The 274,837-nt window shown below is 43.2% G+C and overlaps 2 protein-coding genes across 8 annotated transcripts; one reads left to right on the forward strand and one right to left on the reverse strand.

The window, feature by feature from the left end:
• Window positions 1-70,202: 70,202 nt before the first annotated feature.
• Window positions 70,203-72,370, reverse strand: LOC147626603 (uncharacterized). The gene has a single exon (XM_086816665.1). The coding sequence runs from the start codon at window positions 72,246-72,248 to the stop codon at window positions 70,524-70,526; it is 1,725 nt and encodes a 574-aa protein (XP_086672791.1). The 5' UTR covers window positions 72,249-72,370; the 3' UTR covers window positions 70,203-70,523.
• A 39,923-nt stretch (window positions 72,371-112,293) lies between these two features.
• Window positions 112,294-243,247, forward strand: LOC147626604 (calcineurin B-like protein 1). 7 transcript variants are annotated; one of them, XM_086816669.1, is made up of 10 exons: window positions 112,294-112,490; window positions 188,929-189,058; window positions 189,189-189,271; window positions 189,375-189,434; window positions 237,317-237,385; window positions 237,636-237,744; window positions 237,849-237,901; window positions 237,996-238,076; window positions 242,527-242,639; window positions 242,887-243,247. In XM_086816669.1, exons 2-10 carry the CDS (start codon window positions 188,989-188,991, stop codon window positions 242,948-242,950), a joined length of 702 nt encoding a protein of 233 aa, XP_086672795.1. In that variant the 5' UTR covers window positions 112,294-112,490; window positions 188,929-188,988; the 3' UTR covers window positions 242,951-243,247. The 7 variants fall into 7 exon arrangements, with proteins under 7 accessions (XP_086672795.1, XP_086672794.1, XP_086672793.1 ...); XM_086816668.1 differs by having other exon boundaries at window positions 112,295-112,485; XM_086816667.1 differs by having other exon boundaries at window positions 112,297-112,490; window positions 188,929-189,096.
• The last annotated feature ends 31,590 nt before the right edge of the window (window positions 243,248-274,837 follow it).

Here is a 274,837-nt window from a genome sequence, read left to right on the forward strand (position 1 = left end):
TTATAGCTCATAAGCAATGGTCAGAAAGAGCATACAAAGTTTTGCATTATCTGTCTATACGTATTTTGGATGCTATACTCATACATATACATGATGCTGAGAATCCCAAGGATGCATGGGATACATTGGTAAAGCTGTTTGATGATACAGACACTAGTGCTCGCAAGTCTTAGTTGCGACAATAGATTCATAATGTGAAACGGAATAGAAGGAGCATCCATGATAATGTACAAGAGATAAAGAATATGCAGATGCATTGGCAACAATCAATGCCCCCATGCCTGATGATGAGTTGGTAGACATTACCTTGCGTGGTATTGGCAAGGAGTATAAATCTTTTGATACATCCATCTCGATTCGGAGTACAGGTTTACCAGACTTTGATGAGTTGGTTTCACTCTTGCTTGTTGAGGAAATCAAACTCAGTGATTCCTTTCATGATGCATCTACTAGCCATGATGATAATGGTAGAAATCAGGCTTTCTGTTCACAAAGGGGTTTTAGAGGCAGGGGGAGATTTGCATCACGTGGCCGTGGTAATGGTCGTGGATGGCACGACAGGTCACCACAATAAAATTTTCAGCCTACATATGGTGCTAGAGGTGGTCGTGGATATACACCTCAGAGAGGCAGAGGTAATCCTCGTGGTAGAGGATGTTGGCAAGGCCAACAAACATCTATGCAAAATGTGGAATGCCATTACTGTGGGAAATTTGGTCATATGGCACGTGATTGTTTCTGCAAATAAAATGATTTGAGAGGGGGTAGAGCATAACATGGTGGACATTATGCACAACATGGTGAAAATTATGCATCAAGCAGCAATGTCGGCAGTGCAAATCACTTGTTTGCCATGAAACATGTTGTGGGATCTATGATGTCGAATGGTGAAAATGATGACACTTGGTATATGGACTCTGGAGCATCAAACCATATGACTTGTCATGGTGAATGGTTTGAGCATATTAAGCCTATGGATGTGAAAGGCTATGTGGAGACATGAGATGATACCCAACATGCTATCACACATGTTGGAAGTGTACCATTGGTTATGCATAATGGTGAAACAAAATATATGGTAGATGTCTTGTATGTGCCTTCTATTACAAAAAGTTTGGCCTTAGTTGGTCAAATGGTGGAACAGGGTTTACAGGTTCGTTTCAACGAGCATGGTTGCTTCGTTGAGGATTTCAAAAATGGATGTAGAGTCATTGCCAAAGGCAAGAAAGAAGGCAGGTTGTTTAAGCTGGATGCTGGGATTCCTGAGTTGAAATCAGCCATGTTCTCTAAAAGCCGAAATGTGGTACAAGACATTGACATGTGGCATAAGAGGATTGGACATGTAAACATACAAAGGTTAAAGAACATGCAGGCAAGAGGCATTGTTAGTGGTCTGCCTAGATTCAAGTATGATGGGAATATGCATGTTTGTGATGCCTGTCAGTTTGGAAAGCAGGCAAGGTTGTCGTTTCCTAGAGAAGGCAACATGAGTAGCAGGCCACTTGAAATAGTTCATAGCGATGTATGGGGTCCTGCATAAAACCCATCCATTAAAGGCAGTTTATATTATGTGATATTCATTGATGATTTCAGCAGAATGACTTGGATTTACTTTCTCAGAGAGAAAAGTGAAGTGTTGGGAAAGTTTATGGACTTCAAAGCTTTTGCAGAGAAGCAATATGGCTCTTGGATAAAATGTTTGAGGACAGATGGAGGTGGTGAATACACCTCACATGCTTTTGAGCATTTCTTGAGAAAGCATGGCATAAGAAGGCAATTAACTTGCAGGTATACACCTCAGCAAAATGGTGTTGCTGAGAGAAAGAATAGAGTCATTTGTGAAGTGGCCAGGGCAATGCTCAATGAAAAGAGCATGCCAGACTATTATTGGGTAGAAGCATGTGCCACTGCAGTGTATATACTTAATAAGACACCCACAACAGCCACACATGGAAGTACGCCAGAGATGCAGCTTACAGGTTTTAGGCCAGACATTGGACACCTCAAAGTGTTTGGTCGCATAGCTTATGTACATGTGCCTGACGAGAGAAGGAGGGAGTTGGATCCTAAGGCAGAAAAGTGTGTGTTTATTGGTTATGCACAGGATTGCAAGGCATACAAATGTTACAATCCACAAACTAGGCAAGTGGTTATCTCACGAGATGTGGTGTTTGATGAACTTGCTAGTTGGTAAAAAGCAAAGGATGAGGGTGTCATTGATTCACTTGATGCTGATGTGCATGTGAACTTGCCACAAGCAAGTTCTATTTCTATGTCTGGGCCAGCAGAGGCTGAGAGTAGCACTGTACGTCCATGGTCAGGATGCTTGAGGCATGAGAGTGTGAGCACTGGGAGTAGTGCTGTGGATAAAGGGAAAAAGAAGGTTGAAGGAATTGGAATTACAGGTTGTGAGTCGTCAAGTTCAGAGAGTTTGGATGAGGAACTTGGCATACTAGTTTTACGGGTGCAAGGCAGGATAGATATGTGCCACCACATGCTAGAGTGACAGGTGTTCAGAGTGATCCGCATGCATTGCAGAGATCCCAAAGAGTCAGATATCCAGTTTGACAGGTTGATATATCGTGATTTTGCTATGCATTACGCATATATGACCTCTTTGGTGAAGCATGTGGAACCTACATGCTATACAGAAGCTATTGGAAAGCATGTATGGGAGAAGGCAATGGATGTTAAGATGGACGCATTGGTTCATAATGAAACATGGGATTTGGTTGCATTACCACAAGACAAAAATGTCATTGGTTGCAAATGGGTTTACAAAGTGAAATGCAAGTCAGATGGTTCCATTGAGCGACATAAAGCAAGATTGGTAGCTAAGGGTTATGCACAAACCCAAGGCTTGGACTATGATGAAACATTTAGTCTAGTTGAGCAGTCATTGCTATGGCTGCAGCAAATGGTTGGGAAATGCATCAAATGGATGTGAAAAATGCATTTCTTAATGGTGATCTACAAGAAGAAGTGTATATGGAACAGCCAGAAGGATATGTACACCCAAGATATTCCACTCATGTATGCAGATTGAAGAAAGCTTTATATGGTTTGAAGCAAGCACCTCGTGCTTGGAGTGATAAGATGAGCCGATATCTTATCTCCCTTGGATTTCAGGTTTCTACAGTAGATTCTTCACTCTATGTGAAGAAAACAGATCATGGGATTGTCTTACTTGTCATCTATGTGGATGACAAGATTCTTCACTCTATGTGAAGAAAACAGATCATGGGATTGTCTTACTTGTCATCTATGTCTTACTTGTCATCTATGTGGATTGTCTTACTTGTTATCTATGTGGATGACTTGATTGTCACAGGAGATCATGCTACAGATGTTATGCATGTCAAGAAGGCATTGAGTGGGCAGTTTGACATGAAAGACTTGGGTGAATTGAGATATTTTCTTAGAATTGAAGTGATCAAAGACCATGCAGGTACATGGTTAGTGCAATGCCAATATGCATTGGATATGTTGGCAAAATATGGGATGACAGGGTGTAAGCCAATGAGTACACCTTTGGAGCATAATGTAAAGCTACGGGCTGATTTTGGTGAAGAGTTGAATGATCCATCTATGTATAGAAAGATGGTTGGAAGTCTCATTTACATGAATATCACACGCCCAGATCTCAGTTATGCTATGGGGCTAGTAAGCCAATTTATGGAGAGCCCCAGAAAACCTCATTTGGATGCAGTGAGACGCATTATGCGATATGTAAAGACCACTGCACATTATAGTCTTCTTTATGAGGATGGTAAAGGCTTGGATATACATGGCTACACAGATGCAGATTGGGCAGGTAGCTCTTATGACAGGAGGTCTACTAGTGGTTATGCCTTTACACTTGGAAGTGCCGTGGTGAGTTGGAGTAGCAAGAAGCAACCTACTATTGCTTTATCTAGTAAAGAGGCTGAATACAGGGGTGCAGCCATTGCTACATGTGAAGGATTATGGTTAAAGAATCTCTTGGCTGATTTGGGTGAGCCTATTGGTGGCCAAGGTTGTCATTCATTGTGACAACATGAGCAGCATACAATTGGCCAAGAATCCAGTGTTTCATGCGCGGACCAACCACATAGAGGTTCATTATCACTTTGTTAGAGAGAAAGTGCTGGATGGTACAGTGGATCTACAGTATGTGAAGACTGAAGAGCAGGTGGCTGACATCTTTACAAAGCCACTTAGCAGCAAGGAGAAGTTTGAGTACTTCCGTACTATGTTGGGAGTACGTGGGATGATGTTGCGTGACGAGTGAAGATCAATGCAAGGATGCAACAAAAAGATACTTAGGGCTCTTGTAAAGAGTTCCAAGTTGTAGATGAGTGTGGGAGTGGGTTTGACAATAATCCCACATGGGAACTTTTGGGAGTTTTAGAGTTTTTGTATAAAAAGTGGCTCATTTGAGAGCTTATGCACACATTGGGCAAACTCATGTTTGAGCTCTCTTGAGACTAGCTCTCCCTCTTTTCCCATAGAGGTGCAAGCTCTTCTCTCTCCCCATCTACATTGTTGTAAGTTCTATTTTTGTTAATTCAATGCAATGAGTTGATATTTGTCTCTCTTCTCATGTCAATTCTCTAGTGTGCATGTTTCTTATTGATAGCTTCAAGGTTTGTGTGCATGCTAGGGAAATGAGTATTTGAGAATGAAGAATGCTTTGATCTTGTGTATGCAATAGCTAAGCTTTCTTCTTGTTTGGATGCATGGATGAGTGGAATGTGGAGTTGAGTGAGCAATAGCAAGATTGAGCTTGTGTGTGTGTTAAGTCTATGTCAATGGTAGTAGTATTCTTAGCATTCTCTCCATCAAATGGATAAGCTTTTGTGCACCGGTATGGGTTGAATCCCTAGCTCCGAAAGGGATGCAAATCCCATTGGATTGAGCTACATGTGGATCATACTACTCGTGCTACAAGTGAGAGAATTTTTGTGTTTTTGTAGGAATCCATATTCTTTACATATTCTGTAATTTTTTATTTTTTTAAAAACTTTTATAAATTTTTTGTGCATAATTAGAGTAACTTGCATTTTTTTAAGAATTTCTGTAATTTTGTACATAGTTAGTATTTTTGTGTAATTAGTAAGAAAAAAAATAAAAAAAATTAAAAAAAAAGAGAAATAGAAATAGAAATTTTTTTTGTAAATTATGTGTTTTTTTTAGGAGTCCATATTCTTTGCATATTTTGCAATTTTTCATTTTTTTTAAATTTTTGTAATTTTTTGCATAATTAGAGTACTTACATTTAAAAAAAAATTAATTTTGTGCATAATTAGTATTTTTTTAAGCGTAATTCATATTTTTGTGTAATTAGAAAAAAAAAAGAATAAAAAAGTAAAAAAAATAAAATTATTTTTAAAAAAAAGGTTAGATAGTTACACATATATTTATTTTAGTTGCATTTAGTGGTTAGGTAGGGTAAAATATATATATATATATATATATACATAAATATATATATATATATATATATACATAAATATATATATATATATTTTTAAAAAAACAAAAAAGAAAAACATTAAAAAAACATAAAAAACCAAAAAAAAATTGACCTTATGCACTTGCAGTCGGGACGTCTTATAGATTCTGCCATAGGACCTAGGGCACCTTCTAGAGTACCTACGTAGGAAAGTGGGACCCAATCAGTAGGAAATTTGGCAGATATTGCTGAAACCTTTTCCGAATCCCAATCGGATACCTTTTCTAGAACAACTAGCTCATTGTCCATGGACAATCTAGGGCCGTCAAATAGTCATCCCTTAGCCCCAAATAGGACACCCACAAGATCTTTTAATCCATTTGAAGCCGACACTATGGGGTTAACACTCAATGTGAGACTCCAATATGTCTACACGAATGCTCAAGGAGCTGAGATCTTTAGGGATCCACAACAACGGTATCTTGTTAAGATCGCAGACTTTTTCTCAGAACTTGATAGAGCACCTCTAGTCAATGACCAGGGTAACATGTACATGGGTGGAGATGGTGTTCGCTATACGAAGTCACCTACCATCCAGAGAATGTAGACAAATTAGGGGAGCTCTCTAAAACCGAGTTCTTAGACTTATCAAAGCTTTCCAGAGCAAGGGAGTCTAGAGATGACTGGCTCATTGAGCCGGACATGCCAGGACCATCCAATGCCCAGTCCTCAAAGCCATCCATAGATGATTTACTTCTTGTAGATCTAAATTTGGAAAGGGATAGGAAAGGCAAGAGCAAAATGGATCAGGGGGCTGAGAACCAATGGGAGTTTGTACGACAAATTCCAGTGACAAAGGTCTTACAGGATATGTCACTTCAAGAGGTCTATAAGGACTCTTTAGAGGGATATTATGCCACAACTAGATTGCCAGAGCTAGATCTTCCTCTAGCACTTGCGGTGGTAGTTGAGAAGCTTGCAGGACACATGAACCGAATAGTTGATAAATGGGCCAATGAATACCGAACCTTAGATTGGAAGGAGATTCGGGAGCTCACGTGGAAAGGACAACCATTATTCATGGAAGTGTTCTCAACAAATACAGCTAAACCAGGAGAGACAGCCTTTCTTGGAGAAACTGTTGCTCCTCCCCTACGAGAGTTCACTAGAGAGGGACCCTCAACATCAAAGTGGACCACTGCTAGTAGCCCAACTCTAGCACCAAGATATTATCCTACACCAAAAGTCCGACCACAGGTCACACCACAACAACGTTTTTCTCACTATGACAATCGGAGGGTAGGGGAGCCAACTCGGCCTCCCATAAATGCACCTCCTGAAATGCGGGTAACAAGATCTTTGGAGGGGGTTGGTGAGGCTGGTAATAGGGGACCCACACCAATTTGGGATGCATGTGGACCATCTTACCAAAGAGAGGAATAATTCCCACTGAGAGTGAGAGGCCGTAGGCCCTATGATGAGTATTCAAGACAAGTAAGGCCATCAACTCTTCAGAAACTGGTAAAGAAGTATGAAGGGTCGGGAGATCCATACAACCATGTAGCAGCATTTAGGCAAGTAGTTCGAGCTGAGCAAGTGGCTGACAAGCATACTTAAATTGAAGGATTTGGGCTCACTCTTGAGGGAAAGGCCCTTGCTTGGTTTCACTAGAGGCTTCAGACAAATCTTCTTTACGAGTTTTGGAAGAGAGATTCATTGCTGCTTTTTCCTTGATGGGGATTCAACATGACATGGTAGCAAACATCTACTCTTTCAAGCAAGGCGAGACAGAGAGTGTTAGAGATTGTGTAAATAGAATGAAGCAGTACATTAATCGTTGCCCAGAAGATGAGAAGCCTGCCCAGAGTCGATTAATTTCTCTCTTCTTAAAAGGACTCAAAAATTCAACACTGCATACACATCTCTATGCAAAGAAGCATACAAATTTCAATGAGTGTTGCCATGATGCTATGGATTTCACAGATAACTTCAAATTCCAAGATGGTTTTGGCCCTGAGGTGAAACCTAGAGATCAGTGGGGTGATGACCAAAGTTCAGGGTCTAGCGCGCTAGTAAATCCAGACCAGATAGCTAACCTAGTACTAAGGAGATTGGGACAAACCTATCGCCCACCCATGCAGCCACAACAGCAGCATCAGCGAATGAGGAGTGTACTACCTACAGGTCCTCGTCTTTGTGGAGCATGTGGCGGTAACCATAAAACTGAAGAATGTAATACCTTTTCTCCTCTAGTCACAAACCAACCCACAAAAAAGTGGTGCCAAGCCTGTGCTTGGAACTTTACCCATACCACACAGGAATGTACTCGCATTGCAAGAATGAGACAGGAGCGTGAGCAGCAAAGGGGTGGAGTGGCTCCACAAATGCATCAACAGTATACTAATTTTGAACGTAAGCCACCGATGGCACAAGAGCAAGCACGACCTGTTCTTGGTGCTCAACCTCCTGCTCCTGGGACTGCTCCTGTGAGGGTTGTTGACTACGACAATTCAAATATGTGTAGAGACTTGGTAAACCCAGGCTATGTGGAGGACGAATATGCATCATATTCATCCAAGGAAAATCTCTTTGAAAGTCCCGCATATCAAAGCCAAGCACTGGAGACTCAACCAGGGGAACAAAACTCTTTGATGTTGCTAGGCAGCTACCAACCTAGGACTCTAGGCCCCTCAGGTCAATGGCAGCAAAGGAAAGTAGAAGCCAAACTAATGGGCCCCTGTTATGAGTGCGGAGAACCCCATTGGGCTCGTGATTGTCCACATCGCTCAAGGCAAACAGCTCGATCCAATACAACAGTACCACAGTTTTCACCAATTGAAAGATATTGTCTAGGGTGTTGTGTAGAACACTTCCCAAAGGATTGTCTGCTGAAACCACATGAGGAAGGCACCTCTCAACCAAAGGTCTCACTTAACCTTGTAGGGGCAGTTCCATCACCACCTTCATCTGAGAATGAGGATGTCGTGCCACTTAGAGTCATGACTAGATCACAGACACGAAATGCCGAAATGCAAACTGATGAGACAGCTCGAACTAGGGATGCAAAGGCAAATCTAGTGAACAAGACCCTACATTCCAATAGAAAAAGGACCACTAGAAGGAAAAAGAACCGAAACAAGCGAACTAAAAGTGCATCCACTAGTTCTCAAGAAGCCTCTAAACAAAACATGAAGGATCAAACTTTTACATCCCAAGAAGTGCATGAGGAGCATCAACCTCAACCGGGGCCTAGTGCTAAACAAGATGAGACTAGTACAACCGAGGATAGTTCTGGGGGTTCTGTTTTTGTGGATAAGGTGAATGAGACTTTAGATGCCATCATTGATGCTCATAGAAGTCGCATTGGAGCTTTATCTGAGCTACCCAAGAAGCTTCAAGAATACCCAAACCCTCGTGAGGAGAAGATCAATCTAGCTGTACATCAGCAACTCATTCGGGAAGCTCAATCAATACTTGAGGGACCAGCTCCACCCATTCCTCGGGGCCCAACCTCTCTTAAGCCAACATTAGAAACCATACCAGAAGTGTCATCAAGTCGGGAAATGAAAAGTGAACTCATCTCACAAGCTCATAGCGAGAGGTCTGCACCAATTGACACCCCATTGAAAGAAGGAATTCTGCCACCACCTAGCCTTGCCTTCCCATGCAATGATGAAGTTATTGATGCTAACGAGGACATGCAAATGAGATGTGGGCAGCAGTTCATGAGAAAGTTAATGAGAACATGTCCTCTATTAGTTCACCTCCATTCTCTGAGGTGGATTTTACCAGGGGCACAAAAAACAACTCTAGACGCCCAAGCATCCAGGAGGAAGTTCAAACAATTGTTTCTCCTAGAAGTAAGCATACAATGAAAACCTTACCATCATATTTGGGAGAATATGAGAACTGTTCTCAAACCTTGAGGATACTCTCCATGCATAAAAGGTTGACAAAGGAGATGGATATGGGTATCGTGCAAGCTATTTTGTCAGCACCAGTGGCTTGTACCTTACCTTTGCTTGATTTGAGAAAGCTTCGACCTGAGTTGTGGAATGATATTGCCACATGTTTGTCAGAGCAGGTATTGCTACAAAAGGGTCACCATCATTGTACTATACACCCTGAGACAAAGCATGTTATGCCTGTTCCTATCAACAAAGTAGGAAAATTTTGTGAGGACGATCAGGGAAATGCTACCCTCCCATTAGAAGTGCGAAAAGTAGCTTCAACTGCAATACTTGATAGTGGTGCAGGAGTGGGCATTGTGACAAGGTCCATTTGGAAAAAGTGGGGCAAACCAGCTATTAGGAGTACCAGGATGCGCTTGCAGCTAGCAGATGGAAGCTTAGAACATCCCCTTGGGCTGCTTGAGAACATATTGGTCACCACATGTGGGATTGAATATGAGCACACCTTTGCAGTAGTGGATTTTGGAAAACATCCAAACTATGAAGTGATATTGGGTAGACCATTCATGCGACAATTTCAAATGATTCAAGATTGGGGATACAATTATTTGTACCTCCGACATGATTCTGTCATCACAAGGGTCAACCTAAGGAATCACTCATATCGTGATGTAACAAGGTCTCCAATAGATGAGTTTGATTCTGCTTCATCTGAGGGCTCAAGAGTTACATTGTCAGATGGGCGAGAAGATATGTGGATGTGTGGAGCCTCATGTAGGGATTTCAACACTGGGAGACTTAAGGGTAATCGAAGTGTATCAGATGAGGCATACATTCCACAACCCTTCCCTGAGCACTTGATTGATCCACTAGAATGGAGTCATGTCCTTGCAACATTATCGACCTATGCTTTGCCTAAGCCAATTCAATTTTGTGACTCAGATGGATATGACATTATTCCTATACGAATGGTACAACCACGTGACCTTCTAGATGATTTGTACTATAGGGATGCATCCACAACAGCTCTGCAGGTAGAGGAAGTCTCAGTGGAGGATTTAACACTCGAATCTGCTAATGATGCTGATAAGGAAGATGGATGGGACTCTGATTTTGATAATAATGTGATAATCCCTGAGGAAGAGTTAGGAAAGACACGCCTACTCTTGAGAGGAAGGGAGGTTCAAGTAGAGATCCCTCGAAGCCAACCTAAACGTAAATGCTGTAAGAGCCATAAGAGAATCAGTAAACAAGATGAGAGGGAACGACGTGAGAGACTACAAAAAGAAAAGGAGGAGTCTAAGAATGAACTCTCTAGACCACCACCTCACTTCTCAGGAAAGAACGGATATCTATACTATGTCCAAGCACAAGATAGTATCAAAGACCAAGTAAAACGATCAGATGGATTCCAAGCAGGAGAAAAGCTAAAAATTATTAGCAAAAATCATAAAAAAACGAAGAAACAAAAACCAAAACTCAAGTCTAAAACCGATTCAAAAGAGAGTGTCGGAAGTGCAAAGATAACGGTTGAACAAAAAAATCCGATGCAAGATGGCAAAGGAGAGCTCAAAACCGCATGGTCTTCAATGAGTGACGACTCAAGTGGACAAGAACAGGGTCTCAATGTCCCCCCCAACTTCACACAGTACACTCTTCAAGATCGGAAGATTGTTCTTCAACAGCCCATGTGACAAAAACCAAGCGTGCCAGGGGTTTCATATGATGGTCCAGAAGATGCAAAAAAGGTTGATATTGCTAAGCCAGGAGAAGAGCCTCGCTATGTGTGGATTGCCACAGACTTGTCCTTAGATGAGGAGAAGTTATTAATTCAAACAATAAAGGAGTATCGCGATGTTTTTGCTTGGAGTTATAAAGACCTCAAAGGAGTTGATCCAAGCATATGTCAGCATACAATTCCATTGCGAGAGGATGCAAAGCCTTCCAAGCAACGTCCTTATACCTACAATGAGAATTTTGCACGAAAGATAAAGGAAGAAATAGACAAGCTCTTAGAGGCAAAATTTATCTATGAGATCGAAGACACTGAATGGGTCTCCCCTATTGTAGTGGTGCCCAAGAAAAATGGAAAACTTCGAGTATGTGTAAATCTCAAGAAGGTAAATGCAGCTACTGTACGTGATCATTACCCACTTCCAATCACGGATCATGTTCTGGAATGAGTTGCAGGGAAAAAGGCATATAGTTTCTTGGATGGATTCTCCGGTTACAATCAAGTGTCAATTGATCCAAAGGATCAACACAAGACAGCCTTTGCTACTGAAGATGGCATCTTTGCCTATCGTGTTATGCCATTTGGTCTAACAAATGCACCAGCAACCTTTCAGCGGTTAATGAGTCATGTATTCAAGGAGTACCTTAGGCAATTTCTTGAGATCTTCATGGATGATTTATGTGTTCACTCACAAGAGCGTGATGATCATATAGAACACCTCAGACTTGTGTTTCAAAATGTCAACTTTATCGTATATGCTTGAATCCTGACAAGTGCAAATTCATGGTAAGACAAGGAAAAATCTTGGGCCATATTGTTTCTCGCAATGGGATTTCAACAGATATGGATAAAATTGATGTCATTGTCTCATTACCTCGGCCTATCAGCCCTAAAGGGGTACAAACATTCATGGGACATTGTGGCTATTATCGTCGATTCATCTACATGTACGCTGTCCTAGCCAGACCATTATATGCTCTTCTTGTAAAGTTTAATTGGACTGATGAGTGTGAGGAATCCTTTGAAAAGTTGAAGCAAACATTAGTGACTGCACCAATCTTACGGGCACCAGATTGGAACCAAATCTTTCATGTCCATATTGATGCTTCAAACTTTGCAATTGGATGTATTTTGGCTCAATCGACAGTTGAATAATGCTGAGAAGAATTATACCACAATAGAAAGAGAAGGTTTGTCCATGATATATGCAGTGAAAAAGTTTCGCCATTACCTTTTGGCAAACAAATTCATATTTTTTGTGGACCATCAAGCATTGCTATATTTAGTGAATAAGCCTTGTGCAACTGGAAGGATTGTGAGGTGGTTTATCATCCTTCTTGAGTTTGATTTTGAAGTGGCAGTTTGAAAAGGAACAACTCATCTTAGGGCAGATCATTTGTCTCGAATCACCTCTGGCGAAGCTCCTGTGGGTGTGGATGATGATATGTTAGATTCAACACTTTTCCTTGTAGAGACAGCTCCTAAATGGTCTGAACCCATCTTAGAAATTTTGACAAGTGGGCAGATACAACTAGCGGGCCCTAATGTGGACCTATGGCGACCATTCAAGTTAATCTCAGGGAGATTATATCGTCAGGGTAATGATGGAGTGTTGAGGCTTATACCTAACCCTAATCAATATGAGGAGATCTTGGAATGGGCACATGCGGGTATCGGTGGAATCCATGCATCAGCTACTACTTGTGTACGACGTATATCTCAGGATGGGCAATGGTGGCCTACCATGCATGCGGATGCTGAAAAATTTGTTCGTAACTGTGCTTCATGTCAAATTCAACAGCCAATTCATAATGTCACATTATTCTAAATTTCAACTACACCAAGTTGGAGTAAGTATATTGTGGACTATCTTCAGCATGGTCATACGGATCAAAAAATTCCTAGATATCGAAAGCATGCTATTAAAGTTGAAGCGGCCAACTATCTGCTGATAGAGAACCAACTCTACAGGAGGGGCAAGGATGGCAACTTACGCATGTGTGTATGTGAAGCTGACTATTTGAAAATCTTGACTCATGCACATGCAGGTGTTGGGGGTGGACACTTTTCGGGCAATACCACAGCTAAGTTGATTAGGTGGTCTGGGCTTTGGTGGCCAACCTTACAAATGGATGCCGAAGAATATGTGAAACGTTGTGACGATTGTCAAAGGACCAAACCTCCCATCACAAAGGACAATATGCCATTGCGGCCTATGTTAAGCACACGTGCTTTTGCAAAATGGGGTATTGATTTTGTCGGTCCCATTAAACCTCCAGCTCGTCACACGCATGCAGAATATATTATAGTCGCAACTGACTATTTGACCAAATGGGTAGAGGCAAAGGCTACAGTCAAAAATGATGCCAGAACCACAGCCAAGTTCTTGTATGAGTACGTGTTTACACGCTATGGCTTACCTATTGAAATTGTTAGTGATCAAGGTGTGCACTTTGTGAATGAGGTCATAGAGTTTTTGCTTCAAGAATTTATGGTAATTCACAAGCGTTCTGCACCCTATCATCCCCAGACCAATGGACAAGCTGAGAGTACTAACAAGATTCTCTGCACAGCACTCACCAAGATTGTTGAGGGACATAGGACTGATTGGGAGCAAAAGTTGCACTCAGTTCCTTGGGCATATAGGATAGCCTATAAAACATCTGTGGGCACAACCCCATTTGAGCTTGCGTTTGGGCTAGATGCAATTCTTCCCATTGAATTTCTTGTACCTACTCTACGAGTAGCTAAACAGTTGGACTGGACTGGTCATGAGCTTTCACAACGCGTTGATGAATTGGAAAAGCTTGATGAGACCCGCTTATTGGCGGTAATGGGGATGTATGCCGAGAAGAGGAGACAAAAGCAATGGTATGATAGAAATGTAACAACTGGCCGATTCAAAAAAGGAGACCTTGTGCTCTTGTACACACTTAAGAAGCATAAACGAAAGCTCAAGAAACGTGGTCTAGGACCGTTTGTGATTAATGAGCTTACTCCAAGTGGTGCAGTGCGTTTAGAGACACTAGAAGGTGAGCAAATGCCTAACTTCATTAATGGAAGTCGTCTCAAGAAATACAATGAACCATTAACTGAAGCCATGCTTCAACAAATGCATGCTGCACAAACACGAAAAGAAGCACTTGACCTACTTAAACGTCAGGCTCAAGAAGAGGCTAAAGCTAGAGTTGCAAAAGCCAAGGAGCATCGCAAAGCTTCTATGTTGGCCTTACAGTTGGCTACTGATGAACCATATGTCGATCCTTTCAATATTCAAGTGTGCCTTCATCTTCATGAGACTACCTACTTTGTCTCTGCCTTAATTGACTCTGGTGCAGATTATAATGTTCTCTCGTTTGACACATGGATAGCCTTGGGACAACCAACACTTGTGCACATTCCTATTGACTTACGAAGCTTCTCAGGTGAAGATAACCCTATAGAGGAAAAATGTGTCATTATGATGTCCATTCAGGATCACCAGATGTCAGTGCCCTTTTATGTGGCAAGTAAGTCCAAGGCAGTGGTAGAGGTTGTTCTCGGTCGATCATGGTTAAGTGCTACCAATTGTTCATTAGATTGGAAGAATAGAGAATACAAATTGCAAATTGATTCTGATTGCATTTTGGGATCTGCTACTCCACGAGCTTTATCATGTCAAAAGGGTGGTGTTTCTACCTTACACAACCCACTTCCAAAATCTGCTCTTGAAGCTCCAACACAAATGATGTGGATAATTGATGAGTACTCAAGTGAGGGCCATGGCTGGCATGTTCCAACTACTCTAGTCGCTGCTCAAAGAAGGCTAGGCAAGAAGGAATTATCAATTTGGCTACCCAAAGATGCGTACAAACTTGTACCATCTAGCCTAGTTGCTAAGCCTCCTAAAAAGCACATCTTTTCCAAGCCTAAACCTCAGATTGTTACTCGTTGGGTCCCAAAGCATGTTCTTAAATCACAAGGCTATTATGAGGGTGCAACAGCAATTTGGCTTCCTAAATGCCATGGTTTGCTAGGGGTAAAAGGGTGTATCAATAAGATTCCAAAAGCCACCCTTGGTTTTCCATATCAGTGGGTGCAAAGGAAATCAACACAACCTCTTCAAGATAGGATAGGTGGCTATGATAGCACCTACAAATCTACTTGTGTTGACCTTCCCAAAACATGTATTGAATCACCAGTTGTCCCAATTTCTCCTTGTTACACAATTCCACAATCAACTTGTGTACCTAAGACAAGTCCAAATGAGTCTCCTTTGAGCATAGATTCTAGCACTTCAATGCCTAAATCCTCTTATCTTGCTCAAATTCCTCGACAATTGCTAACCTTCCCACCTCTTAAGAAGGACATACCCAAAACCAAAGATAAGGCATTAACACTACAATTGAAGCTCTTTGGTAGATCAGTGTTTGAATAGTGTGGTTCCTTATGCCTTTAGAGGATTGTGTTCTTTTTGAGATGATCTTGTCTACAATGTTTTTGATTGGGATTTTAATGATGGATATGAGTGTTTCTAAATTTCATTGTGAGAATACCAGAGAGAGGACCAAATCAACGTAGATTACCTGAGGAGGTTCAAGCACAACAATGGAGGGATACATGCTTAAATGACTTGCAACCACCTATCTTGCAAGCCCTCCTTCCCCAAGCCTTAACATGTCAATTTTGGATCAATATGAGTACCTATATTGCACAGTTCCAAAATCGAAATTGTCTACTTAACCTTCCCATAGAACCAATGCCATATTTTAGCGAGGAAGCACTCCTTCCTCTACCACCTTCTCCAGAGGCCGGTTTTTGTGAAGGGTTGTCCCTGCATCCTGAAGAAATTGATACCATCTTTCCAGCAGACGTGGACACGGATCCACCACCAGCACAAGGGTAAGCTCAGCGACTCCACAATAAGATCAACAAGCCAGGGCACTTTTCTCCCACTGGGTTTTTCCCCTCGGCTATATTCGGTGATTGGCACCAATAACAAATTTTATTCCTTTCTTTTCTTTTCTTGTTTGTTAATAAACATTTTGCAGAGATCTCAGCTAAACAAGAGCATACAAACACGCCCCAATAGTCCACCTACCGTGCACACAAATTAGGAAGGGGGGAGACTTGCAACGCCTACAAAGAGCAAAGGGAAGCAATCTGCACAACATCAGTAATGCATCAATGCAAACGAACAACATCAACGGGCACTACAGCAGGTGTATTCAAATCATAATCTTTTGTTCTTTATGTGCTTTTATCTTTTGGATACATTGTTTGCATGTTCACACACAGTTGGCTGGTTTAAGTTTTAGATTAGTTGTTAAAATGTGGTGAGCGATTTCTAGAACTTAGAGGACTTAGTAGAAGGTATTTCTATTTGAAGACAGTGTAGGATATATACCAACGGAGTATGCCAAGTTCATATGCTCTCAAGGTATATTAGTTATCCCTAGTGGTAGCTACCTCTTAGGTATGAGCTAGGTGCTAGGATTAATAAAAAATTTACGAAAATATACCCTAAAAATATATATATACAAGTGAATCGAGACATGACGTGTCTACAGCCATGTGGAATGCTTGGTAGGACCTGGGGTTGTCTTAGCATCTTAGGGCCGATGCCTTGGTTTCCATGGGGTGAACACTGACGTCTAAAAGCTTCAGAAAAAGACCTTTAAGGACTCTATCGCCTTGATAGATGTTGGTAGGACTCTGGGGTACAGGGACCCTCGAGACCGATGCCCTCATCTTCATGGGATACTCCTTATGACAAAAAGAAAAAAAAGGGTCTGTCGCCTTTGAGATACTTAGTGGCCTTTAGATTCTCTTGGCGGAGGTCTCTTGGCCATTGCTTGGGTTTCATTGGGATGGAACCTTAATCTTTATCATCCTCTACACACACATCAAAAAAAAAAAAGAGGTCCCATCACCATTGCTCATATTTAGGAATAGGTTTGCCACTTAGGAATAACTTAAATACTTGTAGGACATTGAGACTGCGGTCATAACCTATGGTGTGCAAGCACACTTGCCTTTGCACCAACTTTACATTCACATGCATTTTTAGCCATGGATACAAAGTGCCTAAAGCACATAGAAACCTCTAACTTCTACTTTAATGGATACATCCAACTATGTCTGGAGTAATCATCAATAAAAGTGACAAAGTAGAGATATCCCCTAATAGATGGTGTCCTCATAGGGCCACATACATCACTATTATAAGCTATAATTTCTTAACAGCTCTCACAGATCCATCCTTTGGAAATGATGCTTGATGCATTTTACCAAGAATACACCCCTCACATACATGTCTAGCAGGGGTCTCAAGAGTTGGCAGCTCAGACACCATATCATGCCTTTGAAGGCGTAACAAATTGCCATAATTCAGATGGCAATTGTGCATGCCATAATTCTACATCACTCATAGCACGAGTCGTAGAGACTAAGCAAGCATCATGATGTAACTTCTTAAATACATCCATCTTGTATAGGACATTAAACAAGGTACCTGAGGTAATGATAGAATAACCATCATTTCTATCCTGAACTATACATCTGTCATCCACAAATTTCACCACATCAAGCCTGACAAGGCTAAGGCTGAAACTGACAACAAGTTCTTCTTAATGCCTAGCACATATAAAACTTTAGAAAGAGTAAATGCATCCCCATTTGCAGTAGTGGGCACAACTCTACCAACTCCTTTGACATGATATGAGGAACCATTTCAACATGTGACGGTTCCTACACTTGGGACGGTTCCTACACTTGGGACAGATTTTAGAGAATGGAACAAATTTTTTTGTGAAGTAATGTGCTTACTAGCACCACTGTCAAAGTACCCAGCATCCGATTCTGACATGCATACATCATGAACAGAAGGGTCATAACTACAATGTACAATCCATGCCCAATCATCTTGAGCAAAACTTACGGATTCCTTCTTCTCTGCAATTGGTTCAGATGTATCAGCCAACAAAACCATGCCCAATTCTTTCTTTTTCTCCTTCTCTATCGTTTTCTTGCACTCATTTATGTAGTGCCCTATTTTCCTGCAATAGTGACACTTGCCCTTCTTTTTAGTATTATCACCTTCTTTCTCTAAATCCTTACATGAGGATTCTAATTTTGGCTTATAGACACCATGATGCGAAGAAGCTTTACCTTTGCCTTTCTGACTAGCAACAAATTCTTGGTCACCAACTCGCATAACAGATCTGTTTTGCCTAGACTGATCTTCTTGCAAGAGTACTGAAACCAGCTCATCAAATGTAAGAGCATTTGGATTTCCCTTCATCCTCATGAGTCTAAGGGTAGAGGCCAAAATTTGATAAGAATCCGAAAATGCATTGAGAACTGTGGGCACCAATGTACTATCAGGATATATCACATCCACACTAGCGAGTTGCTCCTTGAAATCTTTGATCTTAGTCAAGAAGCTATCCATTGAGTCTCCCTCATTCATGTGCTCAGACTCCAACTGTTTGCATAGATATGCAACATGTGCTTCATTGCGCACCTGGTTGCACTGGTAGTTGTGAAACAGGATGTACTTACAGCACCTGGTTGCATTGTAGTTGTGAAACAGGATGAGTTTCACTACCACTGACACATTCCAAAGGCCTTAGCAAACCAGTACATGCCAAATTATATAGGACCACAATGGGTAGTTAGTCCCATCAAGTTTTTCCTCAACAAGACAACATGTCGAATACATCACTACTGCCATGAATATCTACCAAATGCAAAATCTTTCAACATACGGCAAGTACTCAATATTCTCTGAATGCAACCCCAGATGGCTGCCAACTGACTAAATCACCTGCAAAATATATTAAAAAAATAACACAGAGTAGAGAATAGATTGTTTACTGGCAAAAGTATGATGGTCGATGTTGTTGAAGACACTGTAGATACTGCTACACTCCAAATCTTTGCCAACTGCACAGCCCAAACACCCAAAATCAAGCAGAACCAATCCAAAATGACGCGTCTCTAGAACGTCTGCAAAAACCTTGCGGTTTCCAAAATGCGCCCGAATTGCACCACGGACCTTGAAAAATCTATATACTTCACATTATAGTATATACCTTCTTCTCCTAAGAGGGTATCTCAATTAGAGACAAAAAATCTGTATACTTCACACTACAATATATACCTTCTTCTCCTAAGAGGGTATCTCAATCAGAGACAAAAAACAGGGTTGTAAGGAGGGAGGCACAGACTACTAGATCAAGTGTCAAGGAAGCTAGCTTTGATACCAATTGTTGGAATTAGGGTTAGGGTTGCAACAATGCACACACACAAGATAGAGAAGCTTGAGAGCACACAAACTCACTAGTTTAGAATAAACAAATGTGTGTTAGATACAAAAGATAAGTACACACCCCAAAATGAGTAGATAAGAGGGTGTACATATGCACGGGGGAAAAAACCTCCTAGTGAGGGAAAAAGTGCCTTGGCGGTCCTAAGTGTGTTCACACACATCACTACCATATAATACTACACTAATAGAAACTCTATCCGTGCATGGATACGTTAGTTAACTAGATGTATGGGTGGGTGGATGTAAATTGGTTGAGTGCATGATAAAAGGAATGGATGCATGAAGATTAAGATGAAGTTGCATAAAGATATGGTGGGCTACCAACTTGAGATGACTAACGGTGCATGAGAGGCATGCAACCATTACTTTAAAATATAAAAATCCCCCCCTCCTCTCCCCCCCACCTCCTCCCTCGATAAATCTAGGAGGTTTTCTTCAAGCTAGGAGAGTACTCTTTTGCTCACTTTTTCTCAGTTTTCACTGTAATACTTGCCAAAATTTGCTCCTAGGTTAGATAACCAAGGGTCAAAGTAATCATTTAGGGTACCAGAGGTGATTTATTAGGGATTGTACAACCTAGGAATCTACAAAGAAAAAACATGGAGTTTTGAAGGAGGGAGAAATAAAATCTTTTATCTATTGGCCTTTACAAGGTACCTAATTTCAAGGCACAATATTCTATTGTTCATAAATGATAATTTATCATAATTTTGTACTAAAAATTGGAATAACTAAATTATAAAATTAAGTTGATCATTTTTGCATATTTTTCAGGACCAGAGACTATGCATCTTCAAATGGTCTTAGGGAGAATCTCTACATGTGCATACATGAAACATCAAGACTATGCATGGTTGAATGTCTCTAGGTCCATTTTTTAGAATGGTCCTATGGCCATTCTACCATCCATGATATGGCCTTACAATCATTACAAATCACGTTATGGATGGTGCCCATAGTTGGTTAATTTTCACATGATCCTAGGGCCATTAATGTAAGCACACCGTGCTTTAGAATGGTCCTAGGGCCATTCTACCATGCACAATCTATAAGGTCTGGTCTTTATCCCTTTCTTTTTAAATTAATACCAAGATCTTGGTAGAACCTTAGAAATTTGAGAAACTCTCTTATTGTCTTGAAATTTAGAAAATTAAATGTTGGGATAATATATTCCAAACCATAGGAGATTTTATTAATTAATAAAATTATGGAGATAGCCTTAGGTTAGATCAAGTTTAAGAGAGAGAGAAAATTGGTCTAAATGCTTTAAATTGAGATGAGCCCAAGTCTAGATTAGCCTTTAGAGTAAATTATGAGTAAATAAAAATTAATTAAAATAATTAGATTTAATTTATGAATTTAGTGTTGGCCCTAGGTATAGAGAGAGAATTTAAATATTAGGGTTGTAGAGAGAAAACAACATTAAGATGGGAAAAAATATCTTAGCTCAATTAGAGTTTGTTAGGATTAACATTTTAGATTTGTTTTTTAAATTTGGTGCAAGTTTAGCCAAAGAATTCTAGAGAGATAAATCTCTAGAAGGAGAATTATAGAGAGAGAAAATAAAACTCTAGAGAGAGAAAATAGAAGAGACCATCTATGTAAGTAGGATTAAGGTCAAGCTAAGGTCAAAATCTTAGAAGTGGCTCTAGAAAGTCAAATTGTATTAAGTATAGTTGATCTGGATCAATCTCTCTCAAGAAGTATTCATTCTAAGAGAGAAAATACCAATTAATCAAGGGAATTATGAGTACTTTAATCACAAGAAATATTACTTTTAAAGAGAGAAAATCCCAATTAATCCTTAAATTGTGAGTACTTTAATCACAAGTGCAACGTTTGTCTTAACAAGAGTGTCTTGAGTGCATTGATGAGACCAAATAAAATGACTCTTGGTGATTAATAAGGCCTGTTAAGGATTAAAAAAGCAAGGATTAGATATGCTTATAGTGCACTAATGAGACCAAATCAAATGACTCTTGGTGATTAATAAGGCATGTTAAGGATCAAAAAAGCAAGGATTAGATATGCTTACAGTCAATGGGGCCAAGTCCATAAGAATTGTAATGAGAATACCAAGAGAAAAGATACCAAGGAAGTAAAGCTAGGATATTTAAGAAACCTTTGAGAAGGAAAATCCTTAAGAGTGACTAAAAGATCCTTAGAGATTCTCAACATAAGATAAGGCTGAATAAGAGAACTAGACCAAAATGACCCTTGTTTTTTTTGTATGTAAAGGACCTTAAGTAAAGTTAATTGGATTGACTTATAGAATCAAACTTGGAAATGAACCCAAGAAAAAGAACTTGGAAATGAACCCAAGAAAAAGAAAATCTAGAGAAGACCTCACCGCTGGGATATATTGGAACTCAATTTGCTCATAGTTTCAACTAGAGAGTTGTGATGTCTCGTCGAGCTTGCGATCGTGTACACTGCTTCAAATGTGAATATGGTGTATATTGTTTGGAATATTGCTTATTTGTTTAGATTATTGTATCCATGTGGCATATATGTGTTTGTTTGTTGAAGCCTATGAAGGTATCACACAAGTTTATGGATTGTCATATACATCAATATATGGACTCTAAGATCTCGCCAAAGTAGTCCATAGAGAAATATCCCTATCACAATATCCAATCAAATAAGGATTGTTGCAAGGGCAACTTTGTCCGGCAATCACTCATCATGGCTACAAGGTGCCATGATCCCCTATTCTATACAACTTGTACCTCCAATCAACTACAAGTAAAGGCTCTCAAAGTGTCAGGATAGGGTGACTTGATTTGCGTAAGAGCCAAGGAAAGAAGGTGCTAGAATGTCATCCTCCAAAGATAACTTAGGGACTCCAGATAGATAGGGTCTCACCATCTTCTACTCCAGATCCATCTCACCAAATAGATAGGGTCTCACCATCTTCTAGTCCATCTAAAAGAGAAACCCAACAAAATATTGTAAGTTTTGGTTCCACGTAGTGCAACATATAATAAAAATACATCTAACATTATCTAAACCTAGCTCATCTCTAATACCAGTATGAGACCCAGTGAAATCACACTAAGGGTAGAGCGACTCACTCAAGGAACTCGAGGCCTCATATCATAATATCCTAAACCCCTAGTTATTGTGTTAGCTCCGCACAATCTGACAAGAACAATCCTTGCATATGAAAGGTGAATGATTCCTCAGGTGTTTTCTCTTCTTCAGGTGAATGATTCATCAAGTGTAGCAAGTCACATCAACTAGCTCCATTGAGGCTCAACAAGATGTCCTAACTCCTCAATTTATGAAGGCAACTCTTCTATCCTTGTTTATGATTTCTAACTAAACTACTCATCCTAGGTTTTTCTCATTTTAACAACACGTTTGTTTTGTTTGAAAAGTACCGTAACTTGGTTCCACCCAATCACCCACTTCTAGTGTTTAATCATTTTTCTACTTTGACCAAATCCATAGGCTCAGCCTAGCTCCATCCAATCCAATGGTTCTAGCCTTATGCCCACCACCACCCATTGGACCTATGGAGCCGATGTGAACTCAAGCACCCATAATTGAAAATTACCACTTGTCACACACACCAAATAAGACACAATCCTTTGAAAAAACACTCCTTCCAATGAGAACATACATCATACAGTTCTTCTCACATAACATGCATATATCCATATTACATGTCACATATTAATTATCCAAGTAACACATCATTGTTACATTATTATTATATATCTCCTTGCACCACGATCGTGATTCACTCACTCTCATCAATCTACTCCTTGAGTGGTGTGCTTCTCTCTATCTCTCCTTGCTTACTTCATCTATATGTGTGTTGCTACCTTGGTTTCCACTCCAACAAATGGTATCAAAGCAAGTTCTCTTGGCTCACACTCCCTTGTCATCTTCTCCTCGAGCTGGTATTTTGATTATCTTAGATTGAGCTACCGTCTTTGGAGAAGGTATACCCCATAGTGTGTTATTAACTACGTTAACAGAATTTTTTATGCATTTTGAAGCATTCGCACGTGTTTTAGCTTGTTCGCATGTTGTACGATTTTTGTAGATAACTCGGGGAGTGTTAGTTCACACTATCCTTGTTTGATTTTGGGTTTTCTATAATGTAAAGTAGCATTTGGTGTGAAAATAGAGTTGTCGTCATCTTCAATGTTGCATCTTCATCAATAGCCTTGATAGCATCATCATCATTATCATCAATTTCTACATTCCTGGGTAGTAGCATTTCTACATTCCTGGGTAGTAGCATTTCTACATTCTACATTATGCCAGTTTGCATACAATCTACACTTAGTGTGTAAACAAGGCCATCATCATCTTTGATGTTGCATCTTTGAGCTCATCATCAATAGCTTTGATAGCATCGTCATCATTATCATCAATTTCTACATTCCTAGTGTGCAAACAAGGCCATCATCATCTTTGATGTTGCATCTTTGAGCTCATCAATAGCTTTGATAGCATCGTCATCATTATCATCAATTTCTACATTCTTAGTAGTAATATTTCTACACTCTACATTCTACCATTTTTCATACACTCTACACTGCCATTTTCATACACTTTGTAGGTTTTTTTATTCTTGATCACAGTGATCTACTCCACAGACATCTTGTTTATATTCATCAATGGGCATTGACATTACCTGAACTCTACACTCTACTATTTTTCATACACTTTGGATATTTGTATTTTGTGTCAAAGATTTGTTATTTACAAGTTGAAATGGTAGGAAATAATGTATTTGGGATGCTTTCCATTAAGGATAAGCTTGAGACGAGACTAACTACCCATTGTGGACCTATATGATGCATCATGTATTAGTTTGCTAAAGGGCTTGGAATGTTGTTACTGAGGCACATCCTATCTTTGCAGGCATAGGATAAGACACGTACTTTAGATTGTGACACTAGTTCAAACGTAAATATGGTATCTGCAACCACACCTCCCACAACGGAAGAAGCCAAAGTGGGATGGCAGGGATGCACATGCTTATGCATGTCACACTTACAGATCAACATGTCTAGTAGTCTGATAGTGGTGCTAATAAGCACATTACTTCTCAGTGTGATTTATCTTCCTCCCTTGAGACTACTCCTCCTTAAGGAGGCACAATCATACATGCAAAAAACTCCTCATATCCAATGAAAGGAGTCAGTAAGGTTGTTCTCACTGCTATAAATGGTCAAACAATCATTCTCTCAAAATTCATGTTTGTGCCAAAGCATTAAAAAGAACTTGCTGTCAATCTCTACCACCATTGCTATTGGAACTTAGATTTGTTGATAACATGTGTACAATTCATGACCGGAGTGATGGACCATCAATAAGGGGATATCTCCACTTTGTGACTTTTATTGGTGACTATTCTAGGCACACCTGGATGTATCCATTGAAAGCAAAGTCAGAGGTTTTACATGCTTTAGACATTTTGTTTCTTTATGGCTAAAAATGTGTCTACATGTAAAGTTGGTGCCCTTCATAGATATCGGGGGGGGGGGGGGGGGGGAGTATATGTAAAAGGAATTTCATGAATATATAAATAAAAGAGGCATAAAACATCAATGCATGGTGCCTTAGATGCCTCAACAAAATGGTGTGACTAAGAACAGATCTCCCATGTGGAAATGATAGGTTGTGCATGGTTAAAGGTTAGGATTTATCTCATCTTTTTGGTTGGAGGCAACTATGTGTGCAACTTATGTGCTAAATAGATACCCAACCAAGGCTTTGCAAACACTTATCCCTTATGAAGCCTAGAATTACATGAAGCCCTTTGTGCCTCATTTGTGCATTTTTTTGTTGTTGTCTTGCTTATGCTCTTGCCAACAACACAATAAGCTATATAATAAGGTAGTAAATGCATTTTTGTGGGATGTAGCTTAGAAAGCAAAGGCTATAGACTCTACCATCAGACCACAAGGTAGATTTTGGTGAGTAGAGATATTTTCTTTGTTGAGAACTGAATTCAAGCCTTGCTTTTATGAAAAAAATAGTAAAATGTATGCATATAGGATATCTTTAATACACTCCTACCTTTGTATAATTCTGAGTAGCCATATGTGGAGAAAATGAATGCTCAACAAGGTGCTACAAATCAGCCCATAAAGTGGCTAAAAACTAGCTCAAATTTCAACCCACAAATCAGCGTTGATAAGGCAATTTCGGATGTTGTAGTGGATAAGAAAAGAGCAGTCATACATGCGTCCAAGTGTATACCAAAAAGGTTGGGGCAGACATTAAATGACAACAAATTAGCTACTCCTTCACAAAGCAAGACATATGTAAGTTCTCATCATGCATCTTATTCTTTTGTGCATCTTACTCTCATTGCCAATATTATATGAAGTGAAGGGAAATTTGTTTCCTTTGAGAAAGCACCTACAAATGATCACTGGATGCAGGCCATGCAGGATGAGTACGACTCATCCTTTGAGAAAGCACCTACAAATGATCACTAGATGTAGGCCATGCAGGATGAGTACGACTCAATCCTCAAAAATGATACTTGGTATTTGGTAGATTTTCCATTGGTATAAAGTGGGTTTATAAGCTTAAGCATAAAGCTAATGGTAGTGTTGATCGCTACAAAGGCAAGGCTTGCTTGCAAAGGGTTATGCTGAGGAGAAGGGCGTAGATTATGATGAGACCTTTGCACCCACGTCTTGTATAACTACAATCACGTGTATTAGTAAATTAAAAATACATTGTGTATAACTACAATCACGTGTATTAGTAAATTAAAAATACATAATGGTTGGAATGTATATCAGTTGGATATAAAGACTGACTTCTTGAATGGTGATTTGCATGAGGAGATTTATGTATCTTAGCCTCATAGCTTTGTTGAGAAGCGATAAGAGTCTAAAGTATGCAAGTTAAGAAAAGCTTTATATGGCCTTAAGCAAGCTCCTAGAGCATGGATAAATGCATACTTGGTTGCAAATGGTTTTCGCAAACAATCTAACTAAGAGTACCCTCTATGTAAAGAGGAGTAAAGATTGTTTTTTGGTCATTGTTTTAGATGTTGATGACAAGCTACTCACAAGCCCTAATGAGGAGAAGATTTCAACCTTCAAGGCTGAATTACATGTGTCATTTGAGATGATAAGCTACTCACATGCCCTAATGAGGCAAAGATTTTAGCATTTAAGGCTGAATTACATGTGTGGTTTGAGATGACACATTTAGGCTCGTTGCATTATTATTTGAGCATACAGTTTATACAGTGTGATGATGGTACCTCCATCAAATGATTTTTTCAAGAAGAGAAGATGAATGAGTTTCTAGAGTTATCTCAAACAAGTAAACCTATTGATGCATATCATTAATCTTATATAAGCCTAGTCCAATATGCTCCTGTGATGGATGATGAGACCCTTCTCCATAGATTTGTGAGAAGATTGGATCCTCCCCTAGATAGATTAGTAAAGAATGAGAAGCTCTCTTCATTAATGGGAGCAATCAGGATGACTAAGTATTTTGTGGAAGCCTTTCCTAAGGAGCGTGCCCAACAAAATCCCTTTTCCCCCTCCCTTGAAGAGAACTCCATCTAATTTTGGTATGTCAAAGTCAAAGAGAAATAGGGGACATGATCAGAGGTAAGTATCAGAAGCTAGTGGCCCTAGAGGACACGATTCTTTCCTTGAATGCCTTCAAATCTATAGTTTAGCTCAAGAATAAGCATAAGCGTTTTAGATGCAAATAGCCATGATATTTGATGAATAATCATCCCAAAGCACATTGTTAAATTTATGACTTCTTCAGCTCCAAGATCTCATTACTAGAGCCATGTGGTTTTAGTCATAAGAGGAATCAGGGACCTCCACCTAAACTGGAGAAATTAGAGGCGGTTAGTTTTTGCCCAATCACCAACTTATTGTAATGTTATTACAAAAGCTAACCAAAAGAAAGAAGAAAGAAAGATTCATGCCATTATTCAAGGTAAGCAATTCTCAATAATTTAGATCCTGTACAATTTCCAAGGTAAAAATTTTAAGCTATTAGTTGATTCAAGGAGCACTTATTTATTGATTTATTAACCCATTCCTAGGGTTAACAAGATCTACTACCATTATCTTATATCAAGGAGTCAAGGTAGATACACCAACATGTCATACATTCAAGATATGAAGCAATGGCGTCCAAATCTATAACTTGGACGGACGCCCGTAATGGTTTGATGGAATACTTCTAGCAATTCCTGCTTCAAGAGCGTGTGGTAGCAAGTTAGGATGAAGTCCCAAGTGATGTACTTAATGGATATATTATGAAAGTAGTCATTGTAATAGCATAAGGCCTCTAATGAGCCTAAAGTGCCGGCCGGCCACAGTTTAAGTCAGTGTGAACACTTATGGGCATGTATATAAGTGAGTTTCTCTCATAATACAAGATACTATCCCATTGTGCAATAGAGTCTTGCTCTTGTTAATCTCTCTCCCTAATGCATGCTAGTGAGTGTGTGTGAGTGAAGTGAGGTGAGGTGAGAGGAGGGACGAGTACCCGTAGTGCGACGCAGTGATGTGACAACGCTCGTGGAAGGCGCGGTGGAATTGCTTCTCAAGGAATTGTAGAGCTTGGAGACCTCAAGGGTTACGAGCTCAACCATTGGAAAGATCCTCAGGATAGTTTACGGTTCAACATGTAATCTCTTGTTGGATGTGTCTCTTATTGGATGTGTTTCAAGGGGGGTTAGGGTGAGTCATAACATTTTTGGCACCGCTGTCGATGAGGAACCATCCCTTGGCTTTTTCCATCGTTTTTCTATAATCTACGCATTAGCCATTGCCCATTGTCTTGATTAATGGTTTCCAATGAAAAGATGTGGATTTGATGGTGATTTGTGTGTGATTTGGTGTCGAATAGCTTTCTTTTTTATTTTTGTAAAGAATGTTTTTTGCTTAATTTTAGCTTAAATTCTTGTTTTTGTTAATGTGATTTTTAATGTTCCTAGGGCTTGCACATAGAGTGTATTAGACTTAGTTTGCATCCATTACATAAAAAATGCAATAAAATGTAATTTTTAGTGAATGTTAGTGCTCTTTAGAGTTAAATATAAAACTAGAATCATTAATTTTAGCTTAAATTGTGTGTTTTTTATTGGAATTGTATGCATTATTCTCAAAAACATCAAAAAAACCCTTGAAATCAACTAATCTCTCTTAATGGATTGGTTTTTGTTAAAGGGTGATTAATCTTGTTCAAGAGGCAAAAATTTTAGAAAATGTATTTTTTGGGGTTTAATTTGGTCATGTGAGTAGTCAAAATTAGTGTTTTTAAGTATTTTGAGAGTATCTAGATGCATCAAAAAACCTAATTACATCAATTGGAGGAACTTGACTCTCTTTTGCTTAATTTAAAAGAAGAGACCAAAATTAAGAGTCTAATTAATTTATAATTATATATTAATTTACACATTAGTTGATACACATAGCTTAGCAATGCCTTACTTTATCCAATGATGTGCTCAATTGTGTGAATTAATTAATGATTAGGGGTTAATTAGAGTCCTTGATTAGTCTAAAAGAGAGAAAGATTAGTGAAAGGATTAAGTATTGATTAATTTCTAATCACTTTTTTACATAACTCATTAAGGCTAATTAGCATTGAATGAGTAGATGCTCATGAGTTGTCAAATTGTCCATTTTGGAGGTCATTTATGAGGGGTGTCATAAAAAGATTGAATTTTTTTATTCCCACTTACCTTTTTGGGAAAATGTCCATATCTCCCTATTTTAAAATTAAAAAATTATTCCCTCCAAACAAGGAAATTCAAATTTCCCACTAGACTCTGGATTTTTTTTTTCTAAAAATCGGTTCATGTCTCTTAAGTGTTTCACAGCGTGAACCCTTAAGTGTTTCACAACGTGAATCCTTAAGTATTTCACGTCGTGAAACAATCCCTGCATGCAAAAAAAAAAAAGTGTTCCACGTCTTAAGCGTTCCATGGCGTGAACCCTTAAGTGTTTAACGTCATGAAACAATCCCCGTGCAAAAAATTAATTAATTAATTAATTAAAAATCGGTTCATGTCTTAAGCATTTCAGGTGTGAACTCTTAAGTGTTTCACGTTGTGAATCAGTCCCCGTGCAAAAAATAATAATAATGAAAATCGGTTCGCGTCTTAAGCATTTCACGGTGTGAATCCTTAAGTGTTTCACGTCGTGAAACAATTCCCGCGCAAAAAACCTTAAAAAAAACAAAAAATCGGTTCACGTCTTAAACATTTTACAGCATGAACCCTTAAGTGTTTCACGTCATGAAACAGTCCCCACGTAAAAAAATAAAAATAAAAAAATCCAAAAATCAGTCCATGTCTTAAGCATTTCATGGCGTGAACCCTTACGTGTTTCACGTCGTGAAACAATCCCTGTGCAAAAAATAAATAAATAAATAAATAAAATCTAAAAATCGATTCACATCTTAAGCGTTTCACGGCGTGAACCCTTAAGTGTTTCAAATCGTGAAACAGTCCCCGTGTAAAAAAAATAAAAAAATAAAAAAATATGAAAATCGATTCACGTCTTAACGTTTGACGGCGTGAACCCTTAAGTGTTTCACGTTATGAAATAGTCCCCGCGCCAAAAAAAAAACCTAAAATTGAATCACGTCTTAAGCATTTCACGGCTCTTAAGTGTTTCACGTCGTGAAACAATCCCCATGCAAAAATTAAAAAATAAAAAATCGATTCATGTCTGAAGCATTTCACATCATGAACCCTTAAGTGTTTCATGTTGTGAAACAGTCTCCGTGAAAAAAATATAAAAATAAAAATAAAAAATCAATTTATGTCTTAAGCGTTTCACGACGTGAACCCTTAATTGTTTCACATCTTGAAAAGGTCCCTGCATAAAAAATAATAATCTGAAAATCGATTCACGTCCTAAGCGTCGTGAAATAGCCCCCGCGCAAAAAATAAATAAAAAATCCCAAAAATCGGTTCATGTCTTAAGCATTTCACGACGTGAACCCTTACGTATTTCACATCATGAAATAGTCCCCGTGCAAAAAAATAAAAATAAAAAAATCTGAAAATCGGTTCACATCCTAAGCATGTCATGGTGTGAACCCTTAAGTGTTTCATGTCGTGAACAGTCCCCGTGCAAAATAATAATAATAATAAAATCCAAAAATCAGTTCACATCTTAAGTGTTTCACGTCGTGGAATAGTCCTCGTGTTTTAAAAAAATTTCTTAAAATCGGTTTACGCCTTAAGCGTTTCATGGCGTGAACCCTTATGAAATAGTCACCACGCAAAAAATAATAATAATCCAAAAATTGGTTCACGTCTTAACCGTTTCACAGCGTGAATCCTTAAGTATTTCATGTCGTGAAACAGTCCCCATGCAAAAATAATAATAATAATAAAATCCAAAAATCGATTCAGGTCTTAAGTGTTTCACAACATAAACCCTTGAGTGTTTCACATCGTGAAATAATCCCCGTGTGCAAAAAAAAAATGAAAATCAGTTCACGTCAAGTGTTTCACGGCATGAACCCTTAAGTGTTTCACATCATGAAACAATCCTCGTGCCAAAAAAATAAACAGCCCTATTTGGAGGCCTGTATCTCCTAACCCGTAAATTCGATGAACGCGCTCGAATGCTCATTGGAAAGCTAACATTGAGCTCTTCGGATGTGGTTTAATCATCCGAGGGAAAAATCGATCGTTTTGGCCTCCAACCAGCAATCGCAAAATTCGACTCGAAAATCGAGAAAAAATCCTTAAAGCACTAAAAATTACCCAAAACAGCGCAAAAATGATTGTGCACCATATTCAGGCTACTTTTTGAGGGTCTAAACGACAAAATTACGAAAGACTCAGAGACAAAGTTGTAGTACTCCAAAAATACTACAACTCTCTCATACAAAGTTTTTCCAAATTCCTTTTGGAATACCTTTAAAAACGGACTGCGAAACAGAAAAAAAATTCTCGAAATTTTTGAAATCTTGAGATAGTGATGGAAATAGGTTTTAGGACCTCCTCTTCCATCTGGGATGCTATTGGCATGCACTTTTTTCGGAAAAATATCCCTAAGGTCGTTCACGTGCGTGTAGCGCCCAAACTAATTAGGGCAAACGGACACTGGTTTGACCCAACGAAGAGTACGTCAAGCTTCCTGAGATTGTAATAGGTTGTGAGAAAATCTAAAAAGCAAAAAAAAAATGCATGTGCTTGCTCATTAAGGAGCAATTGACATCGTTAGACATGGCATGATAGAGGGACTACGTGGGCTAACACTCACTGAACCCACTGGCTGACATCTTGGAGCCATTGAGATCCATGCAGCAAATGTACCTCCCAATACCATTCTCCATGCCAACAACAAGAGTATCATCGGATTTTACACCCCCTGTCACTTCAATTCCACTGGGCTTTGGTTCTTTACTTAAAATTTTCACAAATCCTATAGGTACCAACCCTTTCCAACCCCTGGGGATGCCCACACCTTGGACATATTGACTAGTCTAGGAAGGGGGGTTGCCCAAGGACTAAGTGAGTCCCTACCAACAACAGCACTCACATACGAGGCTTGACTCATATAAAAATACGGCTGTACAAGTCTCCAAAATCATGGGCAAATATGATGGAACAATTGATCCTATTCAATTCATTCAAATATTTGAACAAAGATGTGAAGCCTTGGAAATCCAAACCACCCCACCAAGGTACATGCGTTGAACCTATGCTTAGTGGGAAAGGCTACTCGATGGTTCATCACATTGATGCCGTCAATCAAGAGACAAACTTCAGAACCTTGAAGTCAACCTTTTTCCATGGCGTTTCAAGACAAGGTGATCGGTGGAGTGCAGCAAGCGAACTATGTTCAATTGAGTGTAAACCAAACGAAACCATTAGAGACTTTATCCTTCAGATAAAACTCTTAGACTCACAATGTGAGTCATGGGAGAAATTAAACGATTCTCAATTGAAGAGATGTTTCATGATGGGCTTAAAGAATAACAGCTTACACAACTTGATCATTGTATCCAATCCAGAAACATTTGATCAATGTTGTAAAGAAGCAATATGTTTAGATGACAACATGATAAAAGCTGATCATGATACGAGATGTTCCTCATCTAAACCAAGTGCAGCAATGGTTAAAGCACAATTGATCTCAAAATTATCATTCCCCGAATTCTATTTTTTTTTGTATAAATCCTTGAATTATTACCCTTTCTATTTTAGTGTGATCCCATGCCTTTCTTATAATGCCCTTTTTTCCTATGCATTTACCTTTGTTTTCCATTCTGAAACTGACCCCTACCATGCCCTTGAACATAATTTAACACCATTGAATGTGAAAATTGGAACTTTCCAATAAAATCACCACAATTCAAGCACAACTTTACCCAACATGAGAGCAACATCTCATGACCCTCGAGTTATGGGATTTTTTAGGTCAACCAACACTCACGATTCATCTTCCTGAAAGAATTCCATTTACATAAGACTTGCACATGCCATATCAGGGGTACTTTGAACATACAATGTATATTGAAACTAACCCCCTTACTTGTAAGTTTTTTGTGGTTCAGTATGTGTTGGAAGCAGATTTGATCTTGGGGCATAAATGGACTATTGCTGCCCAAGCACCACTGTGCTTTGCTAGCGATAGGGTCATCGTGATGGTCAACGATACAGAGTTGACAATACCATATTGGATAGAAGAGGATACAACTCTAATGGATTTCTATGATGCTGAACGCAAAAGGTTACAAGCCTCTTTCACAGAAGCCCCTCTACACAATGACCTACCATCTGCATTAATGACCAACTCGAACAAAAGCATCTACTCCTTCAATTCCATCCTCACCAACAAAATCTAATGCCACAACCACACAATCCACTTCTATTCTTGAAGAATTTCCCCGAGCGCAACCATCTAACAAGGAACTCAAGGGAAAAGCCCCGTAGTTAGCAAACACCTCTTCATCACAACCAACCTCACCAAAAGAGGGGGTTGCATGCTCAAAAGCCTCCACATCAGTAAGCACCACTTTGCAAGAGACTCGAACCTCATTGTCAACAACGCCCATGAGTCTCAAACCTGTAGCCTCAATGCCAACCAATGTGAAGGAGGGCCCAAAACCTTCCACTTCTACCAAAAAGAAAAATCCACCAAGACAACACAAATCAAGGTATCTTAATGGTATCAAAAGGTGGGTGGAGAAGAAACTACTTGTATCCTAAGGCTACTATGAAGGCACCAATCCAATTTGGGTTCCTCGATCATCAAAGCCTCTTTCTCAACACAACACTCAAAGGCCAAGGAAAAATAAAAGTACCCCCCAACACCATTCACAAAAGCCTATGAGAGTTCCTCAAAGAACTCCACCAAGTCAACAAGTGTGGGTACCAAAAAGGTTACTGCAAGCACAAGGGTACTACCAAGATAATACCGAAGCTTAGATTCCCAAGCGCATCAAAAAGTCACCTAAGCCTGCACAAAGAAAGAAACCTCAGCACCAAAAGCATCAGCCACCACATTATAATGTTCATCAAAGATGGGTGCTTGTGAGCGTACTTCAACAACAAGGATACTATGATGATAATCCCATCATATGGTTGCCAAAATGGAACAAAGTGAAGAAAGTCTCACCACCGACTTCAACCCCTTTTCACCTCTCTGGATGTGACGTATAAGTACAGAAGCTACGCGGCAAACATAAGCACCTATTCTCTAAAATAGGGAATAGACACAAGAACCATTGGATCGCAAGGTGGTACCAAAAAAAAAACACACAAACACAAGGGAGTCACACAAATTGCCTACCTAAAAATGGTAGAATATCACAAACAACTCCCAACGATCTTCAACAACCAATACATTTTTGTTAAGCTTATAGCTTACTATTCGTTTGGCTAAGTTAATGTAGCAGTTGTTCCATGAGCACATACCCATACTCATGCACTAGAGGACATTTGCACCAAGGCCTCACCATTGACAACTTTCCAGGTACATCTCTGGATGGGGGGACCATGGTGGGTGAAAGCCTGGTCAATGGTACAACCCATCGCCTGGAACTTTCCTTCAAATTGCAAACCTCTCCAAACAAAGATAGAATCTTCATAACACAATGATATCTAATCCTTCATAAAGATATCTATCTAAGTCTCGCAAGTCGATGTAATTCTTTCAATTTTTGCCAATGAGTGGCTACTTCAACAAATAGCAGCAGCTCAATAAGAGTCTATTTGACTCAATTCTTGTACTTCATATATATCTGCTTCATTATATCACTTAAATATACATAAAAGCATAAAAAGAACATGGGAAGAAGCCTGTAGGAAGAGGTCCTACTCAACAACCTTTTAGGTCCTACTCAACAATATTTGACAAGAATCTTGCCACATAAAGGGACATCATCGAAGGCCAATATATTAAAATGATGAATGTCGCTTCAATAAATCAAATGAGAAACTAAGAAACACAATCTCATTCTGATGATTATGTCTACGTTCCTCCAAATCCTTCCTCTCTTCTTCCCCATTCTTAATATATCTTAGCTTCCCCACTAACACAAATCACATGTAACCTTGCTTATGATTTCCAAAAACAAAGTGAGCAAAAAACCCCCCAAAAAAAATGCTCACACAAATGTAAAAATGTAATCATTTGTAAAAAACCCCCATGCACCCACCCGTTAGGAATTACCAAAAATCCAGTAACATCTTAATTTACTAACTAGCCCTTCTCATTCCCCGAAGTAATAACGACCATTGAATGTCATTCAACATCGAGAAAGCCATTAACAAAGCTTATCAATTCTCCCCACACAAAGGTCTTCAATGCGATCACGAGGACGTAATCGACGTCAGGATGGGAGAATGTTAACCCATTCCTAGGGTTAACAAGAGCTACTACCATTATCTTATATCAAGGAGTCAAGGTAGATACACCAAAAGATCATACATTCAAGATATGAAGCAATGGTGTCCAAATCTACAACTTGGATGGGTGCCCGTAATGGTTTAACGGAATAATTATAGCAATTCACACTTCAAGAGCATGTGGTAGTAAGTTAGGATGAAGTCCCAAGTGATGTACTTCATAGATATATTATGAGAGTAGTCATTGTAATAGCATTAGGCCTCTTATGAGCCTAAACATTTGCCCTGTTAGAAATCTGAGAGGGTAAGGGATACATATCACCCCCCATTCGCTGAGGCTTATCACAATCTGTACTTAGATGTCCAAGTTCACCACAATTCCAGCATGTAGGAATAAACCGTCTACCCCTGCCATAACCACGGCCACTTCCATAACCTGTCTGACCTTCAACCCCTTCCTTATTATAGCCTCTGCCTCGGCCACGTCCACCACCTATGTTCTCCATCATTTTCAGACTCAGATTCTTCATACAATCCACCATTTGCCTCATGTCCTGTTGAAGCCCTTCATCAGAAGCTGTAACAGCTGTGGGTACCACCTTTGTCCCTTGTGGTGTGGCATTATTCACCTGAACTTCTGTCGGTTGCACTCTTTCCAGCACGGTTCTCATCGGTACCGCTTCTACCCTTCTCATTTCAGGCCTCACTGCCACCACTGGAACCATCCCTAGCTGGTTCATCCATTGCAATTTCCAATCCTTTGATTTGGCTATCTCCACCGCATCCTCATAAGATCTGGGCTTCTTTAATTCCACCTTCCAGCGAATGCCTCCCTTCAATCCTGCAATAAAACGATTCTTCTTCATCATGTCCGGAGGTACCTGATCATCTCCCAAAGCCCTGCACAAAGTCTCCCACAGCAAAGAGAATTTCTTCACATAATCATCAATTGGCTCCAATTCACCCTGTATCAATCCCTACACCTCATGCCAAACTTTATCTGGATCCTCAACCTTCTTGAACCTGTTCAAAAGAGCAGTCTTCAATCCATCCTCGGTCATTCAGCATCCTTTAACGACTCCTCATAAGCTCTGCACCATACCCTTGCATCTCCTTTCAAGCAGATGCTCAGTAAACCGCAATACCTGTGCTGGCTCATTGATGTGGTTGCTTATGCATGCAACCTCCATCCTTTCCAGAAAATCTGCCACATCTTCATTAGGCCCACCAAAAAACTTTGGATACGACATCATCTTGATCCCCAAACTTCACTTCAAATCCCAAGAAAAACCAAAAACACCTTCCTTCAATCTCTTACTCTGGGGCATACACCCTCGTAAGAGAAATCCCTGAGCAATCCTCAGTGGGGGCACCAGAAGAATGTGAGGTGAAAAAAAGAAGAAAAGACCCTGCCTCTATAGCCCTTCACCTCCCAAACTTGGAAACACACACACGAATGGAGGCACCACCAGCCATCGGCTGGAACACTTCTCTCAGTTCACCACCCACCCACACCATAAGGACAGCTCAAAACCCCAATAAACAGATGATTATCCAGCAAAAAACATACACAACACCAACCATGTACAACTCAGCAATTACACCAAAAACCAGGACTCTGGCCAGGATTTACTGCCAAGGGAATTCACCCTTGCGTCTGACAACCAAGCCTCTGTCTCCCGGTCTCTGCACTCTCCAGAGGGCGCCCCACCAGTAACCCTTCTTCACTTCCTCTGTAGCCCGGCTACTCTCTGTCCAGCTGCTACCTGCCAAGTGTCGTAGGCGAGCCCCACTATCTCCAGCCCACACATCAGCACCTTTACTGCAGCCAACACACACAAAAAACCAAGGCTCTCTCTCTGGTCAGCATCCACTCTCTGCCTGCAATCATCGCCCACACAAACCCAGCCACTTCTCTCTCTTCAGAAGGCGCCCACACCAGCTAACCCTCAACTCAGCAGCTCTCACTCTCTGTGTGTCGTGACCAGCAGCTTCGCCAACCACAGAGCCTCTGCAGCTTCTCTTCAGCACCAACACTAACTGCTCAATGCAGCATCACCTTCTCTTGCATCCAGCCCAAGCCACATCACCTTTAGTCCCTTGCTAACAGCAGCCCTCTCTTTGTTGCTCCAATCACCAGCCTGTGTACTTGCTGAATTGGTGTCTCCCAGCCGCCCCAACAGCTTCAAACTCGCCAGCCTCTGCTTCCTTGTACACATGACGGCCACCTCTCTTCACGCTCTCCTCTCGTCGTTTGTGTGGACTGCCGAATCCCCAGCCCGCTCTGCCCACTCCAGTCGTGAGCTCTCCGACCTTGACCCCAGCTGCGCCCTGCGCATCCTCTTCACAAACCCAGCTGTCTACAAGGCCACCCCTTGCGATATCAACCATCTTGCCCTCCCGGCTCTCTCCCACAGGCAGCGCCCTGCGCATCCTCTTCACAAACCCAGCTGTCTACAAGGCCACCCCTTGCGCTATCAACCATCTTGCCCTCCCGGCTCTCTCGCACAGGCAGCGCCCATACTTATGTAGCCAACCGCAACTTTCCTCGACTATCGCCAACCCGACCTGCGCACCCTGAAGCCCCCAGCTAGCCCAAGGTGGGTCCTCCACGCCTCTGCTCTTCGGAATGACCCGCCAGGTCTCGAACCAAAGGCAGCAACACTTCTCCCACGCGTCTGGGTCTGCGCAATCACCCGCCAACCCTCTTCAACTTATAAGGTGGCTGCAGAATTCCCCCCAGCGCTTCACACACACAAGGCGGATGTGTCTCTTCTTTACGTCTGCACAGCAGACTCCAGTGCCTCGTCAGTAGAACCACTCGAGCGCGACCTTCTCTGGACCCGATTTCCTTTCCACGCGACTGTCCCATGCTCACCAGCTTTTACCCTTGGCCTGCTGTCTCTGCAGCACCTCCGCCAGCTCTGCCTCTCTCCTGCCAGCCTCACCAACACACGAGGTGGCAACCTTCTTCACTTCTTCCCTGTTTGCAGAACCCGGGGTCGTCGTCTCTCTTTTTCCAACCGTCCTCTTCTACTGGCGACCCTAAACTTCAAGGCGGCCATCTCTCCTTTCTTCACGCTTTCGCCACCTTCTCGATGACGAGCTGGCAGCCACAATATCTTCCACGTGGTCATTAGATTGTTGGCCATGTGTATTATATTATTTATTTATTTTTTTAAAGCTTAATAATGGCCACACACCCTCTCATTATCTTGCTTCATTTGATTCACGTGCGGCGCCCATACTTTCCTTCCAAAATAGATGCAATATCTGCCCACAGCTCATAGTCAGCATCATCATCACTTACCAAACAAAACAATTGCATCGGTGCCATGCTCATCGCCACACGCTTAAAATGGAGTGCCATCTCTGCATCCAGAACCAGCCCCAGATTGACCAACCATCATCACATTCGGAGTTCCCATAACACTTTCACATGCAGGCATCACCATCAGCTCGTTAAAAAAACCATAAAACCACCCACTCTGTACATTTGCCAGGGCATTCAGGGCAAAGTTTATTCACACACCACGCATCCCATATGTACACAGACCCAAAACACCTTTCAGATTTTCACCTGACAACGTCACATTGCTTTGCTTTGCTGTTGGCATCTCTCATGATTTTTGGCCACCACAGGCCTACTCGCAAAATTTTTTGGGTTGTGATTTCTCCGCCCATGTGTCCTCCTGTAATGCCAGAGTGTCTTAAGACCGCTTTGCTACTGCTCATGATCTAGGACGCACCTGCACAGGATCTGGTCTATGCCTCTTTTGTACAGCTATCCGGCAATCATGGTGAAATTTTTACTCCTTAAGGCAATTCTCTTCTTTCTATCAGTTATGTCCTTTTCAGTGAATGTTCCATCCTCTAGAAACTACATCATATCATAATACTAATTCTCCTCCACTCCTGCAACTGCTACCATGAAGAGGTTGGCATCCGGGAGTTGATCATCCACTCCATCTAGGGCCGGTTCTCCAGAATCTAATCTAGACAAAAAATCTACTACTGCATTTTCTTTTCTGAGTATGTGCTCTGGAAGGTGAACTCAAATTCTTGTAGTAGGAGCAACCACCTTGCCATCTTTCCTACCAGAAAAGCTTTGTTCACCAGATAAATCACGGCTTGATGGTCCACATGGAAAACAAATTTGTTTCCCAAGAGGTAGAGTCAAAACTTGTTGACAACATAAATCATAGAGAGAGCTTCTCGCTTTGTTGTGCTGTAGTTCTTTTTCGCCCTTATGAGGGCTTTGCTTGCATAGTGAATAGGTTGCATGTACCCTCTTGCTTCTCTTACATTAGTGCACCACCCATTGCTTTGTTTGAGGCATCTACATATACATGGAATATCTCATTCCAGTCTGGGGTGGTCACCACTGCTGCAATTGACACCATTCTCTTCAGCCATTGGAATGCTTTTTGACACTTTGGGTTTCATTCATACTTTGCATCTTTCTTGGTAAGTGCATACAATGGGTCAGCCACATGTGCTAAATATTTTAAAAATCTAGCATGCCACTTGACCTTTCCAAGGATCCTCTCAAGTTGCTTGATGTTCTCTCTAGAGTGGACATACTGGATATGGCCTGCGCTTTAGTAGGATCTATGGTGAATCCTTGGGATGACACTATGCGTCCCAACCAAGAGAGTTCTTGATTTTACTATAAAGGCACACTTGGCTAGATTTAGCTTAAGCCTTGTATTTCTATATCTTTGCAGACACAGTCTCAAATGATAGATGCGCTTTGCCTTATCCCCAGATACATTGAAATCATTCACAAAGGATTTAATGAAGTTTGTCAGGTAATCATAGAAAATCTCTTGTACCATTCTTTAAAAAGTAGTTGATGCATTCTTCAAGCGGCTGAACATTATGACAGTCACCCACGAGGACACCCCATTCAGTGATGAAGGTTGTTTTCTCCTTATCTTCTGGCACCATTTTTACCTAGTTGTACCCATTGAATCCATCCAAAAATGAGTACATTTCCTTCCCTGCCACCTCATCCAGCAAGGAGTCCATGAACGGAAGTGGGAAGGGGTCAGAGGTAGTTATGACATTTAGCTTGTAGTAATCCACACAGATTCTGATGTTCACGTTCTTTTTGAGCACTACCATAATTGGGGATATCCATGCAGCTTTCTCCACTGGCATAATGAATCCTACTCTTAGTATCCTGTCAATTTCTTCTTTAACTTGCTTGGCGTAGCTAGGGTTCATTCTATATCTCTGTTGTCTGACTGGTACAACTCCTTCCCTTAAATTGATGCCTTGTTGAAAGAATTTGGGGTCAATGCTCTCCATGTCCTCGTACAACCACGCAAAAACATCTTGGTACTCTTTCAGTATTGACACCAGATCTTACTTGAATTCTTCTTCTAGTTCCAGAGACTGATCTCTGGATTTTCTTCTTTTTCATTTCCCAGATTCACCTCTTGTAGTCTGTCCGGGCTTACCTTTGTAACATTTCCCTTCTGGTTCTCTTTTTGCTTTTGCACTCAATCATGGATTTCTTGCATTTCTTCCTCTTGCTCTAGATTTTGAGTCCATTCAACCTCTTTTTGAGGCTTTCTCCCTGCATGGTTTTGCTCAGTTTGGATATCATTGAGCCCTCTGGTTTTGTGGAATTTGATTCTTTTTCCTTTACTTCTTTGGCTGCTACTTCTGCTTTCCCATCCTTTGTTTCTGCATAGTGCCCCATCACTTCATCTACATGTAACATGTACAAGCGCACCAAGTCGGGATGTTCATGGAGTATTATGTCCTCTTCTTCATTATCAAAGCCTTATGACATATTGAATGTTTCCGCATGAACTAGCCTTTTGGGTATGTTGAAATACATTAAAGGTACCATTGGGTATGGCATCACTTAATTTGGTAATTTCTTGACTGGATTTTATGACTCAGATTAGGTAGGAGATTGTGATAGCAAGAAATTACATCCTGGATTAGCACAAGAAGCAACCTAGTGGCACTTTCTTCTATAGAGGTTGAGTACAAGGCATCATGCTCTAAAGGATCTTAGGAGACATTAGTGTTGCTGAAAAGGGAGCCATAGTGTTGTTGTGGATGAAAATCTTAGTTGCATGGCGAGATGTTTCATGCTCACATGATGCTCATTGAGATACAAAATGATTATATGTGTGAGCTTTTTATGGATGGAGAGGTGGAGCTTTTCTACGATGACAAAGAACTGTGCATATATTTTCACAATAGCTCTAGGGAGAGATTTATTGGAATGCCATCTTCATCGACTCGGCATTGGACCAAAGAGTAGTTCACCTATGTTGTTTCTACAAGTGTGATAGATGTGCCCTATTTTGTAAGGCCCCCTTATGAGGACTAGTCATTGTGGTGAGCACCCGATCACCCCTTCCTCTTATGACTCTACCCACCTCAACACTGGCATAGTCCACAAATCCACAGGTGATGACTTGACCTTGGCCCTCACTGTGGATATTTTCAAGAAGCCTTGCACATTTCTTGAGCTACAGAGCCCTACTAGAAACTAAGTGAAGCACATGGCATGGTTAATGACATCATCAAAGGCCTAGTCAGCAAAAGGAGGGGGTCAAATGGGATAATATTTATCGTCTTTACTTGCTTACCCTAGCTTGAGTCCTCACCATGCTGACCCCAACCTCTGATGGTGGACATATAGGTACAACACGTGTAACCTCTCCCTCCTTGCTCGTCTCAAGCAGGGGTTACCAATGAACTAGGTCAAGCATTTCCATCATAAACTCCACAACATCTACATGAACCCAACCACAACAAATTTAGAGTAGCCATGGTCCCCAAGAAGGTCCTATATTACGTTGTTGGGGTGGGAAGAGCTCCCCGAACTGTACATAGCCACTAAGGCTTGGCCACCCTGAGCAAGCTTCTTCTACAGAGAAAGCCCCTATAGCACCTTCCCTTCAAGACTCTACTAGACCACCCAAGAAGCAAAGGCTAAATCATGACACAAAAGACTTTGCACAGTTTTTGGAAACAAACCCAATGGACACACCCATTGGGCATGCAGCAACTAGCACAAGTGGAAACCAGCACCCCGAAGAGCCAACACATTTTGGTGCTACCCCCACAGACCATTCCCTAGGGTTGAGGCAGTACAGGGAAGTGCCAAGCACATAGGTCATTTTGAGGCTAGTAGATTCTCTAGCACACAAGAAGCAAAGAATATTACTAAAACCCACAGATGGATCTAGGGTGGAAATCTTCCCTCTGCTAAAAGCTTCTCCCATGCCATACTAAAATCTCAAGGCCGCCTTCTGGATTTTCCCACCACCTTCTCTTCTATGATCCACAATATTGTAGGGCACATGACCAATTTCCTAGTGAGACAAAAGAAGCAGGTGGATGCGGCCTAGCAACAAGCACTCCTCCTGGGGCATGTGCAAGCCCTTGAAGCCGACTCCCAAATCGTTCATCTCTAATGAGAGCTGAAGGAGGTACTACACATCGAAGTTGAGGAGGAGAGTAGTCAGAGCGCAAACATAGGTCTGGAACTCACCATGTCTGGAACTCACCATGTCTCTATTGCAGCACTCCAGAGAGCTAAGACCATGGCATGCAATTGGAAGTAGCTCATGGAAAAGATCCACAATTAGATGTCCGAGCACTGCAACAAGGATTTTTGAAGGGCCATTGATGTAAAGGACCTGACCATTACTGACCTCAAAACAACACATTACAAAGCTGAAGGCTAGGCCCCAACAAGTGCAGGTTTCCTTTGCAATAGAGAGGAAGGTGAACAGCCTGAGACTCGATGCGACTACTAACCTATCCAACCTCGCCATCCCTCCCCAACCACCCTATGGCCTCCTTGAATTGCAGCACTAGACCCTCCAGCTCCTCCAACAGCACATCTTCATCGACAAGGAGATTCCACCACGACCTTTTCCATAATCCTCTCCAAAATCCCTTATTCTTCACACACCACCCTTGCCATCCCTCCCCAACCACCCTTTGGCTCCTCAAACTGCAGCACTAGACTCTCCATCTCAACCTCCTCTAGTGCAACATCTTCATTGAGACGAGGAGATTCCCACCACGACCTTTTCCACAATCCTCTCCAAAATCCCTTATGCTTCACACACCACCCTCACCATGATCTTCTTCCAGAACACAATTTCCTTCACTAAGCCCTCCACCGTCTTCTGTTTCCCTCACCACATCCTATACCTAAAGCTTTAGTCTTGGTGCCATGGGTCCACTTTTTGACCACTTGGATGAGGATGACTACATTGAGCTCTTTGTTCTAGCAGCAGTTGAGCTCTGCACCGATATTGCATCCATGGATATCATCAGTAGAGAACTTCAAAGGATGAACACACATGGTCGATGAGGCCTATCGCCATCTCACTTTTGCAGAGGCCAGCACTGCCTACATGCCCATTGGCATCCTTGTCCTCTATCATAGAATTTATAAGCAGCTGCCTGTGAGCACTAGCAAATTCCACCTTTTTTACACTGTGCATGTGGTGTAGCCCCATGACATCTCATGATGAATACAGGGAGAGGCACACATGCCTTTTATCGATCCATGAAGCCAACACTCATTATGAAGGAAGAGAAAGAAGATACAACTGACACTACCACAAGGACAAGGACGATGATGATGCATGCGATAGTAAGAACATCTCAGAAGACAACCCCCTAATAGGATTAGCCCATTGGTGGTGGCCCAAATGAAGCCTCCCATGGCCCTCCATCATTTTAGGCCCCTCTTTAGTTCTACATACCTCAGATGCTTCTACCAAGGGCAAGGAAAAGGAACATGCTCGACCTCTCTTTCCCTAGATCAACCCTCAACATTAGTTCCCCTTGTTATCACCTTCACCTCACCACCTGCTCTCACCCCTACTTGGATTGCCCCCCTACATCTCTAACGATGCCGCCACCATCACCCCTCTCATCTCCCAAGCCACCCCCACCGCTGACCTCTCTAGGGGATACCCTCAATGGACTCACCAAGGCCTCAACTTTGCAAGCCAATCACTCCTCTCCCCCATCACAGGCCTTAGAAGAAGGCGAGATCCCCCCACCACCACGCGGGCGGGGTCCGAGAGAGATCAATATAATAGAAGCACCCTCTAACCACTCATTCAATTAGTGTGATCTTCTTGATGGGATTGGAGCCCTTAGAATCATGGAAACACCCTGACCCTACCCCCGATACCAACAAGATCATTAATCACCTTGATATATGCCTCATTAAGCTTTATCTAGAATAGAAGTTCCATCAATGTTCCAAATCTCACTGCAAGAGGGACCGAGGGTGGTATAAAAGACCAAAAAATAGGGCAACCCCAATAACGCACAACCTCATGGGTGAGAAATCAATGTGGCAGTACTTCTATGCTAAAAGTACCTCAGGATCAACCCTTTATTTCCCAATCGAATGCATATGGGCCTAGGACCTCTTTGAGAGAGAAAGAGCTGGTGCAAAACCCAAATCTGGAGTTCAATTTCCCCTAGATATCGCTACCTTGGCCACCTCTCCTTATGAATGAAGAGTGGATGTTCAGATTATGCACAAGTTTATCCAAGACTATGATGCATTGTTGCCTGACCTAGACATGGTCATTACAATTTTCTTTTTTTGGCCCATCATCATCCTTTTGGTGGAGTTACCTGATTGGCATGCATTTGTTGATGAAGGGCAACACAAGGCATGGCCTTCAACATCAACAAGGGTCCAAATCCTTAGCTACAAGGGTCCAACTCTTTGCCAAATCCTTAGCTACTATAAGGCGAGTACATTGGATGTAAGGCTGGCACATGCTCACATTCAAAGATATGTTCGAAACAACCTTCTGGACATTCTTCAAAGCCTTTCATCCTACACGAAGTCCTATTTTTGACTTCTACTTCTAGAACTTGAATAGCTTCTACCATTAGCCTCCCACTGAGTTTCACTATTGATTCCAAGGATGGAACCTTGATTAGTGAGCAGAATATGCTAATCACATTGGCTAACATTACTCCAAACACATGGTAGCACTTTCAAGCCATATTTTTAATACCACGCAATTCACTTTATGTAAAATAGTTATGGAAAATCTCTGAGCTTACGACTTGTGTAATGCCAAAAGATAGTCAAACACTAAGCTTAGTACTTATGTAATGCCGATAATGTATAAACAAACTAGAAAATTAGCCTAGACTAACTTATTGGGCACTCGGACATTTTTTGAGTAGACAAGCATTGTACAAATGAGTCTTCTATATAAGACATTTTGACTAATGAGAAAAGAAATAACCCCATTCTTATAATGAGTTTGAGTCTTGCTCTTGTGGTTAAGGTAGTTTGTATGGATTGTGTGGGTGAGTGATGGTGTTGATGTATGTTCTCTTGTCCCTCTCTCCTTCTCTTGTTTACTCTTGCATGCCCTCACTCACCACCATCATCAAAGTAGAGTTTGAGCGTTCCATAGCACTCTCTATCTTTGCTTCCCACCCATTTGCGAAGCTCCTTTCTGGTGACAAAGAAGGAGGCAAGGTTGAGGACCCTAGCTCTCCATAAGAGAGGGTTACTCTACCAAGAGTTACAAGACCCTTGTATTCTCTTTTCCTTGTCTCGGCCTTGCAAGGTTCAAGTATTCTCAATCGGTGAGAATAGATAAGTATGACTTAATTCTAAAAAATGGCACTTGGTATTTAGAAGATTTGCCTTTTACGACAAGAGGGTTTATAAGATTAAGCATAAATCTGATGGTAGCATTGACAATTCAAGCTTCATGCAAAGGGTTATGTTCAAGAGAAGGGAATCTATTATGATGAGACCTTTGCACCCACCTCTCGTATAACTATGATCAGGTATATTAATGCATTGGCAGCATATCATGGTTAGAATGTACATCAATTGGATATCAAGATTGCCCTCTTGAATAGTGATTTGCATAAGGAGGTTTATGTATCTTAGCCTCATGGTTTTGTTGAGAAGGGACAAGAGTCTAAAGTATGTAGGTTAAGAAAAGATTTGTATGGCCTTAAGCATGCTCCCAGAGCATGGTATGAGAAGATAAAACACATACTTGGTCACAAATGGGTTTTGCAATAGTCTAACTGAGAGTACCCTCTATGTAAAGAGGACTAAATATTATTTTTTGGTAATCATTTTATACATTGATAATGACCTTTTTCTTTCTCAGGCCCTAATGAGGAGAAGATTTTAGCCTTCAACAAGGCTGGACTACATGTGTCATCTGAGAAGACAAGTTTGGGCTTGTTGCATTATTATTTGGGCATACAGTTTATGTAGTGTGATGATGGTATTGTGATGTTGCAGTCAAAGTACATACAGAGGCTACTTACATGGTTTTGTCTTGAAGGCTGTAAGCATGTTACTACACCAGTAGAGATAGGTAGGTGCTAAGCTTAGTTACCAGGATGCATATGAATCATTTGATGCATCACTTTATCAATAGGTAGTTGGATGCCTCATTTATCTATGTAATACGAGACCAGGCATTTAGTTTGGGGTCTCCCAATTGAGTAGGTCTATGCATAATCCCATAAGTAAACAATGGCATATTTCCAAGCGAGTATACTCACATGGCACTTAGTCCCTTGGGTTATTCTATGCTAAGGGGGGTGAAAATCAATTGTATGCTTTCAGTGACTTGAATTAGACTGGATGTGATGACATGCGAGTGTCACTAGTGGCATTTGCTTTCATCTTGGTGACTCGTGTATATCGTGGCTTAGCAAGAAGTAGCCAATTGTTAATCCATTTCTAGGGTTAAGAGATCTAATGCCATTATCTTACATCAAGGAGTCAAGGAAGACACACCAAAGGTCATACATTCAAGATATGAAGTAATGGTATCCAAATCTATAACTTGGATGGGTGCTCGTAATGGTTCGATAGAATACTTATGGCGATTTCCACTTCAAGAGCGTATGGTAGCAAGTTAAGATGAAGTCTCAAGTGATGTACCTTATGGGTATATTATGAGAGTAGTCATTGTAATAGCATTAGGTCTCTTATGAGTCTAAAGTGCCCGGTTGGCCACATTTAAGTGAGTGTGAACACTTATGGCCATGTATATATATGAAAATCTCTCATAATACAAAAAACTCTCATAAAATCTTCAATTTTGCAATAGAGTCTTTCTCTTGCTAATCCTCTTGCTAATCTCTCTCTAATTCATGCTAGTGAGTGTGTGTGAGTGAAGTGAGGTGAGGTGAGAGGAGGGACAAGTACACATAGTGCAACGCGGAAGTGTGACAAATGCTCGTAGGAGGCACGATGGAATCTCTTCTAAAGGAGTTGTGGAGCCTAGAGACCTCAAGGATTACAAGCTCGGCCATTGAAAAGATTCCCACAAAAATTGTGGTTTGCCAGATAATCTTCTTGTTGGATGTGTTTTGATGAGGGTTTGGGCAAGCCATAACATTTTTGGCATGGCCCAGGGAGCCATCCCTTGGCTGTTTCCATCATATTTCTCTAATCTATGCAGTACCCATTGCCCATTGTATTTAGTAATGGTTTACTATGAAAATATTGGTTTTAATGGAGACTTGTGTGTGAATTTATGAGAAATAGCTCTCTTTTTTGTCTTTAAAAAAATGATTTTTTGGCTTAAATATGTTGTTTTGTTAGTTTTAATCTAGTTTTTAGTGTTTTTGTTAAGTATGCACATAGAGTGTGTTAGGTTCAGTTTGAGTCTATTGCATCAAAAAATGCAATGGATTACAATTTTGTAATTTTTAGCTCTCTTTAGAGTTAAACATAGAGCTAAAAGCATTAATTTTTGCTTGATTTATGTGTTTTTTGTTTGATTTGTATGCATTAGAGTGTTAGCAAGTATTAGAGGTAGCTTAATAATTTTAAAAATTTCACCAAAACTTTTAAAAACTCTTGAAATTGATTAATCTTTCTTAATTGATTGGTTTTTGTCATTAAGGGGTGATTAATCTAGTTCAAGAGACAAAAAAACTAGAAAATGTGTTTTTCGAGGTCAAAATCGATCATGTAGGGGGTGCCAAAATTAATGTTTTTCGATGTTTTGGGAACATCCAGATGCATCAAAACATCTAATTGCATCAATTTATTCACCAAATAGAGAATTTTTGCTGTCTTTGGTTTAACGGACACAAACCCAATAAAAACAAGAATGATTTCACCTTTACATTGAAATTTCTTTAGCTTCACCTTTATGTTGAAATTTCTTTAGCTTCACCTTTACGTTGAAATTTCTCAAAAGGTTTGGAAAGAGGGTTATAGATGGAGGAAACTGAGAAATGTGAGAATCTGCCACTGTAGTGTCCCTAGAAAATCCATTTTTCTTCTCATAGTTTGTCGCTAGAGAAATGGTGTTGCTAAGAGAATGAGGATGTAACATGTTCACTTCTGCTCTAATTGATTGACTTCAATCCAGCTATGAACTTTCGATTTTGTTCCTTTGATTGTACTCTCTCGATGGCTTAAAGTTGGATAAGTGTTTGCCAAAATTTATCCACATACATCTGCACAATTTCTTTATCAAGTTGGTGTAGCAGATCCCATTGTTGACGTGCCCTAGCTTTGTATTGAGGTGGAAGAAAAAAAAAGTTGATGAGCTTTCGAAATTCCTTCCAAGTCCTTGGTCTATTTAGTCCTTGCTTGATGGCATTCCACCATAGAGATGGACTTTCAACCAAATGGTTAGCAGCACATTTGACTTTGTCCTTCTTAGAAAATTCTTTCCCATAAAAATAGTTGTCAAGTTGACTAAGCCATGATAATACGATCTTTGATTCCTTCTTACCATCAAAATTCTAAAAAGTGAAAGCTTTGCGGCTAATCTTGCTTTCCTTCTTCATTTCATGTGCTGAAAGAGTAGCTTGTATTGTCTTCTTGGATATGTGATGCCCCTCAGAATCTAAAGAAATAGATCCAGGAGACGACCTTCTTCTTTTCTTGCATGAAATTCTTCTCTCAAGTTCTTCTCTTTGATTGCGCTCACTGACGAGTTGATCTTGAAGTGCATTTAATTGATCTTGGATAGTTGGCGGTAGAGGATAGGTTTCCATTGTAGAAGAACCAACTAAAATAAAATAGAAGTGCAGAACGTAAATGTCAAAACTGCTCAAGAAATAGTTTAACGGACACTGCAAACCCAATAAAAACAAGTGGCAACAAACTGTCAAAACCAAGGTTGAAATAAAGGACAAAAGAAAGGAGCTTGCGATGGACCTAACCCCAAAGGAGCCAAAAGCTAAACATGATGCGAATGCATCCACCTCAAGCTGCCATTGAAACCACGAAACCCACATGTGCGACACATGATATAAAAGCTCGAAAGAAAGTTCATTCTCATCGCATGGCAAACATAATGAAAACTTGATGATCCAAGGAAAGCCAGAAGATGAAACAAGTTCTAGTATGTCACTTGGTGAGGACGAAACAAGTTCTAACTCATCACTTAGTGCACCTCTTAGTACAATCAAGAAACTAGAACTCACCCAACCACCCAAATTGAAAATCATGATCACATGACATACGAGGAATGTAAAAGGCAAGCTCAGGAGAGCATGCTTAACATTGTTGAGTGTCAGTCAGGATCACTGGTTGTGATTGAACCTCATAATGTCAAACCTAAAAAAGCAACCAAAATACAAAAACCGGAGGAGTATCGTTTCCCCTTTCAAGAGGAAGATATACTCTCTACATAAATGAATTCATCAAGCCAAGAAGAGTCATCAGAGGAAGATTGCATGAATGTTGTAGTTGAAAAAGCACATGAGGAATTCGATAAATCCCTTATGAAATTAAAGCAGTCTCTCAAATTATCATTTGGAGAAGTGCTTTTCTCTCGTGGTAAGGCTAGAATAGCTTCAACCCTTGTACCTCTAAAGGCTAGCCAAGAGTTGTACCAAGATCTCAAGAGCTACAGTGTAAGGATTTGCAAGTTTCCAAATAGACCTCAGTTAAAGTGGTTAGTGGACCTAAGGTACCATTGTACACATTGAAAACTCTTGAAAAAACTGAGAGCCAAGAAGAGGATGAAAGTGAATGGGAATATGAAATCGAAACGGGAACTGAAGCCAAATCAAACACTGAAACATCCATGGTTCTGCTTGAGAATTCTATCATGGTATGGTTAGATTTCCCTGTGGGAAATAAGGTTAAGCACAAACGCACATTGATTAGTCCTCGAGCAAGCCATAACCTTGTGAACAGTAGACACTTAGGTATCATTGGGCCAACCTGCAGTCATCCCTAAAGGAAATTCTTTTGCGATTAGTGCCAATGGAGAAAACATTGAAGTTCTAGGTTTCTTTAGCTATGTTACTTAAACAATCGGTCAAATTGTGGAATTTGAATTCTATGCAATCCCGCATTCCCTTGAATATAATGTCATCCTTGGTGGAACTTGGGTATGTGACTCGTGGTATTCAATTGACGAATCCATGAAAACAGTCACCTTGAACACTCCTGCAGGCATTGTGAAATTGCTTTTATAGGAGGGAGAGACCTTGGAGGAGCTAGAACTCCCAACATATCTTACTCAGAATATCCCAAGGGTTATGGTTGGATTTGAACTTTACAATAAAATCAACACAATCCAAGCACAACTTTGCCAATGGAGAAAACATTGAAGTTCTAGGTTTCTTTAGCTATGTTACTCAAACAATCAGTCAAATTGTGGAATTTGAATTCTATGCAATCCCGCATTCCCTTGAATATGATGTCATCCTTGGTGGAACTTGGGTATGTGACTCGTGGTATTCAATTGACGAATCCATGAAAACAGTCACCTTGAACACTCCTGCAGGTATTGTGAAATTGCTTTTATAGGAGGAAGAGACCTTGGAGGAGCTAGAACTCCCAACATATCTTACTCAGAATATCCCAAGGGTTATGATTGGATTTGAACTTTACAATAAAATCAACACAATCCAAGCACAACTTTATCTCCCACCACGAACGAGAGCACAATCTCATGACCCTCAAGTTATGGGATTTGTTAGGTCAACCAACACTAAAAGCTCATTCAAAGAAAATTCCTTTCATACAAAAGACATGGACATGCCATGTTTGGGGTACTTTGAACAAACAATGTATATAGAATCTAACCCCCTTACTTGCAAAATTTTTTGTGGCTGAGTATGTATTGGAAGCAGATGTGATTGTGGGGCATAAATGGACTATTGTTGCCCAAGCAGCACCACTGTGCTTTGCTAGCGATAGGGTCATCATGATGGTGGTCAACAACACAAAGTTGACAATACCATAATACTGCAAGGAAGAGGATCCAGCCCTAAGGGATTTCTATGATGCTGAACGCAAAAAGCTACAAGCCTCTTCCTCGAAAGCCCCTCTACATGAAAACTTAACTTTTACATCAACAACCAACTCCGATTTACCATCTACTCCTCGGACTCCATGTTCACCCACCAACAAGAGAAAGAGCTTCTATTTCCAATGTCAAAACCTCTCCATCAACAGCTATTCCTGAAGAAGTCCCCCAAGCACAACCATCTATCTCTAAAAAGAAACTCGAAGGAAAAGCCTCAATCTCGACAACTCCTCATCCAATATAGCCAATATATTTTTGTTAAGCTTATAGCTTACTATTCTTTTGGCTAAGTTAATGTAGCACCTGCTCCATGAGTACATATCCATACCCATACACTTGGAGGACATTGGTACCAAAGTTTCTTCATCAATAACTTTCAAGGTATATCTCTGGATGGGGGAGCCATGGTGGATGAAAGCATGGTCAACGGTACAACCCATCACTTGGAATTTTTCTTCAAATTGCAAACCTCTTCAAACAAAAAACTAGAATCTTCACAACACATTGATCTCTATTCCTTAGTGAAGATGCCTATGATAAACTCGCAAGTCACTGTAATTATTTCATGCCTTACCTAACAAAGGGTTCTTCAACAAACAACAACTCAATAAGAGTCTATTTGACTCATTTAATATACTTCATGTTTATCTACTTCATAGAGTACTTAAATATACATAAAAGTATAAAATGCACATGGGAAGAAGGATGCAGAAATAGGTCCTACTCAACAACATTTGACAAGAATCCTGCCACACAAAGGGACATCATCGAAGGCAAAATTCTTCAAGTGATGAATGTTGCTTCAATGAATCACATAAGGAACTAAGAATCACAATCGTTTTGATGATTTTGTCTACGTTCGTTCGGATCCTTCCTTCTCTTCTCCTCCATTATTAACATCTCTTAGTTTCCCAACTAACAAAATTAACATGTAACTTTACTTATGATTGCTAAAAATAATGTGAGCAAAAAATATTTTAAAAAACAAAAAAAAGAGAGAAGAAGAGAATGCTCACAAAAATATCAAAATGCAATCACTCACAAAAATCCCCACCTCAATAAGAATTTTCGTTAATCTCTAACCTTTTCATTTACTAAACTAGCCTTTCTTATTCCTTCCGGAGGAACAAGGACCATTAAACATCACTCAACATCAGAAGCCATCAACAAAGCTTGTTAATTCTCCCCACAGAAAGGTCTTTAATGTGATCACTCACGAGGACACGATCGACATCAGGAAGGGAGGAATGTTAACTCATTTTCCACCAGGGTTAACAAGAGCTACTGCCATTACCTTACATCAAGCAGTCAAGGTACACACATCAAAAGGTCATACATTCAAGATATAAAGCAACGACGTCTGAATCTACAACTTGGACATGCGTCTGTAATGGTCCAACAGAATACTTATAGCGATTTCTGATTCAAGAGCGTGTGGTAGTAAGTTAGGATGAAGTCTCAAGTGATGTACTTCATGGATATATTATGAAAGTAGTCATTGTAATAGCATTGGGCCTCTTATGAGCCTAAAGTGCCCGTGTTAAAACCCTAAGATCTCTCTAGATAATTGTTATGCATAAACATGCATAAACTCATCCACCAGACCACCCCCGAGCCTAAGGGATGCACACATGAATTATAATGAAGTACATCATACCTTTACCTTGATGTCCCATACCATCAAGAGGTATAACTCCAATCTAGTAGCATGTAGCTATAGTGTGAAATGGTAGGTGAGAAGTTATGATCCTCTACACAAGAGACCATAGCCTAAGCCTCCCTTGAGTGTGCCCCATGCCTCTATTATATAGGAGGGCCCTCAAGTGACTCTTGACTCTCCATTTTCCATGTGTGACCCTTGGATGCCTGACCCTAACCTTAACCCTGAAGGTTAGTCCTAACCCATGCTCCACTAGAGCTTGTTCCCATGCTCCCATGCTCACAAGCCTAATGTGGGTTAGCCTCCTAGTATATGCACACATATTGAAGGAGAACTACACAGAATAATCTCAACTGACTCCCAAGTTAAATCTTCTATTTCCCTATCTTTCCACCTAGTTTTAACCTGAGGGATTAGTCAACTACAAAGTTTCCTTTCCTTGAATTCAAGTACCTTATCAAGTTCATGCAGAACATAGGATAATTCTTCGACTTCAATGAGTTCTTGAGGAGTAACTATGTTATCCTCACCTCCCAGTTTTCCTTTCAATCTATTGTTATGAAAGACTGGATGAACTCTAACATGTAGAGGTAGTTTAAGTTCATACTCAACCGTGCCAATCTGATGTATAAATCGAACTGGACCACAATATCTAGGAGATAATTTCAAGCATTTTCCTTTTGACAAAGTCTGAAAATCTTTAAGAACTTTTAAATAAACCAACGCTCCTGGTTCAAAAGACCAAGTTGAGCATCCTCTATCAGCATAGAACCATGCCCCATCCTGAGCACTCCTGATAGAATCCCGAGCTTCGGTCAGCATTTTCTGCATATCATACAAGAAATCCCTCGATGCATCAAGCTCGATGTCCTTAAGACTGACATCAATAGGTGCCCTGGGTTGATACCCATACATAAGCATGAACGGACTAAAACCAATAGCCGTATGTTTAAAACTGTTATAGGCAAATTCCATCATTAGAAGATATTTTTCCCAATTTGATGCTTTTCTAGATATGCACGAAGCATATCCTCTACTACAATCTGATTCTTACGCTCTGTTTGCCCATCAGACTGCGGATGATCAGAGGAAATCATACTCAAATTAGTTTCCTCGTTGTAAACCATTCGGAATAAAGTAGGAAATCATGGCATTATAACAGCAAGAACCAGGTATCCATTGGCGGCCTAATATACCCACATCTCCTCATGGAATTATCGGCGTCCCGAGTTACCCATATCAACATAGAGAGTCATCAACGTCTCGATGAGTCACATATGTCCATCCGTAAACCATCAGGTTGACTGTATAAATCACCTAAAGTATGGAACTAGAGAAAGAAATGTCAACAAAGGAAAAATCAAAATTTCCTTAATCCGAACACAACAAGATAAACTTGTTAAACTCTAAAGAAAGAGATTTCAACAAGTGAAAATACCGACGAGATTACACTCATCAAAACATGCAGGCTATAGATAAAAGAAGTTTATCTAGATAATGCCCACACTATAAGTTCTAGTGAATTTAGAAAATGAGATTGTCTTTGAATGTTGAGGTCAACATGCTAAGTGATGTAAGCAAAGCAACATTCTTGAGCCCAAATTATCCCATAAGATAATATATGTGAGGGATCGCTAGCGTCCCATACCACCATGATACCATCCATATATACATTACCAATTTAAAACTCCCTAGTATGCAATCTAGGAAATATGAATAAAATCATGTATAAAAGGAATAAAATGACTTTATCCTAGACTTTCACATACTAAAACCTGTCTCTATATACCTGAGACTACATCAAGGAATAACTCTTTTCGAGTACATCATTAGAAAAGAAATTGAATTATTGGCGCCTTTCTAATGATAACTACCCAAAACACAATAAAGTTAGGGTAGAAAAATAACTCACCTAGATATATAAGCAACTAGGTATCTAAGTTGGAATATGTACAAAAGTACAAGGAACATAGTCCAAAATTATGTGCAAAAAACGAAGGCAAGTGCTACCCTCAAAGCACATGAAATTATCCAAAGGTTCAAAAGATCCTTATAAAACCATGGATAAAAGCATAGAAGCTCCTCGAATCCATGAAAACCATAGTTGATCATAAAAATCAATGCATGCTATCTAATGGTCATTAATCATGCCAAAAGAAACATTAAAATTGGTGGCCAACTCATCAATCCGGAGTATATGAACGTAGTGTTATTCAAACTAAACTCCAAACTAAGCAAGTAAAACACAATACGTGTAGCACTCATTAAAAACCCCTAGACACAAGTGATCTAGGCAGAACCTGATGAGTCCATATAAAACTTAGAAAACATCCAATAAAATCCACCAAAACAAACCGATCAACTGACCCATGATAGAATTTATCTTAGGCTTAGAAAATTAAGCATAGACCACATTTAAACAAGTGCAAAATAAATTATTATAGAAAAGTGTCAAAGGTGAAACACACTTTGAATGCAGATTATAGCCATCAAAAGAAATTAAGGAACATGTCCAAAAAGAATGGCTAAATAATGGTAAAAAATCATGAAAACATCATTTAGAATTAATCTAAACAGAAATAACTACTAATACGAGGTACAATCGTATTAATTATATGCGAATAACCCACATCAATCTAATGTCAGCACGAGAAAACGTACTTCAATATTAAATAACCCTCGAAAATATTAAATTCTCGAGAAAAAAAATTATCATGATTTTTTTCTAAAATTTTTTTAATTTTATAGGGTCTCAAAATACGATAATTTTGAATTCCACCAAACCTATCTTATGGCATCCCAAACCTTTATTTTTTCTAAAAAAAATAGCAATTAAATTTAATAAAATACCATTGATATTTTAAAAAATACCAATTTTTAAGATTTCTAAAAAATAATTTCTAGAATATTGCTAATTTCTCCTGAGAATCCCATCGTTCATGAAATTTCTAATTTTGCCTGACAATTCTCAAATCCAATGAAAATTTATAATTTTAATGAATTTTCTAATTTTTTGGGTCAAAAAATATATTTTTAAAGGAATTTGAATGGTCACGGGCGCTCGAATGGACACAACACATGCCAAACACCAACCCCACATTTTTCAAAAATTTAAAATAACCTTTGTCTAATTTTTCGCTATTTTTTAGGAGTTTTTTAAAATTTTAAATTTTTTCCAAACACATAAGAATACGAACGGTTAAAAAATTTCAGAATCCCAACGGTTTTCTCAGAATACGGAAAGCCAACAATTTCGGAAAAATAAAAAGACCAAAAAAATCAGAATGTGAAAGGTCAAAAGTTTTCGAAATCCGAAAGGTCAAAAGATTTTCTGGAATTCGGAAAGCCAAAAGGTTTTCGAGAAAGCGGAAAGCCAAAGGTTTCAAGAAAATAAAATTTCAAAAAATTCCATAGAAGTTTTTTTCTCAAATCTCATATTTTCTCATAATTTTCAGACCTTTTTCCAAGCTTTTTTTGAAAAGCTTAGAAAAGCTTTTAATTAAAAAAACACTTTTTTAATTAAAAAACACTTTTTTAATTAAAAAACACTTTTTTAATTAAAAAACACTTTTTAAATTAAAAAATACTTTTTTAATTAAAAAAGTTTAATAAAAACTTAATTAAGCTTTGTTAAAAGCTTATGAAAAAAAATTCAAGGGGGAGGGACGTTTTTTCGCCCAACGGCTGCTACGCACCCCCCCTCGCCTGCGCGCAGAAATGAGAGAGAGGGAGAGAAATCATCTCTCCTCTCCATCTTCTCCCCTCCATTCTCTCTCCACTCTCTCCTTCTCTGCTATTAGAGAGGAGGATGATCAAGATTTAATTAAACTTTTATTAATCATAAGTAAAGTTTAATTATGATTAATATTTAATCAAATCATGATTAATATTTAATCAAATCATGCCTGTTAAAAGGCGTTCACACGCACGAGAGAGAAATAGAAGAAAAAATTCAGATTTTGGGGAAGAGAAGAACTTTACGCGCATGGGAGAGAACCCAATGCATCAATTGACTGCCCCACACTACTTTTCAGCAAAAAAAAATTGGCAGAAAATCGAAAACATACCCGCGAAAAATGTATTAAAAATACATTTTTAACCATAAAAATGCTCAAAATTTTCTAAAAAATTAGAAAAAAATTCTTAAAATTTCTAAAAGGGAATCCATTCTACCAAAAATATCCACAATAAAATATGTGGTATTTTTATAAAACTTTCCATTAATGCTTATTTTAAACCACAAAAAATTGCATTAAACTCACGGAATTCCCCCGCAACATTGATTCATTCATTGAATAGTAGTAACACGCATTCTAATTGCCATATCGATGATCCACATGCAAATCATCAACACAAATCAATAAAATAATATTTTTATTTAGTAAATATTAAAGTTTACTTCAAAAAATGCCAAAAAATTACAATAAGAAAGAAGAATTAACAACAATTAACTAGAGATTACTCTGATACCACTGTTAAAATCCTAAGATCTCTCTAGATAATTGTTATGCATAAATGCATAAATCAGGCATAAACTCATCCACCCGACCACTCCCGAGCCCAAGGGATGCACACATGAATTATAATGAAGTACATCATACCTTTACCTTGATGTCCCATACCATCAAGAGGTATAACTCCAATCTAGTAGCATGTAGCTATAGTGTGAAATGGTAGGTGAGTAGTTATAATCCTCTACCCAAGAGAACATAACATAACCTAGCCTCAAGATAACATCAAGAGACCATAGCCTAAGCCTCCCTTGATTGAGTGTGCCCCATGCCCCTATTATATAGGAGGGCCCTCAAGTGACTCTTGACTCTCCATTTTCCATGTGTGACCCTTGGATGCCTGACCCTAACCTTAACCCTTAAGGTTAGTCCTAACCCATGCTCCACTAGAGCTTGTTCCCATGCTCACAAGCCTAATGTAGGGAAGCCTCCTAGTATATGCACACATAATGTGCATATAACAGCTCGGCCGACCATAGTTTAAGTGAGTGTGAACACTTATGGCCATGTATATAAGTGAAAATCTCTCATAATACGAAAAACTCTCCCATTGTGCAATAGAGTCTTGCTCTTGCTAATCTCTCTTTAATCCATGCTAGTGAGTGTGTGCGAGTGAAGTGAGGACATGAGTACACGTAGTGTAATGTGGCAGTGTGACAACGCTCACAAGAGGCACAATGGAATTGCTTCTCAAGGAGTTGTGGAGCTTGGAGACCTCAAGGGTTACAAGCTCAGCCATTGGAAAAATCCTACCATGATAGTTACGGTTCTCGCCAGGTAATCATCTTGTTGGATGTGTTTCGAGACAAGGTTTTGGACGAGCCATAACACCAACAATGGCCACTTTGAGTTGTGAAGCTGAGTACAGGGTTGCTTTTATAGTGAGACGATTGTGGAGTGTGTATGGCTCATATGCCTTTTGGGAGATCTTGGTATTGGCAGACAACAGTCTCCCACCTTCATCTTCACTGACAGTTAGAGTGCATTAGTCTTGCAAGGAACCCAGCGTTTCATGCCATACAAAAGTACATTGAGGTGCATTATCATTATGTTAGGGAAAGACTCATTGAGGAGAGATAACCTGGCTTATGTCTTTACACATGACAATGTGGTAGATATGTTCACGAAGGCTCTCTCACGAGAGAAGCTTGAAGCTTTTTGTAAAGCTTTGGGCTTATTTTCATTTGGAGATTGACTAGCCACATGATCCATGTACATGTCCACATCATCACTATAGGAGGGATTTTTAGCCATTTTCATGGTAGTGATGTGTGGATGTAGGCTAATAAATGGATCAGGGTATTTTTTCCCTCTTTAGGAGGTTTTTTTCCCCTAAGAGCATATGTACACACTCTTATGAGTGTGTGTAAGTGATAAAGAGAATGTGGGGGAGAGAGAGAGCTTCAAACCCTAGCAAGCAAACACACACACACACACACACAACACACACAAGAGAGAGCAAGACACGAGAGATGGATAGCTGAATTTTCTTCTATCTTCTTCTTCTCTACTCAACCAACCTAACATAAAGATAAGAGTACACACTATATGGGTTAGTACTCAACTACTACAACATACAAGGGTTGGTCTAAAATGAACCCGACTAAATGAGCTGGCGCTATAACTATGCCAGTCTCGAGTAATCCAAAATGGTGTCTCACACAGCCTGTCATCCCACTGGCCGCATATCACCCATAATCTCACCAACCATGCCAGTGGTGTAGATGCGGAAGCTATCACCCAGGTAGGTCATCAATGTCCGCCGTAGCACTAGTTGAGCTCGATATCTCAATACTCCTCCCCTTGAGCTCAACTCCACACACTACACTCCAAGTAAGCTTCTAAACCTGTGGAGCTTCTCTGTGCCCAATGCCTTTGTGAAGATGTCAGCCACTTGATCCTCTGTGTGTGGTGCTAACATATACTAGATCTACATCTCTTGCTAGAACCTTCTCCCTCACAAAGTGATAATGCACCTCAATGTGCTTCATTCTAGCATGATATACTGGGTTACTGGCCATGTTGTCACAATATATGACAACTTCCCTATCCACGGGCTCTCCCATGTCACCAAGTAGCTTCTAAAACCAAGCTATCTCACAAGCTGCCATAACGGCACCCCTGTACTCTGCCTCTGTACTCGACAAGGCAATTGTTGGCTGCTTCTTACTGCTCCAACTCACAGCAACACTCCCAAATGAGAACATAAAACCATTGGTATATCTCCTGTTTGTAGCAATACTACCAGCCCAATCAGCATCTGTGTATCCATGCAACTGTATCTCTGTACCAACCTCATAGAAAAGTCCATAATCAACTGTGGACTTTATGTACCTGAGGATCCGTTTAGCTGCATCCAAGTGTGGCTTCCTAGGGGCCTACATAAATTGACTCACAAGTCCAACATCATAGCTCAAGTCTGGCCTTGTAATGGTCATGTAGATCAAACTACCCACTATGCGCCTGTATGTAGTGGGGTCCTTCAAAAGCTCACCTGTATCTGCAGAAAGCTTTGTGTTCTGCTCTAGTGGCACTGAAATAGGCTTACAGCCTGCCATACCATACTTGGACAACATGTCCAAGCCATACTGCCTCTGCAATAGCAAAATCCCATGAGGTGATCTCACCACCTCTATGCCCAAGAAATACCGCAGCTCACCCAAATCCTTCATCTCAAACTTATGCTTCAAAAGCATCCTAACATCATGTATGTCTGCATTACTATCACCAGTGATAATCAAATTATCCACATAGATGACTAATAGCATGATCCCTCTATTTTTCTTTTTCACATATAGTGAAAAATCTACATTGGATATCTGAAATCCATGGTAACAAGATACTCCCTAATCTTGTTTGACCATGCTCTGGGTGCCTACTTCAAGCCATACAAGGCTTTGCGTAACCTACACACAAAGTCTGGATGTGCATCTCTCATAACCTGGTGGCTACATCATGTACACTTCTTCTTGCAAATCACCATGCAAGAAAGCATTCTTTACATCCATTTGATGTAAAGACCAACCCTTCGCTGCTGCAACCATAGCAATGACAGCTCTCACAGTTGCCATTCTTGCAACCGGGCTGAATGTCTCCTCATAGTCTATGCCATAAGTCTGTGCATAGCCCTTGGCAACCAATCTTGCCGTGTACCTGCTCATTGAACCATCAACATTGTGCTTGACTTTATACACCCACTTACATCCAATTGCCTTCTTTTCCTTAGGCAAAGACACTAACTCCCATGTTGCATTTGCATCCAATGCTGCCATCTCCTTATCCATGGCATCTTCCCATTACTTATTTCCAATTGCCTGCTCAAAGGAAGTGGGCTCAACCTCCTATATTGCTTTTACCATGTAAGCATAATGATGGGTTGTATATCCATCATATCTCAACCTATCAACATGGTATCTAACCCTCATAGACCTGCGTACACCTGGATCGCTGCCAGGTGTCCTCAAAACAACCCTGGTTCTCCTTACACCAGGAGTAACCACAGACGAAATGCCAAGCTCCTCATCAAGGCTCTGCTCAAAACCACTAGAGTCACCATCCACATATGAGTGACCTGCTAACAGATCAGGCACAAAAGGTTGATCTACCTTTTCCTTTCCTTTCCGTGATACATGTGTACCTACATTATTCCTCAACCTGCCTGACCATGGGCTAACATTGGATCCACTGCTCGAGGAGTCCCCAGGTCCACTCAGCACCTGTGATGCTACTCTACATGTGCAACATCAGCACTTCTTACGTCTGCATCTTCTGTTGCCTTCACTATTGGTGCATACCAGCTACTCATCTCATCGAAGACAACATCTATGCTTACTCGCATCTCGTGAGTGGTAGGGTTATAGTATCTATAACCTTTTTTCTCCATAGCATAACCAATAAAGATGCATTTCTCTGCATTTGGATCCAACTTTGTTCTCACTTCATCAGGAACATTCATCAGGAACATGTACATATGCAATACACCCAAACACTTTCAAGTGAGACACATCCGGTCTTATGCCTGCAAAATTCTGTTCAAGAGTCATACCATGAACAACTGCAGTGGGTGTCCTGTTCATAATGTACACAGCAGTTGCTACTACTTTTGTCCAAAAGTAATGTGGCATATTCTTTTCAGCCACACAGGGCACGTGCCACTTCTGTAATGTGCCTTTTTTTCCTTTCTACAACACCATTCTGTTGTGGAGTATACCTGCACAAAAAGTGTCTCTTGATTCCCTGCTTTCTCAGAAAATTGCTGAACTCATTGGAGAAATATTCTCCCCCACCAAGGCATTTTATTTCCATGCCTTTTTCCTTCTCGAGCAAGGCTTTAAATCTTTGAAAGTGAGCAAACATCTCACTTTTCTCCTTCATGAAATAAACCCACACTTTCCTAGTGTGGTCATCAATGAATGTAACATAGTACCTGCAACCTATAATTGTTGCAGTCTTGGTCGGTCCCCATACATTTGAATGTATGACATCCAATGGCCTTGCACTGACATGCTTTTCATGTGGGAAAGCATGTTTGGTCTGCTTACCAAGTTGACATGCTTCACATACCTTATGCATACCGTCAACCTTAAACTTTCTGCCAACAATATTTTGGGCCTGCATAGACTTCAATGGCGTTGTACATTCACATGACCAATGCGCTTGTGCCATATGTCAATATCTGCAATGACATCTGTTTCATGCGCAAACATGGCTGCCTTTATCTCAGGCATGTTCACATCCAAAGTAAACATCCTGCCATTTCTATTACCCTTTGCAACCAAGCGACACTTATTTGAAGTCTTCCACAAGACATCCTTGAGGATTAAACCTCACTTGCAGACCCTGCTTAACCATCTATCCAATAGAAACCAGGTTCTTTGTAATATTCGAAACATGAAGTACATCAGCCAAGTACTTCATTTTGCCATCTTGTATAGACAATGGCACTTTACCAACATGCGCAATGGGATGCGCAGTATCATCACCTGTTTCTACATAACCTGGTTTTTCCATTTTTTGCATATCTCTAAACCACTCAATATGACTAGTCATGTGGTTAGAGGCGCCAGAATCTACATACCATATATCTTGAGATCCTGACACATCCCCTATTATGGAACTAAGCATGTGCTGCATCACAAACAACTGCTCACTTCTGTCATCATCACCTCCATGTTTGCTAGATGATGCATAGTTGCCTTGCTGCAACTTCCCACTTTTAATGTCGTTCTGCTTTTTGTAGTAGTCCTTTGCCATGTGTCTTGGTTTGCCATAGTAATAGCACTCTATGCTATTTGCATTTTGATTTCTTTGCCAACCACCTTGGCCTCTTTGGCTCCCCCTGCCTCTAGACTGGCCTCTTCCACCTATGTATGATTGCTGTTGTGAATCATTGGACTGTTATTGTCCATAATTCTGATTTCCTTATCAGCCACTACCTTGGCCTCGACCACGGCCTCTACCTCTGCCTCTACTTGAATTAGAGTAGAAGGCCTGTTCCGATGTGTTCTTGCTTTGTGAAGAAGAATCCTCACCTAAAGCATTTTCTTCTATGATCAACATAAATATCAAGTCCCGAAAGTTGAAAATATTCTTCCTGACTACAATGGAGGTCTTGAATGGCTTGTACTCTTTGCCAAGCCCATTCAGACAGACACTCACCAAATCATCCTCCTCCCCACTCATACATTAATAAACCCAAGGGATTCAACAATGCCCTTGATCTTTAAGACATATTCATTGATGGACATGCTTTTCTTTTCCACGGTATGCAACTCTTGCTTCATGTTAGTCTGGAACATCTAAACCAGATTCTGCCATGCAACTACTGGAGTGTTTGCATCTTGTATGTGTCCTATCATAGTGTCTGTGACACTAATTGAAAGCCAGTACATGACTTTTCTTGCACTCTGATTCCAATCCTTGAATGCCTTTATATTTGTAGAAGTGGCATTCTCCTCAGATAACTCTGGAGGCTCCTCATTGTCTCCTTCTACATAATCTCAAAATCCTTTACCCATTAGGAAATTGGTCATTCTGAACTTCCAGGAATGGAAGTTATTCTTATCCATCTTCTCACTAACAATTTGATTAATTCCGTCAGACATGCTTTCCTGCAGCAATAAAATAACGTGTAAACAGACAACTTCTGTATGCAACCTGTAATACAGCAATATCTCCTGTAACTGCTGTAGCAACGGTGCTTCAACACAGCCTGTGTGTCACCAAATGTGACTAGAGTACATGTACATACACCCAGTATATCAACAATACATGGGCAAACCCTGTCAGCACTGTTGCACTCTGCAATAACTAGATTTCGAGCAAAAATAATTCTCTATCAAAACTTCCAGAACACTGTCCGAAAACGCCCTGCAGTGACAAAACGAGGCCTGTAACGCGCCCGAAACGTGAATGTGGCTGAATACTGAGGTATGTGAGGTCTACTTTGCATTGTGGACTATTTTATGAAACTGGGATAGAGATATGTGTACACAGGTACACAGATGCTGATTGGGCCGGTAGTATCTCAGATAGAAGATCTACTAGTGGCTTCATGTTTTCTTTCGAGAGTGCTGTTGTGACTTGGAGCAGCAAGAAGTAGCCTACGGTTGCCCTATCCAGTACAGAGGCCGAGTACAGAGGTGCTACTATGTCTTGGAAGTCTTGGAGTGTGACTTGGAGTGGAAAGGTCTCTCTCATCTTCATTGCCGTTTGAGCAGGGAGTGCCCGAAGCACCCACTATTGCAGCATGTAGTTTCCAAGATCTTGGGGTAGCCAAGTGACCAAAACTTTAGTTGCAACAAGTTGGGCCACTGACTCCATTAATGAGGTCGAAGTAGTTCCTCGGCCATCGTATGCCTACCCTGTAGCTCCGCTCCCGCGAAGACAGCTCCTCAATTGGAGATGTGTAGCTCCCAGAGCTACTGAGGGGATGTTGCACCTAAACCAAGAAGGGAAAAGAGATGATGGTGCTCTTACCTATGTAGTACCGCTTCCTTCCTATTGCTTGCCTCCTTAGCTCTCACACGAACCAGGCTTTGATACCATAAAGAGAATGTGGGGGGAGAGAGGGAGAGCTTCAAACCCTAGCAACCAAACACACACACACACACACACACACACAAGAGAGTCAAGACACAAGAGAGATGGACAGCTGAATTTTCTTCTATCTTCTTCTTCTCTACTCAACCAACCTAACATAAAAATAAGAGTATATACTATATGGGTTAGTACTCAACTACAACAACATACAAGGATCGGTCCATAATGTGAACCCGACTAAATGAGCTGATGCTATAACCATGCGAGTCTCTAGTAATCCAAAATGGCTGTCACACAGCCTGTCATCCCACTGGCCGCATATCACCCATAATCTCACCAACCATGCCAATGGTGGTGTAGATGCGAAAGCTATCACCTAGGTGGGTCATCAATGTCCGCCGTAGCACTAGTTGAGCTTGATATCTCAACAAGTGACCTACCATGTCACTTCACTTGTACTTCACTCATGCTCATTAATATACTTTGAGTGTTGTGCTTCCTTTCTCTCTCCTTTGCTTGCTACATCAATGTGTGTGTTACTACCTTGATATCCACTCTAAGAATGCCGATATGAAAGGGATGTGCATTTCATTAGTTAGCCTAGGACACACATATGCATAGTGTAGAATAAGGCCGACTATCACCCAAGTTTGGGTACTTGGGCACCTAGTAAGTTGTATAAAAGATCATTTCTCTAATGAAGGACACTTCCCTTGTATGATATTAAGAGCACTAGCTTCTCTACTACCTTATCTCTTGAGTGTGTTGAAAAGTGTGAGAGCTTGAAGGTTATTATCTCTACTACCTTATCTCTTGAGTGTGTTGAAAAGTGTGAGAGCTTGAAGGTTATTATCTCATACCACCATAGCTTCTTGATGTGAGGGGTTTGTCCTTGGAGAGCTGCAACAAACACTAGCTTCTCTACTCTACCTTATCTCTTGAGGTTAAAAACACTAGCTTCTCTACTCTACCTTATCTCTTGAGTGTGTGTGTGTGTGTGGTGAGAGTGAGTGTGAGTGTGAGAGCTTGTAGGTTATTGTCTCATACCACCATAGGTTCTTGCTGCTGTGAGGGGGTTTGTCCAGGGAGAGCTACAACAAACACCGTGGACGACACGATGGAAGTTGCAACACTAGCTAACTACTTCAACAAGTGGTTGGAGAGTCTCCCTTGAGAAGCTCTAAAAGGGTAGAAACTCTCAATCCCACGAGACAAACAAGTAAGTGTTCTCATTGGTTTTAGTTGACAAGCTTCTTTGTGGGTACAATGGCTTAGCTTATCCAATAGTTATTATGAGTTTGACAATAGTGGCCCAAGATACAACCCATCACCTAGATAACCTTGTATATGCTTTTCTTACACATCATGATGTTCTTTCATGATAAGTATATATGTATTTTCACCTTTGAAGTACTTACATTCGGCACTCTTTTTCTTGTTTTTACTCATGCATATGCATTGCACTTGACATCAACCTCGACAGCAAAAGCCAACTCTTACAATAGCAACACCTTGGTAGCTGACTATGAATATGCAACACATGTCTACATTAATGATTTGTGAAGCACTGCGCTTCATCAACATTGGTGGACTACATCTTCAGGTCTCAAGGTCCTTCTGCATCAACACATGAACCAATCTCTCGATCTTTCTCTTCATCGCATAGGTCCAAGGCTAGACCTCACATCAGGCAAGGCAAGATATGAACCCCTTTTGGCGGTTAAGTAGATGGATGAATCTAGTAGACCCCATCAAAAATGATTTTTATTACCACAGTTATCAACGAAGTGCCATAGTTTTAGGAGATACAAATTTCCTATTCTTTTTGTAATAATATTTAACTAAGGCGAACACTAGCCACTTTATAATGGTAGTTAATAACGGACAGCTTGTACAAATTCATTCAACAATTTTTTTTGAAATTAGAGTCATTACGAGTGATTAGCATCAACAAATCTATTTAGTTGGGCCACTTTATAATTTAGCCCACCCAAGTGATTTTTTAGCACTTCATGTAAATCATATTTACTTTTTCCACTCTAATGCAGCACTCATAATGATGTAAACAAGGGATGACCAAGCTAAGCATAATGCCAGCATCAAAGGGATGTACATTAGTTAGCCAAGGACACACATGTGTAGTTTAAACTAAGGCTGACCACCCAAGTTTGGGTGCTGAGACACTTCGTAAGTTATATAAAAGATAACTTCTCTAATGAGAATGGACACTTCCTTGTATGATGATTAAGAGCACTAGCTTCTTTGCATTACCTTATCTCTTGAGAGTGTGTGCACGTTATTGTCTCGTACCATCATAGCTTCTTTCTGTGAGGAACTTGTCCTTGGAGAGCTACAACAAACATCACGAGTGACAACCAATGTTTGGGAAATACATTTTATTGAGCCGGTTTGAAAACCTTCTCATTGTAATTTGAAGAGGAAATTGACCATTTTGAGAAGGCATTTCTCTATAAACTTTGCAAAAATATAACTAAAACTTGAAAATTTTTAAGAGGATTCTTTTTCTTCTCCCACAAATTTGAGCAAGCTCTGCACAAATTTGAATAAGTTTTGGACTAAGTCAAACCTATCTTTTCCCAAACCCTAGTGACAACGGTGGACGATGCAACACTAGCTAGCTACTTCAATAAGTGATTAAAGAGTCCCCCCAACAGGTATACACTCTCATCCCACAACAAACAAGTAAGTATTCTCACTGGTTTTGGTTGACAGGGTTCTCTGTAGATACAATGGTTCAACTTATCCTTTAGTCCTGTAAGTTCGGCTTAACACTCTACTTGTTGGCTTGGGATGTTGTGGGTAATGAGCTTGTGGTTCCACTTGCATTAGGGGCGGTGAGGTTTTATTGAAGAGAGGTCCTCCACTTTTAGGAGTAGATGTTGGATATAGCTTTTGCTTACTGAGCATTGCAAGCATGTTGTTCTCTTATGTCTTCCTCAATCAGCACAAGCATGTTTTTCTCTTATGTCTTCCTCAATCAGCACAAGCATGTTTTTCTTACGTCTTTCCCAATTGCAAGCCCAATTGTAAGGAGAGGTTCTTGTGGTCTACTTGCTCCTAGGCCACCATACCATTTGAGTTGATTGAAGCATCATTTAGCAAAGTTGGTGATGGTTTTGGGGCCTTGTGCTCGGGAACCTAGATGATTTGTGGTGTCATAATAAAAGCCTTGAGCTTCCACGAGACTTTGGGACAACCATTGTTGATGTGTGGCATGTATTCTTTGTGGCCAATATTTTTTGGCATTGTTTTGACCTTTTCCTTGAATTAGATTATTGAGTGAGCCTGTGGGGAACGTTTTGTAAGCTAGTTGGGTTTTATCTTCATGAAACTTTTAGACATTTAACAAGCTTTCGAGAAAACCGACGGTGCTGACTTCTTTGAGCTTTGAGGCTGCTTGATTTTGGGTTTGTGTGGCCTTTGTGGGACCACTCCTAGAGGTTTGTTGATGGCGAGGGCATGTGGCATTCTTAGGTAGCCATATGAGTTTATTACCCTTATAGTATCATTATAGCTAAAGATATTTGTGATAAAGTGGACAAGCAAACGAAAAGACAAGTCAAGGGACCAAGTTTACACAATCTTAGGGGCATTAAACGAGAATAGTCTAACCTTGCATGAGCAAAGAGTGGATGCGGTCCATCAAGATCCATCCATACTGTCCATATACAAAATTGGATCAACTTTAAGCATAACAGACGTAGATTTGCAACCATCAAGGTCAAATTCTCAACACTATATGTTAACACTTACTATCTTTGATTTTGGGCTTTTTGTTCCATCATCTTGTGGATGAAATTCTCACTCCTATATGTGTAACACTATCTTTGACTTTGGGATTTTTGTTCCATCATCCTGTATGTTAGGGAGGAAAATTGCCTTCATTGACATGCAAACTCTATTCTAAGTTCGGTTTTGGGTTTTGTTTTTTCTTTGGGAGGATGGGAGCAAGCGAAAAACTACCAAGTAAATTTTACTAATTTTAAAAAAGTTGACGGTACCTCTCAAAAAATAAAAAGTTTAACACCACCAAGCATAGAATTTTCAAGTATCATTCGCCCAAGACATTAGGCAAAAATCTTTGATCCCAATGATAATATTCCCTTACAAGTCTTGGGATTAGAACCTTGCCACTAATATAGTGTAGTATAAATAAAATTAAAATTAAAGTATTTTTCAATTTTAAGATTTTCGAATACACTAATCCCTTTCCTAGGGGTGGGTGGTGGGGGCAATGGTGGTGGTGTTTTTCTTTTTGGGGTTTTGGTGGTTCAAGGAGGGGTTTGCGGGTTTGGTGTTACACTAGTCCTCTTATTGAGCCATATGTATGACTACGCCCTAAAAATAACCTTCTACAATTTTTTTGCATCACCGTCCCTATGTCATTCCCTATGTCATTGCTTAGGAGTGCCTTAAGTTTTGCTTGTTTCTCATCCAATAGATAACATCCTTGATATAGGGTATGCAAGATGCATCCATCTCCTTGTGTTAGCAATCACACCTTTCATTTGTGTAGTGAATAGTGCGAACACATTAGGTACTAGTAAACTCTTCTTTGACAAGAATTCGTAGTGATCAATGGTGATGAGGTTAACCTCTTCTTTATTTTTATACGAGGGATAAAAAATTCAGCTTGCTCGACGAGCTTTGTTTGAGGCTTAGGTTTGAACTCGAGCCCTCAAAGTTTTTGTATTGTGAGGGATACTATTTTATTTTTAGTGAGGGAATAGGGAATGGACAAACCACATGCCATTTAGCTATGCGGGAGGAGGGGACATGTATTAAACCCAAGCTGTCGCAGTGGAGGGCAAGAGCCCTTATTGCTGGGCTATTCCCTCCACCTCGGCCCCTCAAAGTTGAGAAGCCACAAGATACATTGACTTAGCCAAACACGCACACTAGGCTGATCTCTCTTTTCAAAAATCACATCATTATATATACTTGAGTATGCCATCAAACTTGAAAACCTGGCTCACAATCATACTACAAAACTATTCCATGATAAATGTAACATTGAAAGGGAAAGAGGAATTGCACCTTAAAGATTCCAAGGTCCACGATACATGCCACACTCTCTCTCTCTCGTAGAGACTTGGCTGAAAACTCCCTCTGTTCGTACATGTGGCGTAATGCAATGAAGCACCTTGGGTGTGTGCTCAACAATCCACAAGCTAGTAGCAGCTTCTAAAACAAACATTCAAGACAAAGACATCTACTAAAGCATGTACATTACATGTGTTATGATCCATGAAACTGTTAAGCAAAGCTATTACATCCACCTTGACATCAAGGAAATTTACAAAAAGGGGGTTAAAAATGAAAAATTGGAGTGCAGGTGACACCAAAATGATGCTGACTAAGTCAACAAACTGGTCAATGTACCTATGAATAAATAAGCCCCTGACCAAATCCCACATTTACTTCATAAACTCAAGAATGAAATGTACCTCAATTATCTTCTCCATAATAATGTTGAGGCCTCTTCCTAATTGAGAGCCTTGTGCCTCGATAACATTAGTATGGCAATTATGCAGGCTAGCTCGCCATGTAGTACACATAACTTGATGACAAAATTAATCAACATGGGAACAATTTCTAACGATTACTAATAATAAGCATTCGTTCAATCCTAAAACTTTGAAAAAAATCCATCCCAAGCAAATCCTACCAGCAATTTGTACAGCAAGTTTAAAAAAAGCTTTTTTGAAAAAAAAACCTCAAAAATAAATTGATTCAACGTGCAGCTTTGCTTCATTGCACTAGCTCGTTGACCCACGCCAAATCTGGAGCGTCACTGTCGACGGCGGAGATGATCTCACTGCTGGCGGCGGCGGCGGCGGCGGCGAATTTGATGTCCGCTGGCTCTGCTTGGCTGATTTGACTGAGGTTAATTTGGCAGGAGTCTCTAGATTTAGGCGTGGAGGGAGCGCTCTGGGATGGCGGGTGCTTCAGCTGCGATCGAAGATGCCATGCATTCGATGACGGTATGGTGCGGCAGGACTGGACGGACGTCGCATTCGACGACAGCTGAAGATGATGGAGAGTAGATATCAACTCTGCCATTGTGCAAGGCGAACCATGCGGTAGTGAAACGCACGCGTCTTCCAATGCCGGAATAGTGATTGTCGGAAGGGATTTCAGCCGGTCCAAGTGCCTCCGGTGAACCGGAACCACCGGCCATGAGGTGACGGAACTCCGCGGCGGAGATGCTGGAGATGGCATCGGCGAAGACATCGGTGAAGGAGATGTCGCCGCCGTCAACCCCACCAGCGTTGAGCTCGGAGACGTCGCTCCCCCAATCCAATGTTGTTGGTAGTGGCGGTGATGGGCGGCGGCGCTGCAGCTCGTTTCATCCAAGAAAAGCTCCAGAGCCACCGTTCCGTCGAGCGTCCCGGCCAACACCCTTCGTAACGGCGACCCGTCGTATGCCCCACCGCTCAGCGCCGCCGCTTTCAGCAGACTAGACTTGGCAGAGCCGCCACTACTGCTGCCGCTCCCACTTCCGCTGCCCACCGTCGCTGGGGGCGAATCTCTTTCTGCCGGACCCACCCTCAGCTGCTCCGGTGTGTGCGCAAAAAAGCAGACCCTCCTCCGACAGTTTCTTCCGTCTTTGCACGGCTGGGTCCTGTAGCGCGCCGGGTGTAGCCAGCATTCAAACACACCGTGCGCGTATTCGCAGGCCTCCCCCCTCCTGCAGTTGCCCTTCCGGAAGTCGGGACATGCAGTGCCGGAATACTGATAACGCCGTGGATCCCTCCGTCGAGCTTTCTCTCCCGGGTGGGCAAACGGGCATTCTGTCCAGTCATGGCTGCGCCCCCGCACGCATTTCCGCACCTTGAACTCGTACATCCGGAAATCGTCGCAAGAAAACACGTCCAGCGCCGGACATGAGTCTGTTGGCCACATCCCTTCCTCTTCGTCGGTGCCGTTGTTGGACGGCAAGAATTTCTGGAGCGCCATGATGGCCTCCGGCAGAACAGGCGAGTCCACCATACACCCAGAATCGCTGCAGAACCCGCCCTCCGCACCACAACAAGAAGCGGCAGTGAGCACCGGAATGGGGACAGGAATCCTTTCACTGCCGTAGACTTCAAAATCTTCGCCATCTGTGTTCACCAGAGAAGAGCCTCGGACGCCGAGCTTCGACGGACTTCGGCCAAGTACCTTATGCTCACCCGTAGAGCTGCAGCAAGTCTCCGGCAAAACAGAGGCGGCGTGAAGCTGGAGCATTGCGGGATTGTGGATGACGCCAGGGCTACTGACGAAATTGCAAACGGGGATATCACCGAAACGGAGGGAGAAGGGAAGAGTAGGGGGGCGATCGTCGTGCGGGGCAGTGACGAAGCTAGTGCAGGAGCTGTCGTAACTGACGGAGCTGGACGGGGAGGAAAGGGGGGAAGAGCCATGGAAAGGGTGATCAAAATGGTTGTAACGGGGAGGGCTATGCGTTGGGCTATCAAAAATCGAAGCAGCCATAATAATGCAAACAAAACAGAAAAATTAAACTAAGGTAAGCATAAAGAGGAGGAGCAGAGTGGGAGCAGAGTGGGAAGGCAAGAAGGGCTGATGGCATTCGACGTGTCAACCGACAGAATATCCACGAAATGGAAAATTCTGGCAGGTCTCCCCTCCTCCGCAGTTTTATAATTAATTATTAATCATATATAAAAAAGTGATGGGTCTATCACTACGAGGTCCCACAGTCGGACCCTGCATCTTTATATTTTTTCGTGAATCGTACAGTACGTCTCCCACGTGACTCGCCACTACCGATCCGCCACGTCCTCCCATCCCCACGTGCTGCCCAGCCTTCAACTTGTAAGCACAGAGCAGGCCTTTTCAACCAGTGTTCGAGAAAAAAAAATTACAGTGAACCCTGCTGCAGATTTTGTCACCCTACTTGAAGCCTTGGGAAGAGAAGATGGCAATTTTCAAGAGGCTTTTTTTTGGGGGCGGAGGGTGCATATTTGTGCATGCGTGTGTGCTGTCGTCCATCGTGTAGCCCCTAGGCATTGAACTCGGGTCCTCATCGTGGAACCCTTTGGCTCCACCAGCTGAGCTACATGCCCGCCATCGGCTATTTTCTTCACTTTTATCCAAAATAAAACTATTTTAAAAAAAATTTGAACACCTATGCCTTTTTTCCTTTTCTTGGCAAATATTTGAAAATTGAGGAGGCTCTAACCTCTAGGTTAAAGCAAACCAATCTCACCCCCCCAACTAGTGCTAGAAAAAAACTGTCCTTTGGTGTATTTTGCACCGATTAAAATTCAAAATAACTGATTGAATTTGCTCTTATCTTTACAAAAATCAACAAAATTTATAGGTTTGAGGGGGCCTCACGGAGTACTTTGCTCCCTTCTAGTAGTTGCCAAATTTTTTAAAAAAAATTATAGGTTTTTAGTTATAAAAACCAGTTAATAATGAGATTTTGAATAGGTTGTACTCCAACTTGTCTTTTTTCTCATTGGCTAGGAAAAAAGTTTTTCTCTAGCACTGCCCCCGCGATCCGCTTGCTTGGCCCTTGGGGCCTTATTCATCCATCAATTTTCATCCTTTAACTTGATTAAGCATATATATATATCTATATGTATATATGTATATATATATACATATATACATATATATATATATATACACATATACATATATATACATATATATGTATGTATATATATATATATATGTATATATGTATATATATATACATATATATATATACATATATATATATATATATATGTATATATATATATACCATACATACATACATACATACATATATGTACATGTATGTATGTATAGTATGTATGATGTATGTATGTATATGTATGTACGTATGTATGCTATTTTTGTGTGTGTGTGCACAAGCGCGCATTATGGGGGAGAGAGAGAGAGAGCGATTCTAAAGTTCAAGTATTATTTCTTGGCCTTTATTGTCATTGTGTAAATTATAGACGATTTGCTTAGTGATCATCAAAGATATATTGGTTTGTGGGCTTGTCTGAGTTGGTCAAAGGACTACTCTCTCTCTCTCTCTCTCTCTCTCTCTCTCTCTCTCTCTCTCTCTCTCTCTCTCTCCCCCTTATCCCTTTGAAACCTAAATCCAACCAATGATTTAAGTTCCCACTTTAGCATGCTTTTTAAAGTGTTGACAATTATTCCCTCAACACACTTATTTCCACAATAAACACACGAGTGAATTATCTCACCAACTCTTCCTCACATCACATCTTACATGTTCTCTTGAAAGTGATGTTATCCTAATTTCAAACAAAAATGAATAATTCTAATATGCCCTAGTTAAATATTTCATGTCTTTAAATGACTCTACAAAATGCTGCTTTGTCAAGTTCCTTAATGAGAACTACTTTTTTGGGCTTATCTCACCAACTCTTCCTCACATCACATCTTACATGTTCTCTTGAAAGTGATGTTATCCTAATTTCAAACAAAAATGAATAATTCTAATATGCCCTAGTTAAATATTTCATGTCTTTAAATGACTCTACAAAATGCTGCTTTGTCAAGTTCCTTAATGAGAACTACTTTTTTGGGCTTATCGCACAAGCAAAGGCAAACATGATAAGCACAAAATGGGACCACCTGCTAAAGACTTGTTTTAAAGAGATGAAGTAATGTAATATCTCATTGTGTTACTATAGATATGAAAGCTTTATGTGAAATATCACTAAAAAAATATGGTAGATTATAAAACAAGTTATGTTTTGCCTTTTTTTGTGGCTTTTAAAAAGGTATGCTAAAATATTTACACTTTTAGTGCTCAAATCTTTTCTTTTAGTGCGGGGTTTTCAATGATGCAATAGATAGTTTAAAGCCTCGTAATATAAACTTAAGCTAGATGCTTAAAAGTAACATAAGGAATATCATCTAGTGAAGTGCTTTTTTCGTAGTAAACCATCATTGTACCTAGAATTAGAATCAATTACCCAAAACAAGACAAAAGACAGTGTATCACTAAAACCCAAGATATGGTACCATGTTAAATCTGATGTAGTGGATAATAATGTAATAAAAAAACATCAAGACTCTGAATTGTTTGAAAAAAATCACAAAAGTATGAATGAAAATAAAACAATGCATCACAATAAACATAGAAAACATATAGGTTCACCTTTTACTCCTACTCCTTCTCTTTTATCCACCTCCCTAATGATAACTCACTTAAGCCCACGATTCACATGGCCCATAAAAAACATCTAGGTCCACCTTTAACTCCTACTACTCTTGTATTCACCTCCCTAATGATAACTCACTTAAGTCCACCATTCACATGGCCCATATCTACAAATTATCACTAGCTCTATGGTTTCTCCCACACTATCACACTTTTACCATATCTTGAGGTTCAATCAAGACTCGAAGCACAATAGGGGTATCTATTGATGGCACCATGGGCCATGTCAAAAAATGGGTTTGGTGAGTGAGGGAAAAACTCAAGGTAAACAATTATATGGCTAAAGGTTTCAAATAAAGAGCGGTAGAGACTATTGTATAAGTGGCTATTATGGTCAACGACACACTCATGAGAAAGTAAAATAAAAGTAGTTTTTTAATTATTTAATGAAACCCTCTAATTTATGTGGGTTCCAAATTAATAGTGAAGTAATTGCCAAGCTACCGTATTATGGCTATCACCAAACACATAGATGAACTAGCAAGAGTAGAGTTTCATTCGTGTCAATTTTTTTAATATTGATATAGAATGAGTTTATTCACATACTCTAGTTTACTAGTAAGAAACATGCACCCAAATTGAAATAATACACTTAAAAGGTTCTAACATGAGTAAATGATTGGCATTCAAATTTTGAGTGAACTAGTGCCTGGTTGAAAAAATATAAATCACCAAAAGCTAACTATTGTGTTGGATGTTGAGCGACACATAAAATTGTGTGATGATTAAAAAGTGGGGACTTTAATATCCAAGGTTGTTCATTTAAATATTATGCAATGAGCCCAAACGTACTAAATTTCAAGAACACATGATGTGTTTTAATTACTTATTAAATCAATTATTTTACCTCTGATTTATTTTGTGCTAAAAAGTCATATCTAGCATGTTGATTTATAAGAAAAAGTTGTTCAAAAATCAATATTGAAGATATGCCATTACAATCCTTTGTGTTTCTTTTAATAAATTACGCTTTAGAACTCCTTAGTTCTTACTTAATAATACCATCATGAAAGATGTGTGCACCAAAACTTAGTCACCTAAGGGGCCTTGCTTTTCCATGATCGGCATAGAGATAGTTTTTATTTGACTTGAGGGAAGGTCAAGGCATCATGGTTAGGCCGGAGCATATGTTGAGGAGGGATACTATTGGGCTTTTTATTACCTTGATGAGAAAGATTATGAGACCCTATCCTCTATCTATGGTGGTGGAATCCCACTAAGGGTAGAGTGACTCACTAGGGACCTCATATCACAATGTCCTAACATTTGGCTATTCTGTGAGCTCCTCTCAATTTGACAAGAATAATCCTTGCACAAGAAAAGTAAATGATTCCTCCAAGTGTTTTCCCTTCATAATTTTGACGAGTGGGTCATATCAAGCGGCTCCCCAAGTGTTTTCCCTTCATAATTTTGACGAGCGGGTCATATCAAGCGGCTCCCCAAGGCTCCTTGTGCTTCCCTAAGGAGAGCAAACTTCTCTTGGGTCACACATGAAGAAATACCATATCATCTACATTAAATTCTCACGTAATCCACTTTAGATCGGCATACTTCTTTTGTTTATCCTAACTCCTTTGATATCTTCCTTTATAGTATACGTTTGATGATACATATCACCTTCATTAAATTCTCTGATAATCCGCTTTAGATCGGCATAATTCTTTTGTTTACCCTGACCACTTTGATATCTTCCTTTATAGTATACATTTGATGATCCATTTCATTTAACATTTTCTTCGACACTTCCACTCTGATTAGTGGGTTAGACTAAGGACCAATTCAATGACGTTACACAATCTTACTCGTAAAGTGCCTTAAATGGATGCCTTGATTGGTGAGATGCATTATGAGCAAATTCTACTAATTCGTGGTCACCCTTGAGAAGACGAAGGAAACAGAAGCTGATGTGATGTCTTTGGGGAAACGGATGCCACAGGAAAGGGAAAGCAGGGATGCTGCAGGGCCTAGCAAGAAGAAAGGTAAAGTGAAGGAAGGAGGGGATGTAAAGGTCAAGCAGAAGAGGAAGTCTCGTAGGAAGTTTGAGGTGACTGATTTTCCGCTGGGGGTTGGGCAGTATAGCTACAGTTTGCAGGAGGACATGGCTGGAAGGAAGGCTAATATTACTTTTGGGCAATTGATAGAATTAGCTCCTAAATTGAAGCGTCAGTGGAAAAGTCTTGTGAACCCAAGAGAGAAGGAGCCTGCCAAAGGGATAGTGACTGTTTTATCTGTTCAGGAGTTACCTGATATATGTCCTGTGGTGAATGTATGGTATAAAGGGAAGAATCTGGAAGAGGCATACATAGATGGTGGAGCACAAATTTGTGTAATCACTTTAGCAGCTGTGGAGAGGCTTGGTCTTAATTTTACTGAAGTGTCTGGTTTCCGTATTCGGCTGGCCAATCACCAAAAGGTCAAATGTTTAGGTATGATTAAAGAGTTAGAACTGCAGGCTTTTGATGTAAAAGTGCTTGTGGATTGTCATGTTATGCCTGCAGGAATGGGTGCATTCCCCATCATTTTGGGAAGACCATGGCTGAGAGCGGTGAAGGCTATTCAAGATTGGAGGAAAGGGGTCATTACTCTGTATGACAGGAGAGGGGATAAAAAGCAGTTTAATATGGATAATCAGAAGCCTATTCATGATGAAGAGGAAAGTGAAGCTGATTCGAGTGTTGATGATACGACCAGTAGCACCACTACTAGTGAGGGAACAGAAGACACTTCATCCAGTGAGGAGGATGCAGACATGGATGCCCTGGTTATTGATGAGGAAGTGCTTGGTGATGAGGTTTCCCGACAAGAAGAGGCCATACAGGAAGAATGCGAGGAGGTACAAGTGAATCATGAGCAAAGGTATGCATGTGATGTGAAAGAGTTTGCTTTTGAGTCTTTGGATGATAAACCTGTGTGGGATGAGTGGGATATAGAAAGTCTGCAGGATGATGAACCAGAGTTAGAATTGGATGATCAGATGCGCATTAATGTTAAGAAAGCCATGAGCAGAATTGATGCTATGAAGGAAGAGCAACGCCAGAAGACTTTGAATGATGTTGATACTATGGATGAGACTATGGATGCTGTGATAGATGAATTTCTCATTGGCCTTGATGAAGATGAGCATACAGAAACTGAAGTGGATGCTTTGGCAATGTTGCCTGTTGAAGAGGAGTTTGTTTTGCCTGTAGTGGTTGGCTTTGATGATGATGTTTCTCATGTGGATGGAAAAGAAAGTGTTATGGCACAACAGGTTTTTTTTAATGAAGTTTTCATCAGTTATTACCCTCAACAGGAGTTGCTTCACTGGTTCTCCAATATTGGTGTTGATCATATCAGTGATCTTGGGATTGAGATGAGGCAAGATGGTGTGTATGTGAGGAGCTTTGTTTCCAGAAGTTCTTATGTTATGTTGTGGGAAATGGGATGGAAAATTATGTCTAGGGAAGATGGCAGTGTTTCTTTGATCACATGGAATAGAGATGTTTTGATTACATTGTATGATGCTCAAAGGATAGATGGAGGGAAACGTGGTCATATGCTTTCTACTGATCATGAATGATTCAGCAGGCTAGGGGTTGGGCAAAGTATGTCAGCTGAAAATCTGAAAGGTGTTTTGGGTCTGTGTACATATGGGATGCGTGGTGTGTGAATAAACTTTGCCCTGAATGCCCTGGCAAATGTACAGAGTGGGTGGTTTTATGGTTTTTTTACGAGCTGATGGTGATGCCTGCACGTGAAAGTGTTACGGGAACTCCAAATGTGATGATGGTTGGTCAATCTGGGGCTGGTTCTGGATGCAGAGATGGCACTCCATTTTTAGCAAGGGTGTGGCGATGATCGGCAGTGCATGGCATCGATGCAATTGTTTTGTTTGGTAAGTGATGATGGTGCTGACTATGAGCTGTGGGCAGATATTGCATCTATTTTGGAAGGAAAGTATGGGCGCCGCACGTGAATCAAATGAAGCAAGATAATGAGAGGGTGTGTGGCCATTATTAAGCTTTAAAAAAATAAATAAATAATATAATACACATGGCCAACAATCTAATGACCACGTGGAAGATACTGTGACTGCCAGCTCGTCATCGAGAAGGTGGCGAAGGCGTGAAGAAAGGAGAGATGGCCGCCTCGAAGTTTAGGGTCGTCGAGTAGAAGAGGACGGCTGGAAAAAGAGAGACGACGGCCTCGGGTTCTGCAAACAGGGAAGAAGTGAAGAAGGTTGCTGCCTCGTGTGTTGGTGAGGCTAGCAGGAGAGAGGCAGAGCTGGCGGAGGTGCTGCAGAGACAGCAGGCCAAGGGTAGAAGCTGGTGAGCGTGGGACAGTCGCGTGGAAAGGAAACCGGGTCCAGAGAAGGTCGCGCTCGAGTGGTTCTACTTACGAGGCGCTGGAGTCTGCCTGCAGACGTAAAGAAGAGACACAGCCGCCTTGTGTGTGTGAAGCGCTGGGGGGAATTCTGCAGCCGCCTTATAAGTTGAAGAGGATTGGCGGGTGATTGCGCAGACCCAGACGCGTGGGAGAAGTGTTGCTGCCTTTGGTTCGAGACCTGGCGGGTCATTCCGAAGAGCAGAGGCGTGGAGGAGCCACCTTGGGCTAGCTGGGGACTTCAGGGTGCGCAGGTCGGGTTGGCGATAGTCAAGGAAAGCTGCGGTTGGCTACATAAGTATGGGCGCTGCCTGTGGGAGAGAGCCGGGAGGGCAAGATGGTTGACAGCGCAAGGGGTGGCCTTGTAGACAGCTGGGTTTGTGAAGAGGATGCGCAGGGCGCAGCTTGGGTCAAGGTCGGAGAGCTCACGACTGGAGTGGGCAGAGCGGGCTGGGGATTCGGCAGTCCACGCAAACGGCGAGAGGAGAGCGTGAAGAGAGCTGGCCGTCGTGTGTACAAGGAAGCAGAGGCTGGTGAGTTTGAGTGGGGCGGCTGGGAGACGCCAATTCAGCAAGTACACAGGCTGGTGATTGGAGCAACAAAGAGAGGGCTGCTGTTAGCAAGGGACTGAAGGTGATGTGGCTTGGGCTGGATGCAAGAGAAGGTGATGCTGCGTTGAGCAGTTAGTGTTGGTGCTGAAGAGAAGCTGCAGAGGCTCTGTGGTTGGCGAAGCTGCTGGTCACGACACAGAGAGTGAGAGCTGCTGAGTTGAGGGTTAGCTAGTGTGGGCACCTTCTGAAGAGAGAGAAGTGGCTGGGTTTGTGTGGGCGATGATTGCAGGCAGAGAGTGGATGCTGACCAGAGAGAGAGCCTTGGTTTTTTGTGTGTTGGCTGCAGTAGAGGTGCTGATGTGTGGGCTGGAGACAGTGGGGCTCGCCTACGACACTTGGCAGGTAGCAGCTGGACAGAGAGTAGCCGGGCTACAGAGGAAGTGAAGAAGGGTTGCTGGTGGGGCGCCCTCTGGAGAATGCAGAGACCGAGAGACAGAGGCTTGGTTGTCAGACGCAAGGGTGAATTCCCTTGGCAGTAAATCCTGGCCAGAGTCCTGGTTTTTGGTGTAATTGCTGAGTTGTACATGGTTGGTGTTGTGTATGTTTTTTGCTGGATAATCATCTGTTTATTGGGGTTTTGAGCTGTCCTTATGGTGTGGGTGGGTGGTGAACTGAGAGAAGTGTTCCAGCCGATGGCTAGTGGTGCCTCCGTTCGTGTGTGTGTTTCCAAGTTTGGGAGGTGAAGGGCTATAGAGGCAGGGTCTTTTCTTCTTTTTTTCACCTCACAACGTCTATCCCGGATGGGTCAACCCAGTGATTCTAATAGATTGCCCATCTCCCCCATTCTACCACTATTTCCATTTATGAAGTGGGGATTGGATTTTGTTGGACCAATCAAGCCACCCACGAAAAACAGCAGGTGTGAATACATAATTGTGGACTGATTACTTCACCAAGTGGTGGAAAGCTAAAGCTATAAAGAGCAATTTTGCAGAAGAGGTATTGAAGTTCCTCTTCAAGGACATCATTGCTAGGCATGGTTTGCTGGTGGAGATAGTCAGTGACCAGGGCACACACTTCATGAACAAAGTAATGAAAGGGTTGATGGAAAGATACCTCATCAATCACAAGAAATCCTCAATCTATTACACCCACAATACAATGGCCAGGCAAATCCATCAATCACAAGAAATCCTCAACCTATTACCCACAGTACAATGGCCAAGTGGAATCACCAACAAGGTTATGACCAAAATTCTAAAGAAGATCATAAATTCCAACAAAAATGATTGGGACCAGAAACTAGATGCCACCTTATGGGCATTCTGCACGTCATACAAAATCTCAACGGGTCAAACACCATTTAAGCTGGTATATGGGCTAGAGCTTGTAATGCCCATGGAATTTGTGGTGCCCAGTCTGAGAGTGGCCGTCCAAGAGAAGCTACCAACAATGGAGGAATCACAAGAGCACAGAATACAAGAACTCTTAGCTTTAGAGGAGGAAAGGCAACTCAGCTCTCTACATGCAGAGATAGTGTAGCGGAGAAGGAAAGCCTAGATTGACAGGCATCTCAAGCATAAAATTTTCAAACAAGGAATCCTAATGTTGGTCTACAACGCACCCTGAAAAATTCAAGATCAGGTGGATAGGCCCATTCTCATGGTAAAAAACCCAGTAAGTCAGAACACCTTTACACTAGGCACACCTTTCCCTAACATAGTGAATGGCTTCAGGATGAGAAAGTACATGGGCCAACAGATGGTAGTCACATCGGAAGAAGAACAAGTGGAGGACCAAGAACCGGTCTGGAGTATCTGTTGTAACATGATCACAATAGCAGATATCGATGCGGAAAATCCAAGAAGAAACCAAGCCGTGGAGGAATTTTGCAAGGGTGGCCAGTCTGCAAAGATCACAATTCCACAACCAAACAAGGCCAAGTCAGCAAAGAAGTGAACAACCAAGTGTATAGCAACCAGATCCATCTTAGCTATGCAAATTGCTACAACATCGGCATAAGTGTCCGCATGGAGGACAGCTGTCCGAGATCATTAAAACTCCACATGCAACGGTCATGCAGGGAGGCGACGAGCAAAGTTTAATGCCTTTAAGCCAAGATGGCGAGAATGATACAAATCAATGGTCAAGTCACATCGAAAAGCGGGAAGCAGAAAATGACAATGCCCCAAAAAAGGAAGGAAAGAGAAAAAATCATCGCAAAAGAGAAAAAGGAGCCAAAACGTGCACATTCTCAACTTGCTTTCTTGCTCCCAGCTCTCACCAATTCACAACACTCTCTCTGAAGACAAAGCCATGCCAAAGATCAACAAAACACAAAGGCCAAACAAAAGACCAGAGAGAAGCCTCTGCATGCCGATGATGGTCCCCAACATCAGAAAGAAGAAACACCAAGAGTGGGAGAAGAAGTGCAGCTTCGAGAAGTTGTTGGATCGCCGATGGGAGGACCTTTAGGACCCCGAGGATGGGGTCAAGCTGATTAATCATTTTCTTGAGACGACGAACATTGTGCATGTTGACGGGAAGGAGCCCATAAAGATTTCAAAGCTCACAGTGCACCACGTGCTAGGATTTCCAATGGATGGGGTGCTAGACACAAACATAAAGCCCAGGATGGAGGAAGAAATCCCAAAGATAGGCAACATGCACCAGGGAAAGGATGTGGCAGATGAGACTCAAAGAGAGCAATTCGTCTTCTTCTTGCAGAATGTAATGTTCATGGGAAAGCTAGAGGACATGTCAAACAAGAATTATAGGCTGCTCAGAGCAGCAGAAGCACGAGAGAATATAAATTGGGCAGCCATCTACAAGGAAAATCTGGCAAAATGAGCAGCCTTATGGGCCAAAGAAAAATAGCCAATGGTGGTGGACGCACACTTAAGGGAAATCGCACAGGCTACCAGATCCATGGATATCACATCTAGAGAAACCAATGTGGGACAATCACACCATGGTCGGAGGATCCTCAAAGACCACCAAAATGACTTTCAGTTCACTCGAAACATATTCACTTATAAAAATCAAAATGGAATCTCCGTTGAAGATCAGCAAGATCAACCAACAGATCCATATAAAAGAGCCATGGAGGTCAATCAACCAGATCCATGCCCGGTTTCAAAAAACACTCTAACTCCTTGTTCCATTATCTTCCTGGATGCACGTGTGGGTATCTTCGGTGACCCAGAGTCCGAGCACCGTATGGTCAGTACCCTCTCTAGGATCCTTCGCAGGTCACCTAGCGCTTCACTCATAGGCCGCTTTCTTGGTCCCTCATCCACCGTACCAGAAGCTCACCATTTAAATCGAGCCTAGGCTGGTCAAGACCTCGACCGACCTTGCTACGCAAGACGTCCTCCGTTGACTCTTCGTCAGCTGTTGCAACTTTATTAGTTAGGCCTCCATGACCTCATTCACAAGACGGGCAAAATGCTTCCCCAGCATTCTTGACATAAAATAGTCATTTAAAAACAGGTCATAAATACAATTTCTATAATGAACTCTCGTCTTTCCACATTGTTCCACTTCAATCCACATTACTTAATCCACATTCATTTCATATATATTCCCATTCTCATCACATCTTTCTTAATTTATCCTCATCAGATCTCATCCACTCGCATCTACCCATATCCACATCATATTCATTCACATCACATATCATCCATTCACATCTATCCCAATTTACATCACATCTCATTCATTCACATCCTGATTCACATGACATCACATCTTATTCATTCACATCCCAATTCACATCACATCACATCTATTCACGTCCATCACATTCATTCTCATCACCATCCCATCCCATACATTCTATCCACATTACATTTCATCACATCTATGCACATCATGTCATTCATACACATCTCATCTCATTCATCCACATCCATCCACCAATCGTTCACATGTACGACTACCCACATCTATCCATACACATCCACATCCACATCCATTCTTTCACATACACATCTACATCCATTCTTTCACATACACATCCACATCCCTTTACATCACATCACATTCTTTCACATACACATCACATCACATTCTTTCGCATACACATCACATCACATTCTTTTACATACACATCCACATCCATTCTTTAACATACACATCCATATCCATTCTTTCACATACACATCCGAATCCCTTATTTCGCATACACATCCACATCCATTCTTTCACATACACATCCACATCCACATCCATTCTTTCACATCCCTTTACATCACATCACATTCTTTCACATACACATCACATCACATTCTTTCGCATACACATCCACATCCATTCTTTCACATACGCATCCACATCCACATTCATTCTTTCACATACACATCCACATCCATGTACTTCCCATCTCACCCTTTCACATATCCTCTCATCTCATTCTCATCTCATCATTTACATCCATTTACTTCACATCTCATCCTCATTCATTTTTATCACACCACATCCTATCACATCCCATCCGCATCTTATTTACATCTTATCGTATCCTATTTACATCTTATCACATTCATTCAAATCCTATCGCATCCCATTTACATCTTATCACATCCATTCACATCTTATCGCATCTTATTTTCATCTTATCACATCCATTCACATCCTATTCCCATTTAGTAGTTTTTACTACTTTGATACCAATAATGGGACTTTTTCTTAATTTCTACCAACATTGCTTGGCCTAGATAAAGGTTCTTTTTCTCGACGACTATTTCCATATTCTTTCTCAATTTCTCAAATGAATTATATTCAATATTCCTCTTTTGAAATAGAAGAATTCATGGGATTTACAAAAAATCAATTCTACCCATATTTCCACTTTTGATAAATAATCATAAATTGAATTATACTAAAAATTTCTCTTTTTCTCATTTAATTTCTTGGACCTCAAATATTATGTGAATTCCTCTTTTTGCATTTGATTATCTGCATTCCAATATCATGGGAATTCCTCTTTTATCATCAAATATTTCTCATAAAATAAATTCATCAAAAATAAAATATCCCATCAATTCAATATGCTAGGAATTTCTCTTTTCCCATCTAAACGATTGAATTCCAAATGTCATAGGAATTCCTCTTTTACCATTTAAATATTTCTCATAGATAAAATAAATTTATCTTTGAATTTAAATAAAATATCCAATAATTTCAATATGCTAGGAATTTCTCTTTTCCCATCTAAATGATTGAATTTCAAATGTTGTAGGAATTCCTTTTTTACCATTTAAATATTTCTCATAGATAAAATAAATTTATCTAAAATTCATCTTTGAATTTAAATAAAATATCTAATAATTCCAATATGCTAGGAATTTCTCTTTTCCCATCTAAATGATTGAATTCCAAATGTCATAGGAATTCCTCTTTTATCATTCAATATAATTACCATAAATTTTTTATTTCTTAATTATTTAATTACACATAAACTTAAAAATTAGTTTTCCATTGAATGTGACAAAAACCATTCTTTTAACCTAGGATATTCAATCCTAGAATATGATAGGAAGTCCTCTTTTCACGTTATGCATAAGAATGAATTATGCATCAATTTCTTAAAAATTTTACCATAGCTCCACTGCTATTACTGGCAATTTTTAATTTTTATGAAAAGAATAAGACATAGTAAAATAATTATGATAGTATAACTATCTTTTAGCATTAAATCCAATTTATGGATTTACCCCATAATATTACTATATTTTTCAAGCATATAAGTATAAAAATTAGTTTCTTAAACCTTTAGCTTCACAAACCTAGAGTTTGATTTGGGAATAAAGAATTTCTTCATGAAAAGCATTAATTGAATATAGAATAGGTCATAGGAATGACCATTCTTTGGGGGAGAGAGAGTTGCTTAAAAAATATTTTAATTTAAGCATAAATGAAAACTTTATGTATTTAATCACAAAAATTCATTAGAGAGCTTCAATTGCATTAAAGAGCCATTCAATTGAATACTTCTCAAGCTTGAGAGGGGTTGAGAAGTGAGAAACATTTAGAGATTAAGAAAAAGACCATAAATCACACTTTACCTCTTATTTTGCTTGATTCTTTAGTCTAAGGAGAGGCCCCAAACTAATCAATTGGTTTAGTATGTTGATGAATAATCCAAAGAAGGTTGAAGGAGAGAGAAACTCCATTCTCTCCAAATTGTAGAGGATTTTTAGAGGATAATAGAAAATATCATTATTTCAGTTTAATACTGGCATGGTATAGTTCACATATATTTTTACAAAGGGCTAAGGATCTATTTATAGGTGAGGGAGGCCTCTAACCAAGTCCAACTAGTTTCTAGAATTTTCCAGGTTCAATTTGGTTGAATTTGGACAAGATTTGGACCTACTTTGGCTCCCTTTTGATTTGGTTTGATCCAGGAGAGAGGAGAGATAAAAATATCTTATTATTTTTTAGTTTAAAACTCCTCCACACATGTGAAATAGGCACCTCCTTGAAGAGCCCCCTTCTCCTTACCAAGGTGTCAAAAATGTATCATTATACCCAAAATATCTCATTTTTAAGTTATATTCATAGTTTTTTTACTAATAAACCTTGTACTCAGTCAACTCTTCATCTTATCTGGGCATTTACTCATTTTTGGGTATTTTTTTTTTATAAATTGGATTTATCTCCACACTTGGATTGATCCTATTGGCCCATAGGAACCTTAATTAGACCATAATCCAATTTTTTTTGAAAATCTAGACCCTTAGGCTAAGGTTTATACTATTTTCAATTAATTCCAGTTGCACATTGGAAAGTTCTTTTTGAATTTCTGTTTCAGGGGAAACCATTTTAGACACTAGGAGGATTTTTATATCCAAAAATATCTCAATTTTGGATTACCTCTCTCTAGATATTTTCTCTCTCCAAGCCAAAACAGTGTAAAACAGGATCTTTCTTTTATTTCAGAGAGGGGAATAATTATAAGATCAGAAGGGGAGGTTCTTACACCTGTACACCTCAAAAGCTGGATGGAGGAATCTTACATCCTACCCCACTTAAAAAACGCGAGATGTCTTCATCTCGCAGCTGGGAGGACAACTCTTTCCCTTAAGATCCAACTGATTCTGGGGTTCCTTATAGTCTGGTCAACCCAACAGAATCCTGGGATAAAGATCCCTTATATAGAACTCATTATCAGATAACAATTCATTCAGATCATATCATTCATATCTTTAACACAATAACGGTCCATTGAAAATTCCATCTGATGTTGAACATTCCTCCACACGGGAATTTCTGTTATGCACGTTTTTAATTTGTTATCCCTTAACTTGATCCACTAAATTAAAAACGTGCATAACAGAAATTCCTCCACGGGAATTTCTGTTATGCACGTTTTTAATTTGTTATCCCTTAACTTGATCCACTGGGTGAAGTGTTAACAGTAGCAATCTGTCATCACAATCCACTAATCTCATAGTGATTTGCTGAAGTCATAATCATCATTCGAGTTATTATCATCATCACTGGGATTCGTCCCATTCATCCTTATTGTGGTTTTGCTCAACTTATCACTTTTCTACCAAAATTTAGGAATCATCATTTTTCAATCAGAATCCAAATCAACTCATCAATTCTCAACCAAAATTTTAAAATCATATCAACCACATTCGAATTCATCATCTGGATAGCATTTTTGCTTATAATTTCAAGGTCTTAGATTTACTCGTATATACTGCCAGTAAAGAGCTACAGTTATACCCTCGGTATATACGGGTAGTCACGGTCCTTGGAATTATAAGGTAAATACCATCATGTCTAGGCCTCAAGCAAGTCCAGGATTCCATACAATTGTGGTACTTCCATCTGAAGACCCAATTACCTATTTATGAATCTTTATTCTGAATATCAATTTGTATGAATTTCATCACACAATTATAACCTTTTATTGCTTCTTCATAAATTTTGACATTTTTGGCTTCTCGATTGATCCACTTTAGCTAATTCGCTCTTATACCAGCTGAAAGATCCATGCCCCCTCTGCGCAACGAATTCGGGGGTGCTAGCAGCAGAAGCAGCACTTCTTGCATGGGGTAGGGTTCCTCACTCGGGGCCTCACCCACCACCCACGGATATCTGGACAAGAGACTAATCCCTCGGTTCTTCCAAAACCGAACCCAAAAAAATTCCCCCGCCTAGAAAGCACGGGCGATTCCTCCAGAATATTTTTACTCTAACGTGGTCAAGAGCCTTAACTAACTGAACTGATCCGACCGAACCCGTAAGTCTCATGGTTAGATCAGGAAAAGACTTGCACTTGGATCATAGAGACCAATGCTTTTTTCCTCATTGAGAGGCACAACCATTGATTCTTTTCCATAGAACAATTTCTATTCGGGATTTACTTTGTCTATCATACTATAACAGAATTGAGTCTCATTTTAGGGATCCATCAGTCCAGCCTAAGTCCCATGGGTTAGCCGACCGCAACCACCATAGTGATGGGATCCAATTAGGAATTTGGTTAGGTTTTGTCCTGCAATACCAGGGAAAAGAGTTCCCAGGCCCCCTAGCCGGCACTTCATGCAAACTTAAAACTAATCACACCACTTACACACCCAATATGAAATTGCCTTTTTCACAGATTCAGCTATATTTAAAACAATCATTTAATGAAACCATAGTGTCACTGATCATAATCCTCCAAAATATCTGGTTGAATCCTAATTTTCAATCATTCCTTCATCGATGTACCTATGGCTTCATTGGCAACCAGAACGCTCACCACCTCTCCACTCAGGGGCCTTTTCGATAGTTCCTAGCTCATAGTACCCGACAATATATTCACTTATAAAAATCAAAATGGAATCTCTGTTGAAGATCAGCAAGATCAACCAACAGATCCATATAAAAGAGCCATGGACTCATCCGTTGAGGACCAGCAAGGTCAATCAACCAGATCCATGCCCGGTTCAGAAAACAATTCTAACTCCTTGTTTCATTATCTTTCCCTCGAGGCACGTGTAGGTATCTTCGGCGACCCAGAGCCCGAGCACCGTATGGTCAGCACCCTCTAGGATCCTTCGTAGGTCACCTAGCACTTCACTCATAGGCCGCTTCCTTGGTCCCTCATCCACTGTACTGGAAGCTCACCATTTAAATTGAACCGAGGCTGGTAAAGACCTCAGCTGACCTACGTAAAAAGACATCCTCTGTTGACTCTCCGTCAACTATTGCAACTTTATGAGTTAGGTATCCACGACCTCATTCACAAGATGGTCAAAATGCTTCCCTAGCATTCTTAACATAAAACAGTCATTTAAAAACAGGTCATAAATACAGTTTCTATAACGAACTCTCGTCTTTCCACATTGTTCTACATCAATCCACATTCATTTCATATGTATTCCCATTCTCATCACATCATTTTTCATCTCATCACATCTTTCTTAATTTATCCTCATTAGATCTTATCCACTCGCATCTACCCATATCCACATCTCATCACATCACATATCATCCATTCACATCTATCCCAATTTACATCTCATCTCATTCATTCACATCCTAATTCACATGACATCTTGATTCACATCACATCACATTTATTCACGTCCATCACATTCATTCTCATCACCATCCCATCCCATACATTCTATCCACATTACATCACATCACATCTATCCACATCATGTCTCATTCATACACATCTCATCTCATTCATCCACATCCATCCAATCGTTCACATGTATGACTACCCACATCTATCCATACACATCCACATCCACATCCATTCTTTCACATACACATCCACATCCCTTTACATCACATCACATTCTTTCACATACACATCACATCACATTCTTTCGTATACACATCCACATCCATTCTTTCACATACACATCCATATCCATTCTTTCACATACACATCCACATCCCTTCTTTCGTATACACATCCACATCCATTCTTTCACATACACATCCACATCCATTCTTTCGCATACATGTTCACATCCACATCCATTCTTTCACATACACATCCACATCCATTCTTTCACAGATACATCCACATCCCTTTACATCACATCACATTCTTTCGCATACACATCCACATCCATTCTTTCACATACACATCCACATCCCTTCTTTCACATACACATCTACATCCACATCCACATCCATGTACTTCCCATCTCACCCTTTCACATATCCTCTCATCTCATTCTCATCTCATCATTCACATCCATTTACTTCACATCTCATCCTCATTCTTTTTTATCACACCACATCCTATCACATCCCATCCACATCTTATCGCATCCTATTTACATCTTATAATATCCATTCAAATCCTATCGCATCCCATTTACATCTTATAATATCCATTCAAATCCTATCGCATCCCATTTACATCTTATAATATCCATTCAAATCCTATCGCATCCCATTTACATCTTATCACATCCATTCATATCTTATCGCATCTTATTTTCATCTTATCACGTCCTATTCCCATTTAGTAGTTTTTACTACTTTGATACCGATAATGGGACTTTTTCTAAATTTCTGCCAATTGCTTGGCCTAGATAAAGGATCTTTTTCTCGACGACTATTTCCATATTCTTTCTCAATTTCTCAAATGAATTATATTCAATATTCCTCTTTTGGAATAGAAGAATTCATGGGATTAACAAAAATCAATTCTACCCATATTTTCACTTTTGATAAATAATCATAAATTGAATTATACTAAAAATTTCTCTTTTTCTCATTTAATTTCTTGGACCTCAAATATTACGAGAATTCCTCTTTTTGCATTTGATTATCTGCATTCCAATATCATGGGAATTCCTCTTTTATCATCAAATATTTCTCATAAAATAAATTCATCAAAAATAAAATATCCATTAATTCAATATGCTAGGAATTTCTCTTTTCCCATCTAAATGATTGAATTCCAAATGTCATAGGAATTTCTCTTTTACCATTTAAATATTTCTCATAGATAAAATAAATTTATTTAAAATTCATCTTTGAATTTAAATAAAATATCCAATAGATCCAATATGCTAGGAATTTCTCTTTTCCCATCTAAATGATTGAATTCCAAATGTCATAGGAATTCCTCTTTTACCATTTAAATATTTCTCATAGATAAAATAAATTTATCTAAAATTCATCTTTGAATTTAAATAAAATATCCAATAATTCCAATATGCTAGGAATTTCTCTTTTTCCATCTAAATGATTGAATTCCAAATGTCATAGAAATTTCTCTTTTATCATTAAATATAATTACCATAATTTTCTCATCTCTTAATTATTTAATTACATATAAACTTAAAAATTAGTTTTGCATTGAATGTGACAAAAACCATTCTTTTAACCTAGGATATTCAATCCTAGAATATGATAGGAAGTCCTCTTTTCACGTTATGCATAAGAATGAATTATGCATCAATTTCTTAAAAAATTTACCATAGCTCCACTACTATTACTGGCAATTTTTAATCTTTATGAAAAGAATAAGACATAATAAAATAATTATGATAGTATAACTATCTTTTAGCATTAAATCCAATTTATGGATTTATCCCATAATATTACCATATTTTTCAAGCATATAAGTATAAAAATCATTTTGTTAAACCTCTAGCTTCACAAGCCTAGAGTTTGATTTGTGAATAAAGAATTTCTCCATGAGAAGCATTAATTAAATATAGAATAGGTCATAGGAATGACCATTCTTTAGGGGAGAGAGAGATATGCTTTAAAAAATATTTTAATTTAAGCATAAATGAAAACTTTATGTATTTAATCACAAAAATCCATTAGAGAGCTTCAATTACATTAAAGAGTCATTCAATTGAATACTTCTCAAGCTTGAGAGGGGTTGAGAAGTAAGAAACATTTAGAGATTAAGAAAAAGACCATAAATAACACTTTACCTCTTATTTTGCTTGATTCTTTAGTCTAAGGAGAGGCCCCCAACCAATCAATTGGTTTAGTATGTTGATGAAGACTCCAAAGAAGGTTGAAGAGAGAGAAACTCCATTCTCTCGAAATTATAGAGGATTTTTAGAGGATAATAGAAAATATCATTATTTCAATATAATACTGGCATAGTATAGTTCACATATATTTTTACAAAGGGCTAAGTATCTATTTATAGGTGAGGGAGGCCTCTAACCAAGTCCAACTAGTTTCTAGAATTTTCCAGGTTCAGTTTGGTTGAATTTGGACAAGATTTAGACCTACTTTGGCTCCCTTTTGATTTGGTTTGATCCAAGAGAGAGGAGAGATAAAAATATCTTATTATTTTTGAGTTTAAAACTCCTCGACACATGTGAAATAGGTGCTTCCTTGAAGAGCCCCCGTCTCCTTACCAAGGTGTCAAAAATGTATCATTATACCTAAAATATCTCATTTTTTTTAGTGATATTCATAGTTTTTTTTCTAATAAACCTTGTACTCAGTCAACTCTTCATCTTATGTGGACATTTACTCATTTTTGGGTATTTTTCTTTCATAAATTGGATTTATCTCCTCCCCACACTTGGATTGATCCTATTGGCCCATAGGAACCTTAATTGGAACATAATCTAATTTTTTTTTAAAATCTAGACCCTTAGGCTAAGGTCCTTTATATCTATTTTCAATTAATTCCAATTGCACATTGGAAAGTTCTTTTTGAATTTCTGTTTTAGGAAAAATCATTTTAGACACTAGGAGGATTTTTATATCCAAAAATATCTCAATTTTGGATTACCTCCCTCTAGACATTTTCTCTCTCCAGGCCAAAATAGGGTAAAACATGATCTTTCTTTTATTTCAGAGAGGGGAATAATTATAAGATCATAAGGGGAGTTTCTTACACATGTACGCCTCAAAAGCTAGAGGGAGGAATCTTACAATCCTTGAGATGGCCATTCAAAAATGTTGACTTCACATCCATTTACAAAATTAACCACTTCCCATGAGCAGTCGTATCCTAAATGGCTGAAGCAATTTTTGGATGGGAAAGCTCCATGGCAACAAAAGAGCCAATAGCTATTCATAGATCTAAGAGACTAGAGGTGGATTCATCAGAGTAGATGATAAACAAGATGTAACCCACAGATACAACCCTAGTGAGATAGTACCAAGTCATGGTTTAATTATGGCCATAATAGACAATAGATTCCTCTTGATATCTTGCACATAAAGGACATTAAATAACTTCTTACTACCACCATTTCTAGAAATAAAATAAATGGTACCTGAACCCATGGCTGGGCAGTTGACATTGTTCTTTACTACTACTAGGATGGAGTCTCCCATAAGCACGAGGGAGGTATACCGACCCTTTTGAGACTGGGCATATGTCAGGATTTTCCACTCTGTTTTGATGATCCATGAACCATCAGAATGCTGAGGAATGTTCTATATATTTCTTCTATTGCCACAAACAACTCTAATCTCACTTCAACTTTTTTATGCAAGTCCTTTCAAGGCTTTAAAGTGCCATTCTTCTCATCTGCTTTCGCCTTCAATCTATATGATTTGACCACATGACCCGGCTTATCGTTCGTAGTAAAAACACTTTTCCTTAGATTTCTTCTTCTTTTTCAAAACGTTGGGGATACCAAAGCCCTTCCCCGTACCTTTCTTTTGTATTTATGGAGAATGCAACATCATTACCATCTCTAGCTTTGACATGCATCTCCTCCTCCACCAACATTGAGGTTACCAAAGCCCTTCCCCTTACCTTTCTTTATATTTGTGGAGAATGCAGTATCACTACCATCTCTGGCTTTGAAATGCATCTCCTCCTCCACCTACATTACACCGTACTCCTCAAAAGTAAGAGGTGAGTTATGCATCTCCTCCTCCACCAACATTGCACTGAACTCCTCAAAAGTAAGAGGCAAGTTATACACCCGCACACTCAATGAGGTCACCAAACTGTCATACTTTGGGGGTAAAACTCTAATGCATCTACATGCTAGTTCTTCACTGCTCTTAGTGATCTCCACCATCACCTTATGACCTTACATATTTGTTATCCGTAGTATGAACTGCTCTCCTACTTCTCTGTCAAAATGCATTTCTGCTACAAGCTCCTTGTCTGTTGATTCCCCATCTCATAATTGTTAGAAATATATTTTAAAGATGTAGATTATATCGCATATCTTTAAATCCCTTGAAATATCAATTTGGGTAAAACATGGTGTCATATTGGGACACAATGTGTCAAAAATTAAATTTTGATTGATGACAATAAAGTGAAGCTAATTCTTGAAGTGTTGCTTCTTATGGTATTAGAGTGCTAGTTAAGAGCTCAGGCAACCAAAAGAAGCGGTAAGGATAACTCCATCTTCTTATCTCTTTGATTTTGGAGAGCAACACCTTTGGGTAGATGTGTGAAAGCATGCACGCATGCAAAAGTCATTATCTTAGATTGTGGCATCCTCCTAGGTGAAGGAAGAATACTATGTTGTGTGTGTAGTAAACCCTATTAACTATGAGTTTGCACATTTCAACGTGATTTGAAACCATTTTGGGCCCTGTTTTTAGCTTTGTAAGGTTCTTGGCACTCTATGAAAGTGTCAATTTTGACTATGTATGCCAAATTTCTGGTTTGGTGTAAAGTTACAACAAAAATTTTCTTGCAAGATAGTTTATGTAGAGAATTTAAGATTTGCAAGCTTCTGGTGAATGTATATTTGTGTGACTATTCCATATACAGTTGAAGTATAATAGGTGGGGTACAATATCATTTTGTTGAATTATAACACATATACGATATTGTTGTGTGACTATTCCATATACAGTATAACATGTGTACGATATCATTATGTTGAAGATTGCAAGTTTGCTGTAAAATGCAAAAGTATTTACAAGCACTATTTGGTAAGTTTCTCTATAGATAATCATGTTTAATAATCTATCCTAAATTGTGAGCGAGTCAAGAATAAGTTCCAAGCATGCAATTTTAGTATGACCAATTTTCTTATGGGAAAAGGATATTGGGAGTTCATCATAGGTGATGAAAAGGAGCCCAGAGATTACTGAAGAAAATCCTACTCCATAATAGGTCGAGGCATATAAAGCATAGCATGAAATAGATAGAAATGTGTTATACTAGTTGTCTATCAGTGTGAAAAAATCTATGATTCTGCATATATAGGACACACAAATGCCTAAGGAGGATTGGGACACCTTAGTGAATATGTATATGACAAACACTAGCTCGGAAGACGCAGCTAAAAAAGGGGGCTAAAGCAAAAGTTACATAATGTGACTAGATGTTTACCTATTCCTAGGGTTAACAAGAGCTACTTCCATTATCTTACATCAAGGAGTCAAGGTAGATACACCAAAAGGTCGTACGTTCAAGATATGAAGCAATGGTGTCCAAATCTGTAGCTTGGACGAGCACCCATAATGGTCCTATGGAATACTTATCGCAACAATTTCCACTTCAAGAGCGTGTGGTAATAAGTCAGGATGAAGTCCCAAGTGATGTAATTCATGGATATATTATGAGAGTAGTCATTGTAATAGCATTAAGCCTCTTATAAGCCCAAAGTGCCTAGCCGGCCACCACAGTTTAAGTGAGTGTGGACACTTATGGCCATTTATATAAGTGGATATCTCTCATAATACAAAAAACTCTCCCATTGTGCAATAGAGTCTTGCTCTTGCTAATCCTCTTACTAATCTCTCTCTAATCCATGCTAGTGAGTATGTGTCTCTTCTACTATCACACTCTACTATCACACACTGCTATCATATAGACTATGTTTAAGTAGTTCCAAATTAGCCATTAGAATTCCCTTCACAAGAGCACATGGGTATGGGGCTTTGCTATTATTCTCTATCTTTTTATTAATGTGATTTGAGTTTTAAAATTTTGTGCTATGAAAGATCCTACTACTTCTTGTGAGTGTTTTCTTGTGTACACCAAACATTATATACTCTTACATGGTATCAAATCTCTAGCTCAATACAAACCTTCTCTTGTTGTCCCTTTAGAAGGAATGGCATATTTAATAAGACTGCGCCCTCTAATGGAAACCTTAACGACACTATGTATCCTCTTTACAAGTTCAAGCTAACGGCTTTCTATCCTCTTATGAGTTTTGGGACACTCTTATTGGCGTTGATGTTCATCCCCCATCAACGAGGGATGTATACATAGTATGTTGACCTTGTCCAAGCTTAGAGATGAAGGGATGTAGTGCATATGGTAATCATATGTCAACCTTGTCCAAGCTTGGAAATGAAGGGCTGTAGATTCCCTATGTGCCATCATTACCTAGCATGGAAGATAGTATGTTGACCATGGTTAAACACGTCTCCATAGCTCTAGGAGCATGGGCTTTGTTGTAGAATCACTATGAGACCATGAATCCCTTAAAGATTCAAAATCTTGAAAATTGGCTTCAGCAAATAATATGAATAAAGGTGAAATAGGGTGGAGATGTTCTCACCAGAATCAACGATCTCTCTCTATGACTAGGTGGTTGTTGCAATTGGCATGAGTGTGCTCTCCTTGAATCTTGTTTGATGTTGTCTAAGGATATTATCGCCTAAATATGATAGTTTTACTACATCTTTGAATATTGGTGTCAAGACTACTCCTCTCACATTTGAGGCGTTTATCTCCTTACTTCAAGATGAAGAGATGCTAGAGCCATAATGGTGGCAACCTAGATTTCTTCGCTAACACAAAAGAAGGGTAATTAGAAGAAAAAGGTTTAATAATTTTACTATATCAAGAAATGGCACATTTCCAAAGAATGCAAGAAAAAGCAAGTAGATGCCAAGACCAAGGAAGATAATTCATAATGTAAAAATTGAGCTATTTGTTGTCATAGATGATGTGTGTAGTGAGATGTGTAAATGAGATAGTGAATGTTTTAGCACATGATGATTCTTGGATCATTGAAAATGGGGCTTCTAGGCATATGACAAGTTGTAAGGATTGGGTATCCTCCCTGAAACCCATGAGGGATGGCATCATGGTGATGCCATCATGGGTATCCTCCCTAAAACCCATGAGGGATGACATCATGGTGATGGTGGGGTAGTGGTGGCCAACACCGTGAAGTATTTAATCAAATGTATTTCACTTATATATCAAAGGAATGTTGCACAAAAATTCTTTCAAATGTTGGGTTCCAAATATAAGCGTGTCTCACCTTTTTGTCTTGGGCCATCATAGAGACCACGACTTATGGGGGTTCACTTTGACAAGAACGGGCTAGCCATTCTTAATGGAGATGACAAGGTCATTGCAAAGTGCAATCAAAGGAATAACTTTTGTATGCCTTTTTGACATTTTCACTCAACATTTTGGCATAATCTAAGTAGAGAAAAGTAATTAGCACAAATGTCAAATTAATGACAATGCTAGGAACACACATAATTTGAGAAACAACATTATTAGCCATGGCCTAGCTTAATCATCATCCAAACATGCCCTAGTCATCTCCCTTGACATCAATCTCATGCACATCTGCAAGTGTTGATTTATTTTCCTAAGTGCCCATCACCCCCACTAACTAAATATAGTGTCGATGGAGCTATGATGCATCAGTCTCATCTATATCTCCACCATCACCTCCCTATATTTTTGTCCCATTTTTGTATTCGCGTGGACTTGTGTTGCACAACTGTCTACCCGCAAAATCCTTGAGCACCTGTTCAATGGTATGTGCAGCTTCATCCACAAGTCTAGCACTAACAGTTTCATCCACAAGTCTAGCCCCCATAGCAATTATATTTTCTGAACCATCACACTTTCCCTCATGCAAACTTGCACCTGCAAACATAGCACTTGGAGTATTCACAGTAGCATGTGGGGCCAAAACACCCACAATAGTTGAGGTGTCAACATTATCATTTTGATTCTGTAGTCCATCATCAAGGTTCTTGGCATCCACACCAGCATCATGGTTTTCCAAAATCACACTAGAATGTTCACCATCATCATTTTTCCTCTCAAATGCATTGTCCTGAGCCTTAAAGGCAGGCAATCCATCCTTTGCCTCATTGCACTGGTAGACATTTATGAAGACGAATGAACATGTAGATTTGATGATGGTGAATGTGTGTTATATCCCCTTGCAAACACTACCACACTAACAAACATAAAATAGAAAGACCATAACAACAAAAGAACACAATTGGAGACCATGGCAAATGAGTTTCTTCGTTAATTTGAGATTACAATTCTTAGCAAGCCAAGGGAAATGCATGCACAGATATCACAAACGGAAAACAAAATCAACTCAAGGCCATGAACTATGGGAAAATAAGAACAAGACTACAATTTCTTGTAGGCTCTAGGCTTGGGCCACAATTGTTGGAATTAAGGTTAGGGTTACAACAATGCACACACACAAGATAGAGAAGCTTGAAAGCACACAAACTCACTAGATTAGAATGAACAAATGTGTGCTAGATACAAAAGATAAGTACACACCTCAAAATGAGTAGATAAAGAGGGTGTACATACGCACGGGGGGAAAAACCTCCTAGTGAGGGAAAAAGTCCCCCAGCGGTCCTAAGTGTGTTCACACACATCACTACCATATAATGCTACAAATCCCCCCAAGAGTGATAATGTGAACATGTACAAGGTAAGGGCGATCAATCCTGAAAAGGCAATAAGCCCAAAGCTTTACAAAAAGCTTTGAACTTTTCATGAGGAAGAGCCTTCGTGAATAAATCTGCCATGTTGTCATGTGTAGGCACATAGACCAAGCTGATCTGCTCTACAAAGAGTCTTTCCCTGACAAAGTGGTAATGTATCTCAATATGCTTAGTGCAAGCATGAAACACTGGATTCCTCGCAACTGCTAATGCACTCTGGCTGTCAGTGAAAATCATAGTGCTAGACAACTGTCCAACACCCAAATTAGCCATAAGACATCTGAGCCACACACTCAACTATAGCTGTAAAAGCTACCCTGTACTCAGTCTCACAACTGGAAGTGGCCACTGTAGGCTGCTTCTTGTTGAGCCATGATATACATGAATCACCAAGGTGAAAGCAAAAGCCACTAGTGGACACTCGTGTGTCATAACATCCAGCCCCATCTGAATCAGTAAAAGCATGCAGCTGTGACTCACCCCCCTTTGGATAAAACAATCCAAAATACTGAGTGCCCTGCAAATAGCAAAAAACCCGCTTGACAGCCTGCCAATGCTTCGTACCTGGGCTATGCATAAATCTACTCAACTGTGAGACCGCATAATGTATATATGGCCTCGTGTTGCATATATAAAGAAGGGATCCAACAGCTGCTGATACAAACTAGCATCAAAAGAGTCTCCTACATCTTGAACACTAAGTCAAGTAATTGTCTCCATAGGTGTAGCCACAGGTTTACAGTCTTCAAGATTAAACCTCTTCAATAGCTTCTCTATATATTTAGACTGCAGCATAACAATGCCATCATTGCGTTGTGTAAACTGAATCTCCAAATAATAATGCAAGGGCCCAAATCTGACATCTTAAACAATGACTACAAATTAGCCTTAAACGTTGAAATCTAATCTATATCGGGTCCCGTGAGTAGCATGTCGTCAACGTATAGAACGATGCCCAAAAATGTGTCCTTACTCCTCTTCACATAGAGGGTACTCTCTATTGGACTGTTGCAAAAATCATTTGCAACCAAGTATGCATGAATCTTCTCATGCCATACTCTAGGAGCCTGCTTAAGGCCATAAAGAGCCTTTTTCAACCTGCATACTTTAGACTCTTCTCCTTTTACATCAAAACCAGGAGGGTGCGATACATACATCTCCTCATGTAAATCACCATTCAAGAATGCAGTCTTAATGTCCAACTGATGTACATTCCACCCATGATGTGCTGCCAAAGCAATGGGACACCTAATGGTAATCATACGAGATATGGGTGCAAAGGTCTCATCATAATCAATGCCCTTTTGCTGGGCATACCCCTTTGCAACAAGTCTGGCCTTGTAGTGATCAATGCTACCATCTGCTTTGCGTTTTAACTTGCAAACCCACTTAGTACCAATGGCCTTCTTGCCATGAGGTAGATCTGTCAAATACCAGGTGTCATTCTTGAGTATAAAGATATGCTCATCTTGCATAGCATCGTGCATCTAATGATCATCATCCTGTGCTTCCTCAAAGGAAACAACTTCCTCCTCATTACATAAAGTAGAAATGAGAACATGATCCACATGAGAATAATCTACATGAGAAGAACTTGTACGAGTTCTACTAGATAAAGGAGCTGCCAACTTGCTATCTCTCAATATCTGCATAAGCCATTTTGGCATACGCCTAGATTCTTCTATGGCTACTCTCTCCTCATCCACTACATCCTCGATAATTGCCTCATCAAAAGGCTGATTTTGCACCTATAAAGGCTGAATTTTAGCACTTGGTTGAGGATTCAATTGCTCTACATATGGCTGCGCCCTCTATTAAACAAAGGTAGGAGTGAATCAAACATGTCCTATGAGCATACATTTTGCTGTTTTTTGCATAAAAGCATGGCTGAACTAAGTTTTTGACAAAAACAATATCTCTACTTACCAAAATCCGCGTTGAGGCCAGATGGGTCTATATCCCTTGCTTTTTGAATTATATCCCACAAATATGCATTTAACTGCCTTATCATCAAGCTTACATTATTACTCAGGCATAAGAGCATAAGCCAGACAGCCAAAAACATGCAAATGAGCCACAGAAGGCTTCCTGCCATGCCAAGCTTCATAATGAGTTTTATACTGCAAGGCCTTGGTAGGGAATTTGTTCAACACATAGTTTGTGCACATAGTTACCTCTAACCAAAAACTATGAGGTAAATCTTGGGCTTTCACCATACATCGTGCCATCTCCATGAGAGACATGTTCTTCCTCTCAGCCACACCATTTTGCTGAGGTGTGTATGGCACTGTACATTGATGCCTTATGCCTTTTTCAGCCATATATGCATGAAATTCCTTGGACATATACTCCCCCCCTCAATTTGAATGAAGGGTGCCAGCTTTACATTCATATGCATTTTAAGCCATGGATACGAAGTGCCTAAAGCACATAAAACCTTTGACTTCTACTTTAATGGATACACCCAGCTATATCTCGAGTAATCATCAATAAAAGTGACGAAGTAGAGATATCCCCTAATAGATGGTGTCCTCATAGGACCACATACATCACTATGTATGTGGGTATAAGCTGTAATTTCTTAACAGCTCTCACAAATCCATCCTTTGGAAATGATACCCGATGCATTTTACCAAGAATACACCCCTCACATACATGTCTAGTAGGGGTCTCAAGAGTTGGCAACTCAGACACCATATCATGCCTTTGAGAAGGGGTAACAAACTGCCATAATTCAGATCGCGAAATCGTGCATGCCATAATTCTACATCACTCATAGCACGAGTCATAGAGACTGAGCAAGCATCATGCTCTGCAACTTCTCAAATACATCCATCTTGTATAGGCCATGAAACAAGGTACCTGAGGCAATAATAGAATAACCATCATTTCTATCCTTAAATGTGCATCTGCCATCCACAAATTTCACCGTCAAGCCTGACAAGGCTAAGGCTAAAACTAACAGCCAGTTCTTCTTAATGCTTGGCATATAGAAAACTTTCGAAAGAGTAAATGCGCCCTCGTTTGTAGCAGTGAGCACAACTCTACCAACTCCTTTTTGACAGGATATGAGGAACCATTTGCACATGTGATGGTCTCTACACTTGGGACAGATTCCAGAGAGATGAGAATAATTTTTTTTGTGAAAGTCAAAGTACCAAGCATCCGATTCTACCCACTGACATGCATACATCATGAACAGAAGGGTCATAACTGCAATGTACAGTCCGTGCAATCATCTTGAGAAAAACTTGCAGATTCCTTCTTCTTTACACTGGTGCAAATGCATCAGCCACACGGCCATGTCCGATTTTTTCTTTTTCTCCTTCTCTAGCCTTTTCTTGCACTTATATATGTAGTGTCTTTGGTTTCCTGCAATAGTGACACTTTCCCTTCGTTTTAGGCTTATCCCCTTCTTTCTCTGCATCCTTACCTGAGGATTCTAATTTTGGCTTATAGCCACCATGCGAAGAAGCTTTACCTTTGCCTTTCTGATTGGCAACAAAATCTTGGTCACCAACTCGCATATTATATCTATTTTGCCTAGATTGCTCTTCTTGTAAGAGTACTGAAACCAGCTCATCAAATGTAAGGGCATTTGGATTTCCCTTCATCATGAGTCTAAGGGTAAAGGCAAAACTCTGATAAGAATCCGAAAATGCATTGAGAACTGTGGGCACCAATGTACTATCAAGATATATCTCATCCACACTAGCAAGTTGCTCCTTAAAATCTTTGATCTTGGTCAAGAAGTTGTCCATTGAGTCTCCCTTATTCATGTGCTCAGACTCTAGCTCTTTACGTAGATATGCAACACGTGCTTCATTGCACACATGGTATAATGCAGCAAGTGTATCCTATGCCTGTTTTGAGGAATAATGCTTTGCTTCATAGAAAGTGCAAGCAATGCATGTGCCTGTGCATCTCTTCCATCCCATCTCGTTTGAGCAGCAATGGGAGGTACTGGTGGTGCATGTGTGTTGAAATATACAAGTGAATAGGGTGTGTACGGGAACAAGCCCTTAGCAAGAGGCTGTAAAAGAGAATCTGTAAATGTGAGAGAACTTGTGAAAAGGTGAGAAGTATCTACTGGGAGAGAATAAAGGGTAGCATGAGGAGATTTAGGAGGTGTGGAGATATTCTGGGAAGAGGTGGAGAGAATCAAGCAAAAGAGGTGGAGTGAGTCAAGGAGAAATCAGTGGGATTGGATGCTTGGATGTAAACTCTATAAATTGAGGCATTGGCCTTATGAGAATTTGTTGGTTTTCTATTATCCATGCCTACATTAAGCTATCAGTTAATTGCTCACTAATCACGTCTTAATTATCATCTAATCTCTTTCTTAATGATGTTGATTCTAACATTTGATCCACCATAGCTCATCACATTACTGCAAAATTAACATGGTATCAGAGCCTAGCCTAGAATCCATCAAATTTATGAGCCCATTATCTTGCTAATCACCTAGCTAATTAGGATTAGTAGATAATCAAATTTTACCTCTTCTTTTCAAAGAGCTCCTGTACCCCCAGCTGGTGGAGGGGCTTGATCTCCCTCCAGGCTTAATAATAGCCTCCAAGATCTTAGCCATACATAGTCATACTCCCAAGGCTTCAACCCATTCAAACAAATTGCCAAACCGCTGTCTACATCTGCTGATTTTTGCTAATTTTCCAGTGCCATTTTTCTAAGGGAAAATTGAGATCTTGTCTGCTCCAGATGAAATGGCTCTAATTCCTCTTGGCCCTAGGGGTTTTCAAGGGTGCTCTACAAGCTGGTGAAGACAGATTTGGATTTGATCAAGTCTACAGTGAGATCCAAGCTCTTCATCAAATATGCAGGTGACTTTGGTAAAACAGAGATTAAGCATTCAATGTTAGGTCAAATCTTGTGTTTCTTGGCTTAATCCTCTACTAGACTAATTGCTATTGATGGCCTTGAAAGGATTTGAGCTCATTTGAACTCTAAGGCCTCAGATCTAGACTCCCCGCATACTCTGTTTTTTGCACATAAAACAAAGGATTAATTTGCTAATCAGTACTAATCACTATTTTTTGGTGTAATTTAGGGTTCAAATTAACCATTGGGTATCTGATATAGATCCCTGTAACTTCAAATTGCAATTCGGAGATGGTTTGACACTCCAACCATTCTGTACAGATTTGTTACCCTTGGTTTAATGTAATTTCTGGTAAAATTATGTTGATAAATTTATGGTAATCATCATCTTGCATTTAACCCACACATAAATTCGAGTTATTCACAGAGTTGCATTTGGGAATGTGCATAAGAATGAATGCTATATGCATTATGTATTGGGCACATTACATCATTGTAAAAATAGAATCAGACACTACCCTTGTCTAGAATAAGGCAAGGAGACCTCCTGCATAGATTTGGGTTTGCATTGCATAATGATACAAGATAAACATCAAAAGCCTAGAAGAACTGTCAACAATACATTAAAACATGTTTCTCACATGGAGCAAGAACTAACGGACAAGCTCGTGGCCCCAGCCATGAAAGAAGAAGAACATCTCTTTCCAAGAGGAGCATCAACACCGAGAAGAGCTAGAGGAAGCATTGAAGGAAGACATGGACACATGAAGAGAAGCTGCCACAACAAGAAGACTGAAAGAAGAGGAAGACATGGACGCGTGAAGAGAAGCTGCCACGACAAGAAGACTGAAGACAAGAGAAGATGTGAGGCTCCAAATCGAAGAAAGAAGGTGTGACCAGTTTAAAAAAATACACTCAAAACTCCCGCCAAAACTGAAACTAAGTTTGAGATCCTTCAAATTGATCTGTGTGGATCAAGGTTAGAATTCGAGGAATTCTGGTATGAAATTTAGAATTCCGATCAAGAAGTTTTGGGGATATTGATTTAAGAAATACTCCTTGTATTCAAAAGAAAATCAAACCAAAAACTTGCATAGAAATGAGATGTAATATGATGTGAATCGTGATGTGAATAGATATGATGAGATGACATGTGAATCAGATAGATGTGAATGAATGGATGAGATGTGAAATGGGATGTGAATGAATGAGATGTGATGTCATGGGAATCGGAGTGAGAGAGAGAAAACCCACAACCCAATATAACTTGCCCCAACAGAGTAAAACCACCTGTGAGCCACCGATGATGTAGGCCATGTGGTAGATGATGTAGGCCATGTGATAGATGTATATGTGAGCACTTTAGTCAAGGTCACGGGCACTTGTAGTAGCCTTGGACACATAGAGAGAGAGAGTGTCAAGGACTATGAGTTTAGGGACTTGAGGCACTGGTCGCGAACTATCAAGTAAGAAGGAAACTTGGTATAGGGTCCAGGTGTGCTAAGATTATTCACTTGAGGGGAGGTGTGCTAGGCACTAGTCGCGGACTATCAAGTAAGAGGGAAACTTGGTATAGGGTCCAGGTGTGCTAGGAGTATTCACTTGAGGGGAGGTGTTGAAATATACAAGTGAGTAGGGTGTGTGTGGGAACAAGCCCTTAGCAAGAGGCTGTAAAAGAGAATCTGTAAATGTGAGAGAACCTGTGAAAAGGTGAGAAGTATCTACTGGGAGAGAATAAAGAGTAGCATGAGGAGATTTAGGAGGTGTGTGTGGGAACAAGCCCTTAGCAAGAGGCTGTAAAAGAGAATCTGTAAATGTGAGAGAACCTGTGAAAAGGTGAGAAGTATCTACTGGGAGAGAATAAAGAGTAGCATGAGGAGATTTAGGAGGTGTGGAGATATTTTGGGAAGAGTTGGAGAGAATCAAGCAAAAGAGGTGGAGTGAATCAAGGAGAAATCAATGGGATTGGATGCTTGGATGTAAACTCTATAAATTGAGGCATTGGCCTAATGAGAATTTGTTGGTTTTTTATTATCCATGCCTACATTAAGTTATCAGTTAATTTCTCACTAATCACATCTTAATTATTATCTAATCTCTTTGTTAATGATGTTGATTCTAGCATTTGATCCACCATAGCTCATCACACTGCTGCAAAATTAACCATTTGTATCAGATTCTACTTCAGATGTTACTGCAGCACCTGGTTGCACTGGTAGTTGTGAACAGGATGAGTTTCACTACCACTGACCACATTCCAAAGGCCTTTAGCAACCAATACATGCCTCATCATATAGGACCACAATGGGTAGTTAGTCCCATCAAGTTTGTCCTCAGTAGACAACATGTTGAATACATCACTACTGCCAGCCATGACTTTCTACCAAATGCAAAATCTTTCAACACACTCAGTATTCACTGAATGCAACCTTGGATGGCTACCAGCTGACTGAATCACCTGTAAATGTATGAAAAGTAACACAGAGTAGAGAATAGAGTGTTACTGGCGAAAGTATGATGGTCAATGTTGTTGAAGATACTGTAGATGCTGCTGCACACCAAATCTTTACCGCTACACAACCCAAACACCCAAAATCGAGCAGAACCAATCCAAAATGACGCCTCTCTAGAACGTCTGTAAAAACCTTGCGGTGCTTAGAACGCGCTCGAATCGCACCGCGGACCCCGAAAATTTCTGATACTTTGTATACAACAACACACTACAGTATATACCTTCTTCTCCTAAGAGGGTATCTCAATTGGAGACAGAAAATGGGGTCGTGTGAGGAGGGAGGCAGACTACTAGATCAAGTGTCAAGGAAGCTAGCTCTGATACCAATTGTTGGAATTAGGGCTAGGGTTACAACAATGCACACACACACAAGATAGAGAAGCTTGAGAGCACACAAACTCACTAGATTAGAATGAATAAATGTGTGCCAGCAAATACAAAAGATAAGTACACACCCCAAAATGAGTAGATAAGAGGGTGCACATATGCACGGGGGAAAAAACCTCCTAGTGAGGGAAAAAGTGCCCCGGTGGTCTTAAGTGTGTTCACACACATCACTACCATATAATGCTACAAATAACCAGATGAACCGCCAAATTGTGATGATGCACTTGCTCTTTTTTTTGCAAACTCGTTGGTGTTTTCTTTGAGGTTTTTCCTGTTTTATTTTGTTACACCCCAACAAACAAAGTACTGCATAAGAAACCAACATAGCTTGAAACACAGCTAACACCATAAAGAAAATCACAAATTATCTTCACTTGGGACTGAATCATTATTCTTGCGCTTTATCTTCTTCTTCTTTGTTCCAAGCATTGTCTGTAGTGTGGGTTCATCCTCATTGCTATATATATTTTTTCTTTTGGAGAACTCTATAGTTCAACATGCACCAGGAACATGCTTAATACCATCTTGCTACTCGCAGGTGAAATATACGTGTAAGCAACACTGTAGGTAAAAGTGCACAACGTACCAAAAGTCTTATGAGGAGTAGCTACCTTCTTTGCACTGGGTGACTTAATAGAAACTGCTACAAGCTTTTACACATTCTCCATTTTAGGTACCTCTATATAATTAGAATGTGATAGAGTCATAACTATGTGTGAGTGATGAACCACCTTGAGAAACTGGTTCTTTGTAAGCACAAGAGTTAGTTGTGTATGTAATCAAGAATTTCCAAAAGATCTACACACTCACAAGTTTACCATTAATAATAGTATCAACTGATGGCATATCAATATGGTTGTTTTTCTTAGCACTAGACTCTCCAGGTTTAGAGACATGCATATTAATCAACTCCCCTACAATAAGAAAAATAAAAAATAGAACTTTTCACATAATTTTAAAGAAAATAAATGTTTTTACCTTAAAATAGACCAAAGCCCAAGTAGAAGTGAACCTAATTAGGTAGTTAGGCTAGTTATAGGACAAATATGTGGTAGCTAGCTTCCTCCTAGCTATATGTACCGAGCCAGTACTTGTTGTACCTAGCTAGCTTCAAACTAGCTATTACTTGCTTAGCTAGGTTTAAATAATAAGTCAAGCTAGCTAGTTGTAACTAGGTACTAGCTAGCTGCAACTAGCTAGTACTTAGCTAGCTGCAACTAGATAGCTAAGTACTTGATGTGACTATCTACAAGTAGCTAGTTAGGTACTTGATGTGACCATCTACAAAATAGCTGCAACTAGCTACTACTAGCTAGCTAGGTACTTGATGTGACTTTTACCTAGTTAGACAAGAAATGGGCCTATTTGCTACAATACAACAAGTTGCTAGCTTGGTGCAAGCCTCTTACTAGGTAGTAAGAAGCTACCTAGCTAGATTCTAACTACTAGCTAGATATATGCTAGCTAGCTTTCAATTAGCTAGCTAGTTGATATATGCTAGCTAGCTAGTTGTGATGGCCAACTATGCTAGCTAGATATATGCTAACTACTAGCTAGATATATGCTAGCTAGCTAGTTGTGATGGCCAACTATGCTAGCTAGCTTTCAATTAGCTAGTTGTGATGGCCAACTATGTGCTACCTATTTGACACAACAATCTAAAACAAAATAGATGGTATGACTACTTATAGGGCAGCATGCAAACTCCTATCATGCTGTCACCATGAATCTGAAGAAATGCAAAAGGGCTAACAATAAAAAATCCATATAGTTTATTTTGTTTTAAATGAAATGAAATATTAAGAAGGGAAAAATGCTAGATTTCCTCTAGAGATTTATCAAAAATCAAAATCAACTTTCCAACTTATCAAGATAAAGACACAATAGAAACAAACCCATAATGCTAGGAGAATAAGTTTTTCAAGTAGGTTATGCGCATAAGTGGTCTATGGATTGTGATCTTGTTGGTTTCATTGTTTAAAGGTTGATCAGTGTATAAAGGAAGTGGTCTATGGATTGTGATCTTGTTGATTTCATTGTTTAAAGGTTGATCAGTGTCACGAAAGAAAACGTATAGTATCACCTTAGTACATAAAAGATGGTTGTTAAAATAAGGTATATCTGATTCTTCACATTTGTAAGAGGTCAGTTGTTTGTATTTGTGTTAACTATTCCTTCTATAAATTTTATATACTTATTTTTTATACATTAGGGGGTGAGAAATTTTGTATAATTATAGGAGATCACACAAACTCACACGTGTGTGTGTGTGTGTGTGTGTGTGTGTGTGTTCATAAAAACATGTAAAGTAGATCTAGTTTGTATTATTCATTGCATGCATGTAAGTAATGTGGGATTCTCTTAATCGTAAGACATCGTCAATTGTTACCAATTCCCATTGATTTGAAAAAGCATAAGGATGCAAATGACATTGTTTGTCCCTTTATTTAATGTGAATGTTCATCATGAAAAGATGATGCGAAGCGAAGATCGCATTTGGTTTGTGTCCATGAGAACTTCATGTTACAAAATAATAAGTGCTTCAAAAAGTGGAACATTATATAAATGCTAAGTTCGTGCCTATAACCCTTACATCAATAAAGCAGTAAAAAAGTCATAATATTTGGTACTTAGTGCGTGTTCACAGGTTGCACGCATATGCCAAAAGCATGGTTCTACCTTATCATTGCATTACCTTTAGTACTTGTATTTGCAAGTCTTATAAAATGCATACAAGAAAAAGCTATCAAATCTATTAACACATGAAAACATTGGGACATAAAGCAAGGTGGCATATCAACAAGATCTACATAATGAATGAGTCACATGCATAAAATTATTTATAAATATGTATGATGTTTGCTTGCTTTTAAGTGAATGTATGATGTTTGCTTGCTTTTAAGTGAATGCCACATTGCTAGACCTTGGTTATTTTATAATTTTGGTCATGAAAGTAAGGTAACGTGTTTCAATATGAGAAAAGGCATCCAAAGAATTCAAATTCTATCATACTAATGAATAGACAAAAGCTCTCCACATCAAAAGTCTTCATATCATAAGAAAATGGAACACATCTATGTGTCAAGAGAAGACTCTCTTTGAGCAATAAAAATATGTGTAGCCGTATGATGCACATTCCAAGGCTTTAGTGTGTTGATTGTTGGGATTTGATGGGTTGATGAATTATGATCGTTGTCCCTACTTTTACATATATGTTTCAAAGTTTCAAAAGCTTCACTAGTAAAGTTTCAAAAGTTTCACTAGCAAACAGTTATAAGATGGAGTTCATGATTGCAAGTCATTGGTGTGGTCTCTTTTTGAGATACATGGACGATGAAGTAATTTCAAATGTTCATGGCATAATCATTGCTTGAGAAACTAGCCTTCACATTTACTTTTTATTAGTTAATGCTAAGAAAGTCTTTAAAGCCTACATGACATTACTTCTTAAAAGATAATGCATATACTAATCATGAAAGTCATACTTCATAGTTAAGCATAGTAAGGCCATAGTTAAATTATGAACGATAAAAATGCCAAAGAAGGTTCTCATTGATTGCCATAATCAAAGTTTCTATATCAATTTCAAGTGCCATTTTTATAGGAAAACTTTCTATAATTCACATATTTGTGTCATGGTAAATCACATAACTAGTACCCAAAACTGATAGCTAGATAAGTTAAACAAGGGTTTCTTTTATGTGAATATCATCAAGTATAATATTAATCACTCATTTTTTCATTCACAAAGAGGTGTAAGTGTTTTCAAAGCAAGTTTAAAACCTAGAGATATACGTCTTCCATTTAAAGTAGGATGAGTGCATTTTCTTGTGGTAGGTTGTAGAGATTAAATTTACAAAAATGAAATATTCAATTTGCATAGCTCAACAATATTGGGTAAGCTTATGATAAACATAGAGGATGCTTGAGACCACTAATAACCTTTCTTTGTATCTCTTTGTATGTGCTTATACCCTTGGGGGACCCCCCCTACCCCACAAACCACCAAAGTAGCTATAGGTTGTGTAAACGTCCTTGTGTATATGCTATATTTTGTACCTGTTTCCTTTTTCAAAACATTAAAATGAAACTATTTTCTACTGCATGCTATATGTGCTTATGTGCAATAATGATAATAATTTGAACATTTTTTGGGTTAAGCTATGTAGGACTAAGTGCTCAATCTCTTTTCTCTTTTGAGAAGACTTTCCAAAATAACGACCCAACATGCGTATGTGTTAGCCACTCCCACTTCTTTGGTGTTAATTCTATCAAATAAATTATACTCACTAGCAATTGTTACATCTTTTATATTAAGCTAAATAGAATGCCAAATATTGTTAAAGGTGAAAATAATTAAAAACCCATAAAAAAATGGTAACCATTTCTTCATCAAGTAATTTTTTGAGGGGGTTGGAGGCTACTAGGGTTTATAAGATTACAAGGATAATCAATGCTTTTGCTCTTGCTTTAGAGGTTTTCTTCTTCTTTATACTTAGAGTGTATGTCTGTTGGTTTGTTGATAAGAACTTTGTTTCTAAAAAACACATGTGCCCTTACACACATCCATGTAACATTTGCACACATAATACTACCTTGAGTTTGTTGTGAGAGAGAGAGAGAGAGAGAGAGAGAGAGATGTATTTTGGACTTTCAAAATGTTGCAAGAGGAACCTTGCCCCCCACCCCCCTCTTCAAACTCAAAATATATAAATATTTTTAGATTTTTAAGGTCATTATACATTGTCCCAGGCTCTTTTCATGCACAAGATGTGAGGAACCTTACCCCCCACCCCCCTTCAAACTCAAAAAAATATAAATATTTTTAGATTTTTAAGGTCTAGATACACTATCGTAGGCTTTTTTCATGCACAAGATGTGAGCAACACCAAAGGTAAACTATTATGGGATAGAATCATATCAGTTTTTTCATCACAGAACCAATACATCATTATTATGTAACTTGTGAGGCGGCTTGATATGCCTTAGAGCAAGAATTGTTCTTTGGACCGATACATAAACAACACTCGCGCGAGGATTGGGGGGGGGGACAAATTTCAAATGATTGAGAGTGCCAAGTTAGAAAAAAACACATTTTTTTATGGGACCTTTTACCATCTTCAAATGAGGCCATTCTGCTCTATCGGAGTAGAACCTTGTAATGTGAAATCTTGACCATTTTTGTTTCCTTCAAAGGTCAATGAATATGGGTGCCAAATTTTATTTCACATTAATTAATCAGTTGTAGTAGTAAAAGCTTAGGAGTAGGTTGAATAGAAATGAAAGCCTTAGAGAAGAGAACCAAGTTTGGGAAGCAAAAAAATGAAATTACGTGGTGGTTGGAAAAAAAATGACGATCTCGCATGAGGTTTCACAGCTATGGACCAAGCAAAAAAAAGTTGTTCTCTCTCTCTCTCTCTCTCTCTCTCTCTCTCTCTCTCTCTCTCGTGCGAGAAGCGATTCAAAGCAGATTTTTTTTCTTCCCTGTCTCTCTCACTCTCTCGTGCAGGCGATGTAGAGTTTTTTTTCTTTTTCTTTATGTTCTCTCTCTCTCTCTCTCTCTCTCTCTCCGTGCTCTGCATGCGATGTAGATGAGAGAAAACAAATTATGTTGTGTTCGTGCTCATGCTTTGCATGTGATGAGAAGACATTGCGGGAGAAAAGGAAAATTCCTCTCTCTCTCTCTCTCTCTCTCCGTGCTCTGCACATGCGATGCAGACGAGAGAAAAAAAATTATGTCGTCTCCATGCTCGTGTTCTCTCGCTGCATGTTGAGTGTTTGTCTGCCTGTGTGGGAGAAGGCATCGTGGGAGAAAGGAGCGAGCCGAGGTTCCAACCTCAGTGTAGGCAAGGTTTTTTAATTTGACACAGTACAACCTAGCCTTGCATGGATACCCTCCACAACATCCCAACTTGCCTCAAGGGTAAGGGCAATACCCAGCATATGAAACCGAAAGGCTTGGTTAATTATTTGCCACGTGTAGAGCCCACCTAAAGATCCTTAAGTTCATACGCGGGGTTCATTTTCCGGTTTGGGCGTCCCGGGCCCCTGCACACACACTAAAGAAGATGCACGCGAGAGCACCACCTCGTCTGTCTCCATCGCCACCTGTGTTTTTCTTCTCTTCTTTCTTTTGCCGTTATCTCCAGCAACAGGCCACATCTCCGTGTGCTGGGCTTTCTCACTCCTCCGCTGATCACCGCCATCATCTCATATATGGTAGCTTCCCAGCTTCTGGGGCTGGTATGGTAACTCCTGCCTTCTTGTAATTCTTACATACTGTTACTTCTTCTGTGTTGGACTAGATATTAAAGTTTCACGTATCCACATGTGTACGTGTGTGTCTCTGAGAGAGAGAGAGAGAGAGAGAGAGAGAGAGAGAGAGAGGGGGGGGGGGACGGAGGGAGGGAGAGAATTACTTGAACTTCTCTTGAAAAATCGAGATTATGTTATCGTCTCGTGTGTGTATGAGAGAGAGAGAGAGAGAGAGAGAGAGGGAGGGAGGGAGGGAGGGAGGGAGCGAGGGAGGAGGAGGAGGAGGAGGAGGAGGAAATGTGATCCATATGACGACTCCTAAGTGTGCGGATGGGGCTTGAACCCAGGATCTCTCTAGAGGGAGCCCGGTGGATAAACTCCAGCGTGTGCACGCGTGGACAGACACACACACACACACACGCGCGTGCACACACACACACACACACACAGATTAAACGTCTACTAAAGACCCAATGGGCCTATGAGACATCCATCGGGTATCTCATCATGGAACGGAAAATAAAATAGAAACAGAACAAAACTATCTCACCAGAGTGATACAAAACTGTCCATGGAAATCTCATCATGGAATACAAGGAACATGAAACATGAGAGAGAGGTTTTGATTTTCACAGTTGCTCTTGAACAAATTGAGGTTTATGCGTGACTTATATTAATTCACAAATAGATTGTTATATTTACTCTGCCTACAACTACTTCCTTGCATAAATGTTCTTGTAATAACCACAATCCCTTTATGCTCTAGTAAAACTATGATGTCTTGTACATTGTCTTTCAAGTGAGTTGCCTCCTTGGAAGCACCAGCCTCCTTGCTGAGACCACTGCCTACTCTTGAAGTAACTTGGCAATGTTTTTTTTATGTGTGGCCCAACGCCCCTTGTTTGGCCTCCCAAAGCGCCTGCCTTTTATGATTTTCAAGGTATATGCGAGGGGACCATGTGAATGCCATTGCCAGTTTAAAGACAAAGTCCAAATATGGCCCCTTGAATCTGAATCGACAATGCTGGGTAAGAGCAAAACCTTCTATGGGGGAAACTATCTTTTAGTCGATTCATGTGGTTCAAATAGTAAAGGCTTTCCAAGTTATCTCAACCATTGATGCAGCCATGCACAGCAGACACATGGATTTTGAGGTCAGAAGATAAACCTTTGGTAGTAGGCAAACATGAAGCATTGCACTTCATGCTTCATCAGTCATGAATAGAATATGTCAAAGAATCACTCCTTTTATTGAGAATGATTCACAAGATTGGGCAGTGGGGCCTTTTAGAAGTGCCAGTCTTGTGCAGTTGTTTTTCCTTGGTCTACTGATCAGCTTGTAGGCCTAGCTAATCCATCAGACCACTTTTACCCGAAAGCAGGCCAATGTGCAGGCTACTGGTATGTGGGAAGCCTTGCTGGTCTTTCTGGAGAGTTCTTATGCATGTGCCGAGCTCTAAATGCCTTGCAAATCCTTGCTATGCTGTGATGACCTTGGCTGTTCTAACTTGTTTGTAAGCTTGATGAGAATTTTGTCTTCACTTAATCTTGTCTCTTGCACATGCTCCTAAAAGAAGCACAAGCAACTGCCAATTGCACTTGTTCCTCAAGCAATTTTTTTTGTAACTCACGGTGTCCGGGGGACTAGGGCCTTTGACACACTTGTTTATACCATCAATGCATATTAAAACATTTAAACATGGCCACAATCTTAAACATATGGCACTTCATCCACAGAACGTAAAAGAGAGATGTGCACAGCTGACATCGCATAGAGGCCGGAATGGGCCGACCCCCCCCCCTTGGAGTATTTGATTACCCAAGGAGAAATATAACATGTACAAGCTTTGAGGGCCTTACTCTCCCCAGGGGAGATGCCGGATTATCCAAATACAAATTCCATAACATAGCCCGACACGAGGCAACCATAAAGTTCAGCCGGTATACACAGGCTGTAGAAATGCTGAGCCAACAATATAATCCATCTGTGTTCCCCAAAAACCATGGGTCTTCATGCAATAGAGCTGGTACAGCTAGCCAGTACGACTCTCCATTCAGCCAGTACAACAAGTACGTGGGGGCTGGTGCAATGGGTATAATGGCCGGTACAGCTAGTACAGTGGCTGGTATAAACTAGTGGTTGGTACAACAGGTACAAGGGCTGGTACAGCCAGTACAATGGCTGGTACAACAAGTACAGTGGTTGGAAATCATAATAAAATGATTAAATACCTTGCCTTCAATATTTCTTCGTGATGGAAGCCTCCAAAAAAGTCCCCAATAGCCGGTATACTTCATGGGCAGCCACAGAGAGAGAGAGAGAGAGAGAGAGAGAGAGAGAGAGAGAGAGTAACCATCATTAGGGCAGCCTGTAACAGTTGGTAGAGGCTAGTGTGCAGCAAGAGAACCTCCTTCAAATGAAGAGAGAGGGCTCCAATTTATAGATTTGGGCCTCCCATGAGCTAAAATGGCAAGAGAAGGCTATAATGACAAGTAGAGAGCCTCACAATAGTGTGAGACCACTTGTCTCACTTTGATCACCTTCTAACAAGTGTCAGGGCACTTGTCTCACTTTGATCACCTTCTAACAAGTGTCAAAGTGAGACCAAGTGTCTCACTTTGATCACCTTCTAACAAGTGTCAGGGCACTTGTCTCACTTTGGTCCACTTTCTTGCCACATGTCCCAATCTAAGAGATGGGTTCTTCCATAAACTTTATCTCAAAAAGTATCCCAACTCTGGTAGCCCATTTGTCATAGGTACTTTGGCAACTCTTGGTATTTGCTCAATTGCAGACGTAATGACGCGAACATAATTTCCATCAGAGTCAAGCCACAAATAGCAACTCTCCTAAATTTTAGGAGTGTGATCCTTTGTATTCGATGCCAATCCTCCATTCCCAAAGCTTGTACTTTCCAAATATTTAGATAACCTGGAGTCCGCCAGACCCCTTTCATACTGGGAAATGTCCAGGTTGGTGACATCCTCCTCAGCTTCTTAAAAGTTTTCCACAACTTTAAGCTTCAAGCCATATATCCAGGATATAATCATGTCCCATCAAGTGGGCGTGATGAGACAGTCTCAAAAATCCTATATAACTGAAAGAATCCATGTCCCAAATAAATGGGTGAGACAAAACAAGTCCCATAAGTCCAGATATCATAATCATGTCCCAAATAAATGGGCGAGACAAAACAGTTCCATAAGTCCAGATATCATAACCATGACCCAAAATAAATGGGCGAGACAAAACAATCCCATGAGTCCAAATATTATAATCATGATCCAAAATAAATCGGCAAGACAAACTAAGTCACCTGCCCCACCAACAAGGCGACATTCCATATGACCCTTGGCATAGACATAAGTCCCGTGCCAACCAGGCGTCATGTCCACTCTACCACTTGAACTCCGTGTTGGTACTTTGACCACACTCCTTGGATGAGAGGTGGGCTCAAGTAATAAGAGAAAACAATCACTTGCAGGCATAGATAGCCAGGTGTTCCATAAGCATTTTTGCTACACATAATTTATGGGCATTTCGGCCACCAATAGTTTGTAGGCATTTCAGCCTCCAACTCACACTACCCTCTCAGGTGCCCATGTTCCCTTCCATCTTCTCTCTATTTTTCCACTCACACATGGTAGAAACAATCTTCAAGAGAGCATGTAGGACAAGAGAACACTACATAGGGTATGTTGTGCTTGACACTACCCAGTGAGGTGCACATGTTCCCTTCCATCTGCTCTCTATTGTTCCATAAGTTCAATGCATCCCAAATAAAGGGAGCCATAAATAATGTTTCCCTTAAATCATCTTAAGGCAAACAACAACACCTTTCTCCTTGCATGGCTATACAAGGGTTAGTGAACATCAAAAACACTTCATAGTAAATAGTAAAAGCACCAACTTTGCAAACTCAAAGTATACTTAGCTTTTCTTTGCCAGGTTGGTCATGAAGCCAAAAGAAATATCTCCTCACCATATCTTGAAGATATCTCGAGATATATCTCCATATAGCTTTCCTGTGAGCTTGGTAATATAATCCACACTATCCATATGGAAAGAGTGCTAAACACGTGCACATAAAGCCAACTCTGAAAGAAAGTGAAGCAAATAGAAAACTCAGATGTAGGCCCAAGTACAAGACCTGTAAATGTTGGAAACTGATGTTTATTTTTGAAAATTGAGCACGAGGGAAGCTCGTAGGTGCTGTACAATGATAAGAAGTAGAAGCAGCTGCTAATGACCTCAATAGGATGCAAAAGAATGAGATGAAATGGGGGAAAAGGGGACAACTCTTATATACTCCCCAAGAGAGCTGGTTGGCCAGCTGTAGTAGGCCGACAGCTCCACAATAGCATAAAAATGCTATGAAAGCATAAAAAAATAGGGAAAAATACCTAAATAAATATACACATGCAGGGCCTCATAAATGGCCAGTACAAGCATGAAAATGATGCAGTAGACCCTTTGGAGATGATATATATATATATATATACCTAGACGAATCCAGGAACATGCCCAAATTCACCTTTGAGGTGTTAAAATATTGCATCTTTCTTTTATGCTGTTGTGGAGCTGTCGGCCTGTTTTCCTACAGCCGACTGCTTCATGTACAAGTATATAAGAGGTGCTCCCTTTATTCATTCAACATATCATTCGTGCCCTATTTGCTGGCTCTTGTACTTTGTAACCTCAAGCTAATAAAGCTCAGATCTTGCTTGCAATCTTTCTCTCTCTCTCTCTCTCATGTTCATTGCTTCCGCTTGTGCACATTCTTTCATGGTATCATTTGCCTAGGCTCTGGCTGCTGCACAATCTGTTCCTCTACGTTTTTTGCTTCCCTAGATTCTCCAGGCTGTAGATCTTTCAAAACAGTGGCTGCGTTTCTGTTTCTTAGTTGCGTTTTTGCTCTACAAGCTCTCCAACTGCTGTCGGCCAGCCCCCTGGCTGCGTTTTCTTCTACAGAGGCAAGTGGAGGAGTTCTAGCTGCAGATTCAGTAAGTGCATCAGACAAGTGGCATATCAGCTCCTCTCCCTCCAAGATCCCCTCCCTCTTCTGGTAGGAGGCTCCCGGTGGTGTGTTTTTGCGTTTCTTTTGCTGCTGTCCAGCCTGCATCTTCAGAGGGGGTTGTTAGTCCCTAGTTGGATCCTGTGGAACGGTGCTTGAGAGAGCACGTGGATTGCTTAGCTACAGAGGTTGTTCGAGACATAGCTTCTTTGAGGCAGACATGGGTCCCCCTTGCACGAACAAGGAGGACAAGCTCAGTGGTACAAACTATGATCACTGGAAGCTACAGATGAAGGTCTGGTTCACACACAAGGGTTTGTGGGAGATTGTTCAGGGCCACGAACAAAAGCCGGAACGCCCTACCAGCTCTAGGAAGTGGACTCAGGACCAGGAGGATGCCTTTGTCACCGAACTTTCAGCTTGGGAGAATCAAGACTCAAAAGCTCACTCTGCACTTGTACGAGCCATCTCACCAGAGGTCTCCCTCGCCGTGCAAATATTGGATTGTGCTGCTTCTGTTTGGAGAAAGCTGATAAACCTATACGCACGGGACTCTACAATGCGGTCTGTCAACCTATTGGGTCAGCTCTTTTCTCTGGAGTTTACAACAGGGACTTCCATGCAGTCATTTGTGATGAAGGTTAAGGTAATTAGTGGCAATGGGTACTGCCTTGACCTCTTCTCAGTTAGCTGCTCTCCTCCTCATTAGGCTTCCTGCAGATTATGACATGGTTTCTCGAGCTTTGCGGGTTTAGATCACAACACGTTTCCTCGAGTTTGATGATCAGTGTACTCTCCTCTTGGAAGAGGAATCCATCCTAGTTTCTTAGGGGAAATTGAAAGTTTCATCGCCTATTGGACCTGATCAGGCACTCTCGACAGTGCATAAGAAAGTTCGGAGCCGGTGTTACAAGTGTGGGAAGAAAGGCCACCTGTCAAAGGATTGCCAGTCAAAGGACAAAGGCAAAGCCAAGGACAAGGGCAAGTCTTCCAAGAAGGGCAAAGACAAGTCACATGACACTGACACAGACTCGTCTAGTGACAACCCCAGCTCTCCCAAGGCCTTACAGTCTGGAGAGAATATGACTGGTGTCCTGCTCTGATCCTAAGGGCAGCCCCCCGCGTGCTGTCTTCCAAAAACGGTTTGTGGGCAGGAGAGGGGGCTTTCAAAAGCTCTCTTATATTAAATCTGTAGCATGGGACCCGTGTGTTGGAGTTCCAAGTATAAAGACAGGCAAGTTCACTTGATGGTCCGGATGAATTCTAGGATCAACCAAGTTTCCTTCATGGTTCGGATGAGTTCGAGAACTATTGGTTAGCAGAGACTATGGACAGGATGTGTTCCATGTTCATTTGTTCGAGGTTATTGGATGTGATGTGTTCACAGTTCTACTTTGAGTTTGGAGCCAAGCAGATTTTCTTTTGCTCTCTATAGTGGCATTATGTTCTCTGAAGACAACAAGCTGACATGTGCATTTTCCGAGGTGTACTCAGTATTGGCCATGCTGAGGTGTCCATGGTCGCACCTTCGTCATCAGTTTTCTTCCGACTTTTTTGCACACTTCAAGATGCAGAGGGGGTGTTAAAATATTGCATCTTTCTTTTATGCTGTCGTGGAGCTGGTGGCCTGTTTTCCTACAGCCGACTGCTTCATGTACAAGTATATAAGAGGTGCTCCCTTTATTCATTCAACATATCATTCCTGCCCTATTTGTTGGCTCTTGTACTCTGTAACCTCAAGCTAATAAAGCTTAGATCAAGCTTGCAATCTTTCTCTCTCTCTCATGTTCATTGCTTCTGCTTGTGCACATTCTTTCATTAGGAACGTGCATGTTATATACTCATGGTAGTCAACCCACAATACTGTAGAACTATCAACTCCATTATGCATAGTATGGACTAGATACTACGACATCCCCACTAATGTCATCAGTGCCCAATAGTGGGTGTAGAACTCTGTATCAAGATATGCTCTCGCACACACACACACACACACACACACACACACACACACACATAAGAGCATATATTCACACACAGCCCTTCGTACTGAGTTTCTGTCAAACCTCCAGAGATGTAGGGCAGGCTCAGCCATAATGAAGCCTAGTCCTAAGGGAAGAAGCAAATAGAAAGAATTAGTACAGAAAATAATCCAACACCTCCTCTTCAGCACCAAAGGGGTGGTCCAATACCAGCACGTTGAAGTAACACCTCCATAGTAGCTCTTGGAAGTGGTTTGGTGAAGAGATCAGCCACATTGTCCTTGGTAGAACAGTAGGCTAGCCGAAGAAGTCCCAACTCGATCCAGTCGCGTACAAAATGATAATGCACTTCAATATGCTTGGGTTGTGTCTGTATCACAGGATTCTGAGCTAGAGCAATAGCACTTTGAGAATCCGAGAAGATAGTAACCGGGGAAGTGTCAGCACAACACAAATGCTCGAGAATCTGATGAATCCAAAGTGCCTTAGTGGAGGAGAGAAGGTAGGATTTATACTCAACCTCGGTGGAAGAAGCAAAAACAGTCCTTTGCTTTTGAGACTTCCAAGAAACCAATCCAGAACCAAGCATGAAGCAATATCCAGATGTAGACCTCCGAGTATCAATGCAGCCTGCCCAATCAGAATCTGTGAAGCCAACCAAATCAGCACCACTGGAGAAGGTGATACCATAATCTGAAGTACCTCGAAGATAACGAAGAACTCTCAAAGCTCATAAAGTGAGAGTAGCTTCTTTACATACTTCTGTTGAGGAATGAAGATACAGCCATCTTTCTGCCAAACCTCCAGCCCAAGAAAATAATGTAGAAGGCCAAGATCAGTCATCTCAAATGTCTCTTGAAAGCTTGGACTGACCTTGTGTGACCAACCCAGTATCTGAGCCAGAAAGAATGAGGTCATCAATATACAAAACAATGACACAAATATCTCCATTAGATAGAAACACATAGAGATTGCTGTCAAGATATGCCCTCTCAAAGCCAAGAGATAATGAGAAGGCATCAATCTTTTGATACCAGGCACGGGGTGCCTGTTTGAGACCATAAAGAGCCTTCTATAGAAGATACACATGGGTGTCTTGTCACAAAACCAAGAGGTTGCTCAACATGAACTTCCTCCTCTAAATCTCCATTCAGAAAAGAAGATTTGTCACATGCACTCTGCACTCAGTGCATGGTGACAAGATGGCTCATCATCAGAAGTGCAGCAGTTGTACAGTTTTAGAACCCAATAGGATGATATTTGTCGTACGCCGTGACCCCATTGTACATCCTCAGTCCAGGATAAGTCAGGCACGAGCTACGTAGGTCATTCCTCAGCCTTAGCGGGTCAGTCAGTCAGTCAAGTCCCTTAACCCACTTGGAAAGAATCATTCATGCATGTAGAGTCAGTAGAAGCCTTAGGGTTTGCATCAGAAAGCACTCTGCATCTTGCATAATATGCATTCATATGCCTGTGCATCATTTAGAACATCCCAGAAGCCTTAGGGAATTTACTAGGATTTATCTGGTATTTTTCCCATATTTAATAGTATTTATTTAGCATTATTTGCATTATTGGGCATTTATAAATATAAACTTTATTAAATGACCAACCTCCAGTTAGTATAAATAAGCTTGCATAGGGCCTATTTTCTCATTCAGTCTTCATTGTGCTAAGAGCTCTCCTCCTCAGCCCTAGGAGTATCATTGCCTTCAGCCCTAGACTAATCCAGCCCTTGGAGCTCATAAGCTTGCTTCTCTAGCCCCTTGAGAACCCTTGCTTCAGTCAGCCCTAGGCGCCTGTCTTCAGCATCAAAGCAGCCCTGATTCAGCATCAAATCAGCCTTGATTCAGCATTCTGTCAAGCCTCAGTTCAGCGCCAGCAATCAGCCTGCAGCCAGCCTGCGTTTTCTGTCCAGCAGCAGTACATTCATGCGTTTCAGTCCAGCAGCAGAGTACCTCTGCGTTTCTGTCCAGCAGCCTTAGAACCTCTGCGTTTCAGTCCATCAGCAGCCCTACAGGTCTGCGTTTCTGTCCACAGCAGTTTCCAGCCCTGAATCAACAGTTTGCAGCAGATTCCAGTCCTGAATCTGCAGTTTGCATCAGTATCCAGCCTTCTGTGCATCATCCATACATGCAGCAGTCATCTGGTGAAGGTAACACAGCATTCATAAGTGTTTTCAGCATTCTAACATAGTGTAGAACAGTCCACCTTCTTCTTCTCTCAGCCTCAGGTGTGCAGCCCTTCCTCATGCCCTTGGGAAGAGTGCATAGGCTCGAGATCAGGTCATCGAGGTGTTTCTACAGCAGTGTACAGATCAGCCACTCTCCGATCCTCCGAGATCTTGCGTTTGGCTTATCTACAGTCCACAGTCATTCTCTCTAAAGAAATAAAGCAAATACTATCTCGTTATCGGGATAGGGGGCCCTTCAGTGGGTAATTCGGGACCCAATCTGGTGTACAGTTCTCATATCTCTCTCTCTCATCTCTTTAAAAGTTTGAAGTATTAAAGTGGATTGCTAAACTCACGAAACTCATGATACAGAAGACGGTGTGAGCATTTGTGTGACAGGATCTTCCAATACAAAGACTTCCGCTGCATATCACATTGGTATCAGATTCAGATTGTCCACACACACCGTATCCTAGCGTGGGGGCATCCTTGGATGGTTAGATTGCGTTCCAGCACAACCACCGACTTCAGCATCATGTCTACAGGAGAGAGTACTCATCAGCCGGAAGACGTCTCCCCCCAAGGAGACCTTGTTCTTCCGCCTACAGCAGACACCATAGCTCTTCTTAGAGCTTAGAACCAGCTGCTCATGGAGCGTCTCCAACTCTTGGAGGCAGCAGCAGCACGTTCTTCTACACCTCCAGCAGCACCCGACTACATCTCCCTCTTCTTTCAGATGGAACAACAAAGGAGAGAGGACGAGGCCCGAAGGAAAAGAGAAAAAGAAGAAAGACGGGACTATGAGGAAGCCCAACGCAGGATCGACGAAGACCGGCGTCAGGCTGAACTCGCCGCTCGGGAACACCAACATGAGCTTGATCGAGAACGTATGTTACTCGAACACCAACGGGAAAAGGAGGCCATACACTTGAGGTATCAGCAGCTCTCCTCAGTCTCCCCAGTCATAGGTGTCACCAGCCAGCAGCCCGCAGCAGCATCAACCACCATCATTCGCAGTCAACCAAACTTCAGTAAGTATGATGGTAAGTGTGATCATTCATCAGTTAATCAATTTATTCATCAGTTTAATGCTCATTTTCCATTAGCTAGGATCACAGACCCACAGGACAAAGTCCACTTAGCGGCTCCCTATCTCACGGGTGAGGCAGTCACTTGGTGGCAACATTGGTCTAGTATTCATACAGACCAGGCCACAGGTGTCACAACCTTTGACTGGGACATCTTTTTCCATGACCTGAAGACCAGATTTCTCCCACCCCAGTACATGACCAGTCTGAAAGACGAGTTCTATAGACTCAGACAGAACGGATCCCCAGTGCTTCAGTTTTCCGGTAAGGTTATTACTTTAGCACATCAGTTAGGGTTATCTGAGCAGGTTAAGATGGAGCAATTCATTCGTGGATTGGACTCTAACATTCGGTTCACAGTTCGTAACTTTGAACCAAGTACATATGACCGGGCTCTGACTCTCGCTCAGAATGAAGAAATGAAGCTTAACGGGGGCAAGCCCAAGCAATCATCTCAGTCCAGTACCAAACCCCAACAGGGGAAGGGTAAAGACACTAAGAGAGACAACAGTCCTAGCTCTAGTTCAGGGGGTAAGGAATCCAAGCCTAAGAAGACCCATGAGGAAAAGGCTCAAGCAGGCATCACTGGAGGCTATCTTCCTCCAGAGGAGCAAAGACAGTATCAGTCAGAAAACAGATGTTTTTTTTGTCATACCATTGGGCATGGTAAGAAGGATTGTCTAAAAAGACAAGCGGAGCAAGCCTCCAAAGAGCCTTCTGCCACAGTTGCCGCAGTATCCCCCGCTCCTCCAGACCTGCCTGCTACCACCAATGCGGTTCAGATCTTACCTTCTATGCATTCCGTGCCATTCGTGGTACTTGATGCTAAGCAGGAGGGTGAGAGCGATGCTGCTCAGAAGAGCCTCATCCGAGCTTATGGCTCTGCCCAGGGCCGACAGTTTGTAGTCCTTTTCGATATGAGTAGTTCTGAAGACGCCATCTCTCCCCCGTTGGCTAATAAATTGAACTGCACATTAGTCCCATATCATCTGGATGTGGACGGGTTTACACCTGGTCTCCGCACCCACATCTCTCAGAAGGCACAACAGTTTTCTTTTCAAGTTCATAAGGCCTCATTCCAGCGAGATTTCATTGTCTCTCCTCTTTTGGGATGTGACATGATCTTAGGAATCCAGTGGTTTCGTCAGTATGAACCTATTCCCAATTGGGGGCAGGACACCTTTATCATCTCTAAAGGTTTTCTTGAGCCTGTCATGATTCGGGGGGATAGGAGCATTCTTGGCGTTCCTATGATTTCTCATCTCCAGGCCCGACGAGCTATGTGCAAGGGAGCAGAAGGAGCATTAATTTATGCTCAGACAGCTTCTATCTCATCAATAACCGCTGTCTCATCATCTTCAGTCCCTCAGTTGGTAGATCTCCTTTCTCATTCAGACATTTTTAAGGATGATCTCCTACCCAGTATCCCTCAGTTAGTAGAACCTCCTAGCAAGTTTCCCTCGTCTTTCCAAGACTTTCAAGGGTAAGCTAGAACAGCAGTCAGTTCTCAAACATTTGAAACATGTTCCTTATGGACACATTTTCACAGTCACCACAGACCACCAAGCACTTAAGTGGCTCCCGACGATGCCAAGTGCCCAGTCGAGTGCTCAGCACACTAGACAAGGTCAACTCTTCCAACAAGTTGGAGGAATGATTAAGTACATCCATGGTCAGCATAATCCAGTAGCAGATATTCTTAGTAGAAAGGCCAGCATCCCGGCCAGTCAGGAGTCTACCATTCTCAACATCTCTGGAAAAGACTTAAAAGATCAGTATGTCGATTCCGCAGAGTTTGGTACTCAATCCAGTTTGGCTCTCAATTTTGAGCCTGGCCATCATTCAGTTCACAGACAAGCATGTAAGTTTAGACGAGATATCCACTTCAAGGAAGGGGATTGGGTCTCTCAGTGCATCATGAAACAAAGATTGAAACAAGTGGGCAAACATTGTCCCAAGCTTTCATTCCGTAGTTTTGGCCCTTTTCCAATAGTTAAGAAGATAAGTGATGTCTCAATGAAGTTAAAGTTGCTTGCCAGTTGGACAATGCATGATGTTTTCCATGTTTCTTAGCTAAAACCATATGTTGGTCCAGAAGTGTTTGATGTTTCAGATGAACAGCAGCCAGACGTGGTAGACGAGGCAGAAGTTATTGAGCCTGAGCAGATCCTTCTTCATCGATGGAAGCATGGTTCCGGTCAACGGATTCGTTAGTTCTATACGAAATTCCGAGATCGAGGCACCCACGAAGCCGTATGGCTCGACGAGGAGTTCTTCCAGGAGTACCCCCAGTTATTGGCGGACTACTTGGAAGCCATGAACCTGCCGCCAAGCTAATCAGGAGAGAATGTCACATGCACTCTGCACTCAGTGCATGGTGACAAGATGGCTCATCATCAGAAGTGCAGCAGTTGTACAGTTTTAGAACCCAATAGGATGATATTTGTCGTACGCCGTGACCCCATTGTACATCCTCAGTCCAGGATAAGTCAGGCACGAGCTACGTAGGTCATTCCTCAGCCTTAGCGGGTCAGTCAGTCAGTCAAGTCCCTTAACCCACTTGGAGAGAATCATTCATGCATGTAGAGTCAGTAGAAGCCTTAGGGTTTGCATCAGAAAGCACTCTGCATCCTGCATAATATGCATTCATATGCCTGTGCATCATTTAGAACATCCCAGAAGCCTTAGGGAATTTACTAGGATTTATCTGGTATTTTTCCCATATTTAATAGTATTTATTTAGCATTATTTGCATTATTGGGCATTTATAAATATAAACTTTATTAAATGACCAACCTCCAGTTAGTATAAATAAGCTTGCATAGGGCCTATTTTCTCATTCAGTCTTCATTGTGCTAAGAGCTCTCCTCCTCAGCCCTAGGAGTATCATTGCCTTCAGCCCTAGACTAATCCAGCCCTTGGAGCTCATAAGCTTGCTTCTCCAGCCCCTTGAGAACCCTTGCTTCAGTCAGCCCTAGGCGCCTGTCTTCAGCATCAAAGCAGCCCTGATTCAGCATCAAATCAGCCTTGATTCAGCATTCTGTCAAGCCTCAGTTCAACGCCAGCAATCAGCCTGCAGCCAGCCTGCGTTTTCTGTCCAGCAGCAGTACATTCATGCGTTTCAGTCCAGCAGCAGAGTACCTCTGCGTTTCTGTCCAGCAGCCTCAGAACCTCTGCGTTTCAGTCCATCAACAGCCCTGCAGGTCTGCGTTTCTGTCCACAACAGTTTCCAGCCCTGAATCAACAGTTTGCAGCAGTTTCCAGTCCTGAATCTGCAGTTTGCATCAGTATCCAGCCTTCTGTGCATCATCCATACATGCAGCAGTCATCTGGTGAAGGTAACACAGCATTCATAAGTGTTTTCAGCATTCTAACATAGTGTAGAACAGTCCACCTTCTTCTTCTCTCAGCCTCAGGTGTGCAGCCCTTCCTCATGCCCTTGGGAAGAGTGCATAGGCTCGAGATCAGGTCATCGAGGTGTTTCTACAGCAGTGTACAGATCAGCCACTCTCCGATCCTCCGAGATCTTGCGTTTGGCTTATCTACAGTCCACACTCATTCTCTCTAAAGAAAGAAAGCAAATACTATCTCGTTATCGGGATAGGGGACCCTTCAGTGGGTAATTCGGGACCCAATCTGGTGTACAGTTCTCATATCTCTCTCTCTCTCATCTCTTTAAAAGTTTGAAGTATTAAAGTGGATTGCTAAACTCACGAAACTCAGGATACAGAAGACGGTGTGAGCATTTGTGTGACAGGATCTTCCAATACAAAGACTTCCGCTGCATATCACAATTTGACATCCATCTGGAACACGGGCCATCTGAAGTGTGCAGCTAGAGCCAAAACAATCCTGATGGTGGTATACCTGGCTGTAGGAGCAAATGTCTCATCAAAGTCTTCACCTGCCTTTTGAGCATATCCTTGCGCAACAAGGCGAGCCTTTTACTTGTCCAAAGTCCCATCTGCATGAAACTTGACTTTGAAAATCCATTTCACACCAATAACACGACGATGTAAATGCCACCAAAGACCAAGTGTTATTCCTCTCAATAGAGGCCATCTTTGCTTCCATGGCTTGCTGCCACTGTGGCTGTGAAAGAGCCTCCTCTGGACTCTCAGGCTCATCGATCTCCTAGAGAGAACTCATGAGAGCATAATTCACTGTGTGATGAGATGTGGAAGCCCGAGATGAACGGTGAGGTCCAAGGGTGGTGGTAGAGATCTGGTAATGGAGCTGTGCATCAGTCAGACCAGAATCTCTAAAGAGTTGTTGAACCCATCGAGGTAGGCCAGCCTTTCTCTCAAAGCGTGAAGAAGAAGATCCAGTTGCACTAGAGGACTCATCTAATGCTGTTGGAAGTGGTGATGAAGTAAGCACTGGTGAGGGTAATCCTGTAGTCAAAGCAAGACTCATAGAGGGACTGGGAGTTGCAGAAGTTGGTGCAACAGGAACGGGAGGCTTTAAAGTAGCAGTTGGCACTGGGGTTGCAGCAAGGGGAGGAGGAGGAGCTGGACGTGGAAGAGGTATAAGATGACTAGCATTTTCCGGGAATGGATCGTCCAGAAAGTCAAAAGATGCATCAGGTGGAGAGGAATCAATGCCAAACAAGCTCTCATCAAACCAAGCATCACGGGAAATGATGATGTCATCAACCTCCGAATCCCAAAAACGGTTCCCTTTGGACCTCAAACTATAGCCTGTGAAGATCATCGTCTTTGACTTTGGTGCGAGTGTGGTCCTTTTCTTATCTGGGACATGCACATAAGCAACACAACTGAAAACACGAAGATGAGAAACATAAGGCTTGTGTCTTGTAAAAGCCTCCTCAGGAGTCATCCCCTCAACTGCTTTTGTGAGAGAGCGATTAATGAGATAAACTGAGGTAGCCACAGCTTCACCCCATAAAGCAAGAGGGAGACCTGCATGATGCAACAAAGCACGAGCCATCTCTTTGACGGTCCGGTTCTTCTGTTCCACAATTCATTTTGCTGAGGAGTGTAAGGAACTGTAGTCTGTTGGTGAATGCCTTTCGAAGCAAGGAAGTCATCAAATGGTACATACTTGCCACCATTATCAGTCCGGAGGAATGAAACTCTAGCCCTAGACTGATTTTCCACCATCATGATCCAAGTCTTGAAAGTGGCAAAAGCATCTAACTTGCGTGCCAAAAAACGTACCCAGACTTTGCGAGTGAAATCATCCGCAAGAAGAAGAAAATATCGAGCCCCTCTAAGAGACTCAACCTCCATAGGTCTTGCAAGATCTGCATGTATAAGCTCCGGTCGTCGGGTTGCCCGATGAGTGGCCTCCTCTGGAAATGCATCTCGATGATGCTTGCCCATCATGCAGGATGAGCAGATGTGTGAAAGAGACCTAAGCTGAGGGAGTCTGTGTGTTTTCGAAAATATACCCAAAAGGGTATTTTATCCAGCCCAAAAGGGCTATTTTGACATTTTATTTTAACTTTATTTGTTGGCCGACAGCCACATCTCACCGACCAGCACCCACTCAGCCTATATATATATATGAAGCGCATCATTTTTCAGCTCTAACACTATTACAAGAACATCTTCTGTTGGCTGCCTACATCAGGGCTACCATCAGCGTTTACATCACGTGTTGCTGCTGCTGGTGCATGCAGCCTACGTGAAACCGATCCCGTCAAGTGGGAATAGACTCCGTTGACACCCACACGCGTAATAGCACAACTTAAAAGCACAATTTGAAATGGACAACTCAATAACAACTGAAAATTGAAATGAAATGAAATGTTGATAGATGGACACCAGCACTGGGGCCGGAACGGGCCGACCCCCCCCTCCATATATGATATACTATTGGGAGTATTTAACAAATACAATGCTCCATGGGTTCAATGAACCAGATGATGCCCATGTACAACTGAGATGAATACAGTACCAAACAAGAGGCTCGAAGTAGATGTTCGAAGGAGAGCGACCACTTGAGTGGTCCAGTCTCTACGGTCCTGTGCCTTCACTGGAATCCGGGGAGAGCGCCCCACTGGTGTTCCAGGACCACGCACAAACAGGCGCTCCTGTACTAACGCCTGGCTCTCCCGATCTCGGCACAACCTTTGGACCGTGGTTCTCCAAAAGCTTGGACTACCTGGCACTGAATGGGTGTTAGCGGTAGAGAGAATTCTTTATCAGATTTACAACAAAGTTCTTTACTTAAATCTGAATTCACTTACTTGTAGCTTGCAAATGGAAGACAAATACCCGAGGTGTTTGTGCGCAGTTACTTGAGAGGGACACCAGGGTGCAGCAGCCTGTCGAGGAGGAGGAGGAGCTGCCTGTGTAGAAGGTGTAGCCACCTAGGAGGAGCAGAACCGCCTGTAGCCGTCTATGGAAAGGAGGTGCAACCACCTGTAGAGGAGCATAGCCGACTGCTGAGCAGGACACAGCCGCCTGCTGTGGAAGGCGCTGTCGCTTGCTGGGCAGAGGGAGCATCCACCTTTGGAGAGGTAACGCTTGGCTGCAGCCGCCTGCAGGGCGGAAGGATCAGCTTGTCGAGGAGAGGTAATGCCTGGCTGCAGCCGTCGAGGGCAGAAGGAGTAGCGGCCTGCCGTGATGCTGTAATCACCTGGCTGTAGGAGCACAGCCGCCAGCTAAAGAAGAGAAGGTGGTGCAGCCTGAAGAGGAAGAGGCGTGGAGGATGAGGAGGCACACAATCGCCTGTGGGTGAGCAGAAGGGTGGTCGCTTTTTTTGTTGTAGATGTTGGAGGGGAGTTACACGACCACAGCTGGCCGGCTCCCCAAGCTTGCATGGGGGCGGTTAGCTTCAAAGTATGGTGTGGGTAGGTGGCCATGCATCCGCCCCCACACACATAAAGGGTTAAGTGTGGCTCCCCACCTTGGCCCATATGTGGGTGCCCACTTTTAAATAAATGTGAACTTATAACCTTATAAAATGAAAGGTTAGAATTAAAACTATTAAACCAACAAGTGCAATGCACTTACCACCTGTTCACACGCAACAAAACTCGTTAGAAGACAGAGCAAACTTCACGACTCACTGGCAGGCGTCCCCGCTCGGTAAGTGGCACGTCAAGCAGGCAAACACAAAGAACAGTTTCAAACATGCAAAACATGAGTGCATGTGCAAATAGTATCATGGACATATCTCCCGTTCATGGAACAAGTACAAAATATCTGTCGGGCACAAAAATGGCACGACATAAAACATAAATCTTGGTCTTCCTATGGAGTGACAGTCCCATAGGTAAAACACAGTTCCAGGCACGAGCCTCCCTATGGAGTGACAGTCCCATAGGCAAGACACGGCACAAATACTGGCTCTTCCATGGCGTGACAATCCCATGGATAGAACACAGTCTAGGTCATACACGGGTGGCACCAGTCTGGCTCCCGTCCATACGACACCATCCTGCTAACACATGGGTGGCACCAGTCTGGCTCCCGTCCATGTTAAGCAAAAATACTGGCCTCTTCACATGAGACACCGGCTTGGCCTCAAGTGAACAAGACACAAATCTGGAGATGGACCAAATGGTCGGCCAATTGGTGACATCCCCCCAAAGAGTTGTCCTCAACTGAAAAGCCTCAAGATATGCCTGCAACAACTGTGGGTAGTCAACAAAATAATCCTCATTTACCCACTTTGCATCAATAGGCAAATAATTTTTGAACTTCACAAGGTATCTCCTGGAAAGCTTTCCTACGGGTAGCTTTCTCTCCTTGTGAAAGACAATCTGTTCTGGCTGGAGGATCTCCTCAAGCTCATCAATCTCTGGCGGATCTTCTGTGATAGGCTTGTCTCAGGATCTGGGCCCACATATTTCCGAAAAAGACACACATGAAATGCGTTGTGAATCTTCCAATGACTAGGTAAAGCAAGCCTGTATGACACTTCATTGATCTTTTGAATCACCTTGAAGGGTCCATAATAGCGAGGAGAAAGCTTAGGATATGATCCTTCTCGTCCTGGCCTCTTCCGAAGCCTAGCCTTCTCAAATTTCAGCAAAACCCAATCACCTTCTTTGACTTGCATGTCCCTTCTATGCTTGTCAGTAACCATTTTATGCTTATCTTGAGACCTTGCAATGGCTGTCCGTACCTGAGCAACGGCTACATCCAAGTCACGAACATATTCATCAGGTGCAAAAATCTCATCCTTTGTACGAAGGATGGGTGGCAAAACCGCTCTGCCATAAATAATCTCAAACGGGGCCTTTCCCGTGGAGGCATGGATCGTATTGTTGTAGGCAAACTCAACAAGTGGAAGATACTTCTCTCATGCAGTCTTTTGATCTGCCACATAACACTTCAACAAATCCAACACGGCTGAATTTGTAGCTTCACTCTGGCCATCCGTTTGGGGATGATAAGCTGATGAAAACTCAAGTTTAGTACCCATGTTATCAAATAAAGCCCTCCAAAAGAGGCTCGTAGTCCTGGGATCTCTATCCCCAACAATGGATTTAGGCATACCATGATGCTTGAAGATATTAGCAAGAAAAAGCTTTACCATACGATCAACTTTAATGGTTTTCTTGACGGGCAAGAAATGAGCTTGCTTGCTAAACCTGTCCACAATGGTCCAAATAGCATCATTCCCATGCTGGGATCTAGGCAAGTCCATAATAAAATCCATAGTAATACTTTCCCAAGGTTGCGAGGAAATAGGCAATGGCTGAAGCAAATGTGGAGGTTTTTGCCTGTCAAATTTCACCTTTTGGCAAGTAATACATGCACGTACATAAGCCTCAATGTCTTTACGCATGCTTGGCCAAAAGAAATATCTCTCAATCATGCGTGTAGTGGGCATGATACCTCTATGACTAGCATAAGGTGGAGCGTGACATTCCTCCATAACCTTTGGACGCAAATCCTTCACCACACAGGCAATTATCCTTCATAAGGTAACCCTCGTTGATAACATAAGAGGCATGTGAGTGACCAGCCATCGAATCAGTCCATATATGGCAAAAATCAGCATCCAAATGATACAAATCTCGCATAGCAGATAAGTCCCCATGAGAGGCCACTGAGACTGCAGCCACATAAGGCCTCCTAGATAATGCATGTGCCACCACATTTTTCTTTCCCGGAGTATGCACAATCTGAAAATGAAACATGGAAAGAAAGTTTGCCATTCTCATCTGCTTCTCCGAAAGCTTTGTTTGAGATAGAAAGTATCTCAAGTTTTGATGGTCTGTCTTGACTACAAATTCAGCCCCAAGAAGATAATGTTTCCATATCTTTAAGGCATGAATTACAGCCAAGAGCTCTTTCTCATAGATATCCATATGAAGCTCAGCATCATGCAAACGACGGCTCTCGTATGCAACTGCATGGCCTTCTTGATTTAGGACAGCCCCTATACAATCGCCACAGGCATCACATTCTACTACGAATGATCTTTGCAAGTCAGGAAGACGGGTCCACATATGATAGCATGCTTGAGTTGCAAGAAAGCATCCTGTTCTTTTGAAGTCCATTTGAAAGTGGTTTTCTTCTTTGTGAGATTATGTAGAGGGGTGGCTATCATAGCAAAATGCCTTATGAAACGCCTATAATATGAACATAATCCCAAAAAACTACGTACTTGATGTACGTTTTGCAATTCTGGCCAATTTCGAATGGTCTCTATCTTTGCAGGATCCATTGTTACTCCATCCTTGGATACAATGTGACCCAGATAATGTATCTCTGAAAGGAAGAACTCACTTTTCTTGGCATTAATGAAAAGTTTATGCTTCCGCAACTCTTCGAACACTGTGACCAAATGAGTTCTGTGTTCCTGCTCATTCTTGGAGAAAACCAAGATATCATCAAAGAATACTCTTGTAAATTTGCGATGGGGTCGGAATATCCTATCCATCATACGATTAAACGTGGCAGGAGCATTGGTGAGACCAAAAGGCATTACCAAAAATTCATATAATCCAAAGGCTGTCGTGAATGCAGTTTTATGGACATCTTGGGGCACCACTCGTATTTGGTGATAACCACTCTTCAAATCAAGTCGGCTGAAACAAGCCGAACTATCAAGATTATCCAAAATGTCATCAATACGCGGAATTGGGAATCTGTTCTTGATGGTAAGCTTATTTAAAGCTCTATAGTCCACACACATGCGGAATGAGCCGTCTTTCTTTTGAACAAGAAGCACAGGAGAGCAATAAGGTGAGGAACTAGGCTGAACCAAACCTTTATCTAAAAGCTCATTTACCTGCTTCATGATCTCTTCTTGTTGTGCAGCACTCACTCGGTATGCGGGTTTGTTAGGTGGAGAACTACCTGGCACAAGATCTATGCGATGATCTTCGGGCCTTTGGGGAGGTAATTCACCTGGCAATGCATAAGCAAAACAGTCGTTGAATGCATGAAGAAAATTCAGCCTATCATAAGTCATAGCATCCACATTTTGATGACTTGGTACAATGCTATCACGAACAAAAACCAAGTACGCAGAAAGACTCTTTTTCATTGCTTTATTAATTTGGATGTGAGATACAAGTGGGATGGAATCCCCTTCTTTGCCAGCATCAATGAAATGCATGCGGCCTTTATGCATAAAAGAAATCATGTTGGTCTTGTGGGGCTCAAGCCTATGATGCCATGGCTTGCCCAACAATACATCACATCCATTTAGTGGTGCAACTAAGAAATGTTCATTATCAAGGTAGCCCTGGATATGTATGCGCAACTTCCCTATCAATGGGGTAACCTGCACCTCTTTACCAACAAAGGCAGCTTCGGCTTCAATTTGAGGTCCCATGTTCTCAACCTCAATACCCAAAGCAGCTGCCGTTTGTATAGAGATGAAGTTATCGGTTGCATAGTCATCAAACATGAATAAGGCGGGCTGATCCTTGATTTGACCCCAAGCCTTGCATACCATCCGCTCTTTTGCATCATGATTTGTGTTTCCCTGCACATCGGGAACTGCATGTACATTAGCCTTGGTCTGCTTATCCTCGTGCTTAGGTTTGCGGTCAGGGCATTGTCGAAACATGTGTTCTTTGCTGCCACAAAAAAAACATTTTCCCTTCTCGGCATATTGCTCTCTTTGCTCCGGGGTCAAGCCAAATTTGTTCTTCTTTGGGCCCTGGTCTTTAGATGAGGTATTTTCAGCTTTACCTCCCTTGTGGGTCTCCCGGAAGTTCTTTTTAGGTGGCTGTCCACCTTTTTGCAGATTTGGGACAGCCTTGTCTTTCCCCTTTGAACCGCCTTGATCCTGCTTAATTTTGAGCACCAATTGCTCTGTAGCAAGAGGAGAGGCTGTGAGCTGTTGCAAAGTATGTTTCGGGTGCAATTCAATGCCCGAACAATAAGCTGGTTGCAATCCGGAGCGAAACTTCCTCTTTCTTTCATTCTCAGTGATTTGCATAAAAGGAGTTACCTCAAGCAACACTTTCCAAAACTTGTTGACATACTCTTGCACACTTTCATTATCTCTTTGCTCAAGTCTATCCCACTTTTGGGTGAGAGTTTGCTTCGCATTTGGTGGCAAAAACTGAGCATAGAATCTGTCCTTAAACTCCTTCCAGGTGCAAATGGGGTCCTTAGTGATCTTTTCAGTGATCCACCAATGAGCAGCGGTCCCTTTCAAAAACATGCTAGCATGGCGTACTTTAGACTTCTCAGTGAAGTCCTCATCGCTAAAAGCAATGTCAAATTGTGCCACAAATGCTAACACTTTGGAAGCATCATGTTCTCCATGAAAAACATCAAACTTAACAGACTTGTCACCTGCTTTAAATTCCTTGAGCTTTCTGGCATGAGGCTCATGGTCCTCTCTTTTTCTTTTCCCTTTATTCAACGGGGCAGCCCTATCTGCATGGGCTTCATGGGCCATCATGGAAGTTTCATGAAGCACGGTGGCATGTGCTCCACGAACTTGAGAATCGGATGCATGTGACTTTCCTGCATAAGGCAATGTCTCTCCATGAGACAATTCAGAAGGCAAAGCTCTTCTAGAGGCAGACCGGTCACCCCTACCATGGGATACATGTCTTGAATGCATGTGACCATCATGCCCTCCATGAGCACTAGCATACATATACCTGTTAGGCTTTGTGCCTTGTGGAGAAGATGCATGACGAGAGGTGACTGTCACCTCTTCCTTTTGCATAAATGACCTCAACCTTTGAGATGCGGGATCTCCATGCTTCAAGCGAGGTGGATTTCTGAATTTCAGCTCTCCATCTTCCCCCTCTTTGATGTCACCTTTGCAGAGGAGGTAGGAAAGTGCCAACTCCCTTGGCTTCTTGCCCACTTCCCGTGCCATGGACTCAAAAGTCACATCTACCATTGCATCGGCTTTCCTTGCTTCAATGGCACTTTGCACATGGGGATCTTCATGCAAAAATTTCAGCTCTTGCTCTTGTGCCTGCAAAAGCTTTCTCATATGCTCCATTTCAGCCCTCATTGCATCAGGCTCTTCTTCTTGCATGACTGTCTTTCCTCGAGACAGTTGTCCCTTTGAATCACTATCATTTACCCTCTCAAGGGGCTTGTGCCTTCCTTGTAGAGCATCAGAACCACGCGAGGCACTTGATGGGCCCCTTGAATTAGGCACTTCCAAAGGGTTGCCTTGGCTGTCCATTGTGTTAAGTGTGCTAGAAGCAGGGTGTCCAATACACGGGTTCGTTTCCCCACTAAGAAGAGGGAAACAACCGTGCTCTGATACCAATGAAACCGATCCCGTCAAGTGTCCCATCCATCCCCTCCCAAGGAGGATCTCTTCATGCATTGTTCCTGTAGGAATCACATAGAAAATTTGAAATGGACAACTTAATAACAATTGAAAATTGAAATGATATGAAATGTTGATAGATGGACACCAGCACTGGGGCCGGAACGGGCCGACCCCCCCCTCAATATATGATATATTATTGGGAGTATTTAATAAATACAATGCTCCATGGGTTCAATGAACCAGATGATGTCCATGTACAACTGAGATGAATACAGTACCAAACAAGAGGCTCGAAGTAGATGTTCGAAGGAGAGCGATCACTTGAGTGGTCCAGCCTCTACGGTCCTGTGCCTTCACTGGAATCTGCGGAGAGCGCTCCACTGGTGTTCCAGGACCACGCACAAACAGGCGCTCCTGTACTAACACCTGGCTCTCCCGATCTCGGCACCTTTGGACCGTGGTTCTCCAAAAGCTTGGACTACCTGGCACTGAACGGGTGTTAGCGGTAGAGAGAATTCTTTATCAGATTTACAACAAAGTTCTTTACTTAAATCTGAATTCACTTACTTGTAGCTTGCAAATGGAAGACAAATACCCGAGGTGTTTGTGCGCAGTTACTTGAGAGGGACACCAGGGTGCAGCAGCCTGTCGAGGAGGAGGAGGAGGAGCTGCCTGTGTAGAAGGTGTAGCCACCTAGGAGGAGCAGAACCGCTTGTAGCCGTCTATGGAAAGGAGGTGCAACTCTTGTAGAGGAGCATAGCCGACTGCTGAGTAGGACACCGCCGCCTGCTGTGGAGGAGGAGGAAGCGTAGCCTACTGTGGAAGGCGCTGCCGCCTGCTGGGCAGAGGGAGCAGCCGCCTTTGGAGAGGTAACGCCTGGCTGCAGCCGCCTGCAGGGCAGAAGGAGCAGCCTGTCGAGGAGAGGTAACGCCTGGCTGCAGCCGCTTGCAGGGCAGAAGGAGCAGCCGCCTGCTGTGATGCTGAAATCGCTTGGCTGTAGGAGCACAGCCGCCAGCTAAAGAGGAGAAGGTGGCGCAGCCTGAAGAGGAAGAGGCGTGGAGGATGAGGAGGCGCACAATCGCCTGTGGGTGAGCAGAAGGGTGGTCGCTTTTTTTTTGTAGATGTTGGAGGGGAGTTACACGACCACATCTGGCCGGCTCCCCAAGCTTGCATGGGGGCGGTTAGCTTCAAAGTGTGGTGTGGGTAGGTGGCCATGCACCCACCCCCACACACATAAAGGGTTAAGTGTGGCTCCCCACCTTGGTCCATATGTGGGTGCCCACTTTTAAATAAATGTGAACTTATAACCTTATAAAATGAAAGGTTAGAATTAAAACTATTAAACCAACAAGTGCAATACACTTACCACCTGTTCACACGCAACAAAACTCGTCAGAAGACAGAGCAAACTTCACGACTCACTGGTAGGCGTCCCCGCTCAGTAAGTGGCACGTCAAGCAGGCAAACACAAGAATACAAGTCATGCGAAAACAGTTTCAAACATGCAAAACATGAGTGCATGTGCAAATAGTATCATGGACATATCTCCCGTTCATGGAAGAAGTACAAAATATTTGTCGGGCACAAAAATGGCACGACATAAAACATAAATCTTGGTCTTCCTATGGAGTGACAGTCCCATAGGTAAAACACAGTTCTAGGCACGAGCCTCTCTATGGAGTGACAGTCCCATAGGCAAGACACGGCACAAATATTGGCTCTTCCATGGCGTGACAATCCCATGGATAGAACACAGTCCAGGTCATACACAGGTGGCACCAGTCTGGCTCCCGTCCATGTTAAGCAAAAATACTGGCCTCTTCACATGAGACACCGGCCTGGCCTCAAGTGAACAAGACACAAATCTGGAGATGGACCAAATGGTCGGCCAATTGGTGACATTACGTCAGGTGCAAACTCTGCGTTTTCTACTGCTGGACTGACCGCCTACATCAGGTGTACCTTGAGCGTTTTTCTGCTGCTGGACTGCCCACCTACACCAGGGCTGTCTTCAGCAGTTTCCATCGTCTACTTTAGGGCCAGCTTCATCGCCTAAACTAGGGGTGTCTTCAGCGTTTATATCTGGGCTGACATCAGCCTTACTTCAGCCTGTCTTTAGTGCTTACATCTGGGCTGACATCAGCGTTTTATCTTCAGACTTATATCGGCGCTTTCATTAGGTTCACTTCAGCACTGTTAGCTGCGTTTTATGGGACAGCAGCCCTCTCTGCTCCTTTGACCTTGACATTGGGACGGCAGCCCTCTCTGCTCATTTCTTCAGGACAGCAGCCTACCATCTGCCTCGGATCATGGCCTTCACCATCTGCATTATCACGAGACAGCAGCCTTCTCTGCTCCTTTGGAGTCTCAGACAGAGCTCTTGTACTGGATTTTATCATATCTATTATACACCCATTGCATGCTGTGTGATTTGCTATGATCTCTCGTATATTCGGTCCTTTGGTCTCTTTTGCCCTCACATGGTATCAGAGCTATCGATAGCAAAAGGATTGAAGACCTTGAGAGCACACAGCATGGATCATCTACCCACGATTCTGGAGGATCAGCCTTTTTTACCAGATGTCGATTCTCCTTATTTAGATATAGATCACATGGAGGATGGGACTCCTTATTCACTGGAGAGCCCCGTTCGAGGTCTTTCATGGGAGACGACCAACCTATTTTTCCTACTCACCCTCTACACCCTTGGCATCTCGTCTTTCTTCTCCGAGCTCATCAAGCATTACTTCTAGAGGAGGATACATGCCCTCAGCCAGTGTGCCAGTATTGGACCCAAGTATTCAGCCTCATCTAGAGAGCCCTGCTTGTCATTCTAGCCGATAGCCTGGACTTTGGTATGGGACTTTTTCTCAGGAAGGACAGGTGTCTCCTCGGTCGTTCGGAGATCCATCATCATCAACCCTGTCGGTGACCACGCCAGGTTCGTATGTGCCTTTTAGTACTTATGTTCCTAACTCTACCTGGGTTTATTCTTTTGTAGCATAGGTTCAACATATGGTACCGTCAACTACCCTCGATCCTTGGCATTTTGTGAACCCAAACAGAGGAGGGTCTAGGAGTACAATTCACTCTCAGACTTCAGGTGTTCAAAGAGGTAACACTGTTTTCTCCTCTGGTTTACTTTTTATTCCTGCTCCTAATGTGTTTTGGAATATTGCTCAACTTCAAGCACAAAACCCTCCCACCCAACCCATGTCTTTTCTTGCTAATGTTGGGTGGCACCGCAGTGCCAGAGGGCATAGTGCTGAAAGATACCTGTGATGGGTAAAACCCATACACAAGACCCAAAGGAGGTGCAGTCGGTGATGTCTCAGGAAGGACAGGTGTCTCCTCGATCGTTCGGAGATCCATCATCATCAACCCTGTCAGTGACCACGCCAGGTTCGTATGTGCCTTTTAGTACTTATGTTCCTAACTCTACCTGGGTTTATTCTTTTGCAGCATAGGTTCAACATATGGTACCGTCAACCACCCTCGATCCTTGGCATTTTGTGAACCCAAACAGAGGAGGGTCTAGGAGTACAATTCACTCTCAGACTTCAGGTGTTCAAAGAGGTAACACTGTTTTCTCCTCTGGTTTACTTTTTATTCCTGCTCCTAATGTGTTTTGGAATATTGCTCAACTTCAAGCACAAAACCCTCCCACCCAACTCATGTCTTTTCTTGCTAGTGTTGGCGTGAAGTCATCACTGACTGCACCTCCTTTGGGTCTTGTGTATGGGTTTTACCCATCACAGGTATCTTTCAGCACTATGCCCTCTGGCACTGCGGTGCCACCCAACATTTCGGGGTATCAGGTGGTTTACCAACCCATCTTTGGCACTGATGCTTTTCCTAATTATGTTCTCTTCAAGGATTTGTGCCTCAGCATGGGATTCCACCTATGCTGAGTGCACAAACTTATATTCCATCTTATGGAGTACCCTCGCTAGGTCCTACACCTATGCCTAGTCCTGGTGGATTTTTTGGTTTTCCTCCTCAAACCTTACACTTCGGATATGGGTACCAGCCATCTTGGACTCCCCCACCATCTTCCTTTCATGTTTCTATGTCCATAAATGCTTTCATAGAAAAGACTCGTTTTAACGGGTCTAATTATACCACTTGGGCTAATCTTATGGAACAGGTTTTTACTTCCCAAGGTTCCTGGAACCCAGTTAAGGGATTTGAACCAAAACCCCACCTCTCCCTAGCACCTCTTGAAGTCATCAGCCATTGGCAAGCTAGAAATGCCACTGCCATAGTGGAGCTCATGCAAGGCCTTCTGTCCGAGTTTCATTCTCAACTCTAGTAGTTTCCCTATGTCTCTGACAGATGGGCACATCTTGCAGAGAGAGATGCTGCACGTGATCGCACGCGTCACATTGATCTCGAGCATCAAATTCAAATTTTCTCTATCAAAGAAGGGGATGACCTGACCGTCAAGGTTGCTGAATACCGGCGCCTTAACGTTGAGTATGCCACTACTGGCTCCGCTAAGTCACAGGAAGACCAGGTTATCACTTTACTAAACAAGTTCCGCATAGTTTCTTTACTTTTGTCACACAGACCATTAGTTTAGAACCTATGCCTAACTTATATGAGTGTGAGTGCCAACTCTTGCGCTTTGCTCGGTTGCATGACCAATTTCATCCCAAGAAGTCATCCTCTTCCTCCTCTACTCAAGAGGGGGCCCTTGTGTCCAATACCACCTCTACTCAAAAAGGAAGCAAGGGAAGGGGAACAACAACTCAGGTAATCAAGGCAAACCTCCTGGCAACAGTACTGATCCCAAAAACCCTGCGTCAACACCCACTCCCCATTGGCAAAATATTCCCAAATAGAATAGATTCTGTACTCATTGCCAAATGCCTGGACATATTGATGATGAGTGTGTTTTTAAAGCCAAGGAAAATAGAGGCAACACCTCCAACACCACTAACTCGAACCGCTAAAACAACCAAGGTGGTAGCAATGCCCCAAATTGGAGATCAAGAGGGGGTAATAATCCAACACCTACTCTGCAGGGCTCCCCGCCAAGGACCCAACAACAAGGCGATGGTACGACTTGTTGGCCGAGATCCTCTCAATGAATCTATTAGAAGTACTCAAGACAGAGGCAGATTTTATTCTAATAGACATCATTCACCCAGAGAGTTCTCTAAAGGAACAATGGTGTATTTGCGAGTTCCGAAAGATTCCGAGACTTTAACGACGGGTCAATCTCCGAAATTATCCCCTAGATACTACAGACCATCTCGGATTACACGCCGGATTGGTTTAGCTGCATATGAATTGGACTTGCCTTCTCATGTGAAAGCTCATCCCATATTTCATGTCAGTAGACTTAAGGAAGTACTGGGTGGAATAGACCAGTTAGTTACTCCTCAAGAAATCATTGATGTTGAGGATATGAAATTTGTGCCGCATGAACCGGAAAAGATTCTTGGATTTCGTGAAAGACGATTGCGGTATACACTACTCACAGAATACAAGATCAAGTGGAATGATTGTGTGGAGGAGGACGCTACTGTCAGAATACGCAGCGGAGATGATGACTAGATCTGGGAACACGAGCAAAACGCATGCAGAAAAAATACAGCACAAGAGAGAGATAGAGGCGTGTAACTCTGCTCTATATACACAAGAAAATCTCGAGTATGATACAAAACTGGATGGGGGGCTGGGGGCCTATTTATATGGCCCCATATACCAGTCGGCCTATGCTACAGGCAGCCGACTGGTCCTGAATCTCCACGACCAGCATATGCAGCCAATTGGCCAGTTGTGAGGCAGCCGACTGGACATCCACGACCTGCAACAGCAGTCGGCCAGCTCCAGAATGGGAACACACACATGCTGATGCAGTCGGCCAGCAACTGGATCCTCCTGCCAACTCAGGGTTGCCTCCCAAGCCACAGAAAAATGGAAAAAATAGGGGAAAAATGCGGGGAATGAGGAAAAATGATAAAACACCTCATAAGGGCGGGCACACCCACAACAAAGGCCCTGGTGTATAAAACTAGACAGGAGATGACTTCTAACATCCCCTCTGAGCTCCTGGCTGCTGTGAAACCAACCACAGGGAGCTGGGGTGCCGCCTGAGCAACTCCTGAGATAGTGACTTCGTGAAGAGGTCCACCGTACTGTCCTCCGTGGAACAGAACTCTAGCAAGATGTCATCAGCAACGATCTGTTCACGAACAAAGTGCCTCTGGATGACCATGGGTTCCTCCGGTGGAAGCCCCAACCTGCAATGCAACCTCTGCATCCTCACCACCTCACAAACAGCATCACAAGCAGCCCGGTACTCTGCCTCTGTCCGCGACAAGGCAAAAGATGACTGCCTCTTACTGCTCGGTAAAACTGCTCTTGGGCCTGAAGTAGATCTCCTCATGTCCGGATCTCCTCCCCAAACTGAGTCACTCCAACCGTGGAGTCGGACTCCATCAATCAATTCCCCTCCTGTGTACAAGAGTCCATGATCCTTCGCATGCCGCAGAAACCACAGGAAACGCAATCCTGCCTCCCAAAGTCATCTGCAACCATGAGCTCAACTGCCTCATCAGGAAGCTCCCGTCCAATCTGGTGTCCATCAACCAGATCAATGAACCATTCTGCTTCTAAGTCAAAGAGGCATCACACTGCTCACAAGGATCAACACCTGTACGGTGCACAAACAAGTCCTGGAAACCTGATGAAGACCACGCAAGGCCTTCTGAAACCTGTCAACCACCCCCTCTGCATCCGGAACCACAAAGCCTGGAGTACACACCTCCTTCTGCAAGTAATCAAATGCCACCTGCCTGGCTTTCCGAAAGGTCCCCGTGGAAAGAACATCCTCATCTACTGGAGGTTCTTTGTCCCGAATACTACGAGACATCAGAGCATAAGTTACCTGTCCAGTTTCCTCTAACTGACGAATACAAGAACTACCAACATCAGTACTGGAGAGTTCCTGCCAACTGCTGCCATCTACTGGCAAGCTATCCACGATCTGGTCTCGGAAAGCCCGCACCTGCAGCGTATCCACACTTTAGTGGCCATTACCAGACTGCCACTCATCACAAACCTGAGGACCTGGGAGAGAGAGTGCTGAAAGCTTGTAAACTCCATTCTCCACTCCGCCTTCCCAAACCACCTGGCCTGTTGCTTTGTCCGGGAGAGCAACAAAATGCTCATCAAACTCCACCCGTATGCCAGTCTTGCAAACCTGATGCACTGACAACAGATGAAAACCAAGTGCCGGAACATACAACACCTGGGAGGAATGCTTCCCCCCTCTGCCATCGGGAACTATCTCCATCCTGCCCTCACTGTGAACTGGGATAGTGGATGTATCCCCAGTAAGAATGTGACCAGAAAGCCTGCAGAGATCCTGTAAACCGGAACGGGAAGGAGTCATGTGCCTGGAAGCACCACTATCTAGAATCCACTCCCGAGTATCCGTTGCGGAGAGTCCTCCAATCTCCTCCCTGCCTGAAGAAAATGAAACATCGGTGTCCACCACCTCCAGGTGCACAAAAACTGGAGTCTTCATGATTGCTGCTGAGGAATCTTCACCCTTCTCGGTCTTCCGCTTGGGACACTGCCTCCAATAGTGGCCTTTCACGCCACAATCATTACAGGTCCTCTGTGCCTTTAGTTTCTCGCGGTCAGTAACGGACTTCTTCTCAGAAGACTTCTCCGACGAAGCCTTCCCTTTGCCCGTGTTATGGCCTTTCGATCGTTGGCCAGTTAAGGCCTCCGAACCTCCACCCTGAGGAGGGTTCGTGAATCGTTCCTCCTGGTCGAGGACCATGGGCACAAGCTCCTCCCACGTGATGGTGCTGAGCCTGCCACTGGTAATCAAAGACGAGTAAAATGCTGAGTACTGAGAGGGCAAGTGCGACAGCAACGTTATGGCCATGTCTTCTGACGATATCTCCTTCCCAGCCTGAAGAACTTCCTGCTGAAGAGCCTGCAGCTTGTTAATATGCTCCCGCATCGTCGCCGACTTTGCAGGGCTCATAACCCGCATCTGTACTTCCAAGGAAATCCTCTTCATGGGCGATACCCTGTTGTAAAGAGAGGCCAAATGCTGCCATATACCTCTGGCCAGCATCATATGCTTTACATGATTGATTACCTGCGGTGTGCAGTTGAGAAAGATAAACGAACGGACCCTGGTGTTGACACGATCCCACATCTGTGTCTGAGCCTCCCGGTCCTTTCGGATCGACGGTAACTCCCCTTCCTCTACTTCCGGCCGTGGAACCCCAACAACGACGAAATCAGCGAGGTCGTAAGACTCCAGAACAGATTCCATCATAACCTTCCATATGCCGTAGTTGTTCCCGTCCAACTGACGGTCCTCCGGGAACGTGGGGAGCGTCGGGATCTTCACATGCCTCTCGGCCATCTCAAACAGATCTGCCATTGCGGGGATGTACTCTGAAAAGGGTGGGTGGGTGGGAACAAAGAAGAAATAATACTTGCAAGTGGCTGTCCAGCAAATCAGCCCGCCGTCCTCTTGCTTCTCCTCTTCCCGAACAGTCCCGTACGGTCCACCAATCAGCAGCACAACAGTCCCCCTCTTGCTCACACAAATCCCAAGAACTATCTAGAGCCTTGGCTCTGATACCATGTCAGAATACGCAGCGGAGATGATGACCAGATCTGGGAACACGAGAGCAAAACGCATGCAGAAAAAATACAGCACAAGAGAGAGAGATAGAGGCGTGTAACTCTGCTCTATATACACAAGAAAATCCCGAGTATGATACAAAACTGGATTGGGGGCTGGGGGCCTATTTATATGGCCCCATATACCAGTCGGCCTGTGCTACAGGCAGCCGACTGGTCCTGAATCTCCACGACCAGCATATGCAGCCAGTCGGCTAGTTGTGAGGCAGCCGACTGGACATCCATGACCTGCAACAGCAGTCGGCCAGCTCGAGAATGGGATCACACACATGCTGATGCAGTCGGCCAGCAACTGGATCCTCCTGCCAACTCAGGGCTGCCTCCCAAGCCACAGAAAAATGGAAAAAATAGGGGAAAAATGCGGGGAGTGAGGAAAAATGATAAAACACCTCGTAAGGGCGGGCACACCCACAACAAAGGCCCTGGTGTATAAAACTAGATAGGAGATGACTTCTAACAGCTACATGGTAGACATTGACTACCCTTCAGAGGGATTACCCTGGATTTTTACTGAGCTCAAGAGGAGTGAGGAAGGGGAGTATGTCATGTGCACAGAGTGTATCTACCGTGTGCAACACGCACACAAGACTAGCTTTGAGGCTTGGGGAAGCTTGGAGCTAGGCAAGTTGATTGGTGAATTGGGCTAGCGATAGACTGACGGGCGGGCACCCAAGTATGGACAGGCAGGTGCCCAAGTGTGGACGCCCGGTGACCGGCCAAGAGCCTATAAAAGGGTGGCCAAGGTTAGTCAGTTGTTTATAGAGTCTCGCGAGTCTTTGCGAGAGCTCTACGGTCAGGAGCCTAGATCTAGTGCAGACATGCACTTGCTTCATGCAACTGAGGTCGGCAGTAGTCTCAAGGCCCGCAAGGGTAGCTCCGTGGCGGTATGGGACGTCACGGGGTAGCGACTGGTTGGTGCATCTTGCTAGTTAGCTCAGCTCGTGGCTTGGTGGGGGTAGCTAAGACTTGTGGGTTTTGCCCACAGCTGTCATGGTTTGGTGGTGAGTTAGGCCTGCACCCCCTTCACGTTGTTTGGCTTTGTTTTGCAGGTTTTGAGTCATGTTTCAAGATTGCTCTACGAGAAGATCCATGGGGGTTTGACAAGTAGAGAGATCCATTCAAGGAAGGGGTTGGGGCTTGGCCACTCAAGTCGAAATGAATCAACTTGAGGATTCCTTGAGCACGATGAGTAGCATGTTGTGGGAATGGTGAGAGATGTTGCTTACCCATTTGACATGGCCAGCAGACATCCTTTGTCAGTTTGAGGCTGGGTATGCCTTCAACTAACCGGTCTTGAGATAACTCGTAGAGTGTTTTATAGGGTAGGTGACCATCGCGAAAGTGCCATTGTCATTCAATGTCGGATGGAGCTCGGGTCACATAGGCACGAACCCGATGAAACTACGAACCATCGGAAGATGGCTCAGATAAAAAGTAGACATCCGATACAAGCCATCCTTCTGAGCTTGACCTCTGGCAACAACAAGACCGGTAGTCTCATCAATTACCTCGACAACTCGTTTGTTGAAGTAAACTCCACAATCGAGTTGGGTCAGCTGTGATACAGAAAGTAAGTGGAGGCCTAAATTAGGGACAAGATAGACATTGTCCAAGGTAGCCTGGTTGGGGCCTGTGTTGAAGTGTCAAATAAGACAGTGCCAACAGATTTGATGGGCATCATTGTGTTGTTGCCACATTGAACTTCTCCCTTAGCCGGACGTTGAGAGATGAAAATGTCAGCATTGCGTGCCATATGGTGTGTAGCTCCACTGTCAACTATCCAAGTGACCGGATGACCTGTCAAATCCCAAGATCTCTCCGTGAGGGAAATCTGCAAAATAGCCATGAAAAGCAAGACAAAGCAACAAACCCTAATCCTAGAAGGCAAAGCAGAAGAAACATATCTAGGTGCAGGCATACTCGCCACCCAACCATGATAGCCGTGAGTGAGGCTCACAATCTTGGCCATCCCCACCGAGCCACGAGCTAGGGCGTCATGCTCTCATGAGTGCCATGCCATCGTCCTCATCCGGTGTCCTCTACCACCCAGGGTTGTCCCCCAAGGACGACGGCCTCTTGCGCGATGGTGCTCCTGCTCCACGCGCTTTGCACTCCTATGCTCCATCCGTCAGTGTTGTGTGGCCAACTGGCACCCCTCCCCCCAATAAACAGGGAAGGAACGCCCAAAAAGCACACGCTATCAATAGCGGACCAAAAAGCACAAGTCCGCCCACAACATATTACACTCTAGCTCGCCAATCTGCCTGCCCCTAGCGTGCACATGACATACTCCCCTTCCTCAAAAGAGCTCACTCTTGAGCTCAAGAAAAAGAACTCAAGAAGTTGTCACACTCGCAACACTAGAGAAACACCTTCTATTGGTCGAAACCAATAGTCTCAAGACAATCCGACTAAGAGATGGACCTGCTCAAGTAACATGACATGAGCGTCAATTCCTAGTCACAAAAGCCGAATCCAGAGCAAATGGATCATCTGAGTAACTCGAAGGTGACAATGCTACCAGTACCAAAGGTAAGCAACCACTGTTCTAAAGAGTTATCCCGAAATCAAAAGTATCTTCCATTTGACTACCATGCTTTCATCTTGATGTCCTCTATAAATCTGGTCTGGAAGAAACCACAAAACTAGGGAAACCCAGAACCTACTACTGAATCCTAAGCCAAGTGGAACACAACAGTAGTCTCTTCCCAAACAAGAGAAGAACCGATCTTCTAGAAAAGATCATCAATCTGTACTTCGTCACCTCGGAAGTCTAACTTCCCAAACAGACCTCGGAAAGTCTTGGACATGACAGGAACAACTATTCCAACAGACCTGGTTATGACGCAAGCTTGCATCTATCATAACTGTCTGTATCAAAAGTAAAGTATGTATCCCTTAAAAATGTTGAGATAGCCTTATGTTTGAAGGCGCAGAGTCTAAATTAAGTCTGGATAATCTGGCGTAGCCCCATAACATGCGATGGATCATGGTGTCCCATACCACCAAGATACACCCCATACCCGTGCTACGATTACTATAAAACACCAGTTTGTGGATCTGTCACGATCTATCAGAAACAATAAATGCCAATGGCTGACCATGTGCCACAAACTGAAACAAGTTCTCGAAAGGAAGAACTCCAAACGAGACTAGTGATCATAACTCGGTCCAGGCATTAGACAACATCTGTGTACACAAAGAAGAACAATCTTGACCAGCGTCCCAGTCAAAGCATCTGTCTAAACCTAGAAAATCTTGGAAACCAAAACCTGCTTCCAAAAACTTATGCACATAGCGCAAATTCTTGAATAACCATGAGCGCAAATTCTTGAATAACCATGATTCAATAGTCTTGGTATAAGAATAGGCGGGTATACTTGGAATAGATGTACACACTCTTGCTATGGACATAAAACTAGAGGACCATCAAAACCTTAAGGACTATAAGGCTGAAAAGGTACATATTGGATATTATTGCATAACCGTCTTGTCATGTAATCTGACAATGAATCCCAACAAGTAAACTTAATCTAGATGCCCTCTATCAAATATCTGTGAAGCCACAGTGGCAATGTGTGGTCAACTATTCCTCAATCCTACATATGTAGATAAGTCTTGCCTATCAAAACCCAACAATGAAAACAATGGTCATTCGAAACTCCTGTGTGTACCAAGAACAACTTCGTATACGAGCAAAACAAGATACAGCACTATGCTTCTACTATTCAGCAGTGATCTTCTTTTATCCTTTATGCTTGCTGTCCATATACAGTGTTGTACAGTTCTTGCAGCATTTCTAAGTGGGTATCTTAGCATAGTACCCATTCTTTCACCTTCTTCCCTGCCCGCAGGCTGCCCGCAAAATCAAAGCTAGGCTTTTGCATGTCACCCCGGCCTGCCCGTGCCCCCCAGGTTGGCCGCCATCTTTGCTGCCACTGTTCCCAAATCTACCCGCACTCGAGTTGGGCCCTTTCACTCCCCATAGGCGCAACACTGTCCTACCCTTGGACAGAAGATTGTCCGAGCAGTCTGGGCTGCACAGCCGCCAGCTTTCTCTCTCTCTCTACAGATCAGTTGCAGGACAGGTACGCACCCCAGAGGGGGTCTCTACTTTGGTTCACTCCACTATAGGAGTGAAGCAAGGTTGCCCGTTATCTCCTTCACTGTTTGGTATGTATGTGGATGAGGCTTCTGACTACATTGAGAGATTGGGGGACAGAGGAGCCCAGCTAGCAGGTACATGGATCCCACTATTGTTATATGCTGATGATATTGTGTTGATCTCTGACTCTCCTGAGGGTATGCAGCGTCATCTGGATGCTTTACATGAGTTTGCACATGATAGTGGATTGTCTGTCAACCTTGGCAAAACCAAGGTTATGGTGTTTAACACCACGCCACAGTGGGTTAGGCGATCAGCTCCCACATTTACATATGGGCAGGAGATTGTGGAGTATACAGATGCATATACATATCTTGGGGTAGTATTCAGTGGGCCAGTGTTTTCGATGAGGAGAGCAGCAGAGACTAGATTGACTAGAGCACATGCAGCCCTGGGTGGTTTGGAGAGGATGTGTTCGCAGGTTCAGTTTCAGGAACCTCGAACAAAACTCTGGCTTTTTGACACTCTAGTGACATCAGCTATGCTTTATGGAGTGCAGATATGGGGACCTTCAGTGGGCCATCACAGCGCAGGCGGGTGGAGAGGTATGGAGAGGCCTTTGGTATCTATGATTGCTAGGCTTATTAGAGCCAAGGCTGTGGTACCTCATGAGATTATTCGAGCAGAGCTGGCGGCTGCCCCTCTGGTGATTGAGGCTCTTACGAGATCAGTCTCCTACATACATGGCTTGTGGGATCTCCCCCGAGACAGATATGCACGCCTCGCCCTGGAGTCCTCCCGACAGTTAGCTTTACAGGGAGACACGGCTTGTTGGTATGGACAGATGACATCTTGGTTCCAGGCACATGGTTTTAGCATGGACAGATTGCCTCCCTTCCAGTATTCTCTGGAGGCACCCTCTCTCACTCTTACACGGACAGAGATTACCAGACTCATCCGTCAGGATTTAGTTCAGCTGGACATTAGGAGGACATGGATACAGCCGACTGAGGAGCTGGGCACGAAGATGGCTTTCTACAGAGAACATTTTCTTCAGCTCACAGCAGATGGTTTTGTGATCAGACCCAGTTACATGGATGTACACTTGTCTCATGCAGTACGATGTGCTATTGGTCAGATTCGCACATCCTCACACCAGCTTGAGATTGAGATTGGCCGATATAGAGGTATACCAGCTGAGGCCAGGATATGCCGAGTATGCCATGGGGAGCCAGAGACAGAGCTGCATTATATATGCCATTGTACTGCATACTATGAGATACGTGGTCGTTTCCACTGTTTATTCAGAGAGGGTTTTGGACCACTTTCCAGAGTCATGGGGTACCAGGACCAGAGGTGTTTGGGATTGTTCTTGCTTGAGCTGCGGAGACATAGAGATAGCCTGCTTAGGCGCACAGAGAGCCAGACTCAGAGGCACATTACAGACTTCTTTAGTCCGGCCATCACTGCGCCAGATGGACCACAGCAGCAGCAGGACATGGATACCGCCCACACCAGGGGTACACTGATTGATCGTGCGATTGAGCTTGGGTGGTCCAGACGCCCACGACCACGGAGGAGGGCATCCCAGCATAGACGGAGGTTGCAGCGGCAGATTCGGATTATTCTTGCGAGGCATGCGAGACACCCAGTCAGGGTGCTGACCACAGAGGATATTGAGGAGATCCGCCAGTGTCCGATGCGGCACATATTATGAGATGGAGGTACCTCCATAGTGTACCTTCCAGTTCCAGTTTCATTTTCTAGGTGCCAGTAGTATCATCTTTATTTTTCATTTTCTGGGTTTTTTTATCCAGACATTGTATCAGATCCACCATGATGTAACTTTTGGTCTCATAGGTCATTATGGCCTTTTGAAGACGTTAATATAACATTTCATTTCATTTCATTTCATCTTGCAACAAACCTACACATGTACGCTGCAGGAAACATAGAAAAAACTCACCTGAAGGTGTCCTGCTCGCATCTTCCTCCCGGAGAGGCTTTGATACCACTGTCAAATACTGAGATCTCTCCGTGAGGGAAATCTGCAAAACAGCCATGAAAAGCAAGACAAAGCAACAAACCCTAATCCTAGAAGGCAAAGCGGAAGAAACATATCTCGGTGCAGGCATACTCGCCACCCAACCACTACAGCCGGTGAGTGAGGCTTCAGTCTGGCCATCGGATTGAGGATGATATGAGGAACTCAGATTCAAAGTTGTTTCCAACTTCTCAAAAACAAGTCTCCAAAAGTCTATTGTAAACTTAGAGTCCCTATCACTGACTATGTCCTGCGGTAAACAGTCTAGTTTAAACAAGTGCTCAATGAATTGCCTTGCTAATTGCATAGCTGTAACAGTCTTCCGGGTAGGTAAAAATGTAGCCATCTTTGTCAAGCGGTCCACCACAATCCAAGTAGAATCGTAGCCTTGACGTGTTCTTGGCAATCCGGTAATAAAATCCATGGAAATACTTTCCCACTTATTACCTGGGATTGGCAAAGGATGCAACATCCCAACTTGTCTAAAGCGTTCAGCTTTATTTGCTTGTCAAATCTAACACTTGAGGACATAATCTTCTACATACCCTGTCATCTTTGGCTAATAGAAAGTGTCTCACTAAAGCTAATGTCATGTGTATCCTGGAGTGTCTAGCAGAAGGGGCATCGTGACACTCCTTAAGAATCTTAGACCTAATGTCTGGGACCTGCGGTACACAAATTTTGTCATTACGAAACAGTATACCATCCTGAATCATTCATTAGCCTTCCGTAGCCTGAATGATGATAGGCTGCTCTGAGTCTTGGTGAATCAATGAGCTCTCGTCCTGGATCCTCTGCCAATATGGACCAAAATAATTGTTAGTCCTACAAAGCTCTCTCAATGACTGAAATAAGTCAATAGAAATCTCGGTGAACGACAAAGTATTCACAAGCGCATCTGCTACACTATTCATGGACCCCTTTTCGATAGCGTATTTTAAAATAAAAATCTTGCATTAACTCTGTCCATCTAGCTTTTCATTCTCTCAAATCATCCGCAACACACACATACTTAATTGACTGATGATCAGTCAATACCACAAACTCGGAGCCATATAAATAATGCCTCCAAACCTTGAGAGTGTAAATGACAGCATAAAGCTCCTTCTCAAGGGTTGGCCAACGAGATCGAGTGTCGTCCAGCTTTCGACTCTCGAAAGCAACCAGTCTACCATCTTGGAATAGAGCAGCCCCGGTCGCATAGTCACTCGCGTCAGTCTCAAGAACATAAGGCCGACTTGGATTGGATAGTGTGCTAAGTTAGGGCTTCCTTGACTTTATGTTTCAAAAGTCTGAAGGCCATATCCAAATCGTTATTCCAAGGGATAGGCTGATTCGACTTACGTCCACGACCTTTCAACAAGTCACTCATCGGTAGTGTGAGTTGAGAGTACTCCCGCACAAATTTCCGAAGAAAAACAACAAAACCGAGAAAAGAACGAAGTAGTCTCACCGTCTGTGGTATTGGCCAAGCCAAAACCTTATGGACTCGGTCATAGTCAATGCTCAACCCGTCTCTTGTGATCTTGTGTCCTAAGTAAATAATTTCCGTCATAAAAAAGTCACATTTACTTAATTTAGCATACAGTCGATTCTGTCTTAAAATAGTCAAGACAATCATGAGGTGTCTAACATGATCCTCAAGAGAGTGACTATATACTAAAATATTGTCCAGGAACACAACCACAAACTTTCCCAAATGTTCACGAAAAAGATTGTTCATCATTTGCTGGAAAGTGGCTGGAGCATTGGTCAACCCAAAAGGTAATATGAGAAACTTGTAATGGCCATACCTAGTCCAAAAGGCAGTTCTTTCGACGTGCCTTTCATGAATACGTATCTGGTGATAACTAGTACGTAAATCTATCTTGGTGAAATACTTCGCTCCGACTAAACGGTCAATCAGGTCATCTGATCTAGGGAGAGGATAGCGGTTCTTGATTGTCACTTTGTTCAGTCTCTTGTAATCTACACACATTCGCCAGGTGTTGTTCTTTTTTCTCTAAGTAACACAGGTGCATCCCAAAGTGATTTACTTGGACGGATCTGGCTTATCCTCAAATAATCTGCGAGTTGTTTGTCCAACTCATCTTCCTCAGCTTGGCTCATCCTGTAAGGCGGAATGCTAACAGGTTGAGTACCAGGGACTTGATCAATACGATGATCCATTGCCCTTTTGGGTGGTAAGTTTGATGGCATCTCCTTAGGAAATACATCTTGAAACGAGTCAAGTAACTTCTTTAATTCTTTGCTTTCAAACACACTTAATTCATTGACATCCATAGTAGGTATGAGAAATGAAGAAAGTGGAATCAAGACAGTGTGGAAAGCAATATCCAAAGAAGAATCCATTATATTTCCAAAATCAACGGTATTTACAAGAGGTCCCTGAGAGGAATGTATACAATCACCTAAGATACAATACTGGGTGTTCCTATGTTCAAAAGAAAAAGTATGACTAGACCAATCTATCTGGACCTGAAGGGTCTTAAACCACTCAATCCCTAATAGCAAGTCTACATGTTCTAGGTGCATAACATAGCACTCCAGAATATCTTTGTAGTCCTGAATCCGGATCGGTAGCTTCTCCATCTTTCGATCCCACACTTGTCGACCCACAGGTAGGCGTACCTCGTAGGTATGATCGCTAGGCGTTGTGTCTAGACCTAATTTCTGCACAAGTTTGGAATTAACAAAGTTGTGTGAGCTTCTGGGATCCAAAAGAATGTGGATTCTATGGCCATTCACTTCTCCATAAACTCGAAGAAGATCGTGCAAGCCAAAAAACCTTAGAGTTGAATAGACAATGAGAACATGAACTAGGGTGAGAAAGTACAATGACTGAAGTACCTGTCAAAGGCAACTGGTTGGCTGCCTTCGTCTTGGGTCCTGCGTTGGTCTTAGCACTCTTCTTCTTCGGGCACTCGTTATGCATGTGTCCTTTTTCTTCATAGATGAAACAACGTCCCTCCTTCTTGAGCTTCAAAGCCTTGAGTAGATGGTTTTTCTTCGCTGGAGTCGAAGTAGAATTCTTCGAAGCGAAGACTTTCCTTCTGTCGTGCTAGCCATCGGCGCGGAGAACTTTCTTTTGTGCTTGTTTCCCTGCTCGGTTATGGGTTTGGTTTTGGAAGAGACCATCGTATCATCATAAATACGAGCAGAGTGAATGGCCTTGTCCAAAGTTTCGCACTTGCTATTCTTGACCTGATAACGGTACGAGTCGGGTAAACTTGTTACGAAGAAACTCAAAAGAGTAGTAGAATCCATCTTCGTAGCTTTCATCTGCAAGTCCCTAAATTTTTGGAGGTAGACCTGTCATGTGCATGAAAGATGCCATGGACATTCTCAAATGCTGGTCCAAAAGAGGCAGCCAGATAAAGAGTATGAACTAGATAGAACCATGATTTATGGAGCACAGTGCAGATTAGCCATTGTGGACTTGGAGCAAGGCATGGAGGACATGAAGAGGAAGCTGGCAGCTGCAAGTGGGGACTGTCCGGCTGCATCAGAAGATGACGTCGGCTGGACTAGAGGACAAGGCGGCTGAAGGCGTAGCATTATAAGGATTTATGTCCAGATGGCGTAGCTTTAATGATGAATATAACTAGTCGGTTGGCCGACTGCTGGTCAGCCAGCACTCCAATGTTCCAAGAGTACTACAAAAGGCCACATGTGCTGATTATTGGAGTCAATCAACTCATTTAGGAGTTGGGTCCTTAGGGTCCAAGTAGGGACCAGATTTTGGTGATGTTTCACCTTTTATGAAGACAGCCTAGGGCTGTGGACCGAGTACCTTTTTGTACCATATGAATATACTGAATTTCCAGCATATCTCTCTCTCTACTATCTCTTCATATCTGCGTTTTGCATCAGCATGTTTCCAGGAGTGTTTAGGGCTGAAAGAAGACCCCCAGAGCTTCCGCGTGTTACATTGGTATCAGAGCATCAGGCTCAGCAAAGCTAAACACTGAATCAGTCCCATATGATGGTGTACAGGTCCAAGGTACATGAAAGTACACGGATATGAAGCCCAAGGCAAGGAACATAGAATCAGGAAGAGCGCCCAGGAGGTTTGTTGGTGGTGTTCCACAGAGCTAGAGGGGATGGCAATCCTGTGAGCCAGATAGGTTCTCGGGCAACAGTCCCAAGGGAGGATTATCTTCCAAGGTGTGATGTGAGAGTGCCAGACTCATTTCTTAGGAATGAAGACCAAGAGAGTGTTCAGAGTCAGGGCAGGAATGGATTGTGGACTAGATGGAATAGATGCATAGATCTTAATCTGAGACAAAGTGGTTTTGGAGACCGGGCCGGGCTTTCAGAGAAAAGGGTTGCCAAGGATGGATGGATGACAGAGGGACTTCGGGAAAAGACTGGGATGATGATGTCAGAATGCGCAGCGGAGATGATGACCAGATCTGGGAACACAAGAGCAAAACACAATGCAGAAAATAACAGCACAAGAGAGAGAGAGATAGAGGCGTGTAACTCTGCTCTATACACAAGGAAGATCCCGGAAGTGATACAATATGTGGCAAGGGACTGGGGGTCATTTTATATGGCCCCCCTACAGCAGTAGGGCAGCCGACAGAGCCTGAACCTCCACGACCAGCCATGAGGACCAATCGGCCAGCAGCAAGGAGTTGGCCAGCTCATCTGGGGGGTCATGGACCTGAAGCAACACAAACAGCTAGCATCAGCATGTCCAGATGCAGTCGGCCAGCTTCAGAGGTCCTCCTTCCACCACGGGGCTGCCACCCAAGCCACAAAAAAATAGGGAAAAATGGGGAAAAAATACGGGGAGTGAGGAAAAATGAGAAAACACCTTCAAGGGCGGGCACACCCACAACAAAGGCCATGGTGTCTACAGAAAGACAGGAGATGACTTCTAACGGATGACAGTCATCCAAGAACAGGTTGGAATCCCGTCATCAAGTTTAGCAGAGGGGGATGTCATATGCATGAAAGATGTCATGGACATTCTCAGATGCTGGTCCAGAAGAGGCAGCCAGATAAAGAGTGAACCAGATAGAACCAGGATTTATGGAGCACAAAGTGCAGATTAGCCAGTGTGGACTTGGAGCAAGGCATGGAGGACATGAAGAGGAAGCTGTCAGTTGTAAGTGGGGATTGTCGGCTGCATCAGAAGATGACGTCGGCTGGACCAGAGGACAAGGCGGCTGAAGGCGCAGCATTATAAGGATTTATGTCGAGATGGCGGCTGAAGGCGCAGCTTTAATGATGAATATAACCAGTCGGCTGGCCGACTGCTGGTCGGCCAGCACTCCAATGTTCCAAGAGTACTATAAAAGGCCACATGTGCTGATTATTGGAGTCATTCAACTCATTTAGGAGTTGGGTCATTAGGGTCCAAGTAGGGACCAGATTTTGGTGATGTTTCACCTTTTATGAAGACAGCCTAGGGATGTGGACTGAGTACCTTTTTGTACCATATTAATATATTGAATTTCCAGCATATCTCTCTCTACTCATGGATCCCCTGGCACCTATGGATACCATTACAGCCCAGCTGGCATCACTCCTACACACGGCTGCATTACAGAGCTTCCCACATCGTGTCCACTCAGGAGAGCCTGCGAGATCTGGGACTATGCCCCAGAAACAGATGGTATGATGACGGTGTAGAGCCCTATACTCACGGCTCGGCATACAGAGATCCTTGGGAGCCATCACAGAGCAGGAGTCGAGGAGAGAGATGAGGAGACTTACTCGCCGCAAAAGGCAGGCCTTCGCAGAGATACAGGAGCTAGAGATCTTCCATTTCTTCATGAGTAGAGATAGCCCTATCTCATGGCGGCACTTCAGTGAGCCCCGGACACCGACACCCATTGTTGCAGACCCACAGACATGGCACACATATGCAGAGGGCCTATACCACGCCCCACAGCAGCCACCTATACCTCAGCCCACAGGAGCCTCGACCTACCACAGCGAGCTTCTTTACCCACTCGATGGTAAAGGAAGCTATCCGCCGCCTGCAACATGGACGGGCCGCCGACCATATGGGCCTACAGGGTGAGCATCTCATATATGCAGTAGATTCTTTGGCTCCTTTTCTTGCACACCTGTTTAACAGGGCACTAGCAGAGGGTTTGCTTGCGGAGTGGACGATGCACACCATTGTGCCGATCCACAAAATAGGGGATATGCTCGATCCGAGCAACTACAGGACGGTTATGGTTGGCCACGTGTTGGCCAAACTCTATGGTGTAGTGTTGGAGCAAGAGCTTAGCTTATATGCTGAGCGAGCAGGTTTACGCTCATCAAGGCAGGCATGCTTCAGGAGAGCTTTCTCTACCACTGACCATGTATTCACTTTGAGATGTATGATTGATTAGGCCAGAGTGAGGAAGAGAAACCTCTATTGCTGCTTTGTGGATTTCCGCAAGGCATTTGACACAGTACCACGAGAGAGGCTCTTTCAGCGCCTACAGTCTCTTGGCATACCAGCAGATATGACATGGGGCATCTATGCATTATATGAGCAGGTTTTTGGGCGAGTCAGATGCCCAGGAGGTATGTCCGAGACTATTGCTAGCACCATTGGTGTGAAGCAAGGATGCCCACTTTCCCCCACGCTATTTGGGTTATACATTGATGAGGTGGCTGACTTCATTACACGGGGAGGCGGAGATGGAGTTGATTTAGCAGGTACCTCAGTACATATTATGCTTTATGCTGATGATATTGTATTAGTGTTTGAGTCTCCAGGAGGTCTACAGCAGCATCTACATGCACTCGATGATTTCTGCACACAGAGGGGTCTTACTGTGAACCTTGGGAAAACCAAGGTTATGGTCTTTCATACATCGAGACAGGGCAGGAGTCAGCTGACATTCACTCTCGCAGGATTGCAGGTGGAGGTGGTGACATCATACGTGTACCTAGGGGTTACCTTCTCTGCAGCAGCCACGCGCTTCACCATGGGTTCAGCAGCCAGAGCCAGATTGACACGGGGATATGCAGCATTGGCTATGCTAGAGAGACAGTGCCACCAGGTGCATTTTCAGGAGCCCCGGACGAAGGGGTGGCTATTTGACACATTAGTCACACCGGCACTGAGGTATGGAGCAGCGCTATGGGCGCCAGGACTTGCTACCCATTGGTGGACACAGATAGAGAGACCACAGGCCCTCATGATGGCACACATGATACGCAGCAAACCGTCAGTACCTCATGACATTATCCGAGCAGAGTTTGCTGCGCCTCCTATGATGGTAGAGGCCATATTCCAGACTATATGCCTGCTAGACGGATTCAGAGAGATGCCACAGGACAGATTGTCATACAGAGCTTTTGAGGCATCTAGACAGCTGGCTGAGGCAGGAGACAGAGGATCATGGTATGCACAGGTCACACATTGGTTCTCACAGCATGGCCTAGACATGGATCATCTACCACCATTCCAGTATCCAGTATGACAGGGATGCACCACATATCTGTCTCTCTCATAGTGAGAGGAATAGAGTATTGAGACAGGACCTATGGCAGCTCTATACACGAGAGACATGGATATCACCTACACAGCCTCTTCCACCGAAGATGCTATACTACAGAGATCACTTCATGAGTATCACTGATGATGGATTTATAGAGAGGCCTAGATACATGGAGGGCTTTTTACCACACGACTCCCGAGTAGCTATTGGTCAGCTTAGAGTCTCATCACATCGATTGGAGATCGAGACTGGTAGAGCAGCACGGATCCCCCGAGAGGAGAGGGTATGCAGATTGTGCAGAGAGGAGGTGGAGAGTGAGGAGCATTATGTATGCAGATGCAGAGCATATACAGCCATCAGAGAGAGATATCCCATTTTATTCAGAGAGCCACATTCCCTACGCCAGATCTTTGAGGCAGCAGACCAGCGCATACTGGGGAGATTCATTCTAGACATACAGCGTCGCAGAGAGACATCATTACATTCTCAGACACCTCCAGAGAGGGGACGACGGACACAGATTACTACATTTTTTCAGAGATCCACCCCACTCCCAACCCCTACAGAGCAGGGAATTACTCTCCAGAGAGCAGAGACACTCAGAGCCCGCAGGAGACAGAGGACACCTGACTTTCGGACACCACGCCTATACCAGAGAGAGATGACAGAGATTAGAGCTCAGTTTCACACAGAGGGTACGGAGCGACTGGCTCGCTTCAGAGCAGACCCAGGCATGTTTTTCAGGGAGCTGTGGACACCCCCTTCATTGATGTATACCATTCTATACACCTAGTATGGTACAGGATGGAGCTAGCTAGGTTGCATATCATGATTGTATACTCCATGCATATAGCTTTGCATTCTCCTAGTAGTAGAGCTCCATCACCTACCCCACTCATTGTACTTATTGCACACCCGAGAATAGAAGCCAACTCTAGGTGTAATTTATAAGCCTCCAAAAGCGTTTGTTTTTATGTGTTGCTTTTGTGTTTTTGGTTTTTGTTTTGGTAAAAAAAAAAAACATGCTAGATGGCTTTTGTAAAAGCAACACATAACGCTTGTAAAAGCCACACCAAAAAAACACATAGGCCACACATAAAAGCCACGAGTTTAAAAAATAAAATAAAAATTAAAAAACCACGCAAGGCGTGTTAAAAAAAACACGTTGCTTTCGTTTTTTGAAAACCCACATTAGGCGTGGTTTGATTTTGTTACGTTTTGAAAAAAAAACATAAAGTTTTCGTTACAAAAAATGGAAAGCATGGGGGGCTTAAAAAAACGTACGGTAAAACGCTCAAAAGCACCTCTCGGCTGCCCGCCACACGTCGACTGCAAGGAACAACAGCGAATCGAAAGAAATTGCCACCCAACTGATCGCAAGGTCATCGACACATTTACTTATGCACAGTCGACTTGACACACAGAAAAACGAGAGCCGACAATATACTCTCTCTCTCTCTCTCTCTCCCGTTTGGCATTGACCTCATCCATACAGTTGGCAGAGGATGGAGATACTCATTGTTGGTACGCTCAGATGAGATCATGGTTTGACCTACATGGTTTGCGGATAGAGGCACTACCACCCTTTCAGTACAGTCTGGATTGTCCATTTTTGGATCTCACCCGCGCAGAGCAAAACCGCGTGATCAGGATGGATATCATCAGAGTGGACACAGAGGACATGGACTAGCCCCCTTGAGCCCTTGGGCACGAAAATGACTCATTACAAGAGCCATTTTCTACACCTCTCACCGGATGATTTTATCACCCGCGCCCGGCGTACATGGATGTACACCTATCACATGGGATACGTTGTGCCATTGGACAGATCCGGACCTCATCACACCAGCTGCTGCGGATTGAGACAGGGCGATATGTGCATCAGATCGTGGATGACCGCATTTGCCAACTATGCTACCAGGAGGTAGAGACAGAGGAACACTACATTTGCCGATGTACAGTCTATTATGAGATCCGAGGGAGATATCACTGCCTATTCCGAGAGGGTTTTGGGCCGTTACGCAGGGTCATGGAGTTTGAGGATCAGAGATGCCTCGGATTGTTTCTACTTGAGCTCAGGAGACACAGAGAGACCCTCTTGGCAGACAGGAGGCCGAGCCATGATGTACCTAGACAGAGGACCCTGGCAGATTTCTTCGGCACCGGCACCAGCAACCAGCAACCCAACCCACACACCTCCTGATAGCTCCTCCATTGGGCCATCAGGGCACCGACCACGCTCCCAGGGAGTCACCACTGATAGAGCAGTTATCTTATGTCGTGCTCGTCGACCACGCCCACCAGGATCCCGACCACGGCATCCTCACCATCGCCAGATCCGAGCCATTATTGCTCGGCATCAGAGGCGCCTACCTCGCTTCTACGACCTCTCCATTCTAGACAGCCCCATGGCGAAGATACTTGATCTAAGGAGAGGGCAACAATTCAACTGATCAGCATACATGGATATACCTGATATGCATTTTCTAGTATTTTCCAGTATTTTCTACTCAGTATCATCTCGGAGTCTTGCAGTTTTGTTCTTATAACTGTAGGACAATCAGTTTATTGTACTTTTTAGTCTTGTTCTCTTTGATGAGACACCAACTTCAGATGTACTCTCAGTTTTGGTCTCATAGGCCACTTTGGCCTCTCGTAGACGTTAATATATCTTTCTTTCTCTCTCTTTCTCTCTCTCATTCACACAGTCGACAGGCTTTCTGTCCATCTCTCGTTCGCTGAGTGAGAGCCGTTGCAGAAAGCTCTTCACATGCTATTCAAATCAACCCTTACCAAGACCAAATCCCGACTTGGGATCCAACGATGCAAACGAAAATCATACGCTGAATTCTGAAGAAAAATAGTAGTATTCATGAACAAAAACAGCATTTGGAACTCATACCTCTTTCTTCTCTACCTACCAACTTGCACGCTCCTTGAGGCATGCTCTGATACCACTGTCAAACCCCCATGGATCTCTTCGTAGAGCAATCTTGAAACATGACTCAAAACCTGCAAAACAAAGCCAAACAATGTGAAGGGGGTGCAGGCCTGACTCACCACCCAACCATGACAGTCGTGGGCAAAACCCACAAGTCTTGGCTGCCCCCACCGAGCCACGAGCTGAGCTAACTAGCAAGACGGACCGACCAGTCTCTACCCCGTGACATCCCATACCGCCACGGAGCTACCCCCCGGGCCTTGAGACTGCTGCCGGCCTCGGCTGCATGAAGCGAGTGCACGTCTACACTAGATCCAGGCTCCTGACCGTAGAGCTCTCACAAAGACTTGTGAGACTATGAACAACTGACTAACCTTGGCCACCCTTTTATAGGCTCTTGGCCGGTCACCGGGCGTCCACACTTGGGTGCCCGCCCGTCCATACTTGGGTGCCCGCCCGTCAGTCTATCCCTAGCCCAGCTCGCCAATCAGCCTGCCTAGCTCCAAGCTTCCCCAAGCCTCAAAGCTAGTCTTGTGTGCATGTTGCACACGGTAGATACACTCTGTGCACATGACACTACTACATGCTAGTTGTTGATGATTATTCAAGGTACATGTGGGTATATTTCCTAAAGCATAAATCCGACGCCTTCCAATACTTTTCCACGTGGGTTTGGTTAGTCACTAATCAAATGGGCATCTCAATTGGGATCGCTCGCAGTGACAATGGTGGTGAGTTTATCTCCCATCAATTTACTGAGTTCTTGCAAGACTAGGGCATTCAACGCCAAGTCACCTCCACCAACTCTCCCTCACAAAATGGAGTGGTCGAGTGCAAGAAACGAACTGTGATGGATACGACACGCTTCATGCTTTTTGCAGCTGAGCTGCCTGAATGCCTTTGGTCAGAATTAGTCATCAACACTGCGGTGTACCTTCTGAACCGTTGCCCCACGGTCGTTGTTCCCTACAAGACCCCATTTGAAGCATTTTTTGGTGAAAAACCAACCGTTTCCCATTTCCGCGTCTTTGGGTGTCGTGCATACACTCACACTCCGAATGACACAAGGGGCAAGCTTGAGCCAAGGAGTGAGTTGCTCATTTTTGTGGGCTACTCTTCTGAATCAAAGGCTTACAAAGCTTTTGATCCAAGATCAAACAAAGTCTTCGTTCGTCGAGACATTGTCTTTGATGAGTGAGATTTACTTTGCCTTCTGCTGCCCATACCAACCGAACAAGAATCTCACACCGTGCCACATGAACCCTATTAGTCACCTACAACTTCGCCTCTTGAGGAGGCTTTCTCGTCCTGACAGCCACCTAGGGACCCTTTACCTTGCTGGTACCAGCAGACCATGTGTGATTCTGGCATGCTTCCCCAAGATACCCCTTTGGATGGTCCTCGTCGGTACACTAGGCTTCCTCCTCGTGCCTCATTTGCCTCTGTCTTTTCCGTAGACTATGTGGCCCATGATGAGCCAACATCGTGGAAAGATGCTATCAAACTTCCATCCTAGAAACAGGCCATGGAACTAGAACTCGTAAGCATTGACCGTAATGGCACGTGGTCCCTTGTGGATCGCCCTCGTCATAAGAAGGTCATTGGAACCAAATGGATCTTCCGCACCAAATTTAAAGCTGATGGTACCTTGGACAAATACAAAGCCTGGCTTGTTGTGCAAGGCTTTCACCAGAAAGAAGGCATTGATTTCGACGAGACCTTTGCAGTCACCTCTCGAACGATGACAATCCGTCTTCTACTCAATCTGGCTGCTCACCACAAATGGCCAGTCTACCAGATGGATGTTAAGAGTGCTTTTTTAAATGGCATTCTCGAAGAGGAGGTCTACGTTGACCAACATCCGGGCTTCCCGCTTCCCGGGTTTGAGGACAAAGTCTTTTGCTTGCATGAAGCTCTTTATGGACTTAAGCAAGCCCCCCCCAGCGTGGTATCATCGCATCGATAAATTTTTTCGCAGCCAAGGTTTTCAGCCATCTCACTATGACCCCAATATCTATATTCATACTGATCAGGGGATGGTTTGCTACCTAGTGCTGTATGTCGATGACCTATTATTTCTGGTTCACATCAAAAGCCAAAATGGTTGATATCATGGCATAGCTCAGACGAACTTTTGAGATGAATGATTACGGTCTTCTCTCATATTTCCTTGGCATGGAGGTGGTCCAACATCCTGATGGTATTTTTGTGTCCCAATAGAAGTACTATTGTCTTCAACTCATTACTTCGTACTTTCCTGATAGTGCTATCCTGTGGCTACTTCATTGGATCCCACCATCAAACTATCAAAGGAAGTGGACTCACCTTCACATGAAGAGTGAGCCTACTGCCAAGTGGTTGGGAAACTTATCTGGCTCAAATTCTCGTCTTGATATCTCCTATTGCACATCCATTTGAAGTCAGTATTTCAATGCTCCTAAGGGGCCACACTGGAGTTAAACAATGAGGGTTGTTCACTATCTAGCAGGTACCTATTTGTATGGACTTCACTACAGTTGTGGGATCACCCTGCATGGTTACATGGACTCTGACTGGGCTAGTGATTTTGATTCCCGACGTTCTCATGGTGGTTATTTGTACTCCCTCGGATCTGCCCCTTTCTCTTGGTCTAGCAAGAAGCAGGATACCGTTACAGGCTCTTTTGTTGAGGCCGAATACCGGGCCCTCTATGATGCCACCATTGAGGCTATGTATCTTTGACAGTTTCTTACGGAGATGCACGTTCCCATTGACACCGCTTCTATCATCTTCGTTGACAGTCAGAGTGCGATTGCCCTTGCTGGCAATCCTATTTTTTCTAACCGTACCAAGCATGTGGGTGCTGGCATTCATGCATGTGAAAACTTCTTGCATTGTGGCTTAGTCCCAATACCTCCCAAACTCAAAAGCCTCTACTACGGTCTCAAAGCACATGATCTTCATCTTCGACAACCAAAGTTTTTTTCCCCCTCATCTTCTCTCATGATCCTCTTTTGGTCTGAGAGGGGGTGTGTGAAAATATACCCAAAAGGGTATTTTATCCGGCCCAAAAGGGCTATTTTGACATTTTATTTTAACTTTATCTGCTGGCCGACAGCCACATCTGACCGACCAGCACCCACTCAGCCTATATATATATATATGAAGCGCATCATTATTTATTCAGCTCTAACACTATTACAAGCACATCTTCTGCTGGCTGTCTTCATCAGGGCTACCATCAGCCTTTACATCATGTGTTGCTGCTGCTGGTGCAGGCCACCTACGTCAGGTGAAAACTCTGCGTTTTCTACTGCTGGACTGACCGCCTACATCAGGTGTACCTTCAGCGTTTTTCTGCTGCTGGACTGGCCACCTACACCAGGGCTGTCTGCAACAGTTTCCATCGTCTACTTCAGGGCCAGCTTCATCGCCTAAACTAGGGGTGTCTTCAGCGTTTCTATCTGGGCTGACATCAGCCTTACTTCATCCTGTCTTCAACGCTTACATCTGGGCTGACATCAGCATTTTATCTTCAGACTTATATCGGCGCTTTCATTAGGTTCACTTCAGCATTGTTAGCTGCGTTTTATGGGACAGTTGCCCTCTCTGCTCCTTTGACCTTGACATTGGGACGGCAGCCCTCCCTGCTCACTTCTTCAAGACGGCAGCCTACCATCTGCCTCGGATCGTGGCCTTAACCATCTGCATTATCACGAGACAGCCCTCTCTCGTGATAGCAGCCCTCTCTGCTCCTTCGGAGTCTCACACAGAGCTCCTGTACTGGATTTTATCATGTATATATATATAAATACACCCATTGCATGCTGTGTGATTTGCTTTGATCTCTCGGATATTTGGTCCTTTGGTCTCTTTTGCCCTCACAGTCCACTGATAACCTGCTTAGAATGGAACTTCTGTAAGGCAGCAATGGGAACATGACCGAAGCGAGAATGCTAAACAGAGAAGTATCTGCCTCAGAAACCAAAGCCATCAAGGGGGTGAAAAGCTGATGAATATGGGAATCACTGTGAGGGAGTTGGGAAGAAAAATTGGTGATCTTGTAGAGACCCCCATCATGGACTCCATTGGCAACAAACGAGTGTCTTCTTGTCAATCTTCGATGACCTCATCATCAAAGTACACACGAAGTCCCTTCTGAGAAGCTTTGTATACTGAAAACAGATTTTTGGAAATCCATGGTACATGGAGAACATCATGTAAGGTGGCAGAGGAACCCAAAAAAACATTACCAACACCAGTGACAGGAAGTGAGGAGTTGTCGCCGATGCGAACTGAAGAAGAGAGTCTGGTAGTCCTCCAAGATATGGGCCTAATTGGTCATGTGGTTAGAAGCACCACTATCACCAACCCATTCCACCGCTTCAGGTGTGTCACTAACCTCTTCAGGAGAAGTCATATCTGTGATCACGAGGAGTGAATCTTGTGAAGAAGTGGATGAATCTGTGATTGCCATGTATGCAACTTTGGCAGATCCCTCCTTTAAAACTTTGCCTTTATCTTTGGTGTTGTCCTTGTCAGATGATTTAGAAGTATCCTGGGCTTTATACTTGACTTTGGCTGCTCGAGAATCATCACGACGATGAAAGTAGCGAGCCTCAATATGACGTGCCACAATAATCACATTCATTGGTTTTGTCCTTGGATTCCTTAGAATCTTGTTTACCCTTGCCTTTGCCTTTGTTTTTGTTGCTATTGTTGTTGTTGGAGTTCCCTTTTCTGCCTTTGCCTTTGCCTTTGCCCTTGTCAGAGGCAACAAAAGCAGATTCTGACTTGCCTTTTCCGTGAAGCATGCACTTGTCGTGGAGATAACTCACGACTTCCTAAAAAGGGGGGAGAGGATCACGGAAATAAATATTATCTGTCAAAGGAAGCAAGCAATTTACCAAGTAGTTTATGGATGGGATTGTTGATGGTGCTTCCGTACTCCTTAAGCTGATGCTTGATACGGGTGAACTCTCCAATCTTCTCAATCAAGTTATCTGACTCATTGATTGTAAGTTTCTCCATATCAGACTCCAATTTGGCAATCTTCACTGTCGAAACTCTCCCATACCTCCTCTGGATCTCTGTCCACATCTGATGAGCATTACTCTGGGTAGAGACACTATGCCTGTATAGATGGAGTCATGCAATGGATGATGATAAGACGATCCCGAGCATCCAATATGCTTCTCAAAGCAGGGTCCACCAAGTGAGGTGTGGAGATAAGCATCCACACACTGGCTCCTTCTAGCAACAACTGAGTGTAGAAAGACCAAGTATGATAGTTGTAAGCTTCATGGAGTCATTGACTTGGGGAGGATTGTAGGATGATGGTATATGGGTAGGGGTGGGAGCAAGACCTGGATGAGTGAAACTCAGAGAGGAAAGATTGGGAATATGAACCACTTGTGGAGCGGGAGCAGGGGATCCCGGCTGTGATGGTGCTGGAGTATCAATAGGAGAAGGAGCAGCAGTAGAGAAACCTCATGAGCCATGTCCTCTGACAAGAAACCTTCTCTTAAGAAAGGGGCTGAAAAAATCAGCAAATCCTCCTCTCAGGCTGTGCACAGCAAGAAGAAAGGGAGGGAGGGTGGGAAACTGTAACGAGAGGAAGAAGGAAGATCTCTCCAAGCTATAGATCCCTATCCTTAGCACCTAGAAGAGGGCTTCACCAATCCAATTAGCAGAAAAAATCAGCAATCTTTGCTGAAAATTTAGAAACACAACAGTCCCAAGCGTTAGATGAAGAAAATGCAGCAATCTTGAGGAAGCCGTTGCTCCCGGAAAGAAACGCAACACCTTTCACGCTGAAATCTGCAAAAAACGCAGCAAACTGTCGAAGCCTCTGCTCCAAAACAGAAAACACAACTCTCTTCTGCTCACATGTCTGCGTTTTTCTCTGTTACCATGAAAGAAAGTGAAGCAAATAGAAAACTCAGATGTAGGCCCAGGTACAAGACCTATAAATGTTGGATACTGATGTTTATTGCTGAAAACTGAGCATGAGGGAAGCCCGTAGGTGCTGTACAATGATAAGAAGCAGAAGCAGCTTCTAATGACCTCAACAGGATGCAAAAGAATGAGATGAAATGGGGACAGCCCTTATATACTCCCCAGGAGAGCTGGTCGGCCAGCGGTAGGCAGGCCGACAACTCCACAATAGCATAAAAATGCTATAAAGGCATTAAAAAATAGGAAAAAATACCTAAATAAATATGCACATGAAGGGCCTCATAAATGGCCAATACAAGCAAGAAAATGATGCAGTAGACCCTCTGGAGATGATCTATAATCATACTTCCAAGATAAATTCTATGAATTCATAAATCCTTAGACCAAGCTGTTTACTGCTCATGCTCTTGCTTCATAGACTATGAAGCAGCTGGCCATGCTTAACAGCAATGATGGTAAGTATGGTCCCCACTTGAGATCTTTTCTCTTCCTTATTGATAGAAGGAAGCCTCTGCTTCCAAGAAAGCCTATGCTTTGATACCAATGTAACTTGCGGTGCCCGGGGGACTCGGGCCTTCCGAACCTCCGCCCTATGGAGGGTTCAAGAATCTTTCCTCCTTGTCCAAGACCATGGGCACAAGCTCCTCCCATGTGATGGTGCTGAGCCTTCCATTGGTAATCAACGAAGAGTAAAATGCTGAGTACTGAGAGGGCAAATGCTACAGCAACGTTATGGCCATATCCTCCGATGATATCTCTTTCCTAGCTTGGAGAACTTCCTACTGAAGGGCCTGCAACTTGTTAATGTGCTCCCACATTGTCAATGACTTTGCAGGATTCATAACCCGCATTTGTACTTCCAAGGAAATCCTCTTCATGGGCGATACCCTATTATAGAGAGAAGCCAAATGCTGCCATATACCTCTGGCCAGTGTCATATGCTTGATTTGATTGATTACTTGCGGTGTGCAGTTGAGGAAGATGAAAGAACGGACCTTGGTATTAACACGATCCCACAACTGTGCCTGTGCCTCGCGTTCCTTCCGAATCAAGGGTAACTCCCCTTCCTCTAACTCCGGCCGTGGAACCCCAACAACAATGAAATCAGGAAGGTCGTAAGACTCCAAAACAGATTCCATCATTACCTTCCATATGCCGTAGTTGTTTCCGTCCAACTGACGGTCCATTGGGAACATGGGGAGTGTCAGGATCTTCACATGCTTCTCAGCCATCTCAAGTAGATCTGCCATTGCGGGAGTGTAACTGAAAAGGGTGGGTGGGTGGGTGGGTGGGAAAAAAGAAGAACTTAAACCTGCAAGTGGCTGTCCAGCAAATCAGCCCGCCTTCCTCTTGCTTCTCCTCTTCCCGAACGGTCCAGAACAGTCCACCAATCAGCAACAAAACAGCCCCCCTCTTGCTCACACAGTTCCCAAGATTTATCAAGAGCCTAGAGCTCTGATACCATGTCAGAATATGCAGCGGAGACGAAGACAAAATCTGAGAACACAAGAGCAAGTGCACTGCAGAAAATACAGCAATAGAGGAGGAGAGAGAGAGGCGTGTAACTCTGCTATGTATACACAAGACAATCCCGAATACTGAATACAAGAAGTGGGGGAGCAAGGGGCCATTTTATATGGCCCCACATGAGCAGGCGGCTTGCTCAAAAGATACCCGACAGGACCAAAATGTCCACGACCAGCACATGTCCCTAGTCGGCCAGCTTCTTAGAGTCGGCCAGCACACAGGACAAGTCGGGGACTAGTAGGGGCAGTCGGCCAGCATCCAGGACACCCAGACCAGTAGTCGGCCAGTGTCTGGATCAGCCAGGAGCCACGGAACATCCTCCCACACCTGGTAAAAATAGGGAAAAACATGGAGAGTGGGGAAAAACGAGAAAACACCTAAATTGGGCGGGCACACCCACAACAAAGGCCCTGGTGTAAATATATAGAGACAGGAGATGACTGCTAACAGTTTCTCCCGGTTTTTCTTCCAGCCCTCAGTACAGTTCACACCTTTGAGAGAGAGAGAGTAGCCATCATTAGGGCAACTTATAACAGTGGTAGAGGCTAGTGTGGAGCAAGAGAACCTCCTTCAAATGAAGAGAGAGGGCTCCAATTTATAGATTTGGGCCTCCCATGAGCTAAAATGGCAAGAGAAGGCTATAATGACAAGTGGAGAGCCACACAATAGCTGAAGTGACAAGTGTGAGGTCACTTGTCTCACTTTGATCCACCTTCTAACAAGTGTCAGGCCACTTCTTTGGTCCACTGGTCCCAATCTAAGAGATGGGTTCTTCCATAAACTTTATCTTTAAAAATATCCCAATTGGTAGCCCATTTGTCGTAGGTACTCTGGCAACTCTTGGTATTTGCTCAATTCCAAACGTAATGATGCAAACAGAATTTCCATCGGCGGACTCGGGCCAAAACTCTCCTAAATTTTAGGAGTGTGATCCTTTGTATTCGAGGGTAATCCCCCATTCCCAAAGCTTGTACTTTCCAAATATTTAGACGTCTTAGAATCCACCCATAGTAACATAAAAATGCGTTTCGCCCTCTCGAAATGGCACGAAATGTTTCGAAACAAAACGAAACTTGCCCATTGAAACAATTTTTCGCCCAAATATAAAGGGAGGTCAAAAAAATGGGTGGAAGTTTTTTTTTTTTTTTTTTTTTTTGCAAATGCAATTTTTGCCATTGTTTTCGCTCTTGTTTGCTGCCCATTTGCCACCCTGCGCATCCCATGCTTCTTCCCGGCTGCAGCTCATTGTTCCACCTCTTATCCTCGTCCATTCCTCCTCTTTGCTCTTGGACTTTTTCTCCTCGACGCCTCCTCTTCCTCTTCCCTTTTCCTGTTTCTCTCTTCTCCTCCATGGTCCACCCCTGCTCTTTCCTCCTCCTCTTTCTCCTTTTCTTGCTTTCCAACTTTCTCTCCTTTTCTTCTCACCTCCTTTCCTTTCCTTCTCTTCCCTTCCAACTTGTTTCTTTCCTCCTCTCTTTCTCTCCTTTTCTTGTCCAAATTTTGAAAGTACCCAAAAACCTACTCCCAAAATCATGAATTTCATACCCACTAGTCCCAAAAATGCATCTTTATCTTTTTGTTGGCTATGTTATAAATTTGATATGTATAAAAGAAATGTCATTTCGAAACCTTAACATTTCGTCCAAAACATATGAAATGAAACCTTCGGAACGACAAAACGACGAAACGTTTCATGTTACTATTGTGTCCACCAAACGCCTGTCATACTGGGAAATGTCCAGGCTGGTGACATTTTTTGTGCCTATTGTTGGGCTTTTTCATGCTTTATGTAAGTTACATATGTGATGCTAAATCCACAGGGTTAGTTGATCTAATCATGGGTTAGAGGGCCTAGAAGATTGGAAAAGAAGGCTGAATATAGTGAACTAAGGTAATAAACACTTATAAGTTAATAATCCCATAAATGATTGCTTTATGCTTTTATGGGGGGTTACTACATAAGTGGGATGAGGGGATGCTTTTGTGTGTGTTATTGTCTTGTGAGGACAAGATTGGTTTGTACCTAGACCAAGGCATTGATCCACTCATAGATTTGTCCATCCTTGATGTAGATAGCTTGCTGAGGGCCTTGGCTAGGCAAACCTTGGTGTTATGGGACACCAGGGTTGATAAGCATGGATATGTGATGGACGAGAACCTTAGCCCTATGCTTGGGGGTGATCCTATTGGCGGGATGGATCCCCAAGAAAAGTGGAAGGCTCACGCGCCATTGAAGGCACCGCACGTTGATTGGTGCACCCATGCATGGTGGTACACGGTGACACACTGGCTCATCAACAGTGCAAGAAACATGTACAGAAGTAGTACCTTGATAGGAGATTTTGTCGTATGCCGTGACCCCATTGTGAGCCCCAGTCTAGGACATGTCAGGCACGAGCTACGTAGATTAGTCTTCTGGCCATAGAGGTCTGTCACGTCAGTCCTCTTAACCCACTTTGGAGAATTCAGCAAGTAGTCCTCATGTAGGTACATGTAGATGTCAACCTTAGGTGTAGAATGTATTAGAAGCATATTAGTTGCATCCATATAGTAGGGGACAGCCCTAAGGCCAGTCCCAAGGCCAACCCAGGAAGGGAAAGCCTTGCTATGGGTGAATATCACCATCAGCCAGCATTAAGACCCCAGTCGGCAGCCTTTATATGGGGCTTGGGTAGCAATCGACAGAACTTGTTGACAGTCGGCTAGCAGCTAGACACCCCATGCAGAACAAAAGATAGTATTAAGTATTTAATACTTATTTTGGCCCAGTCATGGTAGACAACAGGCCGACAGCAATAAAGCAGTCGACCAACCTTCCCTGGACATATAAAAGGGTGGATTCTGCCATGGTCTAAAATCATCAGATAAAAACTCAAGTCTACATCCTCATTCAAGCATGTGTGCTTAGGCGGCGTGCCTTTGCATACTTCAGCATCCTTTGTGCTCTCAAGCCCAAGGCATCCGAAGCTCAGCTTCTTCCCAGAGTTCTTAGAGCACCATCCCTCAGTCTTGGGTTAGCGTATTCTCTCCGAAGATAGCTTCACAATCGCCTACAGCTTATGTACGTTTTTGCCCAACATTTGGTCACTTTGTCCTTGCGTTTGGTAGTCAGTCAGTCAGTTTGTCCACTCAGTCTTGTGGACGCAGTTCAGCTTGTATTCAGTTCTCCAAAAGAAATAAAGCAAATACTCTTGCTTGCAGGGGGGCCCTTTAGTGGGTGATTGGGACCCCATCCGGTGTCATCTTGACTACTCTTTCAGTTCATGTATGCGGTTTAAAGGATTGCTAAAGACTCACTAAACTCAGGTATAAAGAAGGCCCCGTTGTTTCACACGGTCCTAGCTTGGCATATGCTACATGACATCTTCCTCATCAACCGCCGATTGGCATCTTCCCCACCGACACACCTTTGGACCAAAGATGAGGATTCTCACCGATGGCATCCTCCGGTGGCGGGACTCGCGCGAGAGCATTCAAAGACAGATCAAAGGATCCAAGGGATCCAACTCTTCATGCCACTCACCTTCGGCTCATCCTCTTCGTTGTCGTCATTTTTGTCCATTCATTGAGTCCTATAGTCACTGTCATTTTGTCCTGTGGGTTTCCACCTCACTATGACCACTGCTGGGTGTGCATGATGCACTGAGGAGTTGTAACCGCACGTGGAAGTAATACAAGTGATTTAGTCTTCTTCGCATTTGTTTTGTCTCTTCGTTCAAGTGTGTTCAAGTGTTCTTGTGTTGTGTGTGAGTTGAGGACTCGGACATACTGTCCAGAGTAGAACCACCACTCTCGTAGTGTGCTGGGCAATAGGTAGAGCTCGCTCCCCCGACTCACCCCTCACCTTCTCGGCCCTCCTATTCGCCTCCCTGCCTTAACCCCTCCTACTCGCTGCTTCTTGCCTCAACCTCCTGCTTTGCCCCTCGACTCACCCCTCACCCCTCACCACTCGACCCCCTCAACCCTTCCTACTCAACCCCACCTACTTGCCTCCCCCGACTCCCCCTACTCGCCACCTCCCACCTCAACCTCCTACTCGCCCCCTTCCTCAACCCTCACCTACTCGCCTCCCTCACCTCCCTCGACTCCCCTCACCTACTCACTCCCTTGACTCACCCCACACCTCCTCGGCCCTCCTGCTCGCCTCCCTCCCTCAACCCCTCCTACTCGCTGCCTTTCGCCTCAACCTCCAGCTCGCCCCTTGCCTCAACCCTCACCAACTTGCCCCCAACCTCAACCTCCTGCTTGCCCTCCGCCTCAACCCTCACCAACTCCACCCCCGCCTCAACCCTCACCTACTTGCTTCTCTTGCCTCAACTCTCCTACTTGCCTTCCCCGACTCAATCCCTCCGCCTTCCACGTGCACCCCCAACTCGTCACCAATCCCCTCGCCACGTCTTCCTTCCCCTCCTTTTCCTCTGTGAGTATCACCTGCTCCCTTGCCTTCTACTTGCCAAATCCGCCCTCCCCTTCTCTCACACCACCAACCTTCACCTCCTTGCACATTTGTCTACCTCGCAGTGCCGCCACCTGCTCCTTCATGGCGAAGACCAAACCCAAGGCAGCTCATTTGAGGGAAGTAACAGGTAACCCTCAGATTACTTCCGTTGATACTATTGTTTTAGCTCAGAGTCCCTTTATGGAATGTGCGTTCAACATGGAAGTCTTCAGTCCTTACGACTTGATACATATGATGGGGGTTGGTGTTAGAGAAGACTTGTGCACATTCTTTTTGACCTTGGTAGCACTCACAACGTATGTATGGGTCGGTGTTGGGGAAGACTGTGCACGTATGTATGGGTGGGTGTTAGGAAAGACTGTGCACATTCTTTTTGATCTTGGTAGCACTCACAACTTCGTCAATGCTAAATGTGTGCAAAAGTTGGGGGTGAAGACGCAATCAAGTGATCATGTGTATCGTGTGAACCTGGCTTGGGAATATGGACAGATCTGGGACATGCGTGTGTCTCAGCTACGGATATCTATCCAAAGTTATACGGAGTCCCTAGGATTTTTGATTAGGAATCTATATAGGGTCGATGTTATAATAGGGAAAGAATAATTTTATAGCCATGACGTCCATGTAGATTGGAAGGGTCATGTTTTTTCCTTTGTAATGGGAGATGCTCATGTATGTCCGAAGGGTGATTTTGCGGTTCCACTCTCTATTTTGTAAATTCAGCATGACTTTATAATATAATGGAATATTTTGTGGTTAATGTGTTATTGATCTGCTTTCATCTAGTTAATTGTCGTTAATAACGATTAGGAGAGACAAGATTTTAAAAAACATCAGGACAAGTTTCATAGATGTTGTCCTTGCTAAATTACTTTCTGCTCTTCTAGCGTGATGGTTGGTTGATCATAGGTTTGTATCTTAGGGTCTTTGCATGTGAGTGTTGCATCTTACAGGATGAGCGAGTTGGGAGAGGATTGGGACAGATCGCAGAGGCATATCTCCCTGGGGAGCCCTTGAAGGACGAGTTATTGGATGTGTGGATTATCTGACTGTTTCTTTCAGAGGCTTACTTGTAGGTTGGACCATGACAAGAGGTGGGAGTCTAGTAGCACCAAGACTTAGGTGGGGATGGATTGATCTCCCTGCACACCAGCTTTAAAGTCTCAAAGAGATTTTATATGGTATGTATCCTTGTTATGTACCTAGTGCTAATCCTCTGGATTAGTGGCCTAATCCAGTAGGGTTAGGAAAGCCTTAGGATTAGGAAAAAGGAAGCTAATACAGATTGGTAAGGTTATTATTATATGTTACGTACCTAGTGCTAATCCTCGAGATTAGTAGCCTAATCTAGTAGAGTTAGGAGAGCACTGGGATTAGGAGAAAGAAGGCTAATATGGGCGGCTAAGGTTATTATTAGTAAATCCACATGTACTGGCTATTTATAGTAGGATGGTTATTTATAGCAATAGTGGGCACTATATAAGTGAAACATGGGTTGTTGTTGTCATAACCTCACTATTGGTTAGAGTTCGACTAAGACTCTGGCCACACATGTGGCAGAGCATAGTTCGGCATGCCGAAGCCCTCTATGGGGTAGAATGACAAGGAGCTTTGATAGTGATCTAGACAAACTCTTGGACGGAGCATGTCTTGCTTACAAGGGTGCTTGAATAAAATGAACTTAGTGATGAACTAAGGCTGCCAAACTAGTCTATAAATAGTACCTTGGTCGGCATGGATGTAGGTCGGCCAACCCACGACTTGGTCTAAAATGACCCACCGACCACATCATCTATTTGAGACCGTTTGGACCCTCAAATGGGCCCCACAACCTGAGAACAATGTGTCCTTGGTTTGTTGTCCGGCACTCACTAATGCGGTCACTTAGCTTGCATAAGCATGGATCCTACTTGGGAGAGTGCCAAGTCTACATTAGCTGTTTCCTAAGCATTTGGCCACACTTGGTCAGCCACCATCCAGTGTCTAAACTGGGAACTACCGGGTGCCCGGGTGCTCACCACAGGGGCTACTCATAAAGAGGGCCTTACAAAATAGAGCATATCCGTCACTGCAGAAACAACACGAGGGTGGAGCATTGAGCAAATGCTTTTTCAAGTTTCAACACCCCCCTCAATGTCCACCCATAGTGAACTACCTCTTTGTTTCAACGCTGAGTCGATGAAGATGGTGCTCTAGCAAATCTCCTAGCCTTCGTGAAAATATCTGCATAATTCTCTATCATTGGGTAGTAGACAAGCTCACCTCTCCATCCATAATAAGCTTATGCACATAATGATATTATATCTCAATGTGCTTCGTCCAAGCATGAAACACTAGGTTCGTGGCAATCGCCATGCAACCTTGATGGTTGCACAACAACACTATCACTCCCTTTTGAGCAACACCCATATGGGTCTCCTACGATCCTTCTCAACTAGACTGCTTCACACGAAGCAAAGCATGCAGCCTTTGTAAAAGAAAGTGCCACTTTAGGCTGCTTCTTGCTAATCGAGGATGTAATTCTAGATCCAATAAGAAAACAGTAACCAAAAACAGATTTCCTGCTATCACAATCTCTTGCCCAATTTGAGTCACAAAATCTAGTCAAGGAATTGCCCGATTTGTAAGTGATGCCATACCCAATGGTACCTTTGATGTATTTCAACACCCACATTTCTGTCTTCCAATGATTCTCTCAGGGCTGATTTGAGAACTTGCTAAGGACACCAATTGCAAAGTTGATGTCAGGCCATGTATTGCACATAAAGATGAAACTCCCTACCAACTTTCTATACTCTTTCATATCCACAAGTATGGAAGCATCTTCCATAGACAGCTTCGCATCAACCTTCATGGGTGTAACCACTGACTCGCACTCAGCCATGCTAAATGCCTTTAGAATTTCTCTTGCATATTTTTTCTGAGAAATGAAGATTCCATCTGGCTCTTGCCAGACCTCAATCTCGATATAAGCCCAAGGTCTTTTATATCAAACTTTGAACTCAACATCTCTTGTGTTTGCCGGATTTTCTCTTCATGGTTCCCCGTCATGATGATGATGTCTACATAAAGGACAACGATCATGTACCTGACCTACCCAGAGAAAATATACAAATTTGTTTTTGACGGGCTTTTAGAAAGATCAATACTTACAAAGAAAGCATCTATCCATTGGTACCAAGCCTGAGGGGCTTGTGTAAACTCGTACAATGCCTTCCGGAGTTTGCAAACTTTGTTTTTTGAACCGGGTATCTCAAACTTGGGTGGTTGTGCCACATAAACCTCCTCCTTAAGATGGCCATTTAGAAATGCTTACTTCACATCCATTTGCCTCTTCCCATGAGTGGCCAGGACTAGTACAGTGCGAATAGTGGTCAATCTAGCTGTGTAGGTGAATGTCTTTTGTAAGTCAAACCCATCGACTTGTGCAAAACCCTTCACCACACCACGAGCCTTACCTTGTAATTATCCAATTATCATCAGACTTGTGCTTGGCCTTCCAAACCCACTTGGTGCCGATAACCTTCCGTTTTGCAATCCACATGATCCCAAGTGCGGTTTCTCAAAATTGAGTCAAACTCTAACTCCATGGACCCCCCTCCAGTTTGGATCTGCTAATGCTTTCTCCAACCATGCTGGTTGGCTCTTGTACATTCATTATCTCAGCCATCAAGGCCATATTGACAATGTGAGTGGTGGCCGTCTTCTGCTCCTCTATTCTCTTGGATCTATGAATAGCTTCTGCTGGCTCTTCTGTGATTGTCGGCGAAGATTTTCCATCCAAAAGCTGCGTCACCCATTTAGGATATGTCCCCGTATGAGGTTTTGCAGGCTTCTCTTCTTCATCCTTTGATGAATCCACCTCTTGTGGAGTTGGTACTGTCACTGGTGGTTGTGTCTTCTAGGATACTGCTTTGTTGAAGGATAGTGCGGATGGAGTCTTCTCCTCAACCTGATGAGGTTGTTCCTCTTTTGTGATTTCGGAGATTTTTCATCCAAAAGCTGCCTCACCCATTTAGGATATGTCCCCTTATGAGGTTTTGCAAGCTTCTCTTCTTCATCCTTTGATGAATCCACCTCTTGTGGAGTTGGTACTGTCACGGGTGATTGTGTGTGCTGGGCTACGTCTTCGTTGAAGGAAAGCGTGGACGGAGCCTTCTCCTCCACTAGATGAGGCTGTTCCTCGAAACCACATCACAGCTAACAATTATCTTCTCCCACTTGGTGGATGAGTCTGGAACATGCACAAAACAGTCACATCTAAATGTTCTGAAATATGCAAGTGAGGGTTTCTTACCTGAATAAGCTTCTTGAGGTGTCATGTCCTTTACAGTCTTTGTGTAACTCTTGTTAAGAATATGCACGGCCCAAAAAAATTTATGTAATCCTTTGTCTTTGAGCATACTCCGGGCCATCTCCACAACTGAGTGATTCTTGCGCTCTGCAACATGGTTCTATTTAGGAGTATGAGCAATTGTCAAATATCTCTTGATCTCGTGCTCCTTGCAGTAGGCATTAAACTCACTTGATGTGAAGTCTCCTCGATTTGTTTGAAACTTCTTCAACCTCTTTTCTGTCTCATTCTCTACCAAGTTATGCCATATTTTGAACTTTCCAAAAGCTTCAACCTTATCCCGAAGAAAATACGCCCACATCTTCCTACTAAAGTCATTGATCATTAACAAGTAGGAAGAACCACCCAATGTAATGATTGGCTTTTTACCACAAAGATCTGCATGTACAAGTTCTAGAAGAGCCTTTGCATGATTCTTGCTTTCTTGTGGAAATGCATGCCGATGCTGCTTGCCCATCATACATTGCTCAGGTGTCGAAATCTCTCAAGCCATAGCTTGCTTGTTTAGACATCGGCTCGGGCTGTAAAAGATGACAGCTCATACAAGTTGTTTCGTTGGATTCCTTTCCCAATTTCCATTGGCATCTGTGATGACTACACTGGCCTTATCAAAGAGAATCTTCAAGTCATGGTTAGCTATGGCTGCAACAGACAATAGAGTCCTCTTGATGTCTGGCACATAAAAGACATTAGATAACTTCTTAGTATCACCATCTCTAGAAGTAAAAGAAATGGTACCTGCATCCATGGCTGGGCATTTGGTGTTGTTCCCGACCGCTACTAGGATGGACTCCCCCAGTGGCTTGAGGGAGGTATATCAGCCCTTTTGTTTGGTCATATGTCGGGATACTCCATTGTTGATGATTCATGAACCATCGGATGCTGAGGAATGTTTTGCCTTTGCACATATTTCCTCTATTGCCACAAACAGCTCCAATCGACTTCAATACTATTTCTGGACTCCTTCCAAGGCTTCAAAGTGCCATTCTTCTCATCTGCTTCCTTCAGTCTACATGATTTGACCACATGACTAGACTTGTTGCAGTAGAAACACTTTGCCTTAGATTTCTTCTTCTTTTCAGAAGCATTGGGTTTACTGGAATTCTTCTTCTTCCCTGTCTTTGCATTTGAGGAGAATGTAGCAGCACGGCCATCTTTGGCTTTGAAATGCATCTCCTCCTCCACCAGCATTGCGCCAAACTCCTCAAAAGTAGAGGTGGGTTGTGCACCTGCGTGTTCAGTGAGGTCACCAAAATGTCATACTTTTGGGACAACACTCTAATCTGCATGTGCCCTAGTCTTAGTGATCCCCACCGCCACCATCTGATCTTGTAGATTCTTTATCCGTGATATGAAGTGCTCTGTTGCTTCTCCATTTCTGATTCTCAAGGTTTTGAATCCTTGTTTAATTCCTAGTCTCATACTGGATCTTTAGAACTTGCCATGCTTCAGAAGTTGTGGTAGTATGTTGAATCAAGGTTATCACCGAATTAGTGACGCTGGTGATGATAACACATAGCGTATCTGCATTCCTTTGCCTCCACGTCAAAATGAGAGTACAATCTAGTGGTATGGTCTGTAGTGGATGTGCTGGATCCGGAGTAGGACGCGGCTTTGCATCAACCCTTGTTGTGGTTTTCCACAACTCTCATATGAACCAAGAATAGACCTAATCTTGAACTTTCAGAGAGTGTAATTTGTCCCATTTAACTTCCAATCACCAAAAGGTGGAGGGCGGGCACGAGCAGCTGTGTTATTTGTAGGTTCGGATATCTCTCCAAATTTGCCTTCAAATAGCAAACTACCAAAACAAGCTTTGCCTAGAGCCTTTGCTTTGATACCATGTAAGAATATAAAATAGTGGAAGCTGGATCAACACAATACAAAGCACTGAATTGCATAAAGAAGTGGAGAGTAAACAATCTTATTGCTTACAAACTTGATTACAAACTGATGGCGTCTGCCCACTTGTGTGCTTGGGGTAATGAGCTTTGATGGCGATCTAGGCAGACTCTAGACGGACGATGTCTTGCTTACACGAGTGCTTGAACACAATGAAGTCAATGATGAACTAAGGTTACCAAACTAGTCTATATATAGTACCCAAGGTCGGCATGGATGTAGGTCAGTCACGTCGGCTAACCCATGACTTGGTCCAAAATGACCAACCAACCATATCATCCGATTGGGACCACATTTGACTACAACAAAGTCTCGTAGGGAATATGCGCAGCTTCCATGACCATCTGAGACTATCTGGACCCTCAAACAGGCCTCACAACCCGAGAATAGTTTGTCCTTGGTTTTTGGTTCACAACACTCACTAATGCGGTCACTTAGCCCGCACAAGCATGCAGCCTACTTGGTAGAGTGCCAAGTCTACATTAGTCGTCTTCTAACCATATGGCCACACTTGGCCACCATCCTCTACGTTATGTCGGGTTTCCGAGTGCTCACCACAACATCTACTCCTCATAAAGGGGACCTTACAAAATACAGCACATTTGTCATCTACAAAAACAACATGAGGGTGGAGCATCTGTGGGTTATACACACCCACGACGGGCAGCCATAGGTGGAAGGAGAGTTATTTGAGTATGTAGCACGACAAGAAGCAGATTTCTTCATAGCAGGCTACTTGGTGTGAAACGGGAGAGGATGCGAAGGATCGATAGCATGACTTCCATAGTGCTATGTATATTATGCACTTATCTAATTTTATTTTGTCGGCAGAATTGTCATGATCGATAGTTCCTTCGTGTATCCAAGAATAACATTGGTTAGTCCTGGATAGATAGACGCCAATTAGGAAGCCTCGACGAAGGAATTTCGTCAGTCATTTGTTGCGATTGCAATCCATGTGTGTCGTAGCCGAGTGCTAGTGACCAGATTTGTGACTACTTGTAGTTACTTATTACTTTCCTGTACGATCATTGATCTTCCCTATTTTGAGTTACCAACATTAACCTTAGATCATGTATTTGAACCAACACATTTCTTGGATGGAGTGCACAAGATCTCAAGGATGGTTTATTTAGTCATCTTTTGATAGAGAGTTTTTGGCTTAAAGCTAGGGAGTCAGTGTAGCTTCACGTGGGTAGTTATTTTCTAATGAGTTTGAGTCACGAGGGAAGCATATCTTGACTTTTGTCGAGAAGATTACATTGATGAGGTTTCTGTATGACCATGGATAACTTATTGCTGCTTGCATGGTGAGGATGGGCCGTTGTGCCATATTTTCCTTGAGGTGCGCTAGGTTTACTAGTGATTATATTGGTACTTTTTACAATGTGTAGATTTGGGTTGTGTAGAACAGAGATACCTTTATAGGCCTAGATTTAGGTTATGTTACACAGTTGGATTGGTACTAGATTTTAGTACTAGAGATGTTACCCAAGGGAGACATGATATGCAGATGTGTGATATACACAACATTGATGGTATGACCTATACTTGATTTTCTAGATACCTTTGTCTTACATATGTTCTCTAGCTCAGGATCACAGCAAATTTTGGATGGCATTTGTTGTGGAGTTCTTCCGGGTTGTAATGGTAGTAGGTTTCCTTAGGGCGCATTTTGGATGCACCTTTGTTTCATCTCAGATTCGAGATGGTTCCTTGGGAGAGTTGAGCAACAGAAACAGTGCTATTTTGGCTAAAGATAGCATTCCTTGTCTTGATTTTATATTGAGGTTCATAGGGTTTACATGTGGTAGCCATACTTAGGATTTGGCCAGCCTTACGTACGTGTGATTGCCTTATGTGCCCGTGAGTTGCTACAGATACAGTAACTTGAGGCAGGATTTTCGTAGATGAGTGTTTTAAACTTAACAACAGCCTCATGATCTTATTTGGGGCAGGATTGCCATAGACGAATGTTCGACACTGATGGTAGCCCCACGATTATGGGAGGAAGTAAGAGGGAATATTATATAGGGTAGATTGATGTGGTTGGCTAACCTGAAAGTCAATGTCCTCTAGGTGGTGTTGGAAAAAGCCGTCTCCTCCTGCTGCCATGTAGATTGGGTACAAGGGTCAAAAGACCCTTAGGCCTTCCACATCCCTCGACCACCCCTTACGGGTGAGTGGGTCGAGGGATCGGAGGGCCCTGTGGGAGGCTCGGTAGTTGGGCCATTTCGTGCGCTGCTTGCTCTCTCAACATGGTATGAGAGCGGGCGCTCTCCTTGCCTTGCTTAGCTCGTCGTGTGCTCCCGCTTGTGTGTACACGCTGCTGGGCTGAGCCAAGCCAAGCTCTTCATAAAGCCTTTGCACCCAAGCTCGCCATGGCCCCTGACCAAGCTGCTTGTTGCCATGAGCCAAGCCAGTGCTGCCTCTGAGCTTAAGCCGCTGTCAAGCCCCTGAGCCAAGCCATTGTACTCGCTGTAGCCTCTGTTGTGATCGCCATGGAGCCGAGTTTGAAGCCAGGGGAGGTGTTGGAAAAAGCCGTCTCCTCCTGCTGCCACGTAGACTAGGTATTATCCCATATGTTGTGTGAAGGGTTAAAAACCCTTAGTATAAGGGTCAAAAGACCCTTAGGCCTCCCACATCCCTCCACCACCCTTTGTGGGTGAGTGGGTTGAGGGATTGGAGGGCCCTGTGGGAGGCTCAGCCAGCTGGGCCATTTCGTGCGTTGCTCGCTCTCTCAACAGGTGGGAGTCTGGTTGTGTCAAGACAGGATTGGGAAAGAATTGATCACTCCGACCTAACCTTATGTCTAAAGGGGATCTTGTCTGGAGTGTATCCTAGTGGTATGGGATGCTAGGATTTGCTATGCAGGGGTTCCGGATACATCTATATTCCTATTTGGTGGATTTCTAGACGTAGGGGTAGCGGCAGTTGATTTGAGAAATTGATTATACAGGAAGGAAGGAAGGAAGGAAGAATGAGACTGTGGATTGCGGATGTTTGGAGAGAGTGTTATGTAGTTGCTTTGCGTTTGCGACTATGATTGGGTCTGTGTTTTTTGGGTAAAGTGGTTATGCTTTGTCAGACGTTGGGTGAAGCTTCTTTTCTTCGCATAGACAGTTTTGAGGGATCTTGGCGTGCGCACATATTTTGTAGGGATCCAGATCCAGTTCAGATTTTGTTGGTATTGAAATTAGTATGTTTCTCAGATAGATTTATTCTCTCGAGAAGCTTTAGCATGTATGCCGATCTATGCTCTACCACATGCGTGGCTTGAGTTTTGGTCGAACTCTGACTAATAGTGAGGTTATGACAACAATAATCCATGTTTCACTTATATAGTACCCACTGCCGCTATAAATAACCATCCTGTTATAAATAGCAAGTACACATGGATTTATTAATAATACTCTGGTCTTTGTTAATGATGGCATGCAAAGTGTAGATCCTAAGAAAGTTATCTGTTTAGTGGAAGCTAACATTGCTAGTCTGGTGAGTGTAAACAAATGGGAGTCAAATACAATGAAACTACTCACTAAGAGAATATTGGATTGAGCAGTTCCTGTGGGTAGTTCTTCTCTTGATTGTTTGAGAAGACTAACCCATAGTTTATATGTACTCTTTTCATATTATTAATATAAATACATCTTCACTAAAAAAAAGAAAAAACCTTGGCTACTTGTATTAGCCTGCTTTCTCCTAATCCCAGGGCTCCCTTAACCCTGCTAGACTCGGCCACTCTTCCGGAGGTATAGCACTAGGTACGTAACAATTCTAGTGGTATGAAATGCTAGGATCTGCAGCATGTAAGGTTTTCGGGTGTGTGTATATTTCTAACCTGGGCTTGTCCTATCCTTATGGGGATAGTTAACCTAGGTCAGGGGGTGAAAGAGACCATGGGCAGAAGTTATCCAGGATTGTGACAGGGAAATCGGAAGGTTAGTTTGGGTGGGGTTACAGATTCTTTTTGTAGGATTGGGGAGGTGAGTCTTTCACTGAGATTAGTGCTGAATTAGATGATTGCTTGAGAGGGCTATGTTGGACCAATGGGCATTCCAGTTGGTATTGGCAGAAGGTCCAGGCCGGGAGCTCGGTTAATTTAGACCAGGACTCAGGACCTAGGACTTGCTAGTCAATACTTTTTTCGGAACCGGTTGTTGTTCCGTAATGATACAATTTGTGTGTCGGATTGTGTTGAGATTACGTACCTAACACTAACCCTTGGGGTTAGGGACTAATCCAGCAGGGTTAGGGGGACCAGGGGATTAGGAAAAGCAGGTGGATTCAGGTGGCTAAGGTTCATATTTAATAAATTTATTGGCTATTTATGATTGGACTGTTATTTGTAGCAGCAATAAGCACTATATAAGTGAGTATTGGGTTACTATTGATTCATTGTGGTCTAGACTTGGACCAAGAGGCTTACTCCTGCCATGGACATAGTGGTTCTTGTTGCCGAGGGTCCCTTAGGACAGGTTCTAGTGGTATGGGATACCAGGGTTGATTGGCTTGGCTTGTGGGAGTGGAACATTAGCCCCTGGCTCGGGGGTTGTTGCTGATGCAACCTATGGTTGGGTGGTGAGCTTGCCTTCACCCTTGTATGTGTTCTAACCTTGTGTGTTCAGCTTGTGTATGAGGTGATCTTATGGAGGGAGCTTTACACTTAGACCTTGGAACTAAATCAATCCTATGATCAGCAGACTGATTGAGCGGATCACATGGTGGCAACTCAAATGGGAAACCATTGAAAAACTCTGCCTTGATGTTCTCTAAAGCTTGTCTCCCATACATCAAGACTAACCGAATTAAATTCACAATTGGCATTGGATGACATGGTACCTAGAATATATTGGAACACTTCATAATTTGAATCCTTGACTATATTATGAAGTTCAACTGTGGATGGGACATAAAATCAACCTGTAGACAAAACTGGACATCTTCTAGGACAAAAGATACATTATGACCCTTCCAATCTATCTGTACATTGTAGTTATGAAACCATTCCTTACCTATAATAACATCTACTCGATCTATAATCATGAAATGGAATGGCTTTGAGTAGCCCTGTATAGTTATAAGTATTTGAAACACCTAACGTACTTGACGCTTCCTACAGCTTGCTCGCTGAAGCTCCCGCCCCCCCTCCCTGCTCGCGCTACCTGCACACCTGCGCCCCCCGCCTACCTGCCTGCTCGTCCCCTCGCGCCCCCCTCGTGCCTCGCGCCTCCCCTTGCCCCCCCCCGCCTGCCTTCGCTTCTGCGCCCCCCTCCCTCACTGTGCTGCCCGCCGCCCCTCCTACTGCCCCCCCCTCTTGCCTTCGCTACTGCGCCCCCCTCCCTCGGTGCACTGCCCGCCGCCCCTCCTCGCCTTCGCGCCCCCCCCCCCCCCCCCTCTTTCGCGCCCACCTCCCCTCTGCAGCGCCCCGACCCCCCCCCTCCGCCAGCTCTATCTCCACCCCACCCCTCTTGCGCGCAGCTCCCGCCCCCCCCCCCCCCCCCCCTAGGGCTTCTCCTTCGCCGCTTCACCCCCCCTCCCTTTTCTTGCTGACTTCCGCCCCCAGGGGGGTTTTTTCCTTTTTCTACAGCCTTCGTCTTCCGCCTCTCGGTGTGCAGCTCGGTTCTTGCAAGATTTCCGCTTTCGCCTCGCCTACTTTGATGGAGGCTCCTCCCGCCCCGCCTCAGAGGGGCTCATCAGCAGTCCCCTCGCCCGCCCTTGAGGACACCCCCATCAGGCTTTCTCTTTCGCCAGCAGAGGAAGCGAGCCTCACCGCAGAGGTGGAACGCCTCCAGGCTCATTCCACCATCTGCCGTATAGTCGGCACTCGCCCCAGCAGAGGGGAGATCCGGGATCTTCTCCAGGCCCGCCTTCTTGCAGATGTGGGCAAGATCCTGGACGTACAGCTATACTGGGCCGTGGCCATTACCAGATCGAGTTCGAGACCGCCCAGAGCGTGGCCAAGGTCCTTGCCATGAGTCCCCTTGACATCAGGGGTGCTCGGGCTTTCTTCATACCTTGGCAGCATGGCTTTGACCCAGCAGCGGCTGAGCAGGGAGAGCGCCTTTTTCATGTTACAGTTTGCTTCCCTGGACTCCGCCGGGAGTATCTTCCGCTCCTCTCTAGGCTAGGAGCATTGGTGGGCTCGGTACTAGAGACTGGCCCCACAGCAGCTTCAGTGGTGGCCAGAGCAGCTGGGCTACCATCGGTCAGAGTTTTGGTGTCTGACATCTCCTCCCTTCCTAAGGTCATTCAGCTACCTAGGATAGGGGGGGGGGATGGATTGATCAGAGAGTGGAGTTCTCGGGGCTCCCGAACCAGTGCTTCATTTGCAGGCAGGTCGGTCATCTGGCCAAGGTCTGCCCTCGCAGGAGACCCCGACCCTCACAACAGCAGCAGGCCCCTGATGGCCCGCCCACAGATGCGGCTCGGCAGGCTGCCTCCGGGACACCTGCTCAGGCCACAGAGACCTCGGAGTGGCAGCGTGGACAGGGGCGCCGCCGAGGGAGACAGCCACAGCAGCACGCCCAGAGACCGGTGCAGCAGCAGCCACAGTCTCAGCCTCACTGGGTTCCCGTGAGGAACAGCTTTGCTCCCCTCCAGGAGGAGACCCCCTGCGGAGACGACTGAGGACCAGGAGATGCCAGCACCCCCTCCTTCACCCCCCCCCCCCACCCCCGTCCCCTCCCACCGCCTCGCTTCCACCTTCGCCTCCTCCCGTCCCCGCTCCGGTTTCGGCAGCGGCTCCCTCTCCACCCCCCTCACCCCCCCCTCCTCCCCCCCCCCCCCCCCCCCCCCCCCCCCGCCCGCCTCACCTTCCCGGGAGGCCCTGGCAGTCCCCTGGCGTTCTCCTGCAGTCCGGAGGGCGCTGAGCACCGACCTCGCTCGAGCACCACAGAGGAGGCCTACCATGCCGATTCGGGCTTCGCAGATATCATCTATCCGCAGTCGGCTGAGTCGCCTCGGCATTAGACAGCGCTCGGAGGCTTTTGATTACGCCTTCACACGGCTTTTTGGAGCAGAGGGCCCCCATGAGCCAGCACCCATCCGAGTTCATTTAGATGGATTCCTCCTGGCACAGCAGTGCAGTATTTGGGATGCCAGATTGGACTAGATTTGTCACCTGAGTAGCAGATTGCCCTGCTTCTTCTGAGCATTCGGAAGAAGCTTTTGTATTGGAGTACAGCTCGACTATCCTTGGCTGGGAGGGTGGTGGTGGCAAATCAGGTGCTGTTAGCGACCATGATTACGTCTTGCTGGATCTTCTCGAGCTCTTGCATCAGCCAGGTACAGAGGCTGATCAGGAACTTTCTTTGGTCTGGGCGGGACGGTCAGCCAGCCCGGGCAAAGGTTGCATGGGCAGTTATTACACTTCCGCTGGCTCAGGGAGGCTTGGGCATTATAGATCCAGTCGATCAGAGTAGAGCCTTATTGGGGAAGCTTATTGTTCGGGGGCTGCTTCCAGGCGCTGAGCCTTGGAAAGAGCTTCTCTTGCAGCGGCTGCAGGCTCGGGCTCCCCCAGCAGGGGGCACTTGGGCACCAGAGATTCGCTGGATCTTCATAGAGATGAGGAGGATAGGCCTCAGTAGAGGATGGGAGGACAGATTTGCTTTGAGCATCCTGAGAGCTTGGGAGCTGCTGAGACCGGGGCTCTCTCAGCAACCTCCTTCTTGTGTTGAGGAGCGGGCCAGACAGCCGCTCATCTGGAGCCCAGCGGTTCGCACAGAGCAGGGTCATATGCTGGGTTCTCGGCCTCGTCTAGCTTGGGGTCCTTTAGCGGCAGGCCCAGCACGTAGTTTTGGAGACTGGCAGGCCTTCTGTAGTCTCCCAGAGGAGATCCAGGTGGAGAGGCTGAGTCACTTCAGAGGGGGGTTGATTATGAGGGATGATATTCAGGAGGCACTCACAGAGGAGTGGTTCACGCCTTTCGAGCTAGTGGCCCCACGGTGGATGGGAGCCTTTACACAGTTGGAGATCCTGATTGCTGTCAGAGCTTGCACTGAGGATGGCAGATGCCTCTACTATGAGATTCAGGATGAGGGCAGACTTCAGAGAGTGGAGGTGGAGTCGCCTTTGGTTGCAGAGTGCACCTTTCAAAGGATACGGGTAGTGGCCGCCGCTTCTCGAAAGTGGCATATTGACCCCGACCCTGCTGATGTGCTCCCGGATTGGCGCATATGGGCATATGCAGCGCGCCCCTTGGCCCGGCTACAGTGGGACCCTGGGGAGTACGAGTGGCATGAACCCTTGAGGCCACAGAGATCACCTTTTTCCAGTATACTGTTCGGCTGGGGCGGCATATTTTGACGGCGAGGAGGATGGTCTCTCCAGCTGCAGCGGGGCATTGGCGGCTACAGGGACTTTCACAGGAGTTCCTGGAGGATTTTTGGGCTCGGCTCTGGGCTAGTCGACAGGCCCGCAGGATCTCGACTTTCCAGTGGCTGGTCGCCCACAGGGGCTCAGCAGTTGGCACCTGGCTTGTTTATAGCGGTCTTCCGGCGGCCTGCGTCCGATGCGGCCACCCTATCGAGACACAGAGACATTGCCTTTGGGATTGCCCTCAGGCGCAGCAGATTTGGCTGCGGATGCTGCGTATTCTGGCCCCCCTCTCTCCAAAGGGTATGTTTACGTGGGGTGCCGCTGCTTGGTCAACTTTGTCAGGGCTTGCTATGGGCTATGAGATGGAGCAGGACAGTCAGGCCATCAGATTCATTAGGGGCCAGCCTCGCCTGGTTCCGGCACGGGATTTCTCGTCCGCCAGCTGGACACAAGAGAGGGATTTACGATGGGAGCTCCTCAGCAGCCTCACCATCTGGTTCACCTGGAGGGCCCGGTGTTTCACGGCCTTTGAGGGGAGACTGGAGCCACCAGCAGAGACTGTACGGGGGATTTGGCAGGAGTTGATCCACACCCTGCGAGGACAGTATGACCGCATCCGGGGCGACTCGGATGAGGCGATCTTGCGGCGCCAGGCCTTTCACACCACCTGGCGCAGCGGCCCCTTCTACACCTTACACACGGGATCCCCCCGTTGGCATTACAGGCCACCGGTTTGGCTTTTCCCCCCCCCTATTGTATGATCTAGCCCCTGAGTCCTTTGTACTGATGCTTGTATTTTGCACAACCTAGGGAGAGTCTCCCGGGCTGCCTTGCTGTATTCAGTGCTTTTTTTCTCTTATGGGCAGGAGAGATCTTTTGTAGCCCTACGGGCGTTTTTATATAACTAATGAAAGGATCTTTTCTCGGAAAAAAAAGAGTATTTGAAACACCTGCCGATCCCAAAATTGTGTGCCCAATTGCATGTCGACACGATACTAGTGATCACTTGGCTGCTTCTCCACTCCCCATCTTCTCATTCACGATGTTATGAGTACTCCCGGGGTCAAAAAGAATGTGTATAGTTTTCCCCATAACTGACTCATGCATCCGTATTAGGTTCGCGGGATTGAAAACTTTCATGTTAAAGCTACAACCTTTGCAAGCACTATGATCTATAACAATAGTGTGTATGGAAATAATTTTACCTTAAGCCTCGCTCACATGGGTTCCCTTCCACTTTGACTTGCCCTTAGTGTGTGGGCAGTTAGTTCGTCCTCATGTTTGCTGACGAGATGTGAAGCATCGATCCTCCTTAATGTACTGAAATGTCAACTCTGCTTTCCTTGCTTTCTTTGAATTGGGGTCTCCCATAGTCTGTGATTGTCTTCGGGTCTCTGGTAGAGTACGTGAAGTCTTTCCATGCTTAAACTTTCGTTAATGCTGGGATCTTGCCTGGTTTGTCGAAGAGGGTTGTTGGGGTTTCTTTGGCTGTTTCTTCGACATGGGCCTATCTTTTATGTACCATAGGTGAGGTGTGTCACAAGAAAAGTTGGCTGTGTAGAAGGTGTGGGGCAGTGAAAGAAAACAGCCAAGAAGTTGAATAGAGGACGGCAAGCAAGTCTTGCTTGTATGCAAGCCATGCTGCTTTAGATATTAGAAAACGAAGCGAAGGGGGTGTGATTGCTTCATGAAACAAATAGAGTATCTTTGGTGAGTTATGCTAACACTTACATTGCATCTTCTTTGTACCCAGGGTTGTAGAACCTAAGTACAGCAGAAAGGGAGCACAAGTTTTTTTCATAAATGACAGTTAATGTGTGCTGAGTCATGCTATCGTGCTACATGGGCTGCTTCAAATCGAAGCCCGAAAAGCAGATTTCAGGGTATGAGAACCCCTTGGATCTCGCTTTAGAGACCTCATGTAAGTTCACTTTTGTAAGCACTTCAGATCTGTGCTGATCAATGATTGGGATCAATGATTGGATAGTTTCGACTCATGTTGATTATCTGCAGTTAGTGTTAGTGAAGTGGAGGCCCTCTATGAGCTTTTCAAGCAGATAAGCAGCTCTCTCATTGATGATGGCTTGATACATAAGGTATGTATGTTGGATCTTTTTTGGGTTTATTTATGCAATCTGCATCCTCTTATTGAGGTGGTTGAAAGATTTATTCATCCTTTTTTTGGGTAAAATTCTACAGGAAGAGTTTCAGCTGGCTTTGTTCAAAAACAGGAAAAAAGAAAACTTTTTTGCAGAAAGGGTACGCATAACTTTTAGCAACGTTTTTCTATAAACAAGTAAGTCCGTCTGTTTGAACAAGCAAGGGTATGTAAAAGGTTGAGACTGATCCATCTGTCCTCTGTATATTTGCGGGCTCTAGCTTCCGGTTTGTTCTATGACTTTTCATTTTGATGATGTTTGTGAGCTTTCTTGCAATATGAAGATGAGTCAGATGAACAACTATGCTATAAGAATATAACTCACAAGCTTGGACACAGATTGACAAGTACAAGGCAGGAAGCAAAGTGATTATAACGACTTGCAACTCGGCATCCACATGATGGACAATAGTAGATAATGGTGGGTTGGGCTCGTACTGATGCTCTACGAGTTGGAATAGGTAATGGTGGGTTGAGCTCCTATTGATGCTCTACTAGTTGGAGGACTTAACAAGATGCTCTGCTAGTTGGAGGACTTCACAAGATGCTGTACATCATGATGGGGAAAATGGATTAGTCAAACTCCCCCTCCCCCGCCCCCCGCCCCCCGCCCCCCGCGGTCCCCCGTTTCTCCTCTCCTCCCTTCTCCTTTTGTAGCCCAACCAGCCCCCAAATAACTAAGGATCTTAACAGATATCTCAATGGCCATTGAGCGGGGTAGATCCCCAGCCCATGAAGGATGTCCTAGTGAGATCTTCCCTTCTATCAGGCAGACATCATGTCTGTAAAGCCCGTAACTAAGGATGTCTGGCTTGCTTGGCCTGGTCAGCCTGTTGCTGCAAGACGAATGTGTTTCAACAGGTGGTTAAGCCTGCTTGGCCCATGCTGGCATGAGCTGACAGTTCAGCAGCCTGGATGTTCTGGCCATGTTGCTGCTCATACTGTCTCTGCTGGTGCAAGGTTGAAGCCAAATCCAGAAAGGGGAAGATCTCTAGCCGCAGCGAGTTCTATTATCAGTGTTTCGCTTTTAAGTGTCGAGCCTCCCAAATTCACCAGGAGCTAGATGGGGCTAGCAGATGAATGAAATTAGTCTACTTTGGTGATTTTGCGTTTGTTCTATGACTCTCTGATGTGATAGTTCTTATACCGATCTTGAGCTGTGATGTAAGAGGATACAATGTGCAGTGTATGCAAGACAACACACACAAGAAGTGGAATCTTTCACAGCACAAAACTTAAAACTCAAATTCCAAACTAACAGACATGGAGAACATTACTACATTACTAATGATTTTGATGCAACAAACGGCTGTAGGGTGTTAGAAATCTAGCATGGTATCATACTAAACTAGAACATGGAAGAAGACTGCAAGAGAGATGAAGCAAACACTGAGAGAGTTATTTCCATGATGTGACCCCTGAATAAATAGGGCCAAGTACAAGACCATGAGCAAGAGTGCTTATGGGATAAATGTGGAGGTGCCACATGGCACACACTCAAGACTCAAGACAAAAACTAAGACTAGACAAAATGTAGACTAGAGAAATAGTACACCTAGTGTGCACTTATTTCCAACACCCTCCTTAAGTGGACACTAGGAGGAAGACAAAAGACAAGACTAGAAGACTGACATAAAGACCTATAGACTGAGAGACAAGACAGAAGACATGACAGACAAAGATCCTGAGACACCCTCCTCAAGTGATATCCTCATATGGGTCCACAAGGGTAGGTACAAAAGTGGATCATAGACAGACAAAGAGAGAGACAATCAGCCAGTAGAGTGGTCCCACAAAGAGAGAGACTGTCAGATAGACATAAGAGAGTCTGACAAATAGAAGATAAATGGGGACATAGACAGAAATGCCAAGAGAATGTGGGTAGCTAATCCACAAAAGAGAGGCATATAGACTGATAGACAGAGTGTCAGAGACATGACTGTAAGATCACACTGATAGACACATAGACATAGAGACTGACTGATTGTAGATAGACAGAGAGATGGACCTTGACTAATAATCCCTCCTCAAGGGCAATCCTCCTGCTAGAGTGAGTAATGCAGGGATGCCTCTTGGGTAGGTACAAAGATAAGTCCAAATAGACATGACATTACCCCATGATCTACATCATTGGTGATCATTGGTGGTAGATAGCATGAAAGCATAGACAGATATGTGAGAGATGGGAAGGTCTTACCATACTCGGCAGTGTCTAATCCCGTACAAGATAGAGAGTAGTTCTGAAAATTAATTTTGAAGAATAAACTAGAACTGAAAATATTGCAGCATAGAAAGATAATCCATTTTGGTTTTACCTCAGGTCTTCCACCCTTTCAGGGGTAACCCGAGAGAGAGACTGCTGCAAACAGAGAATTCTGCAAATAGAAAGAGATGAAGTACAAAACCACGATACCCAGAGAGACTGGAGAGAGCAGAGGTGCAGAATTTTGGGGCAGAGCTCGTGGGCAGAGAGAGCAGATAATGGCGTAGAAGAGGGCGGGGGCCAGGAGCAGCAGCTGTAGAAGATAGCGTGCAGATTTTCAGCAAGCTGGAGAGGTGCGCGTAGTATTGGCTGGGCAGACAGAAGCAGCGCGGGCAGAATGGCGGGGCAGAGATTGCGCATGAGCAGGAGCAGCACCTCGCCATGAACAGGCCCGTATTAGCAGCTGGAGAAGTGCGCGCAGAAGCAATGGCGGGGCAGAAGTGTGCAGCATTTGAAGAGGTAGGCGGGCAGAGTGCTGAAGGGAGATGCCGGAGAAGGATAGCGGGGAGAGGTTAACTGAAAGAAGAAGATGGAGATGACGAAGCTAGGGCTGCAGCAGACTGAGAGGAGAGGAGAGGGGATCTACATGCTCTGATACCATGTTAGAAATCTAGCATGGTATCATACTAAACTAGAACATGGAAGAAGATTGCAAGAGAGATGAAGCAAACACTGAGAGAGTTATTTCCATGATGTGACCCCTGAATAAATAGGGCCAAGTACAAGACCATGAGCAAGAGTGCTTATGGGATAAATGTGGAGGTGCCACATGGCACACACGCAAGACTCAAGACAAAAACTAAGACTAGACAAAATGTAGACTAGAGAAATAGTACACCTAGTGTGCACTTATTTCCAACATAGGGTCCACACGCGAAAGGAGCTTTGATGGCTGGTCTGAAACTACTTATACAGAGGCTGTGTGCTAGAGGAAGCTAGGGTGCAGTGAACAGTGAAGGTGGATAGATCGTATGTGGATGGGCTGGAGTTCAACTCTCTTAATAGATTCCGTAGACTGCGTTCGGTTGTGAGAGTCCTCCTGGTCCATTCCCATGCTGGGAAAGTCTGGTTTGGGACTGGTTGTGAGTGACAAGCGACCTTATAGGAATGGACTATGAGCCAAAGTGGAAGTCCTTGTGGAAGTAGCTTGAGAACTTAGCGACTATCTTAGATCCTCCAGGAATTATTGCATAAAGCAGACTACAATACTCCTCCTCGGAGGTCAAGACACAATGCCAAAAAGGGGGGGCTCCCTCCTCAGCTTGCCGCTCTTGGAGAAAGACTACATTAAGAAAGAGGAGGGGGGATGCTACTTGGGGCTGAGCAGTTTGGTGACACTCTGAATGCAGGGTGGGGTGGGGCCTCGTATGGGACCCCTCAGAGGAAGTGGGAACGGACACGTAGCCCACTAAATCCTCTACTTTTGGCTGGTAAGATGGCGGAGACACACCTCTCTTGGTGCAGAGCCTACCTCCCCCACCGGAGGGCCATCCAAGGTTGACCCTCAGTCTGGTGACCCATTGAATGCAGACCCTGGGGTGGGCTGGGCCTTGTATGACCTCCGAGGAAGCGGGAATGGCCGCTTGGCCTACTAAATCCTCCTGGGCTGTCGTCTAAATGTGACCAACGGATGGTTGTAGGAGCTGTTACCTAGGCTTTGCATGGGGAGAGTGCGTGCGTCCACCATCTGGCCTTTCATCGTCATGGGTGTCTGTGGGGGATTTGCATTCTGGCTTTGTGGCCATCTGCTGCTATTGTGCTTACGCTTGTTAGGTGGTGGCTCCAAAACAACCCCCCCCCCCCCCCCCACGTGAGGTGTAGGGGCGTGGGGCCGTGGCAGGGGCCAGCTGGTGAGTATTGAACTGCCAGTATTTACTGAGAGAGAGAGGAGCCAATATCTCTGGGGGCAGCTCCTATGGATGTGCTAGTGCTATGGTGAGGATATTTGAAACCGGCCTTTAGTAGAAACCAAAGTGCGGTAGACTAATAGTCGGCCAAACACAACTGTAAATCAGCAAAGTAAAAAGGTAAAAGGGAGCTAGAGTGCTCCTACACAAAAACCACGACACCTGTTGGCCCCAAATCTTGGCGCCCCTTTCGGTATTTCTTTATTCACATTCAAAAAGAGTTCAGCTGAATACAATAGCCATACATGGCTGAAACATATGCATGTCCAAACTGCTAGTCCTCTGGTCCTCTCAGCATAGAGGTTTCACACAGCCCTTTGCTCAAAACACCACACTGTTCTGCACCTCTAATCTGCCAAGATGGTACATCCACAAGGCCTTGAAAACACAGCCCATTGGCCTATGCACGCAGCCAAAAACACAGCCATGGAACAGCCCATGAACTCTTCTAGAAACAGCCCAAAAGCTTGCCCTGTTTCCACCCTCAAAACTGCCAAACCCTTCCACTCACAAAGGGCCAGAGACACACCTCCATGAGCCCGTGAAAAGAGAGACTCAAACACCACCCTATACACACAGGAGAGAGAAAGTGACTTGCTTTCTTCTGCTCCACCTCCTGTTCCTCCAGTTTGCCAAGATAGAGGGAGAGAAAGCGTGGGCCCTGTTCAGTCCTGCCTCCTGCCGTACTGCACCTCATGCAGCTGCCTGCAGTCCTGCGCCGCTTCACCAAAGAGAGAGAGAGAGAGAAAGAAAGAAAGAAAGTTATATTAACGTCCACGGGAGGCCGAATCCGACCTATGGGACAGATCAGATACATCCATTTACATTCCACTCTGGGTATCGATGCCAAAGAGGCATAAAACTGAAAAAAAATAACTCAAAATGAACTCTTAAGACTCTTAAGAGTTTAAATTACAATGGGTTCTATTGCATCTAGTTCGAAATTGAGGTTCAAAATAAAAAAAGCTATATTTCATCCATGGATGGATTTGCTCTCGAGGGGGGTGGGGTATGGAATTCTTTAATGATTGCTTGTCCTCCTCTGTATATTGCCCATTTGCCATTCTTTCTTGCTTCTTTAACTTTATTCAGCTCTGCCGATCTGTTCTTGAGTTGTAGCGGGGTGAGTTCATCAGCTATCCATACCTTTGTCCCTTGGAGAGACCTTGTTTGCTTCATCACTGCTATTTTCTCATTGTTGTCCATATAGGAGACTTTTGCCTTTGTACCCTTTACTATAATAGAGATAGGGTCTCCTAAGTCCACGAAGGGGACTACTTTGCTCAGTTGTGCTGTAAGTACATCTGTATCTAATATGTAGTCTTCTCGAAGCTCTTGAGCTATGTCTGCCCTATCCCAGCCTTGAGGAAGACCACCGACTCTGATTACCTTTTTGTTACTTTCCATTCGTTCCTTTTCTTTGACTGCTGATATGACTTCTTTAACAAAATCTTGTGAGTTAACTGAATTTACCTTTGAAACATGGTTTGTCGTTTCTGTTTGTAGTGTTGTAGGTGTGGGTCCTTCTCGTGCTTCCTCTTGCTTCGTCTTCATGGCTTGCACTTGCACTTTCAGTTCGTTGATGTGTTCATCTTTCTTAATAGTCTCGTGTTTCAGTGCTGCTAATTCAGGCTTCCCATGGTGTCGGCTTGCTCACGGGTGGAGGAATGGGCGGTAATCGTGAAGCGGTGACTGAGGCAAAAGACTTCTTACTTCCCATGTGTTGCTGCTGATAAAGGAGAGGGCTGTTGGTGGAACGAGTCTCCCCTCAAGGGTACCCTCTCCCCTTTGGGGGAGACTCAGAAAATGTGACCTACAGGATGCTTAGCTATAGGTTCAGGGGAGAGTTATGTTGCTGCCTTGGGGGCCTGAGCAAGGGTGGGTGTGGAAAGGGCGGCAAGTAAATACGAACAGGATACGAACAGGCGGGCAGGGGCGAAAGGGGCGCAGAGACTGAAACGGGGGCGGCGAGCAAATACGAACAGGATACAAACAGGCGGGCAGGGGCGAAAGGGGCGCAGAGACTGAAACGGGGGCGGCGAGCAAATACGAACAGGCGGGCAGGGGCGAAAGGGGCGCAGAGACTGAAACGGGGGCGGCGAGCAAATACGAACAGGCGGGCAGGGGCGAAAGGGGCGCAGAGACTGAAACAGGATACGAACAGGCGGGCAGGGGCGAAAGAGAGAGAGAGAGAGAGAGAGAGAGAGAGAGAGAGAGAGAGCGCAGTCCAGCCAGCCTGTTTGCAAGAGAGAAAGAAAGAAAGAAAGATATATTAACGTCTACGAGAGGCCAAAGTCGGCCTATGAGACAAAAAATAATACAACTGTGTTCCAGTCCGCCTGTTTTTGCAAGAGAGAAGGAGACAGTCCACAGCCCCTATGTGCCGGCCTGTCCCTAAAAGGGAAAACGCCTGCAGTTCAGCCCCTGTGGGCCACTTGGAGACTGCCCGCCAGCTTCTCTTCCAAGCCAAAGAGCCAAAAAAAAAAAACATCCCCCTGGTTGCTGCCCGACTCCTCCAAAAGAAGCCCTTTTGCCAATGATAGCATGTCTCCCCAAGGGCCATGATTCTCCCCGAAAGTATTCCTTTGGTTTAAAGGTTTTTAAAACCTTTGTCCCCTCCAAACATTTGTCCCCCCCCCCACATGGGGTTATAAAAGGGAAACTTAGTAATAATACCTAGAGTCCTCTTGACCCCAAGTGTGCACATTTAATAAATGTTCGGCACACTTGTGTCCTACACACTGACCACCATGCCCAATGTTTGGATACGCTGTACAATTACACAGGGTCGTGACATACCCCCCTCTTGAAAGATGGCAAGCATCCCCGATTGCATTGTGGTGATACAACATGACATCCAAGCCAACCACACTGATAACAAAAGCTGCCTATACGCAAAATATCAGCCATGTGATCCAATTGAAAGTGAAGTACAATATGGCAAGATTAGCGTCCCAATCTCTCTGAGCCATATATATGTAGCAACTTTCATTGCAAACCAATGGTGTAGTAATAGTCCAAGTTGTATACCACTGTGAACCATACATAACCACAACATCCAATGTGACTAGTACACATGGGTGAAAGCATGTATAGGTGGTACCAAAAAGGAGTGTCTTGGACACTCCTTTTAGCCACCAGAAAGAGGCTTAAATTTGAAATAGAGACGGGCTTGAAAATGCAACTGAGCATTCATTAAGGGAATGGCGTGCCCATTAAACGCTTCTGAATATTCTCTCTCCTCCACCAGTCTGCACTCGTCCTGCAATCACTCTCTCTCTCTCACTCTCTCTCACTCTCTGCCTCTCTCTCTCTCTGTCATAGCATAGCCTCTGCTTCCCGCCTGAGCGCAAGCTGTATTCAACTGTACTATCTCCCTCTCTCCCTCTCTCTCTCTCTCCATGAAGACTACAGTTGTGCTTTAATGGTCTTCTTTGCAATAACCTCAGCCTCCTAGCTCCCTCATAACTGGCTCCACATGGAGTCTCATAGTGTACAGAATGGCAATACAGGCTCTGTATATCTTCCCCCATTGTCTATCACACAACACATCTTGAGAGAACTTCTGCCAGGTCTTCGAAACTACTGGGTTGCAAAGAAGAGGGAACAAAGAAGCATTGAGAACCAGGTCTTCGAAACTACTGGGTTGCAAAGAAGAGGGAACAAAGAAGCATTGAGAAGAGGATGGCACGTACGCGCGAGGATGGTGACATTGATGAGCGAGAGGTAAAGAAAATCTGCAGAGCAGTTTCTCAGTGTTGGCGCAAACAAACAAACGGGCTTTCCGAGGGCCTTCAAACAAAGATTTTACAACAGCTCCTTCATCATCCAACGTTCTCAGTGTTGCAGCACACGTCAGAGACAGTTGAGAGACTCATTTTCTCTAACATTTGTCATACATTATCTGAGGTGAAGACACCCCATTCAAATAACGAGTTGTTTTTAAAGCGGGCTACTGTCGTGGCATGCCTCAATGGCGCATCTGGTGTTGACAATCAAATGAGTGGTAGAGAAGTTGCCAAGGCTTTAGGAGTTCATCGAAGGAATGTCATTGCGGCCAATTTTTGGCTGCAACATGAAGCGGAGGAAGGGTCACTTCCCTTGGATTCTTGTCACCGTCAGTTGCATAGGGCAAGCACCATCACCAGTGAAATCAGGGAAATCGTGTTTCAGTTTTGGTCGGTGGAAACTCGCATCTCCCCAAACAAGAAAGATGTTGTTCGAAAGAGGATAGGCAAGAGTGCGCATGTACTGCATCCAGTGCATCTACTCGATTTGCCTCAGGTATATCACTGTGTTGAGAGTGTGTTGTAAGAGCTACACAGTTTGCTCGCATATGATTGATAGTGTATCCAGATATGCTCTTCTATACGATACTGATTTCTAAATGTCAGTGGTTTAGAGTGCTTGACAGTACTTAAATTTTGTATGATAGGGCATTAGAGTGCTTTACCATGCTTCCAAATGTTTGCAAGTGCCTCACACTGCATTACAATGCTTAATATCTATAGTGCTTTACGAAGCTTTACAATTGATTTCAGATGCTTTTGAGTGCTTCATGGTGATTCCAAGAAATTCCAAGTCATGAGTGCATCTTAGTGCTTCTGAGCATTTTCAGACCACTTCTGAGTGCCCGACAGTGCACTATATTGCTTAACCATGCTTTATAGTGCTTGACATACTTCTTCAAGTGATCACAAGTGCTTCTAAGTGGTTCATAGTGGTTCCAAGTAATTTTATGTCATTCCAAGTGCATCTAAATGTTTCTGTGTGCTTCCAAGTGCCTTTTGTTGCGTAATGGCTTAACAGAGCTTAAGAAGTGATAACAGGAGCTTCTAACTGCTTCCAAGTGCTTGTAAGTGCTTGTAAGTGCTTCCAAGTGCATCTAAATGTTTCTGTGTGCTTCTAAGTGCCTTTTGTTGCTTCTGAGTGCTTAATAGTGCTTCAAAAAGCTGCCAGGTGCCATAGAGTTCTTCCAAATGCTTATGCTCGTAATGGCTTAATAGAGCTTCAGAAGTGATAACAGGAGCTTCTAACTGCTTCCAAGTGCTTGTAAGTGCTTCCAAGTGCTTGCTAGGGCTTCTAAATGCTTGCTAAGTGCTTGCTAGTGCTTCTAAGTGCTTGCAAGTTCTTCCAAGTGCTTCTAGTGCTTGCTAGTGCTTCCATGTGCTTCTAAGTGCTTCCAAGTGCTTCTAAGTGCTTGCTAGTGGTTCCAAGTGTTTGCTAGTGGTTCTAAGTGCTTCCAAGTGCTTCTAAGTGCTTGCTAGTGATTCCATGTGCCTCTAAGTGCTTCCATGTGCTTCTAAGTGCTTCTAAGTGCTTCCAAGTGCTTCTAAGTGCTTGCTAGTGGTTCCAAGTGTTTGCTAGTGGTTCTAAGTGCTTCCAAGTGCTTCTAAGTGCTTGCTAGTGATTCCATGTGCCTCTAAGTGCTTCCATGTGCTTCTAAGTGCTTCCAAGTACTCCCAAGTGTTTGCTAGTGTTTCCAATTGCTTCTAAGTGTTTCCTAGTGCTTCCAAGAAATTCCATGTTATTCCAAGTTCATCTAAATGGATCCTCAGGTTTCTAAGTGCTTGCAGGTGCCTGAGAGTGCTTTATAGTGCTTTACAACCATTTACTAGTGCTGCCAGGTGCAGAAAGTGCTACTAAGTGCGTCTAAGAGCTTTACCCAATGAGTGTCATAGCTTTACACTGATTGAAAGTGCGTCATAATGCTTACCAATGCTATAGGTTGCTTCAGAATGATTTATAATGCTTGATAGTGTGTCTAAATTTGTCTTCTTTGTCACAGAGGGACTTCTATATGCGGTTCCAAGTGGCTCATTCTAACATAAGGATCTCCCTAAGATGTTTTGAGGGTCTAAAGCCATACTTCGTATGCAAGTTGAAGGACCGCAACACTTGTTGTTGTGAATACCATGTGCAGCTTGTCTACTTTAAGGAAGCTCTTAATCAGATGCGCCAGGGAAGATATGGGCTACATGGCCGGCCATGCAGTTGCAGGTGCCTTGTTTGCAGTTCTCATGATGGAACAGCGTAGTGCGCGGCCTCCAATGCCACATTTCCAAGCTTAACAGACCTGTGGGAGTCTGTATTGTGCCCAAAACCCATTGACTGTGCTTATTACCGTAGACAATGTCTTTTGGGTACATGCAAACATTGTGGCATTAAACAGATCTCCTTGTGTCCACATGAAAAAAGCGATGACATCTCTATGATGACTGTCAAGCTTTTTGATGACGTTTCTACACAGGAAGTGGATGAGAACGGTCAAGCAAAAACTCGGAAAGATCTTGTTGTTCGCCAAGTCAGCCCGAGGACTTTCACTTCCTTGCTTCAAAGCAAATTGGGAAACTTCATCAAACACAATTATAAGTACAAATGGCAAGCTGAACAATTCAAAGAGTGTTTGGATAAATTTCCAGATGATGTAGTGGTGTCAGTAGTGGATTTTGCAGAGAATTACTCCTTCAAGGTGTAGAATGAAATTCAGTCAATGCATTGGTATTCAACTCAGGTGACAATCTTGGTCCACATTTCGTACCTGCGTGATGTGCTTGGTACCATTCGGAAGACAACCCACTTCTACATCTCTGATGACAAAATCCACGACACTTTGTTTGTGCAGCACTACTTTATTTTGCACAATGAGTGGCTAAAAGCTCAAGGATGCAGTGTCAAGCGACACTAGGTGTGGTCTGATGGCGCTGCTTCACAATTCAAAGCAAGGCGTCCTTTCTATTTTGTAGCCCGATACTTCAATATGACAGGTATTGAGATGATGCACAGTTTCTTCGCATCCGGCCATGGGAAGGGCGAGCACGATTTGGCTGGTGCGGTGCTCAAAAGAGCTCTCACACAGGAGCAGCTGAAATCTGACGGATGGGTGTTACATAACGCTTCAAGTGTAGTGGCATTCCTCAACGCAACCCTCAGGAAAGAATGTCCATTGACAGGGAAGAAAGTCGATCGTAGATTTTGGGAGGTCAAGCTCGGTGATGTAGACAGAGATAGAGAGTGGGATTGCATGCGGATCAAAGGGTCTCGATCCTTCCACTGTGTCAACGGCTACAGTCAATCAGATATGCACGGGCTACGGTGCAGACCATTGTCCTGCTTTTGCCATGCGTGCATGAAAGGCCAATGGAGGAGATGTGTAAACAAGGACCACGTTGAGAGGTGGCAGTACTTGTGAATACAACCGACTGTCAATGTTCAAAACGATGGAGAAGCATCCAGCGATGATGAGTTACCAGGAGGCCCCATGTATGGTGGCCACCATGACAACCTAAGTGATGCCTTGATGGTTGGCCAGAACTTCGCAGTGAATGCAGAAGAACCAGGTGCAGACTTCTACATCTTGAAGTGCACTAAAACGAAGCGCTTGACCATCAAATCTGAAAGGGATGAATGGCATAACCGTATTCAAAAGAACTCATTTGTCATTGAGGGACTCTTCTACGACAAGGTAAATGGCCAAGATGACACCTACGTTCTTTTGGATGACAAGCCCCCTGCTTTTATCTACTCCCACCTGCTGCGATGCATCAGGTTTCCGATGTGCTCGGTAGAAGGTGAGCCTAATGTATATAAATTGTCAAATGATGTATTTGAACAAATCTATAATAGCATGCCCCCAGAGGAGAACTTGTAAGTTCTAACTTTCAAGCTAGCACAATGTGTCCTCCAAAGAAGCACTATTTCGCACGTTCAACTCTTTGACAGCACTTTCAGTAGTAGACAAGCACTTTAAGACCACTTGACAAGCACTTCTAGTACCTACACAAGCACTTCTAGGATCTACACAAGCACTTTCAGATTACTTGAAAAGCACTTTAAGTACCTAGACAAGCACTTTAAGTAACTAGACAAGCACTTTCAGACCACTTGACCAGCACTTCCCAAACAATTGAAGTTCCTACACAAGCACTTGACAAGCACTTGGAGGCCACATGGTAAGCACCTGTCAGGTACTTTTAGTACCTAGACAAGCATTCCAGACCACTTGACAAGCGCTTTAAGCACCTTGACAAACACTTTCAGATTACGTGACCAGCAGTTAGCCAGCACTTTCTAGTACCTAGACAAGCACATGTTTAGTACTTTCAGACCACTTGATAAATTCTTGTCAAGCACTTCAGTACCTGGACAAGCACTTTTAATATCTAGACAAGCACTTTCAAACCACTTGACAAGCACTTCAGTACCTAGACAAGCACTTTCAAACCACTTGACAAGCACTTCAATACCTAGACAAGCACTTTCAAACCATCACTTTCTTAAGAGTCCACAAAATGCAACCACAGTATAAACTAACGAAAATGACACCAGATCGACACAAAATCGTTCCAAGGTCAAAACCATTTTTGTTTGTATATATGTCAAGGAGTGTTGGAAGTTAGCCACACAATAAAGGCACGGTGTTAGAGCACATTAAGCTACACAGTAAGGGCATGGTGTCATGGCAGTGAAGGGGCTTCAGGCAGCCCTCTGTACAATGGAAAAACTGCCTGCAAAAGCACTTCTAATTTGTTGTTTTACTCTTTGGACGCTTATACTCTCTTTCTTTAGGATCCAGGTTGGGGGCTTCAATTTCTTTCATTTCCTCAACATTGTTCCGCACGATTCTCCAATTCGACAGTTGCAAGGCATCATCCCTGACATCAAAAGGGCACTCTCTGACAGTTTTTGCTCTGTCAGCACTCTCTGCCCACTGCAACACAAAGTCAGTCACATCCTGTTTCAGAAAATTTTCCCACTGCCCCTCAGTCTGCTTCTCCACTTCAGGAAGGATCACATAGCATGCAGGATCATTAGAGTACATTTTATACAATGAGTCATCTAGCACAAGTGTATTTGTCTTATTGAATTTCGAGAAAAGATGCCAGAAGGTATCCAGGTTTTTCAAGAACATTGGCCTAGGAGGAATATCAAAGCGCCAAGTGCAAACATGGCAAGCGGTTTGCGATAGCCATCCACTCATGCATTTCTTGACTTGAGGCATGCACTTATCCATGACTGTCTCCAATTCCCTGCCACTATGGGAGGTCCACACAAATACCTCTGCAACCTGACTCAACGCAAGTAACACCTCTGCATCCTGCCGTACGTAATAGGTGGTGTTGCCATCCTCACATACTTTGGAAAAGTACAGTGTTGAGACATTTGGGGGAATCTCTGTCCTGCGCTTATCGTACACGCACAAAAGAACCTTGTTGAAGTCAACAACGACTGCCAGGTCTCGAGAGTCATTGAAGCGTCGAAACTGATAGCGTGGAGGACAGTGCTCAATGTGCTCTACCTGATCAGTGGGTGGTAGGGTTTTCGAGCCAACAACTTGAATTTTAACTACATGCACAACAATTAAGATGGTCAGGACACGCACAGACACTGAGACAAAGGACTTATATATTATATTGCCGCAAAATAATGCGGCTTGCATGAGCAAAAAGCTACAAAGTTGCAAGAAGCTAAAGCTTCTTGCATGCTCGGGCTTTGGGGAAAATTGGGTTAGTACTTTTCTTGGGGTCCCGAAGAGGCCCATCCTCCACCTGCCTTTTCTTCTTCTTCCGCAGCTCTCCTCCAACAAATTGGAGGGTCTCTTCCATATCTGGGTCCAACTCCTCTTCAGTATGTACACCTTTGTCGACGCGGCTTGGCTCTCCAGTTGGAGCACTAACATGACTTAATGTCTTAATGACATCTGTACATGGGATAGCAATAGGAAATCAAGTTAGGAGCACAGGTAGTTAATATGATCACAATGATCATGGATAATCATGTCTGAGGATAACATGTTACAGCAACCAAAATTACCTTGTGTGATCTCAGAACCAGGTGTCTCCCTCGGGATGCCTCCATTACCAACAAGCATATCAGTTTTTTCAGCAGACAGACTACAACCACCCACCATGTTTTTGTATTTCATCATCAAGGCGTCTAGGTTGAAGGGGGCGTCCACATCATGCATGGACGAGGTGGAAGCGGCTAGGTCCACCCCCTCGCCAGCCTCTGGCTCACCTGAGACATAACAGACAATTACTGTACATATCAAAAGTAGCATGAATCCTATCCTATGAAAGAGGCATGCCTTACCTATGGACTCCTCATATGCATTCCCAAGTGCCCAACATCTTGCTACAAGTGGTATCTCCCACGAACAGTCCGGAACAATGCACTTGGGCTCAGTTGCACAGACAATGGAAAAGCAAAAGGGGTGGTACTTGTGGGCACATGGCAGATAATAAACGCCGGCCGCATGTTTGCTTGACAGCAGCTGGCCACAGGCCACACAAGATCCACCAATGAGGACAGTGTAAGCACCTAGGACAGACTTGGCAGGCGGGGTAGGCACTAGAAGGGCTCTCCCCTCTCTCTTCAAGAAAGTGCATGCCTCCTTCACGAAGGAGGCCTGTCTCCTCAGCTCACATAACACATGCTCCATTTCCTCAACCGAAGCCTGCACATAATGAAAAACAACCAGCCATCAGAACTTTCAAGCCTGTGTAAGTGGTTTGAGCACCTGTCAGTGGTCTGCGCAGTGCCCTAAGGTCTAAGCACCAGTGAGTGGTCTAAGCACTTGAAAGTGGTCTAAGCACTTGCAAATGATACAACCACTTGCAAGTGGCTCTTCCAAGTGTTCTAAGCACCTGTTAAAGGTCTTAGAAATTGTATGTGCTTTGTGCTTTTGCTAGTGTTTTAAGCACTTGCAAGTGGTATGAGCACTTGAAAGCGGTATGAACACTTGCAAGTGGTATTGAACTTCGCTAGTGGTCTAGGCACTTGCAAGTGGTATGAACACTTGCAAGTGGTATGAACACTTGCAAGTGGTCTTAGAACTTGCAAAAGGCATGAACACTTACAAGTGGCCTTAGCACTTGCAAGTGGTATGACCACTTGCAAGTGGTCTTAGCACCTTCAAGTGGTCTAAGCACTTGCAAGTGGTATGAGCACTTGAAAGCGGTATGAATACTTGCAAGTGGTCTTGAACTTCGCTAGTGGCCTAGGCACTTGCAAGTGGTATGAACACTTGCAAGTGGTCTTAGAACTTGCAAAAGGCATGAACACTTACAAGTGGCCTTAGCACTTGCAAGTGGTATGACAAGTGGTATGACCACTTGCAAAAGGTATGACCACTTGCAAGTGGTCTTAGCACCTTCAAGTTGTCTAAGCACTTGTTAAACTTCTAAGAACTTGCATGATATCTATGCACTTGCTAGTGATGTAAGCACTTACAGTGGTATAACACTTGCAAGTGGTCTCAATACTTATGAGTGTTCTATGAACTCGATGACCTCTAAGCACTTGCAAGTGAAACAAGCACTTGCAAGTGGTGTAAATGTATGAGCACTTTCAAGTGCATATATCACTTGCAAGTGCTTGGACCACTACTTAAAGGATAGAAAAATGCTTGAGTTTTCAAAAGTACCTGCATAGTGGACACCTCCTCCTTCATCTCTGCAGCAGACGTCACAGCACCAGAAGCCACTGAGACCACCCTCTCCAGCACTCCTATCTCAGCTTCCTTCTTCAGAATGAGAGCTTCATTTTCTAGGGGAGATGCTTTTAATATCTCCATGTCTGCTCTAATCTCTCCATCTCTACTATAATCGGGGCATAGGCCGAATAGGTGCCTTCGTTGCGTAGCCACAAATCCCTCTTCTCTGCTAAGACCAATTTAGCAGAACCAACCTTCGCTTCAGTAATATGGGCCTGCCCATCAAGATCTTCAGCAATTCTACCTAACCATTCTATGTATAGGGGCTGGGATGCAACCTCAGTCGGTTTTGCAGGGTGATTAGACATTGTCAAGGCGTAGGAGTCAACAGCATGCTCTGTTTGTCCATATAAGACAGAAACACCGTAATCGGACATGAACTTCCTCACTTTGCGATTCAAACCTCCCCGTTGAGCCTTCACATTCTCCAAGACCATACCACCCACCACAGCCCATGCAATCTTGTGACTTTCGGGTTGAGCTTTAGCAGCTGCACAATTCTCAAAGGCAAACCCCCTAGCAAACTTTGTCATTAGTTCCCCATTAGAGGGGGCAGCCTAGTACACTTTCTGATACAAAAGACGGCAAGCGTCGTATAGGTGATCCTGCACCATATGCAGGAAGACCTTTGTCTTCTTCTTTTTGGGAACTTTGAAGACAGTCAGCCACTCCTCAGGTGGCAAATCCTCGACAGTAAGGTCTTTGGACAGCTTGCCCTCCATGCTCAAGCCGTACTCAGCATGCAACTCAGCTGCTGAGTAGCAAAAACGGGAGAGCTTTACGTACTCAGATGACGCTGTCAATAAGAGAACAAGCAAACGTTAGTTCTCAAGGGGAGCATGCATTGACAGGGAAACAATGTGCAAACAAAAGCCAATGGAGGAGATGTGTAAGAAGGATATGTGCATGCAGCAGACACGTAAGAGGAGCACAATACCTTTCCGAGCGGACTTTCCTGTTGGGGGGCCGCATGTTGTCTGGGAAGCTTCACCTTGCTCTGGCATCGATGAAGGGGTCTGCACGAGTGAGTCAGCATCCGCAAAGGGTCTCTTGCACCTCCTAGGGGGGGTGTTCTTCTTGGGGGTGGGATCACTCATCTCTGCGCACACGGCTGTGAAACGGTGAAACCGTGAGTGATGCGAGGCAGCAGAGGGATGAATGGGCAGGAAGCTCGCTTGGTGAGAGGGAATGCAGGAACGGAGCAGAGGGAGAAGAGGAGTAGAGGGAGAAGGTGGGCGCGCGCGACAGGCCAAATCAATGCATGCTTAAAGGAGGGTGGCCCGTTTACTTTTCATGATGGCCCACTATTTTCCATATTAAGAGAAGGGGGGTGCCAAATCATTGCATGCTTTGAAGAGGGGGGCCCAATTAATATTATGATGGCCCACTATTTTCCATATACATAATTTTAAAAACACTAAACTTCCCTCCTTTTAGGGGCTATTGGTGGTACTACCAAAAGGTGAAAAAAGTGGTACCACCTATACATGCTTTCACCCACATATGTCATAGAAGTCCCATAAGCAGATGTACTGTCAGATGTCAGTACCTTCAGGTGAGACAAAAGCTGCACCAAACGACCTCTAGATTACATCCGAGCTTGTCTGTGCTACCCCCCCTCTTGAGCATCAGGCAATGCTCCAAACCTATGCTATGCTGAACCTGAATGAGCCGTAGCAAGAGTCAGCTCCAACTCAAAGGCATCAAGATAAAGCTGCAATACCTGCTGAACTTGAATGAGCCGTAGCAAGAGTTGGCTCCAACTCAAAGGCATCAAGCTAAAGCTACAATACCTGAAGTGAATCTGCTAAGTCACCCTCCTCTATCCACTTCGCATCCATCAGTGAATAGTTCTTGAACTTCACAAGATAGCGATGGGAAACTTTACCTCGTACCTTTCTTTCCTTGTGTGCCAGTATTTGCTCTGGAATAAGAACCTCATCAAGTTCCTCCACTTCTGGCTGAGCCTCATGCGATACATCCTCAAGCACATCCCCTCGGAAAGGTCTAAGAAGTCTCACATGGAATGCATTGTGAATCATCCAGTGATCTGGTAGCTTCAAACGATAGGCTACCTCACCAATCTCTTCCAATACCTGAAAAGGTCCATAGTAGCGCATGCTCAACTTAGGGAATAAGCGCTCTTTACCCTTCATCTTCTTGAGCCTTGCTTTCTCAAAACGCAAAAGAACCGAGTCACCCACTGCAAACTCTAATGCACGCCTGTGACGGTCTGCTGCTTTCTTTTGCTTTTATTGAGTTCTTTGGAGTGCCAACTTAACTCTCTTGTAAGCTTCATCCATACTCTCCACATACTGGTCAGCCTGAAAGATCTTATCCTTTGTGTGCAAAATGGGTGGTACCTTCTTCCCTCCTTCCACAATCTCAAATGGTGCCTTTCCCGTCAAGGTATGGACGGTGTTGTTATAAGCGATCTCCACCAAAGGAAGATACTTTTCGCATTGTTGCTTGTGCTCTGACACATAAAACTTGAGAAGATCTAACACTGTAGAATTAGCCTCTTCCGTCTGCCCATCTGTCTATGGATGAAACGATGATGAAAACTTGAGAGTTGTACCCATGTTGTCAAACAACCCTCTCCAAAATAAACTCGTTATCCGTGGATCACGGTCACTGATGATAGATGAAGGCATGCCATGATACTTGAAGATGTTCACCATGAACAATTTCACCATGTGAATTACTTTGATCTTCTTACGCACGGGAATAAAATATACTTGTTTACTAAACCTGTATATGATAGTCCAAATGCCATCATTCCCCGTTTGTCCCCGGAAGATCAAATATAAAATCCATGGCATGCTCTCCCATGGTCTATCTGGAATAGGTAAAGGCTGAGGTAACCCTTGTCAAATCCCCATAGGATCACCTCGTAGAACGCTCCTGGTACAAGACTCGAAACCAAACAAACGTGAAGGGGGTGCAAGCCTGACTCACCTCCTCCCAACCTTGACAGCCGTGGGCAAGCCCACAAGTCTTGGCTGTCCCCACCGAGCCACGAGCTGAGCTAACTAGATGGATGTACCGACCAATCTCTACCTCGTGACGTCCCATACCGCCACGAAGCTACCCCCGCGGGCCTCTAGACTGCTGCCGGCCTCGGCTGCATAAAGCAGGTGCACGTCTGCACTAGATCTAGGCTCCTGACCATAGAGCTCTCACAAAGACTCGCAAGACTCTATGAACTAATGACTAACCTTGGCCACCCTTTTATAGGCTCTTGGCCGGTCATCGAGCGTCCACACTTTTATAGGCTCTTGGCCGGTCATCGGGCGTTCACACTTGGGCGCATGCTCATCCATACTTGGGTGCTTGCTCGGTAGTCTATCCCTAACTCAGCTCGCCAATCAACCTGCCTAGCTCCAAGCTTCCCCAAACCTCGAAGCTAGTCTTGTGTGCGTGTAGCACATGGTAGATACACACTGTGCACATGACATACTCCCCTTCCTCAAAGAGCTCACTCTTGAGCTCACTAAAAAGCCAGGGTAATTCCTCTGAAGAGTAGTCAATTTTTCCATGTAGCATCCTCCTCAACACCATCCTTCCACTTGATCTTGTATTCCGTGATAAGAGTACTACGCAATCGTCTTTCACGGAATCCAAGAATCTTTTCAGGTTCGTGTGGAACAAATGTCATATCCTCGACATCTATAATTTCTTGAGGAGTAACTAACTGGTCTGTTCCACCCAGTACTTCCTTAAGTCTACTGACATGAAATACAGGATGAACTTTCACATGAGAAGGCAAATCCAATTCATATGCAACTGAACCAATCCGTCGTGTAATATGATTTGGTCCACAGTATCTAGGGGATAATTTCGGAGATGACCTGTCCGTAAAGTCTCGGAATCTTTCGGAACTCGCAAATACACCATCGTTCCTTCAAAGAACTCTCTAGGTAAACGATGTCTATTAGAATAAAATCTCCCTGTCTTGAGCACTTCTAATAGATTCTTTCACAACTTGTAACATTTCTTGCATATCTTGCAAAAAATTACGTGCTGCATCATGTTGAAGTCCTGAGAATCCCACTGTAACAGGTGATCTCGGTTGAAAATCATACATAAGCATGAAAGGACTAAAACGTGTACTCATATGCTTAGTACTATTATATGCAAATTCTAACATAGAAAGATAATCCTCCCATGAACTCTGTCTTTTGGAGACATATGCTCTAAGCATATCCTCCAAAATCTGATAAAAACAGGTCTCCAAAAGTCACTTGTAAACTTAGAGTCCCTATCACTGACTATGTCCTGCGGTAACCCGTACAGTCTAAACAATTGCTCGATAAACTGCCTTGCTAATTACGTAGGTGTAATGGTCTTCCGGATCGGAAAAAATCTAGCCATTTTTGTCAAGCGATCCACCACAACCCAAATAGAATCGTGGCCTTGACGTGTTCTTGGCAATGCGGTAATAAAATCCATAGAAATACTTTCCCATTTATTACGTGGGATTTGCAAAGGATGCAACAGCCCAGCCTGTCTAAAGCGTTCAGCTTTATTTTCTTGACAAACTTGACACTTGAGAACATAATCTTCTACATACCCTTTCATCTTTGGCCAATAAAAAGTGTGTTTCACTAACGATAATGTCATTAAGGAATAGTAAACCATTCCGAATCATGCACTGACCTCCTGCAGCCTGAATGGTAGGCTGCTCAGTCACTGAGTCTTGGTCAATCAATGAGCTCCTGTCCTCGATCTTCTGCCAAAATGGACCAAAATAACTATCAATCCTGCAAAGCCCTCTCAATGACTGAAATAAGTCTATAGAAATCTCGGTGAACGACAAATAGTATTCACCTCTCTAATTCGACTAAGCGCATCTGCGTGTAAACGGAAGGGGCAACTGAACACGGAAAATCTAATCATCTGAAAATACACATATGCACGGCAGATAAAACAAGATGACAACTCTGCACAGTACATCACACTAGGGGCCAGAAGATGGGCTGAACACCCCCCCCCCCCTCTTCCTTTATGGCTAGATTACCAAAAAAGGAGTCTGCTTCCAATACAACTTATGCGGGTGCCCAGGGTTCACCAGTGGCTGCACCTATTTCGTCCAATACAATATGAAAACAAGAATACATCACAAAATCTGATTTTGCTGACAATTCTCAGCACAAGTGAGCATTCCCGGCATCAAACACATGAAGGACAACTATGGACAGCCCATAGCACTCCCACATTAGCCCGGGACAACTCAACATCTTCATCTTCCTCCTATGTGGCTCAATAAGCAAGTCGACCAGCCCTCAAAGGTTGTTTTCAGCAGTCGACCGGCCCTCAGTTAGCCACAGAAGAAAGCGACCAGCAGTTGTGCAGAAGCCTACAAACCTCCGGTTGGAAGGAAAACTGTCTAGAAGCCCACGACCAGCTCTTCCTCCCTATTTTTAACCTCTATCCAGCCTCTATTCAAGCTGTATATCAGCCACCTAGCAGTGGAGAACATGCAGCAAGAGTCGGCCAGCTTCTCCCATGCATCCGGTGAACTTCAGTCGCGATGGATGGCTGTAGAAACTTGCCAGCATGCTGGAAACCAGCCGACCAGCCCTCATGCACTCCTGCAAAGCATGCGCCCCCCCTCAATCTGGAGTTTTTGTCAATATTGGAGGCTCCCTTGCTGAAAATAGCCCACACGTGTGCTTTTCTTGTCCAGAAAGGGGCGCCTACATGAAGGGAGTCCAAATAATGTCTAGTGCCCGGTCTTTGGCCGCCACGTGTATTAAATAAGTCCTGCTCAATGTGTACTCACTTATAAGTTGTCCGGTCACTTATAAGTGAGTGTGAACCTGCACCCATAATTATTAACATGTGAACTCATAAAGCTGTAAATTGAGTTTTTGGGAATACTTACCACCTGCAAAACACATGTAGACCACCTGTCAGTCCCAAACAGGTGTGCACATACACGTCCAAGGTGCCCAGGTGTCCCCGGCCCCATGGACAGCACACGCAGAAATCTTAGGCATTGTCTAGGCAAACAAGACAAGTCATCCAAAGATAAAATAAAAGTCATGCACACACATGAGTGCAATTATATTGGAAGAAACACCCATTTGCTCAGTTGTATCCGATAAAATGTCCAGGGCTCATGATCCTTCCGGAACCTTCCTAGAACATAAATACACAAGATCTCTAGGATAGCTAGTCCCAGAGACTTTCATCATGTTAGGCTGCATGGCCATACAGTACACCATGTCAGGCCCCACAAGCCACACATATACTATCATGTCAGGCTACACCAGCCATACATGTACTGTCATGTCAAGCTCCATATGCCACACAAACACACCATGTCAGGCTACACTAGTCATACATGTATGTCATGTCAGGCTCCACATGCCACACATGAACAATAGAAAAATAGAAGTTGTAAGGAATTTTGTGGCATTCCCCCCGGCTTCTAAGCAGTTGACCGCAACTGAAAAGCTTTCAAGTAGGCCTTTAGAAGTTCCGGATAATCCGCAAAATAATCCTCGTCCATCCATAGCCGAATAGTTTTTAAACTTCACAAGATACCTGCGCACTAGCTTGCCACTTGCATGCTTGCGCTCTGCTCAGGTTGCAATAACTCCTCAAGTTTATCCACTTCAGGTGGATCTTCCAAAACTGGTTCCATAGGAGGTGGTACCACATAAGGCCTTAACAAATTGATATGAAAGGCATTGTGGATTTTCCAGTGATCGAGCAATACCAACCTATATGCCACTTCATTTATTTTTTGCAAAATTTGGAATGGCCCGTAAAACCTGTTTGAAAGCTTAGGAAACCGGCCTTCCATACCTGGCCGCTTCCAAAGACTTGCTTTCTCAAACTTTAGTAATACCCAATCACTTTCCTTGAAAACCACCTCTCGCCTTTGTTTGTTAGCTGCCTTTTTTTGCTTAGCTTGAGATCTTTCTATGGCTGTCTGAACCTGTGCAAACACAGTATCCAAATCACGGACATACTCAACTGCTGCAAAGATTTCATCTTTTGTTCATAAGATAGGTGGAAGCACCACCTTGCCATAGACTATCTCAAATGGATCCTTATTAGTTGAAGAATGCACTGTGTTATTGTATGCAAATTCAACCGATGGCAAATACTTTTCCCAATCTGACTTCTAATCAGATACATAACATTTGAGCAAATCAAGCACAGCTGAATTTGCTATTTCACTCTGACCATCCGTCTGAGGATGATAGGCTGATGAAAAACTCAACTTTGTGCCCATATTATCAAACAATGCTCGCCAAAATAGATTGGTAGTCCGAGGATCTCTATCCCCCACAATAGACTTGGGCATGCCATGATGTTTGAAAATCTGAGCTAAGAACAACTTTGCCATGTGCTCTGGCTTGATTGTTTTCCTCACGGGAATAAAGTGTGCCTGTTTGCCAAAACAATCTATAATAGTCCATATAGCAGCATTTCCATGTGCCGATTTCGGCAGATCCATAATGAAATCCATAGCAATGATTTCCCATGGTTCCTGTGGAATGGGTAAGGGCTGAAGTAAACGAGGTGTCTTGTGTCTGTCAAACTTGACTTTCTAACACACTATGCACTCTTGCACATAAGCTTCAATATCCCTGTGTAGAGTTGGCCAAAAGAAATACCTTTCCAAAGCCTGTGTATTAGCCAAAATACCACGATGACCAGCATATGGCGGAGCATGACACTCTTCCATAACCTTTTAATGTAATTCACGCACTACACAAATATGATTCTGCATCATTAGAAACCCATCTCTAATCGAAGAAGATGGGACAGCAGTACCATGATTCAAATCAGCCCAAATAAGCTGAAAATCTGTGTCCAAAGCATACATATCTGGCATCCTTGATAAGTCCTTATGGTAGGCGGTAGTTACGGGATGCACTTGTGGCCTACGTGACAAAGCATCCGCTACCAAATTCTTCTTTCCCGGGGTATGTAAAACAATGGAACATGGACAAGAAGTTTGCCCATCTTAGATGCTTTTCCGAGATTTTAGGCTGTGTAAGGAAGTGCCGTAAACTCTGATGGTCTGTTTTTACCATTAATTCAGCCCCCAAAAGATAATGCTTCCATGTTTGAAGGGCATGAATAACGACTAACAACTCTTTCTCATAAACTTGCAAACACAATTCCGCATGTTGCAGGCGGTGGCTTTCAAAAGCCATTGCATGTCCCTCTTGGTTCAAAACAGCCCCCAAGCAATCTCCACATGCATCACACTCGACCACAAAAGGCCTATGCAGATATGGAATAATAAGAACTGGCCCTGATATGATGGCATCCTTTAACTCCTGAAAAGCTGTCTTTTCGGTTTCCGACCAACGGAATGCTACTTTCTTCTTCGTTAGATCATGTAACGGTAAAGCTAAGATAGCAAAGTGTCAAATAAATCGACGATAGTACGAGCATAAACTAATAAAGCTCCTAACTTGATGCACATTCCGTAGTTCTTGCCAATCCTTGATTGCTTGAATCTTTGAGGGATCCATGCGTACTCCATCCTTGGAAACAATATGCCCTAAATAGTGAATTTCTGACAAGAAGAATTCACTCTTCTTCCTATTGGTGAAAAGCTTATGTTTCCTTAGCTCTTCAAAAACAATGGCAAGATGTTCTTTATGTTCAGCCTTACTCTTTGAGAAAATGATAATATCATCAAAGAAAGTTCCTGTGAACTTGCGGTGAGGTCTAAAAATTATGTCCATCATTCTATTGAAAGTGGCGGGAGCATTTGTAAGTCCAAATGGCACAACCAAGTACTCATATAATCCAAATGATGTTCGAAAAGCCGTTTTGTGCACATCTTGATGTACCACTCGAATTTGATGGTAACCACTCTTAAGATCAATGTGACTGAAACAAGCAGCTCCCTCAAGTTTATCAAGAATATCGTCGATTCGGGGAATCGGAAACCTGTTCTTGATAGTAATCTTGTTAAGGGCTCTATAATCAACACACATCCTGTATGTCCCATCCTTTTTCTACACAAGTAAAACTGGAGAACAATAAGCTGAAGAACTTGGCCTTATCAACCCCTTCTAAAGTAAATCATTTATTTGAGTCATGATTTCCTCCTGTTGGGCAGCACTCACCCTATAAAGAGGTCGGTTAGTAGGAGAGTTTTCAGGGATTATGTCAATACAATGATCCTCTGGTCTCTCTAGAGGTAACTGTCCTGGAAGTGAATCGGCAAAACAATCAGCATATTCACTTAAGAAATCAATCTTATCTTGATCTACGAGAGCTACAGCATCATGCTCAACATTATCACGTACAAAGACTAAGTAAGAACAAGCTGATTTCTTTATTGCCTTTGAAATAGATATATGGCTTACAACGGGTATGGTACTCCCAGTAGTACCCGCATCAATACAAACTTCCCTACCCCTATGAGTAAACATAACTTTCTTTTCTTTGTGCAAAATCTTGGGATCCAAACGGTAATGCCAAGGCATCCCAAGTAACACATCACATTTTGTAGGCTTTGATGATGCATCCACCTCATCATTGGCTAGTGGAATAGGATGTTTTATTGACTCAGATGCCCTTGATATGCTAGACTTGGGGGATACTAGACCCATTGCGATACATGAACTTGTTGTAAGAGGGAGCTAATGAAGCCTCAGGATCACCTTGGAATGTATTTGACCCAAAATCCCATGGTTTTCCAATATACTATTATTATATTCGAGTGCATTTTGTCTTTTCTGGCTTTCTACTTATGCTTACTGCATCTAAGAAAGTTACGGCCACAAGCTTGACTTGTTTTGTAGATGGCATTATGTTTCTTATTTTCCACTTATACCCCCAGCTCTGCGTTGTTAATCAAAGATATACTGTTTGGATAGCTTAGGATCATCCTTTTCATCCCCCGGCTTCTTTTCTGAACCCCCTTTTGCATCCTTGGACTCATGAGACATAAACTTACGTGGCTGTCCATCCTTTTTCTGCTCATTTTCAGCTCTGAATTTTCCCTTGTATGAGCTGAATTCTTGTCTTTTTGATGCTCCCTTGCCATGCAACTCCTCAGAAATAGTTGCTGAGTGTATGAGCTCCTGTAAAGTGTTGTGGGGGTACACTGCAAGGCTCTTTTGAATGATTCGTTGCAGCCCTGACTCAAACTTTCTTTTCTTCTCGTCCTCACTAATCGTCATGAAAGGTGTGACCTTGAGAAGAATCCGCCAAAACTTTGAAACATAAGAAGAAACGGATTCGCCTTCATCCTGTGTTAGCCAATCCCATTCCTTTCGTACATCCTTCTCAAAGTGAGGAGGAAGGAACTAATCATAAAATTGCTCTTTGAAAGCACTCCATGTACGGGCAGCTGTCCTATCCAAAAGCTTTGCCATCCACCAATCACTTGCAGTCTCTTTAAGATGCATACCCACATGTCTGAGCATAGATTTCTCAGTAAATTTCTCAGTGCAAAAGGCTATTTCAAATTGCCTTATGAAAGCAAGTGCCTTGGTAGTATCCAACTTTCCATTATAGGTCTCGAATTTAATGTCCTTGTCCCTTGACTCTTTGGCCTTCTTGCCATGACGGGCATCCCGACGCTCTAATACATCATCCTCCTCATCATGCCTATGTTGGCGATGATGTCCAGATCTAGGGCTGATTTCCCGCGTAACACCCTCCACTCTGGATGGAACTTTAGGAGCTGGAGCATACCTAGAAGGTGGAGATACCACCGACAATGCATGAAGATCTTCTGCATCTCTCAAATGGCCTGAAAACCCCTCATCATTCCCACGAGCTGCATGTCGATGTACATCATCTCCTCGGGCTGCATGCCCCCTCAAATCTGGTGCATGGGCTGCAAGCCCCCTCAAAACACTTGCTTGGGCTGCATGCCCACTTACATCACTTGCTCGGGCTGCATGCCCTCTTACATCACTGGTGCGGTTTGCATGCCCTCTCATATCACTGGTGCGGCCTGCATGCCCTCTCACGACATCATCGAAATTCCCTTCACGGGATAGCTTGTGAGGTTGCCGTGTGAAGACCCACTTGCCCTCATCATCGGAGACAACTTTGCCACGGCTTTTTAGATAAGAAACAGCCAACGCTCGAGGTTTGTCGATTCCCATCTGTTGGACAATTGCATCAAAAGTGACCACATCAGCCTTGACATGAGACTTTGATTCTATGACCCTCTGTACACCAGGATCTCTTTGCAAAGCACGGAGCTCTTCAATCTCATTCATCAAGGCATCAATATCCTGCTGATCCTCAGCCCTGGCAGATAACGGTGGATCGTTACCCTCCAAAGCCCTAACATGATCCCTCTCTTTATCTTCTTCCCGCATGCGGCGAATACGGGTGATAGAGTCCTCCACAGAATGATCAGATTGACTGGCCATAATGTATCTTTCAGCTTTTCAGAAAGAAAAGAATTTTCCGTGCCCCGGAATCACTCTCTACTAGTTTCCTAAGTATGATACCGAATAGACTGCAAGGGTGCAACAGTGCCCCTACACAGATAGGAGGGCCACGAAGTCTTTCCGCACGCTCACTGCCGCTTAAACCAAAAGTAACCTCTTTCGAGGCGCGACAATAAGACGAGGGCTACCTTAGAATCCCAACCTTCTCTCGCGGAGAAGGACTCCTTACAGCCATATCCAACATCATATTAGGCACAACTGTGTAGAAAGCCAGGCTCTGATACCAATGTAAACAGAAGGGGCAACTGAGCACGGAAAATCTAATCAATCATGAAATCTGAAAATACACATATGCATGGCAGATAAAACAAGATGACAACTCTGCATAGTACACCACACTAGGGGCCAGAAGATGGGCTGACCCCCCCCTTTATGGTTAGATTACCAAAAAGGAGTCTGCTTTCAATACAACTTATACGGGTGCCCAGGGTTCACCACTGGCTGCACCTGTTTCTTCCAATACAATATGAAAACAAGAATACATCACATAATCTGAATTTGCTGACAATTCTCAGCACAAGTGAGCATTCCCGGCATCAAACACATGCAGTCCAGGCAAACAAGACAAGTCATCCAAAGATAAAATAAAAGTCATGCACACACATGAGTGCAATTATATTGGAAGAAACACCCATCTACTCAGTTGTATCCGATAAAATGTCCAGGGCTCATGATCCTTCGGGAACCTTCCCAGAACATAAATACACAAGATCTCCAGGATAGCTAGTCCCAAAGACTTTCATCATGTCAGGCTCCATGGCCATACATGTACACCATGTCAGGCCCGACAAGCCACACATGTACTATCATGTCACGCTACACCAGCCATACATGTACTGTCATGTCAGGCTCCATATGCCACACAGCCACACCATGTCAGGCTACACTAGCCATACATGTATGTCATGTCAGGCTCCACATGCCACACATGAACAGTAGAAAAATAGAAGCTGTAAGGAATTTTGTGACACTGTTACACTATTATGGACCCTTTTTCGATAACGAATCTCAAAATCAAAATCTTGCATTAATTCAGTCCATCGAGATTTCCTTCCTCTCAAATCATTGGCATCACACACATACTTGATTAACTGTAATACCACAAACTTGGAGCCATATAAATAATGTCTCCAAACCTTGAGAGCGTGAATGACAACATAAAGCTACTTCTCAAGGGTTGGCCAATGAGATTGAGTGTCGTCTAGCTTCTTACTCTCGAAAGCAACAGGTCTACCATCTTGAAATAGAGCAGCCCCGATTGCATAGTCACTGGCATCAGTCTCAAGAACATAAGGCCTACTAGGATCCGGTAGTGCTAAGATAGGTGCTTCCTTAACTTTATCTTTTAAAAGTCTGAAGACTATATCCAGATCGTTATTCCAAGTGATAGGTTGATTTGACTTACGTCCACGACCTTTCAACAAGTCGGTCATCGGTAGTGTGAGCTGAGAGTACTCCTGCACAGATTTTCGAAGAAAAACAACAAAACCGAGAAAAGAACGAAGTTGTTTCACTCTCTGCGGTATAGGCCAGGCCAAAACCTTTTGAACTTGGTCATAGTCAATGCTCAATCCATCTCTAGTGATCTTGTGTCCCAAGTAAATGATGTCTGTCATGAAAAACTCACAATTACTTAACTTAGCATATAGTCAATTCTGTCTTAAGATAGTTAAGACAAGCGTGAGGTGTCTAACGTGATCCTCAAGAGTACGACCAAAATATCATCCAAGAACACAACCACAAATTTTCCCAAATGTTCACGAAAAAGATCGTTCTTCGTTTGCTGGAGAGTGGCTGGAACATTGGTTAACCCAAAAGGTAATACATAAAACTCGTAATGGCCATACCTAGTCTGAAAGGCGGTTCTTTCAACATGCCTTTCATGAATACGTATCTGGTGATAGCCAGTACATAAATCTATCTTTGTGAAATACTCCGCTCCGGCTAACCGGTCAATCAGGTCATCTGATCTAGGGAGAGGATAACGGTTCTTAATTGTCAGCTTGTTCAATCTCCTGTAATCTATACACATTCTCCAGGTATTGTCCTTCTTTCTCCTAAGCAACACAGGTGCACCCCAAGGTAATTTACTTGGACGGATCTGGCCCATCCTCAAATAATCTTCGAGTTGTTTGGCCAACTCATCTTCCTCAGCTTGGTTCATCCTGTAAGGTGGAATACTAACAGGGTGAGCACTAGGGACCAGGTCAATACGATGATCTACTGCCCTTTCGGGTGGTAAGCCCGATGGCAGTTCCTTAGGAAATACATCTTGAAACAAATCAAGTATCTTCTTTAATTCGTTGCTTTCAAACACACTTAATTCATTAACATTCATAGTAGGTATGAGAAATGAAGAAAGTGGAATCAAGACACAATGGAAAGCATTATACAAAGAAGAATCCATTATATTTCCAAAATCAACTGTATTTACAAGAGGTCCCTGAGAGGGATGTATACAATCACCTAAGATACTATACTGGGTGGTCCTATGTTCCAAAGAAAAAAAATGACTAGACCAATCTATCTGGACTTGAAGAGTCTTAAACCACTCAATCCCTAATAACAAGTCTACATGCTCTAGATGCATAATATAGCACTCTAGATTATCTTCGTAGTCCTGAATCCGGATCGGTAGCTTCTCCACCTTTCGATCCCATACTTGCCGACCCGCAGGTAGGCGTACCTCATAGGTATGATCGCTGGGTGTTGTGTCAAGACCCAATTTCTGCACAAGTTTGTAATTAACAAAGTTGTGTGAGTTGCGAGGGTCTAGAAGAATGTGGATTCTATGGCCATTCACTTCTTCATAAACTCGGAGAAGATCATGCACGCCAAAAACTTTAGAGTTGAAGAGACAATCAGAACATGAACTAGAGCGAGAAAGTACAGTAATTGACGTACCTATCAAAGACAACTGGTTAGCTGTCTTTGGCTTGGGTCTTCCGTTGGTCTTGGCATCCTTTTGCTTCGGGCACTCGTTACGCATATATCCTTTTTCTTCGCAGATGAAGCAATGTCCCTCCTTCTTTAGCCTCAAAGCCTTAAGGAGACGTTTTTTCTTCGTTGGGATCGAAGTTGAATTCCTCGAAGGTTGGTCTGAAGACTTTCCTTCCGTCGTGCTAGCCATCGGTGCGGAGAACTTCCTTTTGTGCTTGTTCCCCTGCTCGGTCACGGGTTTAGACTTGGAAGAGACCATTGTATCATCATAGATACGAGCGGAATGAATAGCCTCGTTTAAAGTTTTGCATTTGTTGTTTTTAACCTGTAACGGTATGAGTCGGGTAAACCGGCTACGAAGAAACCCAAAAGAGTTGTGGAATCCATCTTCGTAGCTTTCATCTGCAAGTTTCTAAATTTTTGGAGATAGATCTCATAAGTGAGGTTCTACGAGGTCATGGTCAAAGTAGCAAACCGGACAAAAATATCATAGTCATCCTCTTTCTTGAGGAATTCTTTCTTGAAGACTTCTTCGAATTGTGCCCAAGTCGTTGGTTTAGGGTTGAGTTTTTTTCACCAAAGCAAAGCTTTGCCTGAGAGGAAACCTGTTGCTAACTGGATCTTTTTGCCATCGTCATATGGATGAAACTGAAAATGGACTTGCCACTTATGTAGCCAAGTGTCCACTATCTCTATGGTACGCTGCTTTTGCTTGTCCCCCAAACTGTTCCGGAGTAATATTGGGGCCTAAAGCAGATGCCAAAGTATCCACACCCGAAAGAGTAGATAGGATAGTGGTCAACAAAGAGATGGAGTTCTGTAAAGCCTGCATCTGCGTGGCGACTTGTGCTTGACGTTTCGAGGAAGAAGCTTCGAGAGCAACTTTAAACTCTTGGAAATCTGATTTTGAAACAAAATCTTTGAAAAGATCGCCACATCGGTGGCTTCCGTATCCGGCAGGTCTTCACGTTCGGGAATGGGCTCCAACTCGGATTCTTGGGTCGACATCTTGAAGAGGGCAAGATGAGAGAAAAGTTTGATCTTGCACAAAGAAGAGTGCTAGAGAGCTTGAGAGATGTGTGGCTAGCCTCCTTGAGGGGAATTTATAGGCTTCCCCAAAAGCTTACTTAGCTTTTGCTTTTGTGTTTATATATATATATATATATATATATATATATATATATATATATATATATATATATATATATATATTCTTAAAAAAAACACCAAAAAATCAAAGCATAGGTTTTTTAAACCCCTTTTTCTAAAGTGTGGGTTTATTAAAACCCATAAGCGCAGGTTAAAATGCTGAAAGCAGTGTGTGACAGTTATAAAAAATAAAACAAAAGCTTAAAAAAAAACACCCGGCGACTTTGCTTTCCGTTATTTCCTGCGCCATCTTCATGCCATCCGTCCGCCTGCCTACGTTGCCGCCTGCGCACGTAGTTGGCCGCCTGCACACGTACCTGGCCGCCTGCGCCTGCAGCCCGACTACACGTACGGGTTCGCCTGCCTACGTGCTCGTCTCCTCGATTGCTTGCAAGTACCACCTACGTGTACCAGCACGCATGCACACGATTAGTGCAGATTTCATGCGGCTGGCATCTTCACTCAAGTGGCCTGCGCAGCCTTTAGGCGTCACATAGCCACTTAGTCTTGAATAGCCTTCACTAGTTCTCTCTCTCTCTCTCTCTTACAAAAACAGCCGACTGGCTTTTCTACTTCTCTCTCTGTCTCAAACTGTTACACAGTTGAAAAACATATAAGCCCTTCTTCTTGCAAAGCAAACAACCCATACAAGACCACAACCTTTATCACGGGTTCCTACGATGCAAAGAAACATGCTGAATCTGAAAAAACAGCCATCTTCTCGAACTCATACCTTTTCTTTGGCCTCTTCTTCTCTACCTACCGACTTGCTCATTCTTGAGGCTTGCTCTGATACCACTGTCAAATCCCCATAGGATCACCTCGTAGAACGCTCTTGGTACAAGACTCGAAACCTGCAAACAAACCAAACAAACGTGAAGGGGGTGCATGCCTGACTCACCTCCCAACCTTGACAGCCGTGGGCAAGCCCACAAGTCTTGGCTGTTCCACCGAGCCACGAGCTGAGCTAACTAGATGGACGTACTGACCAATCTCTACCTCGTGACGTCCCATACCGCCACGAAGCTACCCTCGCGGGCCTCGAGACTGTTGCCGGCCTTGGCTGCATAAAGAAGGTGCACGTCTGCACTAGATCCAGGCTCCTGACCATAGAGCTCTCACAAAGACTCACGAGACTCTATGAACTAATGACCAACCTTGGCCACCCTTTTATAGGCTCTTGGCCGGTCATCGAGCATCCACACTTGGGCGCCCGTCCGTCCATACTTGGATGCCCGCCCGTTAGTCTATCCCTAACTCAGCTCGCCAATCAACCTGCCTAGCTCCAAGCTTCCCCAAACCTCGAAGCTAGTCTCGTGTGCGTGTAGCACACGATAGATACACACTGTGCACAGGTGCCTTTTGACGATCAAACTTAACCTTCTAGCATATGATGTATTGCCTAACGAAAGCATTAACATAACGTTTCAAGGTCGGCCAATAAAAGAAAGCCTCAATTGCCTTTGCCATGGTGTCAATGCCCCTATGACTTGCATACGGTCGAGCATGACTTTCAATCATAACCTTGAGCCGTAATTTCTTGGTAACACACAGCCTACCATGCATCAACAAAAATCTATCCCTGAGAGTATAATGATTGTACCACTGATCCTCAGACACCTGATCATAGACCCTTGCAAAGTCCTCATCCTGCTCTTTCATCGTGACATCTGTCCCTGGAAGTTAGCCTGGAAGGTGATTTCCATCAAGCTCATGATGATAAGCAAGTGAAACTGCTGAGACTTGTGGCTTGTGTGACAAAGCATCTGCCACAACATTCTTTTTGCTTTTCACATGCACAATCTGAAAGTGGAACATAGACAAAAAGTTGGCCCATCTTATATGCTTCTCAGAAAGTTTAGTCTGCGTGAGGAAATAACCCAAGGTCTGATGATCTGTCTGCATCGTGAAATCAGCCCCAAGCAAATAGTGTTTCTATGTAGAAACAACATGAATTATGGCCAACATCTCTTTCTCATTGACCTGTAAATGCTTCTTGGCACTCTGCAATATGTGACTCGCATAGGCTATATCATGTCCTTCTTGCATGAGAATTGCCCTAATGTTGTTCCTACATGCATCACACTGGACAACAAAAGCCTTTCGGAGATCTAGTAGTACCAATACGGGTTCCGAAGTAGGCATTTCCTTAAGCTTCTTAAAGGCTGCAATTTTCCGATCAGCTCATCGAAACATAGTTCCCTTCTTTGTCAAAGCATAAAGGGGCGAAGCAATCTCAACAAAATGCCATATGTACCGCCTATAGTAGGAACATAACCCCAAAAAGCTGCGTACATCATGCACAGTCCTCAAATCTTGCCAATTAAGAATTGCTTCTACCTTCGAAGGATCCATACGGACTTCGTCTTTTGATACAATGTGCGACAAGAAGTGTATTTCTTCCAAGAAAAATTCCTTCTTCTTGCCATTTATGACCAACCTATGTTTTTGGAGTTCCTCAAACACTGTGGTCAAATGTTCCCTATGCTCCTCCTCTGAGCGTGAATGCATAATCATATCATCAAAGAATTGTGCCCACAAATGCTCGATGAGGCCGGAAAGTCTTGTCCATCATCTTGTTAAAGGTGGCGGGAGAATTTGTCAAGCCAAAGGGCATGACCAAGAACTCATATAGCCCAAAGGTGGTCCGAAATGTTGTCTTATGCACATCCTCGGGTCTAATGTGGATCTAGTGACACCCGCTTTTCAAGTCTATCTGACTAAAGATTGTAGAACCCTGTAAGCGGTCAAAAATGTCATCGATCCTTGGAATAGGAAATCGATTCTTGATAGTGTTCTTGTTTAGCGTTCTATAATCTACGCACATGTGTACTGATGAAACGGCCGAAGCCTATACAATAGGAACAGATTTTCCTTTAAGCTTTACATCCAAAATGTGCTCTTTTCCCTCTATGAGTCAAAGTAATCTTCCTGTTGTACTAATCCACCACCGCATGTATCCTATGGCACCATGGCATACCCAACAAAACATCACACACATCAAGTGGCATGATATAAAACTCCTCACTGTCAACAGAACCTTGCACATGAAGCCTCAACTTCCCAATGATAGGGGTAACGGGTTCTGCATACCCAAGACAAGCCATATTTGCCTCATACATAGGCCCCATCTCCTCTACACGGATCCCCAATTTGCCAGCTAAATCTGGTGAGATAAAGTTGGCTCTAGCACCCGTGTCAAAGAAAATCAAAGCAGTCTGATCTCTGACCTTGCTCCATGCTCTGCACAACTCTGTCTCTTCACCACTTGGCTATTTCCCAATAAGATCAGGAACTAACCTTGCAGAAGGCTTTGGTTTCTTAGGCTTGGGCTCCCCTTTAGTGTCACAGTCCTTGTTGGACTTACGCTTAGGACAAATGAAAGACATATGTCCCTCTTCGGTACAGCAAAAGCATTTCTTGGCATCCAATAAAGCTTGCTTCTCCTCAGGAGTTCTCTTAGGCATTGGTAACATTTTACGCTGCTTGTTTGCAAGCACTGTTGCATTCCGAGGTGCATGCACTGACTCCTTAGTTTTCTTGCGAGTGCTTTTGCTGCCCTTCAATCCTGTTGAAACCCCAGTGAGTAACGCATTTGCTGTCATAGCATTCTCTATCATTTGCGACATATTTGTTACTCGGGTCTTAATGCAATAGTCACGCACTTCCTTGGGCAATCCACAACAATACTTCTCAACCTGGTCAAACAATGGCATTGCATGATAAGAAGTAACTGGGAGTAGAGCTTTCCAAAACTTCTTGTTATAATCCTCCAGATTCTCACACTTCGATGCATCCAACTTATGCCACGCTGTCATTACATCCACCTCAAATGTAGCTGTGAGCCACACAGAAGAGAACACGTGTTTAAAGTGTACCCAAGTAGTTGGTGCTATGCCCTGCAAGAGAAGAGCGGACCACCACTGCAATGCATTGCCCTTGAGAAAAGTCGCAGCTTTTCTCACTTTCGAGGACTCGGTGTGATTGCCACGAGGAAAAGCAGCTCAAGGCATGTACATCCTCAGATTCTTTCCTCTCAGGAGTGGTCTCTTGCTCTTCCTCTTCATCATAGTCATTCTTCCTCTTGATCAGACATCGTGCTGAAATTTACAGGTGCGACTTTCTTCGAGACAACCATGAGCTCACCCCCTTGGGAAAGTTGGTGATGGTCCCGGCAACGGAACCTTGAAACTAGCCTTTAGTAGAAGCCTAAGTGCAATAGACTAACGGTCGCCCAAACACAGCTGTAAATTAGCAACGTAAAAAGGTAAAAGGGAGCTAGAGTGCTCCTACACAAAAGCCACAACACCTGATGGCCCCAAAGCTTGGCGCACCTTTTGATATTTCTTTATTCACATTCAAAAAGAGTTCAGCTGAATACAATAGCCATACATGGCTGAAACATATGCATGTCCAAACTGCCAGTCCTCTGGTCCTCTTAGCATAGAGGTTTCACACAACCCTGTGCTCAAAACACCACACTGTTCTGCACCTCTAATCTGCCAAGATGGTAAATCCATGAGGCCCTGAAAACGCAGCCCATTGGCCCATGCACGCAGCCAGCCATGGAACGGCCCATGAACTCTTCTAGAAACAGCCCAAAAGCTTGCCCTGTTTCCACCCTCCGAACTACCAAACCCTTCCCCTCACAAAGGGCCAGAGACACACCTCCGAGACAGTCATGAGCCCGTGAAAAGAGAGACTCAAACACCACCCTATACACACAGGAGAGAGAAAGCGACTTGCTTTCTTCTTCTCCACCTCCTGCCCTCAGCTGTGTGCCTGTATGCGCTGTCTGCAGCTTGTTCCTCCAGTTTGCCAAGAGAGGGAGAGAAAGCGTGGGCCCTATTCAGTCCCGCCTCCTGCTGTACTGCACCTCATGCAGCTGCCTGCAGTCCTGCGCTGCTTCACCAGAGAGAGAGAGAGAGAGAGAGAGAGAGAGCAGTCCAGCCAGCCTGTTTGCAAGAGAGAGAGTGGCACAATCTAGTCCGCCTGTTTTTGCAAGAGAGAAGGAGACAGTCCAGCCCCTGTGCTCTGGCTTGTTGCTAGAACGGAAAACGCCTGCAGTTCAGCCCCTGTAGACTGCCCGCCAGCTTCTTTTCCAAGCCAGAGAGCCAAAAAAAAAAACGTCCCCCTGGTTGCTGCGCGACTCCTCCAAAAGAAGCCCTTTTGCCAATAATAGCATGTCTCCCCAAGGGCCACGATTCTCCCCAAAAGTATTCCTTTGGTTTAAAGGGTCGAGCATCAAATCCAAATTTTCTCCCTCAAAGGGGGGGATGACCAAGGTTGCTGAGTGCCGGCATCTTAATGTGGAGTACGCCACCACTGGCTCCGCCAAGTCTCAGGAAGACCAGGTCATTACATTACTGAACAAGTTTCCACCTAGTTTCTTTACTTTTGTCACACAGACCATTAGTTTAGAACCTATGCCTAACCTATATGAGAGCGAGTGCCAACTCCTGCGCTTCGCTCAGTTGCATGACCAATTTCACCCCAAGAAGTCATCTTCTTCCTCCTCTACTCAAGAGGGGGCTGTTGTGTCCAATACCACCTCTAGTCAAAAAGGGCAGCAAGGGAAGGGGAATAGCAACCCAGGTAATGAAGGCAAAACCCAAGGCAACACCATTGATACCAAAAACGTTGCCTCGACACCCACTCCCTAACTGGCAAAATATTCCCAAAAAGAATAGATTATGCACTCATTGCCAAATGCTTGGACATGTTGATGATGAGTGTGGCATTAAAGCCAAGGAAAATAGAGGTAACAACCCCAACACCAACAACTCGAATTATGCTGCTACTACTGAAGCTGCCTTGGTGTCTTCTGGTTAATTACGATAACTCAAGCATGTTAACAATGCCCCCAATTGCCGGTCGAGAGGGGGTAATACTCCAACACCTACTCTGCAGGGTCCCCTACCAGGGAACCAACAAGGCATTGGTACGAATTGGCCTAGATCTTCTTAGTGGTGAACCACTGGTTAGGTCGCTCAAGGTCCACCCCCCCCCCCCCCCCCCAAGTCAGTTTGCTTTGCCACTTTGGAAGAGATGTCTGATTGATCATCACTTACACCACATCCCGGCCCCTTGGCCAATGTCGCTTAGGTCACATTTGAGGTCGACTCTGGCCACTCTTCCGAAAGGAAGCACAATGGACCAGACGAGGCAGTCAGCGTGTGGAAGCTTCTGCCCTCGTTCAGATTTTTCACCTTATGATCAACTTGTGCCCATCATCGAAGCTCACCCAACTCTTCCTTGTGGCACTTGGATAGTTGACAGTGGAACTACTACGCACCATATGCAATGCCAACGTTTTCATCTCTCAGCGTCCTGCTAAGGGTGAGACCAATTGGTTGAAGGCATACCCCGCCTCAAACTGACAAAGGATGTCTGCCAGCCATGTCAAATGGGTATGCAGCATTGTACATTGTTCCCACATCATGCTACTCATCGTGCTCAGGGTATCCTCAAGTTGATTCACTTCGACTTGAGTGGACAATCCCCAACCCCCTTCTTGAATGGGTCTCTCTACTACATGCTGATTGTAGGTGACTATTCGAGGTACATGTGGGTGTATTTCATGAAGCATAAATCAGATGCCTTCCAATACTTTTCCACGCGGGTTCGGTTAGTCACTAACCAAATGGGCGTCTCAATTGGGATTGCTCTTAGCGACAATGGTGGTGAGTTTATCTCCCATCAATTTATTGAGTTCTTGCAAGAACAGGGCATGTGCATGATGAGCCAACATCGTGGAAAGAGGCAATCAAACAACTAGCCTGGAAACAGGCTATGGAACAAGAAGTGGAAAGTATTGACTGTAATGGCACGTGGTCCCTTGTGGATTGCCCTCGTCATAAGATGATCATTGGCACCCAAATAGATTTTTCGCACCAAGTTTAAAGCCGATGGTACCTTGGACAAGTACAAAGCCCGGCTTGCAGTGCAAGGTTTTCGCCAGAAAGAAGGCATTGACTTCGACGAGACCTTCGCAACTACAGCTCGAATGACGACAATCCATCTCTTACTCAATTTGGTTGCACACCACACATGGCCAATCTATCAGATGGATGTCAAGAGTGCCTTCCTAAATGGCATTCTCGAGGAGGAAGTCTATGTTGACCAACCTCCGGGCTTCCCGCTCTCCGGGTATGAGGACAAAGTCTTCCGCCTTCATAAAAGCTCTTTATGGGCCCGAGCGTGGTATCATCACATCGACAAATTTTTACGCAACCAAGGTTTTCAATCATCTCACTGTGATCCCAATATCTATATCCACACAGATTAGGGGATGGTTTGCTATCTAGTGCTGTATGTTGATGTCATCATCTCTGGATCACATCAAGCCAAAGTGGCTGATATCATGGCACAGTTGAGACGAACATTTGAGATGACTGATCTCGGTCTTCTCTCATATTTCCTTGGCATGGAGGTAGTCCAACATCCTAATGGTATTTTTGTGTCACAACAAAAGTATTGTCTTTAACTCATTACTTCCTACTTTCTTGATGATGCTATCCCTGTGGCTACCCCACTGGATCCAACCATCAAACTATCAAAGGAAGAGGACTCACCACCACATGAAGAGCGAGCCTACCGCCAAGTGGTTGGGAAACTCATATGGCTCACACACTCTAGACGTGACATTTCCAATTGCACATCCATCTTAAGTCAGTATTTCAATGCTCCAAAAGTACGACTCAAGGTCGCCTGCGAGCTCCGCTCTCCCCCCCCCCGCTGCTTCTCGCCATCGCGCCTCACCTTCCCCCCCCCCGCCTGCCCTCCGCGGTCTCCTCCGCCCTCTCCCCCGCCTTCTTCATCGCACCCCTCTGCGCCGCCTCCCCTCCGCCTTCTGCCTCGCGTTCCGCCTTCACCCCCCCGCCTCCACTCCCCCGCCTCCCTCCTCTTCTTCGCTTTCTGCCTCGCGTTCCGCCTTCACCCCCCCGCCTTCACTCCCCCGCCTCCCTCCTCTTCTTCGCTTTCTTCCCCCCCCGCCTTCTCTTCCTTCGCCTCCCTCCTCGCTGCATTCCCCGCCTCTCCCCCCGCCGTTTACTTCCTTCCCCATTCCTTCTTCCTCCACCTCTCTTTCATCCTTCGCCTCCCCCTCTCTTCTCTCCCTCGCCACCTCTCCCCCCTCCGCCCTCTTTCTCCTCCCTTCCGTCCCGCCCCTCCGCCCACCGTTAACTCCTCCCCGCCTCAGCTCCCCCCCCCCCGCGCCCCGCCCCCGCTATCCTGTAACCCGCCGCTTCTCTTTTTTCCTCGCAGGGCTGTGTCCCTCCCGTTGGTGACCCCGGTTTCTGGCTTTTTCCCTCTGGAGGACTCCATGGAAGCCGCTCCGATTAACCCTGCCGATTCCGGTCTCCGTCTGGAGTTCACAGCTGAAGATCTTCAGTTGTTTGTTTCCACAGTTTCCGCTCTTGAGGCCTCCTCCTTGGTCTGCAAGATAGTGGGTAGCCGTCCGATGCGGAGAGAGCTTCGCGACCTTCTGCAAGGCAGCCTTGTTGGCGTGCCCGCCAAGATCGTCAGCGTGGATTTTTTGGGACGTGGCTACTATCAGGTGGATTTCGAGTCCCCACAGGCAGCTCAGATGGTGCTGGCTCGGAGCCCCATTGCCCTCCGCTCTTCCCGGGCGTTCCTGGCGCGATGGACTCATGGTTTCGACCCCGCTTCTGACCCGCTAGCAGGCGCGACAGGTTTCCCCGTCACTATCTGTTTTCCTGGACTCCGTAGGGAGTACTTGCCCCTCTTGTCATCCATTGGCAAGGCGTTCGGGCAGGTGGTGGAGACGCCTCAGACAGCGGCTTCAGTGATTGCTCGGGCAGCAGGACTCCCGGCCATTCGGGTTGTGGTTCCGTCACCGGAGTCCCTCCCGAAGACGATCCTTCTCCCTTGTCTTTCTGGAGGACATATGATACAGCGCGTGGAGTATTCGGGCCTCCCCGGCCAGTGTTACATATGTCGGGAGATGGGCCATCTCGCACGCGCCTGTCCCCGCAAGGGGGCTCATCCTTCACGTTATGCCGCCTCCGGACCCCCTGCAGGAGACCCGAGGGGTGGCCATCCACTTCAGAGACCGGACATCCCTGGCTCGTCACAGCAGGCGCCATCATCTGACGAGCAGGCCCCGGCGGAGGATGCCGCGCAGTCCCAGGAGGCTGGCGGATGGCAGGAGGTTCGCCGGCGGAAACGCCCGGCCCGCAGGGACCGTCGTCGCAGACGCCAGCAGGCAGCACAGGCTGGCGGACAGGCGACTCCGGCTGGCGTACAGGCACCTATCCGCACTTATGCTCCTGTCAGGGATAGGCGGCCAGCAGGTCCCACCCCGATGGACGAGGATTCAGACTCAGTGCCCGTTGAGGCCGCTGGTGGAGCCTCCCACGTGGAGACCCCGCTCCCACCTCCCCCCGCGGGGGGCCCCCCACCCTCCTTGGAGCAGATTCCTGAGGATCCTGGGCCGCACTCTTCGACCCCCGGCTCCCCTTCCCCTCACCCGGAGAGCACTCCTTCCACCCTTCCGTCTCCCCCCCCAGCCCCCCCTCTCCCGCCTCCCCCGGCGGCCCCCCCTGACACCTATCCTCTGGCAGATGCCTCTCCATCCTCTCCTCGCTCTCCCCCCTCCTCGCCACGAGCCCCCATCCCTCCTTCGGCCTCTCCAGGATACTTCGCCAGACCACCCACTGCCCCGGGGCAGCGCAGCTGGGTAGGCCAGAGCTCAGTCCAGCGGCTGTTCCACCGCCACTCCGGGCCGGTGGAGATGGCGATCCTCGCCTCGCCCGCCACAGAGTTCTCTCCAGCCTCCCCTGGGGGGCCCCCGCGAGTGATGGGGCTACCAGTGGATTACGGTTTTTTCAGGTGCCTCCAGCTGGATGCTGGCCCGTTCGAGACACTGGTCGCGCCCTTGCGAGTTTGCGTGGTGTGCCATCCCTCTCGTTCTCCCTCTGTGGTGAGCAGCATGGTGGCTTTCTCCTTTCCTCTCAGTGTTGCCCCAGACACAGCATGGGATTGCAACTCTGTAGAGGAAGTTTTGCGTGATCAGATACTGGAGTTTTCTCATCACTTCAGTGACTTGGGGCTCACGGACCTATTGCAGACCCGATTACACTCAGCCCGCATGAGCCTGTTTGGTATAGGAGACTGGCGGGCGGATCCGGTCCACACCTCAGTTGAGGCGGTGCTTCTGATTCTCCTCCATGCCGCCCCGAGGGTGCAGCCTACCTTTAGATACATATATGCAGAGGATTGGTCTCACGCCTATGCCCTGGACAGGGCGAAGGCGGAGTGGGGCTGGACACAGAGACAGGTCACCCTTTTTTTGGAGAGACTCCGCACCCGGACAGACAGTGATTATTCTCCCTCCAAGCCGGCGCCCAAGACTCACAGAGTGGAGGGCAGATCATCCGGGCCGGCTGAGAGGGGTGAGCCAGTGGAGGCTGCTTCACTTGCCATAGCTCATCCATGAGGATCCTCTCATGGAACATCCAGGGTCTCGGTGGACATCGCTGCTACATTGGCCGGGGCAGACTTCGCCAGGAGATCCAGAGGGCTCTCGTTGGAGGACCCATCGATATCCTTTTCATCCAGGAGCACCACCTTTCTGCTGGGCGTACCCGCACCTGCGGGAAGATCTTGCCAGGCAGGAGTCACACTTTTTGGTCACCGGCATATGGCCCCCAGGGGAACCAGGGTGGAGTATGCATCTCAGTCAGCGAGCAGCTTCTATCTGAAGTTGTGGACTCTGGCATTCTGGTCCAGGGTCGTGCGCAGTGGATCATCCTTCGGGTTGGGGAAGACCGCATTGGCTTCCTCAACTTCTACGCCCCTAATGGGGCGACCGGGAGAGCCGAGTTCTGGAGCACCATTAGGCAGTCCCTCCCCTTGGCAGACCACTGGTGCCTCGGAGGGGATTGCAACATGCTGGAGGATGCAGAGGACAGGATGGGGGGCAGCCAGGAGACCATTCATGGGCCGGAGCTAGCTGCCTGGGAGGAACTAGTGCTTCAGGTGAGAGGCCAGGATCCGTGGACTCTCCCGGAGTTTGGCAGGTTGCAGGGGAGCCTATCTTTCTCGCGCTCGGATAGACGGGCCACAGGGGTTAACCTATCCCGCATCGACAGATTTTACATTGATGAGTGGGCCTGTGATAGAGGTGGCACAGTGGGCATACTTGCAGGCTCCTCGTTTTCAGATCACTATCCAGTGCTTCTCCAGATTGAGGACCCCACGAGAGGAGAGCAGAGCCAGAGCGTCCGGATTCCAGATTGTCTCATAGAGGAGCCCGAGATTGCGATCGGTGTTGAGCAGGTCTGGCAGGAGCTGCAGTTCAGGAGAGGATCGGCAGCCAGCGATCTTGCCAGTGGCTTGCAGGAGGTTAGCCAGATGCTCAGACAGGCTGCCTTGGACCGGCTGGAGGCTTTCAGAGAGCAGGAGAGGAGCCTACGGAGGAGTCTAGCATCCCTCCAGAGACTCCAGGAGAGGGATCCTACGAGCCCTTGGATCTCAGAGCAGATGGAGTCAGCTCGCACGGAGATCAGATCCATCGAGGAGAGGAGGGTGGAGTTCCGATTCCATGCTCGGGCTTCCTTTTGGACACAGGCTGGGGACAGAGTGACTCGAGATTTCTTTGAGGCGACAGGGCCTCGCTTCAGACGAGAGGGTCTCAGGCGTCTCCGGCAGGCTGATGGCCAGGTTGTGGTGGATCCCCCCAGGGTTCGGGCTATAGCCACAGATTTTTACAGGGACCTTCTCTCTGCTGAGCCAGCAGATGACAGGGTGAGAGAGGCTCGGGAGGCAGTCTGGAGCTTCACGAGACCGGTTGTGCCGGCCCATTTACAGCACTCCCTTCTCTCCCCCTTCTCGGATACGGAACTGGAGGAGGCTCTTCAGGCATTACCTCGGGGCAAATGCCCAGGAGAGGACGGTCTTTCGGTGGCTTTCTTCCAGAGGTACTGGGGCCTCTTACACAGGGGCTTCAGATTGGCATTCCAGGAGATTATGGAGTCAGGAGTCATGCCGGACAGCATGGCTGAGGGTTTGATCCACTTGATCCCCAAAGAGGGAGGAGACAGACTGGAGATTAGACAGTGGAGACCGATCACCTTGCTAGGCACGGCCTACAAGGTCCTAGCTAAGGCGATCAGCAGGCGGCTTCAGCCTCACCTTCCGGACATCATCCACTCCACGCAGACTGGCTTCATCCAGGATAGGAGCATTCTGGATAACATTTTCTCCTTCTGGGAGGCTACGGCTCTGGCTAGATTTCGACAGGAGGATCTGGCAGTGCTCCTTCTCGACTTCGAGAAGGCATATGATCGGGTGGACTGGGCCTTCTTGGAAGGCACTATGGAGAGGATGGGCTTCCCCCCTCAGTGGATCCGTGGGGTCTCTGCACTCTACTCATCGGCTCATAGCCAGGTGCTGATACAGGGCGTGCGCGGAGAGAGGTTCCAGCTCTCGCGCTCGGTGCGGCAGGGGTGCCCCTTAGTGCCCTTTCTTTTTCTTTTTGTGGCGGAGGCCATGAGCACTTTTTCGACGGCACAGGATACAGGTTTGCGGGGCCTCCAGCTTCCCATCCGTACCTCGGAGGAGCTCCTAGACTCGGAGTTTGCGGATGACACTGCTGTCTATCTTCAGGGAGGTGAGGAGAACCTCCGCCGCTTCGCCTTAGCCATGGACAGGTTTTGCAGAGCTTCGGGCGCTTTGATCAACTGGCACAAGTCGTGTGGACTGTGGGTCAGCTCTATGCCCCCCCCGACTTGGAGGCCAGTTGACGGTTTTCAGTGGCTGCCCCCTGGTACTACAGTGCGTTATTTGGGATGTTATGTGGGCATTGACATATCTCCGGAGCAGCAGATAGCCCCCCTTCTTCTGAGCATTCGGAAGAAGCTTCTGTATTGGAGTACCGCTCGTTTATCTCTGGCTGGCCGAGTAGTTGTGGCCAACCAGGTTCTGCTTGCTACTATGTGGTACATCACTTCCTGCTGGGCCTTCTCTCGGGCATGCATTGGCCAGGTGCAGCGGCTCATCAGGAACTTTCTTTGGTCCGGTGGCGACGGGCGGCCCGCCAGGGCCAAGGTGGCATGGGCGGTGATCACTCAGCCGAGGGAGAGAGGCGGCCTGGGCATTGTTGATCCTATTTGCCAAAGCCGAGCATTGCTTGGCAAGTTGGTAGTTCGTGGCCTCCTGCCAGGCGCTGAGCCGTGGAAGGAGTTTCTTGTTTCCAGGATGCTCAGCCGCACCCCCTCTCTTAGCGGCCCCTGGACCCCCAGCATTAGGTGGATCTTTACAGAGCAGCGATCCAGAGGAGTGGGCCTTGGCTTCGAGGAGCGTTTTGCAGCTAGCCTTCTGAGGGCCTGGTCGCATCTGAGGCCGTCACTCTTCCAGACTCCTCCGGGCACCGATGAGGAGCGCCTGAGGCAGCCATTGATCTGGAACCCCTTGATTCGACTTCCCAGTGGCCATATGGTTGGATCGCGGTCTCACGTGTCGTGGGGCCCTTTAAGCTCCGGCCCAGCCCAGTCCCTGGACGACTGGATATGTTTTCAGCAGCTGCCTCTAGAGGCCCAGGAGAGGAGACTCAGTGGGATGAGGGGCAGAGAGTTGATGAGACAGGACATTGAGGCGGCCATCCCCCGGGAGTGGCGGACCCCAGTACAGGACCCTCCACCTCCACAGTGGATGGGTGTCTTTACTCGGCATGAGATCCTTCTAGCGGTCTGCGGCACAGCGGAGAGAGTCGCCCCACTCACTTTCGAGGTGGGAGAGGGTGGCCAGCTTCAGAGGACACGACTAGAATTGGATGGACTCCAGGGTTGTATTCTTCAGAGGGTGCGGGTGGTCGGCTTTCATCAGAGACAGTGGCATGTAGACCCCTCACCGGCCTCGATAGGAGAGGACTGTTCTTGGAGATTATGGGCTTGGGACAGCAGGCCTCTTATTCGCCTTCAGTGGGATCCAGGTGAGTGGTTTTGGCGAGATCCCTACTTGGCCCCTACCAGCCCAGGCATCCCCTTTTTTCAGTACACAGCGAGGCTGGGGCGGCGGATTCAGAGGCACAGGATAGCGAGCACCCCGGCGGCGGCCGAGCATTGGCGGCGACAGGGGCTCTCCCCTGCCTTTCTTAGGGACTTCTGGCAGCGCCTTTGGGCCAGCTTCCGGCCCCGGAAGGTGACGCTTTTTCTCTGGCTCACAGCGCATAGAGGACTGGCTGTGGGGGCATGGCTAGCTTTTGGCAGACACCCAGCGTCCTGCCCTCGGTGCGGCCATGCACAGGAGTCGCAGCGGCACTGCTTATGGGATTGCCCACAGGCTCAGCAGGTCTGGCAGCGCGCTCTCAGGATGGTTTTTGCAGGCTCACCAGGTGAGATGCTGGTGACGTGGGGTGCGGTGGCTTGGGCCACGGACAGCGGCCCGGCCCTTGGATATGAGGACGTCCCTGGCAGCGCGACCATCCAGGTCTCTGACAGGGCGATGGCGGTGGTTCCGACGCCAGACTTCTCATCGGCAGCCCCTCAGGAGGGGGTCGGGCACAGATGGGAGATGATTAGCAGCATGACGGCTTGGCACATATGGAGAGCCCGATGCAGGGAGGCCATTGACCGCCAGGCGACTCCACCGGCGGAGGTCATACAGGCCCTCTGGGTGGACATCATTCACACCTTGAGAGGACACTGGGGGAAACTCCAGGGCGACTCGGATCGCATGAGAGGGCGCCGCAAGGCTTTCCTCCGCACTTGGCACCCTGGTCCTTTCCTCACCGCGAGGGGCGAGGATGTCACTTGGCACTACAGGCCTCCAGTCTGGCTTTTCTCACCTCCCACATGTACTACTAGGTAGCCCCCCCCAGAGAGCGGCTAGCCACGGGGGTGGAGCTCAGGAGTTCACTGTGTTCTATCCCTCCTTGCAAGGTGAGCTTTGTAGCCTTATGGCGTTTTCTCATTAACTAATAGAAGGATCTTTTTCCCGGAAAAAAAAAAAAAAAAAGTATTTCAATGCTCCGAAGGAGCCACATTGGAGTTCAGCGAATTGTTCGCTATCTAGCAGGCACCTATATGTTTGGACTTCACTACAGTCATGGGATCACCCTGCGTGGTGTACACGGACCCCGATTGAGCCGGTGATATCGATTCCTAGTGTTCTCATGGTGGTTATTTGTACTCACTTGGATCTGGCCCTTGCTCTTGGCCTAGCAAGAAGCAGGATACCGTTGCAGGTTCTTCAGTTGAGGCCGAGTACTGGGCCCTCTATGATGCCACCACTGAGGATATGTATATCCGTTAGCTTCTTGAGAAGATGGCGTTCCCATTGACACCGCTTCTACCATCTTCGTTGACAGTCAGAGTGCGATTGCCCTCACCGGCAATCCTATCTTTTCTAACCGTACCAAGCATGTTGGTGTCCATTTTCATTTTACTAGGGAACAGGTGAGCTTGGTATCATCAGGCTCCAGTACATTCCTACGGCGGACAACCATGCCAACATCCTTACAAAGTCCGTCAACCGGCCCATCCTCGAGCGTCTTCGCGAGCGGATCGGCATTGGTCCTCCACCATCACCCTCAGCATCTTGAGAGGGGGACCATCCTCTCCATTCAGATTATTTATCATTGTTGTAGTGGGTGCATGAGTCAGTGAAAACCCCATGAGGGCACTACTCATGTGAAAACCCATTGCATAGCATTTACCATCTTGCATACCCTTTGCATAGCATTTTGTTTTTTTTGTGTTTGGGGCGCATGTGTGAATGAAAACCCAAAATGGGCATTCATGCGTCTAAAAACCTCTTGCATTGTGGCATTGATCCAGAAATGCTTTATGCACAATATATTGGATTCCATCTCCCAACTGTGCAGAACATGTCTCGAGCACCGCCCATACAGGTACTAGAAATGCTCACCAAGGTGTCCACCCTTCCATGAGACTTCATCACTCTCACTAGGGTATCTACCCTTCCATGAAGCCCTTCCACATGTACGCATTTGTGGATTTAGGAGGGCCATGTATCTTTGGCCAATGACGGCCAAGGTGGCCAAAGAGAGATTCTGGTGTTTGTGGATTCGGGAGTGCCATCCTCTCTCGGGCCACCGGCCAAGGTGGCCAAAGAGAGATTTTGGTGTTTGTGGATTCGGGAGGGCCGTCCTCTTGTGTGCCTATAGTGGGAGGCGAGGGAGTGGACATGGCATGATCTAGATGACAGGGAGGAGATTCGTGGTACCCCCTTTTTTTCCACACCGCACGGTTGGGCCTTGGGATCTAGATGCTAGAGGTTGAGGGCATGCCAGCAGTAACAGGACACTGGCAGTCCCAGGGACTCCCTCCTGAGTTTCTTTGAGATTTCTGGAAGAAGCTATGGGAGAGTTTTCGGGCGCAAAAGATCACTCTCTTTCTGTGGGGCTGGCACATCAGAGCTTGGTGGTTAGCACTTGGTTGGCCATTGGAGATAGCCAGCAGTCTGTTCGAGGTGTGGTCATCCCCCTAGGAGTCCTAGCGTCATTGTCTTTTTTTCTTTCTTTCTTTTCTCCCCCATTTGCTTATAGACTAGTTTTATTGATTTAAACTACAATTTGCTAAGTCTCTTGTTTTATTAGTTACTCTGTTACTTGAACTTTGAATGTTCAGAAATTTGTATCTTTTCTTTATGTCCTCATATTCTTTGCAAAACTTTTTCTAGTGCTACCTTGTTTGTGTTTGTTTGTTGTTAAATAACTGCAATTATTCTTTCAGTTTGTCTTTCATGAAGATAGGATTTCTAGGCTAATTTTTGTTAGTTGCGTTAGTATGCCTTAACAGAAGGGTTAAGCTGTACCTCTCTTGGGATGCCCACCTTCAATGAAAGAACAAGATTGGTAAACTCTTGTAAGTAGTGGATAGTTAAGGATTTTAGAATTGATCACCGGTTTTAGCATAGGAATTTTGGGGGGAGAACCCAAGTTGGATCCTGGCTGCCTGCCGGTTTCATGACATTATGAGGTGCAGGAGCATGGGTGTGTGTGTGTGTGTGTGTGTGTAGGATTAGAAGATCTCTCTCAGAGAAAAAGTAATTTAGGAGTTGTTCAAGTGTGTGTATTTGGTAATTGGATTGGTCTGAATGGCCAGGTATTTGATGTGTTTGACGCCAAAAGAGATGGTGTGCTAGAATTTGGGGATTTCGTTAGGGGCCTAAGTGTTTTCCATCCAAATACTTCTGAGGAGGAGAAAGTTGATTGTAAGCTCTTAACGACATTCTCAAACATTCAAGTTGATAGCATGCTCTCATCAATGACAGAGTCCCATGATTTTTTATGAACATTCTTCTTGTGCTGGAAGCAGTTGCATTTAAGCTATATGACTTGAGACACACTGGACAGATTGGAAGAGAAGAGGTGATCTTTGGCATTAAATCTTGAATTATTCCATATTCATTCTCTCCTCTTGTGTGCTGAAGGATGTTGGTTGGTATGGCTTGTGTGGTGACAGGTTAAGCTGATGTTGGTTGCACTATTGGCGGAGTCCAATATGGAGTTATCGAATGAAGTGATTGACATCATTCTAGATAAGGTATCCTTAATTGGTGTCTGTTTTAGAGCTTACCCAAATAAGATGCTCTTCTCTTGGCATGGTCATTTGAGAAAATTTTCTAAAACTAGCATGCTTTTGCTGGGGGGAGAGAGAAATGAAAATGAAATGAAATGATATATTGACGTCTCTAAGAGGCCATAGTGGCCTATGAGACCAAAACTGAAAATACATCTGAAGTTGGTGTCTCATCAAAGAGAACAACTAAATGAGACTAAAAAGTACAATAAACTGATTGTCCTACAGTTATAAGAACAGAACTGTAAGACTCCGAGATGATACTGAGTAGAAAATACTGGAAAATACTGAAAAATGTATATCAGGTAGATCCATGTATGCTGATCAGTTGAAGTGTTGCCCTCTCCTTAGATCAAGTATCTCCGCCATGGGGCTGTCTAGAATGGAGAGGTCGTAGAAGCGAGGTAGGCGCCTCCGATGCCAAGCAATAATGGCTCTGATCTCGCGATGGTGAGGATGCCGTGGTCGGGATCCTGGTGGGCGTGGCCGACGGGCACGACATAAGATAACTGCTCTATCAGTGGTGACTCCCTGGGAGCGTGGTTGGTGCCCTGATGGCCCAATGGAGGAGGTATCAGGAGGTGTGTGGGCTGGGTTGCTCTGGTGCTGGTGCCAAAGAAATCTGTCAAGGTCCTCTGTCTAGGTACATCATGGTTCAGCCTCCTATCTGCCGCCAAGAGGGTCTCTCTGTGTCTCCTGAGCTCAAGTAGAAAGAATCCCAGGCATCTCTGATCCTCAAACTCCATGACCCTGCGTAACGGCCCAAAACCCTCTCGGAAGAGGCAGTGATATCTCCCTCAGATCTCATAATAGATTGTACATCGGCACATGTAGTGTTCCTCTGTCTCTACCTCCTGGTAGCATAGCTGGCAAATGCGGTCATCCACGATCTGAAGCACATATCGCCCTGTCTCAATCTGTAGCTGGTGTGATGAGGTCCGGATCTGTCCAATGGCACAACGTATCCCATGTGATAGGTGTACATCCATGTACGCCGGGCGGGTGATAAAATCATCCGGTGAGAGGTGTAGAAAATGGCTCTTGTAATGAGCCATTTTCGTGCCCAAGGGCTCAAGGGGGCTAGTACATGTCCTCTCTGTGTCCACTCTGATGATATCCATCCTGATCACGCGGTTTTGCTCTGAGCGGGTGAAATCCAAAAATGGACAATCCAGACTGTACTGAAAGGGTGGTAGTGCCTCTATCTGCAAACCATGTAGGTCAAACCATGATCTCATCTGAGTGTACCAACAATGAGTATCTCCATCCTCTGCCAGCTGTATGGATGAGGTCAATGCCAATCGGGAGTACCTTGCTGAGGTAGCTCCCATAGCCGCTGTAGAAGGTAACTGCCTGGAATAGGGCCTCGGTTACTACTGGTGGGGCACCCAGCTCAGCCCGAACAATCTCATGTGGTACTGATGATTTGCTCCGAATCATGCGGGCAATCATCATAATAAGTGGTCTCTCCATTTGCCTCCATCCCTCATCTGTCCCTCTCTGAGATATGTGATGTATATTGGGTCCCCAAATTGGAGCTCCGTACAAGAGGGTCGGTGTGACAAGCGTATCAAATAGCCACAATTTGGTGCGTGGCTCTTGAAACTGTATGTGTGCACACTGCCTCTCAAGTGCCCCCAAGGCTGCATGCCCTCGAGCTAATCTAGCTGTTGCTCCCTCCTTCAGGGAGAAACGCGGTCCTGTGAAAGTAACTCCCAAGTAGACATATGACCTGACGTACTCTACCGGCTCCCCTCGGAAAGTGAACTGAGGCTCTGATCTCGTCACCCATGCCTGTGTGGTGTTAAACACCATAACCTTGGTTTTCCCAAGGTTCACTGTTAGATCTCTATCCGCATAGAAAGCCTGTAATGCATCCAGGTGTCTCTGTAATCCCTCCGGAGAGTCTGAGATTAGAATAATATCATCAGCATATAACAAGTTGGGTATCAACACCCCTGCCAGGCATGCCCTTGGGCCTCCCAATCTATCTACATAATCAGAGACTGCATCAATGTACAGTCCAAAGAGGGTGGGCGATAGCGGGCATCCCTACTGTGGAGGCCTTCCAATTGTGTTCAAAATACCCAATGGTTCTATGAGGGCAAAAGTTGTATAGAAAGTCCATGGAAAAACTCAAAAAGAGACTATCTATGTGTATATCTCAGCATCATAATCATCATGTGGACACATTATAGTGATCATGTGGATGTGTGTGTGTGTGTGTGAGAAAGAAAGAAAGATATATTAAGCGTCTACTAAAGACACAATGGGCCTATGAGACCAAAGTGATACAATAATGTCCATGGCATATCTCATGATGGAATGGAAAATAAAACAGAAAGAAAACATAAACATAGCACTACTTTCGTCAATCCTTGCATTAGTCTTTGTTTGACAGTATCCATCTGGATCAGATCGATGACGGCCAATTGGCTTTGTTTTTCATCCCAACTTGCCAGCCAATGCTGCCAAGGATGTCTGAACCCTGTGGACTTGTGTGCTTGAACACGTAACATGTGATTTCTATGGGTTTCGTAGATGGTAAGCATAAAACCCAAACCCTTTATTCATTATTAAGGTTTTGTGGCTAATGTATAGATGGCAGGTAGACACTACATTAAAAACAGGGTGCACAACTTATAAGATGGGTGGACAATCTACTGAACCAAGCTCCCCATTTATGAGAGAATGTGGACACATCATATTTTGGGCGCCCTCTTTTGTGAGGGGTATGGGGGCATTGCTTTTAACTTGTGTGACTGCTCTTTAAGAAGTTTGTCTCATTTTTTCTTTGTACAATGAAGCAATAAAACATAGCTTTTTACCAAAAAAAAAAAAAAAGTGAGAGAGGGAGAGTTTTATTAAAAGACCCAAAGGGTCTATGAGACCATAAAGAGCTACAATAGTGCCATGAGAACATGATTATGGAAACAAAAAAAATGAAACTGGGTACATTATCATAGCTGGCACCATGGGGAGCATGGTGGATACATGTGAAAGGTTTATCTCCATATCAATGCAATACAAAGGAGCTCATGCAGGTGTGTTGTCATCCCCATCCATCTAGGATGTCTAGCATAGGACTGTAGAGAGACTCGCCATGTCCACTACCAATGGGAAGGTATGTTGGTGGCTGGAGAATCTCCCCAATCTGGAGGTGTCATGTGGAGGGCTGCTGTGGACCAGGCCCCCGTGGACATCGAGTGTGTTGTAGCTGGTGGGCGCGGTCTAGGGTGACTCTAAGAGGTCAAGGTAGGCCATGGGTCGGCACAGGATGGTGGACCTGCCCAATCGTGATCGTCATGGCATGTGATGTATGTCTGTGCAAGTATCCTGGCCTCTGAACATCTTAGGTACAAGTTCTTTATCTACAAAAACATGGGGGCCAAGGTGTAGCCTCTGCATCTGTGACCTCATACAGGCTCTCTATATTTTGTGCTTGTGGTGGAGCACTCCTATGTGTCTAGAGCATCTTTTGGACCTGTAGCTGCCATATGGAGGATTGCCTCGGCTCAATCAGCCTTAGACATCTAGTCTGCTACAATTGGAGTATTCCAATGTGATGTGGGAGGCGGAGTGGTTGGGGTGGGCCTAGTACTGCCAATGTGTGTCACTGAGGGCCTCCATCCTCTGAGAAATGAAATGAAATGTTATATTAATGTCTTCAAAAGGCCAAAGTGACCTATGAGACCAAAGTTACAACCATGTGACATCTGATACACTATCTGGAAAAGAAAAGAAAGGACCGAAGGTAAGTATCTAGCCCTACAATACATCAGTAGGGAGCATCCGGAAGCAGCAACTAGGGAGAGTGGGAAGCTAATGCTACTAGTCAAAATGGGGTGCATGAGTACATGGATACATGAATACATGAATATGGGGGAGTACAAAAGTGACAGTGAGTACAACAGTATATGGCTGGAGTGGTAATCATCCTAGGAGCTCTAGCATGGGTCTCTGCCGGATGAGAGAGAGAGAGAGTTCTATTAACGTCTCCAGAAGGCCAAAATGGCTTATGACACCCAGTACATAAAGAAATACCATGAAGGTCTTACGCCTGAATGTGTGTGTGTGTGCGTGTGTGCGTGTGTGTGTGTGTGTGTGAGAGAGAGAGAGAGAGAGAGAGAGAGAGAGAAGCTTTTCTTTTACAGTTTCTGATGGATAGGGCATAGGCTCTTTTCTTGAGCACTGCCCTGTTCTTGCATAGAACTTTTTCACTGTTGTTTTTAAGTTCTAGGGTTTAGACATCCTCTTGATGTCAAACCCTTTTGTACACTTATGATATAATGCAATTTCAACTGGTTTTACAAAAAAAAAGTGTGTGTGTGTGTGTGTGTGTGTGAGAGAGAGAGAGAGAGAGAGAGACGTTCTATCCACTAAGCCTATTTTGTTGTACAATCTCCACTTGTAGACTTTTGCAGATGCAGATATAAACAGAGATGGCAAGATCGACAAAGACGAATGGAGAAACTTTGTCTATCGCAATCCTGCTCTCATAAAGATGATGACATTACCCTATCTCAAGTACGGCCACACCATCTTTTTCCTTTGCACGTGTCTTTGCTTACCTTTGATTCAAGCTTGTGATCTAGCTCTACAAATGAGCATGCTTGCCATGTATCCACCTTTGTGTGCCATGGGTGTAAATACACTTGCTTTACAAAAGACTATAGTCTCTTAAGCATGTTGTGGTAATGGATGGGAGCAAAGTTATCGTTGTGTTTAGATAAGACCAAGTGGTTCGCCTTAGATATTGTTTGTCTCGTTGCAGGGATATTACAACTACATTCCCAAGCTTCATCTTCCATTCCAAAGTTGATGATTTATCTGCTTAGGATGCATAATGGTGCTGGATTGCCTTTGGTTACCTCCATACTCCCTTCGGTTTTTTAGGGCGCAAAATGCCAAATGCCACCTTCCTATCTGGACAATAATCTGGTCTCTGGTATGCTAATGGCATTGATAGACTGCTGCCACAAATTATTGTGGCTTTTGACAAAGCAGGAGTGGTACATTTCCTTGTTGTATGTAAAAGTTTTCATAGAGCTCCAACAAATATGTAGTATGGGCTTCACCATTTGTTTGAGAGTGGTACATTCCCTTGTATGTAAAAGTTTTCATAGACCTACAACAAATATGTAGTATGGGCTTCACCATTTGTTTGAGAGTTGGGTTTTTTGAGGTCAGAGTCAAAAACAAGGGGTGAATACCATAGTTTGAATATAGGTAGGTTGATGATATTCATTTTTTAAAATAAACATGGTGAGGGCTTTGGTTGCCTCTTCAGTTTGTGCGAGGGAATCTTCATACTCCACCAGCTGGAATGATGGAAGGAACCAGTGGGGAGGAGGGGTGCAGTAATCTGCCTCAGAGAAAATAAAATGTGTTGTGCCTCTAGTCACCACCGCTCTCAGGGACACATCTAAGAATATGGTACATAAAGAAATCTTTCCAGGGCTCAGTACTAGGAAGGAATGCTCTAACCACTAACTTGCAACTTTGCACTGGATCTCTGGATCAATGAGGTATGTTCAATCCCCCTTCATGATAGGGAGGGATAATAGTTTCCCAAGCAACTCTAGCCCTGGTATCTTAATGTAAATCAAGCCTTGACCATAAGTTGTGGATCACCCTCCGCAACTGTCTAATGCATCCGTGGTCATAGCACCAACAAGGAGTGACATACCAAGCTGTGGCAAGCAACACTTGGTTTCTAGATGCTAGATCTAGCTTCCTGGAGCTCCTTTTTCTTTACGCTGGTTAGCATAGGGGAAAATTGTTTCGCTGGTGTAATGTCTATCCCGACGTGGCATCCAAGATAGTTGGTAATGTGTCCTCTCTCAATCCAAGTGAAGCCACCATCCATGCTGCAAGAATCAATCCTCTCAGTTCACTAACCCAAAATCCAATTTATAAAAGCCCTTACTGCTAGACAAAACTCTTACAAGGTAGTGCAAAATAAGCAAAGACATGAGTAGGAAGCCTCAAGAAACATTGTTGTATCGTCAACCAACTCTATATGTTCCTCCTCCATGCAATGGCAATCTCAATCTAGATACTCTGGCGCTCGATTGAAGGAAAATGCACAAAGTTTTTGTATCAATGAGAAACCATAGGGGAGATACGGGGTAGCCTTGTCGTACAAAGCAAGAGACTTGGAAGCGCTCACCTTGACCTTGTTTTTGACCTTCGTGATAAAGGCAAGTCACCTTTTATCTAATCTTTAGAAACTCCCATGCATGTGAGAGTACCCTCTAAGAAGTCCCAGTCCATTGTATAATAGGCTTATTCCAAATCAAGTAGCAAGATGGCCAAGGGCTGATTACTTGCCTTGATTCACTCTATTGCCTCCCAAAATGAAAAGATGTTTTCAAAGATGCTTCTTCCTTGGAGGAATCCATTCTGTGTCATTTTGTGTGTCATGAATGGCTATCTATTGCAATCTCATGCTCGTTTCCTTGGCAAGAATTGCAACTATGCTAACACATTTCTTGTTATGGGAGAGGCCATGGGCATAAAAGAAATGCTTGTTACATCTACCTCCCATGTGAATTTAGAATGACTCTTGTGCATGACAAAGAAACTCTCTTATCTTGGAGTTAGGAGCATCATAGACTCTCCAAACATCCATCACCTATCATGATAACTCTTCATTTGAGTAAAGAGACTGTGGTATGGGTACTCTGGGAGGCTCTCAAGATCTCTGATGCACAAAACTACTTGACAATGGTCCTGACTCTGAGGTACATGGAGTGACGAAGATAATGCCACCACTCTTGCGATTACTTTGTTGTTGGGATTAGGGTTAGGGTTTGTGGCAATGCACAACACAAACACACACAGTGAAGCAATTGTGAGCAAGGATGCACAATACTCTATGTTAATTGAGTGTACCACAATGCTAGTACCAAAGACAAGTGAGAGTGACCTAAAGTACAAAAGCCACTTCCCACACACTACCGAAAGTGTGATAGAGTGTGTTCTTGTGTATGAGGCAAAAAAACCTCGTAGTGAGGGAAAAAGTACCTTAGCTAGTCCTAGAGTCTTCACACACCACTGTCCATGACATAGATGTCTATAAACCCTCTTGGAGTAACGATGTGAACCTGTATAGGGATATGGTTGATCAATCCCCAAAAGGAAATAATCTTAAAGCTTTGAGGAATCTTTGAGCTTTTCACGAGGAAGAGCCTTCGTGAATAAATCTACCACATTGTCATGTGTAGTGACATAAACCAAGCTTATCTCTTTTTCTTGGAGTCTCTCCATAACATAATGATAATACACCTTGATGTGCTTCTTGTGAGCATGAAACACTAGGCTCTCCCAACTACCAATGCACTTTGAGAGTCAATGTAGATAGGAGTGGATGGTTGTTGTCTAACACTAAGATCTACCAAAAGGCTTCTTAAGCCATACACACTAAATGGTAGCTATAAATGTTTTCCTATGCTCAACTTTATATAGCTAGATGTGGTGGTTGTTTCTTGCAGAATAATGATATGCATGAACCATCAAGAAAGAGACAAAGCCCACTAGTGGATACTCTTGTGTTGTAACATCCTACCTAGTCCAAATCACTGAAGGCATACAGCTCTGTGACTCACCCTCACGAGATAGAACAATCCAAGGAACTAGTGTAAGTAGCGGAAAACCTGCTTGATAACCTACCAATGCTTGGTACCTGGGCAATGTGTAAATCTACTCAACTATGATGTCCCATACTAAATGTTTGGTCGCGTGTTGCATAGGTAAATCAAGCATCCAATAGCTTACTGGTATAGCGTTCAATCAAAAGGCTTTCCAAAATCGCGACTACTAAGCTTAGCACCTGTCTCAACTGGTGTAGGCACAGGCTTACAATCCTCAAGATTAAACCTTTTAAGTAGTCTGTGTATGTACTTTGACGGCATCATGACTATCCCATCATCACGCCAGAAGAATTGAATGCCCAAATAAAAATGAAACACGGTCAAATCCAATTTCTCAAAAGAAGTTTGTAATACAACCTCAAAAACTGAAATCTTCTCAACATTGGGGCCACTGAGTAGTATGCCATCAACATATAAAATGATAGACCTTTTATCTTTCAGATGTAGAGGGTGCTCTTTGTTGGATTGCTAGAAAACCCATGAGAGACCAAGAGTGCATGTATCTTCTCATACCATGCTTCAGGAGTTTGCTTAAGGCCATACAAAGCCTTCCATAACTTGCATACTTTGTGTTCTTAACCCTTTTGAACAAAACCTTGAGCGTTGTAGCACACATAGGTTTCACTAGCTAATCAAGTTTGAGCTCATTTTCGTGCGTTCTCACTAATCACTTCTCTCTTCGGTTTGGTGGGCTACTTAAGCCCTTTCAATCCTTCTTGATGATTCACCAATGAATATTTGGCACTCACTATACTCCATTCTTGCTACTTAACTCCTTTCAATCCTTGATGATTCACCAACGAATATTGGCGCTCACTATAATCCATTCGAGCTAATGGAAGCTTTACATTCTTCACCACAACAATAATCTAGTCTCTTCCATTGTGAAGGAATCTTGGTCTTCTTTTGAGCTTGAGTAAGGTGACAAGACACATACATCTTCCGAGCAAAAACTTTTAAGTGGTGATTCCCAAGCAAAAAACTTAGTGACAATCTTATAGAGTAATTTCTTGAAGAAATAGGTAAGTAGCTAGGGAAATTACCCACAACCATACACAAATAGGTGAGTATAAGGAAAATAATTACTTGGCAAAACATCTCTTTAAGAATACACTTACTAAAGCAAAAACCCTTCAAGGGACCCAAAGGGTATTTTCACCGAGGAAAATGCACACAATGGGTATTTCTGTTTGAGAAAATATCTCCCCATTACCTTTTGAAAAACTTCAAAGGGTATTATTTTTGGGAAAAAATACCCACTCAAGGATCCCAAAGGGTATTTTCGCTGTAGAAAATATCCTTAAGGATATTTCTACCAGAGAAAATGTCCCTCCATTACCCTTTGGTGAAACCCAAAGGAGGGGATTTTCGCTAGAGAAAATACCCTTTGAAGAAACCCAAAGGGTATTTTTGCTGGAGAAAATACTCCCCTCATGGGTGTTTTTGCTAAGGAAATACCTCCCAACGACGGTACTTTCATCGAGAAAACACTCCCTCAAGATCACTTTTTTAGTGTTTTGTATTGAGAAGAATGCACTATATTTAAATTAGCCTAAATTAGATTCATAGAACTCTAATCTACACAATTTTCTAAACTCAAGAGAGTAAACAATAAGAAGAGTTTAATTAATCTTTTAGTTAATCTTTTTAGGATTAAGAAAGGCTGAAATGTAAAGAAGAGAAGGGGATGGCCTTTTCATCAAGGCATAACATTTGAATTTAATTCAATCAACTGTAAAACATGAAAATCAAGAAAATCATAGATTTAAATTTAAACAAGTAAGAAAATTAACTTACATAGAGCTTGTAAGCTCTCCTTTGGCTTGAGGGATTAAGGGTTCTACTCTTGTTTGAAGCAAGAGTGGCCACCAATTTACTTTGGAGAGGACTAGGCCAAAAACAATTGAATTATTAAAAAATTCAATATAAATGGCTCTGGACAGGAGTAGAGTAACAGTGCATAAACACCATTAAGCTTTTACAAAGGGGGAGGCTTCCATTTATAGGTATATGCATCTGATGTATATTCATGAATAAAATATGTTTTTTCATGAGATGAAATTCACTCATTAGTTTACCCATTGCTCAGACCACTCGGAGGTTTTTACTCAAAAAGTGTTCGTCCCCCACGCGACATCACGGAGGTTAACTCTACCTGTGATCTAGTACCACAATGCATGAGATGAAGTCTTGTATTTGAAGGTTGGGTACGAATAGGACTGAGCAACAATTCGGTCTAATCACAAATGCATAAACACTTGATCCAATGTCATAATTATTCAATGAGGTTCTTTTAATGAGTATTTTGTGATATTTTAAGAGTTTTATGGATTTTTTTTAAATTTTTTAGTGTTTTTGTATTTTGCAAGATTTTTTGATAGCAAAACAGTAAGCAGACAAACAAATGAATTAAAATGTGTAATGTGCATATGAACAATACAAATACTAATTTATATTTGTTTTTCAAGCTTTATGAAATTCTAGTTCGATCATTGGTGATCCGATCTGGGATTGTTAAATCAACGATTTGGATCTCGGAGAATCTAAATCACTAACGATTTAAAAATTGGGGTGATCGAGAACTTGCAACGATCCAAAAATCCGACAATCCAAAAAGTGAGGCAATCCAGATCCAAAATGATCTGAGAATTGGATTGGCGATCTAAATTGGACAACAATCTATATTTGGTATCTCACAATTTGAAAATGGGTGATTGAATGTTGGATCAACGAACGATTTGGACTAGTGAGCTAGGATCGGTGATAGAAAACAAATAGGGATTAGCGATACAGTAGTTAGCATCGGTATCTGTGTACTTTCCAAGTATAGTAGGAGTCTTTATACAACTTTATACTCTTGCAAGAGAATATTTAATTGGTACTACTAACAGCCCCTCTTTTTACAAGTCAAGTGTGTGGAAATGAAGATCATTTTACCATAGTTTTGGAAGGATTTTGACTTTTTCAAGGTTTTTCTTGATGGATTTTTTTGGGGGGTTTTCTAGCATGATAGTGATGTTAAGTAACACTCTAATGCCATGATTTTACACTCAATGCTTCTAAAAACAACTACTAAGATCAATACCTAGCTTAAGCTTAACTTGGTTAAAAAATATAAAAACTGTAAATGTACACTGATTTTCTAATTAATCTAAGGCTAATGCTTATGGTGATAACAAAAACAACCAAGTGGAGAGATAATCTATCTCAATCTTACTACTTGGTAGAGATTGCTCTTCATTCCATCACTACTGTGAGACAAAGAATAGATTGAATTGACAACAAAAACACAAAAAGGGTATGGTTAAAAAGAAAGCATACTCTAATCACACGAATCCAATCTCAAACACACAAATCACATGTATTAACACTCTAATCTCCTTAATATCCTACTCTAGAACACATTTTTCTATCACTAGACCAAGGATTTGTATTCAAGGACATGATTAAGTGAGAAAAATAAAAGATTTTTGAGTTCCTTCCCTCATCTAAGGCTAGTTCTTACTTTACAGAGCAATGCCATTTCTTTATGTCAAAGAACCTTCTTATGCAAGGAATCATAGGATAGTGGAAGTCCTAATAGGACAGGAGAAAAACCACTTCTTGGATCGTGGAAGTCCTAATAGGACAGGCAAAAAAAAGGCTAAAAGGAGTGTCAATCCCTCTTGTTTGAACCTTTCCTCTACTCTCAATCCTCTAAAGTAACCCTTCCAATTGCAATGGTGAAGCTAGAAACCTTGAACCACTATCCACTTCACTCTAGCTCAAACACTCCCTCAGTCAAGGTGTCAAGTATGCACACTCAACACACCACATGCACTCACACAAGAATGCATACCACAAGCAAGTAAGAGAGTAAGATCTCAAGAGAAGAAGAAAGCTTTGCACCAAAGAAATGATTAGTTCTCCCCATTCACATTATCAAAAGTTTTGTATATACAAGGGGCTTTGATCGGCCACCCAAAACCTAAGTAGGTGCCCATAGCCTATCTCTACTCATACATATAAGCCTTATGGCTTGGTACTTGTTACATCAATGAAGCCCATGGTCATTATATTGTGAAATGCTATTAGGCTAGAGGCGGGGATTTCCAATGTACAAAAAGTGTGAATAGGGACCGTGTGAAGGTTCTAGATGACATGTTGTTGGGTTGGCAAGGAAAGATGCCACCAAGGCCTTGCATATTCCATAAGACCATTCTCATGGTAAAGAGGCTCTGCACATTTTATGAGACTGTTCTCATGGAGGCTTTATACATTTTATGAGACAACTCTTATGGTAAAGAGGGGCATAAAGCATGGCGCTAGATGTAGTTTGGTGCCTCTCATAGGTTTGCACTGGCCCTTATAAAGGCACAAAAAGTTATTAGGTGTGGTGGCATAAAACATTATCATCAACATGGATATTATCACAAAGATATTGCAAGGCATGTAGATGTGATTCATCTGTGTGCACACGCTAATGTACATCACCATTTCTCATGCAATAAATTCATTTGTAGTACATCCTACTCTGCGAAGGTATTCCGTCCAGCATCCCCATATGTCCGACTATTATGGTATCTCACATGATCATCTAGTGGATCAAGTTGTAGTCCCCTATAGCACTGGGTTGGAGGATGATTAGCTTAGGAAGAAGGCATAATGGAGGGCGACTGCCGACTTGAACACAACTTTTCTCCCCCATATGTTGACGCACGAAAAGAAGCAAGAGAGGCAGGAGGAGGGGCTTGTCTACACAAGGAGAGGGGAGAAAAGGCGAGAGGCACAGAAGAAGGCGGGCAAACAATCTTAGAACTTAGACCTAGATCACCCTCTTGGTGATGGTGGAGATCCGTAGTACTTGATACATGATGATGAAGCTTATGCTCCAAGCTCATAGATTGAGTAGATTACTTTATTATCTTAGAACCTAGACTTAGATCACCCTCAGAACACATACACCCAAGGCAAGAGTATGAGAGTGGAGCTGCCCTCTTTAATACAATACATTTAAAATAGATGTTCACACTTCCATGGGAAAAGAAAGAAAAAGAGAGAAGAAATCAGCCATCTTTGTTAGCTTTCCAACCAAAAGAAGAACAAGAAGAAGAAGAGAGTTCTTCTTGCTCTTCTTCTCCTTCCTCAATATAAGAAGAAAAATAAGGTCATATAGAAACAAATATGTACTTATAGTTAAAAATTGAGAGATGGAAACTCTTATAACTCACTCTTATACGGAAAAGAAGAATAGAGGCACACAACACCATACCCATTCCACTTTACAATATGCTTCGGGGAGCATATGACTATGTCAAGCATCTAATCATACTATTCCAAGATTAAGACCAGAGGGCCATGTTGAACAAGTAAGCCAAAATCACCTCACTTCAACTAAGAGCTGTTTGATGTCCCTTAATGACCTACTAATACATGTAGTGATGACATGGCTAGTTAGCTCTTAGTGTCTACTTTGTCAATGTCACATGACAAGTATGACATATTTACATAATTTTCATACAACATATTGTACTTAGGACATGCATACTAGATATGCTTTTGCATGATGATAAAACATATATACACATGGAGACATACATGGCATGGTGCAAAAGTCATGGACATCAACCCTATAATGTTGGTTGATATGTTTCTACATGGATAGGCTTTGCTTTAGGCCATGAATTAAGTTCTATTTGGTTTGGGTGCATCCATGAATGATGTCATGACTTGGAAGTCAAGTTTACACAACTATACGACATGGGACACATGGTTGCATGTGATAGGGAGTGAGTATTAGAGATGGGAACACCCTTGGCATATGAGGGGGTTTTAATTCACATGGTTGGGCATCCTAGAGATTTCCCAAAAACATGTTCACTATATTGGCATGCATTGCCTATCTTTAGGCAATACCATGATGAGCATGGGTATACATGTCTAGATGAATGATGCATTGGTAAGTGGCATGTTGAAAGTTGGTCATACGTCATGTATAGTCCCTCCTATCACTTAATGATTTTACACTAGGTTTATCACATAATTCATTATATAGGGTATTGAAGTTCAGAACAAGCCATGATCAGCACAACATGCACATATAGACGATCAGCACATCCACCACGGGGCCATAACAGGCCGAGCCCCCTTCCCTCCCTGTAATCCCATGTACTCCACATAAAAATGTAGAGATAGGGGGGTAGGGGGCTATTGTAAGTCCCTTATACTAAGGTCCAAGGACCTTATATACAACATAGGGATATGTATCACACACGTGGTAGGTGGACCAAGTGGACACCCTCCCTCAATGGTGGCCAGGATGCAAGGACACCCAGTCTAACCATATTAGAGAGCTTGGGAAAATCCCATTGCTTTGGAATTTGCTTTTCAATCTACTTTTTGGTGTATCTTGAACATACCAATTCCAAATTTATCGGAGAATGTGGATTTAGAAGCCCCTTATACTAAGGTCCAAGGACTTTATATGCAACATAGAGATATGTATCACACACGTGGTAGGTGGGCCAGGTAGACACCCTCCCTTGATGGTGGCTAGGATGCAAGGGTACCCACTCTGACCATATTAGAGAGTTTGGAAAAATCCTATTACTTTGGGAATTTGCTTTTCAATCTACTTTTTGGTGTATCTTGAGGAGAACGTGGAGTTAGAATCTACTCTCTAAGAGCTTTCCAATTATATGTCGCATGAGGGGGTTTTGACAAAATCTTAAAAGGGTTCACCATGCCCCATTTTTTTAATCTTGCAAAATGGGAATTAGGATTTCTAAAACCATCACTATTTGACCTCCATTTCACAAAGTTACTATCTTAATGAGTTTCTTGAACATGACTAGGTATATAAATATATAGCCCTTGCTCACCCTGTCCCGTCATGGCCATGGGATCATCCTCATCAAAGACAAAACCTACACCTGTTAGGCTCTTTTCTTTATCATTATCCCTAACGCACCTATTGAAGTTTTCCACACCCTTGGGGCATTAGAGAAACACCTTAAATTAAATGATCGACACTCCAAATATGGGTTACCTAGCACCCTATGTGTGGCATCACCACCCAATATATTCTCTCTCTTTCTCTCTCTCTCTCTCTCTCTCTCTCTCTCTCTCTCTCACACACACACACACACACGCGCGCATGCATGCATGCACACACACATGTACATATGCGCACACATGCGCACACACACAAAAATAGACTCACGTGTCCCATCTCTCTCTCTCTCTCTCTCTCTCTCTCACACACACACACACACACACATACACTTAGGCAAACACAAATCCCACTCTCTTTCGTGTTCTCTTTCCCTATCCCATATGGTTGTGTACACACACATACACACTCTCACACACACATACACACTCACATGCACACACTTAATTGTTGTTTTTTTTGTTCCTCCGATTTTCTCTCTCTCTCTCTCTCTCTCTCTCTCTCTCTCTCTCTCTCTCTTAGCTTTTTAAACCTTTTTATCATTTTATTTTCTTAATATGTATCATACACTCACTAATACCCATAAATTCAAACATGTGTGTGTGGGTGGGTGGGTAACCACACAATATTGAAAACCAAGTTATACATGTAAGTGGAAGTGTATCCTTCTTCCTCTTATTAATTTTCGAAAAAAATCACAAACCAATCTTAGACCTTGGAAAAAGCACAAGACTCCTCACACACAGAGAGGAAAGGCATATACATTTTAAACCCTTATTACACATGGTGCATTGTGATGGAAAATGCACAAGGTTCCCTATGCAATCCAAAGCTTAACTCATACTCTTAATAAACAAAGGTGTGATGAACGCAATCAAAAACACTATGGCTATGGTGGAGGCCAAACCCTAAGACAAAGCATGCATATAAGGTGGCAAATTCGGAAGAACTATGGATGCCCAGAGGTAAGCTTTCATATATCCTCCATGCAAAGGCATACTACAAGGCTACCAGTGTGTGTCACAGTCACTTCTGCCACCTTTTGCCAGGCTTCTTACGCAACCTAATATATATATATATATATTGGCCCCTTATGCGAATGTAAAAACGTAGTTCCTTTTTTTAGATACAAGCTAAACCCATTTAATACAGAGTCAATAGTCAGTAGTCAGCTTTCAAAAAAAAATATTAACGAGTGGCCTACACCCGCCTTTCTATTGGTTAATTGCCCTTCTCTCTTTCTCTCTTTTTTTTTTAAAAAAATCCCTTTAAATTAAAACAAAAAACATTTTGTTTATACTAATTCTACTCTCTCTCTCTCTCTCTCTCTCTCTCTCTCTCCCCCTCTCTTTTTCTCTCTCTTCCTTCTCTCTCTCTCTCTCTCTTGCTCTTTCTAAAACTCTCTCTCTCTCTCTCTCTCTCTCTCTCTCTCTCTCTCTCACACACACACACACACACATACACTCTCTCTCCTTCTCCCCGAGTTCTCCATTCCGCCACCCCCTTTTGAAGCACACCACCCATCCCTCCACCACCACCACCCCCCATCTCACATTACACTCAAGTCCTTTTTTATCACGAGCTTGACCTTGTTTACTCCAACCACATCTACCACCAACGCCAGGATGTGGAACCTACTATCCCCCTATCCATCCTCATAGCACAACTCATCACCATACTCCACACATCCGCCACTGCTTCTTTCATTTGCACGCGGCGGTCTACCGCCAAGCCAAGCCACCTTGCAGTTCCATGCCCCAAAACTGTTGGTATGATGATGAATGCCAGGCCACACGCTCCCGTCTTAAGTATGAGGTACGGATTGGGCAAATTACAAAGCGCCAAGTGCAATGGATTTCTCAACGGCTCACCCAATGCAAGAAACGGGAGTTCTATGCTCGGAAAGAGGATGAGTTATACTGACTTTTCTTAGGGCCGAACTGCAAAGAGGCCTAGAGGAAACTCCAAGAACATCACCCTCCCACACCTATCACCTGCCCAGACACATGACGCTCCTATGCATGCTCCCTCTATCATATCCCCCATCAGCCACCTCTACCCCCACCACCAGATCCCCGCCCCACCACCGCCACCTTCTTCACAAATGGCATGGTCCTCATCAAGGCCATTCGTAGACTATGTAATGGGTGAGCCCAGGATCATGAGGGACTCACTGGCATGCAAGTACATCTTGCATGCCGATGATACCCTGGCACCCCTACTAGTCTACATGTTCAATAGATCCCTTTGTGAAGGATTTCCACCCTCTTGGTCCACCAACACCATCACCCCCATCCTCAAAGCCGAAGATTCACTTGATCCTAATAACTACAGGATGATCATGATTGGCCACACATTGGCCAAACTCTATGGATCAGTTGTGTTAGAGGCGAAGCTCAGTTCATTTGCAGAGAGCCAGGGATGCAGAGCCTCATAGGCTGGCTTTCAAAGCAGCTACTCTACCCTTGACCACATCTTCACCCTCCGTGCCATCATCGAGGAGGGTAGAGCATGACATCAGAGGATTTACTCTACTACTTTGTGGATTTCTGCAAAGGAGATCGGAGTCCCATCTGACATGGTTTGGAGCATCATTGCCCTCTATGAGTCTGTCACCCCACCGGCAGACGAGTGAGAGTCCCAGGAGGTACATCACAGGAGATTTGCAGGGGGTTGGTCCCACACTGGCAAGCATATTGATCCCCATACTACTTTATGCAAATGATATTGTCCTCCTCTCAGACTCAGCCGAAGGGCTTCAGAGACAATTGGATGCCTTACATGACTTTTGCACTCATCAGCGGGACCTCTCTGTTAACCTTGGTAAAACCAAGGTAATGGTCTTCAATATACCTCTCACCCCTTCACATCCAGATTGAGCTTCACATATAGAGGGGATCCTATGAAGATTGTCTCATCCTATGTCTACCTTGGTGTCACTTTCAGTGGCCCACTCTTTACCATGGTTCCCGCACAGCACATGCCAGAGTGATGCGGGGATATGCAGTCTTGAGCTTACTTGAGCGGTAGTGCTTCTAGGCACATTTCCAGGAGCCCAGGACGAAGGGCTGGCTTTTTGATGCCCTCGTCACATCAGTCTTGATGTATGGAGCAGCCTTCTGGGGGCCAGATTTATCCGATGAGGATTGGCAGCAAGTTGAGGGGCCCCAGGTCATGATGTTCTCCCGTATGATCTGTAGCAAACCATCAGTCCCACACTAGATTATTTAGGCAGAGTTTGCTGCAGCCCCGATGGTAGTGGATGCACTCTTTTAGATAGTCACATACCTCCATCGCATCAGTCACATGGATCCTCACACAGGTACCCGAGGCTTGCCCTAGAGTCCTCCATACAGCTAGCACTTGAGGGGCACTCTGGATTATGGTATGCACTAGTTTCCACTTGGTTCTTAGTATATGGGCTCTGCATGGACTGCCTACCCCTCCTTCAGTATAGTTTGGACTCCCCTTTTCTCCGACTGTCTCATGAGGATACCAACCGGGTTATCTGGTTAGATCTTCTCAGCCTCTACACACATTGCACATGGATCACACCTCTGGAGCTCCCCCATGAAGATGCACTTCTACAGAGATCACTTCCTCACACACACTGAGGATGGAGTCATCCAGCAGCCGGCGGGCTACTTGAGTGTTAACATGTCCCATGCCATGCGGATTGCGATTGGCTAGATACCGGTTTCATCCCATCGCCAGAGTGGAGACAGGTAGAGCTGAGCACATCTTTAGAGCCAGGAAGCTCTGCGGAGGCCCAGAGAGGAGAGGATCTGCCGACTATGCCACATAGAGGTTGAGATGGAGGAGCATTACATATGCTGCTACCCAATATACTATGAGATCCATGGGAGAGGATCTGCCGACTATGCCACATAGAGGTTGAGATGGAGGAGCATTACATATGCTGCTACCCAGTATACTATGAGATCCGCGGGAGGTTTCAGTGTCTATTTCTTGAGGGATTCGGTCCACTCTCCAGGATCATTGACTTCCAGGACCAGCGTTGCCTGGGCCTCTTCCTGCTTGAGCTCTGAGAACATAGGGACACCTTCTTGAGAGAGCCTCGACCCTAGCCACCCCGCCCCCTCCCTCACTAGCCAACCATCACTACTTTCTTCCGGACCCAGGAGGTGGACACGGACATAGTGGATCTTGTGGACCCTCCATGAGCTGCTTTGGACCTACCTCACCCGAGAGGAGTTACCTCGGACCGAGCCTTTGCACTAGCGTGTTCAATGCCCTTCGACCCCCTCGTCAGCACGATCACCTCATCAGCTCCATATCTAGGACATGCTCCACCGCCATCGAGCTACCTTTCCACATGACATAGCTGAGGGAGACCTCTCGGCCATACTCATCAGCCCCATGCTTGATATTTTGGAGAGTGGTATACCATCTACTTGGAGCTAATGTTGCTCTCATGTTTCTATGTTCTTAGTATTCCATGATGAGTTTCCATGGATACTTTTGTATCACCCCAGTGAGATAGCTATGTTTATGTTTTCTTTCTATTTTATTTTCCATTCCATGATGAGATATGCCATGGACATTATTGTATCACTTTGGTCTCATAGGCCCATTGGGTCTTTAGTAGATGCTTAATATCTCTCTCTCTCTCTCTCTCTCTCTCTCTCTCTCTCTCTCTCTCTCTCTTTGCGACCCTTCCGTTGCCCCTCCCCCCCTCTCTCTCTCTCACCCCAACCCGCTTACGACCCTCCCTCCCTCTCTCCCCCTCTCTCTCTCTCACCCCAACCCGCTTATGACCCTCTCTCTCTCTCTCTCTCTCTCTCTCTCTCTCTCTCTCTCTCTCTCTCTCTCTCTCTAGCCCACTGATGCAGGTTTTTAGGATACCAAGATCTTCTTCTTAGTGGTGTAGATAATAGTGACAGAGCTATTGTTCTTGCACCAACAGTAGCTATAGAGATGAACTTTAGATAGGTGAGTATAGTTATGTTTGGAGCTTCCTGAGCCACCTTAATGATGCAACCCTAGATATAGAGCGTAACTGTACACTTAGCTTATGTCAACCAAGGGGGTTGATATAGTATGAAACCAACGCAATCAACTTGTGGGGTCCCTGCCCCCTCCGCGGTGCCCTATTGGGAAGCTCTAAATGGGTCACACCATCATCCCCACCACGACAAAGGTAAGCATTCTATACTGTGTAATGTGTTTAACACTCTGGAGAGGTTACATCTCCTTGTGACTCCTTACTGTGTGTAGAAAATAGCTTAACATTAGCACTGCTGCTAGGGAAATGGTGATTTTTTAAGTCTTGGAATAGCCTCTATGGATACTTCTTGTCATTTTCTACTCATTTTGTGTTCATTGTATGGTCATACAATGAGGTGTGAGGAAAGAAATAAAAGAAGATAAGGTTGTTTACATCCATGGATTTGGGTGGATTTTTTGTTGTTTTTTTTCTTGATTTTGTTATTTTTGTGAGGTTTAATTAGTAGTGGCATTTATTTTGCGGTTGATTGTGGTTTAGTGAAGGATTTTTGGGTTGATTTTTGAGTCGACATGTAATTTCGGCCTCTCTGTAATACATAGAGAGATTAATTAGTAATTAATTATTAAAAAAATTAAAAATTAGTTAATCAAATGGAATTAGGAGTTGCATAAGCTCATAAGAATTGCCAAGCTATAATTGCATAAGCTATAATTAACCCCCAATAAAAAACGTCACTATCTGGTTAGTGTATAGAGGGATTGTTTTGCTCAACTCTCGATTTACGGTATTCGGATTGGAATTCCGAGACCATAGTTGAAATCGGGAGATCGAGCTCTACAATCCTATCACTTCATATTGACCAGATATGAGCTGTAAAAAATATTCTATTTTTGGCCACTAATTAGGATTAGGCATTCCCAACATTGTAAATTGCCCTACTTAAGCTTTCGTTTGATATATTGCATTCATAATTCAAACTTTATTAGTAGTAATTATGATAAAAACAACAATCCATCTCTTTGTACTCTGTTTTACAGTGAACAGAGAGCTTAAAAATCTCTTTTTTAAGGGCTCAAAACAATAAGGTTTGCTTGCATTAATTAAGGGTTCTTGCTTGAAAGTGATTTAGCACATACCCTGATATTGCTAAAGATTTCAAAATTGATTATGCACTTGGAAATCTTCTTTAATGACGCATTAAGTGTTGGTCATAAAGTGGATTTTGCATCTAACACACCTGATTAAGAATGTGTAGAGAAGAAGGGCATAAGCATCAACAAACATGATGGTGGACGTCAGGTAAGAATGGTTCGTATTCTAAACTTCTACGTTGCATATTTTACCACGGGGCGGTGGCATAATAAAAACCACCTAGTTGCATTTGCATGTGCATGCGTGTTGCATGTTGTCGAGCCTTGACTTCTTTGACAATTGACACGACGAGAGCGAGTGGTAAGTATTGGTAAGTGAACTAACCTTCTCTACACCACCCACCTTGCACAAGAGTCTTTTCGTAACATACCATAAGGTCCCTGTTGCAAGTCCGCACTGTGTCCTCAAGCACGAACATGAACTCACATCTTTGCTTTTGTTGCTTGGACTAACTTTATTTGGAAACTCCATAAGAGCAAGAGTAGGACCCATGGAACAAAAAATACAGCACACTGAATGGCAAGTAAGTGCTAGCAACTCAACCAAAGCTGCGGGGGCTTCACGAGGAGCGAGTCTCAAGCCACGGTAGGTACGATAAGGCTCTCGTACTCTCATCCCTCTCACTGGCACTCTATAGCAACATACTCTTTTGAGTCACTTGCAAGTCCATCGTGTCCTCACTTGCACACATAGTACTAAAGTGCTGCCCAAATTTTTAAATTTTGTTTCGAGTTGGTTTTTGAAGAGTTAGACAGGAGAGAGAGAGCCGGTTTAGAAGGAGGAGAAAGAAGGGGAAGGAAGCGGAAGGAGCTTGTGACACGAACACGCTACTACAAAGTCGAGTCCAGAAGCAAATCGAACTCCGAGAACATCATGGAAAGGGCATGTAATCTCTAAGTCTTGATGTTTCATTGTTATAATCTACAACTTTAGCATAGGAGCTTGCCTTACCATCATACGAGAGAGACTCGTATGAGGGGAACAACTAGGATAGAGATAAAAACAAGAAAAACACTTGGAAGAAAGTTGCAGTTCCCTGAACTGCAAGATCTTTTTATTGTGATTTCAAATCTACATTATTTTTGCAGATTTGGAATCCTTGATTTTTGTAGATAACTTTTGACTACTTGAACATCCCGAGGCAATGCTGCTCAAGTAGGAGCATGGGTGACCACGCCTTGGCTCTAGCAGTCACTCTAAGTATCCAATCTCAAATTTGACTTGTGGATCTGGCTAAGGATACTTGGGACTTTCTTCATACCAAGTTTCACCCCGTTCTGACAAATTTAAAAATTTACTATTTTTAGTGAGGCTTGGTAGGTTGGACTTTCGGGCTGACCATTAAGAGCCATAGAGAGCTCAAATTCTTAGCCTTAGGTGCTAGATTTGTAGATCCCACAAAGTACTATGGCTATACTAAACCTTGTGGCAATTGGAGTTGTCAAGGCCATTATCCAAATATCTCAAATTGTGTGCTCGTTTGCGTGGTTCTAGTCCTAAAGTACTAAGAAACCTCTATCCGAGAGGTTTTGTGTTGACTCTACCAGCCAAACCACTTATCAAATTTAATCTAGGGCTGGTGGGGTTAAATACTGTTGATTGGCCTTCCCTAGGGTGTGTCTAGAGTAGGCCATCTTCAATCAGGTACCCAGGAATTACCTATCAAAGTAGAACCTTGCGGAAGACAAGTGGAAACGCCCGAAAAAGTTCTAGTTCCATGAACAGCAATTCTTTTGATAGAGAATCCATTTTTGCATTGTAATTGCAGATTTGGATTCTTTGTTTTCTATAGATAACTTTTGACTATGTGATTGCCCTAATTGGAGATGGGAGTCGAGTTATAGTCCGTTGAAAGTGACCCTGTCTGAAAGGTCACTGGCCAAGTGGGCGCCTGGGGAACCCACGCTTGGCTCTAACTCCCACACCATGAATCCAAATTGATTTCTGACTTTTACTTGGTGTTTTTGACCATAGGGACTTGGATTCTACCATGTTTGGCCCCAGCTCGAGTTTTTACGACCTATCTATGGTTCGAACAATAGGTGCGATTTGTCACCTCGAGAGCCACTTAAGGCTAAGAGGACTAAAGGTCGTAATTAGGTCGCTTGGAAGAATCTGTTCCAGGAAAGTAAGCATAGGATATCCATATTTGTGAAACGGCCTATCCTTACACCAAATTTGCCCAAAAGGACCATTTTGGCCGAGTGCTCTTTTCCCTGGACTAGCTACACACCAAATCCGTCTCATACTATATTTAGCAATTTTTAAGAGATAGCGTGGATCATCATTGCCTTGGTGTTGTACAGGTCGTGAATATACAAGAATTCTAATTTGGTAACTTTTTGGCTACAATAAGGCTTTTTTCGGGTTGCTGGGAACTATTAGCTCTTAAGAAGAGTACTTTAAGGTGCGCGAAAAAACTTTTTTGGCTAAAACTAGCAGTTTTTGAGAGCTAGCTGAAATCTAACACCACCAACAGATTAACCTTACCTTGAATATGCAAACTGCTAAGTTTGAGCCGATTTGGACTACTTTGGTCCCGAACCTCTTTTTGGGGGGGGCATGCGCGAAAAACTTTGGTCCCGAACCTCTTTTTGGAGGGGGGCATGCGCGAAAAACTTTTTTAGCCAAATTTAGCAGTTTTTCAGAGCTAACCTGAGTTTATCGTATCCATTGTGTTCTTGACACCTAGGATATACATAATCCCAAGTTTAGTCCCATTTTGAGCTTTTTCGACCTATCTACGAACCAAACTCGTTGTACGGCTCTCAAGAAGCACGCCCTAAAAGTGTAAAAAACTTTTTGGGCTAAATTTAGAAGTTTTGAGGGATAACTCGGGTTTGACATAGAAAATGTATTGAGGACATGTTGGATATACACCGTATCCAATTTGATCAAATTCTAGAAAAACTCGATATACCTGCGACACAGTCGTAGAGTGCACGCTATAGGTTCAAATTCCATCGAATTGGAAAAAAATCAAGTTTTTTCCAAAACTTGCATTGCTTAAAATAGCAAGGAAATTAAGATAAAGGGGATCTATAGTGATAAGATTGTAGTCCATAAGTAGGACTACCCTCATACCAACTCGCGGGAAAAGTTGACTTTTCTCGAGGGGATTTCGAGACCCCCGAAAAGGGTTGTACACCAACGTGGTTGGCTGTTAATTTTAGCCATTTTGGCCTGAATTGAGGCCTCTTTTTACTCGCCCTTATTAGAAGCAACACATTTTCAACCGGGGCAACCATTTACATAGAGGTAGTCCTAGACTAGCTCTACAACCCTGTCCAATTGCAACTCAGTTTTTCGATAATCGGAGTGGAATCAAGGTCAGCTAAAGATAGGGGTTTAGCACTTGCACTTACATAAATTTAGCCCTGAATTGCTATTTTGGTGCCGGATTGAGAAATCGAGCACACCCATGCATAGGTAGTAGCGTCCGTGTGAAAAATCTGGGCCAAAAAGGATCGCTGGCTTTTTTGAGCATCCCCTGCTAAAAATAGTAAACTAGGTTTATGTTGATGCAAGAATTTCCCCGGCATGCTTGCTTTTTTATTTTGTGTGAAATCTAGGCCAAAAAGGATCATTTGCTATTTTTAGTGTCCTCTGCTAAAAATAGTAAACTAACTTTCGAGCAGGTAAGTGAAGCATTGAGTGTAAAACACAATCCTAAAAAGATCGGAGCGTTTGGCTTCACACTTGAACAAGGTGTAGCTAAATGGTTTCGTACCCTGGAACCAAAAAGCAAGGCAACATATGAGGACTTGAAACACTCTTTCCTTATAGCCTATGCAAAAGCTGGAGCTAAATGGAGTTCCGTTAATCGATTAAACACTCTGAAACAAAAAGATAGTGAATCTATAAGAGAATACATCAACCAAGCAAAATACTTGTATAATCGTTGAGCTTGAGGAAAGACCCAGCCAAACACGGTTGATCTCTCTATTCTTAGAAGGTTTAGAGATGAAAGATCCCTGCCCCCTCCGCGCAACGAAATCGGGGTATTCTAACGTAGTCAAGAGCCTTAACTAACGAAACTGATTCGACCGAACCCGTAAGTCACATAGTCAGATCAAGGAAGAAACTTGCACTTGGATCATAGAGACCAACGCTTTTTTCCTCATCATGAGGCACAGCCATTGATTCTTTTCCATAGAATAAGACTATCCGAGATTTACTTCATCTATTGTACCATAGCAAAATTGAGTCTCATAGGGATCCATCAGTCCAGCCTAACCCCATCCAGTCCCATGGGTTAGCTAGCCGCCCAACCACTGTAGTGATAGGATCCATTTAGGAATTTGGTTATGTTTTATCCCGAGTACTAGGAAAAAGAGTTCCCATGCCCCCTAACTGGTGCTTCATGCAAACTTCAAGATAGTCACGCCACTTACACACCCAATATGAAATTGCATGTTTCACAGATTCAGCTGTCTTCAAAATAATCTTTTAATGAATCTATAGTATCACTGATCATAATCCTCCAAAATATCCGATTGAATTCTAATTTCTAATCATTCTTTCATCGGTGTACCTATGGCATCATTGGCAACAACCAGAACGCTTACCACCTGTCCACTCAGGGGCCTTTTCAATAGTTCCTAGCTCATAATACCCAAAAATATATTCACTTATAAAAATCCAGATGGACTCTCCGTTGAAGATCAGCAAGATCAACCAATAAATCCATATAAAAGAGCCATGGACTCATCCGTTAAGGACCATCAAGGTCAATCAACCAGATCCATGCCCGAGTTCAGAAAACAACTCTAACACCTTGTTCCATTTTCTTCCTCGATGCACGCATGGGTATTTTTAGAGCCCGAGCACCGTATGGTCAGCACCCTCTAGGATCCTTCGCATGTCACCTAGCGCTTCACTCATAGGCCGCTTCCTTGGTCCCTCATCCACCATACCGGAAGCTCACCATTTAAATTGAACCGAGGCTGGTCAAGACCTCGGCCGACCTTTTTACGCGAGACGTCCTCCATTGACTCTCCGTCAGCTGTTGCAACTTTATCACTTTGATCTCCACGATCTCATTCACAAGATGGTCAAAATGCTTTCCCAGCATTCTTGACATAAAACAGTCATTTAAAAATAGGTTATAAATACAATTTCTAATGAACTCTCATCTTTCCACATTGTTCCACATCATTTCTTGTTATTCCACATTCTTCTACATCAATTCACATTGCTTAATCCACATTCGATCATATGTATTCCCTAACGTAGTCAAAAGCCTAAACTAACTGAACTGATCTGACCGAACCCGTAAGTCCCATAGTCAGATCAGGGAAAAGATTATACTTGGATCATAGAGACCAATGCTTCTTTTCTCATTGAGAAGCACAGCCGTTGATTCTTTTCCATAGAACAATTTTTATCCAGGATTTACCTCGTCTATCTTACTATATAGAAATTGAGTCTCGTTTTACGGATCCATCAGTCCAACCTAACCCCATCCAGTCCCATGGGTTAGCCAACCGCCCAACCACTGTAGTGATGGGATCCAATTAGGAATTTGGTTAGGTTTTTCCTGAGTACCAGGGAAAAGAGTTCCTAGGCCCCCTAGCCGGATATTCATGCAAACATAAAACTAGTCACACCACTTACACACCCACCAATATGAACTTGCCTTTTTCAGAGATTCAACAATCTTTAAAATAATCATTTAATGAAACCATAGTGTTACTAATCATAATCCTCTAATTATCCAGTTGAATCCTAATTTCTAATTCATTCGTTCATCGGTGTACTTAGGGCATCATTGGCACCAGAACGCTCACCACCTGTTCACTCAGGGGCCTTTTCAATAGTTCCTAGCTCATAGTACCCAGCAATATAATCACATAAAAATATTCTGATGGAATCTCCGTTGAATATCAGCAAGATCAACCAACAGATCCATATAAAAGAGCCATGGACTCATCCGTTGAGGACCAGCAAGGTCAATCAACCATATCCATGCTTGAATTTAGAAAACAACTCTTACTCCTTGTTCCAATATCTTCCCCGACGTACTTGTGGGTATCTTCGGCGACCCCCCAGGGCCCGAGCACCGTATGGTTAGCACCCTCTAGGATCCTTTGCAGGTCACCTAGCGCTTCAATTATAGACCGCTTCCTTGGTCCCTCATCCACTGTACCGGAAGCTCACCATTTAAATCGAATCGAGGCTGGAGAGGACCTCGACCCGTGACCTTGCTACGCGAGACATCCTCCGATGACTCTCCGTCAGCAGTTGCAACTTTAACAGATAGGTCTCCATAAACGGATTTTTATAAAAGTGTTATTTCCCACTGAAGTTGTTCTTATGCATAAATTCAATTTTAAGCAGAATAACACTTTCGAAATAAAAATAAACCTTTTATGCATCTTTCTATGCATAAATTCAACTTAAATGAGAATAACTCTTTTGAATTAGAAATAAATTTCTTTATGCATCTTTCTATGCATAAAATCAAAATTGATGAGAATAACTCTTTTGAAATAGAAATAAATTTCTTTATGTATCTTTCTATGCATATAATCAAAATTGATGAGAATAACTCTTTTGAAATAGAAATAAATTTCTTTATGCATCTTTCTATGCATATAATCAAAATTAATGAGAATAACTCTTTTGAAATAAAAATAAATTTCTTTATGCATCTTTCTATGCATAAAAACAAAAATTCTTTATGCATCTTTCTATGCATAAAATCAAAATTGATGAGAATAACTCTTTTGAAATAAAAATAAATTTCTTTATGCATCTTTCTATGCATAAAATTACAATTTGATGAAAGTAACACTTTTATAATAAAAAAAATTCTTTTATGCATCTATTTATGCATAAATTCAATTTTAATGAAAGTAACACTTTTATAATAATAAAAAATCTTTTATGCATCTATTTATGCATAAAAATTAATTTTGATAAAAGCAACACTTTTATAATCAAAATATTCCCAATATGCATCTTTCTATGCATAGAAATTAATTCTAATGAAAATAACACTTTTATAATAAAAATATTTCTAATATGCATTTTTCTATGCATAGAATAAAAATAACACTTTTAGAATACACAAGCGGTGGGGATTACTCTTTTTGAATAATAAAAGATAAAACTTATTTCACAAAATTTAAGAAAATTTTACCATAACCTCCTTTGTATGGCTGACCATTTTCCAATTTTTTCTACCCTTAAGTTACTTAAAAATTATCCCTAAATGGTTTAAAGCATTCTAAACTAATCAAATTTCACTTTCAAAGGAGAAATAATATGAAAAGTTTAATTCCAACAATTAGATTACTTATCTAGTATAAAGAAAGGCTGAATTTAAGAAGAAGAGAGGGGGAAAGCCTTTCCAGCAAGACATAGCATCATTTTACATTTTAAAACAAAACAAAAATAAGAAAACCATTAAAAGGAATAAGAAAAAGTAAGATTTCTAACTTACATGAGTTTCTGGGAGCTTTCCTTTGGCTTGATGGTTTGAGGGATCTACTCTTGTTTGCAACAAGAGTGGCCACCAATTCTTTAGAAGAGGAAATGGTCAAAAACTAATGAATTATTAATAAATTCACAATTTTTGGCTCAAGGGGGGAGGCGTAGAGTAACAGTGCATAAAACACTACTAACCATTTACAAAGGGAGAGGCTTCATTTATAGGAAAAAGTGAGCCTCTAACCAAGCAAACTGATTCTAGAATTTTCCAGATCAGTTTGGTCAATTTTTGACCATTTTTAGGTCAGTTTAGCTTACTTTTTGGATCTAGTTGAAGCAGGAGAGAGGAGAGATGAAAATATCTCATTATTTGTGAGTTTAAAACTCACCCACACGTGAAATAGGCACCTCCTTCATGAGGGGAATTCCCCCACACTGGGATGTCAAAAATGCATCATTTCTCTAAATATCTCTTCTTTTTTAACTAATATCCTTGTCCTCCTTAGTCAACTCTTCATCTTATGTGAGTATTTACTCATTTTTGGGGGGATTTTATTTATTTCTTCAATTTATCTCCTCCCTACATTTGGATGAATCTGATTGGCCTCTCAGAACCTTAATTTAAATTTTTTTGAAAATCTGGACCCTTAGGATAAGGCCTTATGAACAGATTATAATTGATTTCTAATGCACCTTCTGAAAATCTTTTTGAACTTCTTTTTCGAGGGAATTTATTTTAATAAGAAGAGATATTTTTTCATCCAAAATATCTAAAAATTAAATAACCTCTCTCTAGAATATTTTCTCTCTCTAGGCCAAAACAGGGTAAAACATGATCTCTTTTATTTCAGAGAGGCGAATAATTATAAGATCAGAAGGGGAGGTTCTTACACCTGCACACCTCAAAGGCCGGAGGGAGGAATCTTACATCCTACCCCACTTAAAAAATGCGAGATGTCCTCATCTCGAAAAATTAGAGGAGAACTCTTTTCCTTAGATCCAACTGATTCTGGGGTTCCTTATAGTCTGGTGAACCCAACAGAATCCTGGGATAAAGATCCCTTATATAAAACTCATCATCAGATAATAATTCACTCAGATCGTAACATTCAATCCTTATCACAATAATGGTCCATTAGACCGAAATTTCTATCTGAACAGACCGCCATGGAAATTTTCAATTATATAGATTTTTAATTTGACATCTCTTAACTTGATCCACTGGGTCAAGTGTTAACAGCAGCAATCTGCCAGCACAATCCACTAATCTCATAGTGATTTGCTGAAGTCATTAATGTCATTCCAACTAACTACGAACATTATCACAGGGACTCGTCCCATTCATCCTTATTGTGGTTTTGATTAGTTTATTACATTTCAACCAAAATTCAAGAATCTTCATTTTTCAATCAGAATCCAAATCAACTCATAAGTTCTCAATCATAATTTAAAATCATATCAACCACATTCAAATTCATCATCTAGATAGTATTAATGCTTATAATTTCAAGTCTTAGATTTACTCGTATATACTGCCAGTAAAGAACTGCAATTATACCCTCGGTATATATGGATAGTCACGGTCCTTGGAACTATAAGGTAAAACCATCAAGTCTAGGCCTCAAGCAAGTCAGGGATTCCATACAATTACGGTACTTCCATCTGAAGACCCAATTACCAATTTATGAATTTGAATTTGAATATCAATTTGTATGAATTTTATCACAATTACAACCTTTTGCTGTTTCTTCGTAAATTTTTGACATTTTTGGTTTCTCGGTTGGTCCACTATAGCCAATTTGCTCTGATACCAACTACTATAAGATCCCTGACCCCACTGCACAATGAATTTGGGGGTGCTAGCAGCAGAAGTAGCACTTCTTGCATGAGGCAGGGTCCCACACTCGGGGCCTCGCCCACGGATATCCAGACAAGAGACTAATCCATCGGTTCTTCCAAAACCGAACTCAGAAAAACTTCCCTTGCCCGGAAAGCACGGGCGATTCCTCCAGGATAACTTTTCTCTAGCGTAGTCAAAAGCCTAAACTAACTGAATTGATTTGACTGAACCCGTAAGTCCCATAGTCAGATCAGGGAAAAGATTATACTTGGATCATAGAGACCAACGCTTCTTTTCTCATTGAGAGGCATAGCCGTTGATTCTTTTCCATAGAACAATTTTTATCCAGGATTTACCTCGTGTATCGTACTATATAGAAATTGAGTCTTGTTTTACGGATCCATCAGTCCAGCCTAACCCCATCCAGTCCCATGGGTTAGCCAACCGTCCACCACTGTAGTGATGGGATCCAATTAGGAATTTGGTTAGGTTTTTCCTGGGTACCAGGGAAAAGAGTTCCCAGGCTCCCTAGCCGGATATTCATGCAAACATAAAACTAGTCACACCACTTACACACCTAATATGAACTTGCCTTTTTCACAGATTCAACAATCTTTAAAACAATCATTTAATGAAACCATAGTGTTACTGATCATAATCCTCTAATTATCCAGTTGAATCCTAATTTCTAATTCATTCCTTCATCGGTGTACTTAGGACATCATTAGCAACCAGAACGCTCACCACCTATTCACTCAGGGGCCTTTTCAATAGTTCCTATCAGCAAGATCAACCAACAGATCCATATAAAAGAGCCATGGACTCATCCGTTTGAGGACCAGCAAGGTCAATCAACCATATCCATGCTTGAATTCAGAAAACAACTCTTACTCCTTGTTCCAATATCTTCCTCGACATACTTGTGGGTATCTTCGGCAACCCCCCCAGAGCCCGAGCACCGTATGGTCAGCACCCTCTAGGATCCTTCGCAGGTCACCTAGTGCTTCACTCATAGGCCGCTTCCTTGGTCCCTCATCCACTGTACCACCGGAAGCTCACCATTTAAATCAACCCGACGCTGGTCAAGACCTCGACCGACCTTGCTATACGAGACATCCTCCGATGACTCTCCGTCAGGAGCAGTTACAACTTTAACAGATAGGTCTCCACGACCTCATTCTCAAGACGATCAAAATGCTTCCCCAGCATTCTTGACATAAAACAGTCATTTAGAAACAGATTTCACATACAAATACAGTTCCAACAATATTTCCATCTTTTCTCATTACTCCACAACCTTTCACATTAGTCCCCATCTTTTCTCATCTTCCCACAATTTTATTTTCTTTATTGATCCCTATCACATCACATCATTCCCACATCAAATCACATCCAACCGCATCATCCACGCATCAATCCACATCATCCATACATCCATCCACATCATCCACATCAATTCACATCATCCATACATCCATCCACATCAATCCACATCAATTCACATCATCCATACATCCATCTACACCAATCCACATTATCCACACATCAATCCACATCATTCATACATCCATCTACACTAATACACATATCCACACATCAATCCACATCATCCACATCAATCCACATCATTCATACATCCATCTACATCAATTCACATTATCCACACATCAATCCACATCATCCATACATCAATCCACATCATCCACATCAATCCACATCATCCATACATCCATCTACATTAATCCACATTATCCACACATCAATCCATATCATCCATACATCCATCTACATCAATCCACATCATCCACAATAATCCACATCATCCATACGTCCATCTACATCAATCCACATCATCCACATCAATCCACATCATCCATACATCCATCTACATCAATCCACATTATCCACACATCAATCCACATCATCCATACATCCATCTACATCAATCCACATCATCCATACATCCATCTACATCAATCCACATCAATCCACATCATCCATACATCCATCTACATCAATCCACATTATCCACACATCAATCCACATCATTTCATAAGTATTCCCATTCTCTTCTAATCACATCTTTTTCTATCTCATCACTTATTTCCTCATTTATCCTCATCAGATCTCATCCACTTGCATCTACCCATATATCTCATCACTTCACATACATTAACATCTATCTAGTTTACATCGCATCTATTCACATTCATTTCACATCACATCTCATTCATTCACATCCCGATTCACATGCTAACACATTCATTCACGTCCCTTATCGTTCATTCACATCCCGGTTTACATCACCTCACATCCATTCACATCCCTTATCATTTATTCACATCTTGATTCATATGCTATCACATTCATTAACATCCTATATCATTCATTTCTCCCTTATCATTCATTCACATCCCGATTCACATGTTATCACATTCATTCACATCCTATATCATTCATTCACATCCCTTATCATTCATTCACATCCGATTCACATGCTATCACATTCATTCACATCCTATATCATTCATTCACATCCCTTATCATTCATTCACATCCCGATTCACATGCTATCACATTCATTAACATCCTATATCATTCATTCACATCCCTTATCATTTATTCACATCCCGATTCACATGTTATCACATTCATTCACATCCTATATCATTCATTCACATCCCTTATCATTCATTCACATCCGATTCACATGCTATCACATTCATTCACATTTATCTGATTCACCCCCCATCTCATCACACCTATTTACCTCTCATTCTCATCACTTCTATTCCCATCACATCCATTCTCTATTCATTCTCATCTATCTGATTCATATCACATATCATCACATCTATCTACCTCTCATTCTCATCACATCCATTCTCTATTCTTCTCATCTATCTGATTCATATCACATATCATCACATCTATCTACCTCTCATTCTCATTACTTCTATTCTCATCACATCCATCCTCTATTCATTCTCATCTATCTGATTCATATCACATATCATCACATCTATCTACCTCTCATTCTCATTACTTCTATTCTCATCACATCCATTCTCTATTCATTCTCATCTATCTGATTCATATCACATATCATCACATCTATCTACCTCTCATTCTCATTACTTCTATTTTTATCACATCCATTCTCTATTCATTCTCATTAATGATATAAAGATTCTTTACACATCTATTTATGCATAAGAACAACTTCAGTGGGAAATAACACTTTTATAAAAATTCGTTTATGCATCTATTTATGCATAAATTCAATTTTAAGAAGAATAACACTTTCGAAATAAAAATAAACCTTTTATGCATCTTTCTATGCATAAATTCAACTTAAATGAGAATAACTCTTTTGAAATAAAAATAAATTTCTTTATGCATCTTTCTATGCATAAAATCAAAATTGATGAGAATAAATCTTTTGAATTAGAAATAAATTTCTTTATGCATCTTTCTATGCGTAGATCAAAATCGATGAGAATAACTCTTTTGAAATACAAATCAATTTCCTTATGCATCTTTCTATTCATATAATCAAAATTGATGAGAATAACTCTTTTAAAATAGAAATAAATTTCTTTATGCATCTTTCTATGCATAAAATCAAAATTGATGAGAATAACTCTTTTGAAATAGAAATAAAATTTTTATGCATCTTTCTATGCATAAAATCAAAATTTGATGAAAGTAACGCTTTTATAATAAAAAAAATTCTTTTATGCATCTATTTATGCATAAATTCAATTTTAATGAAAGTAACACTTTTATAATAAAAAAAATCTTTTATGCATCTATTTATGCATAAATATAAATTTTGATAAAAGCAACACTTTTATAATCAAAATATTTCCAATATGCATCTTTCTATGCATAGAAATTAATTCTAATGAAAATAACACTTTTATAATAAAAATATTTCTAATATGCATTTTTCTATGCATAGAATAAAAATAACACTTTTAGAATACACAAGCGGTGGGGATTATTCTTTTTGAATAATAAAAGATAAAACTTATTTCATAAAATTTAAGAAAATTTTGCCATAACCTCCTTTGTATGGCTGACCATTTTTCAATTTTTTCTACCCTTAAGTTGCTTAAAAATTATTCCTAAATGGTTTAAAGCATTCTAAACTAATTCCACTTTCAAAGGAGAAATAATATGAAAAGTTTAATTCCAACAATTAGATTACTTGTCTAGGATAAAGAAAGGCTGAATTTAAGAAGAAGAGAGGGGGAAAGCCTTTCCAGCAAGGCATAGCATCATTTTACATTTTAAAACAAAACAAAAATAAGAAAACCATTAAAAGGAATAAGAAAAAGTAAGATTTCTAACTTACATGAATTTATGGGAGCTTTCCTTTGGCTTGATGGTTTGAGGGATCTACTCTTGTTTGCAACAAGAGTGGCCACCAATTCTTTAGAAGAGGGAATGGTCAAAAACTAATGAATTATTAATAAATTCACAGTTTTTGGCTCAGGGGAGGAATGCATAAAACACACTATTAACCATTTACAAAGAGGGAGGCTTCATTTATAGGAAAAAGTGAGCCTCTATCAAAGCAAACTGATTCTAGAATTTTTCAGATCAGTTTGGTCAATTTTTGACCATTTTTAAGTCAGTTTAGCTTACTTTTTGGATCTAGTTGAAGTAGGAGAGAGGAGAGATGAAAATATCTCATTATTTGTGAGTTTAAAACTCACCCACACATGTGAAATAGGCACCTCCTTCATGAGGGGAATTCCCCCACACTGAGGTGTCAAAAATGCATCATTTCTCTAAATATCTCTTCTTTTTTAACTAATATCCTTGTCCTCCTTAGTCAACTCTTCATCTTATGTTTTATTTCAGAGAGGGGAATAATTATAAGATCAGAAGGGGAGGTTCTTACACCTACACACCTCAAAATTCGGAGGGAGGAATCTTACAAAAATAATGATATTTTCTACTATCCTTTAAGAATTATCTACATTTTGGAGAGATTGGAGCTTCCCTCTCTCTTCAACCTTCCTTGGAGCTTTCCTCTCAATACACTAACCAATTGATTGGTTGGGGGCTTCTTCTAAGATAGAGAAGAAAGCAAAAACAAGAGGTAAAGTGTAATTTTATGGTTTTTCTCTACTATTTTCAATGTTTTCACTTCTCAACCCCTCTCAAGCTTGAGAAGTTTCTAAATTAAGTGTTTATAATGCAAATCAAACTTTTCTTAAGAGTTGTAATGAATAATTAAGAAAAGTTTACATTTATGCTTAATTAGGATGTTTTTTATGTTTATCTCTCTCTCCCCAAAAGAATGGTCATTCCTATGACCAATTCTCTATTCAAATGATGCTTCTCATTGATAAATTCTCAATTCACAAATCAAACTCTAGGCTTGTGAAGCTAGAGGTTAAAAAAGTGGCTTTTTATACTTTTATGCTTCTAAAATTATGATAATCTTATGATTTAAATCCATAAATTAGATTTAAGTTTAGAAGATAGTTATACTATCATAATTGTATTACTAAGTTTATTCTTTTCAAAAATATTAAAAATTATCAGTAATAGCAGCGGAGCTATGGCAAAATTTTTAAGAAATTGATACATAATTCATTCTTATGCATAACATGAAAAGAGGACTTCTTACCATATTCTAGGATTGGTCATCCTATGCTAAAAGAATGATTTTTATCACATTCAATGGAAAACTAATTTTTAAGATTTATGCATAATTAAATAATTAAGAAAAGAGAAAATTATAGTAATTTTATTTAAATGATAAGAGAGAAATTTCCATGACATTTGAAATTCAATCATTTAAATGAAAAAAATGGAATTCTTAGCATATTGAATTAATGGATATTTTTTTTAAAATTCAAAGAGAAATTTTAGATAAATTTATTTTATGCATGAGAAATATTTAAATGATAAAAGAGGAATCCCCATGACATTTGAAATTCAATCATTTAAATAGTAAAAGTGAAATTTTGGGCATATTGAATTAATGGATATTTTTATTAAAGAAAAGAGAAATTTTAGATAAATTTATTTGATGATAAAAGAGGAATTCCCATGACATTTAGAAATCAATCAATTAAATGTAAAAAGAGGAATTCCCATCATATTTGAGATCCAAGAAATTAAATGAAAAAAAGAGAAATTTTTAGTATAATTCAATTTATGAGTATTTATCAAAAGTGAAATTTTGAGCATTATTGGAAAATATGGGTAGAATTGATTTTTGTAAATCCCATGAATTCTTTTATTCAAAAGAAGAATATTGAACATATTTCACTTAAGGAATTTGAGAAATATGAAAATAGCCGTCTCAAGAAAAAGAACCTTTACCTAGGCCAAGCAATTGGTAGAAATTTAGAAAAAGTCCCATCATCGGTATCGAAGTAGAAAAAGCTACTAAATGGGAATGAGATGTGATAGGATGTGAATGGATGTGATAAGATGTGAATGGGATGATGTGATAGGATGTGGTGTGATGTAAATGAATGTGGATGAGATGTGAAGTAAATGGATGTGGATGTGAATGATGAGATGAGAATGAGATGTGAGGTTATGTGAAAGAATGAGATGTAAAGTAAATGGATGTGGATGTCTATGTGAAAGAATGTGATATAAATGAATGTGGATGTGAATGATGAGATGAGAATGAGATGTGAGGTTATGTGAAAGGATGAGATGTAAAGTAAATGGATGTGGATGTGTATGTGAAAGAATGTGATGTAAATG

This window comes from Cibotium barometz, chromosome 22 (genome assembly GCF_041138505.1).
Source record: "Cibotium barometz isolate CiBa-2024 chromosome 22, ASM4113850v1, whole genome shotgun sequence".
NCBI classification, from domain to species: domain Eukaryota; kingdom Viridiplantae; phylum Streptophyta; class Polypodiopsida; order Cyatheales; family Cibotiaceae; genus Cibotium; species Cibotium barometz.

Coding starts and splice junctions, on each gene's coding strand:
- LOC147626603 (XM_086816665.1), bottom strand. CDS start 72,248: ATGGCTGCTTCGATTTTTGATAGCCCAACGCATAGCCCTCCCCGTTAC.
- LOC147626604 (XM_086816667.1), top strand. CDS start 189,003: ATGCTATCGTGCTACATGGGCTGCTTCAAATCGAAGCCCGAAAAGCAG. Junction 237,386..237,635: donor TCAATGAAAGAACAAGATTG/GTAAACTCTTGT, acceptor CTGAATGGCCAG/GTATTTGATGTGTTTGACGC. Junction 238,077..242,526: donor TTGACATCATTCTAGATAAG/GTATCCTTAATT, acceptor CTCCACTTGTAG/ACTTTTGCAGATGCAGATAT.